Source organism: Sciurus carolinensis, chromosome 14 (assembly GCF_902686445.1).
Source record: "Sciurus carolinensis chromosome 14, mSciCar1.2, whole genome shotgun sequence".
Classification (NCBI taxonomy): Eukaryota; Metazoa; Chordata; class Mammalia; order Rodentia; family Sciuridae; genus Sciurus; species Sciurus carolinensis.
Genome location: NC_062226.1, coordinates 73,094,177 through 73,382,534, shown reverse-complemented (window position 1 = coordinate 73,382,534; position 288,358 = coordinate 73,094,177). Strand labels below are relative to the sequence as shown.

Below are 288,358 nucleotides of genomic sequence, written 5' to 3'. Positions count from 1 at the left end.
CCTCATACTGCCTTTTATTTTTGTTTGTTTTTTTAGCTGGGCCTGGTGGCTCAGGCCTGTAATCTCAGCAACTCAGGAGTATGAGGCAAGAGGAGCTCAATTTCAAATCAACCCCAGCAATTTAGCAAGACCCTGTCCCGAAATAAAAATAAGCTGGAGATATAGCTCAGTGCTAGAGCACCCTTGGGTTCAATCTCCAGTACTGCAAAAAAAAAAAAAAAAAAAGTTTGGAGTTCCGGGTTTTTTTTTTTTATATAAAGCACTTTGAAAAGAAAATACGCATACCTTTTTCAAGCCAAACTTTAAAATAAATAGCTAGTCTTTAAAAAGTAAATGAAGACCATCAAATTTTTTAAAAGATAACTTCCCAATTTGAAAAGCAATTTTTCTCTAATGTGCTTAATCAGTGTGCTTAAAAATACACTTACATTAATAATTAAAATGATCAGTATGGTTTTTGCCCTTACTGTTAAAGTGGTGTAGCTGAGGTGAGTATGTGCTTACCAGGTGGAAGTCTCTGGGAGGTGGATCCCCAACACCATCAAAAAAGTCATGGAATAAGATAATGTGAGTATTTGATACTAAAAGTTCCACTATTACCTACATACATCATCGCAACACCTCTGAAAGGGTGAAGAACATTGTTTCTCAGACTTTTCTCTTTTAAGAGACCATTGAGTTGGGTTTTGTAGAGACATAAAGATTTGGGTTTGAGGATGGTACTGATAGTGGTGGTAGTTTTTGAAAGCTGTTAAGCATTATCTTATCATTATTAACACAAATGCCTTTAAAGGGGACTAATGAGAGGAAGGGGTTATAAAGAGGCAGGAGGAAACTTTCAGATTGGATCGTTTCATATATGTGAGAACAGATAATACTTTAAGTGCAATTTATTGTATGTCAATTATACTTCCATTAGAAATTATTTAATAATAATAATGCTCTGATTTGGCACTGAAACCAAGTTATATGTAGAAAAGCATGGAAATAGAGCAGAGAACATAAATTTTATATTAGTGAAACAAATATTCATTAGAGAAGAAATGACCACAGCCTTATATTTCTTGAAAAGCAACAATATCTGTGGGATACCAAGCAAATGAACCTACATTGTTATATTAGTTTTGTTACTGAGAATGTGTGCTAAAGTATTTTTGCCTTAGCTATAAAATATTTGAAAACAATATTATCCTAAGCAATGCAAGTGAAGGGCAGGGAAAATGGCCAAAGCCCTGATAATAGAGGATAAGACATTTAAGGCCATGAAAAGCTGGTGAGAAAAGCTGCATTGTGTAATTCTACCGTTAAAGCATTGTACCATTTTCCTTTCTTAAATAATCTAAAATAAAGACATGTCTTATCAAAAAAAAAGCAATGAAGTTAGGCCTGCAAGGTGGCACAAGCCTATAATCCCAGTGACTGGGGAGGCCGAGGCAAGAGAATCACAAGTTCAAAGCCAGTCTCAGCAATTTAGTGGGGCTCTAAGCAACTTAGCAAGATCTTGTCACAAAAATAAAATAAAATAAAATACCAAGGGGCTGTGATGTGGCTCACTGGTTAAGCACCCATGGATTCAATCCTCAGTACCAAAAAAATAAATAAAAATAAAAAGCAATGAAGTCAAGAAAGAATCAAACTTAACTCTTCTCATTATCCCAGTTCAAAATACCTGTACCACAAGTGATATTTTTGCTATTAAGACAAAAATTCTGGAATCTCTTTTTTGTATCCTTCTTAAAGTTCTCACAAGTGATGGGAAAAGGGAAATTTTTCAACATTAGTGAATAAGTAAAATAATTTCAATAAATATTTAGGGCAAGGCCAAATAACTCACTCAAAAATTAAAATTCCTCCAGGTCAATTGGGACAACAAGTTTGTTTATTTATTATTCAGTAAGAATAGTGAATGGTCAGCAATCAGAAAGAATGGGCCCCAACTGAGGCCTTGTTCAAATGCAGAAACCATACCTGGTGGCTAACCTGTAGAAATATTGATGGGCATTATGAAGGCCTATTTCAAATGTAAAAGACCATGAGGCTCACCAGTGGGAATACCTCCAGCCAACTCCTTTGTCTCAACTCCTTTGTCTCAGTGAGAAAAAGGGAAGGTGGGGGAGCTCCTTCCTGTACCCAGAATCATATATAAGCTCCTCATAAGCTCCTCAACTAGTACACTAAAAGAGGTTTTTCTGCTGTCAGACCCCCTCCTGTAACAGTGGTCCAATTTATGCTGTGAATGTAGCCCTTGCTGCTCTGCCACTGAAACTTTTTTTTTTTTTTATTGTAAACAAATGGGATACATGTTGTTTCTCTGTACATGGCGTAAAGGCATACCATTTGTGTAATCATAAATTTACATAGGGTAATGCTGTTTGATTCATTCTGTTATTTTTCCCCTTCCCCCCACCCCTCCCACCCCTCTTTTCCCTCTATACAGTGCTTCCTTCCTCCATTCTTGCCCCCCTCCCTAACCCTAACTCTAACCCTAACACTAACCCCTCCCACCCCCCATTATGTGTCATCATCCACTTATTAGCGATATCATTCGTTCTTTGTTTTTTTGAGATTGGCTTACCTCACTTAGCATGATATTCTCCAGTTTCATCCATTTGCCTGCAAATGCCATAATTTTATCATTCTTTATGGCTGAGTAATATTCCATTGTATATATATACCACAGTTTCTTTATCCATTCATCTATTGAAGGGCATCTAGGTTGGTTCCACAATCTGGCTATTGTGAACTGAGCAGCTATGAACATTGATGTGGTTGTATCTCTGTAATATGCTGATTTTAAGTCTTTTGGGTATAGGCCAAGGAGTGGGATAGCTGGGTCAAATGGTGGTTCCATTCCAAGTTTTCTAAGGAGTCTCCACACTGCTTTCCAGAGTGGCTGCACTAATTTGCAGCCCCACCAGCAATGTATGAGTGTACCTTTCTCCCCACATCCTTGCCAACACCTGTTGTTGCTTGTATTCTTGATAATTGCCATTCTAATTGGGGTGAGATGGAATCTTAGGGTGGTTTTGATTTGCATTTCTCTTATTACTAGAGATGTTGAACATTTTTCCATATGTTTGTTGATTGCTTGTAGATCTTCTTCTGTGAAGTGTCTATTCATTTCCTTAGCCCATTTGTCGATTGAATTATTTGCATTCTTGGTGTAGAGTTTTTTGAGTTCTCAACAGGACTCCCATAGCACAAGAAATAAAAGCAAGAATTAATAACTGGGATAGATTCAAACTAAAAAGCTTTCTCTCAGCAAAGGAAACTATCAGCAATGCGAAGAAAGAGCCTACAGAGTGGGAGAAAATCTTTGCCAATCATACTTCAGATAGAGCACTAATATCCAGAATCTATGAAACTTATTTTTAAATGGACATGTTTGTTTCTCTTTCTCTCTCTCAGCTCCTTCCTAATCTCTCCCCATTCCTAATCTCAGGGGAAACAGATTTACCTTCCCCATCCTAGGCAGAGTTACCTGTTCTTGAGTACATACCTACCACAGGAACAAAGTAATCCTGACTTTGTGGGGAGAAGATCTCAGAAATGACTATCTCCCAAATTAACAAGTGAATTACAGCTCCAGCCAGAGAACACGTGGAATGTAGACATGCGATCACCTTTTTAAAAGTCCCCTGTTCCTGCTGATGGGCAGAACCACAGCCTCTGGGACAGGAGTCCTCTGTGTTTCTCCTTTGCTAGCAAAACAGTAAAACTTTTTTCCTTTTTCTCCAAACCATGTCCTCATTACTGGATTGGCACTGGGGATAAGAACCAAGATTTTGGTAACGTAACAATCTAAATATGCCAGGCACGGTGGTGCAACGCCTGCAATCCCAGCGGCTCAGGAGGCCACCTCAAAGCCAGCCTCAGCGAAAGCGAGGTGCTAAGCAACTCAGTGAGACCCTGTCTCCAAATAAAATACAAAATAGGGCTGGGGATGTGGCTCAGTGGTCGAGTGCCCCGATTTCAATCCTCGGTTTAAAAAATAAATAAATAAATGTAGTGATTTTTCTAGATTACAAAATTAATAAACATTTTGCCCCAGTACTGGGGATTGCATCCAGAAGCACTCGACCACAGTGTTACACCCTCAGCCTTTTTTAAATTTTGCTTTGTTTTGAGACAAAGTCTCACTAAATTGCCGAGGCTAGGCTTGAACTTTGTGATCTTCCTGCCTCAGCTTCCAGAGTTGCTAGGATTACAGGCAGGCACTATGATGACCAACTACATACACTATTTTTAAAAGGAAATTATAGAACAGAGAACAGTGCTTTGATAGCTTCTTTTTGCTCTTAGAATTGCTGAACAAAATGTGTATTAATTTGAAGATTTTTCTATTAATGTTCTGTAACTAAAGAGAATTTAGCTTATTACATGACTTCTCTACATCCCTCAATTTTTAGCAGTTATAGCATTATTTTTAGTTTCTCTATTGCTTACATCTATCATTTAAATAATTTTTTAAACCATTAGTTCCTTTTTATTTAAGTCTTCTTTTTGGTTAAAAAATTTTTTTTGAAGGACATAATACGTAGATGCATTCTGAAGCAAACCCCCCACCTTAGTGTCTACCCAAGTCCAATAGAGATGTTTATATTTCTGCCATCTAAGAATGTATCAGTTAGGAGCTCCAGTGGCGCAATCTGTTAGCGAGCGGTACTTATAAGAATGTATCAGTTAACACTACAGTTTTGCCTGTTTGTCAATTTCATATAAATAGAATCATGCATTATGTGTAGAGTGTTTTGTTTTTGCATCAGGCTTTCCTTAGTTTGATGTTATGTTTATGAGATCCATTCATAATGTAGTATTCAGTTACAATTCATTTATATTCACTGCTATATAGAATTTCACTGTAGAATTAGGCCACAATTTGTCTACTCTCCTATCAATGAAATTTTCTATGTTCTTATGTTTAAGCTATTTGAATGAAGCTATTACCAACTTTGTTATATATGTCTCCCAGTACAAATGGACACAGGTCTCTTTTGGATGTATTCCTGAGAGAAAAATTCCTAGGTCATGAGGTATAGTAACCTTAATTTTAGTGGGGAGAGTTAAATTATTTTCCAAATTAGTTGAGCTAGTGGACATTCCCACTAGAGTTATCAGAGTTTTAGGTGCTTTACATACTCAGCAATCCGTTATTTTCAGTCTTTTTAAAATTTTAGTTGTTCTGATGACTATCTACTGGCATCTCTTTGCAGTTTTAATTTGCATTTTTCTGATGACTGAGATTAATCATCTTATGTTTATCAATCAACTTAATATATTCTATTTTGAATTAGCTATCGAGTCTATTTGCCCATCTTTCTATTTGATTTTATTTTCTTATTGGTTGTATGAGTTCAAATATTCTGTATATGAGCCCTTTGTTGTTTATGGTGAATACCTATCAAGGTATATTCCAAATATCTCCAAAACTGTGTCTTGCCTTTTTACTGTTCTTTTTACTATTTTATTTTATATTTATTGATTTTAATTGATTCATTATAGTTGCATATAAGAACTAATTTAGTTTTAATGTTCTTAACTTTTCTGTAATCAAATTCATCAATCCTGACCTTTAAGGATGTTTCTTAATGTTCAAGATGTTTAAAAATTATTTCCTCATAGAGATATCATGAATTTATTTTCCTGTATTATTTTCTGAATGACTTTCTGGCTTACCTTTCATATTTAAACAGTCTATAATTTACCTGGAATGGATATTTTATTTACAGTGTGAGCTGGGAGAAGTTATTTTTGTTGTCTTCTTTTTTCCAGATAGAAATCCTTTTCCACACTGCTCCTCAGGTTCACCTTCGTCAGTGCAATTGAACCTTTTCACTGATTTCAAAGGATTCTTTTGACTCCTCAGTTTGTAAAATGAGGGTATTTATACCTTTACGGTTCCTTCCCCTCCTACCTACTTTTCATCTCTCAAAATCTGACAGCTAGAGCTTTACTTTAACATCAAAGCTGAAAGGGTTTACATTCTGTCCTTAATCATGATTAACTCCTCCATGCTTAGTGCACGGGTTTATTTTAAAACCCCATAACCAATAAACAAATTGTACATTATTATGTCTATTCATCACATTATTCATTGCACACCCCAGAAAGTGCTGATAATTACATTCCCTTGCCTAGGATTCTGTTCTCATAATCCTTGTGCCACTCAAAGGAAAATACAGAGACACCAAGGTTAAACAGATTCTCCACTCTTATATTTTAGTGACTGCTAAAAAAGTAAACATGTTTTGGATTGTTTCATATTGGGAACATGACATTCTAGTGAAGTGTTTTGATTTATCTAATTTATTATTTCTGGGTTTGGGTTTTCGTTTTTTGTTGTTTTGTTTTTGTTTTTGTTTTCTTTTTCATCATATCCTACTATCTTGCAACTTCTCATTACCAGCAGCTGTTATCTGAAATATATTCCATTCTTTTCCTTGAAACTACTCTTCGGTAACTTGGCTGACCTCTGTCCTACATTGGACTAGTTTCCTTATTGGTCTGCTGGTTGCTTGCTGTTTTATTATTCTTCGAATCTAGTTTGTTTGTTTTTGAGGTGTTGGGGATCAAGCTTAGGGCTTCATGCATGTTAGATAAGCATTCTACCACTGAGCTCCAGGCCCAGACCCTATTCCTCTAAACTAGCAATACTCATTGTGTAGCCTGAGAAGAGTCAGCCCATTGCAAAATTAGCCCACGCAAGGTCATCTTCATTTGTGACCTCAATTTCAAGTTGGAGGAGTTCACCAAACTAACTTCAGTTTTGATTTTTTTCTAGAAGGTCTCACAGAACAGTCTGAGCTATTATACTCATGGTTAAGTTTCACCATAGAGAAAGGATATGGATTAAAATGAATCAAGGAAAGAAAAGCAGAGGTGGAATCTGGGTCCCATCAAGTGCAGAGCTTCTATTGTCCTGGTGGAGACAAGATGTATTAGCTTTCTAGCATTGATAAGTGACAAGATGCACAGACAACCAAAGGAAGTTCAGCAGAGTCTTGTTTCCCTGCCCCAGTCTTGTGCTGCCTGAATGGCTGAATTTCCACATCACCCTAAGCTCGCTTGTCTTTGAGAACAGGATGCCTGAAAGTTAGAATTTCCTCTTTAGGAGGATTGGCTGAAACTGGTTGGATCTAAGATGGTTGCCAGAGTAACCTCCAGACAACCTCTAACTTCATGATAATAAGACATGAATATTTCTTCCCCTTATTTCTTTTACCTCTATCTATAACCTCCTTACTCTCAATGGGTAAGAAGTTGTTTTGTGAGTTTACCTTGCCCTTCTCCCACTGTTGGCCATTCTTCACCGCTCAGTTGGTTCCATTTTGAGAGGGGGACAAAGAACCCATCATTTGGGCTCGGAAACTCCGTATCCCTTTTTTTTTTTTGTACTAGGGATTGAACCAGGGGCTCTCAACCACTGAGTCACGTCCACAACCCTTTTTTATATTTGATTTAGAGACAGGGTCTTGCTGAGTTGCTTAGGTCTCCCTAAATTGCTAAGGCTGGCTTTGAACTTGTAATTCTCCTGCCTCAGCCTCCTGAGCTGCTGGGATTACAGGTGTACGCCACCATGCCCAGCAGAAGCACCTTTTTGTTGGGAGTTTCCACTGAGGCCCCCATTACTTAGACATGATTGCCCAGTCAGCTAATTTTAATCTCCAGTTTCTAATTCCTCAGGCGTGCCCCAAAGCCCCCACGCTAATTCATACTGTTACATTCGCTTCCAATAAGGCTGCACCTTAAATCACATGCCTGGCTGGCAAAGGCCCCTGGGGCACACAAACACTCCTATCAGGCGTGACAATCTAGGAATTTAGCCTAGGAGCTCAAAGCAAAGGCCAGATTCCTTTTGGGACAAGTTACATTCTTTACTTCCCAAGCCCACATCTTCCTCTTTCTTGGTCTTTACCCTTAGTTTATTGATGAACATCCTCAGATAAGAGTCGTGGATAAAAATTCCCATTTTGAATTGTGGGTTTTCTGAGATTTTGCAGTGAGGATCTTAGATATGGATCTTTTCTCGTGTATCCTGATCAACTAGTGCACTTACTTGGAATTTGAAGATCTCTCTCCAGTTCTGAAGATGTTACTCCTTTAATAATTTCATTCTATTATGTATGCTTTATCTTTCTTAGAAAAATCTCCACTAATTAGGTACTAAACACCTGGGACTCATGAACAGAGTCCAAAGCTCTTCCAGAGTTCTTCATGGCACTAGAAGAGTGCTTCTTCCTCCTCTTCTTCCTCTACACCCCCTCTATACCCCCACCATACTTATAAACCTATTCTTTTGTGTATATGTGGGGAGGGGGACAGGGGATTGAATCCAGATGCACTTTACCACTGAGCTCCACCCCCAGTCCTTTTTATTCTTTGTTTTGAGACAGCATCTCCCTAAGTTGCTGAGGCTAGCCTTGAACTTGGGATTCTCCTGACTGAGCCTCCTGAGTCACTGGGGTTACAGGACTGCACCACTGCACCCAGCTCCACTTAGAAACTTCTTAAAGAGGGCTGGGGAGGTAGCTTAGTCAGTAGAGAGTGCTTGCCTTGCAAGCACAAGGTCCTGGGTTCAATCTCCAATCTCTCTTATTTGTTCAAAACTATTTACAAACCTCTTGATTTTTACAGATTGTATATATTTTTACTCTTCTTTTATTATTTCAAATTAGTCCTGGGAGTGAGGAATAAATAAATGTGCTCACCTTACCCTCTTAAAGCTGCCTATAAGAATTTAAAAAGTATTTTAAAGACAGGTGTTTATTCTTGTCAGAGTATCTTTCTGTGACTTCATCAGTGGCATTAGAGTAGCAATGAATGCATTCCTTGGCCTCAACAATACAGTTCAAGACAGGAGCATCTTAGGAGAAGTATATCCATGGAAATTTATGTAACACTTCTTCCCTCATGATATCACCTATACTAGGTATCCATGTATGATGTATTGAAAAAAAAATGGCCTACGTGACTTTGTTTTTAAAATATATTTTCAAAGCTGTTCCTGCCTAAAAGGAAACACAAAAAATAAAGTAAAAAATCTTGCCAGGTTTCCAGATGGCTGCTGTGGTGTAGAAGAAAGAACACTGGTTTGGGCATTGAAAGACCTGGTTCTGAGGCTAGTTCTGCCTTTGTTGTCTTAATAACTTTGGTTGAGTCACTAAACATTTCCAAGTTACAAGTTTCTCATTTATAAGCAGAATGAAGATACGTGTGTCTCGCCACTGATTCAAGGCTGAAAAGAAATAACAGACATGAAAGAGCTTTTGTAGGTTGCAAAGTAAATAGAAAATAAAATACATGCTCCAAATGACTGCTTTCTCCGGAGAAGATTTTCTGCAGAAGTCAACAGAATTCTTCAGGGAAGAAGAAAAAAAAGTTTACATCTCTACAACCATCTTTCCTCAGACAAGATAAAAACACAAGTACACAAAAAGCACCTGGATTTTTCATGGGTCCCCCAATTAGATGAACATGGCCATTGAAAATGACTACAAATTTAGAAGATGAAAAACATAAAATGAATTCCTAATTCTGAGTTTATTCATTTCTCCTCTCTTCCAGCAAATATACATTGAATGCCAAGAATATTCAAAGCACTTTGAAGAATTTTAAACTATCGGTCCTTCCACTTCCTTCAAAAAACTTGCTGTTTGTAGAGAGATCACACATGGCCCTCCATTTCCACAGTACAATATTGGAAATACCACAGGACACATGAGGAACAGAACTTGAGGTGAACCTTATACATGAGTAGGGTTTCAACTGTAAGGTAAGTGTAAGGAAAGTCCTAGCAAAGAAACTGCACTCACAAAGGTTATAGATACATAAAAATAAGCCTTTCTTCCAGGAATTGTGAAAAACTTGGTTTGCCTGAAGAACAGGTTCCAAGAAGCAGGTGTGTGGGAGAAGTCATAATATTGAAGACCTCTTACAACAGGCACGTGGACCTTATTCTGTAGACAATATGTGGATTTTGAAGGTTTTCATTATCAAGAGTAGTATAAAGCAAAATAGGGCTTAATAAAAATAATATTTTAGTTTGTATTGATCTTTATTCTTTACTGATATCTTTTAGGTACATGATGTCACTTGATCATCCCACAATTCTGTAGTGGTAGTGTTATTACTCTTTGTCACTAGAAGTTTTATGCCAAATATAGAGTCTGAATCTTCTGATTCCAAATCTAATCCTCTTCAGAACTTCTGCAAGTGATACACAGAAGGTGTGTACAAAATACACTAAAACTTGTAGATCCTGAAGTTAACAGGGCAACTCCTGAAAAACATGAGAACTTCTGAGACAGTGTAGTTTAGAAGTCAGTGTTTACTGAAATAATCCAAAATCCAAACAGGTTCCTCTTCCAGTAAGTTTCATTTTGTTAAGAAGGCAGGAGGACAGGAGGAGCCAGGCACAGTTCCATGGCCCTTTCCAGTGACTTGGGAGGATGAGACAGAAAGATCACAGTTCAAGGTCAGTCTCAGCAACCTAGCAAGATCCTCAGCAAATGAGTGATTCCTGTCTTAAAAAAAATTAAAAAAGGGTTAGGGATGTAACCCAGTAGGAAAGCACTTCTGGGTTCAATCCCCAGTACCAAACATAAATAAATAAATAAAAAGGAAGGCCAGGTGTGGTGGCTCATGCTTATAATCTCAGGGGCTCAGGAGGCTGAGGAAGGAGGATTGAGTTCAAAGCCAGCCTCAACAACTAAGTGAGGACCTAAGCAACTTATGAAGACCCTGTCTCTAAATAAAATATTTTTTAAAGGCCTGGAGATGTGGCTCAGCGGTTAAGCACCTCTGGGTTTAATCCCCAGTACCAATAAACAAACAAACAAGTAAAAGGAAGGAGAATAGCATTGTGTAGACGACCTCGTATTTTCTTAAAATCTGGTGGATGCAGCACTGTGCTGGGCACACAAAATTGATGAATCGGTGCCTGCTGCTTTGATTCCTCTCAACTGGGCACTGATACACACCCAGCATATTCAGAGCATGGTTTAGAATTTGTGGAAACCAAACAGGAAACGGATGCCAAAAGCAGTGTCACCAGTGAGGTATGCCATTTGCATAGACCAAATACATTTGTGTCTTTCCACAACATCAGAATTTACTGAAAAACAATAAATTCACAAACTACACTACTTGGCTCAATTACTATTCACAGAGTACTGGTGGGTCACCTAAAAGGCATAAGCTGAGCAGTCATGGGTTCTTTTATTTCAATATGAATTACTAGTATCTACAACACTCAAGTCGCACACCATACATCACACTATGATATATATGATACAGAAAGACTAAAGAAGCAGTTAAATGGCCGCGGGGTATGACGCCGTCCAGCGGAGTCAATTTGGCGCGGGGGGCAAGATTCTTGAATTCAGAACGGTTTATTGATGAATCAGGAAACCCGGGAACTGGAACCTCCAACCAACCTCCAACCTCCAACCTCCAACCTCCAACCTCCAACCTCCAACCTCCAACCTCCAACCTCCAACCTCCAACCTCCAACCTCCAACCTCCAACCTCCAACCTCCAACCTCCAACCTCCAACCTCCAACCTCCAACCTCCAACCTCCAACCTCCAACCTCCAACCTCCAACCTCCAACCTCCAACCTCCAACCTCCAACCTCCAACCTCCAACCTCCAACCTCCAAAAAAAACCCGCGGTGCTCGAGGAGAGCCGGCTTATATCCCCTCCAGGAGGCAAAGGGTAGGGCTGACGCCAATTATGCAAAGACTAGGTGAGAGCTAGCTGCCCAATCATGGTAAAGGTCAAAACGAGCAGGCAGGAGCAGGAGCACCTGTGCACACGTTGTGTGCATGGACTTAATTGGATAGGCCAATGACAAATCACCTGGGTGTGCTTATGCTAATCAACCTCCTCACCGCGGATGTGATCAAAGCAACCTCTGGCTGGCTGCCAAGCGCCATCCCGGCGCCATCCGCACCTCATAGCCCCCAACAGGGGTAGAGGATGCTGTGCCAAGTGCAAAAGCAGGGAGCAGATACAAACGCAAGAGACACTGCTTGTGGTCATATAAGATTATGAACCAAGGAAGAACGTGTTCAGGGTACAGGACTGTCAGAGCACAGAATTTATCCTAAACCAGGGTCCAGACAGCAGACTGTCTCAAAGTGGACCATATCAAACAGGGAGATCAAGCTGAGTGAAACCCAGTGACGGAGTTAAAGGTTGATCGCTTGTCAATCTTATGATGCATCCACTGGATGGTGTAATGACAGGTCAGTGTGTGTGCTGCAACCAGTCTTGGGATACTCCCCTTTTTATGGGTCACAGGTGAAGGGTTACTTCATTTGGTAGTCTGGTGTGTTTGACAAGTTCAAGGATCTGGTTTTTCTAATATGGGTTTGATATGTCCATGTAGTCATGCGATTCTTATTTAATTTGATAATTCACAGGTGGTCATTTTTACTAGCACAATTTCTTTCTTACTTTATGTCTTATGGTTGTGCCAGGCAGATGGTAGTTGTTTACTTAGACAAAGTGTCAAGTCATTCTACCTCAGCACTTGTACTCAAAATGGAGCAGCTCATGGCAAACTACTGCTTTACAGATTGAGTAACTCAGAGGAAGATGCAGCCTGCTCTCCCTAAGCAGGAAGAAACTCCAGTGCTCCCAATTGCCTGCTTCAAAGCCGGTACCTCAGCACTTCAACAGAATCAAATTAGATGCCTCTTCCAACATAACAAAGATATGTTTGTTTAAATGACAACTGTAGGACTCCCCCAAGGACATGTAGGCCATGTGAAAACTATGAGCACAGAGCTCACAGCTGTTCATTTCAACAGTCAACAGTGGACAACTGGGAAGAATCCAAATCATTTTTTTGTGTGTGTATTGGAGATTGAACCCAGAGGCACTTAACCACTGAGCTACATCCCTGGCCCTTTTAAAATTTTTTTTATTTCGAGACAGGATCTCGTTAAATTGCTTAGGGCCTCTCTAAGTTGCTGAGGCTGGTCTTGGATTTGAACCTGTGATCCTCCTGTCTCAGCCTCTCTGCTGGTGCACCACCACACCTGGCTCAAACAATTTTTTATTGTTGTGGGGGTGGCCAGTGTTGGGGATGGAATCCAGGCTTTTGTGCAAGGTAGGCAAAACCTCTACCATTGAGCTACAACCCTGAGTCTCATTTTTTTAATCATTTAAATCTAGAGTGCTGTTGTTTTTCTAATAGCTTGTTTGTGAATGAGGTCAATGTGATGTATAAAAATAAGGATTTTTACATATGCTAACAAATACTTGGATTTAAGTTCTCTAACATTGAAATATAAAGTGATTAAGATAAAAATTTCCTAACATTGTATTACTATTAAAGGTTAAAACAGTCAGAACATTAAACTTCTTTATTTCAATCCCCCTTCTCCCATTCTATATTGGAGTGCGTTGAACCTTTTATAAGACCCACCTAGTTCAGATACTCCTTCCTGAATATTGAAAAATGATGATAGAAGTGATGAAGCAAAGAATCAACGTCCTTCACATGAATTCTCTTCAATATTGGTTTTCTTTTTCTTGTTTTCTGTTTATTTGTTATTGTTTATCTTAGGGGATCCTATCTTTATGAGAAATTTTTTTCGCGGATATTCAACAGAGAAATCCACTAATAGAGTGTAGCTGAAAGAGACAAGAGGAAAAGAGGTTGGGAAAAATAGAGACCTGATCATTAAACCTCCTGCATGCCATAAGTCGTTCCCTGGGTATAGAATAAAATGACTAACCTTGAAGATTTCTGAGGGCACTAAAAATTTGATTCATGATCTTCAGGATTTAGGAGCATAAAAACACTGAGTTCAAGCTTCTATGAATAATAGAACAATCTATTTGACCACTTCATTCATTCTTTCTTTCTATAATTGTTCACTGAATAATAAAGTTCATGTGCCTACTCTACATCCCCATCCCCTTTTGTTTTTTTTATTTTGAGACAAGGTCTTGCTAAATTGCGGAGGCTGGCCTTAAAGCTGTGATCCTCCTGCCTCAGCCTCCCAAGTTGCTGGGATTATAGGCATGCACCAATATGCCCAGCTAAGGTAATCTTTAAGCAGGAAGTAAACTGAAATTTCTGGGACAAGAGTTGTCCTGGTGGAAGAAATAGAAAGTACATGGGGTCTGATGCAAGAGAGTGCTTAGTGTGTGTTTTGAACAGCTTTTCATAACAGTAACCAAAATATCTGACAAAAACAATGTAGGAGAAGAAAAGTTTATCTGGGCTCATGGTTTCAGAGGTTCAGTCCATGGTCAGCCAACTCCATATCTCTGGGCCCAAGGTGAGGAAGAGCATTAAGGCAGAAGGGTGTGGCGAGGAAAGCTGCTCAGGACATGACAGCCAGAAAATAAGAGAAGGTTCTACTTACCAGAGGCAATATATAAACCCCAAAAGCATGCCTCCAATGCCTTTCCTCCTCCAGCCACACCTTACCTACCTACAGTTACCACCCAGTTAATCCACCAGTGGATTAATCCACTATTAGGTTGCAGTTTTCATAATCTAGTCATTTCACCTCTGAACATTCTTGCACTGCTTCACATATAAGCTTTTGGGAGACACCACATAGCCACACTGTAATAGTGTGAGGAAAAGCAAAACAGCCTGAATGGTAGGAACAAAGAGAGTGAGGATGAAGGCAAGAGAAGGGAATTCAGCCAGACATACACTCCTCTAGGGAAGAGGTCAGATCATCCTCAACATTAGTCTTTGGGGTCCAGTAGCACATTACATAGATTTTCTTAGTCAGTTTTCTATTGTTGGTATCACAGACTGGGTAAGTTATAAAGAAAAGAGCTTTATTTTGGCTCACAAACTGATCCAAGATTAAGGGGTCACATCAGTACAGGCATCATATAGTGAGAGACAGGGACTGTGTGAGAAACTAGCGCAACTGGTTTCTAGAGAGGACTCACTCTCAGTTAATCCACCTATTAACCCATTAATGTATTAATTCATCAATCCAGTAATTTCATGAATGGATTAAACTATAGATGAGGGCAGAGTTCTAATCACCTGTCAAAGGTCACACCTTAAGTAATGGGGATTAAATTTCTACAGGGACTTTGTTTTATTTTGTTTTTTGGTGCTGGGGAGTGAACCTGGGGCCTCACACATGCTGAGCACTTGCTCTTCCACTGAACTGCACCCCTAGGCCAACATCAGGTGTGTTTCAGAGATCAGATATATTCACAGCATAGCAGTGCTCAATAACTATGTATCAAAGGGGATCAGAAAGTTCATTCTTTGGGCAAGCAGCCCACATCAAAGGGTATATCTAATTTCTTCTGTCAAAAAAGTCTGAGGTGGCACATTTTATAACTTATTTATCTAATAATAGTTCAGAACATCACCATCTCCTATGGAAAGTGCTCTCTGCCTCCCTGGTGTCCCTGCCTTGAGAACAAAATGTCCCCAGTGTTTTCAAAGCCCTATCTCCTACCACATCCCCAGAGCCAGTTCCTGATGTTCTTATTGCTCGGGTTACGGAGTATGGCCTATTCCAAGGAAATGAATGACAGGTAAAGGATGAGTGCCGTTAATAGATTAGATCCCCTGGCAGGTGGAAATTGCTTTTGTTTTAAATCAGAAAAGAAATCGTTGCGAAATCAATGCTTCACATTGTAGTCCTGAGTTCCACAGGACTCTTGTCAATGCTGTCACTTTTGGTCCATAAAGTCACTCACTCTGCAACTTAGTGCTGAGTGAAGCATAATTTCAGAGTTAAATTGGTTTGATGGGGTTAAATTTGGTTTACTCTTATATTTGTATTTTGGAGAGGAGGCCATTCTTAGCATGATTTATTAGGTAGAGCAAGATTCAAATAAGATAGTTTTTAAGGCAGGCGTAATCACATTTCATCAAATAATCCTATGTCTTGTGTTTCTTTTGTAAGGATGCCTTGGTCCCATCATTTCCTCCCTTGGTACCTACCATCTGCTAAGAAACATGACTAAATTGTGCTTTTCTGATCCTCTTTAAAATTTGTGATGGAGTTTTAAAAAATATATTATACTATTCACAACTAAATATGTCAAGATTGACTGTTCAAAAATATGAAATTTTAAACTTTTTATCTTAAATATTTTGACTTTGGTGAAATGAGGTTAACTCATATCTCTCTCTCTCTCTCTCTCTCTCTCTCTCTCTCTCTCTCTCTCTGTCATACACACACACACACACACACACACACACACAGAGCCCTAAATCTGTACAACATTGATAAATGAGTAGCTTGAAGTATTGGTTATTGTTGAAACAAAGAAAAGCAAGATATTTTATAGGTCCATTATGGAGAAAGGTAGGATATTGCATTCAAATCATTTACCATTAAAAGTCAAAAAGCATAAAATTTTTACTGCCAGGGAGTTTGTGTGTTAGGTCCTGTGTTAGTCAGCTTTGTGTCACTGTGACAAAACACCTGAGATGAACAACATGAAAAAGCAAGATTTATTTTGGTTCACTGTTTCAGCGTTTTTAGTCCATCATCCATAGACCTTACTATCTTTGCCTTTGGGCCTGTGGCAAAGCAATACATCATGGTGGGGAGCTTATTGTAAAAGAAATTTACAATGATCACCTCATGGAATATCTAGGAAGCAGGGGATGGGGGAGGCAGGCCAGGATCCCAAAATTTCCTTCAAGGGCATACCTCCAATGACCTAACTTCCTCCCACTAGACCCCACCTCCTACAGATTTCACCATCTCCCAGTAGAACTATGGGTTGGCAATCAAACCTTTAGCATATGGACCTTGTAGAGACATTTAAGATTTGAAATACAACAGGTTCCAATTCAGCACACTTAGTTCCTTGATATATTAGAATGCATCTTAGGTGGTAAGTCATTTCTCCTTTTAATCTGTTCCTATCCTACAGAATGATCCTGTGGTGAGAAAATTCAAATCCTTGACCTTACTCTTTGTATGACTGGATTTATTAAAAGGTATTCACTTTGGCAGTTCCTGATGAAGGCCCTGCCTATACTCTCTGATGACTATGTGGCAGGAATACCACCCATCTGCTCCATATACATTCTCACCCATCTTTCTTCAAAACAAACACTAATTTGACTAGGGCCAAACATCTAGCTTCCAAACATTTAGCACTGCTTAAGACTGAGAATTTGATTGGGACATAGGACTTGCGGTGCTAAAACTAGGAAAATTCTGGGGAAAGCAGAAGAACTAAGCACCCTCAGATTGACTTTCAAAGTGTGGAACAGTTCTTGTTTGAGAGCTGTAGACAGTGGGCTTGGATGGAGCTGCTCTAGACCTCTAACCACACAGGGGTAAGGCCTTCCGGTGCAGGCCTCTGAGGTATACCAGGTAGAAGTTCTCACCCTTTATATTATCAAGACAACCTCTTAAAATGTCCACATTAGCAAAGTAGGGGTTAAGACTACTTCCTAATTCTCCTATGGGAATTTAAATAATATTACTATGAGTAAAGTACTGACAACAAAGCCTGACACATAACCAACGTTTAAGAAGTATTACCTACTGTGATTACAATCATTAGTTGTGGATAGGGAAGAAACCAAGCAAGACTTCTTCACTCCATGGAGTCTCACCCAGTGAATCTTGAATATCTTGTATGTATTATTTTCTCAAAAGTTAAAAGAGAGAGAGAAAAGAGAAAGGACAAATAGTAGGAAAGAAAGGGGAAAAAAGAAATAAAGAGATTTAATACAGGGCACTGTGGCACATGCCTGTAATTCCAGTGACTTGGGAAGTCACTTGAGGCAGGAAGATGACAAGTTCAAGGCCAACCTCAGCAATTTAGCAAGGCCCTAAGCGATTTAGCAAGATCCTTCCTCAAAATAAAAAAGTAAAAGGGCTGAGGATATAGCTCAGTTTTAAGTACCCTGGGTTCAATCCCAAGTATCCCCACAAAATAAATAGAGATTTAAAAATATGCTAGGTTAAGACAGTAAGATTTATTTTCTTTCTTTTTATCTCTTCCTATTTTCACATTTCTAAATTTAATATTTTTTCTTATAAAGATTAATTCTACCCACGAGAACTAACATATGAGCAAGTCATAGGTAAATCCCACCTGGAAAATTTTTTATTTTTATCATATTTATTTAAGCACCAGGGATTGTATCTAGGGGCACTTAACTACTGAGTCACATCCCCAGTCTTTTTTTTCTATTTTTTATTTTTAAATTTTAAAACAGGGTCTCACTATTTTGCTGAGGCTGGCTTTGAATTTGCGATCCTCCTGCCTCAGCCTCCTGAGCAACTTAGATTACAGGCATGTACTATCATACCCAGCTAGGACAGGTATATTTAAGGATCTTAGACAATTATAACAGATAAGCAAATCTACCCAGTGCTGTGCAGTCTTTATGCTAAAGCCCCTAGTTTGGTCTTTTTATATTGAGATAGAATCTTGTTAAGTTGCTTAGGGCCTTGCTTAGTTGCAGAAGCTGGCTTTGAACTTGCAATCCTTCTGCCTCAACCTCCCGAATCTCTGAGATCACATGCATGAGCCACTGTGCCAGACAGAAAATGTTTTAAAATGCAAATAATTGGCATCAATGCACACTTTATTTTCAGAAGTACCTACTCTTAACAACATTATTTATAATAGCCAAGAAATACAAATTACCTAAGCATACATCAGTAGGGTAATGATTTAAATGATCATGTTATAGCTGGGCACAGTGGTACATGCCTGTAATTCCAGCAACTGAAGAAGCTGAGACAGGAGGATTCCAAGTTAAAAGCCAGCCTCAGTAACTTAGCAAGACCCTAAGCAACTCAGGAAGACCCTGTCTTAAAATAAAAAATAAAAAGACTGGGGATGTGGCTCAGTGGTTAAGCACCCCTGAGTTCAATTCCTGGTACCAAAGAATAAAATAATCATGTTATACCCATATTCCACAATTTTAGATTTATATGCACTGACATGGAAGAACTCCAATGTATACCATCACAGAACAATATATAGAGCCATCTCTTGTTAATGTAAAACATATGTATACATAAAGTTAGGACGTCTTCTTTTATACATACATATGAATATGTAAATGTATAGAACAAAGCTAAAAAGAATGGACACCTAAGAACCTAAGGATTATCTTCAGGAAAAGGAGACAAATGGGTGGGAGGGACTTTGAGTGGAGAGTTACTTAAATGTCAAAATCATCTGTTGCTTAAAAATTTTACAGAATTTTTATAATAATATTCATGTACTATTATTTCATAATTAAAAATAGAATCATAAAACAGTTATAGGAAAGAATTTCATTCAATATTACCTTTGTTTTGTCCCTCCTCCTTTACCCTCATCCTCAACAACCCTCCAAAAAGGGAAAATATATTTGGTGTAAGTGACAACGCATCCAGATTTCTGTCACTGAGGTGTACAATTTGCTAAGTGATAATGAGAGTTGACCATGGTAAAGTGTCTACAAAATTATACCCAAGTACAAATTCAAAGAAATAGCCTCACCATTGAACATGACAATCAGTGAGTTTTTAAAAAAGGAAAGTTTGGTTAGCTGCTTTTAACCAATTTAAATGAAACAGTAAAGTTCCGTTTTTCTCAGGCAGGTCTTTGCAAACTAAATACAGGCATGTGTTGCTTAATGACAGGGATACGTTCTGAGAAATGTGTCATTAGGTGCCTTGTCACTGTGTGACGATTATAGAGCATACTTACACAAACCTAGATAGTACAGTCTACACGTAGCTATAGTGTGTGTGTGTGTGTGTGTGTGTGTGTGTGTGTGTATTATGTGTGGTATGTGTACTATAGCCTATTGCTCTTAGGGCTACGATGAACAAAACAACACAGATTCAATCAAGCACAGGAGAAAAACAATACAATCAAGAGCTTCAAGAGCTGCTATCAATATAACACCACATACTGTTTTTCAGTAATTTTTTTTTTTTTTTTTTTTTTGGTATTGGGAATTCAGTCCCAGCCTTGCACAACTAAGTATGCACTCTACCACTGAGACATACTCCTGGCCCCAGGAATAAATAGAAGTACACTCTAAAATATTGACAAAAAGATGAGTATAGTGCCAGGTGCTGTAGTACACACCCATAATCATAGCTACTCAGGAGACTTAGGCAGGAAGATCACCAAGTTCAAGACCAGCTTGAGCAACTTAGCAAGACTCTGTCTCAGAATAAAAAATAAAAAGTAGTACCCCCCACACACAAAAAAATAGTAGAGTACATACTTAAACTATTAATACAATCATTTATTGCATTATCAAGTATTATATACTATACATAATTATATATACTATACATCTTTTTTGTGGTTGGCAGGTTTGTTTACACACACATCACCACAAATAAGTGAGTAATACACTGTGCTAAAATGTTATGAAAGGAGGCTGGGGTTGTTGCTCAGTGGTAGAGCGCTTGCCTAGCACGTGTGAGGCACTGAGTTTGATCCTCAGTACCACATATTAATAAATAAAATGTCACAAAGGTTATGATGTCACTAGGCAATAGGAATTATTCAGTATAATTGTAGTCTTATGGGACCACCATCATATATGAAGTCCATCATTAACCAAAACATTGCTACGTGGTACGTGATAATAACGGTAATAATTGAGATTAATTCTTGTATCACAATGCTAGGAAGGTTGAAATGAATTGGCCTTGTAGATACACCCTTTTCACAGTATTAGCACAGAATATGAATGTAGGAGGCAGTGTTTGGAGGGCTCTCCTATAGTGGGTAGAAGACTGAAAAGGACTAAATTTCATTCGTAGTCTAAAATTCTGTAATCCTCGCTGGTTTTAGGAAATGCGCTTGTATCAGAAAGAACCTGAGGTTTGGGCTGGGTGTGGAGGCACACACCTGCAATCACAGTGGCTCCAGAGGCTGAGGAAGGAGGATAGAGAGTTCAAAGACAGCCTTATCAAAAGCAAGGTGCTAAGCAACTCAGTGAGACACTGTCTCTAAATAAAATACAAAATAGGGAGGGCTAGGGATGTGGCTCAGTGGTCAAGTGCCCCTGAGTTCAATCCCTGGTTCCTGCTTAAAACAAACAAACAAACAAACAAACAAAAAACAACTGAGGTTTGAAAACAGAATGACCTAGATTTGATTTCATTCTTATATACCAACTGTATGATTTTAGATGTGCGATTTACCTCTTGTGCTTTATTCTGCCTCTGGGAAAGAGGATAATTATCACTACTTCAAAGTATTATTGTAAGGATTAGAGATGAGTTTACAAAAAAGCACAAAGTAACCACAAAATAAATATTACTATTTACATGTAACTCATATAGTTCCTTTAAATCTGGTGCAGTTGCAATGTTGTACTGATATTTATTTAAAAAAACTAATTTATTATGAATTCCTGGCTCTTTGTCCTCTTTAAAAATTATGCCTTAACAATGAAGCCTAGTGACTACAAAAGAAAAAAAAAAAAAAAAAAAAAAAAAAAACTCTTCTAACATTAAATGAACCAGAAATTTACTCATTTAAATAAGCACTCAAACAAAATTGGGGTGTCTCATAATTGCCAGGGACTTTAGAAGTCATCTGGTTGAATCTAACTTCCCTTGCAGGAATTCTTTCTTTTATCCTTTCCTCCTGATGGCTGCTCAAGAATCAGGTTTCTTAATCCCTTAGCCAGAAAAGTGTGGAAGAAGTTTATTTGTGTGTTTTTGTTGTACGGGGATTGAATCCAGTGTCTCCCATGCTAAGCAAATACTCTACCACTGAGCTACACCACCAATGCTTTCTATTTTCTATTTTGAGATGAGGTATCACTAAATTGCCCAGGCTGACCTTGAACTTGGAATCCTCCTGCCTCAGCCTCCCAAGTCACTGGGATTACAGGTGTGTTTCACTGCATCCAGTGAGAGAAGTATTTTGAAAGGAAAGAACTGGAATGGAAGAGAAGCTACAAGTACACATGGAACATCAGTACTCTCCTCTGTCCCAGGTGGTTTTCAAATCTCACAAGAAGAAAATAATAGTAGGCTGGGGAGATAGCTCAGTTGGTAGAGTGCTTGCCTCGCAAGCACAAGGCCCTGGGTTCAATCCCCAGCACTGCAAAAAAAAAAAAGCAAATAATAAAGCAATCTCCTCCTCTTCTATGGTCTTGTAAAAGCTGGAGGTGAGTGACTTGGAACATTTTTTTCTTTATCTGAAGAAATGTTCAAGAGAACACTGAATTTCAGGAAAGTCATTTCCTCAGAAGATGAATCTCCTCCAAAGACCATGAAAATAATGACTTCTGCTGTTATTCTAAGGTTCCTCTGCGCCCTTGTTGAGCACCTTGTAATAAACACTTGCAGTCTAAGATTATATTCTTACCCTAAGACTATAGTCTTCTCAAATCATTGTTAGTCAGCTTTCTGTCACTGATGCAAAACACCTGAGTTAATGAACTCATTAAAAAGTAAAGATTTATTTTGACTCACAGTTTCAGAATTTCTAGTCAATCCTTGGCTCCATTGTTTTGGGTCTCTTTTGGCACAGCAAAACATCATAGGAGTGAGTGGTGGAAGAGTAACCTCATGGTAGCTGGACAGCAAAAAGATGATCCCAGGTTTTAATAATTTCTGCAAGGGTACACCTGCAATAACCTAAATTTCTTCCACTAGACCTTACCTCTTAAAGCTTCCACTACCTCCTAATAGTACCACAAGCTGGGGACCAAGCCTTTAATACGTGGGCCTTTCAGGGGACAATCCAGATTTAAACTATAGCATTCTATAACCTTCTGTGATGTTCATTGAACTCTACTCCTATTTTTCCTTCCAATAGGCTCCCTTTTCAATTGCTTTGAGGTCTTTGATACTGCTTTCTGCTATGTAATTGGGAAGCTCTCCAGAAACAAAGACTTCAGGCAATCCTAGTAACCTGAGGTTTGCCTTAGATGCAGTTCCTCTCCACCCCCACCCCGTGCTAGGGCTAGAACCCAGGGCTTTATACATACTAGACAAGCACTCTGCCACTGAGCCACATCCCCAGCCCTGCCTAGATAAATTTCAGAGATAGTGATAATAAGACCTAACAATATCTAACTCCTTTCCAATTTTACATCATGCAAAAAGTTAACAACTTTATATATACATATATATATATACTTGGTGAGATGACTTTCAATTAGGACTTGTCTGAATCTGGAAGATCCAGGTTTTTGTTTTATTTTTTAACACACTTTACTTTTTAGGGCAGTTTCAGTTTCAAGTAAAATACAGAGTAGGGTACAGAGATGTCCCATATATGCCTTGCTGCCACAAATGCATGTTTCCCATTGTGAACATGATGACCCATGGGGATGGTGTATTTGTTAAAACTGATGAGCCTACATTGACCCATCATTACTACCTGAAGTCTGTAGTTTTTGATTGACATTAGGGTATTCTTTTTCTTCTTCGGTACTAGGGATTGAACCTAAGGGTGCTTAACCACTGAACCAGGTTAGAGACAGGTTTCTCTAAAGTTGCTTAGGGCCTCGCTAAGTTGCTGAGGCTAGTTTTGAACTTCTGATCCTCCTGATTCAGCTTCCCGAGTTGCTGGAATTACAGGAGTGTGCCACTGTCCCCAACAGGATCACTCTCGATGTTTTATATTCTATGTGTTATAGAAAAATTGATAATAACCTGTATCTACTATTATAATAGCAAAGAGAGCAGTTTCCCTATGGTAAAAATCCTCTGTATTTGGCCTATTCATTCTTAATCCCCTCTTCTCAGAGCCTTGGCAACCACTTGATCATTTTACTGTTTCCATAGTACTGCCTTTTCCAGGATGTCATCAAGATGGAATTAACAGTATGTAGCCTGTTTAGACTGGCTTTTTCACTTAGTGATATGTATTTAAGTTTCCTCCCTATCTTTTCCTGACTTGATAGATCATTTTCTTTTAGCACTGAATTCCATTGTCTGAAAGTACTATACAGTGCTATGGTATAGTTTTAATGTGTCCTGCGAGAGTTCATATATTTCCAGGTGTGGTGCTGCAAACCTGTGATCCCAGCAACTTAGGATGCTGAGGCAGGAGGATCACAAAGTCAAGGTAAGCCTAAGCAATTTAGCAATATCCTCAGCAACTTAGCAAGATCCTGTCTCGAGAATAAAAAAATAAAAAAAGGACTGGGGATATAGCCCAGTGGCAAAGCAAACCTGGGTTCAATCATCAGTATCAAATAAGCGGAATTCTTATATTAAGCTGGGCATGGAGGCATACACCTGGAATTTCAGCTATTTGGGAGGTTGAGCCAAGAGGGTCATAATTTCAAGGCCAACTTAGGTATCTCAGCAAGATGCCATCTCAAAACAAAAAAGGGATGGGGATATAGCTCAGTGGTAGAGTGCCCCAGAGGTGGGAAAAGAAATGTGTTTTTTATGTTTAATACCTCGTGAGGGTTTAAGAGGGTGGAAACTCAATCCAACTATAGTGTTTAAAGGTGAACTCTTTAGGAAATTAATAGGATCAGATAAGGTCATCATGGTGGAACGCACACGACTGAATACAGGTATCTTTATAAGAGAGAAACTAGAGGACAGAACACACACACATACACACACTCACTATCAGTATGTGATAACCTGCATCACCTCAGAACTTGCCAACAAGAAAGCCATTATCAGATACAGTCCCTCAATCTTGAATCTCCAAAACTATGAATGCTGAGGATTGAACCCAGGGCTCACACATACTAGACAAGCACTAAACCATGGAACTATAACATACTAATGCACTTTATTTCTCCAATTACCTACTGAAGGCTATTGTACTTGCTTCTAAGTTTATGCAATTATGAATGAAGTACCTATAAACATCTGTTTTCAGTTTTTTCATGTTCATATTTCATCTCCTTTGGATAAATACCATGGAATGTGACTACCAGATCATACAGTATGTTTAATTAATTAATTAATTTAAATTATTTATTTATTGGTACTGGGTATTGAACCCAGGGACATTAAACCACTGAGCCACATCCCCAGCCTGTTTTTTATTTTTTAGTTTGAAATGGGGTCTTGCTAAGTTGCTGAGGCTGGTTTTGAACTTGAGATCATCCTGCCTCAGCCTCCTGAGTCACTGGGATTATAGGCATGCACCACAGGTCCCGTCCCATTTTGTATTCCTGTCAGCAATGAATAAGAATTCCTGTTTTTCCATATCCTTGCCAGTATTTGGTGGAGTCAGTGTTTTGGAGTTTGACCTTTCTAACAGATATGAAATGGCATTTCATTGTTTTAATTTCCATTTCCCTGATGACATGATGTGTAGCATCTTTTCATATGCTGATTGCTAACTGTAGAACTTCTTTGGTGAGGCTAACATTTTTACTGCTTCATCCTGTTTCAATTTATTACTTTTAATTTTGCAGAAAAAAGTTTTCTTTGTGTATTTGCATGTTTTACATTTAGAACTAGTCATGATGTTGTAAGTTTCAGTACAAAAGGCATTTAAATCAAACATACACTAATAACTCTGGAATTCTGAGGCTCTCTCTGACTTTACCTTGGCCACTCTAGAGTCATTGATTCACAGGGAATAAAGATAAACTCACCTTTACTTCTGGATCTTTCTATTTATTCACTGCTCAACAATAGTATCTCTTCCAATGATAGGATAAATTCAGTTTGCTCAAAAATAAATAAAAATAAATATAAAGTTTTCTGGGTGTTTCAGTCAGTTTTTTCCTCACTGTTACTAAAAGACCTCACTACAACAATTGTAGAGGAGGAAAAGTTTATTTGGGGGCTCATGGTTTAAGAGGTCTCATTCCATAGGCAGCAAGTGACATTCCTCAGCGCTCATGGTGAGGCAGGATATCATGGTGGAAAAGTTGGTGGAGAGAAGCAGTTTACATGATGATCAGGTGGCAGAGAGAGAGAGATCCTCCTTTGTCCCATAACAAATATATACCCTAAAGCCACACCCCCAATGCCCTACCTGCCTTCAGTTACCACTCAAATAATCCCATCAGGTGATTAATTCACTGATTGGGTTAAGTTCTCACAACCCAATCATTTCTTCTCTAAACTTCCTTGCATTGTGTCACACATCCAAACCAGAACTCTGGGTTAAAACATGTTTATAAGTAATACTTACAAACAGATAAATCTTTGTAAATAAAAAATTCATAAATCCAGCATTTGTAAACCAAGGAAAAATACAGACAGTGTCCAACTATACAGAAGTGAGTATAACAGCTCTTAGAGAGTGTGTTCAATAAACAGACTGCTCAAGAGGTAGCCTAAGGAATGCAAAATTTAGAAGCTGGAAGAGAAGTGGAAACCAGCAAAAGTGACTTGGAGTTATCTGTTATGGAGCTTCTATTAAGGATAAGTTGTAGTGCCGGAGGTCACCCCTGAGACAAGGCTGTTAGCATTACAATGAGAAATCTAGTTTTGAAATAAATGGATGAAATGCTCCTGGAGACAGAACACTAAAATGAGGCTCAGAAGCCATAGTATTACTAGCTCTATAAAAATGGAGAGTATACACAAGTTCACCCTGTGCTTCAGTCAGTTAACTCCTCTGCAAAAGAAAAAATGATACTATTTATCTCAATGGGCTCTTGTGAGAATTTATCAACTTAACACATTGTAATTGGGAAAACATTATACAGACTTAGGGCACTTGTCTTTGCTCTCTGCCTAGAATTTGCATTCCTCCAAGATAGGAGCCCACCCTGTCCGCTTCTTTCTTGACAGTCTTCTGCCTGAATTTTTCCCTTTCTAGTGTTAGCAGTCTACTTTCTGTGATCCTTTTCTGTTGCTGATACTAGGGCTGCAGGACCAAATGCCCAATGCCCAAGTTCTGTACCATCCCAGTTGCTGGGCTCTAGCTGGATAATTGACCTGGTTCCTGACTATCTTCCTGGTCTAGCCCATAACCCATAATCCCAGATTACATATATATATTTCAAAGTGCTGTTTCTGAGGCAATCCTGGATTTAACTATTGAGATTCAAAATACATGCATAACATCCCACATCTAGTTTGTTTGGTCACAAAGATTTCTTGAAAGTTCTTGAGTTTCTCGAAGTACCTTGTTTCTTTCTTTTTCTTTTTCTCTTTGTTTCCATACTTGAGGATTGAACTCAAGGGTGCTTCAAAACTGGCTTTACCCAGCTGTATCCCCAGAGCTTTTTATTTTTAGTTTTGAGATAGGACCTCCTTAGGTTACTGAGGCTAACCTCAAACTTGTGATCCTCCTCTCTTAGCCTCCCGAGTGGCTGTGATTACAGGTATGCACCACTGTTCCCAGCTCCAAAGTACCTTGTTTCTTCAGGGATCATTTCTATAGTATGTTACAGCAAATTATACATACATAATCATATTAAATTATCAATTCTCTTTGCCTTAGGTTCTTTATTTACATAAATATTAAGGACTTTTGTTCTTTTTAATAGTCTTAAATTTTACTTATGGCTAGATTATATGTATATGTGGCATAAAATTATTTATGACTAATTTTCCCTATTTTATTTTTTGCAGAGGTTGGTTTCAGGCCAAAGATGACTTTCTCTAATGACTGTAGGATAAAGCCATTTTGCATGTTTATTAGGAACATTCTGATATGTATTTTGTTTTATAATTGTTTGTTATTAGAGTAAAACTGAAAATGTATCTGAATTGTGTCAGAAAATCTCCTCTAATCTCATAAGATCTTTGTGCCACTTATTTGAAGACTCTTTAATCAAGTAATTTTCAGTTAAAGCAAGTGTGGTGTTTAAATTATCAAAAATTCTATATAATAACTGCTACTTCTTTCATTAATTTCCTCGGGGTGAGATAGACAGGTGGTTGCACTTGTCAAGCTAGGTCAAATAAAATCCATTATTGCATATACTGATATTTTAACTATTATTTAATAATTTATTATTAAAGAAGAAAACATTATAATTAAATGTTATGCTTTTAATTTTATTTGCTTCAAAAATAGCACCATAATCCTTCTGGTTAACCATTCTGAAAGTAATTTTAAAAAATTGAGTCTGTTTACCTTGATCTTCGAAATTTGGGAGCGTATTGGAAAGGAAAGGGGAGAAGGGCACTCTGTAAATATCAAATATTTTTGAAACTCCAGAAAAGGCTTGGTTTCCCATCAAGTTCCACATAAGTAGAGAGAAGGAATTCATGACAGAGTATTAGAATAATGCCATAGAAACAATTCTTGTCTCCATGATGGGAAGCTATATGTCAAAATAAAAGAACTCCAGGTTTGTTATACTTTACAGTAGATGAATAATGTATAATGCTATATGCATTATTATGTCAGTGTAATGCTGTATACATTATTATTATATATGTGTTAGTTTCTACTTTCTAAGAAATTTTAATTACATATGCTCTTCTGCAATTAGTCTCCTTTCTGACTCATCCCTAGCTTACAAAGAAAAATGTAAGTGAAACTATAGTGGCTTTACCTGAGTTAAGCAGAATACAAATGGTAGCAGTTTTCTCACATGAGATACTATTTTACAATAGGTAGTTTACTTTAAGGAAATAAGCCAGGCTCCATTGGGGACATGAATGGTATGGACTTAGATTTGAGTGAGATTTTAGGATCCATTATGATTGGTTAAATGCTCCCATAGAATTCAGTACTTTTCTTTCAAAATATTTACCATTCACAGTTACATATTTCTATTATATTACCTTTCTCCCCTCATCTACTAAGATTCATGAAAACAGGGTAATAATGATTTTTTTCCACCGAAGTATTCGTTGTTCAGTGGGTCCTTGGAATGTAGTGAATGTGCAAAATATCTTTATGGAAAAAATGAAAAATAATTATTAGGAGTATTATTCTCAAGGAGCACTTAGGAAATGGATTGGTGCCAGTTACTGCTCTGACAAATGTAATGAAACTTTTTTTTTCTTTTTGGTACTGGGGATTAAATCCAAGGGTGCTTTACCATTGATCTACAACCCTAGTCTATGTTTTAAAATTATTTTTTATGTCATGACAGGATCTTGCCTTAAATTTATAATCCTCGTGCCTCTGCCTCCCTAATTGCTGAGATTACAGGTGTGTGCACCATACTAGAATCAATGTGGCTTCCAATGTGATCAAATTCTATAAAAGTTATTTTTGAACAATTAATCTGTAATATCACATTTCAAACACACTCAACTTTCCCTATTATCTTTTTTACAGAGGTTAATTTCAAGCCAAAATTGACCTTGCTAATGTCTGTAGGATAAAGTTCTTTAGCATGTTTTATTAGGAACATTCTATTATATATTTTGTTTTATAATTCAGTTAGTTATTAGAATCCAAGCGAAAATTCAGAACATCAAAAAACAAAAACAAAGCAAAACAAAAACTTTCCTGGAAGCCCATCCCTTAATCTGTTAAATCAGTAATACAGAAATAAATTGTCTTAATTTTCCCCTTCATATGGTGTGAACCATCTGAAAGAAAGCATGGGGTCACCTGAGGACATGGTAGGAGTAAATCAATAGTTTTCAAACTTGAGCATATATCAGAATCACCTGGAAGACTTGTTAAATAAAAGGCAGATGGTTACACTATACCCAGAGTTTGTGATCCCACTGGTTTGATGTGGTAATCTGACAATTTTTTATTTTTTATTTTTTGAGGGGAGAGGGTGAACACTGAGGATTGAATTCAAGGCCACATGCTAGCAATCTACCACTGGGTTACAACCCCAGCCCAAAAATTTGTATTTCTTTTTTTTTTTTTTTGTACTGGGGCTTGAACTCAGGGGCATTCGACCACTGAGCCACATCCCCAGGTCTTTTTTGTATTTTATTTAGAGACAGGGTCTCACTGAGTTGCTCAGCATCTCTCTTTTGCTGAGGCTGGCTCTGAACTCAAGAGCCTCCTGTCTCAGAGTCCAGAGCTGCTGGGACTACAGGTGTGCTCCTGGCAAGAATTTGTATTTCTAACAAGTTTCCAGGTTATACTGATGGTGCTGGTCTGGAGACTACATTTTGAGAACCACTAGAAAATAGCTGCTAGAAGAGAATCTTACCATGTATAATACTAGCAACATGCTTAGTTGAAACAATCTCATAGAGCTCACAGAGAAAATTACTGTGATGAATTAATGAGACCCTAAATGGAAAATATTTGGCACTGAAAATGGCCTGTAAATGGTAGCTAGTTTTACTAATTTATTAATTAAAGGAATAAATTCCAAAGGTGCTGGGACCAAGTGACCTTAAACTACTTAAATCTCTTAAAACTGATTTTTTTTTTAAAAGTATGTTTGGGGCAACGATTCAGGTGCTTTGCTTACTGCGGTTGAGAGCAGTTTGATTTGGCAATGTGGGCACAGGACACCAGGACAGCTGTCTCCAAATGTACAGTATTGTGAGAATCACCTGAAGCACACCCTAAAACATACAGGGTCCCGAGTTTCACCCCAGAACAACCAAAACCATACACAGGGGAGAAGCCTAGGAATCTTTAAAGAATTCCCAGATGTTTTTGTTTTTTCTGATCAGCAAATGGAAAACACAGAAAGGGTCTGTCACTCCACTCTAATGATGATGAGTCTAAACGTTATTTCTACGTATTTGTTAGATGACTGGTTAGCACTCCCAACTTGGTAGTGTTTGATTTGAAGCAAAGTCAATTCTAACAACTGGATAGATCAGTTGAAAATGTTTTTTGTTAGTGCTTTGAGAAGGTTCTGTGTTTCGAGCTAACTAGGCCTTTCACAGAGGTCGGGGTATAGCCTCTTTTCTGAATTGCCTGCCTAATCCCTCCCTTCTTGAATCTCCTCTGCACGAAACCTCCTGCTCCGCCTCTTGTTGATCTCGGTCTCAGGTCTAGTTTGTTTGTCCCTTCACTACATTTCTTCAGCAGAACATTTGGTGCTTTCCCAGTTCACAACGCTTTGCTGGAATAGTCCATTTCCAGGGATTTTACAGGCTGGCCAAAACAGTTTGTTCAGAACAGCGACGCCGGGCCGAGGACTGGCAGCCAGTGGGCCAGCGTTTCCTGACTCTGCACAACCACCCGTGACCTTGGGCGAGCTCCGAGAGCCAGCGAGCACTACCTGCCCCGAGCCTTGCGGGAGGTGTCTGGGCCAGGCTCAGGTTTGGACCTTGGAACTAAAAAGACGCGGGGGCGGAGGATGGAGTGGGAGGTTTCGTAAACAGAAGACCCAGAAGCCAAGGGGTCATTCCTTTTCTGGAGGCGAAAGCTAATGCCTGGGTGGAGGGCGGGGGGGAAAGGACATCTGCGCAGAGTTGGAAACAATGCGTGAGAACTCATCGAAAAGCGGGCTCGAGTGAGAAAATCGGAAGGAGGGAGGCTGAAGGCGGACAATCGAGTTAAAAATAGAAACGCAACCTCCCCAGGACTTGCTCTTTCCAGCTCCACCCAGGGGCCGGCCGCCGGGTGAGAGTCTAGGCTTGCGAAGAGGCTGCGCAGCCGGGCTCGGTCCCGCCCTCTGAGCCGGTGACCAAAGGCAGGGGCGGGGCCTCGTGCCCGTGACGTCATCGCGTTGCCCGTCGCTCCCGACGGGGTTTTCGCTGACGCACAGGTCCCGCCCCCCACCCCCCTTTCCCTCACAGCCCGAGCGCAGGGCGAAGAGCGAGCGTCAGTCGGCTAGGTCGCGAAGCTGTCTGCATCTCGATTTAGGGCTCACTCGCTGCCGGGAGCCGCGCAGCTTCCCCGGCGGTGGCAGAAGAGACGGGTAGCGCCATCGGTGGACACTCGCAACGCCCCGACCTCGCTGCGTGCGCTCCATTCACCCCCTTCCTCGACCCAGCCTGCCGCCCGTGGAGGCGTGAGGCGACGACGGTCGAACGCCTAGAGCAGCGTTAGCAGCCGCGGCCTCCGGTCCTCCCTCCGCCTCCTCCTCTGCCCCCCCCCCGCTTCCCTCCTCCCACTTCCCGAGCTCCGGCGTGTCCCGGCCACGCTCGGCGCTGCTGCAGGAACAAAGAAGGACCCCGCGGCGGCGGCGGCGCCACCTCCGCCTGCGGCCCCGACCCGCTCCCGGTTCGCGGCGGCGGCTCCAGGCGCCCGGCTCGTCCTTCCCGGAGGCCTCGGCCCCGCTCTATCGCGCCGGCGTAGCGCGCGAGCTCGGTTTCTGCATTCCGGCCCCCGCAGGGTGAGTAGTGCAGCGCTGGGGGCGGGCTTCGGGCCGGGGCGGCCCCGGCCTGCGGCGAAGCCCGAGTGGGCCGCGGATGAAGGTGTCCGGGGGAGGGAGCCCGCCCGCCAGCTCAGGAAGCACAAAGACGGAGGCGTCATTTGTCGCCGGGGCCCGGCTGCCTGCGCCCCTGGCGCGCTCTCAGTCGCACGGTCGGGAACAATGCCCGGCGTGCGGCCTCAGCTGGGCCGGGCCCGGGGCTCGCGTGTCGGTCCCGGCCCCCCGCGGCGGCAGCGCCTGGTGTGAGCAGCCCGACCGGGAAAACAAAGGCCAAGGCGGCAGCCGCGCCCCGACCCCCTGCCCGCCGCTCTGCCTGGCTTTCCCCCTCGAATGAGCCGTTCGGGGTCGCGGCAGCGCGAGCCGGGCGGGGAGAGGGGCCCGCCGGGCCTGCGGAGCTGCGGTTCTGCATGACTCAGTGGTTTTGGGAGAAGGCCCTGCTGGGCTTCCTGAGTAAGGCCTTCGCTTGGAGGGGGATGGGGGAGACCAGTGGGACCCGAACTTGCTCTAAAATCCACTGGAGCGTGGAGTCGAGGGTCCTCCGTTGGTCCTCTGTTGGTATTTTAGTTTTTCCAATGTCGCTGCGTTTCTCCACCCCCACCCCCGCAAGATCCTTTTCAGGGAGGAAATGGAGCACCTTTTCCTTTGTTTCGTCCATTTAAGCTGGTGAATATGAAATTTTTGGCTGGATTTTCACGCACTCCATGTATCTGTGATTTGAGGAATGGGTCCGGTTTTCCTTATTGATTGAATTCGTCCCAAGAACTATTGCCCGAGGAGATATTTAAGATAAAGTAGCATATATAGGTCACAGCCCTGTTTTTACATTTGGGGTTCAAATCATTTACAAACTTATAAAAATCTAAATGAATTTCATTTTACTTCTCATTTCTAAGTTTTGCTTTTTTTAAAGTTGGATTTCCGGACTCCATTTGATGAAAATGTTGCAATTTGATTTTTTCGAGTTTTTTAATTAAAATGTCCAAAAACGAAGGATTGGTTGTAGTTTTTTTTTTTTTTTTTTTTTTTTTTTTGGTCTCATGCCTGACCTTAAGCCTGGGAAGGAGCTTTTAAAAATCAAGCTCCACTTAGCAGAAGTAATTGAGATCTGAAGAGTAAGGACTTGTCCAAGGTCACTGGCTTACTGGTAGATTTAGAGACCAGAACTCGGGTCTCAACTCCAGGTGAAATGAGTGTTTTTGACATCTTAAAAGACCATGTGCATCTGAAACAACTTTATTCCAGAGGTGTAAATGCTCTTCATTCGGATTTTGAATTGAAGAATATAAAGTTACCCACCCAGGTTTTTTAGGCTAATAGTTAGAAAAACTACAAACTACAGAAAATATGCATTCCCCCTGTGCCTGATCGGACTGACCCATGAATAACTCAAGTTTCTAACAACTTTGAAGGTGGCAAATAGTAATGGTATTTTTTGAGAACCGAAAGGAAATGCTAATGGTGAACACTAACGCCCAACTCAAATAGTTGTCTCTAAACATAAGGATTTTTTATGCATCCCTTCTCTCTGAACTCTGATTAGTTGTGTTGTTTTTTTGTTTTGTTTTGTTTTTGTAAGCAAGCCTGACCATTTGGGGCTTTATGAGTGATTAATGATGCTTGGGTCTTTTAGATTGGATTTGAGATTGTTCTCTAATCCTCCCTATTAGAAAAAACCAGCAGTCTTAATCACATTTTGTTTTGTTTTTCTTATTTTGGAATATATGAATGTTGCATCTTTAGTTCTTGGGGTTGTGTAGGAGTTGTCAGGCTCTGAGATATAAATAGAAGCTGATTTCAGAGGCCCCTGTTGACTAGGCTTTATGTGAGAGCCTCCATCCAGCTCAGCCTGTCACATTGCAGCCTTGTGACAGGCTGAAGCGCCCTCCCATGTGATCTAAGCTGCTGAGAAATATTAAGGCAAGCTGTGCACATGTGATGGCATTTAAAAGCTGGCTTTCTAGGGGTAAAAAAAACCTAAAGATGGGAAGACCTGGAGAATATTGATGCCTGTTGTCTCTCTGTGATTGAGTTAAAAATTTATTTACAGTGAATTGAAGGAAAATGTTTTTTGTAGAAAAGCAAAGGTGAAATACTTTGTCGGAATGGGTGAAGTTGTTAGATGGGAAATCCCTGTTGTGTTTATATAAAAAGGATTTTATTCAGATTAAAATTATTTCATGTGACTTGATTGGTTGAGCTTTAATTGAGGACAGTGTTTTTAAAGCCTATGCCAAATGACACTGGGAGCTAGGATAAAAAGTGAATTAGCATAGTTCTTCACCGGGCTTCAGGGAATGGCCCAACTTTTCTTCAAAAGGCGATTTACTTGTGCATGATGGGAATGAAAATACACAGTTTATTAGTTTAATTTTTTTTTTGCTTTTGATATTTTTAACATTGAAAAACGTCAACTAAAAGGGTTTATTAAACTTCATAAGTAATGTTGAAATGTTTACCCTGCTCCAAAATGAGTCAGCTAAATTCCACTTACTATTTAAAGAGACAGTGTCAACTAAATTAATAACCATTGTTCTAAGTAAGTTGTAGATCTTGGTCATTCTCCACATAAGCTTGATTTCCTTGAAATATGATGGAGACCTTTTGCTAACAAGGAAAGGTTGCTGTCATTTAAATGTTTAGGGGAATAATTGTAAGGATTCTGACCAGGTCAAAAACTGTTTATTTTCACTAGAGAGGAAAAAGGAAATGAAAGGAGCAGGATCTCATGAAAATCAAAGAGGGGGTCAGCAGAGTTGGGGAAAGGGAAAATGTTGGGCAATGATACGGACCGAATTATATTGTTGTCATGCGCATGTACAAATATGTAACAGAATCCCACTATTGTGTATGATTATAATGTTCTAACAAAAATAGGGCAAAAAGGGTATTTAAATAAAATTTATTCCCCTTTATTTTTGTAATTTTGACCAAAAGTTAGTATTTCTTAAAACAACATTTTAACTCACTAGAATGTGTTTTGGTTTAGTTGGACAAATGACCACCACAAGTTAGAGCATATTTCCCTTAATCAGATGCTCTCAAATAATGCTTTTTACACAGTTTTCAAAAAAATTTAAAGCAGTATTTCCTCTTAGAGGGAAACCTTTATGCTAATTCTAACAAGACTTGTGGAAAAGCAAAGGTATGCTTGCTGTTTAAAGTTCTCTCTAATAACTGAGCATTAAATACTAACCATTACTAAAGTTTGTGTATTTATATTGCTTTATATATTGTTTGGGCATGGAAGGATTTTTTGTTTTTGTTTTTGTATGAGGATGGTGAGTGTTGTTATTAGAAAAGCTTTTGGCTCAGAAATTTATGGTTGATAATTGGTGCTTAAAAGTGCTGGCTTTAAACAAATTAAATTCCTACCTCACAGCAGAATTGTCGTATTACTGATGGCATCCACATATATTCAGATGTGATTTTAAGAAAGCTTTTAAGGCAAAATTCAATATTCATCCAGTTTAAAGAACCACTAAAAAATAAATAATAAAAATAAAACACCACTAATAAATATAGAAATAGTGATTAGTTATGATTAGGGGGTTTTCCCTACCATATTCGGAAATTCCATTTAATGTTTTTAGCTAACGAAGTTAAAAGACATCATTTGAAATGGTCCACTTGTAGAGTTGGGGAGCAGAAAGTCAAAATACAGTTTCTCCAGTTGATTATAACAATCCTGATATCCAGCAGGCAGACCCACCTTTTTGGAAATTGAAGTCAAGAATAGTAACAGGTAAATAATAAATTGGGGTATGTAATGGTAGAATTTCTTTTTGGTTCTAAAACAATTCCTTTTATATTCTTTGTTTTATAAAGGCAACAAAGCATTCCTAATTCTCTGCTAGCACAATTTGGGTTTTTGTTAGTAATAGACTGGTATTCAGAAATAACAGGTACATTAGTGATTGTATTCTACTAATTTATTTTGGCAACATGCTACTTACTAAAATTTTGTTTTGTTTTGTTTATAGCAGAAAAATATGGCTCAGGAGACTAACCAGACCCCAGGGCCCATGCTGTGTAGTACAGGATGTGGCTTTTATGGGAATCCTAGGACAAATGGAATGTGTTCTGTTTGCTACAAAGAACATCTTCAGAGACAGCAGAATAGTGGCAGAATGAGCCCAATGGGTAAGTTGTTTCCAAGGAAAACACTCGAAGAACTGGTGGACATACAATATAGATCCAGAAATTGGGCCCCGAGACTGAGAATGCTGAAAGCTCAAGGAGAGAAGACCTGACAAGAGCTTAAAATTAAAGCAACAGCCCCAGTACTTTACATGACTGCATCCATCAGGAATGAATGACTACCTACAAGCATCTTTTAGCTTTTTCAGTTTTCATTTTGAGGTTTTGTTTCATGTTTTTGTTCAATGGATATGACTTTAAAAATTTTTTTTTGTTTGGATACTCAAGTGTAGGATTGCAGCAAAGTGAAAGTGCTTAAATCACTTACCTAATTAAATGCAAGTATTACTACTTATTAAGTTGTCACTGAGTTTTTGTAGTGTTATTCGTTTCTTACAAATTCCTTTTCTCAAATAGGAACAGCCAGTGGTTCCAACAGTCCTACCTCAGATTCTGCATCTGTACAGAGAGCAGAGGCTAGCTTAAACAACTGTGAAGGTGCTGCTGGCAGCACATCTGAAAAATCAAGGTAAGGCTGAACATCGAAGAGTTTCTGTGGCATTAGAAGAAATCAATGTTTATTATCCATATAAAAATGAATATGTTAATGTGTCAGATGCCCTTGGCTTTGCGTGCATTGGACAAAGATTTCAGTGTTTTTAAATCTGACTCCTAGGTGGTTGAGTAAAGATGTACATCACAGTGTACTCCAGAAACCCTTCAAGGACACTTGTGTTTCGAATGCTGTATTTTTATTTCCTTGTAACTGGTTTAGGGATAGTAGAGAGTGTTAAAGTGCCACACAGGTGTTTTGGCACAGCTGCTCCTTTTGTTCTTAAGTTAAATTATAGCCACAGCTAAAAATTCCTAGTTGGTTATGATAGCATATGGTGGCCTATACAAATAAGCACCCTTGAGTTGATGAGCCATTTATCAAATTGCTTTCTTTGTTCTCAACCATTTATGCTGGGCATCCAATATCTTCTAAAATTTTTTAGGTTATCTAGCTCCACTTGATCATGTTGGAAATAATATATAATTTAAAGTTGAAATGACAACTTATTATCTAAAAGAAGTACCCTTAATATCTTTAAAAATAATTGTTTGCTTGAACTCAAATAGAAATGTGCCTGTGGCTGCCTTGCCTGTAACTCAGCAAATGACAGAAATGAGCATTTCAAGAGAGGACAAAATAACTACCCCGAAAACAGAGGTGTCAGAGCCAGGTATGCTTTTTGTTTAATATGAGTTCAGTTCTGGATTTGGTAGTACAAGAGAAAGTTGGTGGCGGGATTCTCCTTCCCATTGAAGGATCAAATAGGAGGGAGAGCCATGAAATAGACGCCAAATAAAGAACTATCTTTTAAAGTATCTTGAAGTATAAAACAACCGTGCATTTTACTGTCTTCTCCATTAATTCCTCCCATTGCCCTCAGGCTTACAGATCACCAAAGTTTGTAATCTGAAGGCTGGATGTGTTAAGAACTTAATAAACTTAAATTTTTCAAGGCCATTAAGGAACATTTTATAGTCAAGAGCAATAACTGTTCAGTCTTGATATTGTCAATGTTGTAGAAAACATTCAAACAGAGAACTTAATACTAAACATTAAAGATATACAAGATCCCTGTCTCATCTTTTGTAGGAGTTTAGTATGGAAGGGCATTTTGGTTTTCAACAGGTCATGACTTTGAGGTTGAGTTTATAGCACTGCCAAAAGTGCCCTAATGTTGCAAGATTATCAGAATTAGCTGTATACATATGGTTTATTCAAATCAGTTCATCCTTTTTTGATAGAGTGGTGACTGAATACAATATAACACTTCATTGTGGGAAACAGTGTCAGTGGTTGTAATTTTCTTTGGAGGTTTGCTTTTGCTAACATTGGATTCAGTTTTATCTGCACTATTATCAGTCTTACTAAGTGAAGGTCAGATACTTCGGCCAACAAATGGCAGGTGAATTTTTATATTTGGTGTCTTGAAAGCAGTTTCGTCCTTTTGGGGGGGAAAAATTATATCCTTCATTTTTTTTTAATTGCTGACCTTAAAAGCATAATTTTGAGTTAGATCTGTAACTAGTATCTGCATTTATTATTACTTGGAAGACATTCTGTGGTTCACTACTATTTGCTCTTTCTGTATCATGTTTTTCACCTCTCTCCTCTTCTTCCTTGTGTGTCTTGGGAGCTTACTATTCATTTTTCAGGTGGGGGCAAAGAAATGACTGACACCATACCCACTCACAATCCTGTTTACCCTCATACTATCAGAATTATATTAAGGTTGTAATAATAGAAAGAAATAGTAATAGAATATTTTCTAAGATATTAGGCTATTGATTCCAGTGAATATTGCTCATGCAAATGAAAAATTAGGGCATTTTTAAGTTCACATTAAACCAATCTGTCTTCTATAAAAGCTTGGATAGGCTAATAGCAGCAGTGCTAGAATAATGTATAGGTAGTGATTTTACCATTGCATACATAGAGTTTCTATTCTTAAACTTTATATCAGTATTAAAACTTTAAAAAGTTTCTAGTGTTTTAAGGTATAGTTGGATTAATATAAGAAGTAAATTTTGGTCTTTTAAGGAACTAGTTGGGTTATGTGCTTTAATACAGTCTAATTGTGATAAATTCTATTGATAAATGTGAACTAAAGCTTAGAAATGGAGAAAAGGTGGGACTTTTCAAAGTAACACAATCATACCATATCTAAAACCCTGTTCTTTGAGTGGAATCCTTAATTTCCTAAAGTCAAAACCTCACAAGCACTTTTAGATTGTGACAGACTTGTGAAAATGGCAAAATGATTTTATTAAAATTTTTGGATCTCAATTTAATTAAGGGATGAATGGTTTGGACTTCGTCAAAATTTGTTGAGGTCACCAACAAGATCTTTTTGTTTTTAGTCAACATAGAAACCAACATGATTTTTATAGCCAGGTACCTTGGAAGTTGGCAGTTCTATTTACTGAACAGTAATAAATTTGTGCTGCTCTAATTGAGAAGTTCACATTTAGGAAAATTTCAATACAGAAAAACTAAGCATACATGTAGAATCTCTCCAGGCCTTTAAAACATAGAATTAGTATTTTGTTTTTTGGTATTGGATTTTAAGACTGAGATAAAATCGAATATCTTAAGTGATGACTTTATAAAAGTTTTGAGGAGCCAAGTAATCATCTGGGAGTTGGCAGGTAATTCTCAGACTTAAAAGATGTTCTGTCATTAAAAGAATTTTAAAAAAGGATTCTAAACATTGTATGAATCTTACTCTTTCTCTTAAATACTTTCCTTTTTAACTTAGATAATTGTCAGCCAGAGATCTCTGGACAGATCTCTAATTTTTATGCTTATTTTTCAGTTGTCACCCAGCCCAGTCCATCAGTTTCTCAGCCCAGTACTTCTCAAAGTGAAGAAAAAGCTCCTGAGTTACCCAAACCAAAGAAGAACAGATGTTTCATGTGTAGAAAGAAAGTTGGCCTTACAGGTATTACAAACACCTAAGAATGTATACTTAACTTTACTGCCTGCAATTAAAGAGCTCTTGGTCACTGTAAGTACTTTCAGGGAGAGTGGGCTATGAAGGACACAGCAGTGCTGGATATTAATAAGTTTAAAAATTGGGTTTAATTTCCATCTGTCTTCCTAATCTCATGATTATCATTACCTTCAGGCTTTCTAAATTATTTTCCTCTTTTGGATTGACAGATTTATCCCTTTTGATGCTTTTCTTTGTAACTCTTAGGGAAAACTACTTTGAACTAGGTATGAAATCCTTTTTTACTTGTCTCCTTTAAACCTCAGAATGTTGTGGTCGACTTTATCTGGTTTTCACTTGAAACACTAGCCAGTCACCACGTGGTATAGTATATATGTACATACATACATATTCTAAGTGATGACTATATATGGTTGGTTTTTGGGGGGAGTGGGGGGGGTAGGTTCTTAGAATTGAACTCAGGAACACTTTACCACTCAGCCTCAGCCTGTCCCATCCCTTTTTATTTTTTATTTTGAGATAGAGTTGCTCAGTTGCTGAGGCTGGCCTTGAACTTGTGATTATCCTGCCTGTGATTATAAGTGTGTGCCTTGCCCACCTAGAGCTATATTTTGAATTCAGGTCAGCCTGCCTCTTGAACCTGTATAAATTCTACATGGGAATCGATGGAAGGAAAATCCCTTGTAGAATTAACTGACAAATAACCTATTTTATTTTCTTGATGGAATTTGACTTAAGCACATTTCCTTTACAGTTCCTTTTGCCCTTTGAGGGGAAGACTTAATTGTTGTTTGAATTTCTCATGTCAAAGTAGGTTAAAGCTTTTTAACAATTTAAAGTGATAAGACTATCAAAATTTGACAGACTTCTATGTTGGAAAGCAGTGAAACTGTTTTCTTATTTATAGTAAGGCTCTTTTTTTCCTTTTAATTGCTACAAGTTCCCAAGTTACCCTGCTTCCTCTCGTCTGTACAGGGTTTGACTGCCGATGTGGAAATTTGTTTTGTGGACTTCACCGTTACTCTGACAAGCACAACTGTCCATATGATTACAAAGCAGAAGCTGCAGCAAAAATCAGAAAAGAGAATCCAGTTGTTGTGGCTGAAAAAATCCAGAGAATATAAATTACTACTAGTGAAGAGACTGAAACTTTGTTTTTATTTTAATATATCGTAGGAAAACATTAAAGAGCAGATGCATGGCCATTTTCCTTTGATGTTCTCCAGAGTTTTACTTTACACTTGTCTGTCTTATAATTGATATTTTAGGATGTTTGGGTGTTTGTTACAGGCAGAATTGGATAGATACAGCCCTACAAAATGTATATGCCCTCCCCTGAATAAAATTGGATAAAAATCTGCACAGCAAATTGAAATACTCAAATAATAGGGACAAAATTTAGTTCCCGTGTGCCAAACAAAATAAATGAAATCTCTGCATGTTTGCAGCATTATCTGCCTTTTGGGAATGTAATCAAGGTATAATCTTTGGCTAGTGTTATGTGCCTGTATATTTTTAAAAATGGTACACCAGAAAAGGACTGGCAGTCTACTTCTACCATAGTTTAACTTCACTTTCTTAATTTTCACATGTTCTTTGGAAGCAGGAAGAATGCTATAAGGAGGATCAGACCTTCCCATGAAATCAGTATTTGGTGCCATATGTAAGCCTGGTTGAATTGATCTTATAAAGCTGTCAAATAAGACATTCTGTGAAAGGTAAATATCACAGCTGGTTATAAGTAAAACCATCAAACCAACAACTGGGTCTTGAGGTAATCTTTGAACCTTACTGTGCTGGCCTGCACCAGAAGATACCTGCATTATTCTCATTACTAAAAACGTGTAGCACAGAACTGCGCTAGGATTAATTTGTTTACAAGAAGAAGTTAAAACTGTTTGGTTTTCATATACAGCAGCTCTATTGAATAACATGCATCTGAATTTTAAGTTGCAAAGGTATCCGAACAGTTAATTTTTCATGTGCATCTTTTGTTGAATGTTTTGGTTCAAGAAAGAATGTTTAAAGCTTTTTAAAGACTTCAGTTCTTAATGTAATTGTATCCTTCTGCATGGAAAATCATAACCAACATGGCTGCAGTAGACTTCTTAGTGGTATCCAGCACCACTTGCAGAGGGCTGCTTTATCATATTAATTGTACTTGGGTGTAGGACTCTAGTGTTCTTGGGTGTATTGCATGGGCTGCATTATCTACAGCATTGTACAATAACAACTAGAAAAGGCAGTATACTTCACTGATGCTTGTCTGGTAATATCACTTCTGTGTTATAATGGAAGGTTTTTTGTGATGTATGAAACTTGTGTTTTTATATATAAATGAGTATAGTTAGATTAGTGTTGTGGTAATGCCTGTTTTCATCTGTAAATAGTTAAGTATGTACACGAGGCACTACTTCTGATTTATTGCAGTGTTCAGTCCTAGTTTTTACTTTTATTCTTAAGGCATTCAATTTTGCTTTCAATCTTATGTACCTTAGTTCTGAGTTAGATCTGCAGATGTGTACAGATAGTTCATATTTATGTATTGCACATAATCATGCTCTTCAGCATTGATGCTATATTGTATTATGTAAATAATAAAAGCCATGTACAGAGGGAAACTTCCACTTGTTCATTGGGTTTTTAAGCTTTAGTTAGAATCCTAAAGGAAAAAATAGAAAATGTTTCATATTTAACTATATAGCTGCATTTGCATATACAGATTTTGCATGGCTGTATTGTAAATTGATTTTCCATTGCCATTCTTGAACTCTGTATGTCAAGTGAGAATCATGAATTTTTTGAAAAATTTGCAAGGATGGCACATGATAGGCAGTTTGTTTTTGAAGATCTGAATGGACTTCTTCAGGATCCAAACCAACCTTAAAACTTTGGAAAGGAATGAAATTCAAACAATGAGGAGCTATTTCCCTTATCCATATTGTGCTTTAATCAGTGACTTAAGGCATAATTTTTTTGTTCACAGAAGGAGTAGAGGCAGATGACCATGAACTTGGTCTTTGCAGGTGTGATGCCAGATAATACAGATCAGGATAATGGTTATATGTGACTTTGCACCCCCAGGACAACAGGAGCCAAAAGCACAAAATTACTACAGTTAGGCATGGAAATCCTAACCCTTCAATCTTGTCAGTATGCTGCTACTTCTGTTTTAAGTGGAAGAGAAATGTGTGTAGAAGTCTTATGTGTTGATTTGAGGGCAGTACCTCCCTCACAATGAAACTGTTGAATCACAGTGGAATTGGAAATCATGGTATTAAGAAGGGAAACTTGATTTTTCAATTTCAAATGAGACTCTACTCCCTCACTTCTACAAACGTCAAATAAATATAAAATTTAAATCTTAAAAGTTTTTAAATCAAAGTGTATGTGGGAGATAGATGGGAAGATAATGGGCCCTCAAACTGTATCGGTTTGTGAAAATAGAATATTGTCACTTTTTATAAGAAACATTTGGACTTAGGCTTGATTTTTGTCAGGAACATCACAGGGGAGAAGGGAAATTGGTAGATTCAGTTCTACCAAGACTCTTGGATTCAGACCTAAATATTTCTCTCAGTATGGCCTGAGTATTTGCAATGTGCTCAGATTTTTAAAAAACAACACTATTGTGTTTCCTATTTAAATAGTCAAATGTTTGTACCTCTACCATCTGAAAGCTTTGCTAGGACAAACCATGATGATGAATTAGCTGTATGACTAGGCTGATCCTTTTGTAAATCTAACCATTCAGTGGGCCTTGCATTTGATGATGAAAGGGCAGTGTGGTATAGTGACCTTGGACCTTGGAACCAAAATGTCTTCTAGGGTGAATTTAGGTTTGCATTGCCAGTTTCAATTGTTAAATGATTGTAACTACTTGCTTTAGGCGTGTGAAGAGATCTTAAAATTGCCTAGTATGTAGTATTGGCTATTGTCCCAATTTAATGTATATAAGTAATAATTTTTAGAACTTGGAGAGAAAAATAATTGAGTTTAATGAGATTGGTCACATCAAGTTACATGGTGAAAAGTTTAAGATCTGTAAAACTTTCAAGTGATTGGAATCATTCTTTTCAGTAAGGCTTTCTTTGCAGATATCTGCATTAAGTGAAGAAGTAACTATGAAAATGGGCAAATGTCTACTAGTAATAATGTTAAGCAAACTGCTATTTTGTCTTTTGGGATTGGTAATATATTGACAAGGTTCCAAAATGAATTTATCTGTATGCATTGAGAACCAACTTCTCATTTGTCCTGTACCTTCTCCAAAGGCACACATATATTTGACATATATTTTGGGTAAATTTTATACCTTATGGTCTCCCATTTTGTGTAAATGTTTTGAGTTTGTACAAATATGACATGTCTACTAGAGTGCACACTTAAATGGTTTTTGTCCATAGTATTAGATGATAAATTTGGAGGATGACAGATGTGATTGCTGATTGATAAGCAGTAAAATTATGTACCTTTAATTACCTATAAAAGTTTGTGATGAGGCAGCAGCTTTTAAGGAAAAGAAACTTGAAATTTCACAAATCAGTTTTTTTTACATTTGTAAAATCTGCTTTCAAAACACGTGTACATGTGCAGTAATACTAAAATGTCAATAGTTATACCTATTACCATGGACAAATGCTGTTTTTTGAGTATATAAAGGCAAAGTACACTCCCCACCACCCAGAGTGCCTCTCTGTTAATAGTTCCTAAAAGGAAAAGTCAACATTTGTGGCATAAGTGTAGATCATTTTGTTCACAACTACCAAGTGCTACTTTTATTTTCCATTCTGGTATGGGTACGGGTGTTGCTAAATTGTATTTAACATGTGATACTTTATTCATTAGTAGCGAGATGAAGATTATTTCGTAGTAGTTAATAATCTTTGAATATTTTTTTCCGAAGGTTTTGATTGCTACTGTCACCACAGAACCTCAGGTTGTATATCTGAAATGATTGATGATGTAACAAAAACTGTTTAGGGATTGTGATAACCAGTCTACTCAGAAGTTAATAGGAAATCTTTAACATGAAATGTTAATCCAGAACAGGAACTGTTCACAAAATAAATAGCATTTACTTAAGAATTTACCCTTTGAAACTCAGGCATCAGCCAGGGGGCAAAAACAAACCAACCCAACCAGCCTGCATAAACTCAACTCAAATACTAGTGTCTAGTGAATCTCCAGATACCCTGTGCATATAATCCACAGCAAAATTTTAAGTTAATTGATCCTGGCTGTATAACATGCTTCTACCCTCTTTTCTCTGCTTATCACTAAAATATATATTCAAACATGCAAATTGAACAACCTTGTAAACAAATAATGAAAAGTTTTCATCTATTAGAGAATCCAAAGCGCCTTTTTTTTTTTTGGTATTGGGAATTGAACCCACAGGGTGCTGTATAATGTCCACCCCCACGAGAAAAGTACTTAACTAGTTTGCTGTTTACTGAGAAACCTCTTCTATACCTATTCCATGGTAAAGGTCTTATTAGTAAAACACTCACATATTAAGAATATTTGGTTTCTAATTTAAGTTTTTCAGGGATACTCATGATTGTGTCATTCAGTAAAAACTTGTAATACTTAAATTCATATGGTTAATCTGCCTCCCCATCCATTAACCTTTAGCATATGTATTAAATGTCTTTTTTAAAACCAGGTGTGATGTCACATGCTGTAATTGCAGCAACTTGGAGATAAAGGAAGATCTCAAGGTCTAGTTCAACCTCACCAATTTAGTAAGGCCCTATCCAAAAATATTTAAGGACTGGGGTTGGAGCCCAGTGGTAAAGTGCCTCTTGATTCAAGCCCCAGTACCAACCAAATTGGTTTAAAAAAAAAAAAAAAAAAAAGTCTGCTCAAATTACCTGGGTTTAACAAGCTTCATTTTTAGCTGTATTTAGCAGCAGATTATTTATTTGGTTGGAATGATTATTTTATGGTTCTGGGACAACATAACCAAACTTTATCACTGACATATCAGATGAGAATAATGTCATGTGAGACTTCAAAGGTTTAACAATGATGCCTACTTGAAGTTCAACCTACAGGCATCAAAATATGCTTTACTATTTAGGCATGACTCTTTAGCATTTAAGTGATAGTCATTTTTATTTGAGTCTTTGAAAGAGTGACAAAGTGGATTTAAGGGTAGTAATTGTTACTTGGTAAGTTGGGCCCTATGATAGCAAGCATCCCACTGATGTCTGATTTAGTATAAAACGGTTGTAATCACTATGTATCTCAATACTAAGGATTATACCAATGAAAGATACTAAGTAAATAATAAAACTAAGTATTATACAAGTAAATATTCAGGATGTAAACTCAAAGGAGAGAATATTTACTTTTAGATTTTTTTATGGTACCCTTTACAACATGACTAATTCTAGATCCACATTTTGTTGTAAGTTTTCTTAAAAACAGATTTTCTATTTTTAACAAAAATAGTATGAATTAAAACTTTCCATTTTAATGTCATGATTGTTCCCTCTCTGGTTTTTTGAACCCAGGGAATGTTTTATCATTGAGCTATGACTCCAGCCCTTTTTATTTTTTTTATTTTAAGACAATCTTGCTAAGTTGCTGAGGCTAGCCTCAAACTTATGACCATCCTATCTTAGTCACCCAAGTTGCTGGGATCACAGGCTTGTGTCCTTGCACCTGTCCCCGCTCTGGTTCTTAAACACACTTTACTCAATGTTTTATAACACTAGCCAAGAACAACTTAAAGGTCTGGTTTAGGTTTAACCAAATGAAAATGTATTTAATAACTTGGAAATGGTATGAATTTGTTCCTAGGAAACGAGTGTGTGAAAGGTAAAGCACTCCATTATTGCAACTGGTTTATTTCGTTTGTGCTTTTTAATAACTTAAATTCTTTGAGGAGTTGATAATGCATAGTCATTCCTATTTGATTTTGAGATGACCCAGATGTATATATCTGGGTTGTGTTTAACAATCATGAAATAAACAGTGGCCCTGAGAACATGAGAAGCAGGATAGTAAGCAAGTACTCCCACTCTCTCCAAGCAGGAAATACTTCATTGATATAGTGTCTGACTAAACGCTGACTAAAACATTTTAAACTCTACTTTTTGTCCAAGCTAGAGGAGTTTTTGACAGCTGTTCTCAACTGAGGAGGGTTTTGGTGTTTTTTTTTTCCCCCACAAACTCATTTTCTTTCCATATTGGTGCATTATAATTACACATAATAGTGGGGAATGGAGGGTATTTTAAAAGTAGCCCTCTTAAGGTATAGGAATCAGAAGGGAGTATTTGATAGAATTGATACTTTGTAAAGTAGAAACATTTCAGTTATTTATTTAAATACTACCTATGATGCTTGTACCAACAGCTGGTTCCTTAAATGCTCTACACTATAGAAATTTGGTACTAGCCAATAGAAATTTAATTTAAGACTGACTATAGTTTCTAGTAGCCACATTTTATTTTTTAAATATCTTTTTTGTTTTGGTTCCCAAGTTTTATTCGAAAATTCATACGAAATATTCCAGATTAAGATAGTTTTAATCCTCATCTTCCTTCTCATCCTGGTTAATATGAAAGTAACTGCTGTTAGTGACTGTGACTACACTCTTTTTCCAGTCACAGATTATTCCTCAAATATTTTTTGGTGAGATATTTGAAATACCTTTTGAAAAAAGGCATCTCAGAGATACTGCTCTTGAAGCTTTCAGTGTTTACAACTGCTTCCACCAAGGTCCCTAGGTTTCTGTTCACTTTGATTCTCAAACAGATTGGCAGCACCTGTGATTTCGTCTTCTACAGAGTGGGTGCAGTCAAGGGGAGCACCTACTTTTTTTTGCCCCACTTCACAAATTTTCATGAGTAACATGGAAGCAGGAAGGACTAATAGTCACAGTTTACAAAATAGAAAATTAGTGAAATTAATTTTAGTTTGTTTAATCCAATGTCCAAAATAGTGCAGCTTCACATGTAATCAGTATAAAATGTATTGAGATATTTTACATCCTTTATCTGTACTGTCCTGACTCTCTTAGACCACATCTCAAAACTAGCCACATTTCAAGTGCTCACTAATCATGTGTGTAGCTATTGGCTTTTCTCTGTATAGCAAAGCCCTATTTACTAAAACGTGTTTTTGGAGGGGTGGAGAGTAACCAGGAAGTGAAACCAGGGGCACTTAACCACTGAGCAACATTCCCCAGACCTTTTTTTACTTTTCCATTTATTTTTGAGACAGTTTCTTAGGGCCTCACTAAGTTGCTGACTTTGAACTTGTGATCCTCCTGCCTCAACTTTCCGAGCTACTAGGATTACAAGCATGTGCCAGTATGTCCAGCTAAGACAGGCATCTGGACCTTAGTTGTCACAGCTAAGCAAATTCACCCATGATGTGCAGCCTTTATATAAAAGCCCCCATCTTAGTTTGGACAGAAAGCTTAACAGTATTTTAAATTCTAGACAAGTAAAGTTGTCACCGTGGCACACATTTGTAAAGCCAAGAATCAGTAGTTGCATCTTGAGATAGCCTAGTTGTATATTTAGTAGAAACCAAATGAAACAGGCCTATTGGAGTTGTAATGAGGGGATTCTCATGGTTTCCATGTGTGGGTAGCTTTATCGTCTTCCAGGAAGCCAAAGGGAGATGATCAGTGACAAATTAAGAATTTGTTTGCTGCTCCCATTCTCAGAAGCCAACTGAGGAGCAAATTCTCTGAGCAACTGCTATGACCTTAAAGTGCCATGTATGAGCAGGATAAGTGAAGTGTGTGGTTTGGGCTTTCACAGAGATCAAGAGCTAGCACAATGGGCAAGAATCTTCTTAACTACTAACTTGATCTTGTTGGTTCTAGAAATGAGAAATTTTGAATTTTGTGAGGGTAAGTTGTCAGAATTCATGTTGGGTATTGTTATAAGACACATCATTACTTGAAGCCTCTCCTACCAGTGACAAGATTTATACATTACAAAATTTGTAACTGCTCTGAAGAATACATTTTTCATTCCAAGGAAAGTAGTGAAGTAGGTGGTCGTCAGAAACTGACTTTTAAAGTGTGTGACTCAAACACTGATTCTGAAAGAGTTAGCTAAGGTTGAGTATGAAGGCCTCCATCTATACAGACTTCATGGATTAAAATGATGTATGAAATACATTTATTTAGTAGTGTTAAGCACATTGCAGGGACTTTATGCAGGTTAGGTATTTTCACACAACTAATAACCTCTGCAAGGAGGCCAGATTCTGATCTGTGGAGTGTAAACAGTCCTTTGCAATCAACTGAAATTGATATGTGAGATGGAAATACAATACCAACACTAGGTTTTCTGCAGTGCTTAAAACTTTTATTTTGGAGTCCCTAAGTCTCAGAAATTACATGCAAATTTTGGAGGTTTCAAAGAGATCCAGGACTCCAAGATGATCCAGGATCTAGGTGGTTATCTTTGAAGACACTTATTAAGAGGGAACTGGGTGTTACACAAGACAGGAATACCAAATCTGTCTTGTTTCTCTGAAACAATATTAGAAGAAAAATAGTATCTTTTCTCTTGTTAGAGACAGCAACAGTGGTACCATGGGCTAAAGGAGAAAAGGAATCTGAAGCACAGACAGTCCTCTGGTGTCCTTTTAAAAATAAGCATGCCATTTTAGTTTGCTTTTTTTCTGTACTACTCCTTTCAAACCCACACCAGGGTCTCAAGACCTCATACTTTGGTGTGTGTGTTTGCAAGCCAAGAAATGTGGATTTCAAAAGTGTTACCTAGCAATTGTCTTAATCTTGCCAGTTGTAATATTTTCTTATAACCCTGGCTGAATTGTCAGGATACTGTTTTGTGTGATGAACAGAAACCAAACCACCTCTACATTGTTGTCTCCAATGCTAAAATAGAAAAGTTGAAATGCAGTCTGAGGCTGTTCAAGGCAACAGCACTTTCTCACTGGGTGATCCCTCTTCTGGCATGTACTTTCTCCCTGAGCCTGTGTGCCAACCTGCTATTGCTGGAGGGATGTCTTAGAATCAGTCTTTGAAACTCTTCTAATCCTCATAATCCCTCCTAATCCATTGATCCACACACTGAAAATGGATGAGATTTACTTAAATCATGCCTAAGAGTAGAAAGGTAGTCTAAATCTTTTAGCAAACTCATCCTCAAACCTGTGGATTACCAAAATCAACTGGAGAGCTGTGCACGCGCACACGTGCACACACACACATGGTCTCAATTCATTTCCATTGAATCAGAATATGTGGGACAATCTGTATTTTTGACAGTTCTCCCCTATGTGGTTCTGTTAACCTTCCAGATTTGGGAAACACAGCTTTAGAACGTATGTGTCCTCTCCCACAAACCAGGCCCATGAAATGAAAAGAGGCAAGCTTGAACAATCAGAGACTTGCTTGCTTACTGACATACTTGAACTGTTGTTTCAAAGTGCAGGTGTACATAGGCTTCAGTATACGTGGAACTGCATTAGAGTATTTTACAAAATACTGATGTAGTACCAAGGCCATTTCAATTTTAATCTTATGCTTCCTCAATATATAACTCGGACATTTCACCTGGAAAGTTCTGAAAAGTAACCATTTAATCACTCTCTTCCTTGGAGTTCAGTGAAATGCTAATAAAACTCAAATATACTCCACCCATTTTGCCTACTTGTTTATTGATGTTCTTTTATTTACCATCCTTGAAGGATAATTGCTTAAAGTTTTAGTCATACTTCCCCTACTCTGGAGAGCTATAGGAAAAAATCATTTTTCTATTGCATTATGTGAATTGTCTAGAAAAGTTGAGCAGGAATCTAGGACAACAGGAAATAGACAGTGCCCAGTATACCTAACTGTCAGGTATCTGGCAGAACTTCAGAATGGTGTTCAAAAGCATTCCAGAACAGTGGACACCTGTGGAGCAAAATGTAAGTACATAACCAAAAAATAAATATAAATATTACCACTGAGATCTTGGCTTCTTATCTCTTAAGTGCAATCCAGAGCCACAAGAGCAATACAGAAGAAATGTTGGAATGGATTTTTGGTCTCAAGAGACATAGGACAGAGTCATTTAGAGAAGTTTGCCTCGTGATCTCCCCAGGAGTGACCTTAACAGAAGTGGTTGAACATAATTGAGTAACCATGTCTCAATGAGAAATGTTGTAGGAAATAACTGTTTTCTGACAGTTACAGTTCCTCATGATATGATGTCTAATTGGTGCTAACTATGGTCTGAATGTTAGTGTCTCCCCCCAAATTTGTATATTGAAACCTGATTGCCAATGTGATGGTGTTAAGAGGGGAGGCCTTTAAGAGGTGATTGGAGCACAGAATCCTCTCGAGGGTTAATCCCCTCATGAAAGATCCCAGGGAGCTGCTGCCTTGTCTACCATGAAGGGTTACAGTGTGAGGATAACTGTCACCAGGCACAGAATCTGCTAAGGACTTGATCTTGCACTGCCCCACCTCCAGAACTGTGAGAAATGAACTTATGTTGTTAGTAAGCTACCTAGTTTGTGGCATTTTCTAAGAGCCTGAACAAGTTGACGGTGATACTTCAAGTTGGAAATCCCATCCCAAACACAAAACTGATTTGTTTGGCATCAAAATCCAACCTGTCCCATGAAAAATTTTTTTATTTACCCTGTTTTCTAGATATGAAATGGTTCTCAAGAAATATTGAGAACTGGGGAGATAGCTCAGCTGGTAGAGTGCTTGCGAGACCCTGAGTTCGATCCCCAATACCAAAAAAAAAAAAGAAAGAAAAAAGAAATATTGACTACTCTGCACTTTTTAGCTAAATATTCTAAATATCTTGACAAATGCTAAAACCTCAGTGATCTTTCCCTTAAAACATCAGGATAAATAAAGAGATGTTTCCTGTACTATAGTTTGTATAGCATCAGTAATAAACCTTTTGTTTCTGTTGTTGCATTAAATTTACACATAATAGTGGGATTTGTTGTTACATATTCATCCATGCACAATATAGCAATATAATGTGGCCAATTTCATTCTAATGTCAGTAATATAATTAATGTCTCAAAAGATTGCATTTGAGCTATAGTTTTTTAAAGTAGATATTTTAACTAACGGAGAAAGAATAAGAAGTGATATAAAACATACTCTTTGACATTGTACATGGTTTCATTTTGAGTTGGAGATTCTAGAGGACAAGAATGTTTCCTCATTAGTAGAGTTCAAGTATGTCTATTTATACATCTTCCACCTCCAGGGATTTGTGAGCTTCTTGGACCCTGTTTCTATCACCAGTGCCTTGCACAAAGTAGAAGCATAAAGATGGTGTCTCTCTCATAAAGACCAGATTCATTGTAAGTGAAATGTACAGGTTTCTTGAAGCTACCATAAATTATCATAAACTTGGTTTCTTAAAACAATTGAAATTTATTCTCTTACTGTTCTGGAAGCTGGAAGTCTAGAATCAAGTCAGCAGGGTTCCTTCTGGAGGTTCTGGGGGAGAATCCATTCTATGCCTCTCAAGCTTTTTGTGGTTTTCAATCTTCTCTCTCTCCCTCCTTCCTTTCCTTTCCTTCCTTCCTTAATTTGTTTATTTTGCAGTGCTAGAATTTGAACCTCAGGTCTCGTGCATGCCTGGCAAGCACTCTGATACTTAGCTACATGTCAGTCATTCTTGAAAGTCCCTAGCTTGTAACTGTCACTTTAATCTCTGCCTCTGTCTTCACCACCATCTTTCTGAGTATCTTTGTATCTCTGTATCCTAGTCTCTTCTTTCTCTTACCATGAAAGTCATTGAATGCAAAGCCCATCCTAATCCAGGCTGACCTCATCTTAATTTTATGCTATCTTCAAAGACCCTGTTTTAAAATAGGTCATATTCACTGAGGGTTAGGACTTGAACAAACATTACTTGGAGAAAATGCAACCAACTGCATAATATATAACAAGAATTGGGATGCATGAACAGGGTCTGACTTTATTATAATATGATACAGAAAGAACATGTTGATTTGTGTGTGTGTGTGTGTGTGTGTGTGTGTGTATCTATAGGACATGACTTTTTTTCCCATAGCTTTACTGAGGTAAAACTGAAGTACAATAAAATATACATATTTGAAGTATGCAATTTGATCAGTTTTGACATGGATATAACCAATACAATCAATATGAAAAGCATTTCCATTACTTTTTAAATTTGAAATCATGTGTTTCCTGCATAATTTATTATATTAGAAATCAATCACCTTAAGATATATAGAAGCCCACCCCCCACATGTCAACTATTTCAGAATTATATGGCACACTTATAAACATCTCAGAGGTCAAGGAAGAAAGCACAAGAAAAGTAAATAAAAAGTGCTTTGAAATGATAATAAAAGCTTAAGATTTCAGGATCTCTGGATGAAACAGTACTCAGATGAACATTTATAACTTAAAGTACTTGTATCAGCAGCTAAAATAAATCACTTTCAAATTATGTAATAGGAAAATAATAGTAGAAACAAATTTATGAAATAGAGAAGAAATAATACAGCTAAAAATTGATAAAAATCAAGTCTGATCAGGAAAAAAGCAAGAACACAAAAATTAATATCAATGGAAAGGGAGCTATCAAAATAGCCCAACAGAGGTTAAAAATATATTAAGATAATATTACAATTGTATGCCAACATATGTGATAACTTATATAACATGGTCTATTTTAGAGAAGGATCCATGTGCTACTGAGAAGAAAGTATATTCAGTCATTGATGGATGAAATAGTCTGTATATGTGTGTTAAGCAAGTTATCAATTGCATTTTTTACTTCTGTAACTTCTTTATTTAGTTTTTGTTTGGAGTATCTGTCTAGTGCTGACAGAGGCATGTTAAAGTTACCCAGTATTATTGTGTTGTGGTCTGTCTGATTCTTGAAATTGAGAAGGGTTTGTTTGATGTATGTAGATGCTACATTGTTTAGGGCATAAATATTTACAATCGTTATGTCTTGTTGATGTATTATTCCCTTAAACAGTATGAAATGTCCTTTGTTCCTTCTGATTAACTTTGGATTAAAGTCCACTTTATCTATATGAGGATAGAAACCCCTGCTTATTTACATGTCCATGTGCATGATATGTTTTTTCCTGTTCTTTTGCCTTCAGTATGGATGTCTTTGCCTGTGAGGTGAGTCTGTTGAAACAGTGTATTGTGGGGTCTTGTTTTTTAATCCAATCTGCCAGTCTGTGTCTTTTGATTGATGAGTTTAGGCCATTAATGTTCAAGGTTATTATCAAGATATGATTGTATTTCAGGTCATTTGGGTTTATTGCTAGTTTTTAATTTGAATTAATTTTTCCTTTGATTGACTATTCCTTTAGTGTAGTTCCTCCCTTTGCTGGTTTTCACTTTTTTAAAAAAATTTTATCCTCAGGAATATTTCGTTGAGAATGTTCTATAGTGCAGACTTTCTAGTTGCAAATTCTAACTTTTGTTTATCATGGTAGGTTTTTTTTCTAAATACTTTTTTAGATGTTGATAGACCTTTATTTTATTCATTTATTTGTATGTAGTGCTGTGAATTAAACCTAGTGCCTCAGACATGCTAGGCGAGCGAGCACTCTACCACTAAGCCACAGCCCAGCCCCTATCATGGAAGTTTTTAATTTCATCTTCAAATCTGAAGCTTAATTTTGCTGGATATAGGACTCTTGGTTGACATCAAGTTTCTTTCAGATCTTGGTATATTTTATTCCAAGACCTCCTAGCTTTGAGGGTCTGGGTTGAGAAATCATCTGTGATCCAAATTGGTTTCCCTCTATAAGTAATCTGATATTTTTTTCTCAGAGTCTTTAAAATTCTATCCTTATTCTAGAAAGCATTTTTATTATAATGTGCTTTGGTGTAGGTCTATTGTAATTTTGTACATTTGGGGTCCTGTAAGCCTCTTGTATATGATTTTCCATTTCATTCTTTAGGTTTAGGGAATTTACTGATATTATTTCATTGAAAAGGTTGTGCATTCCTTTAGTTAGTATATCCGTGCCTTCATCTATCCCAATAAATTTTAAATTTGTTCTTTTCATGTTATTCCATAGTTCTTGGAAGTTCTGTTCATGGTTTCTTAACATCTTCTCTCTGTAGTCAGCTTTGTTTTCAAGATTATATATTTTGTCTTCATTGCCTGAAACTGTCTTCCAAGTGGTCTAGTCTTTTGGTGATGCTTTCTATTGAATTTTTAATTTGGTTTATTTCTTTCAAGAATTTCTGCTTCTTTTTTTTTTTTGTTTTCAGAATATCTGCCTCTTTATTGAAGTGATCTTTCACTTCCTGTTTTTTCTGATTTCATTTCTTATACTGTCCTTTACTTCACAGATCAGTTTGACTATGTACATTCTAAATTCCTTCTCTGACATTTCTTCCACTGTGGTGTTGATGGATTCTGTTACTGGAGTATCTTGGTTTGTTTGGGGCTATTTGTTCCCTTGCTTTTTCATGTTGTTTGTGTGTCTACCCATCTAACAGTATGGATCTGAGGCAGTAGAGTTTCTACCCTGTGGATGTATAGTGTCCCTAAGGGTTTCCAGTGCCTCACTGATAGGGGGTAACAAATAATAACAACAACCAGTGCAAACAATTTACAGCATTAAACCAAATATTTCCTAGTATGACACTTACAGTGTTAATTATTACAATAAACAGAAGTGATATGATCAGCTATTGCCTACAATAAAAACAGCAAGTTTGCAGAAGGGTTTATAATTTCAAATGGTAGACAGGGGGAGAACAAAAATGATATAGGATATGATGATTATAAGGGAGTAAGAGAGAAGAAGTAGTAAAAACTTGAAGATTAAAGGAGAGAACAATAGAGATTGACTGTTAGTAGAAAAGAGGAGAGAAGGGAAACAGGTGAATATATATATATATATATATATATACATATATATATACACACACATATATATATACATATATATATATGAGCAAAAATTTTAAAAAATCAAAAATAAAATGAAAAAATACACAACTAAAATATACTAATCAAACATCCTAGTTTACAAAAAAACTAATCCATGAAAAATAACTGACTTCAAAATGTTAGAAATGAGAAAAAAACAAATATGAATATGTATAAATGTCCATATACCATTAAGGTCACAATTAAACAGAGAAAAAGGAAAAAAAAAAAAAAAAGATCTTGATGAAAAGTTAAGGAATTTTTTCCATTGGAGTTCAAAAGATTCTCAGTTTCTCTTCTCAGCAGTTTTAGGTGGGGACGTTGGAGTGTGATGCTCCACCCTCTGAAGTGCTGGAGCGAGAGAGGTCATCCCATAGGCAGAATTCCTGGAGGCAGGGTTTAGGTTCAGATGGGCTCCAGACTCTTTGCTGAATGCCAACTGGTCTGGAGATTTTAAATCAGCGCACCTCCAGTGCCTAGTACTTCCTGGTCCAGGCTGGAAGACTTTACCCCAGGGATCTCCCCTGGGTTCCACTCGTGTGGTGGGGGACCCAATTCTTAGTTCCCTATGTCACCTTTGGACCCCACATTTCCTAGTCTCAGGTTCAGTCTCCAAAGACTCTCTCCCGTCCCACCTTCTGAGTTCCAGGCCACACATATCTCTCCTCATATTGATTATAACAAAGTATTTTTTAAATGAATTTTAGTTTTGCAGAATTTATTTATTAGCCATGGATATAAAGTACTTCAGTGTGTACCATTTCCATGACATGACAGATTCAATAAAGGAACAAATGGCTCTCTTTGGGAAGTATGATGATGATTATGAAAACATTTTATTTCCCATGGTTATACAAAATATTGTCATTCATTTTCAATGTTGACACATACTAGGACAGATCTGGAGAAAAATGATCTTTGACCATTTAGCAGAAACAATGCTAAGCACTCACCATCAATGAAGATTCTCATAACCAAATGCTAGTCAGCACCTCTGAACTCTTTTTTTTTCAGCAAGTCCCCATCCTTGTGCCTGTTCTATAGAACTAGTTATAGCAAGAATTCTGCTAAGACAGACTTTAGCCATAGTCTCACATCTTCACTATCTGATTGCACTCAGTATCTGAGCAACTGCCTCATCACCATGACCACCAGATGATGTCCAATCACCCTGAGTTGTCTGTAGTAGGAATTCTGTCAAAGGGGTTAGCCAGAATCTCTCCTGACTCCTCATGCTTCCTCTTAGTAACTTTTTCCTTTGTTTCCTTTTCCATCCAATGACCAAAGTCCTACTTTTCTTTATTATATTCAAAGTTGAATCCAATCTCTTTCCACTATGAAAAACAGAGTTTCTGTGAAACTCTGTTGCATAGTTCCTATACCTTCACGATAGTCCTGAATGAAGTCTGCTTTGCCACTTGAACAAGTGTTATGGATAATCTTCTCTCTAACACCACCTTAGTTCCTCTTTCCCAGAATGCCATAAGATAATCACTGGGTTTTCTTGCAGTTAGCTGTGTCAGAATCTAACAAACAAACAGAGGGTGGAAAAAAATGAAAGCCATTTATATATTTAGCCCCTAAAAACATTCTGCTTGAGTTTCATTTCTCTTGCTTCTCTGCTAGGGTGATGGAGAGGAAGATGAGGAGGGCTGCCTGACCATATCACCATGTGACATATGTACAGAATGAGATTTCACTTGTGTCCCTGCCTCATGACCCACTCACTAATGCAAGTGATGGATCATGCAAGTATATAACATCATCTAACTACAAGAAATTAATTCGTATTTTTTTCATTATTGAACTTCATAAGCAAAATCACAGCTCAAGATGCTGAGGCAGGAGGATCGCAAGTTCAAAACCAGCCTCAGCAATGGCAAGGCACTAAGCAACTCAGTGAGACCCTGTCTCTAAATAAAAATACAAAATAGGACTGGGGATATGGCCCAGTGACCAAGTGCCCCTGAGTTCAATCCCTGATACCCATCCCCCCAAAAAAGTTTATATGAAGAAACAAATATGTAAAAGCAGTCAGGGCAAATTTGCAAAAGTTATCAATAAAGTCCAATATCTGGTTGGTTCTGGAAGCTGGGAAGTCCAAGAGCATGGCATCTGCACCTGCTCAGCATCTGGAGGCAACCCTCCTGCTGCATCCGTACCAGGTGGAGGGATCACATGGCAGGACAGTTGTATGTACTTAAAGACCCTGGAGGCAAAGGTATGATGTAGTTATCATATTCCCCAGCACTTTTCACAGCACACAATTCATCGTAATATTATTTTTCTTTTGATCGGGAATCTATTGCCTTCAAAACTGGGCATGGTTACAGGTACTTGCCTGTAATTTCAGCAGCTCTGGAGGCTGAGACAATAGGATTGCAAGTTTGAGGTCAGTCTCAGCAACATAGTGAGACCCTGTCTCAAAATAAAAAGTTTTTAGGGCTGGGGATGTAGCTCAGTGGTAAAGCACCCCTGGGTTCAATCCCAAGTTAAAAAAAAAAATCACTACAAACTTTTTTTCTGCCTATCACTACTCGTAATGAAAACTCATTATTTGACATTTTTTTAACTACTTGAAAGAAAAAATAAGAAACAAAAGCAGAAATAAAACCCAGAAAGCATCTCTCATGTGTTAAACTTTCTGTTGTCAAACATGTAAAACTTAATATATTAGAGGAAAAGATAATGACTATGCACTCCAAATTTGGGGAACTATCTAATAAAGTTAGCAAAACACCTTTCATTGTCTACCAGCAAATTATTGTTTATTTTATTCTTGTAAAGCTTATCAATATATTGAAAAAATCATCTAGAAGGAATTCATCAGTTCATACAATATACTTAAAGGGAGAGCCTCCAGTGGCCCCAATGTAGTTAATCTAGAACAGTGGCTATTTAATGACTAGCCATACTCAGAATGAAGTGGGAGAGATCACCACTGGACATTTAGGAAATACCAGGTTCAGGTGTGACAGTTGGGAAACAGGAGGAGATTTGTGGGCTGTGCAGCTAGGAAAATCTTCAGCAAAATGACTAGACAGTAAGAAGAACAATTGTAACTGACAGATCAGAACAGCCTGCTCAGATAAGCTAAAAATGAACCAGACCTTCAGGATCATGACAATTTTGACAAGAATTTTAGAAATGATAACCAGTGGAACACTTTGTGCATCCATAACTGTTAAAAATTTGAGTCCACAAAGCTTTGATATAGATATTTTGATATTTGTTTTCAGTGCTAGAAATCACACCCAGGGCCTCATGCCTACTAAGCTTAATATATATTCTTAATTGACACAGTAATTGTACATATTTATGGGGTGTAGTGTGACATTTCAATACATGTGGACAATGAATAACGATCAGATCAGGGTATATCTGTCACCTCAGTCATATATCATTTTTATCTATGTCAGGAATACTCAAAATCCTATTTATTAGCTATTCTGAAATGTTTAATTGTCAACTCTAGGTATCCTACTGTGCTACAGAATATTAGAATTTATTTCTTCTATCAGACTTCACCCCTGCCTGTTCACCATCCTCTCTCCATCCCCTCTCCTCCACACCCTTCTTTCCAGAATGAAGACATTTCTTTAGAGCTCAGAAACTCTTCCAAAATCTAAGGTAGGAATAGTTTGTGCTTGCTAAGCATGACAAGAGTGTGGCAAAGATTTCAAAGACTACTCCAGCTGCAATCAAACTTGGCCAATTCCTTTAGAAAAATGCAAAGCAATTCTTGTGCTGATCACAACTCATTCAGCACCCCACTTCCAACATCTTAGATTTTTTAATCTATGCTCATTTGTTGTTATTAAGTTAACCTAATTTCTTTCTAAATGTTAGTCTTTCCTTTTTTTATTTAAACAAATGGATGAAGTATTTAAATTTTAGTTTTAATAATATTTTTCCAAGTGTGTACAGATATTTTAAAAATAAGTTTCCGTGCTCCTGGCATTCTGAGATAATGTTACCAGGATTGGGAAATATCAGAGAGTAACTTGGAGTGAGGTTGAGAATGTGAGGGAGGATCAGTACCATTTTGAAGTTTTATGAACCATGGCTAAGACACTCTAATAATAATAGAAGATTTTATTAGAAAGAAATGTTTCAGTCAATAATCAAGATGTATTTTTGGTAGAAATCCAAAATTTCTATTTCATTTTTAGTTAAAAATTTTAGTTCTCTTTCCTTGTTCCTGATAAGTTACTTAGAGATAATCATATGAAAGAGTAAAGAATCTATTTTTATCCTCCTCTTGATGATTAGTATGTAAATAGTCCCTGGTTAAACAACTTGATTTGATCATCTCATAATGTATGCATATATCAAAACACCACATTGTACCCCATGACTGTGTACAATTATTTGTGGAAGAAAAATAAAATTTTTCAAAAAACATTGAAAAAAGTTGTTTGTTGTTTGTTTTTAAAAGAAAGAAGGTGTTCCCAAATTACAGAAAATCATAGGTTGCTTCTGGGTCTGTATGGAGCAACCCTGTGATCACAGACAAACCACTTTGCCTCTAGGATTCCGTTTTCCTCACCCGTAAGATGAAGGCCTTGCTTCAGAGCATTAATGATCTTTCTGGTCTTGACATTTTGGGATTCTGGAAGGGGAGAAAGACTCTTATTCAGAGTTTGGTTTCCTCCTGAATAGGGTGGAGTCAGAGCTCAGCCGTATCACCACTAAACTCTCTGGTGAAACTCTTCATACTCTGTTTAGGCATTTGCTGGTCTCCTGGGTGTCACCATGTTCTTTTGGGCCACCATTGTCTTTCTTTAGACTTTCACACATGGTCTATCTACAAGGGTCTTTTATACATTTTGACCATGTCTATACCTTTGTCTCTGGAATAAATAGGTAAACACTGAGGGAAACAGGGAGGAGGAGGAAGTAGTATATGTACATGAGTGGGATCAGTAGCATCATGTACCTCTATCCATATATGTTGTCTATGAATTGAAAATCCCAAATCTCCAGAGCCCCCATTTCTCCACTGACATTCTGTGGAAGGCCCTTCATTGAGATTCACTGAGTCTAGAAAAACACACCCATCAAACGAACTTCTGGTAAATGATTATATCAGAGCCAGAGGAGTTATGTTTGAATACTCTGCTTCATAAAGACTGTGACTTCCTTACACTAACCTTCTTTCTCCTTAGACAAAGTTGAGCCCCTAAAATGTGGGAAGCACTTCACAATTGTCTTTCTTGTGAACATCACCTTGGCTACTGCAATAATTTGGATCCTTTTATTATTTTTAATTTTTTTTCGTACTGAGGATTGAACCCAGGGGGTAGGTTATCACTGAACTACATCCCCAGTTCATTTTATTTATTAAGACAGGATCATGCTAAATTGCTGAGTCTGTTCTCAAACTTGCAATCTTCCTGCCTCAAGCCTCCCAAGTAGATGGGGTTTCAGACGTGTACTGCTGTGCCTGGCTCGATTTGGATCTTGAATGTCCTCCATAGGCTCATGTGTTGAAGGCTCAGTCTCCAACCTGTGGTGCTAATTGGAAGGGTGTAGAATCTCTAGGAGGTGGGTCTTAGGGGGATGAAGTTGGGTCATTGGGGGTGTGCCCTCAAGAGGTATATTGGGATCCCAGTCTCCTCTTCCTTCTCTTTTTCACTTCCTGGCCACTTGGAGTGAACAGTGTACATCTCCATATTCTACCACCATGATGAGGTGCCCCATGATAGGCCCCAAAGCAGTGGGTCAACTGACCATGGGCTGAAACCTCCAAAAGTGTGAGCTAAACTGAAACTTTCCTCTCTTTAAGTTGCTTATCTCAGGTATTTGGTACAGTAACAGGAGGCTGCCTAACACCGGTACTCCACCTTTCTTTAAAGAGGATGGCTGGCCTTTCCCTGGATGGCCCCGGCCTGGTACCTCCACAAAGCCCTGAAGCCATTATTCTCCAACACTGCAGGGGCATCTTGAGTCTTCGAATTATTTGGCCTCCATTTCAGTGCCAGCATTCTCTTTTCCTCATTGATGAATCCCCACAGCAGAACCTTTTCCTTTCCCAGGTAGTTCCCATCCCGAATCACTAATCTCTCCATCAGTTGTCAGTGAGAGTCTATTAAATGGCCAGTCTTGAATTCTGATGATGATGACAAATAAAAAATAAACTTGTGAAACAGCTTCTGTACATTTAAGTCTCTCATCTTCCTTTGCTTTTTCTCTGCTCCAAGGTTTGGCTATAGATGCAGACTGGGTTTCAGTGACAGATGGCAGAGGATAATCTTTCATTTTGCCATAAAATTAGATCTCAGAGGGGCCTGAAAAAGGACTTTCTCTGCAAAAATTGGTGACTTTATATTTCCTTGCTTTTAACCAGGTGGAGAAGGCTCTTTTCTTATTTTTGAGATAGAAAACATGTTTTTCCTTTTAGAATAACCAATTTTACAAAGAAACTAAGAGGAGGCTGCTCTCTCCACTGTTTTATTTATGCTGCTGTGAGTGCTTCGTGTATTTTAATTAATGATGATTGGACTTGCTTGAGTCCAGCAATAAATAAGAAAATGGGACTATTAAAGATAATCCAATAAACAAACTCAAGAAAAACTGTCTCCCAGTGTTATTCGTTGCTATTTTTAAAGAGGGCAGAAGACTAAATGAAATACAGTACTGAAATTAATTTTTTTGGTTGATCAGCATGGACTAAACATGAAAAAAAATGTCTTTTAAATCTTATACTGGCTAAAAAGTCACAGGTTTATGTCCAGATAAAGTATTTGTCTTTTATTCTTTGAACAAGTTCAGCCAAAAGGAGTTGCACTGCATATCATCACATAGAGAGGACAGTTCTGAGACCAGTGCCTCCCAACCTTGATTAATAGATGGCAAAGACTCCAAAAGAAAAAGTATTAATAGGACAAATCCTGGATGTTTTGTGGTCATTTAAGAGAAAGGACAATTGAGATGGTTCCAAGCACAGAGCAAAGGGAACATTAAGGGAAGAAAATACCTGGGTGTGATGTTTGTGCAAAGTCACCATATCTGAAGGTGAAATCTCTCACGTTTGGGTTTGGGGAGGAGTCATAAAAGAGCACTGCACTACATAAAGGAGAAAGGGCCTTTGCCTGGCTTTGAATAATATTTCTGCCCATTCTCTTGTGTGTGGCTTTGCATAATGGTAATGCTGGAGAACATGTACAGTAAATACCAGGCAACCTGGATTCCATCACAATGCTGAACAGAGGCAAGCCATTGCTGCACATGTCAGCCATCTGTGTTAGCTTTTTGTGGCTGTGACAAATACCTAATAAGAACAACTTAGAGGGGGAAAATTTATTTGGGCTCATGATATCAGAGGTTCTGTCCATAGTGTGCCAACTTGATTGTTCTGGACTCGAGATGAAGCGACATATCATCATAGAAGGATTTGGTGGAGGAACCCTGCTCCGGTGGTGGTGGCCAGGAAACAGAGAGAGAAAGGGAAAGGGACTGCAGGGAAGATGAGCCCTTCAGCCACGTCCCACCTGCCTGCAGTTACATCCAGTCCATTCAAACTAGGATGGACTGATCCAGTTACAGCTCTCAAAATCCAATCATTTCACTCTTGAACATTCCTCCATTAACACAGGAGCTTTTGGAGGACACCTTATATCCAAACCATAACACCAACTCTCCCAAGATGTTGTCCTATGCTGAAAATCTGATTACAGAGACTCGTGTTTGTTTGGTTTGTTGTTTTCTTTTGTTTTTCTTTTACCCCTAGAAAAATACAGTGAAGGCGTACAATGAAGAATAACATCTTGACATGTGAAAACTCTGCGTCCTCACCCACGTTTCCTTCTGAATATGTAAAAATACAACCAAGAGGTATAATGAAGGCTAACATCTCGACATGTATAAAAACTGTATCTTTGTCCACACATCCCTCAGATCTTGTGAGTTTTCAGAGAAACCATCTGGGATCCATAATATAATGGATCAGTTTTGATATGGGTAAAATGGTCTTTTGGGTACTCTTGCAATAACTTGCTTACCATTTCTCACATCACCACCTGCCAAAGTTAAAAAAAAAAAAAAAAAGCAAGGAGGGGTCATGTATGCCTGTAATCCCAGCAGCTCAGGAGGCTGAAACAGGAGGATGATGAGTTCAAAGCCAGCCTCAGCAAAAGCAAGGTGCTAAGCAACTCAATGAGACCCTGTCCCTAAATAAATTACAAAATAGGGCTGGGGATGTGGCTCAGTGGACAAGTGCTCCTGTGATCAATACCTAGTATCCCCCACTACCAAAAAAAAATCCAAATAATTTAAAAATTTGGAATCATCAAAGTAGGACTTATCTGTCCTCAGATTTTTAAAAATTTTAGGTACTTGCAATAAAGGCAAGGTGAATAGCAGTGCAGACTAACCCAAGAGTGAAACATGACACCATGTCTCAATAAATAGATTAGAGGAAGATGATTCTTGAAAGACAGAAACACTGACCCTTGAGTTGCTCATATAAAGTGCTTAGCATTATATCCATCCCATAATAAGTGCTCGATAAATCTTTATTAACCAAAAGAAGTCTTAGGAAGGACAGTTGCAACACAAGGATCAGGACAGTCAAGGATGGCCAAATGTAGGGAGAAAAGAATTTCCAAAAAGGTGACCATGCTGTGTCAACTCCAAGGACACAGAATCAAGTATGAGAAGAACTAAACGGACCTCAAGATCTGACAAAGAACTTCCTGTTGACTTTGGAGATGACAGTAGTCAGTAAATCAGGTGTAATGGCATGTGTCTGCAATCCCAGCTACTTGGGAGGCTGAGGTAAGAGGACCATTGAGCCCAGGAGTTCTAGCCTGGGCAATAGTGAGACTGTCTCAAAAAACCAAAAACCAAAACCAAAACCAAAAACTATAGTTAGTAGAGTGGTTAAAGATTCCAATGAGATAAGGGAAAGAACGAAGGCACACAGGGAAATTTTGCAAGAAGGGGAAAGTGACGGTTCAGATCAGAGTGAAATTCTGTAGGGTGGGGTAGAACTCAGTGTATTTAGTTAGAGGAATAGAGCCAATGGAATGTACATATAATTATGAGAAGGAATTTATCAGACTGGCTTACATGATCAGAGGCTCAACAGTCCCACAAGAGCTATCTGTAGACTGCAGAGCCAGGAGACCAGTAGCTGCTCAGTCCAAGAAGCTGGATGATCAGAACAAAAGGGTTCAATGTTGCAAGTCCAGTCTGAGACTGAAGGCCTGGAAGCTCCCTGCAGAGTCACTGGGGCAAGTCTGCTTTCAAAAGCTAAAGAATCTGGAGTTTGATGTCCATGGGTGATGGCAGGAGCAGAAAATGTTCCTGCTCATGCAGAGCCCAGCTGGGTGCACATGCTAGCTTCACCCATTATTCATTTTTTTTTGTTCCCTCTGGACCCCCAGCCTATTGGATAGTCCTGCTCACATTCAGAGCAGGATTTTCCGCTTCAGTTCTCTGACCCTTATGCCAATCATCTCTGGAAACAGCCTTGCAGATACATCTAGAAGTGTGCCTTAAGAATTTTCCAGAAATCTCTCAGTCCAGTCGACAACCAAAATTCACCATCACGCTAAGAAGTAGGTACTATAATAACTACGTAAAAACCCAGTGGATAAAATGTGGATTGGAAGGGCTAAGGCCTATAGTTCTACTATAAGATCAATAATGCATAGACTTGGGACTACAGAGAAATAAAAATCTAGATTCTGGTTTATGGATCTACAATGAATTCATACTTTAACCTAGGCAATTAACTCTCTCTGGATCTCAATCCATCAATGAATGACATCAACTATAAAGAGTGAATAACACTATTTCATAACCATTACTATAAGAAAATTCTCATATATACATAGTCTATGTCAAGTCAATGTAAAATACTTTGAAAGTAAAAGTGATAGGAAACAGTGGGAAGGAAGTGTTAAGTGTTCTCAGCAAAATCAGTGTTGCAATGATTTCTACTATAGATTACCTTCTACTAATGAAATTGTACATTCTGGTTTTTAAAATTTCAGATGCTGGGACTGTGGGACCCAGTTAATATAAGAGTAAGAGAAAATTAGTATTCTTACCAGTGTGTCATCTTTGAAGCAAAGGAGTGATTTCAAAAATGAAGCGGTCACAGGAGAAGCAGCAGAATAATAATGCCTCAATAATCAGTGAAATTATATTGCGATAATGAATGCTTCTAGGAGACAGCAGGAGTGGGAGATGAGAGAATTAAGTGATGAAAATGTCCCTAACTAGATTTTCCTGTAGTCAGGTTATAAAATAACCTGGATTAGTGGGGTTAGACTATAGAGTGAAAGATCTTAATTTTAATAATGTAGAATTTCTCCCTTCTCTGAAGTCATCTTTTATTTTGTAATTATTTTTAAAGGAGAGTTCGTGTGAGCTTTCAGCATTTTATTTTTATTCTTGCCAACTTATTTTGGGACTAGATATAGCTTCTCAAAAGTTAATGAAGGAACAAAATTATCCCTAGTAAAAGAAGAATTCTTAAAAGGGAAGGAGTGGTGTGGAGGTGAGAGGAAGACCGTGAGCTACATCCTTCACCCAGGCTTTAGCATACATATTGATAGCTAATGTTCTGAGAATATTGAGTGCTTACCTGTGCCAGTGTTTTATAGGAATACAGCTTGAGAATTCCTAATCTGAAAATCTGGATCTAAAATGCTCCAACCTTCAAAGCTACAAGTAGAAAATTCCACACCTGACCTCAGGTGACAGGTTGGAGTTAAAGTACAGGTACACTTAAAAATACATAAAGTTACCTTTAGTCTATGTGTGTAAGGTGTACATGAGACTTAGATGAATTTCATGTTTAAACTTGGAGTTCCTACCCAAGATGTCTTATTATCAATATACAAATATTCCACAATCTGAAATCTGAAACACTTCTGGTCCTAAACATTTGAATAAGAGATACTCAGTTTCATTGTCTCTGAAGTATTTACTCTTATGATCCTTACTTTACAGCAGAGAAAATTAAGACTTGCCAGAATTGCCTAAACTCCACTAATAGAGTTCTAAACATTTTTAGCCTGATTATCCAAACGTTGCCAACTTTTCTTGCAATTGACTTCCAAAGGCTTCTGAACCATAGGGGTAGGTAGAGTCACAGCAATGACCCCACTTTTTTTTTTTTTTTTTTTTTTGCGGTGCTGGGGATTTGAACACAGGGCCTTGTGCTCACGAAGCAAGCACTCTACCAACTGAGCTATATCCCCAACCCATGATCCCACTTCTTGGTATTAGTTTTCTGGTGTTAGTGAACTTACCATTGCTGTGACAAAATATCTGACTGAGATGCTTAAAAAGAGAAAGATTTATTTTGCCTCACAGTTGCAGAGGTCGATGCTTACAAGTTCCCATCAATCTGGGCCTCTGGCAAGGCAGGAAGTATGTGGTGGAGCAAAGCTGATTGCCTCATGGTGCCTGGGAAGCAGAAAGAGACCACTGCACTGGGGACCAAGCCTTCATCAAATGATCTTTTGGGGAACATTTGAAAGGATGCATTCAGACATTGCTTAGCTCTGTGTAATCAGCGCAGGCACTAAAGTCAAATGATTCGGATTCATTCTCCTCCTCTTTCCTTTCATGTCACTGTGGCCCTGACACTGAACTCTGAAAGCCTCGAAATTTATGCTCTTTTCCCAGTTTTTATTTAGCACCTACTGTATGGATGTTTTTGTGCTAACCTCTAAGAGCACGTAAACCAATGAGATACAGTGAATCTATGCCCCAGGATGAAATGAGAGCAACGATTTCAGCTTTGAGGCCAATGAGTTATTTGAAGCAGAGACTCAAATGGTATGTAATACATAGTAACATTCAATTAACACCCTTCTCCTTTCCTCTCGCGTCTTTGAATATGAGCTCCTTGAATGCCAACGGAGGATCTGAGGAAACCCATGATGACTTGAGTGGGAAGTGCTAGTCCTGGCTTGGAGTGTGCTTCACTTGGGCTCTTTTGCATGCTTCCTTATCTCCCCATTGGATTTTGATTGGTTTCTGGGGAATTCTTGACTTTCAGAGGCTGTATTGCCCTTTTCCACTTTCTGGGTTATCTGGGATACATTCTGAGCAATTTCCTCAGAACACCCTTCCAGTTCACTAATTCTCCCTTTAGATATGTCCAGTCTTCTGTGTGGTTCAAGCATTGTAGGTTCCCAGTGCTCTTCAATGGACTCCATATGTGTTCAGGCTAATTCCGGAGGCACCCTAGGTCCTTTCCTTACCCAGGAAGCACAAAGATCTTACAGGAGATTGAAGAAGTGGATCATTGGAGATATACCCTGGAAGGCTGCATCTTACCTTTGGTTCCTTCTGCTCCCTCTTTGCTTCCTTACCCCACATGAGTTGAGCAGCTTTCCTCCACTGGGTCTTTTCCCATTATGCTGTCTCATGTTGGGCCCAGAGTAATGGAGTCAGCTGTCTGTGGACTGAGACCTCTGAAACTGTGAGCCCCCAGTAAACTTTTTCTCCTCTACATTTTTCTTGTTAGGTATTTCAGTTGCAAAACTCAAAAAATGACTAAACATACAGTTTTAAAAATTGCTATAATGATCGACAATGTAGATATGGATGCAGTCTTTATCTTTGCCTCATTTCTGTCTGCATTTGTATAGAACACTGTACTTTGCTTCTAAAAATGTTATGTAACTCAAAATGAGGTCCTAGATGACTAACACTCTAGATTTAAGATAACCATGGATGAACTCATGGGCACCCAACTTCCATTTTCTCCCTCATTTATCAACTGAACCAAAAAATATACTGTGTTTGCCAGCACTGCATATATTTCTAGAGAATAAAAACCAAAATAAAACAAGAAAAAAAAGAAAAGATCTTATAGGAGTCAGACTCAAATCTAATTCAAGATGGTAAAATACCCATCAGAGTAGGTACTTTAGAAAACTTCTCTAGTGACCGTTTAGAAGACGGGCCAGGGATATTTGGGGGAGCAGGGACTCTATTGATACCCTTGGTGGGGGACTGAACTAAATTACTGAATATATTTAATCAGCTTGTTTAAATATCTATGTCTGTTGCAACTGTATCTTAAGTAGATACCTAGGAGGTGATGACACAAAACATGTGAATCTAACCCAGATGCAGTGTTTGTGGAGACTGAGGACTTTGGAACCAGGGTGTGAAAGAAGGACACCAGCGGACTGGCTTAACTTCCCTAAGTCTCATTTTTCTCATCTGCAAAATGAAAACAAGAATACCAAGCTCCCAGTGAGTCTTTGATCTAACCTGTGTTTGGCTTTCCATTTTCTCTTACTTCATCTATCACTGGGGTAATGTACCTGGTCCTTCCTGTACCTCTGTCCCTCTAAGCTAATTTATGCCCATGACCTTTGTCCTTGCTCTTCCCTCTACCTAGGACATGCTTCCTCAGATCCTACCAGGGCTGGATGCTCTTCCTCAGTTAATTCTTGTAGACAGTAAGTTAGACCCTATTTTCTGTTCGTTCTGCCACTTCCTGTCTTTTAATTGGAATGTTTAGTGCATTTTCACTTAAACCCATTCCTGATGAGGGAAAATTGACGTTTGTCATTTTATTTGTTTGTTTTCTATATGTCTTCTAACTATTTTGTCCCTCGTTTTTTTTTTTTGCACTATTATCTTCCTTTCTATTTAGTTGATTTTTGTAGAGAAACATTTTAATTCCCATTCCTTTCATTTGGGTATGTTCTATAGCTATTTCTTTGTGGTACCCCTGGGGAATCCATTTAACATATGGAAGTGACACACCTCTGATGCAAATCTGTAGCACCCTAACTTCAATAACATATGACATGCTGATTCTATTCATCTTCTACCTCAGTCCAACTTATGTAGCAAAGTTACCTGTATATGTACTGTGTGTTTAATACCATAGACTAAAAATTGGTGGGCTTTTTTCCTCCAATAATTTCTTTTTTTTTTTTTTTAATTTTCAAGTGTTCTTTTTTTTATTGTAAACAAATGGGATACATGTTGTTTCTCTGTTCGTACATGGAGTCAAGGCATACCATTTGTGTAATCATAAATTTACATAGGGTAATGTTGTTTGATTCATTCTATTATTTTTTCCCTTCCCCCCCACCTCTCCCACCCCTCTTTTCCCTCTGTACAGTCCTTCCTTTCTCCATTCTTCCTCCAATAATTTCTGACATCATGCATAAAACAAAAGCAACACTAACTTTTATAATTGCCATGAATTTACCTTTACCAGAGCTTGCTCTTTTCTTTATCCAGACTTGGGTTCTTGTCTAATGTCCTTCAGTTCAACCTGAGGGACTCCCCTTCATGCGGGGCAAGTCTAATGTGGACCAATTCCTTCAGCTTGTCTCTATCTGGGACTGTGGTTTGAATATATGTGTCCCTCCAAAATTCCTGTTGAAACCTCAACCCCAATGCAGATGTAGAGCCTTTAGGAGGTAGTTAGGCCATGAAGCTCCATCCTCATGGATATGATATGTACCTTAAGATAAAAGCTCTTGTCTAGTACACACAAGACCGCGATCTAGTCCCCAGCACTACGTGCACACAAAAGTACATCCACAAGCTGGGCTCAGTGGCATACACCTGTAATTCCAGCTACTTGGGATGCTGAGCAAGAATCACATGCTCAAGGCTAGCCTTGAGCTAGTGAGAACCTGCCTCAAAATAAGAATGACTGGGGATATTGCTAAGTGTCACAGCACCTATCTAGCATGCTCAAGGTGCTGGGTTTAATTGCAAGTAGAGAAAGAACAGAAAAAGACTTCATAGTGAATTCAGCACTCCAACTCTTCTACCATGTTAGGACACAGCAACAAGAACGCCTTGACCTTGACTTGGCTGTTTCCAGAACTGTGAGTAGTCAATTTCTGTTGTTAATAAGATAACCCAGCAGCACAGTGTTACAGTAGCACAAAAGGACCAAGGTATCTGGGAATGGCTCCATTTTTCTCTCCTGTAGGACTCTTTTGCAGGCCATAGGATTCTTGGCTGACAGGTTTTATCCTTCATCACTTTGAATATATCAACCCACTGCTTTGGAGTTTCCAAGGTTTCCAAGGTTTCCGATGAGAAATCTGAAGGACCATATGGGGAAATTATGATGAAAGTTCCTGCCTCTGGGCTCTATCAGTGTTAATAATGTGTCATCTAGTGTCTTAGGGAAGGGAGTATTTTGTTACAATCTAACAATGTGAGTGAAGAGCTACCATCCTTTTGACACCAACCATTCCAAGTCGAAAGAAAAAAATTGAATACCTTGAGGTTAGATATGATGAGTCCTTTCAAAGCTAAAAGTCATTATAGATTTTCAAACTCAAAATGAGTTGAAGCATCCTATAGGTTTTAATCTCTAAACAAGTAAATATCAGTCTCCATAATTCACTGAAGCCAAAAGCTTCTGAAGTTCTTTTTTCCTTTCTTTCTTTCTTTTTTCCCCCCATCATGAGCAAGCCTGAATTCACTGAATCTCTTCAAACTTGGTTATTCACACTGTGTACTTCCTGCCTCCTGAAGTTAATCAAGAAGCTGTCATGTGCCCTAATCACTGTGCTTTTCTGAAGTCCTTTCATATTTTTATTATTAAAGTGGAAAAGGAGCCAGGAGCATGCCTGTAATCCCAGGGGCTCAGGAAGCTAAGACAAGAGGACTGCAAGTTCAAGGCTAGTCTCAGCAACTTAGCAAGACCCTGTCTCAAATTTAAAAAAGACCTGGGAATGTAGCTCAGTGATAAAGCATCCCTGGGTTCAATCCCCAGTAGCAATAAAAATAAAAGTAGAAAAAGTCCTGGAGGCCAAAAAGTGAGACACCCACTGAGGGCTATGCTCAGCTGTGACTGAGCCATTTCTTGCTCTGAAGTCCCAAGAAACCAGTGTGAGGGGGTTTCAAATACCACCTACGTTAGGCCCTGGCAGCAAATGTCTATTTTTTTGTACACAGTAGAGATAAGTTTTTGATTGGTGACTTGCAGGACTCACCTGAGTTAACTCGTTTGGTGATGTGGAGATTTTGGTATTTGAATTTTTTTTTTTTTTAATTTTGGGGTTTTTTTTTTTTGGTTTCAGCTTTTTATTTTGTTTTGGGGTTTTTGTTTGCTTTTGTTTTTATTTATCATTCTTTTTAGCTAGCATCCTTAGTTGCTGTTGCCGCTTAGGATGTATAGTGAGAGTAGTCACAGAGCTGAGGTTGTGACAATGTGGCAGGGCCTCTCAGCCAGCTCTTCCCATAAAAGGACACTCACAAACCATTATAGTGTCCTGAGGGACACTGAGAAGGGCAGCTTTGCTAGTTGAAATGGCCTGCCAGATCCTCACCAGGATAAAGGTGGCCATGAAAGTCCTGCCAAAGGCCGAGCAGAACTTCCCCATTATTACATTTGAAGTAGATATAAAGGAGACCGTGGAAGACCCAAATGTGATCCAATTGTTTAATATTACTGAATCCACTGAAAACATCTGCCTCATGATGGAGCATACAGGTGGAGGACAGTTACAGCACCACACCCTGGAGGCTGGCGAGATGCATGAGGAGTAGCCAGGAGACTGTTCAGGTAGATCACATTCACCACACACTATTGCCATGAGAGGGGCAGCGTGCACAGAGCTCTGAAGTTGGCAAACATCTTGGTAGTCACAAAAGAAACATCAAGCTCTAAGACTTCAATCCAGGTGGCAGGTCCATGACTGGGCAGAAGCTGGACACATTCTCCAGCACGCTCCTACACTGCCCTAGAAATCTTCTGGTAGGAAGAATACCATGCCCCATGGTGAATGTCAGGAGCCTGATGTCATTCTGTACTTCATGTCACATGGTGTCTCCATTTGAAGGGAACCACCTCTTCTCAGCTGAAGGAGCAGGTCTTGCATGCAAGGGATGACATTCCCTCTCATATGTCCACTGAAGTGCAAAGTGTCATTAGTCAGTTACTGACTGAAACTCACGCAGAGGCCTGTGGTAGCCCAAATCACGGAGCGCCACAAGTGAACCAGGGTGAGCAGTATTGACTGACTCATTGGAACCAGCCACTCTCCAACCACCTGGACCCCACAACAATGAAGATCATGTGTAGCATGGGTTATGACCCACGTGATACCTGGGTCTCTTTGGTAAACAGAAGACCTAGTGAGGTGATGGATGCATATCTGATGCTCCAGCACCAGAACAACGTGGGAGGCAGGCTGCATTCCCATGCTAAGCCTGTGCATCCAGAGGTTGGGCCTTGTTTCCCCCCATACAGATCCTCCTGCCTTTCCTCTTCCCCAAAGGGGAGTGCCAGTGAGCCCGCCCTTCACACCTCTCCATTCTTCTCCTCAGAGCATCAGTTGCCTGAGGAGGACAAGCAGTCAGGGCAGAAGGGTGGCAGGAGAGCCAGTTTGCCTACCATTCCTCTCTTCTGCCTGAATGCCCCCACTCCCAGCATAGCCCCCAGGAAGTCCCTAACCTACCCTCCATCTCCTGAACAATCATCAGTAGGTGGGATGCAGAGAGCAGCAAGTCCCCCCAGGTTACCTGGTCAGAAGAAAGCTCCCTCTCCATGAGCAAACCCGATGGTGAGGCTGCAGCTTGTACCTAGGACAACACCATCAGCTGGAAGGCAGTGACTAGGAGCATTGCCACATATGCTCTATGAAAATGTTATAGCACACCATTTTGCTGTGTGCTGGCCCAAAATACAGGCCCCAGATTCAGAAACAAAGTGGCTCCAATGAAAGTGAGCAGGTAAAACGTAGAAACAAGTAAACATAGAATGGTCTAGCATTTTATTTCATATATGCTTTTATTAATGTATTTTTCAGTTGACACATTATAACTATATACATTTATGAGGTTCAATATGATGTTTAGATCACTAAGTTAATTTTGCGTGTCTCTCTACATTTTAAGTATATAGCCTGTGGATCCTGATGTCACAGTGTGGGTGTTGGCCAGGCAGGGACTCAAAGAGCTGCAGGAGGCAGACGTACACACTGCCTCAGTCTTCACATGGATTCCAGTCATGAGGGCATCTGGTGCTACCTGAAGATGCATGGGCCCTTCTTTCCCTATCTGGGAGAGACATCAGAGAGTTTTTCCTGGGAAAGTTTCTTCCTTCCCTGCTCTTCTCTGTCCTTTCTCCCATTTTGGTGATAACAGAGATGGTTCTTAATAAATTTCTGTTTCTCACGACTCATAATAAAATTCATGTTCCTGAAAGATGAAGAGAGGGAGAAAACCATGACTTCTGGAAGTTGATTTCCCAGGTCCCACAGTGCCAAAACATTCACACCCAGGGCCAGGCACAACCACACTTTCGGCCACCATGGTACCTTGCTTCCCTACAGTATTGCACACCTGCAGAGCACTTTGTATGGCCACATGTGGTCCACAGAGACTTTTTCCGTGGAAGGGTCTCCATGGCCAGTGACCACTTTGCTCTCCATGACTCATCCAGCAAGCAGCTGGGATGTCCATTGTGTTTTCTTTTACTATTTTCCTTATTGGAAAGTAGAAAATGTGGTTTCTAAATGCTTTCAAATGGAGCTGCTCAGGAAAACAGACTTTCATGAAAGACACAGTCCTTAAAAAAACTAACAAAAACTCGCCTGTCCTTCGACATCAGAGAGGATAGAGGATAGGAGAGTGAAAGAGCAAGAAAGGGTGAGATGCTATTGTTGTGACCTGAACAATAGAACGGATTAACCTGGATCATCAAGAATAGGCTGCTGGGATAGAAGAAATTCAGTATGGAATTCCATCCCCCAAAGAAAGAAGTCATTAACTAAAATTCCACCCTCCCCTTTTAAGGCATGGTATGTTGTTTTAGTCAACCTTTTCACTGCTGAGACTAAAGGACCTGACCGGAACAACTCTAGAGGAGGAAAGTTTATTAAAGGGCTTATGGTTTCTGATGTTTTAGTCCACAGAAGGTCACTCCATTCCTTGGGGCTTGAGGCGAGACTGAACATCATGGCGGAGGGAAGCAGCTCACATTATGATCAGATATCAGAGAAAGACTCTGCTCACCAGATACAAATATATACCCCAAAGTCACACCCTAATTCCCACCTCCTCCAGCCACACCCTACCACTTCAGTTACCAGTGAGTTAATCCCTATCAGAGTATTAAATCACTGATTGGGTTAAGACTCTTCCAACCCAATCATTTCTCCTCGGAACCTTCTTGCATTGTCTCACATGTGAGCTTTTGGGGGAACACCTCATATTCAAACCATAACAAATCTATAAGAAAAACAATTTTGAAGAACCTAACAGGTAGCACAATGATTAAGAGCAGAGGACCAAAAGCAGATTGCTTGAGTTCAATTCTGGTTCCACCACTTGCTAGCTAAGCGAATCTTTGTGCAAGTTGTTCAACTTCTCTTGACATCCATTTCCTCATCTATACCAGGAATAATAACAGATTCATAAGATTGCTACAAATTTAATATAAAAAGTCATGGAAATCAGTACATAATAAATGCTAAATAAGTATTAGGTAATAACCATATTAAAGCAATTTGGGGAAGGGGTGGGTTGGACATTGTATCAGCTGCCTTGGATTGTACCAATTATCACAAACTGAGTATCTTTAAAATGATACATTCTGCCACAGTTCTGGAGACCAGAAGTCTGAAATCAAGGTGTTGGTAGCATCATGCTCTGGAGACTTTCCGGGAGAGCCCTTCCTTGCCTCTACCTGAGCTGGTGACTACCAGCACTCCAAACAGCTGTCATCAGTCTGATCTCTGCCTCCATTTCCCTATGAACTTCTCTGTGTATCTTCTCCTCTCTCTTTCTTCTAAAGACACTTGTCATTGGATTTAGGACCCACCTGATAATCCAGGATGATCTCACCTCAAGATTCTTAATTTAATTACATCTACAAAGACACTTTTTTCCAAAAAAGTTCATATTCACAAAGTCTGGGTATCAGAACAGGGACATATCTTTTTAAAGGCTAGCATTCAACCAACCACAGGTATTAAGCACACCTTTCCACTTCTCTTTTAACTATTTTCATTCCACTTTTGGCTGAGAACTCAATGTCCTTAGGCTGTTCCCTAAATACCGATGGTTCTTCCTTGGTTCAAGAAATACTGATGAATGCCCACTCTGCATTAGGCTCAGTGCCATGGAGGATATAAAAGTAAAACCTCCTGGACCACTAACTAATGCAAGACTGAAATGATGGCGGCCATCAGAGAAGTACAGACGAAGGCCTTCGGGGTCACTTGAAAGGGGAGGTAGTAACTGAACCAGGGGATGGGAACATATGGACATGCAGGAATTGGAAAATAACACTCAAAAAGAAGAATGACAGGAGCAAAAGTAGAGCAGGGGGAGGGCAATGAGGTGAGTATTTAATGTAGGAAATTGTTTTTGTTTAAAAACAGGGTTCAGCACATGGTGACCTGTCCAGTCCATCATCTGTTTTTGTGTGTACCTCAAACTAAAAATAGTTTTATATTTTTTTAATGGTTGGGGGGGGAATCAAAGGTTGAAAAAGAATTTGTGGCTTGTGAAAAATCATATAAGATTCAAGTTTCAAGATTCATAATTAAAGTTTCATCGAAACACAACCACATTCACTGTTTCCATATTGCATGCGGCAGCATTCATACAGCAGTGACAAAGCCAAGGGATTGCAACATCGACACTGGCCTAAAATACTTACAGAAAAGTCTGCCAAGTCCTTCTTTAGAGAAAGCTTAAAGAGCATAAAGAATAATGGTGGAAGAAGATGGACCTTGGTAATAACCCATGTTCTTGACTTTGCCCAGTTTTTCTAGCCATCTAAATTTACCTGTTCTAAAAAGCTTACCCTCACAAGACCTTATTTGGTTATTTGCTAAGTCACTGATAGATAATTTTGCAATGCTGTTTAAGCTGTGATTGGATCATAACCATTGAACGTCCAACTTGTTACTTCTCTTAGGAAATATTTGTCATTCAGGAGAACCCAAACCAAAGAAATGCATGCCTGGCAGAGTGGTCCAGAAGATATTTGCAAAGATGAGCCTTTTTATCACCTTCTATGTCTTACCATGTAGGCAGTTGAGTCTTCTGCGTACCAGAGGCAAACCTAGTAGGTTGTTAGTTTTGTTATTACTCTTCCAGTTGGTTAAGTTAATGGGGAGTCATTTACTGCTAAACTGCCTCCCAGGGGTGGGGGGACTGGCAGTCAATACCTTACAATAATTGCCAACCACTGAGAGTTAAGTCTCTATACCTCCTTTAGCTAATAAGGCAGCTTGGGGTGGCCATCATTAAAATGGAGATTTTTTTCACAAAGGACCCAACAGCTCCCTGATGGATTGGAGCAGAAGTTAGAAATTCTGGGATCAGTGATCTTAAACTTTAGCATAGGGAAGAATTTCTAGGGGAGCATAATAAAATACACATTCTCTGGTCTTGCACCCAGAGAATGTGTGGGTCTTCTGCAGAATTCAGGAGTTAAAAAGGAGGAGGGAAAAGATGGGTCCAAACTGTACCCCATAAAGCAGTCTTGATAGTTTCTGTTCTTTACTTGCTCCAAGGATTCCTGGGTTGTTAAAGTAACAGACAATATAAGTTGGCATGAGTATCATTTAGAAAGATTTTTCTATTTTCTCATTCTGTTTAAATTTATTCCTAGGGTGTAAACATGAACCAGACCCTAGTCTAAATAAGAAATTATTTGAGAGAAGATCTGGTTCTTTCAAAGAAGAGTAGAATGAAGGTTAGAAAGGGAACTCTGGATAGAAGCAACTGATTTAAACAATCCTTCTGTCCCCATCTCTGCGTGAGTTTGGATGACATCTTGATTCTCTCGGTGCCTTAGGTTCTTCATCTAAAATGGAAAAAATGATATTATCTATGTCTTAGAGTAGTCGTGAGCATTAAATGAGCTGCTATTTATAAAGGGTATAGATTAGAGACTACCTAGAATGTGTTTCAGTAAATACGAGCATTTACTGTGAGCTCACTTACCTCAAGAACAGCATGGGAATTAGAACATGTCCCACCTTAAAAAGCTATGACTATGTTACCCCCTCCAAGTTAGCCGGGGACTTGTTCCTTATTTTCTGCATTTATCCATGAACTTGATCCCCATATTTGCAAATCTCAGGTCTAAACTTCCTTTTGCTTTTAATAACCAACATTTATTGAGCTTCACGTGACAAGAACTTTGATGACAACATGTTCCACATGCATTATCTCATTTATTTCTCATAACAAACCCACGGGGTAAGTACAACTAATAACCCCATTTTATAGATAAGGAAACTGATGCCTCACTGTTGGTAGGTAAAGTAGAACTGGACTCAAATTTAGGTCATGTGATCTCATTCTTTTAGAACCCCAGTTCCCAACCTGGAGTAGTTTTGCCTCTGCAGATGGCTGAATAAAGTACCCCCAAATATGTCCACATCCTAACACTCAGAATCTGTGAATGTTAGTAATATGGCCAAAGTCACTTTGCAGATCCAATTAAGTTAAGGATCTTATGATGGGGAGAGTAGCCTGCATTACCCAGGTGAGGCCAATATTATCACAACAGTCCTAATAAGAGGGGAGGAGACAGTGATATGACAACAGAATACATGCTGGGAATGATGCATTTTGAACATGGAAGAAGCTACCAGTCAAGGAATATAGTCAATCACCAGAAACTGGAAAAGGCAAGGAAACAGATTTTCTCTCAGAGACTCAAGAAGAAACCAGTCGGCCAATACCTTGATTTTAGCCCCATAAGACACATTTCAGATCTCTAAATTCCCAAATTATAAGAGAATCTATTTGTGTCATTTTACATTGTTAATTTTGCCATAATATGTTAACATATGTTACAGTAGCAGCAGGAAACTAATACAGATCTCCAGAGGACATATGGCAAGACCCTGAGACATTTTTGTCTGTTGTAGTGTAAAGGGTTGTAATACCAGGTGGTAGCTAGTGAGGAGATGCTAAACCTCCTATAATGCATGGGACAGGCCCCAGTCACAAAGAACTATCCAGCTCAAATGCCACTAGAGCAAGTGGAGAAATCCTGCCGTAGATCCCCAAATGGTAAAAATCTGCACAGAATGCCAAACACTAGATCTTCATTAACCCTTCATCTAGTATAACTCACACTGGTCTTTAGCACTTGATGGACACAGAAGTTACATTTGCCTGGTTTATTGTTAAGCCATGTAAACCAATTACGGTATTTATAGGAAGCCTTTATTCTCCATGGGATGTAGTTGAGGCCCCTCCCTCTGGTTTGAGTTATGTCCAATCTACTTTTCCAAGACTATTTTTTTTTAATTAATTCTCTTCACAAACCAAACATCCTGTAGCACAGTGTCAGGAACTAATGAACTAGTGAAACAGTCCGGTGCTAGTCCAGCTGTGGTGTTCCACTTTAGATCAAATTCCACAAAAAGAGTTCTCTTGTTCTACCTTGGTCACATGTTCTCCTCTAAAATAATCTCATGATCTGTGAGATTCTATTCTCATTTAATCTGTAGAAGAAATACAAGAAACTTAGAAGATAGTGATCATTTTATCCTGGAGTTCTCCAAAGCATGCACTCTAGATAGGAGTGCTTGCTGAATGAAGGAGAGAATGATAGACAGTTCTATGGGATTCAAATTCCTGACCTTTACCTCTCTGTCACTTATCCAGTAATTATAGCATGTGATTATGTTTTTTCCGTGGCACGTTTGACCTAAGCATTTGTGGCAAAAACTTTTAGAAAACCTAAAGTTCCAACTCTGAAACATGCTATTTTTAAATGAATTTTCAAATCTTTTCTGGTTGATAAAAACGGACAGAAAGTATCACCAAGGAATTAGACTATGATTTACACTCAAGCATACATAATTTGTTAAATAAATCAACAAAGAAAAGAGTGTAAGTAAATCCATCTGGGCTCACTACACACATATGCTCAATCTAGCAAATATTTTCAATTTTCTTGGATTATGACTTTAGATTAGGGGTTGGCAAGTTATATCCCATAGACCCAAACTGGTCCACTGATAGTTTATGTAAGTAAAGTTTTATTGAAACACTGTGATACTCCTTTTTTTAAAAAAATGTTTTATTCATGGTTGCTTTGAAGCTACAAAAGCAGAATTGAATAGTCACAACAGAGACCTTATGGTCCCTATGCCTAAAATGTTTACTATCTGGCTTTTTATAGAAATAGGTTGCTAACTAATTCCTGATTTACAAACATCTTTATTTGTTGCTGTCCTCTCAACTTATGAGAAAGCTCGTAAGTTATGAGAACTCCATTCTCTTCTCCCACTCCAAGAGGAGAGGATTGTGATTTGAATCAGTGACAGATGAAGGACCCACAGAGGTTATATTGAAGCTTTTGTTGGGAGGTGGAACACAGTTGATTTTTTTCCTATTCATGATTTATAGTCTCTTTTCTCATGCTCTCTTTGTAGATACATTTCAGAAATGAAGTGGAACCAGTGTGGGAACTAGGGGGAAATCTGCAGTTGCCGGCAGCAGATTTAGTTCTAAGTCTCCAAAGATAAAGGTTAGAATGGGGTGTATACAGCCCAGCTGGTCAGGACAGCCATTGGAGTAGGGCTGGAAACAGAGTAGAACCATCGTGTTCCTCCTCCAGCTCTGTTCCATTAAGGGAAAAGTTAAAATATTATAAAAGTTCCTTCTAGTAGTAAAAAGGAATTCTCTTCATTGGCATTGGTTCATTTTTCTGGAACTTTCTTTTCCATATGTTATGGATTGAATTGTGTTTCCTCCAAATTTGTGTGTTAGACCTAATTCCCAGAACTACAGAATGTCACTGTATTTGTGAACAGAGATCAGGTTGTCAGGCGAATTCTAATCCTACATGACTGTCATCCTTATCGGAAGAGGAAATTAAGACACATGCATACAGAGAGAACACCATGGGAGACACAGGGAGAAGGCAGCTGTGTCAGGAGTGAGGCCCCAAAGAAACCAAGCCTGTGGCACCTTGATCTTGGCCTTCTCACCTCTACAACTGTGGAAAAATAAATTTCTGCTGCCCAAGGCATCCCTTCTGAGGAACCTTGTTATGGCAGCCCTAGCAAACTAATACGCCATCTATCTGCTTTCACGTACGAGTGGAGCTAGCATGTCTTTTCTTTGCCAGATTAAATACCCTCTCTCCCTTTATGTATTTCATTTTGGCTTGCTGATTGTATGAACACTGAGCTTTTGTTTGTGTGTTTATTCGTTCATTTTAAATATCTGTTTTTAAAGGTTTCCATCCATTAGTTCAGCAATTGCACCTCCAGGAATTTTCTATAAAAGGAAATTGTCATCCAGAAGTATAAAACTTAATGCATGAAGCTTTGCAACCCACCAATGCATATTACTTTTCCAATTTAAAAAATGGCATATTACATGATTTTTATCTTACGAAAAAATTGTAAACCCCAAATAACACGTCAGATGAAATTTTCAAGTAATATGAAAATTGGTAAGTAAAAAAGGAGACCTCCTATATGTACCCAGAATCCCACTCCTGAGAGATACTTATGAGTGTATCATGCATATACAGTTATAAAAATAAATACATTTATCCATGTATTTCTGAAAATAGAAAGGGAAAGGCAGTTATTCCCAATACTGAACATTTTCTCACCATATCATGGACATTTTACTATGTTAATTCACTTCCTCATCCTTCCTTTCCTCTACTGCTGCATAACTCCCACATTAACCTGCCGGGCTCGGCATCCCTGATACTACCTCTCTTCCCTCTCCCTGCTGAGTGGTCTTTTGCAAGCAAATGCAGTGGGTTTGCCTCTCAGTGAGTGCAAAGCCCACAGCACAAGAGAGTGAAGTTTATTACTTCCCCAAGTAAGGAGAGCACTGGGGATCATTCTGGAAGCAGTGTCTCCCCAGCAAACAAAGCAAGGGGATTTTATTGGAGAAACACATATATATTCACCTGGGACAGATTCATCATCAAGTGTAGAGGCAAGTACACTGTTAAGCATACCCCGTTCTCCCTCATACCTCGCTAACCATCACCTGTTCAAAAAAAATAAAAGCAGTTGGGAATGCCCCTGGGTGGAGAATATAGTATGTATTATAATGACCAAAGTTCACCTCTAGGTCACCTAGAGGGGTGGGACAGGAAGTCAGTTTAGCTGGTACAGAGTTCACAGCTAGACCGCCTTCTAAGTGTCTCTGATGGGGTTTATCTGTAACAAAAGACAACTTTAGAAGTAGGCTTATGGTTACTTAAAGGTTATTAAGAATGATGGCACTAGAGTCAACTTTCTGGGTTTGAATCCCTGTGTAGTTGCTTCCTGTTGCTGTTGTAACAAATAACCACAAACTCAGTAGCTCAGAATAGCACATATTTTTTGAAGTAGCACTCTGGAGGATGATAGTCCTAAAATCGATCTAGTGAAGTAGCTCAGTGGTAGAGCGCCTGACCTGGTGTATGTGAGGCCCTGGGTTCTACCCCCAGCAATATAGCTCAGTTGGTAGGGTGCTTGCCTCACATGCATAAAGCCCTGGGTTCAATCCCCAGCACCACAAAAAAAAAAAAAAAAAAGTGTTTCTTCTGAAAGCTCCAGGGAGAGTCAGTTTCCTTGCCCTTTCCAGGGTCTAGAGGCTGCCGACATTCCTTGGCCCATGGTCCCTTTCTTAGTGTTCAATGTCTGCAGCATAGCCTCTGTCCCTGTCTCTCTGCACTCATCATCTTATCTCTGTCTCTGACCCCGACATTGGTGATTCCATCCTATTGATAGTGAGATGCAAAGAAGTGTAAGTTCTTTGTCTCAAGGATCTGAAGAACAAGACCCGTGGACTACAGAGGGTTAGAGCAAAGTGACAATTTATTTTTGAAACTGGAAGGTAAGCTCCCACAAGGGAGGAAGTAGATTACCTTCTACTGTCTAGGGGTTTATATGGTGTTACTGGAGGTGACCTTTAAGGATATTGGCTAATGACTTTTAGAGAGGGGAGTTTCTATGTCTAATCAGAGTGAGACACTCAGTAATCATATGCCACCTATCCAATCATAATGGTGATTATGCACCATGCATGTGCACATCACATGTCATCTGGCTCATCAGACACTCTGTACATGGAATTGTTGCAATCAAGGTCCCCACCCTGTCTGCCTATCACATTTCTGATTTCTGCTCTCAATGGCATTGGGCCCATCTGATCATTCAGGATAAACTTTTCATCTTAAAATCCTTAACTTAATTACATCTTAGAAGTCCCTTTTTCCATGTAAGATAATATTCCGTGTTACCATTTTTACAAGTGATTTCCATGTAAGGTAATATTGACAGGTTCTAAGGATGAAGAGCTGGACATCTTGGGGTGCCATTATTACATACCACACCTAGAAATGGCATCTTATTAGCAAGTTATGCCTTGTCTCAACATCTACTTTTAAAAAGGACCGAGTGATGGTCCCTACTCAGAAAGTTGCTGTGAAGATCTGGCAAGTTCACACATGGGAGTGGTACTTGGAACACAGTATATGTGCAATAGTATTAAAACTAGGTAGTTATCTCCTTGCCTGCTTTACCCTACACTAGACTGCTACTTCTTTGAAGAAAAACAAATAGAATTTTATACATCTGTGTATTTCAGGGCTTAGCACCAGGTCTGGGATGTATTAGGTACTCAAAAAATGTTTGTCAAACTGAATTGTTCTACTTCAGAGACTATTATTTTCCCAGCAAAAATGACAGCTAATTTAGAATATTATCATCATATTATGTTGTTCAATAATTTTAAAAAGCAAATAAAATATGCCTAGACAATCACAGCCAACTTAAACATACAGAACTAAAAACTGTATTTAAATATAGACCAGGAAGAAATGTGCCTAAACAACACTTTAATTGTGGTGGCTTAGACTGGTGAAATGATGGCTAGGTTTTTTCCTCACATTTTTTTTTGCTTTCAGATTTTCTCTATTGATTCATTTATAAAATGTAAATTTTTTTGACATTCTATTTTCACATATTTACATTGCTCTTGTTGGAAATACCAAGGTGCTGCAAGAAATCAAACATGTCTTCAGAACGGTGAGAAAAGCAAAACTTTACTTCTAGCGGAAGGGCGTATTACTGGAACCTGGCTACCAAGCACACCTAGGCAGGCAGTCCCCTGGTTTATATACCTAAGGCAGCACTGCCCTTTGCCATGATTGGAAGATTCAGAGGTACAATCTACATGATTGGCTAATTTTAAAATTAGGGCGGGCAAAAGGGAAGGACTATAATTAAAATGGCTACCATCGGATCCAATTAAGACTGAATACTATACTCTGAAAATGGACCACCAGACTTTATTTCTCATACTCCTGTACACTAAACATAAGAGGTGACATTAGGCATTGAGTCAACTTGGGCTCTGAGTTACTATCTGGGTTACAGTTTTGAGTCTACCACTTCTGTGCTGGTAAACTGAGGCCAGCTGCTATTGTGGATGTTTTTTCATCTTCTGGGTTGCAGTGGGTCCCAGTAGGGTAATGCACACAAAGTGCATGTCACACAGCAAACATGGGCACTGAATACATGTTAACCATCTTTCTCATGGTTATTATTGCTAAGAGGTTAATGTTGTCAAACACTCGTGAAGAGTTACAAGGAGATATTTACTCAGAAAAAGGAAACAAAGAAAATTGGCAAGAAGGTCAGTTGGTTGAATCTCAGAATCTACACAAATTATTCACTTTTAACCCTTTTCAAGTACGAATACACCCAATCTGATAATACAAAGGCATTTTCCAAATATTCTGTTTTTAGCTCAATGGAATTTCCTCTCCTCCCAAAAAAATCTCTTGTAAATCCCCCAGATATAAAACAGAGCAAAACAACTGCTCTGGTAAAAATAGGGGTCAGGCCATGTGTTCTGAGCACCACGTCATCCTCACAGATCTGAAGCTTCTCAGACAACAATCTGGAAAATACTGTCTGTACACAAACCTAACTGGGAATTGGAAATTTCCCAACTTCTGGGAACAGGGACACTGTGTCACTAGCACCCTATTGTGGTTTGAGGCAGCAGTCAGCAGAGAAGAGCCCACGAGGAGCAGCTCTATCCAAGCTCCTAAACTACTGGGTACAGTGTTTGTGCACATCTCCAGCCTGCTCCTCAGGAGCTGTGGCTTTATTTGAGCTGGAACTGCACAAAAGGATTGTCCTCCAGTGCTGGGCCTCAGCAGGCTTGACGACCCCTCTGTTTACCCATGCGTCAGCAGGTGGCAGCTGCACAGTCCCCTTTGATTTCTGTGGCTCAGGAGTTAAGACCTGAGCTAAATAAACATATCTTTTGGCACTGGCAGGATTCCCGGTAGCCCAGGCCAGGGGAGGTTTAAGGAGGATTAAGTTTAGATTAGGAAAGAGATGGAGTTATTCACACCCCCACTGCACCCCCTCTGTAGTCTCTTAAGTGTGTTAGGGTTTTGTAAGAGGAGAGTGGACTGAGAACTTCAGCTCCAGTTGCTCCAGAAATAAAAGTGGTGAGCTTGGTGTTCTTTTCTAGAAGGTCTGATGTGTGCCTCTGAGCATGGCTTCTGCTATAAGGGTCGTGGACTCTTGGGAATTGGCTGAAGGCTCTAGATCTTTTCCCCAGAGAATTGCACCCCCCCCCCCCCACACACACACACACTCACATAAACACAGAGAGACAATTTTACTTCTTTCTGGGGATTCCTGAACTCACTCCTGGGAGGCTGCACTGTCCCTCCAAGTGAGCCCAGTGGGTGCCCCACCTGGCCACCCTCCCCAGAGTGGCTCCTCAGTGACTCCTGCCATGTTGAATGGACCTTGCTGACACAATGCCAGGTTTCCTTGGCAGTCTGGCTTTGGAGCAGCTCGCTGGGGGCTCTGGCAGTTGTTCTTGTTTATTACACAAAGTCTTGCTCCACTCCCTGGCGACAGCTTGCAAACCGAAACTATTTCATTTCCCAGCGACCAAACAGGTTAGAGAAGAGAGGGAAGAAAACAAAACACAACAGGGTAGACACCTTCTGAAGCTGCCATTTTTCCTCAGGATCCCTGGAAAATCATCTTGTCACTCCAATGTCCTCCAACTCTGGCTTTGCTTCTGGGGTCATTGCGCTTGTTTCTGCCAGACCTCAAGAGTAAGAAATTGCCAGGTGTATTTTCCCTCCTTGTCCTTACCTCTCTCAGTGGGGTTTTCCCTCCACCATTTTTTTTTTTTTTTTAAAGAAGCATGAGGCTAGCATTCCCCCCCTGCCCCCGACAGTTAAAAAGATATTCTCATCTTGACTGCCTTATCTGTAAAAAACTACAATGTTCATAAAAAAGGTGGCAGGGGCAAGTATTGGAGAAAGTTAGAAGTATTTTTCACTTCTATAAACATGACTGCCTCTCATCTTTTTAAAAACAATATTTTTAGTTGTAGATGGACACAATACCTTTATTTTATTTATTCACTTTTATGTAGTGCTGAGGATCGAACTCAGTGCCTCGCTTGGGCTCTACCACTGACCCTCTCATCTTTACTACACAAAAATCCTGGCTCAAAATGCTCACAGGGCAGTGGTGAGACCCTGGAGTGCCCAATTTACCATCCACTTGTGCAATACTGAGCAAGATATTTAAGTCTTCCTGAGCCTCAGTTTCCCCCCAGGATTAAGATGGTAACTGCTATGTAAGGCAGTGGTGAGAGTTCAATGAGAACATGGACCAACTTGTTAGGAGTTCTCTGACTCTGAGTGAACATCTGGGCACTGTTTATTATTAATACTATAAACATTTCTTATTCCCCAGTGGAACATGATTTTCATTCTAGAGAATGCCACCTGGTGTCACGATGGTCTGTATTTTTGTGCCCCCCTAAATCCACCTGTGGAACCCTAATCATTGGCATGATGGTATTAGGAGGTGGGCCCTTTGGGAGGTGATTAGGACAGGACTGGGATTAGTGCCCTTATTACAGAGTCCCCAAATGGAAGAATTTAGAAACTATCATGCTAAGTGAAATAAGCCAATCCCCCAAAACCAAAGGTCAAATGTTTTCTCTGATCTATGGAAGCTAACCCACAATAAGGTTGTGGGGTGAGGTGGAGAATAGAAGTTTAGTGGAGTAGACAAAAGGGAATGGAGGGAAGGGAAGGGGAATGGGAAAAGCAAAGTCAGTGCAATGAATCTGATGAACTTTCCTATGTACATATATGAATACACCACAGTGAATCTCACCATCCTGTACATCCACAAGAAATTAATTTAAAAAATAATAATTATGGGTAAATTGCAGAAAGATCAATAGAGGGAAGGAGGGGTATGAGGAAAGGGAAGGGGATGATCAGGTATTGGAGTCTGAATTAAAATACAATATAGCCCATAATTGTATAATTATATAAAAATGAATTCTACTGTTATGTATAATTAAAAATAGCCTATAAAAAATAAGCTAATAAAAGTGTCCCCAGAGAGCTACTTTGTTCATCTCCACCATGTGAGGACACAGCAAGAAGATACCATCTATGAATTAGAAACCAAGCTGTCATCAGACACCGAATCTGCTGGCTACTTGCTCCTGGACTTCCCAGTTTCCAGAACTGTGAGAAATAAACTTTTGTTGTTTATAAGCTAGCTAGTCTATGGTGTTTTGTTATAGCAGCCTGAATGGACTAACCCAACCGCCTTATAAACAAACATGCTCTCTCCAGTTTATACAAGAATATACCACTTGCCACTCCTCTGATGAGCAACTAGGTATGCAGCATTAGTTTAGAGCTTGGTTAAGGGTTCTATTTTTCTTTTGTTTTTTCACAATGCTGGGGATTGAACCCAGGGCCACTCACTCTACACTCTACCATTGAGCTAAATCCTCAACCTTTCTTTCTTTTCTTTTTTTTTTTTTTTTTTTTGAGACAGGTTTTTGCTAAGTTGCTGAGACTTTGAACTTGGGATTCTCCTGCCTCAGCCTCCCAAGTTGCTGAGATTAGAGGCCCTGGAAAAGGTTCTAACTCTTAAGAATACTCTTAGCCTGACCATAAAGGGAAATTGGTGTGTTCAACTAGTCTAGTATGTAGTAAATATATTTAAAACCATTTAGACTCTGCTCTTCATTTTAACATTACTGACATGTCAATGGAGAAAACAGTACAGGTTTTTTTTTTTTTATTGTAAACAAATGGGATACATTTTGTTTCTCTGTTTGTACATGGCATAAAGGCCTACCATTTGTGTAATCATAAATTTACATAGGGTAATGTTTGATTCATTCTGTTATTTTTTCCCTTCCCCCCACCCCTCCCACACCTCTTTTCCCTCTATACAGTCCTTCCTTCCTCCATTCTTGCCCCCCTCCCTAACCCTAACTCTAACCCTAACACTAACCCCTCCCACACCCCATTATGTGTCATCATCCACTTATTAGCAATATCATTCGTTCTTTGGTTTTTTGAGATTGGCTTATCTCACTTAGCATGATATTCTCCAATTTCATCCATTTGCCTGCAAATGCCATAATTTTATCATTCTTTATGGTGGAGTAATATTCCATTGTATATATATACCACAGTTTCTTTATCCATTCATCAATTGAAGGACATCTAGGTTGGTTCCACAATCTGGCTATTGTGAACTGAGCAGCTATGAACATTGATGTGACTGTATCTCTGTAATATGCTGATTTTAAGTCCTTTGGGTATAGACCAAGGAGTGGGATAGCTGAGACAGGTTTTTGCTAAGTTGCTGAGACTTTGAACTTGGGATTCTCCTGCCTCGGCCTCCCAAGTTGCTGAGATTAGAGTCCCTGGAGAAGGTTCTAACTCTTAATAATACTCTTAGCCTGACCATAAAGGGAAATTGGTGTGTTCAACTAGTCTAGTATGTAGTAAATATATTTAAAACCATTTAGACTCTGCTCTTCATTTTAACATTACTGTCATGTCAATGGAGAAAACAGTACAAGTTTTTGTAAGAGTCTATTTATTGGAATACTTTCCATGTGCTCATAGATGTCGTAAGCAATTTATCCGGCATAATCCTTTCAATAACCTTCCAAATAACATTATTATCACTGCCATTTAAAAAATGTTAACAGAGGCTCAGCGTGGTTAAGTAAATGGCCCAGAGTCACAGAGCTTATAAGTGTGGGAACTGGTAGTAAATCCAGAGCTTCTTGCATTGTGCTGCTTTGGTCTCTGCAAATGTTCATGAGACTGTGTTGCTTCTCTTTCCATTCCCTAAAATAATAATTTTCCGTTGAAAAGTTCATCCTTCCCAGCTTTCTTAGGCTTGACAGTCTCCCCCTCAAAAGTCTCAGATGGCTTAACACTGACCAGAGCAAGCTCAGCTGCAGGTTTATTTAAAGCTGCCTCACCATTGTTTGTAAAACTGCTGGTTAATTTATTTTTTAACCTCCTTACATAAGAAAACTATGTAAGTGCACCTATCCTTCAGTGCACATCAGCAAAGTGGGGAGAAGAAATAGTATTTGCTTACCTTATCCACAATGTTCGCTATTAAACATAAGAAATAGTCCTTAAAGCCATACGCAGACTCATGTGGCAGAGCTTTCGTAAGAACTTGCACCAGGTCTCCAGTTTATCTTCTCATTTCTGTTGATCCTGAGAAATTGATAGATTTAACTAATTTTTATTATCTTGTGTCTATAATTTTCCCTAATCCTAAAAATGGTACGTGTCCATTATAGGAAATTCAGAAAATGCAGGAGGGTAGAAAGAAGTCCATAAAATTAGGTCAAATTTCCTAGTGTTTTATTTGGGCCCAGATTCAAAACTCATTTGTATTTGAATAATCCATATGCATTTATTGTGAAGAATTACAAAGAAAACACTTTCGATTCTAGGACAATTCTAAGATATTTTACCAAAAGTCATTTTAAAGTAGTTGAATTAGGAGAAAAAAAAAAACAAAAAAACAAAAAAAACCTTTTTCTCTACTAGTTATTATTCTGAGTGAGTCTCTAGAGAATTGTCAAATGGAGGAAAAGTAAGCTATGACACTTCCAAAGGCTTTGTATTATATGGCAAACTGGATTCTTGCCTTTTTGAAACTCAGAATGATCTGGACTCTTGAGTTTTCAAGATGGTTGTTTAAAAACACTTGGCTAGAAATATGATTTCTCACTCTTCATTTCTCCTCAGTTCCCTTCTTATTTATAAAAAATTAAAACATCATACCTAAAAAAAGAAATTTTCAAAAATCGAGTTTTCAATAATTACATTTGGACATTTGACACATATGATATTTGCATCTTAACTGAATATGATTCAGAAAACAAGTTACCCTCACACAGATTTATTTTTTCCTATAATGGCCTTCAAATATTTTAAACCCATTTCAGAGTTGTTTTTTATGTACTGGCTGCCTAAGGAGATGTAATAGAAAAAAATTACAATATTCAATTTCTATGTTTTTAAATCAACATACTGAATTGAGACTGTGTTCAGAATGTCTGCAGTGGTATATAAGAAAATAATAATAATAATTAGGAAAATCAGTACTTATTTTCTTCTCTCTGTTTCATTTGTCTTCAAAACCAGGTCAGAGAGGTGTTGACTTTATTTTAAACAACATCATTTCCCATGCCATTTATGGGCCTAAGTCCTATAAAGCAATTAGGGGTTTCAAATTTACAGCCCACAATTTGAGAGGCATTAATTGCTTAGGTAATTACTTATTTATGTAATATTTATTTACTTGCTTATTACTTTAGCTCATCTAAAAACTTTAGTGTGATTTATAAATATTAACTTATTGCCATTATGTTTCATTGCAAGAAAAAATATGATTCATAGCTATCAGTGGTTTTAAATCATTGTTAGTTTTGCTGTGGACCAAGAAAGCGACATTTTGATTTGCCGTTGTGGCTTATCTCTAACTTACAGTTAAATCGTTCTTCTTTTAAATATATGACAGCAAATCACTGGGCCCAAAAGTTCTGGGTGATATTTCAGCATTGCCAAGTGATGCTGAAAAACCCATGTAGCTTATTCTCACCTAATTTAAGGTTTCCAATATTTTCCCTCTAAGATATTAGAGACATCTTTTATGAAACACATAGGGTTTCATTCTTGGAGTCCTCTAAATAGCTGATATCTCACTTCCTAGAGTGACCTTCAGGAGCCGAACAGACAAAGAAGCAAGGAAGCAAGTGGTCTACCAGCTGTAAATACAGCACTGCTCACACAGACGCAGGGAAACCAACATCTCAACACCCTCTTCTCTGTCCAGGCGGGCACCTTTGCCCTTTGCCTGCTGCATGTAACCCTCCAGACGTTTCTGGCTTTTTCCTTGGAACCCTGAGTTCTCTGACCTGTGGTACTTGCTGCATTGCCCTGGCTGCTGTGGCTGCTCCTGCGTTAATTCTCTTGGGTAAAGGAACACCATGCCATAGGTTGCGGTTGGTCACCCCCAGCTTGTGTTTATGCCATTCTACTTTTTTTCTAACATGATTTATTGCTGATCCTATTTTTAACATTTGGATATAATGTGTTTACATGTCCAATATGACCTTTGATCTTTGTGTGTTAATCTTACTTTGTTAATCTTAGGGGACGGATCCAGGGAGCCAGAGGAGGGAGGTCCTGGAAATAGTTCCAGAAATTTAGGGGTGGCCGCAAGGGAAAGCAGAAAGTCACTCAGAAGAGGAACTTGAGATCTGAGTCACTGCCCCATCTAGAAACGCCAGGCCTACCTGGGAATCTAGAAAGGGGGCATCTTTGACTGGGTATTGAATAAGTGTTTGCTTTTCCAAAGAATGAAGGAAGATAAAAGGTTCTTTCTTCTCTATTTATAATCTTGTATTTTTCCTTAGTACTATGCTAATTTGATAAATCAGTACCTATATATATCTCAACATCAGTAATTTTAGTCTCACTCATGTCAGCATGTTTAAATGTTGATAACTGTATGGTTCTACTCTCTTGGGTTTCAAACTTATAAAGCATACGTACCCCCACAAGGACATATTCAGATGGTTTTCTCAAATCTTCCAGACTATATTTAAATTAATATTTTAAAAAGTAATAGATATAAAAGCCTATAGTTTTCCAAAAGACTTCTGCATCCAGATCTCTATTGTCCTAGAAGGTAGCTATTATTTGTTGTAGGTCTACCTTAGCTCTATAATTTTTATTAAGATTAATTGTATTAGTGCTGGGCGCAGTGGTACATGTTTGTAATCCTAGCGGCTCTGGAGGCTGAGGCAGGAGGATGGCCAGTTAAAGTCAGCCTCAGCAACTTAGCGAGGACCTAAGCAACTCGGTGAAACCCTCTCTCTAACAAATACTTAAAAAAAAAAAAAAAAGGCTGGGGATGTGGCTTAGTGGTTTAGTGCCTTGGGTTCAATTCCCAATACAAAAAGAAAATTAATTCTATTAGTGTCTTGGTGGTTCATCCAATTTTCTAGGCTATCTTCTTTAAAAGTAATGGAAATTCCTATTGGAGAAATATAAGACTGGTATTTTAAAAATCAGTATTATTCTTAAGGATTCATTAGTGGAATCAGAAAATTGGGCATTTTCTTCTTTTATTCCTTTGTTTTTTGCCTCATTTCTTTATTCCTTCCTTCCTAATTTATACTCCAGCTAAAGGAAAATACATAAACCCTGAACACAAGCCTCGTGGCTAGGAAGTAAATATTCTATTACCAGCGTTATAACTTTTGTCTTTATTTGGTTAGAGATTCATCCAGTCTCACAAGATGAGAGCTCATGAGAAAAGCTCAGGCTTTGGATTTAGATGCATCTCTATCTGAACATGACTCTTCCACATCACCTACTATGCTTAGATAAACTAACCTGTTTCAACATGTGTAAAAGGAAGAAAATTTCATAGTTAACTAAGAGAAGGGTGATGAGAATTAATTTAGATAAGAAATGCAAGTCATGTGCCTGACACAGTGGCTCTCACTTGGTAGACATTCTGTACGTAGACCTATGGTAATTAGGTCATCTCTCAAATAGTTTAACAATTCTTATTAAATCTCCTCTCTCATTATTCTCTCTAGTAACTCATGAATAAGCTTTTCTTTAGATAAGAATAATCCCACTCTCCAAAAGAAAGTTGCCATTTTCTCTGTACCATCAACAACGATTCTTTATTCATTTTCGTTTGCACTGCCAAAGAAGGATAGAATGATGGACACATGAAATTGAAAAACTCTGCTTTTGCTTGGGTTGGCAACAGTTGAAAAATAAGATTTCCCCAATAGGAATAATATTATACGTAGAGTAATTAGATGACTGAACTGCAAAAGAAAAGAAAAAGAGCTGGGGATAGCTCAGTTGGTAGAGTGCTTGTCTTGCAAGCACAAGGCCCTGGGTTCGATTCCCAGCACCACACAAAAAAAAAAAAAAAAAAAAAAGAAAGAAAGGAAAGAAAAAGATACAGAAAGGAAAAAGGAAGTTATATCAAGATGACATCTGAAAAATGGAGGATGAGATTCAGGTGAGGTGTTCCAGTGTATTGGCCAAATGGAAGGCGCTGCTGCACCAACTCCTGGGAATCACTTAACCTTCCAGAGGTAACTGTAGAACCCAAACCCATTCCAGAGATCGTCTAAGAAGATAAGTTCAAAAGAGGCACTAACAAAAACATGATTAATACCATCAAAGGCAGTAGGTGGGTGGGACCAGAATGAGAATGATTCTTTGCCATTCACAAAGACCTTTTGTGGGTTTCACTGCTATTTCTCAGAGCTGCCCTGAAAGACAAGAATCTCACATGCGTGGTTATTTTGTAGATGCAGAACTACTGGTCAGGCACAGTGAAATGACTTGCTCAGTCACAAAGCTAGTGAAGGATGAAGCCAGGACTTGGATGTAAACCTTTCAAGTCTAAATCCATTATAACTGGCTGTAAAGGAACATCAAATGTGGTGCTTTTGCTGCGGAATAAAGACTTCAGTGCCATTTTATGATACGAGGCAAATTATCTTTTTGTCTTGAATATGTTCAACCTGAATAATTCAGGGAAATGTTTAAAGTCCTTAATTATAGATTTTAATAATAATCCTTAATTATTGTCTTTGAGGTATACCTGGTCTCTAAATGTTTCCTCTGCCAATGTATTTGTTTTCCAAGGGAATAAATAATCATGCATCAATTAGTGATGGGGATGCTTTCTATGACGTACATCATTACCAGGTGATTTCACTGTCATGTCTTACACAAACTAAGACAATGTCACCAGGACCTCACAGGACCACCATATATGTGGTCCATTATATGTTCCAGAAGAGATTTTATGCAAATATCCCCATCGTAATACCAACTAGGACTTGACCCCAAATCTATATTGGGTTTCTTACCCCAATGACTTCAGCTTGGTATTTCTTCACTTATGGCTAAATGTTTTAATTGTCTTGCAAGAAATTAAAAATAAAATTAACTGAAGTATAACTTATAAAACAACTAATACAGTAAAATACACAAGTCTTAAGAACAACTTGTTGAATTTACACATATATAATGGTAGTAACAACTACCATTAAGATAAAGAATATTTCTGGAACATAGAGGACATTTTATAGAGTATTTATAAAAATGAACTATTATCATTGGTTAGGAGGATGGCCTCTGTCTACTTATTTAGGCAAGAACTATAAGCGATAATTTTTAAATATCATAAAGTCCTAGACATTTAAAGGGAGACCCTAAGTTTGACAGGACTGTGGGTCAAGTTTATTCTGGATATTACTGTTTCTGCCTGTTACTCTACAACATTTCCCCTTCTATGGGACTCATAGCTCATGCCCCTCTGAGAAGCCACTCTTCCATATGATTTTTATCAGGCTAACACCATGTCTGAAATTTCAGGGTTGGATGAGGGGAACTAGGGCTAAGTCAACCAGCCTGCTTCATTCCCCTTTCCTTGATCTAGGAGTATGCTCAAGGAATGTTTGTTTTTAATTGTTTAATTTGGTTTTTTTAGTTATACATGACAATAGAATGTATTTTGACATATACCATACATGGAGAATAAGTTCCCATTTTTGTGGTTATATACATATGTACACTGGTCGTGTATTCATATATGCACATATGAAAGTTATGTCCAATTCATTCTACTATCTTTCCTATTCCCATCCCCCTTTCCCTTCCCTTCATTCACCTTTGTCTAATCTGGTGAACTCCTATTTTTCCCTCCCCTACCACTTATTGTGCACATCGGAAAGAACATTTGGCCATTGGTTTTTTGGGATTGGCTTATTTCACTTAGCATGAGACTCTCCAGTTCCATTCATTTATCAGAAAATACCATAATTTTATTCTTCTTTATGGCTAAGCGATATTTGACTGTATATATATACCACATTTTCTTTACCCATTCATCTGTTGAAGGGCAACTAGGGAGGTTCCATAGCTTAGTTATTGTGAATTGAGCTGCTATAAACATCGATGTGGCCATGTCACTGTAGTTTGCTGATTTTAAGTCCTTTGGGTGTATGCCAAGGAGTGGGAAACTGGGTCAAGTGCCGGTTCCATTCCAAGTTTTCTGAGGAATCTGCCAGGAGACTTTTGTTGAAACTTAAGGAGTAGACACAGGCCTACTTTTTTGGTTGGTATTGAATGCTAGACGATAGGAGAAGTTAGAGCAAATATCTTTCAACAGTGAGCAAAAGGTACCTGAGGAGTTAATACCAGGGAGAAGGGAGCCAACAGATTGAGAGAAGGAAAGCTAATCTGTGACAAGTCTGAGCTCCCATGTCTACCTGGCCCCCAACAAGATCCTCCCTTCAACTTTTAAGCTATAAAGCTCAATAGATTCTCTTGTGTAAATTGGGTTTTCTTTCACTTATAGTTAAAATGAACAATTCATCCACTTATTAAGTATCTGAGAAGGCCAAATTATTCCCTAAGAAAAAATGAGACATCCAGCACGAAAATCAACTCAAAACAGATCAAAGATCTAGGAATTAGGCCAGAAATTGTGCAACTCCTAGAAGAAAACATAAGGTCAACAATCCATCTTTTAGGCACAGATCCCAAGTTTTTCAGTAGGACCCCTAAAGCCCAGGAAACAATGCCAAGAATTAATACATGGGATATCATCAAACTGAAAAGCTTTTGCACAGCAAAGGAAATGATTAGGAACGGAAAGAGAGAACCCACAGAATGGGAGAAATTATTTGCTAGCTACTCTCTCACAGAAGATTAATATCTAGAATACATAAGGAACTTAAAAAACTTGACACTGAAAAATCAAATAGCCCAATTAATAAATGGACAAATGAACTAAACAGACACTTCTCAAAATAAGAAATACAAATGGCCAACAAATACATAAAAAAAAAAAAGTTCAACATCATTGGCAGTTAGGGAAATGCAAATCAAAACTACAGGGAGGTTTTTATCTCACACCAGTCAGATTGGCAGTCATCAAGAATAAATGAGAAAAAGGAACACTTTTACACTGTTGGGAGTATAAATTAGTCCAACTGCTACGGGAATCAGTATGGAGGTTCCTCAAAAGACTAGGCATGGAACCAATATGACCCAGCTATACCACTCCTCAGTATTTACCCTAAAGAATTAAAGGCATCTTACTACAGTGATGCATGCATGTCCATGTATATAGCAGCACAATTCACAATAGCCAAATTATGAAACCAGCCTAGGTTTCAAGAAAACGTGGTGCATATCCACAATGGAGTTTTATTTAGCCATAAAGATAAATGAAATTATGCCATTTGCAGAAAAATGGATGGAACTGAGACCATTATGTTAAGCAAAATAAGTTAAACTCAGAATGTTAAGAGTTAACTGTTTTCTGTCATACGCAGAAGGTAGAGAGAAAAAAGGGAAAGAAAGATGAGGGTGGATCTCATGAAAATTAAAGGGAGATCAGTAGAGAAAAGGGTCCCAGAAGGGAGGAGTGAAAGGCTAAAGAGTGATTGTGGCCAAATTATGTTGTTATATCGTGTATTGTGTGTGTGTATGAATATGTAACAACAAATTCCATCAATATGTACAACTTAATCCACCGATAAAAATGTGGGGGGAAAAAGAATCAGAGGAATTTTTTTCTTCTTTTAGAAGAGAGTGGGCAAACAAGAGAGGGGGAAATGAAGAGAAGGAGGCAGGAGCTGAAATTATCACAGAAAAAGACTGAAAGATTCCTTTTTTAAGGACAAGAATGATGGATATTGTACTCATGTTTTTTGCATTTTATGTAAAATAACTTTTACCTTTCCAAAACTCTGAAAAGTCAGTCATGTGCAAGAATGCCTTGCATGATTGTGTGCGTGTGTGTGCATGTGTGTGTGTGTGTGTGTGTGTGTGTGTGTGTGAGAGAGACAGAGAGAGAGAGAGAGAGAGAAGGAAAGGAGGAAAGAAAGAAGAGGGAGGGAGGCAGAAAGAAAGACTGGTATGTTAGTCAGCTTTCCCTTGCTATGACAAAATATCTGAGAAAACAACTTGGAGGAGGAAAGATTTATTTTGGCTCATGGTTTCAGACCACATTCATCTAACTCTATACATTCTGGCCTGTGGTATGAATCCATTCATTCTGGCCTGTGGTAAGGCAGAATATCATGGCGGAAGAGGGTGGTAAAGGGAAGCTGCTTGCCTCATGGTGACCAGGAAGCAGAGATAGTGTGTGGAAGGGGCCAGGGAAAAGACACACTCTTCCAAAGCATCCCTCCAGTGACCAACTTCCTCTAGCTAGACTCCATCTCCTACAATTTCCAGCACCTCCCCGTAATGCCATCAAATTATGAATCCATCAGTGGACTAATCCACTGATGAGATCAGAGCCCTTATGATGTAATCACTTCCCAAGAGCCCCACCTACACACATTGCTGCAGGGGGACCAAGTCTTCAGCACATGAGCCTCTAAGGGATATTCCAAATCCAAATAATAACAACTGGGTTCTATCTTGTATTAACAAGGAACAAAACTAGGAAATGATGATTCCTAAATTCAACACATTCAGCAAAACAGGAGCTTGGTGCTAGAGGTGACCATGGGAATATACAACCTCAGGCAATGCACAGAATTGTGGAGGAATGCCTGGGACTCTCAGAAGTCATGAAAGCGGGGGTTGAGCCTATCACTTCTAGATGTTAAGGGGTAGAGTTACCCCAACTGACTGTGGCTCACTGTATTCCTAAGTCTATTTATGTGACAATACATTATTTGCTAGTTTTCTCAATCAATTCCAACTTTGGATTGGTTCAGCAGGAATCAAAAAGCCAAATGAATAAAAAAATCTATATACAAAGTAAAAAATCAGATAATCTGAAGACACTTTTCAAAAATGTCTCGAGTTAAAGAACTTCAAAATCAACAAACCACTTTACTGATTTATAAAGAGCCAGTTTCCCAGTCTCCAATACACCTGAAGAAAAACAAAATACATGCACTTTACAGTTTTTAACACAGCTACCTGTGCATCATGCTAGGCTTATGCCAACTTAACTCTCTTGCAATTCTCTGAAGTTGTTTGTTAGCCTCAAATAAATATCACTTAATGTGAAAAACCTACACATTCTCTACTTCCACTACCACATCACACTGTGGAACTTTTTACATTCAATTGCATATATTAAACTTCAGTGCATTGGATATCCTGTGAGACATAGACTACTAAGCAGGTAGCATTTACACCTGCAGAAATTCCATGAGGCAAAAAATGTACCTATAATAAGTACGTTCTCCACTGGATAATCCCAATTACAAGAAAGCAATGGTAAGTAGAAGCTAAAGAAAAGAAGACGCCAGATATTACCTGTTGGGTTCCTAGGGAAGTAGACACAGAGAGGAAGAGCAGCATGCAAATGATATATTAGGGCGTGTTCTCAGGATCAAAATATGTGAAAGGGAAGGAAAGAAAGCAGAGTTACCTGGGAAAGAGGCAGTGAAGTGGTCCAAATCCGGGTCAGAGGTGACTCCATAGGAAGTAGGGAAGCCAGCATGACTTTCTGAGTCATTCTGAGCTGGACCTTTAAACTCTGCATGGGCCAATCCCTGGATGCTGACCGCCCCAGGAAGGAGTGTGACTTGGGGACAGCTTTGAGGACCTTCAGTGAAATTCCTCCCAGAAACAGCTAGAGAAATACATCTTTTGGTCCTGGAAAGAATTCTGAGTGCTGCATACCACCTGAAATTATTGAAGGTTTTGGAATTCAATTAATCTGGTCATGTCGTAGACATATTAATTCTTCATTCCCTATTTTGAGGGGTGGAGTGATTCTCCTTGTCTGGGAATCCTCTGTATACTTCATCACTTTCTTAACCCATCTGATAAAGTTTTCTGAGAGAGAGAAATATTTTTTGACAGAAGGTAACCACCATCACCTTGCTTGGGCTAAAATGAGAATATTGACCTTAAGGTGAAGTAGTTGGGAGTTGGAGTAACACAGAACAGTTGTCTTTTCACTGGTCTAAGTGCTCTGCATATTACCAACACCTAGGAGGAGCACCTTGGTACATAGGGGCACCGAGTGATTGAAAATTGCTGTTTCAGGAAGGCAGCCAGGATGCTGTTCCAGCCCTACTCTTGACAAGGGAACATCTACTGTAGACCAAGAGCACAAAACCAAGTTTGTGGAGATGCACAAAGGAAATCACACAATTATCTTCCAAGAACCTGAGGATCCTGTCCCAACAAAGAATGTGCCATGGGAATTGCAAAGGTGAACTTCTGTTCTGCTGATTATTTTCCCAACACAGGAATAAAAAACAAAACAAAACAAAAGAAAAACAACAAAAAAACCCACAATCTTTCCTCCATTTATTTGGGAGGACTACCAGCATCTGCTCAAGAAACAAGGAATAACTGTTGCATCTTCTGATCTCACGGGAGTGACTGGACGGTGCCATGTTCCAGAACAAAAGAAATGGGCTTTCTGCATTATTGCTCAATTAATTAATTAACTAAATGGTCTCAACCGCATTATAAAAGCCAGCCCCTCACAAATGCTTTCTTTGTGGAACAGAAACAAGTGAAAATAATTCAGGAGAGATCACTGTGACCAGAACTTGTAATGATTCGATTCCCAGTCATCTAAAAAAGATAAGGAGCATCAGATGCTCTTAATTGGAATTTTCTCTTCTTTAGACAAATATGACTTGCCATATTTTTATTGAAGAAACTCTGTGGCATTTGGAGGCATTTGGGACAGCTCTGTGCAAAGTTAATCATAGCCTGCTTTGTTGATTATAGTATGTATTTAGTGTGCTTGTCACGTGAGAAGAGGGAGCTTCCACTGTGTGACATGAAAGGGCTGGACGTGCCAGAGAATTATGTGTTGTGTTATTTGTTAAACTTTAGAGCGGAGACCAATGCTTAATACTGAAAACCTCTAATCAGCATCGGGTTGTTCAGACTCAAAGCTGTGTTTACAATAATAGCAGGGAATAGGATAGATCTATGTTCTATTTGCAAATCAAATAGATGCATCCACTGTAATTGAAAGCCCCTTAACGTTTCTCCAGATGCAGTGAGAAATTAATAACTTGATGAGTTTATTGAAAAGAAAATGAAAAACTATTTATTAAAATTACTGGGTTACTAAAAACCTCTCTACCCCAAGGAATGTTTGGGGGATATCAAGACAAAGGAATTACTCAAAATTTATCATATTCTTTATAGGGATTGATAATAACATCTAAGAGAAAAAAGATAATATGGATGTCACACTAACCCATAATTATAATAAACCAAGGTCAAGTGAAGGTATACTTCCCTTTCTTCTGCAAGACTGTATCAAAATCTAAGTAGATTGCTCAGAAATTTTTGCATGTTATTATAAGTAAAAGGTACTAAATCCAAGTACTGCTTGAACCTTGGGGACTTTACCACTGAGCCACATCCCCAGTCCTTTTTATTTTTAATTTTGAGACAGGATCTCACTAAGTTACTTAATGCTGAAGCAACTTGCTAAATTGCTGAGACTGGCCTCAAACTTACAATCCTCCTGCCTCAGCCTCCCAAGTCAGTGGGATTACAGGCATGCACCACTGTGCCAATTTAAATTACTGTTTTAGAAGCATGCCTGAAGATTTTCAGGGCATCTCCTTTTGTTTTGTTTGTTTCTAACCTTACTAGTCACTTTTCTTGGTGGAGGAAGTGGTAAGAATGGGGGGCTTTTTGCAATACTTTTAGAAGATAATTATTATTAGTTTAATTAAAATAATAGACAAGACTGTTCTTAGACATTATCAACATGAAAAGAAAGATCTGTTTGGTTTACAAGATTTGTATCACTTCTGCTGAAGTTTCCTAGATGTATTCATCTTCTCAGACATCAGCCTTTCTGGTTCCCAGAGAGAAGCCAAGAACATAGGCCTGGGGCTGGGGTTGTAGCTCAGTGGTAGAGCACTTGCCTATCACATGTGAGGCACTAGGTTTGAACCTCAGCACCCACATTAAAAAAATAAGTAAATAAAATAAAGATGGAGGTGATGGAAGCAGAGGTAGTTATGCAGGAGGTGATGGCAGATATAATGGATTTGGAGGTGATGGTGGCAACTATGGGGTGGTACTAGTTATAGTAGTAGAGGAGGCTATGGTGGTGGGCCAGGATATGGAAGCCAAGGTGGTGAATAGGGGGTGGAGGAGGAGGATATGATGTGTACAATGAAGGAGGAAATTCTGGTGGTGATAACTATGGCAGTGATGGAAACTATAATGATTTTGGAAATTATAGTGGATAACAGCAAACAAATATGGACCCACAAAGGGTGGAAGAAGCTCTGGAAGTCCCTATGGTGGTGGTTAAGGATATGGTGATGGAAGTGGTGGATATGGTAGCAGAAGGTTTTCAAAACAGCAGAAAAAGACTACAGTCCTTAGCAGGAGAGAGAGCGAGGAGTTGTCAGGAAAGCTGCAGGTTACTTTGAGAGTCATCCCAAATGCATTAGAGGAACTGTAAAAATCTGCCACAGAAGGAAAGATGATCCATAGTCAGAAAAGTTACTGTAGCTTAAACACAAAACCCTTCTTATTCAGGACTGTCATAGTTCTTGTTCAGTTTGCACGAGGTGCAGATATTGATTAATGCATTGTAGTGTCAGTTAGATGTACTTTCCTGAGGGCTTTTTAAAAACTTTAAAATTTTATTTGTTCTAATTAGTTGCACATGACAGTAGGATGCATTTATACAGTTTAGTAGATCAAACACAGAGTATAATCTCTCAATTTTCTGATTATACATATTGCAGGATCACATTGGTCATGCAGTCATACATGTACATGAGGTAGTAATGGTAGTAATGTCTCTACTATCATTCCTTCCCCCATACCTCCCCTTCACCTAATCTAAAGTAACTATTCTTTCCTATCCCCCCCCCCCCTTATTGTGAATTGGCTTCTGCATATCAGAGAAAACATTTGACTTTAGTTTTTGGGGTTTGGCTTATTTCAGTTAGCATGATATTCTCCAACTCCATCCATTTACAAGCAAATGCCATAATTTCATTCTTTTTTTAAAGCTGAGTAATATTCCATCATGTGTGTGTATATATATATATATATATATATATATATATATATATCACATTTTCTTTATCCATTCATCCTTTGAAGGGCATCTAGTTTGGTTCCATAGTTTCCTGAGGTCTTTTACCTGTTGTAGTTTTGCTTTTTCTTTTCATTACATCAGGTATAGTGCCCTGTAAATTGTGGTAGTGGTACCAGGAATAAAAAATTAAGGAATTTTTAACTTTAAAATAAATAAGTAAATATAGGTACTGTGTCTATCTACAACAACAACAACAAAAACAAAACAAAACAAAAAAAAAACCACACATGCCTGAAACCAATGCATGCAATGCTCACCTGAGGCAGTGCAGTTGAGCTGACTTGCATGGGCCTGGTGACTGGGAAGGGTGACAATAAGACACGTTCTCATTAATACTATTAAATGTGCACACAAGAACCTTTTTTTTTGGTGCAGTCTGTGGCTTAATTCCTCAGTCCAATCTTCACTTCCTTCCAAATTGCATCTCATTTGATTCAATGAAACACAAAGCAAATTAGAAAAAGTATAAAATTCTTTGATGAATTTAGGTCATTAAAGTCCAAAGATTTTTGGTTTTTGTTTTTCCTCATTAGAGGATTGAATTCATTTATTTGTTCATTTGCTCAGTTGGTCAAATAAGTCTACATTGAAAAGTCATATATTCCAAGGCTCGTAAGACCCTTGGGGACATAACGGCAATGAAGACATAGTCTTTGACTTGACAAGGGTAGAGAAGTCCCTGTCTCCTCTGCCTCATGTCCTTCATCTTTGCCGCCTGCCCAGTATGCACACACTCCGGAATCAGCCTACATATATTTCCTTCCTGGGATCCCACTCTAAATAATTTTCCTAAGGTCATTTTAAAGCATGGAGCTACAATTATTTGTAATTATTTTTAAAAATGTTCTGAAGAAATCAATATTTCTTTGCTAGCACACATTTCAGGATTTTTTTGCCACCTCTCAGTCAATCGTGATCAACTCAGAAATGAGGAACCAGTTTTCTTTGTATTCACTGAACAATATGAGATGTGCCTGTCCTGCTAATCACTCAGTGACAAACACACACTCACCAGACAGTGGCATAAAACACAGCGACTGTGGATAGTGTGGGAGATGGCAGGCAGTGCCAGTGGAGCATGGATTTGGGACTCACCAAGACCTGCACTGAGTCCACTCAGGAGCTGGTTGACCTTGGCAAATTACTTCTCTTCTCTGGACTTTGGTTTCTGGCTGTGTAGAGCGAGGGCCGCTACCTGACTCACATACGAACAGCGGGAGTCAGACTGGGTCCAACCCCACTTGCCCTGGGCCTCGCCATTCTGCAGTACCACATGTGTCTTCTTAAGCAGAGTATGCTCTTCAGCTGTGGCCTCCATAACAAACCCCACAGGCTCATACGCTACAAATTTCTTTTCTCACAATTTTGGAAACTAGAAACCAAGTTCAAGGAGCCAGCAGAGCCGGCTACCTCTGATGCCTGTGTCCTTGAATTGCAAATAGCCCCTCCCTTGCTGCCTCTTCACATGGCCTCCCCTCTTTACATGTGTGTCCTAGGGTCTTCTTACAAGGACACCTGTCATATTGGATCAGGTCCCATCCTAACAGCCTCGTTTTAACTTAATCAGTTCTTTAATGTCCTTATCTCCACATTCTGAAGTACTCGGAGTTGGGACTTTGAGAAATGATATGTGGGAGGGGCGCAATTCAGTCAATGACCCAAGGTAACCTGGATTTCACTGTCCTGGATGTCATTCCCAGCATATTAGGACCAACGCTCAATATGAATTCCAAAGAATATCTTTCAAGGGCTCTGGGCTCTCAAATTTTTCCACTTCTGCTCTGCCTAGAAAGCCACTCTGGAGTCCTTCCTTACTACCACTCACGCCTGAATCCTCAGTGAGCACAGCAATGTCTGTGTCCAGGATGCTGGGCCTCCTGTCAGGGACACCCACGTGGAGCAGCCCTCTTTGGAGCCAGCACCATAATACAGCTGGATCCACATAATGGGGGGGACACCCCTGACCCCTGTGTCCCATCCAGTCACTGGGCCTCTGGCCAGTCTATGTAAACCTCTGTGTCCCAAGCCCTTTATGTAAACAGCTGCCTCATTGTCTTTCTGCAACCGTGGACAGTGCAGAACCAAGTGCCATGCTCTGTCCCCTACATTTGTCTCTCAAATCAGGCATCAGGGAATGCCACACCTCTCCATTCCCAGTTTAGCCGAAAGGCTCGTTCACATTGACTTCTGGCAATCCTCCCTCCTAGGTCATTCACATTTTCAGACATATATGAATTTCAATTCCACTTTCCTTTCCACACAAACCTTCATATTTTCCCAACATCTTCAATAGGTACCTTGAAGGGGACAAGGCCATTATTAGTTCCTGATGCTGTTCTTGGCATCCTGTACTAGCTAAGGAGATGTGCTCTGCAGTCAAATTGCATGAGCTTAAATCCTGTTCTGTGAGATTAGACTTAGCACCTATTTTCCTTAAACCTCACTTTGCCTATTATAAAATAGGTATACTAATAGTTCTTTTAAAAAATTTGTTCTAATTATAAGTGACAGTAGAATGCATTTATACATTTTGAAAAATCATACATAAATAGAATATAATTTGTCATTTTTCTGATTGTACATATTGTAGGATCATACATGTACATGAGGTAATCACGTCTGTTTGACTCTACTATCCTTCCTACCCCTCCCTTCATTCCCCTCTACCTAAAGTAACTCTATTCTTCCCTAGGGCCCCCCCACACTTATTGTGAATTTGCATTTGCATATCAGAGAAAATATTCACCTTTGTTTTTTGTGTTTGGCTTATTTCGCTTAGCATGATATTCTCCAGCTCCATCCATTTACCAGTAAATGCCATAATTTCATTCTTCTTTAAAGTCAAGTAATATTCCATCATATATATATATATATACATACCACATTTTCCTTATCCATTCATCTGTTGAAGGACACCTAGGTTGGTTCTATTCTTATCCTGTAGGACTGTAGTGAGTTAAATCAATAATATATATAAAGGGTTTATCACCATGCATGGTATGTTATGTTTATTGTAATTATCATTTAACATTCTATAGAATTCTAACTCCTCTAGGTTTTTTTCAGTATTATCTCATTTCATCCTCAAACAATCCCATGAGGGAGATACCTTCTGATCACTATTTTATAGGTGAGGAAGCAGTTACATCCACAAGTCGAAATCACACAACCATCAGGCCCCACTGGCAGGGTTCAGACCAGTCCAGTCTGCTCCCACACACTGTGCTCAGTGACATTTATCAGTCACGATCAATTAGTCAACAGATTTTATATAGATGCTAAATGCGCTTCAGTAGGTGGAGTGAGAAATACCAAGATGTAAGAAGAAGCAGCATTTTCTGTTGAGGATCTTTTTTAAGAGACAGGGTCTTGCTGTATTACTCAGCTGACCTGGAACTCCTGGGTTCAAGCCATCCTCCTGCCTCAGTCTCCCCAGTACCTGGGACAACAGGTACACCACCACGCCCAGGTTTTTAAGGATCTTATAACCTCATCAAGAAGACTTGATCTATATATGTATGAAAACAGGACTGAAATAACAAGGCAATGAGCATAAATAAATAGTGGGAATGAAAGACATTATGAATTCCAACTATGGAGAGAAAGTTCACAGTGAACCAGACACATCGAGGATGTCCTCACAGCTTCATGGAGAAGGCGGCTTTGATCCTGGGACGGAGGGCTTTGTAAATGTTTGATGAGTGAATGAATTAGGTGAGCATTGCAGGAGAGGTAAAACCCAGAAAAACTGAAAGGAGGAAAGGAAGGCGTTTACAGAAGACTGAGGTGAGTGAGCAAGCTGCTGAATTAGAGGAAATAGCAATATAGCTCATGTTAGTAATTTAGAGTGGCCCTGACCACATGGATCGCCAGACACATCCAAAGAAAGATGACTTTTGCAAAGCTCCTTAACCTCTTTAACTCCAGGGCATATTTAGAGAATGCCAAGGGAAGAATTTGATGGCACCAAGCTCTCACCAACCCAGGCTTCATCCGCTGCCCAAGGCCTGAAAGGAATAAATATTTTGACCCACACACCAAGAAGTTCTGTTCTAAACAGCTTAAAGCATAAACGCTTGTGGAGAATAGAAATGCACTTCTATTTCTCAGTGTGTTTTTACATAATTATAACCTGAAAATGTCTAAAAACAATAAGCCGTGTGTTACCGAAGCAAGCCAAGAAACTGCACAATTAATTTTACATTAATCCAATGACTAAGCAAGTCCAAAGGTTTCAAAATGAGATGAGAGAAAGCAAGCCAGTTATCATGAGTGAAAATGAACTAAGACTGAATGGTTGTTCCAGGAAAAAGCAATGACAATAAAAAGTAGTTTTATTAGTCGATGTCTGACCTCACAGAATGCTGGGAATTGGATTTTATTTAGTAAGTGCTTTATTAGCACAGTCCACCTGAAAGCAGCAGAATAAGTAGCACATGCATGGTAGCACATTTTGGGTAGCTCCTGCCTCTAAGACAATTTAAAGGAGAAAATTCTATGCATTTCACGTGATTAGAAAACTGAGCAGGTACTAGGAAATAGTAGTATCACTTTTAGCCTCAGGAAAGGAGGGTCCCTGTCCTGGGACATAAAACCTAGAGAATTATTTTTGGGCTCTCCCCAAGACACAGCCCTCCTTATGGAGCTAGGAATCCATGGGGCCAAAGGGATGTGTCCACCTGGAATCCAGCGATCTCCTCCCAGTCTTCACCAATTATCTTTTCTGTGCACACTGGGGCTTGAACCCAGTGATGCTCTACATCCTCAACCCTTTTTATCTTTTATTTTGAAACAGGGATTCACCAAGTTGCTATGATTGGCCTCAGACTTGTAATCCTCCTGCCTCAGCCTCCTGAGTCACTGGGATTAGAGACAAGTACCACCACGTCTGGCACCTTAACCAAGGATCTTGATGCCTCTGCAGAGCCCGTCTCAAATCTGTCTTTGGACAGGAGACTGCCCCACTGGTATGAAAACCTCTAGCCATACAGGAACCAAGGACCTGCTGCCTGCATGGAACAGAGTCCACTTGCATCGTGCCCCACATTGGTTTCTTTGTGGCAAAGTGCTCAGAGGTGGGAAGAGAAGGGGTAGCTCCCTCTGTGCCCCCTTGTTCCAAAATAGAACTTTGGGTAGTCCAATAATTTTAAATTCAAATTTGACCCACCAAGTCTTTTTTATAAATGCATATTTGTCAAGGTACACTGTTTATCGGTTATTCACTTGATCTGCAAATTTTAAATACTTAAATGTAAGGCTTGTAGACTTCTTACATTGTCCTGGACCATGTAAGGTTTGTAGTGGGTCCAGGATACACAAAAGAGTTCGACAGAATGTGAGAAGGACATGGGCATAGAAATTTAGTCCCATCTTCTCTTAGCCTAAGGCTGGGAGATCTAGGCACAGTGGGAGTTCATAAGAGCTATGTGTACTAGAGCCCTGTGTCTTCTGTTCTCTTTCTTCTTTCTCTTTTACTTTCTTCTCCTCAGTCTGGTATCTCCTTGCACAGGCTGAAAGACCAACCAATGTCCACCTGGGGCATTACTTCAGTGGTCACCATCAGGCGCCAGAATTTATATCACAGTCATTCAGAATGACAAAAATGTGAATTAGTTACTCAAAGACCCAGGGCCCCCTGCCGTGGTGGGTGAAGGCCCAGCTTTGCCTCACGTCCTGAACAAGCTCTGAGATTTCCTTGCTCTCTTTTCCTAAATCTGGCCATTTTTAGTCTTTCCCCCCCCCCCTTTTTTTTTTATTGTAAACAAATGGGATACATGTTGTTTCTCTGCTTGTACATGGCGTAAAGGCATACCATTTGTGTAATCATAAATTTACATAGGGTAATGCTGTTTGATTCATTTAGTTATTTTTTCCCTTCCCCCCACCCCTCCCACCCCTCTTTTTCCTCTATACATTCCTTCCTTCCTCCATTCTTGCCCCCCTCCCTAACCCTAACTCTAACCCTAACACTAACCCCTCCCACCCCCCATTATGTGTCATCATCCACTTACTAGTGATATCATTTGTCCTTTGGTGTTTGAGATTGGCTTATCTCACTTAGCATGATATTCTCCAATTTCATCCATTTGCCTGCAAATGCCATAATTTTATTCTTTATGCCTGAGTAATATTCCATTGTATATATATATGCCACAGTTTCTTTATCCATTCATCAATTGAAGGACATCTAGGTTGGTTCCACAATCTGGCTATTGTGAACTGAGCAGCTATGAACATTGATGTGGCTGTATCTCTGTAATATGCTGATTTTAAGTCCTTTGGGTATAGGCCAAGGAGTGGGATAGCTGGGTCACATTTTTAGTCTTTTGGAGTAGAGTTTGCTCAATATTTGATTTTAATGGAGGACCAGTGTTCCTCTTGGCTTTCAGATCTGTTATCTGCTACCATGTTTCATATTGATATCTCTTACTCTAAATAGAGATTGAAACAGAAACAGTGTTGAAAGTTCTTATATCTAAACATAGCTTTCCTTTAGAATATCTGAAAGAAATTCCCATGCTCGTGTTTCTCATATGGAAGTGTTATAGTAATGACAAACAGGAAGTAGACTTTGGGTATAATTTATACCAGTGGTGTTAGTGATTAATATTGATAACCTTTTGACTCTAAGGTTCAGGAATTTACACAAATTTAAAAAGGAAACATTTTAAAGTTTGCTCATATCTTTTAATAGCTATAATAAATGTCCTGTGCATGCCTGTAGACAGCTAACGCATCAAAATTGGGTGATGTTTTCATTTTCTGAAGAGAAGGGGAGAAGCAGCCAGGAGGAAAATTTTTTGTTGTTTACATTTGTTTTTATTTTATTTTATTTTTTCAGTACTGGTGATTGAATCAGGGCATTGCATGCTAGCAAGCACTGAGCTATATCCCCAGTCCTTTTTATTTTATTTTGAGACAAGTTCCCATGAAGTTGCTTGGGATTTTCCTGCTTCAGCTTCCCCAATAGCTGTGATTACAGGAATGTGCCACCCCCATCTCCTTCCAACAGGGTGAGTTCTGGAGATCTGGATACAGAAAACACAGCTGTGCCTCTTGTTAATTGTGTGACATGTCTGAACCTTAATGTCCTCAATTGCAAAATGGAAATTATGTGTGAAAAATGTTTGCGAACTAAGAGCACTGTACAAATATTAATTACTATTAAATGCTTATTACAAGGTCATTTGTTCTCAAGCCTATGTAAGAAGGAATAGAGAATAACTTTCAGAACAAAAAAGAGAGAGGGAGAGAAAGAAACTTTGGAGAAAAATGATGAAGATACAGCAGCCACTTTAAGTATTTCATATTTGCCTTTTGAACTCTCTCTCTGCAGTGTGTACTGAATAACTAGTATTGACCATGAACAAAACTGACTTGTTAATTGAACTTTGCCCAAGAGTGAGATAACATTTTTTAAAATGATGTTTTTACTTAAAGGCTCATAAATTTCATCATCGTTTCTAAGTAAATATTAAATGGAAAAACATAAACTTTCCTAAAGTATTCTTATATCCTATTAAATGAGCAAACAAAAAAACCCCAGTAACTGTTATCCCACACATAAATGGAGGTGTCAGCAGGACAGAGATTCTAGCCTGTTTTGTTCACTGTGCCTAAACACGATACCCACACAGAACAAGTGCCCATTATATATTTGTTGAATCAAATTAATTAATATTCATATAGATATTACTGCTGTAATTTGGTAGCTACTTTGTGGAAAGTAGATAATTTACTCTTATAAGATTCATTAATGCTTGCCGTTCCAATGAAGAAAAGACTTTTTTGTTAGTTTAAGATCTGTGCCACGATGATAAACATTTTTAAATACAAGGCATAAAACTGGTCTCTATCCAAGAAATATAAAACCTTGCAATAAATACTGTGGTCTTTGAGTATATGATCTTCCACCTGCAAGAATAGAGTTGCAAGACCAAGTGATTTTGTTTTAAAAATAAGTTATAGAAAAAACATCAGAATGAATCAAACATCATTACCCTATGTAAATGTATGATTACACAAACGCTATGCCTCTATTTCATGTACAGAGAACAAGATGTACCCCATTTGTTTACAATAAAATAAATTAAAAAAAATAAGTTATAGAAGCCAAGTGTGGTGCCCACACCTGTAATCCCAGCAACTCAGGAAGCTCAGGCAGGAGGATGGCAAATCTGAGACCAGCCTCAGCAATTCACTTACACCCTGTCTCCAAATAAAAAATAAAAATGGCTGCAGGTGTAGCTTAGTGGTAAAGCACCCCTGGGTTCAATCCCTAGTACTCATCAACCCACAAACAAAAAAATCTTAAAGTACATAGCTTAATTATTTTAAATAATGATTTTATATTTTTATCTATATACCCTACCGTGTAGTCATAATCAATGCATTCCTTATTAGTTTATCATGGAAAGATGTTTAATCCCAGCAACTTGGGAGGATGTGGCAAGTCCAAGGTCAGCCTGGGCAATTTAGCTAGACTCTCTCAAAATAAAAAAAAGGGGGGCTGGAGTGCTTGGGTTCCATCCACAGTACCAAAAAAAAAAAAAAAAAAAAAAGTTTAAATGCAAACAAAAATTAAGCAATTGTTTGAACTAAGTTAAAGCAATTTTCATGTAAGTGTAAATATTCCAGTGTGTTCAAAGACATTATTTCTGTCTAGGTGTCTAAGCATTTGTCTAATCTTCACTTTACCCTTTATGTTTGAACACAACCTTTGTTGATGCTTTCATACAGCAAAGTGTGTACTACCACACTTGCGAGAAGTGTTCCCTTTGTTGTTTAAGGCTTAGGGATTAGCCTTATTTTATATAAGTCCTACTTCCTGCACCCTAAATACATCATGGTAGCAATGAACACACAAAAATCAGTCCTTGTAAAAGGATGTGAAGGAAATTAATTTTAAAAGTGTGCCCTCTGCTGGAACATTGCTGTAATGACAACAGTGGTAACGAGCTATTTGAATGAAATGTACAGTTCTACTGAAAACCCAATCTGACACTTGCAAGATTTTATTATTTAAAAATACCTAAAATTAAAGGTCTTACTGACTGTTTGATTTAATTTTAATCACATGCTCAGTCCAGGAAATTCGGAGTTCAGCAGCAAGATAAGAACACACTATCGAGTTCTATGCATATACAAAATTCCATCTTAAGACCAAGGGATTTTTCTTTCACAAATTATTTATGAGAACACTTTAGAAGCAAGTAAAAAAATTGCTTCTTGAAAAATTTAAGCTACGCACTTATGAACAGAAAACAGAAACAGAAATATAGAAAAAAATCCTCTTACTATCCTACCTTCTGTAATTTGCAAACCCCTATTCATCTCTCAGAACTCAGGACAAATGCCATCTTTTCTTAATCAGAACCTCTTAAAGAGTATTATTCACTTTCTTTTCTGTGCTTCTATAAATAGATTTGTGTTTATCATACTGTGTTTGAACAAATGTCTATATCTTTTGCCTCCATAATAACCTCAGAGAATTAATAAGAATTTTAAAATACATGCAAAATAGCCTCTTTAAATCTAAATTTTACATGTTATTTTAGAGATTTGTGGATTATTACAGCTATGTGCAAGATTCCACACAAATATACCCTTCACCAAGCTCCCAGGCCACCCATCCATCGTGTGGAGGAAGAAACAGAGTCTGTCAAAATAAGTTCTCTCACCTAGGAATTAGAAAACAAGGCTGTCAGTCCCTTCCTTTGATTCTGTTCAGTTTTATGCATTATTTCTTACTTTGACATAACCACTGTCTTTTCACAGGATCCTTCAGCAATGATACAATCTACCAAATTCTTCAGGGCTATTTAATCTGATGTTCTTAAATTTCCTAAAAGTTAAGTGTAAAATATGTATTTGTGTATTTTAGGGACTATCTATGAGGGAGGTCTTGGCTCTCTAAGCACTCATTCATTCACATATGCATGCATTAATTCAACAAATATTTTTCAATGGTTTTATATGCAAACCTCAACAAAACACTTGTAAACTTAAACGAGCAACATATACAAAGGATTATTCACCATGACTGTGATTTTTTTCCCATGAATGCTAGTTAATTTGGCATCTAAAAATGAATGATCTATTATACTACATTGATATAAAAAAGGATAAAAAGTACATAATCATCCCAATAGATACAGAGAAAGCATTTGACAAAATTCAACACAATTTCATGGTGGAAATTCTCAACAAACTACAAATAGAAGAGAACTTCTTAAACCTAATAAAAGACAACTATGAAAAACTTAAGATTAAGTCATATTTAACCATGAAAGACTAGAAGCTTCCTCCCAAGATTAGGAAAAACAAAAAACAAAAAAGGATGTTCTCTGTCACCACTTCTGTTCAACATTGCACTTGCAATTCTTGCCAAAGCATTTATGTAAGAAAAATAAATAAAAGGCATCCAGATTGGGAAGGAAGAAGAAAAACAAACTTTATTTGCAGATGAAATGATTTTATATATTTAAAATTCTAAAGAACACACACACACCACACAAAACTCATCAACAAGTTCAACAAGTTTCCAGGATACAAGATCAATATGAAAATTCAGTCACATTTGTATACATTAGTTATGGAAAATTCACAGTGAAATATAAAGAACATTTCATCCTTAATAGCACCAAAAAAGAGTAAAATACCTAGGAATAAGTTAAACAGAAGAATTGTACACTGAAAACTAGAAAACTTTGCTGAAAGAAATTAAAGAAGATCTAAGTAAATTGAAATGTATCCCATTTTCATAGATTGGAAGACTTAACAGTGTTAAAAATGACAATAGTTTCTAAATTGATTACAAATTAAACACACTCTCCATCAAAATCCCAGCTGCATTTATTTTTGCAGAAATTGACAAACAGATACTAAAATTCATATAGAAATCCAAGGGACCCAAATTAGCCAACACAGTCTTAAAAAATAACAAAATTGAAGAACTCGAACTTTGTGGCTTCAAAACCTACATAAATCTATGGTAATCAAGATTGTGTGATCTCAGCATAAAGGAAGATGGAAAGATTAATGGACTAGGATTGAGTCGAAAAATAGACTATCTCACATTTAAAAGAAAAAAAAACTGAACTTCATCAAAATTAAAAGATTTCTGGATAACATCAAAAATTAAAAGGACATCAAATATGTGAAAAGACTATCCACAAAGGAATATATTTGCAAATCATCTCTCTAGTAAGGCACTTGTATCTAGAATATATAAATAACACTTAAAATTCTATTTAAAAAATAATCAATTTTAAAATAAGCAAAAAATTTGAATAGAAATTTCACCCAAAAAAGATAGGCAAATGGTCAATAAGCATATGAAAGGTGACAATGCTATTGATTATTAAAGAAATACAATTAAAAACCACAATGAACTAGCACTTCACACACCTAAGGTGGCTATAACTTTTTATTTAAAGCAGACTATAGTAACTATTGGTGAAGATATAGGAAAACTGGGACTCTCATACATTTCTGGTTGGGAATATAAAATGGACTAGTGGATAGCTGTTTTCTGCAGACCAGAGGTGGGCCACATGGGACTCAGAGCTGGCCATGGGTCACCTTGGGTCCTCTCTAACTGAGCTTCCACAAAGTGAAGAGGATCCACAGCATCCGGAAACTGGGTTAAATCTTAGGAACTAAAGGAGTCACAAGTCATGGGCAGTCATCTCTCAGTGTTCATGGGGGATTTGTTCCAGGATGCCCTTAGATATCAAAATGTGCAGATGCTCAAGTTTCTTAGGTAAAAAGGTATATAGTATTTGCTTATAACCTTCACAATTCTTCCAAATACTTCAAATCATCCCTTGATTACTTATAATACTAATTATATATCTAATACTATACAAATGCTGTAAAAATAGTTTTTATACTATATTGTATAGAGAATAATGTTGAGAAAAAAATCAGTACATATAGAGTATAGATGCAAATTCTTTTTCCAAATATTTTTTGGCCCTTGGTTGAATCTGAGGATGTTGAATCTGCGAATAAAGAGGGCCAACTGCACAGAATAGAGTTGGATCTGCCCACATAAGTGACTTTGGGAGAGAAGTCCAGCAGAGGACCTGCAAAAAGCCTACAAAAGCACACACACACACACACACACACACAAAAGAAAGAAAGAAAGAAAAAAGAAAAGTCATCTCTCAATTTTTCCAGGCTCAGAAAGCAGCAACCCATTTAAGTCAGACCTTTCTTTTTCCAGTCTTCCACCCCACCCTGGAGAGAACTCAAACTATCAAGCTGGAGTAGAGAACAGGAAGAAAAGTTAATTGACTGTTGGCCCTCGAGAACATTATATTCTTCTTCTATGTCAAAATCCTGAAAACTACACTTCCTGGGTCTCCTTGCTAAGTGTTTGGTAGCAGTTAGACATGAGAGTGAGTCTGAGTTTAAGAAAATATTTACTATAGAACAAATTAGTTAATCAATAGCTCTGCATTGGTGGTGCCGCAAAGTCTGACAAGAGAACTATTTTAGGACCCTTGCCTGATCTCAGCCCTATAAATTATTATTCTTACAACAGGAGGAAGATAGAAAAATTTAGGGAGTAAGAATCAAAGGGCAAGAATATGTCTGCTCAAAAGTGCCAGATTGGTAAGACATCTTAAACAAGACTCTAAAAAACATAGACCAGAGGTTCGCAGACCTAGGAAAGCAGGATGATTAAGACCAGAGCCCACTAACCATAAATTCTGTAAAACCTGTTCCAATTAGGGCCTGTCAGCATGGGCCAAGATGACCCAGAGTTGCACTTAGGTCGTTAACTGATGGAGTCTGTCGATCCAGACCCCAGAAGTGATTCGTGGGTGGGATCTTCTAACAATCTCCCTCTAACCCCAATTAAAGGTGGGATACAAAGAAGTGAGTGGTTGTTCTCCTGAGAGGTCCTCCTCTCTCATTTGAGGGTCCTTTCCTCCTCCCCACTTTTTCTTTCTGTTCTAATAAATTTTGCAATATTTTTACTAAGTCTCATCTTGCTTGAAATCTTCTCACGTGAGAAAAATCACAAGAGTAGAGAACACAACACAATCTATGATATTATCTCATCTCAGGTATTATCTCCATTATCACTAAAGCCTAGAGTAAGGTTCTGCTCAATTTTTTGAGGAAGTCAATTTTTTCTTCTCTAGGCATCAACTGCAGTAGCTGCAGCAGCAACCGGCAACTACAGATTCTGGTATTAACTATGAACATGGGTGACCTTGGTTTTGGCAATATCTGGGAGCACAGCCTTCTGTATTTCTGCTCAGCAGAAGAGCAGTCACACCTGGCTGAATCAGATTTCTCTATCTCCAGATGAACCATCAGTTTCTTCACCTGGTGCTTCTGTGTCCAGCTACTTGGTCCCTGCTGAGCTTTATGCGATTCCATTCAACATACTCCAGTGTGTTTCCACTGCAAACAATGAGAGAGTCCAGGAAAAATCATGGAAGAGGAGACACTAGACCAAGGGGAGCGAAGACCAACATATGAGGGTACTTTTCTAGCTGTGATGAACGCAATGTGTTTAGAGCTCTGTAACTTCCTGGGAGCTCTAGTCACATTGTGCAAGAGCCCTTAACGAAATCCAATGACAGCAGGCAGCTGGGATGCTGACCCAAACCCTTATAAAGTCTGTTCAACTTGGGCTTTCTTTGTCTGGGATATGCAGACCCAGGTTGCCTCTTCTCCCAGGTCTCCTTGTCAAAGCCATGTCCTCAGAACACCCAGATTAGAATTTCCTAGGATGCTTTTTTTAAAAAAAATGCTTGTTCATGGATCTCATCTTGGTCCTACAAAATCAACATTTTTTGGTAGGGATGCAGGAAGCTTCTTTTTAAACTAATTGTCCAGGTGAATCTGATGAATAAGTAGGTAGGAGTCCATGCTCTAGTCCTGCTCTGATCTCTAGTTGTCATGTTCTTTATTATACCGAATGATTGGGAATAACAGAAGGAAGATTGACCAAAAAATGTCAAGTGCCTCAACTTTTGTAGGAGAAGATATAAAGGGAGGAAAAGAAGACAGAGAAGAACAACAACAAAAGAAGACCACAAAGTCTAATTTCATTCATTCATTGCTAGGCACCAGGTTGATTTCTTATCTTAGCTCTGGGTAACAGTGCTGCAGTAAACATGGGAGTACAGGTACCTCTCTGGAGATATACTGGGTAGTGGGACTGCTGGATCACCTGGAAGATCTATTTTTAGCTTTCTGAGGAACATCCACAATGTTCTGCATAACAGCTATGCTACCATTAGTGTACAAGAATTCTTTCCACATTCTCACCAGCATTTAATATTTTTTGTCTTTTTAATAATAGCCACTTTAACTTGGGTGGAGTGATATCTCATTATAGCTTTGATTTGCATTGAGGAATGGCTAATAATGTTGATCATTTTTTCATATATTCATCAGCAATTTGTATTTCTTCTTTTGAGAAATATTCATTCAGATCATTTGTTTTGCAGTACTGGGTATTAAACCTAGGAGCAATTTACCACTAAGCTACATCTCCAGCCCCTTTTATTTTTTATTTTGAGACAGGGTTTCACTAAGTCAGTGAGACTGGCCTAGAACATGCAGTCTTCCTGCCTCAGCCTCTTGAGCCATTATAAGCTTGAGCCACTATGCCTGGTCATTTGCCTGTTTTTTAATTGGGTTGCTTAGTTATTTTGTTGTTAGGTTTTTTGGTTTTCTTTTTCTTTTCTTTCTTTTTTTCTTTTTAGTTCCTTATGTTTTCTAGATACTAATCCTTTGTCAGATTTGACCAGTGCAAGCCATATGCCTGTGTTGAGATATCACACTGTACCCCATTAATATGTATAATTAATGAGTGATAATTTAAAAAATTTTAAATACCCTTTAACTCCTTTTCTCCTTGGAACCCAAGATCTGCCATAATCCTAGTTTCATACAGGTGCTTAAACTTGACTATATCACCACCTGCCTGTTGGTGTTAGAGTAAAGAGTCTCCTGCTCCCTCTAGTAGTCAATAATAATAAGAGCAGCAAGAACCAGAAGATAATGGAGAGCATGAAATGGTTTGGGAGGTTGAGGGTGGGGACTTGTTAACCAACCTATCTGGTTCTCATGTACTCATGGCCTTCCAAAGCCACAGTTCTCAAAAGGCAGGTGGGGACCCCAGAGTTTTAGTTTATGTAAATTCCATCTAGATACAATTAGAAATGAAAACAGAAAACATTCAATTTTTTATTAATTCATTTAACGATAAACCCATTATAATGCTAAAATAACATTTCAAATGGAAAATATATATTTTCAAAAAATGAAAAAATAGAACAGTGGCATTGTTTCCAATTGTTTTCATATCAATAATTTTTAAAAGATTAAAAAGTTTGAAAACCACTAAATGCAAATTTATCTTTATGTTGGAATCAACCACAGAAGCATGAAACAATGCTGATGCTTGGATTCCATGCCCAGAGACCCTAATGTAACAGACTTGGTGTGAAACTGGATATTGGAAATTTTTTTTTTTTTTTTTTTTTTTTTCTGTGGTACTGGGGATTGAACTCAGGGCCTTGTGCTTGCAAGGCAAGCACTCTAACAGCTGAGCTATCTTCCCAGCCCTGGTGGCTATTTCTTAACAAGAGTGATGCCAGGAGAGAAGGAAGGTATCACGGAACCCTCAGGGGCAGAGATGACTTGAATTGGGTGCAGAACTGTTAATGCAGAAATAATTACATCCCAGCTCTCAAGCTGAGAGACCTCTCCAGCCCTCTTCAAACTGCTACTCTTCAAACTCTTAATTTTTGCATTTGGTTGTTCTACTTGGATACAGAGTAGACTCAGGTTCTTTGGGCAATGTGTCCAGAAATGACTGTAAATTAGTGTATGGATGCTATAAAGATGGTGTAAGAACCCAAAATCCACTCCGGACACAGGAACTCACATAAGAGAGTTTATTAAGCAAACAGAGTATCTCCCTACAGGTTAAGAGAGAAAACGAGAGGAAAAGAGAGAGAGAGAGTGTGTGTGTGTGCATGTACAAGAGAGAGAGTGAAATGGAGGAGAGAGCATGAAAGCGAGGAGGAGAGAGAGTGAAAATGGCCGGGGGAGCTATTCTTAAGCAGTCCAATGGGGGTGGGGCTAACAGGGGACCAATAACAGAGAAGGACACTTGCAAGCTGACTGATGAACCAATGGCCAGCTACAATATTCACAGACTGACAAGCTAGGTTGTATGTTGGGAGGCAGGGAAATGACTGCAGAGTAAAGGGTGGAAGAGCAGCTTTATATTAGTCTGCCCCTGGTAGAAGAAAGAGAAAAGAAGATAGAAACTCATAACAATAGTACTGGCTAACATTTATTGAGCATTTACTAAACCAGATAATTATTAAGAACTTTATATGAATTAGCTCATTAATCTTCAACTAATTAACATCACTGATAGAAAAACCAAGGCTAAAAGAAAGCCAGCCTCCAAGATGGCTACCAACAGGCCTTCATGTAGTTTTTTTTCCTCAATGAATCAAAGCTGGTCTGTGTGATTAACGTCATATGGAAGAAGCGATGGTGTGTGATTTCCAAGGCTACATCATAAAATGTGTCATGCATTCCACTGTGGCCTCTTGGATCCCCAGCTGCCATGTTTGCAGGACTTGGGAGAGGAGCCAGCACCAACTTGCCAGCAGTGTGAGGGAGTCACCTTGGAGAGAGATCTCTGCCCCAGACAAGCCTTTAGACGTCTGCAACCGCAGCCAACATCTAACAGAAACCTTTCAAAAGACCTTGAGCCAGAACTGCCCAGCAGAGCTGTTCCCACATTCTTTCCCCACAGGAACTTTTTGCTTTTCATTATTTTACACAAAAGTGAGTCCACACTGCCCACAGCAGTAACCTTGATGTAGCATCCTTCCTTTATTGACTTTTCTCTCCTCTGTCTTCTCTCGATTTCCTCACTCTTGTTTCCTGGAAACAATTTGTTTCCTTCTCTCAGTTTTCTCACTCTTGTTACTGTCCAGAAAAATGTCCTATACCTAAGTTCTTTTCTCAGGTTCTTCTTAGAGAGAGCCCTAACCGACACAAATAGGAGAAACTTGGCCTTCTTACACATTCGAACGATGTGTTATTAATCAAGGAGTTTACACTTAGTGGAAAAGTCCACCCCTATTGAGTTTTGTTATTATTGTTACTGTTTTTCCTGGCTGCCAAAGAGACATATTTAGTAGTTTCTAAAACTTCACTCAAACTGATGACCCTGACCAAGGACTTTGAGTTTGGTTTTATTGGTGTTAGCAGTTTTCAACCATGAAAATTTCCCATTTGCAGAACTATTATTGTTTGGATCTGGAGTGTCCCCCAAAGGCCTATGTGTTGAAGGCTTGGTCCCCAGCTGGAGGCACTGTTGGAAGGTGGTAGAAATTTTAGGAATACATGGAAAACTAGTTGAAAGACGTGGATCACTAGGAGTATAACTTCGAAGGGTGTATTTTGTCCTTGGGCTTCTCTCCTAATCCCCTCCCCTCCCCTCTCTTCTCTCTCCTTCTCCTTCTCCTTCTCCTTCTCCTTTTCCTTCTTCTTCTCTTTCTTCTTCTTATCCTCTCTCCTTCCTGTAAGGTACAAAGCTGCTCCCCCCACCCTTTCCGTTGCAGCCATTTCCCCACCTCCCAACTACTTGTCAGTCTGTGAACATCCTAGCTCGCTATTGGTTCATCAGTCAGCTTGCAAGTGTCCTTCTCCATTATTGGTCCCCTGTTAGCCCAACAGAATTCAACTGCTTCACAGTAGCTACCCGCCATCTTTTCTCATGCTTCTCTCTCTCCTACTCACTTTCTCTATCCTCCTCGCTTTTCCACTCTCTCTAGTGCGTGCCCTTTCTCATTCCCTTTCTTTTCCTCTCATTTTCTCTCTTACCCTGCAGGGAGACACTCTTGTTTTCTTAATAAGCTCCCTTATGTGATTTCCCATGTCTGGCCTGATTTTCATGGGATTCTTACCCTTCCCATCCACCGTAAGGTGAGTAGCTCTCTTCCACCATGCCCTCTCTGCCATGATGTACTGCTTCATTACAGACCTGAAAGCAAGACCTAAGATGACTATGAACTAAAACCTCTGAAACCATAAGGCAAAATGAATTTTTCCTCCTCTAAGTTGATTTTCTCAGGTATTTTGTCAGAGCATTGGAACACTGACAAACACAAAAGCTGACTCTGCAATCTTGTTGATGATAAAATTTAAAATTTCAAGGGCAGCTTCCCTGACAACTGGGTTCTTGTCCAGTATGGCCTCTCAATCTGCCTGGCATGGACTTTGACCAGAAATCAGAAATAACCGAGTTTTAAAAGAAACATTTCTAAATAAGAACTCTAGCTATTTCATGGCTCTTTTCTTGGACCACTATAAAATCTTCCTTTGACTTTAAGCCAAGCCATAAATTTTCTCTTGATATCCTTGGTATCCTGGGTTTGATCTCTGTAAAATATTTTTGAACATGAAGATTTCAATAAAATCTGTCAGAGAAGCATATTAAAATATCTGTGTCTACCCAATTAAAAAGACAGTGTGTGGAGTGAAGTAAGAGCAGATACTTTCCAACAGATTGTCTTCAAAGGTTGTATTCACCAAGCTGACATGTAATCAGTTGTGTGGAGTGTGGAATGTATTTTCCTATAGAAACATTTGTTCCTAGAGAGATCAACTCATCACGGTTTTTCTGGGGCCTTTTCTAATTTCAGTGCTGGTAGTTCCACATCCTCAAACACCCTCAGTCCTGGGAAATCAACACAGATGGTTGCACTACATATTTATGTTTCCAGATTAGTTCAAAGAAGCCTATTCAGCCCTTGATATAGCTGAAATGTATTCCTGGGTCATGGATGGCTTCTGAATTATGGATAAGGCACCATGGTGACTGGGGGAATTTCAGCACTAATCAAGGTAAAGACGAGATGGCAATATTTTACAACAAGCTTATTGGGCAGAACAGAGACAGGGTACCAGGAGACTTTACAGAGATAGAGGTGGTCATTGGGCCACCACCCAGAAGGGGAAGAGACCAGGGGGCTTCTCAGAGGAGAGGAGGGTTGGAGAGGATACTCACAGGACTTGGCAATGACACCCAGCAGCAAGGTCAGGAATCTATGGGCCAGAGAGCTTGGAAAGGGCAGTAGCTCTATTGGGGTTTTTAATAGTGCAGAATTTATTTTAGGCATGGATAGCAGATGTTGGGCGCCATTTTGAGGGATATGCAAAGCGAGAAGCTCTAAAAGGCTAAAATTATGCTTATTGGGACTACATTTAAAGGAACAGGATGTGTAAGAATTTGAATTTGGTGCTGGCAGGCATCAAACTAAAAACCCTAGCCTGTTATGGAGAAGTAAATAGCACAGGGACCAATATACAGGACCCAAATTTGACCCATTTGTATTACATATACATTCAAATTTCTAACCATGGGTACTAGAATGAGAATAGGATTTCTCGGCAGATGACCATCTGCCTCACCTCTTCCCATTCTTGTTCTTTGTTCTTCCAATACCAGTGATGACGACTGGGAATGTAGCTCAGTGGTATGTATGAGGTCCTGGGTTTGATCCCAGCACTACCAAAACAAACAAAACAAACAAAAACCACCAGTGATCGGCCTCTTGCATGACCTGGGAAGAAAGATCTAACAGGAAGTGGAAGGAGATGGTAGTGGTGGTGGTAGGGAGACAGTTAATGATGGATCAGGCATACTTATGTGGAATGATGGGACAAGGTTGGGAAGAAAGAAAAATGGATACAGGATGCGTGATGTGAAGATCAAATTATTATTCTGGGATAATAAAGAAATTGTAATAGGACCTGTGAGTCAGAATCTTTCTGTACTGTAGAGATGGATATTATAAATAGCTTTTATTTTAATTCAGATTGTCTCCATATCCAACTTTTTTTCAGGAATTTTATACAATGCATAGTGTCAGTGGGATGTGGTATCCTAACTTCCACTAATGAAACTCAAAATGTTCTCCTTTATATCCCTTTTGCAGGTAGGTGCATGTATTAGTCCTTCAGTAATCTGTTATTATAACAAATTGTCTGAGGCTGAGTAACTTTATAAAGAAACTAGGTTTGTTTTACTCATAGTTCTGGATGTTCAACAACCTGCGTCTGGTGATGACCTTCTTACTGGCAGAGTTGTGAGGTCACGCAGGGTTTCATATGGCAGAGGACAAGAAGTGTGTGTGTGTGTTCTATTTTTTGTCCTTCGTCTTATAAAGCCACCAGTATTCAACGAGGGCGGCTGCACCATAATGACCTTATCTAGCCTTAATCTCTTACCGAAGGCCCTACCTCTAAACACCTAGTCAGATTAAGTTCCTGTTCTCTTACTACTTTGCAATGGGGATTAAATGTCAATGGGTGAAACCTGAGGGGGCACACACAAATGTCATGTCAAAACCACAGCATGGCACATGACCCAGTCTAACCCATCAGATGCGCAGGTCCAAAGTTGAGGAGCAGTTAGAACTTCTTCCATGGTGGAGCTGCCCAATGGTGGTGCTGCCCAGTGGTGGCGCTGCCCAATGGTGGAGGCACCTATGGTAGCAGAGGTGTTCAGCACTAGCTGTGTCCTCTGGAAGTGGCATCTGCAGGCCCTACATGGACTGTTCCTATTTACTGCTCTGATTTAATTGTGGTTGCAGCTAGTCAGACTCATACTGGATCTTGTGTAATTTCTAACACTGATTCTCCAGCCTCGTTATTTTTATATAATGTTCCCTAAATTAGCCAAAGTTAGTTTCTGTTGCTTGCAACAAAGTTTCTTGATTATATTATAATCTTTTTTTTTAAACAGATTTCCAGATCTGTCTTCAAAGATCTGGAAGATTTTGTTCCCATAAAGACAAATAATTTCCAAGGATTACAATCCTTGCAATGTAATTATTACAATAACAAATAATGTATTTATCAAACTCTTCTCTTGATGGACAAAAAAACTCCCATAAATTAGAAATGTGAAAACATTTTTATTGACCTAAAGATACAGTAATTTTAGAAAAGTAAAAAGTTGAAATTGCTTTTAATTATCATCACAGTAAGATGCCTATGAAATTCATATAACTGGATCGAGTGACACTGGGAATGACTTCAGATATGTATAAAATCTGATCATAGACTCTAAAGTTTGCAGAGACAAATCAATTTAATGTGCTTTATTCACTTTCTGGAGTTTTGCTTTGGGTTATATCCCAGTTGAATAAAACATTCAGATGTGTTCTTGTAAACATTTTTGCCTAGAAAATGCTTTCCTTCTGCCTCATTGCCATCATTTGCAGCATTGTGCTTGTCAGTCATTTCTTAGGTGTGAGAACGTGAGTTGCATCTATTACCAACCAAATGACTTGACTCAAAGGATGATAATAAATCACACTTGACATAGATAATTGAAAATCAAACTTTCTGGCTTTAACATTAGGCAAAAGACCCTTGATTTGATTGACCCTGACTGTTCTTCCTTGTAGAATACAGTATCAGTGACATTATGAAGTGTTCCTCTCCTTTTTCTCGACTGTTAGATTGCCATGTATGGAGGATTACATATATGTCTGATTTGGTAATAGGATATGAATGATTTCTGTATGATTTCTAATGAATAGCTCATATGTGATCATATTAAAAAAATGTGTACCAGTGATAAAGAGACACCTTGTAATTTCCGATCAGTTTGAATGCACACCATAGGCTACTGCCTAACGCGAACCAGCGGCTCAATCATTAAAGAATTAAAAAATAAAATTCAATCAAACCCTTGTCTGGACAAACAGGTGGAAGACTCAGACACGGTTGAAAAAGTGTGGTTATGATTCACTAGCTACAGAAGGTCACTGGTTTGCCCGGGTCTGAGCAGATCTCTAGTTACCTGGCAAGCGGGAAACAACTTTTCAGGGAACAGGTGCATCAAGGCTGGCAAGCAGAGGGAAATGGAGCGCCAAGATGGTTATGGGGACTGGAGCTTATTGTGTCAGTGGACCACTGCAAGTTGAGGCTGATGTTTGACTACCCAGAGGGAGTGAAGCATGTCACAGATGCAGATGGGACCAGGAGCGGGAGCGCCCCCGCCCCACCTCTGGAGGGACGCGGGCACTTCTGAGTACAGCTTGGGCCAAGGCAGCTTCGACCGTTGCGCAGGATGAAGGTTGGGTGGCGGGCTCACTAGGTAGCCAGCGCTCTAGGTCCCTGGGCTTGAAGATAGGGTTTGGGGAGTAAATATCTGGGTTGCAGCGTCTGGGACTCCTATGTACATTGCTGCCTTCCAGCTCTCCAGAGCTGGAAGAAAAGAAAAAAGGAGAGGGGAGGGGAGAGAAGGGGAGGGGAGAAGAGAAGAGAAGAAAGAAAAAAAAAAAAAAAAAAAAAAAAAAAAAAAAACGCCTGGCACTTAAATGTGGAGACATCTATCCCATAGGCACCTAGAAATGACAAGTAGTGGAGGAAAGACGTTGTTCTCCAGGAGCCCATTGAAAGCCCCAGAGTCCTTCCTCTTGGAATGTGTCTCCGGCGCCCCCTACTGGTAAAATACGACATCACGCCAGCTGCCAAAGGAAATATGTGGAGAGCCAAAGAAGGTTGATTTGAAGTTGAAAGACATTTTACCGATAAAACCGCCGCAACACTATACTTATTCCTCTGCCTATTTCAGTTATCTATTGGATTGGAAAAAAAATCTTAAAAGTAATGGCTTAAAACAACGATCACTTTGTTTTCTCTCATGATTCTATGGGTCAATGGGGCTGGGCAGGGAGGTTCTCCATGTGATGTCATTAGGAGCATTGGGTGTGTGGAGACTTAACTAGGCTATAATTTCCAAGGATGTTTGCTTACATATATGGAATCTTACCGAGACGACTGGTAAGCTGGACTCAGTTGGGGTGCTAGAAATTTTGCTCCTCTCTCTCTCTCTCTCTCTCTCTCTCTCTCTCTCTCTCTCTCTCTCATCCTGCCTACCTTTCCCTATCTCTCTACGTTGGCTTACATAAGGTGGAGCAAGCTACATGGTTTGAATCCTACTTGCATCCCTAGGACATATAATAATTGACCAGACTATAAGTAGTGTTGTTGAAGTTCATATTCAGAGAATATGTAAAGCAACTTGAATAGACATTCTAACTTCTTAGGCCAAATTCTAAATTTGGAAAATTTATTCATGGAAATCCATTATTTTATCTCATTGGAAATCCATTATTTTATCTCATTGCTACAAGTTAGATTCTTTTTTTGATGGGTAAACCTTTGCTTTTCATTTAAGAAATGAGGTGATTCTAACAGACCATTTGGGATTTCATAATTTTGTTTCTTTTTTCCTTGTGAAATTGTCTTCGTTAAGTAAATGGTATTCATTTGCACTGAGAATGTAATTTTTCTACAGTAGATCTATTATAGAATCTGGGCTCAACCTAAGAAATTATTTATTTCCTCACATAGGAAAAAATGTTGAGTTCTGTGATAGAAAAATAATCTTCCAATTTGGGGCGGGTATCAGGAACTCAGGGGTGCTTAACCACTGAGACACACTCCCAGCTTTTTTTTATGTTTTATTTTGAGACAGAGTTGCTTAGAACCTCTAAGTTGCTGAGACTGGCTTTGAACTTGCAATCCTCTTGCCTCAACCTCCAGTAGCATTACAGATCTGAGTCACCATGCCCAGATATCACCCAAATTTTATTGTATAGTTTAAGACTTTAATTTATTCACTCATAATTAAAATTATGAATTTTAGCCGGGTGTGCTGCACACCCCTGTAATGCCAGCGACTGGGGAGGCTGAGGCAGGAGAATTGCCAAGTTTGAGGCCGGAAGCATCTTCAGGAGACCCTCAGCAATTTATTGAGAACCTATCTCAAAATAAAAGGACTGGGAATGTAGCCCAATGGTAAAGTGCCTCTCAGTTCAATACCCAATACAAAACAATAAAAAAAATAAAATCATGTATTTGTATTCTACTCAGTTCTAGAATATATTTAATTCAACGTTTTTTATCCTATGCGCTTGACCCTTTTTGAGGTAGACTAGTTATTCTACTGTAGTCTTTTTAAGCATTGGCCACTAGGTGGTGCACTCGCTAAACATTAGCTCCACCTCCTGGGACAGCGGGCAATCTGACCTTGCCAGGGAGAAATGCCAATTTTATGTCTTATGCCAAAAGGACAGTGTCATTCAGTTGTATTGATTCTAGAATTTGGTTCACATGAAACTTTTTTTCTTTCAATCTGATCAATAATTTTGTAATGATCTGTTTTGTCCTATAATGAAATGAGTTCCTTGTCCCTGGAAGTGAGCAAGCAGAGGCTAGACACCGGTCGGCAGAGACAAGTTGGAAACAGAAAGACTTTTAAACTCTACATACTTTCATGTTTGTTTTCTGGAAACAAGAACATTTTCTTACATAACCAGAGTACAATGATCAGTACTGTTATCTGACATAGAGGTTGACAATCTATGTCCTGAGAACCACATCATGCCCACCACCTGTTTTTGTAGGACCCACTAAGAATGTTTTTAAATAAGTAAGACCTATGTAACACCTAACAATTAAGCAAAATTCAAATTTCAGTGTTCATCATTGAATTTTTCAGAACCCAGCACGCCAATCTGTGTAGACACTGTCCACGTTTACTTTCATGCTGCAAATGAAGAGTTGAATAATTGCAACAGAGCTTTCTGAAGTTTTCTCATTTGGTCCATGGAACCAAAAATGTACTCTCTTGCCCTTTACAAAGAGTTCACAGGTTCTCTGATCTAATCTACAAACTCTTCAAATCCTGCCAATTGTCCTTTCTTTGGTCTAGAATCCAACCTAGCTTCTTAACTTCTGTAGACATCCGTTTCCTCTTTTATGAAATTAAGACACTTATAGTTCTTTCCCATTCAATTTTTGTGAAGATTAAATAAGTTGATTAAATAAATCTTCTGGAACAATGCTTAGCACATAGAATAAAACACATTAAGTATTGACTATTGACAATCTTAGTTTTACTTTTCATTTAAAATATATACATATAAACACACATGCATATAAGCAATATGTATTCTCACTACAAAATTTAAATACTACAAATGCAAAAGATAAGGTTGTGAAATGGAAGTTCCTCCCAACTTGCTCCAGAAGTAACTGCTTTGGAAAACTGTCAACAGTTCCATAGTAGAGAATAGTGTTTAGGCAATGTCTTGTCATGTGCCCTGTTGTTTCCAATTTTTTGTTGTTACAATTGTAAAAACTTTCTTGTGTTTCTGTATGGAATACATCCCTCAAAATAAAGCTCTGGGGTTGAAGGACATGAATGTCTTCGAGAGTTGTTACCAAATTTCTCCTCTGAGAGATTATTTCAAGGTACAGTCTCACTAGCAATACTCACGTATTGTACCTGTTTTGTAATATGATAATAATATGGGATTATTATTTGAGGGGTTGATAAACTACCATTTTAATGTCAATGCCTACTATTACTAGTGGAGATGAACTCCATTTACTATGAAGAGTCAATTGTGGGGTTGGAGACATGGCTTAGTGCTAGAGCACTTTCCTAGCAAGTGCAAGGCCCTGGGTTTGATGCTATACACCACACACACACATACACACACACACGTGCACAAACACAAACACAAAAATTTGGACATTTTTTCTAATGATTTATAGACCTTAGAGATTAAGAAAATCACTCTACCTGTGATATGAGCTGTATTTTTCCCATGTTATCAAGTGTCTTTCAACTTTGACTTTTTAAACACACATGAACTCTAATATAAAGAATGTTAAATATAATATTTATGAGCAGTTCCAAACTAGCATCAAGTTCTCTGTTGATAAATATCTTGGTTCTGTTCCTTTCTTTTGGGGTCTGTGCCTGGATGGTTCTTTAGTGGAACCGGGTAGGTTGTGGAGAGGAATCGAGAACACTTGGGTTTTGGTCTTGATAAGCCTGGGTTGAATCTTGCCTTTACTGGCTCAGTTTTCTTACCTGTAGAATGTGAAATGAAAGGTGACAGAATATGCCATCCTAAAATATGTTGGGACTAATGACACGTTAACTAACTCAGGCGGACTCCTTACTCCCTGGCAAGTGAGCAAGATCAAGGCCTCAAAGGCGGTTTCAATAGTTAATGACAGTAAATCGGACCACTGTCAGGGATTAGTTAACAACAGTTTCGCAAACGTGATCAGCTCGTCCTTGCCATATAGTCCAATGGGACTCTCACCTGCGTGAACCCCCCATGCCTTGCTGACCTCTAAGCTGATTGGTTCCTGCCTAGTCTTCACCCTACATAAAAGCTGTGTGATTTCCTCAATAAACGAGTTCCTGCTGTGACTGGTCTCCCTGATGCATCTGATTGTCCTCCACCGGGAGGGCTGGGTGGGGGCGGTCAGTCGGCCCTACCTATCCCGGTCTGGCCTTGTTGGGGAGTGCTCCCTTCCCTTGTCGCTGGTCGAGAAGAGCAAGGGGGCTAAAGACCCTGACAAAAATATGCCTCTTTGGCCTAAGGATTACTTTGAGCTGAGGTCACTTGAAAAAGAGCAAATGTAAGGCGAGGCTGTCTCTGAACTCCCCAAATCTGCATAAAGATGTAGCTTCTCAAAGGAACTGATTGCCATCAAGCCCTTCTCCAGGAGTTTCACCACCAGGAAGGATGGTTTCATCGCAAGAGAGGAGGCTAGAAGGCTGTACCAACTCAAGTGAACTTTGTCACAAACTAAGGACGGGATGCAGAACATGCTACTCCTAGCCTGTTAAGACAATATATATACTCTCAAATCTCACTGTATTTGAGTCTATTCAATTTTTGCCTCTGATGGACTTTTTCCTTCTCTTAACTCTGCTGCCCTGGAGGATTCATATGCTTTCATAAGGAACCTCTGGTGAAACTATGATCAGGCAGGCACAGGCAATACCACACATTATAAGAGGCTTTGCCTGCAAGGCTATGAAGACCAGGTAGGTTGAAGGAATAGCCCAACCCTCTCAAAGTACAATCTGAAGCCAATACACTGCCCCATAAAAATGATGCAGTTCAATCAAAACATAAAAAACAGAAAGGAAAAAGAGTACTTAAATAAGATGCAAATCAATTCATGGAATACCTAAAAACTAACATAGTTGGTTTCACATGGGGACATAATAGCCATAGGCAGACAGGAAGTAAGGAAAAAGATTGCAGTTGTTTTAAAGAAAGACAGTTGACAGGAAGGAAGACAATCAAAAATATATCAAGGAAAAATGCGGTGGCTTGTTTCTATTGTAGAAAACCAGGACATGGAATTGCAGGGTGCTCAGCTGCCCTTGGAAATCAAGATATGGGCATTGGAACATGTTGTCTGTGTGGATCCACAAGCACAAAATAATCAAGTGCAAGGCTAACATAGACCCGTCCATTGTTGAATTTCCTTTTGTAAAATGTCTTGTTTGTGGAGAAATGGGACAGCTGTCCAGATCTTGTCATGATAATCCCAAAGGACTCTACTATGCTGATGGTGGTGATCATAAACTGTGACTCTGTGGGACATTTTAAGAAAGACTGCCCTGAAAGTCAGGATTCAGATCAAATTGTGCCAGTGGGTCACCTGATAAAAGGAATGAGTGCAGACTATGAAGAACTGTTGGATACACCTACAGCACAGAAACCCACAACAAAGATACCCAAAGTTGTTCATTTTTAATAATGATTAGTACTCTTGTTGGTTGCCACATCACTGTTACTTTCCAAACGGGGCCTACTTCATGAGTTGGCATTGGCTTGTCTTGGCACTAAGCATACATATATCATAGATACCAGTATGATCTGGGTGTTAAAAGCAGTCTGTCCATCCAGGGGTACTTCTATCACTGTTTAAAGAAAATCTCTGAAGAAAAATATAAAAAGATTAAATTGGATTCTCTGAATATTTTTAATTGAGAACTTAGTAGTTATATACCTGATTATAACAATCACCTTTTTAAAAGCAAAATTGTGCATTAATGTGATCCACCCTTAAATAAAGTGTACTACTTTGCATTTGGAAATGAGTATTTGGTTATATTGTTTTTCTCAATCCAAAGTAACAATTTATTATTACAATAGAAATTTATTTAAGTTGTCATAGGATTTGTATTTTTGAACATGGATTAAAAATGCATTTGCTATTTTTAAGAAGTTAATACATTTGTATATCTTTTCTCCTGCTATTCTGCCTGTTGTAATTTATTTCATTGATTCAGCTATCAAACCTAGGAGAGTAGAGGAAAGTCTTTCTTCTCCTACAGGATCAGAACCTACCTCATAGGGTGATTTTTCTCCCCCTGCAGTGCTGGGGATTGAACCTAGGACTCTGTGCTTAACAGGCAAGCACTCTACAAACTGAGCTATATCCCCAGCCCTTCGTCGGGTGATTTTAAGGATGAGAGAAAATGTCGCACAGGGCCAGAGGCAAGGCCAGATGTGTCATTCCAACTTCAAATAGACACAGATCCATGTGACTCTTTTCTCTGTTTCTCCATGTAGATCTGCCCTTGTGCCTATTTCTGCATACGGGTTCAATCTACTCACTTGCCTGGCCCATTGATGGCTCCAAACAGTCACAGTCAATGGGAAACAGCCCTGAAGTCAAATGTCATATGGACCCAGTGCCTCCAGCAAATCCACTCAGTTTATTTGGGTCCCAAATCCAAATTTCAGTAAGAGAAAATTGATAGGTCCAGCTTAGATCAGATACTGCCACTTAATCAATAATCTATGTTGGTGAGAGACCAGAGTCCTACATAGTACAGTGTAATCTCTCTTTCGAATTTGTGCACGAGAAAAAGGTGGGAAAGCCAAGAGCAAATCATGGGCAATGTAGAGAAAGTAACTGTCACCTTTTGTAAGGGACAATTGAGCTATGACTGCCTGATGGCATTGGAGGCCATGCAGGTATTTTCCTCTAAATTAACTTTTTTGACTGTATAAAATTTAGAAATGTTTAAACCACAAAGCATATCCTACACAGAATAATTAATCTAAAAATTACAAAGAAACCAATGGTTGAAAAAAAATCAGCTTCTCTAAAATAGCCAGTGAATTTAGAATTAAACTAATAAAAATATGACTAAGTTTAGCTAGGGGTGTTGGAGTTATTTAAAATTGGATTTTTTTTGCATTATTCTTTAAACGGGTTAAAACTTATTGATGTAAATATTGAGTAACTTTTACAGATTTCTAATAGAGACTCATAATTTAGTCTTCATTATTTCAAAGCTTTTCATCTAGTCATGGCAAACATCACTTCTGATATAAAGTTAGTAGAATTTTTATTTTGATAAAGTGCTGATGAATTTTAATTTTAGGAGAAATAAATGTGAAATGGAAATTATGTATTCATTATATTAAAACTGTCTGTATTTGAAAAATACTGTCTTAGGCAATAAAGACAAATGTAGCAACCATTAAATAACAGCATTTAAACTAAACATAGATAAACCAAAATTATTCTTTCTTTTTTTCCAAAATTGTTCTTAAAGAGAGAAAATAATCAGCTGTCTTGCTGGGATGGGGGGTGTCAGAGGTGCCCCTGCTACAAACCTTAATCAGATCTGGGGAGACCCTTATGTCCTGGGCCCTCACAGTTTGACCTGCCTCCTTCCTGGGGCACCTGAAGGTTCAGGGATCCCTGATACTCTTGGGCTTCTGCCCAGGGCTGCATGTGGAACAACGGGGTCCTCTATGGGAAAGCTGAAATTTAAACTCTGCTTGAGCCAAATTTGTCCACTGTGACCATTGTCTTAGCTCATGTCATGTCTGCAGAGCTGACAGTCAACTTCCTTGTGCCTGACTCCTCACGACTGAGAATCTGTCTTTGATGAAGGAAGTCGTTCTTCTGTCATCTTCTGATGTAAACGGCTAATATTTTTGTACACTTTGAGGAGTGTCCTCTTTATTCCCGAGTAAACACCCTGATGATTAATTTTCTGTAAAGCTGCATGACATTCTTGATGTAGCTCAGATAGCATTTGAAGTTTCAGGTGAAACTTTTTTGAAGTTCATTTCCAAAGTATGAATGTTTACTTGTTCAGGATGAAGATGTTTTATTTGACCCAGTCTTTATTCTTTTGATTTTCTTTATATAATTTAAAATATGCCCTCATTTTACTCCTTTAGGTCAGTGAATTGGAATCTCTAAGGAGTAGGGCCTGGGCTCTTCATTGTGAACCAAAATCCCTGGTGACACTCATGGTAACTAATTAGTCTGCCTCATTCTTATCTTACATTTTTTTAGAGGGGGACTTCTGACTGACTATTGCTCATGCTGAATGTTCTACTTGGAATAGCTTTTTGAGGGTCTTGCATAAAAAATAAAGTCCTATTCTTCCAAGTTCACCGTCAAAATGGTCATAGTGTCCTTTACCCTCTATAATCCTGCCCACCAAGTACACAACACACTCCAGTTTCCCCAGGTAAGCGCCCTCAGCACTCCATACATTGGCCATAAATCCAGTATATTCACTTACCTACCTATGCCCCCTCCTCACCTATCATTCCAAATCATGAGTTCCTCAGAGGAATGGATGTTTTTTTTTGACTCCCCAAAACTGAACTGTGTCTGATAGCTAGTGTGCACTTGATGAAAGTTGCATGAGTGGATAGTATTTAAACTTCACAAATCTTGTGATTAGTGAATTAAATATGATTAAGTAGGACATTATTTTGTACTTTCTGCATGGATAGATTCCTACCTTTAAAAACAAAGTAGCTATTTTTAAATTTGAAATTGCGCCAAGAGATGAAAAGCAACAGAAAACAGCCATGTACATCTTGGGGGAACCTGATGGATTAATTGCAATTTATTTTGGATTCATTTATGTCATGTTAAATAGTCTACAGCACCACAAACAACATTAAATGAAGATTTTATGTGCATATATATTGACTTCTTTATTTAATCAGGGCAATAATGTTAAAGAGACAATGAAGATTTTGTTTGACTTTCTACACAATGAATTTTCCCCCTGTAAGTTACAATAAAAAAAAAATCCATTCACAAGAAATTGCAGAGTTTTCCCGGATTACATTAAAAATCTATTACTAAGCTTAAACAAACAACATAACCCCACAGATTTATTTTATTCCCATGGTTCTGAGCCACCACTGTGTGATTTTACTGGATGACATGACATGGCATGTCATTGCATTAGGTCAGCACATGTTTATGATACTGGAAGGTTTGTGCTATGTTTATACAAATTAGTCCAAAATACATAAGTTGCCAAGCCCAATTCATCTTTCATAGTTCTGCTGAGAAGAAAGTGGTTATGAATTGAAAGAAGAGCCTGTGGTAATTTTTCTAAGCCTCTTAATTTCTGCTCTGAAATAACAAAAGCCACCCAGACTTTCCTCTGTTTCTGTGATTTAGTCAAGGTGTTCAAAGCACTTTAGGAACACAAAGTCAACCTACATTTGTTCCCTAGCTCAGGTGTGGATAGAACCAACTTTTACTGAATGAAAAACAAACCAAGAAAGCACCAAGGATTAAAGTCTCCTAAGTGCTTTAGGACAGGAAATTGAGAAATTAAAAAACAAAACCCCTTCCTTGGATTTTTCGTTTATGGGTGTGGTTTTATTTTATTTAGGTATGCAAAAGTGATCTGGAGATTGTTCAAGATTAAAAAGAGAGAAGTTAATTTCACAATGAATTTCCAAGTTCCAGTTTTTGAGCAAATCTATGAACATCTCTTGTCATCAGACCAAAGGATTCTTATTCCAGGGCCTCATTCCTCTCATGTTTGATTTTGGTGCTAACGACTTTGGATTCTCCTCTTCTACAGAGGAGATGTTTTATTTTATTCTAATCAGGGCTGGGCAAAATCTAGGCAAAAAGAGAGGACCCAGGTGTTCTGCAAAGTTCCATGTGATTGGTCTAAATAGTTTTTGTCATTTTTTGCATTGTTAGGGGAAATATTTATTTATTTTCTGTTTACCTCTGGAAGAATTTCCCAACAAAGCTTTTGCCATACAGAATGTTTTTAGCTCCCTATTTATATTTCCACTTTAAAACACAGATTCAACTGCTATGGAAGTACAAAAATTTTTTAAGTCTGACACATTCAATGTAATTTTTGCAATGATGGCGTACATCAGGGAAAATGTGTATTGCTCTTTAAAATGCTGTCTTCTCCATTTAAAGGACAGAGATTACTTACTTTTATCCTATTTTAAAATGAGATTTAAACACAACGAAACCCCTGCTTCTATTGGTGACAGTAACTTATGTGTTCTGTTTCATTGATGGAGTAATCTCTTCATGGACCTTTTTTTGGAGGGGTGGGTCCCAGGGATTGAACTCAGGGGCACTCCACCACTGAGTCACGTGCCCAGCCTTAGCCTCCCACGCTGCTGAGATTACAGGTGTGCACTACCACATCCAGCTCTTTCATGAACTTTTAAAACACCCTACCACAAGACCTGTTCTGCTATTGCAGGGTTTAGTTTTTATGTCTAAATCTTATTTATTTAAATCCTGAATTTTTTTGACACTCCAACACATTTTTTTTATTTATCTTTTAATCTTTTACAGACTTCATTTTGATTCATTGTACACAAATGGGGTACACCATTTCGTTTCTATGGCTGTACACTATGTAGATTCATACCATTTGTGTAATCATAGGGTAATGATGTCTGTCTCATTCCACCATTTTTCATACCCACCTCCCTCTCATTTTCTTCTACCTAAAGTTCCCCCATTATTCTCTCCCTCCCCACCCCCACCCCCATTTTTTTTTATTTTATATATTTATTTTTATTGTAAACAAAATGGGATACATGTTGATTCTCTGTACATGGAGTAAAGGCATACCATTTGTGTAATCATACATTTACATAGGGTAATGTTGTTTGATTCATTTAAATCCTGAATTTAATACCATGCAATAATTTGTACATGTCTATTAATTACCTGTTATAGAACATTGTGCCCACATTGTGCAAACCGGACACAGAGACACTTTCTGCTTGTGAAATTTCTTCTAGGAATTTTGACCAAATTGATCTTTAGGAGAAAAACAAATGCTAAATAAGATGTGTGAAGCAGGTTCACTATGCCCACTGCATCCTGGACTGTAGTTTTTTGGCTTTTTGTTTGCAGTGCTGGGGATTGAACCCAGGGCCTTATGCTTGTGAGGCAAGCACTCTACCAACTGAGCTATATCCCCAGCCCTGGACTGTAGTTTCTACCACTTGCAAGAGTCTGGTGAGAAATAAACAATCATACAAGTTAAATGAAGTCACTTTAACTACTCACAGATAGGCAGTAAAGAACAACAGATTCCTAGAATTCAAGGTGAAACCTGTCCCCCAAGGCTTGGGAAAGCTACCCAGGGCGAATTGAGTCTTGTCTGCATTGATCCCATATTGCATCGCAGCTGAAGGATCTCAAAATCAGACTCTGCCCTGGGCTTTATGCCTGAGGGAACTGGATTCACTGGGGTAAAGCATTGCAGGAAGTATTAATATACAACAGATGGAACAGGCCACTCTTCCTTATCCCCGAAGGTTGCATTGCTAGCACTTTCTACATTCTCAGTAGTTATTCTGAGAACAACAAGCAAGAAACAGGGAGAAAGGTGGGTCACCAAAGTCACCAGGGGACTTGTTGAAAGTTGCTCAGACAATGAGGAGTAGACTTATAGAACAAGTCTACAATTACATACTTCACGTTACAAATAGAAAAATAATGAACATACAATAGAGTTGAGAAAGCATATACAGAATGTTTTTATTTACAGGGAGATCCTTAACATTGCTTGATTTATAGTAAAAAAAAATAAGCTGATAAAAATATTTCTTGAAGTATTGTTGTTTCTCTTTGGTCTATATTCATTTTTTAAGATCTACCAAATATCGAGCACTCCCTATGACTGGGTCAGGTGTTATTTTAAGTGCTGTGTATGTGTCATTTTATTTAATCCTCATGATCCACAGACAAGTACTCATGTTATCCCTATGTCACAGAGGAAAATATGGAACCATTGAGACTTAAAGCAATACGTCTACCACCCAGTGAGGCCTTATCATTGCTTAGACTCAAACATAGCTCAAAAGACACTGGACGCTGCTTCCAAAAAGCAGCAGGTGGTGATTCATTTGAGGTTCAAGAAACCAGTTTGGACAGTCACCATCAATATGAAAAATAAATAGAACAAAATAAAATGGAATAAAATAAAACAGTACTGAAAATAGACCAGGGTATCACAGATAAAGTATTATTTTATCACACTTTTGTTTTAAATATACAATCACATATATGGGTGTGAACTGATTCTTGACTAAAAAAAAGGGCATCTTACTCTGGGTTTTGACTTTAAAATATGAAAAATAAACTATGCTGATATCAAGAGCAACATCAAACTAATTCTAAAGGGATGAACATTATAGTTTAATTTTTCAAAAGTTGTATACTGGGGTTACCCATAAGATGGAAGACATATGTTGGCCCACAGCTAAATATTCTATTCTTATTTTTAAAATCCAAGCTAAAAAGAGAAAAACATTAGAAGATTAACTTTATTCCCTCAGATGGATAGAACTCACAACAAAAATTGAGCAGAGAGAACCCACAACAAAAAAATAACGTAAACACAAAATCTCATTTATTTTTTTCTGAAGCACAAAGGAGCTCACTCAGCACAATAACAATAAGCAAATCATACAAATACTGTGGGGAAAACTGTCCCCATGACTACATACATATATATATATATTCTTAAGAGCAGTGATCAGGAGTTTAACAACAAGGTAAAGTGGTTTTCACTGAAGAATGCTTTCTGACAGGCTTCTGGGTAGGAAATGAACAGGCAAATCATTTCCACATAACAGGTGAGTTAAGAATGACATCTGTTACCCAAGTGACTAAAACTCCTCGGTCTGGGGAAGCTCTCTTGAAATTTATATTTAATTTCATCCAAGGTCTGCTTGACTCTGGCCTTTCCCTAAATTTGAACTAGTTCCACAAACCAACCCTCAGCCCTCTGTCTCACACTCCAGGCTATTTGGAGGGAGTGGGGATGAGGTTGGGTATGAAAATAGGCAGACCAATGTCAGGGTTTTCTAACAGTGTCCTTTCTTTTCCAGCCTTTAGATACATCTCTAATACTTTTGTGTATTTTGTGTATAATGTGTTCAGGAACATAATAAAGTCTGAGGTCCAAAGTTGTACCTAGAGTAGCTAATACAACTGAAATTGCAAATATCTCCCAAAAGTTTTAAAATAATAATAAAAAATAAACCAACCCAACCAAAAAAAAATCATTAAATTCATAATAATCCTTAGAATTTAAAAATAATCTTAAGTCATTGCCCATAACATGCTTCTTAGTCCACTTTTTAATAACTCAGAACACTCTTTTTTTCTAAATGTGTGCATGTTTCCAGCAGGAACATCAACTTAAAAAAAAAAAATGGGCAATGAAAAGATATCCAATAGGTTCCAGAAGATCCAGTTCTGGATATCTTCCATGTATAGCACAAGGTAGAAATGATACAATGTGCTTTGGAGCTTGCCTTAAACGTTTTCCATATGTCTGGTTCTGGGGTGAAAAGCTTTAAAAATAGGAAAAGTCTGGTAGGGAGTGAAGATTCAAAATCCTGTGCTAGATCTCACAGCCATTATGCTTCCTAAGATCTCAGTTGCCAATAGGGATACTCAAGGGCACACTTCAAAATCAGCTAAGCATAAAGGGGAGTATTTTCTACCATTCCCCTTCCTTTAATTTGCAGATTTTTCACTAGAAAAGAGATTCAGTGGGGTTCAATACTCGCAGCATCAACTTAGAAAGACCTCCTGGCACAATAGGAAGTTGTTCCAGGAAATCCTCTTGGATTCTAAAACCTTTGACAATTCAATAAGAGAAACAGCACAAAGGAGTAGCACCTCTTTGGTCTCAGTTGATGGCTAGGACAATCTCTCACTTCCTCATCTTTCATTTCACATGTTTCCCTTTTGTCTGAAAATCAAATTCACTTCAGCTGATTAGACTACCTTTTGTATGTTCCATGGAACATACCAGGAAAATGGGGCAAATGGGACAGGATTGGGGTGGGAGACTTCAAGTTTTTAATTTTTTCTTTCCTGTCAGAGAGCAAAGCATTCCAACATAAAGTGACAAACAGGACTGGCTTGGAATAGTGCCTCTCCACAATTCAGAAAATCAGCTCGCATTAGGCAAAGGCAACATTCCAAAGTGCAAAACACCTGGCCCCGGGTATGGCTAAGGTCTGAAGTACTGAACAAAAAGCATATGTAACATTCAGGAACGTTGCACTTGGGGAAATAAAACACGTAAGTTATAAAGGATGCAGAGATCAAAGTCCATGTAAACATTTCAACACGTTCTATTTTACTAGAAGTTATTCAGGTCTTAAGACTACTACCAGGGCTAAGTTGAATGTTTGAAAGAATGGTTGCATATGGCCTTTATTCCTGCTTCGGATGTTACTTACTTATATTACTGCTTGTGAATCCTGAATCTATATGAAAACTGAATTTCAACATCAAAATGTACATCCTTAAAGGAAGGTAAAATGTAGGATCTTGCAAAGGCTGGAAGCAGCTGTTGGCTATTAGAAGGACTTACACATCTCATCTGAGTTCCTAAGCCCACATTTGGGGAGACACCTTGTAATCAAGTTTCCTCGGCAGGGACTGAGTGAGTAGGGAGTATTTGCCAGCACTGTAGAGAAATGGGGACAAATTTGGTGCAGCATCTTTGATGTGGCTCAGGAATCAGAAATACTAGAAATACACACCGAGACTTGTAATTGGATTTACTGAGTTACTTAATATCCCACAAAACAAACTTTTTAAAATAAGACCAAAAATTTGTTCCATGTTTTGATGTAGTAAATACAATTAAATCTAAAAGTGTTTCTACCACTGGGGAAAGAAAACTGGGCAAATTACTGCTGAATTAGCATGAATATGTAAAAGTAATATTTACACTACAGAAGAATTATGTTCTTAGTTTTGCAGGTATGAATTAGTTATTTTAGATTAAGTTTTCTAATGCAAGATAGTAGGAAGGAGCCACATTGGAGCCCCAGGAATGACTGTCATATTGAGAAATCTATTCCCTTTCCTGGTTTATTTATATTATTTGGTATAAATTAAGAAAAATATAGGCATTAAATAAGACTCAATAGTTTTAAGGCTTTATCATAAAATCATAATTTGTTTTAATTCTGGGTTTGGGGAAAGGACACTGTACTTGTTAGGAAGAATATAATACTCTTTACTTTGTTTAATATTCCTAGAACAGATCAACTCCTGTTCATATACATTAGGTGGAATATCTACACATTTTCATTATCATAAAATTTTAATGTCCTGAAAATTATAAGTAATCAAATGGATAACTGGATTAAGATTAGAAAATGGAGTGTTTTCGATATATGGGGATTTAAAATATTTTAATAATATTTCTTTAATGGTATTTGCCCTTCATTTTAAAGTTCTAGCAGATGGACATCTGAGTATGAAATTTTCAGCAACTATGGTATAGTGTCGGGTAGAACAGGCCACTGCAAAGGAACCTGCCCCTGAATATCAACTGCTCATAGACACCCAGTACCTGCCTGATTTATTAAAAATTCCGCTCAACACAACAATGGTGAATGGAATTTGTTTCTCTTCTAATAAAATGGAAGCTATGAGGACATCACAGTTATAAATTAAGATGATTTTAAAGTGCACCAAAATACAGCTATTTATGCCATATAGTTATATAATATTCCTAAGAGACTTGAAATCTTTAATACTCAACTTCTGTCAAACACTTTGAAGCACAGAACTATATTTAAAAAGCATACGGCATTCAATTCCTGACATCCATCTCCAAAAGAAGGCGAAGCACAACAATAACACATCTGTGAAATGCATATTCCATTAAGTGCAAGTTTCCAAAACACAAGGTCAATCTAGGAACATGTTTTAAAATTCAGTAAGTTCTCTTTTTTTAAATGAGTATGCTCAGCATATAATTTTCAAACACGATCTGAAGTGATTTTTTCCAACATTTGTTCACAGTCTAATTTTTGCTCCCTCATAAAAACATGGTCTCTGGTTAATTTTCAGTTCCCTAATTTTCACACTTGTTAGCTAAAAATATCTAACCTTATAGTAATATCTTTGCGCTCCACATTTCCACATAGGAAAAAGATTTTACTTCAATCTCATAATAAGCATACCACCCACAATAATATCCCCTTCTGCTTGAGCTTGAAGTTAATCTGAACACCTCAAAAGAGACATTTTCATGAAATTATGAAACCTCCCAAGCAGAGTTGGGAATTAGTGCACTTCCTTCAAGCAGTTTACCAAGTGAATACTGTAACTAGACACAGAAAGAGATGGTCATCCCAAGAACAAGGTACTGTTTATGACTTTCCAACCACGCCTGGGCACAAGGGAGATGCAGAGCCATGTCATCCCAGGAGAACTTCGCAGATGCCCCAGGGACTTACACTGAGCTGGAAAATGGAACCACCTGCTTGCCACCCACATAAACTTCCTCAATATTTCGATCATCTCCTGAAAGAAAAATCAAAAATCAAAGGATCATTTATAAGTGCTTTGTGTCAATAATTATTTTAATTGCCATGGAGAGATTTAAAACAAAATATTTTCAAGAAAGGAAACAAAAAAACTGACTTTTTTTTTTTTTCCCCCCTCTCAGATTGTTTATGGGCTGGTCAGGATAACATGATCACCAGAAGATGCCATAGCTAATCTGAGATTAGAGTCTGGATTCTGCACCCAAGGTAGAAATCACATGAATCAACCTTTATCCCATCCTTTCAGCTCAAGTGCTTGATTTACATTTCTAGGCCCAGTTGAAAAAGGAACAGTTATCTTTATATTGCATGATGAGATGAACAATTTGCAGAAACAGAGTCCCACAAGAAATAACATGTGTCTCTCCCATCTCAAGTTCATTCAGTACTGAGCTCACTCAGTGGAAGGAGAGGCAGAGGAGAATCTTTTGCATTATCATTGTTTCTCTCAGTGAACAGAATTGAACTTGGGTCTGTCAAGGTAGGGCAGATTGTGTGGGTACAGGTAAGAGATTTATAGGGCTTCCAATCTCAGCTTGGGATTTGTGACTGCATGTTCTAAGGTAGTCACATGTATTTCAAACAGTACCTTTAAATATTGTACTACAAATGGACTTGATGCTGACAAGTATTTAAAAAATGAATTAAGGGGGGGGCTGGGGAGATAGCTCAGTCGGTAGAGTGCTTGCTTTGTAAGCACAAGGCCCTGGGTTCGATCCCCAGCACCCCAAAAAAAAATGAATTAAGGCAAATTAACACACAGAATTTAAAACGTGGTATAACAAACACTGAGAGCCATACCCAAGAAAAAAACAAAGGACTTATTTAGCATAGAGATGTATATGTACTTACCTAGATAGAGGAACTTCTGGATAACAGCCTAAAATGGAAAATAAAGGTAATAAGAAATAGTATTTTGTACATTTGGTAAAGGAAATTAACAGGAAATAGTGTTTGGAAATCCCAGAAATTGAAATATATTTCTCAAAAGCTAAATCTGCTTCTATTAAGTAAAAGAAAGGTCTCTTCAGGGAAAAAGAAAAGCATCAAACAATAAAAAACACAACCTGTTGACTATTAGCAAATGTTTGTTAACTTCTGGGAAGTTCTTGGTATACAACCTTAAATTATTTGGAGGAAAAGCATTATATAAACTAAAGAAATTAATTAAATGAAATGATCCAAATATTTTAAGAGGTATATGATATAAGAAAAATGACTAGATGAATGGAATTAAGACCTATTCCCAGAAATTCCTTCTATTGAAAGAGTAAAAGAGTAAATAAAATGAAAATAATAAAGGAATCAGGATACATTACCCCAGAATCAAAGGCAGGAAGATCATGTGACCTTCCTCCCACCATTTTCCCCTGAAGTAGGTCATAAGACCTAGGAGGGATTTTTCTGACCTTCCCCTGTAGCAGATCCTAAGGCCCTCAAGACAAAGGTGCCCTCCCACTACCCAAGAGGAAAGGTGACCTTAACAAAGGGTCACAAGGAAATGCTGTGCAAACAGACCCTGTGAGCTTCCCCCAGTTTGGTACCATGAGAGTTTTCTCCCAACTTTCAAACCTTCATCAAACCTTTCACACAAACACTCAGATTAACCCACTTCTTTAGGTCTTCATTTAATTATGGAGGCTCCTGTGACATAAATAAATTTGTATGCTTTTGTCTGGTTGATCTATCTTTTATTTAGGAAATTCAGCCTTGATTCTAAGACCACAGAGGAAAGATCTTTTCCCTCCCCTATAATAACAAATGATACAAACTTCAAATAATCCAACATTTTTTCTTTTAAAAACTTCATTATAATGTTTATTTTCACATTTACTTTCATAATTAGATCAATTTATAAATGACAATAGTTAATTCTTTTCTAAAAAAGATCTTATAAACAATAATTATTTAAGTAAGATGGATTTGTTTATTTTAGTCGTAGGAAAATATTTTATAAGAAGAACAAAACTTCTTTTCTTATACAATTAAGAAAACTGTCAAACTAAAAAGCTGCTTCACAGCAAAGGAAACAATCAAAAACATGAAGAGAGAGCCTACAGAATGGGAGAAAATCTTTGCCATCCGCACCTCAGATAGAGCATTAATCTCCAGGATATATAATGAACTCAAAAAACTCAACACCAAAAAAACAAATAACCCAATCAATAAATGGGCTAAGAAACTGAACAGATACTTCATAGAAGAAATACGATCAATCAACAATAATATGAAAAAATGTTTGTCATCTCTTGCAATTAGAGAAATGCAAATCAAAACTACACTGAGATTCTATCTCGTTCCATGAGAATGGCAATTATCAAGAATACAAGCAATAAGGAGTATTGGCAAGGATGTAGGGGGAAAGGCACACTCATACATTACTGGTGGCCTGCAAATTGGTGCAACCACTCTGGAAATTTCCTCAGAAAACTTGGAATGGAACCACCATTTGACCCAGCTATACCACTCCTTGGTTTATAACAAAAGGACTTAAAATAAGCATACTATAGTGACACAGTCACATCAATGTTTATAGCTGCTCAATTCACAATAGCTATACTATGGAACCAACCTAGGTGCCCTACTATAGATGAATGGATAAAGAAACTGTGGTATATTTACCCAATGGGATATTATTCAACCTTAAAGAAGAATGAAATTATGGCATTGGTAGGTAAATGTATGGAAGTACAGAATATCATTGCTGAGTGAAACCAGCCAAATCCAAAGAACCAAAGGCAGAATGTTTTCTCTGATAGGTGGATGCTAATTCACAACAGGGGCGGGGGTGTTAAGGAAGAATAGACATACTTCAGATGAGCCAAAGGGGAATGAAGGAAAGGAAGAGGGAATGGGAATAGGAAAGATAGCAGAACAAATTGGACATTACTATCTTATGTGCATATGTGATTAGACAGCCAGTGTAATTCTACATCATGTACAACCAGAAGTCAATCTCCGTATATGTATAATAGGTCAAAATACATTCTACTATCATGTATAAATAATTAGAACAAATAAAAAATTTTTAAAAATTAACAAAAAAGAAAGAAAACTGACAGAGCATAGTGGTCAAGAACCCAGTCTCTGGTGATCAGAAAGTCTAAGTTTGAATCCAAATTCTACCTGTTAATTACTGGCCATGAGTCCTTATGTAAATCACTTAACTTTCCCTCAGCTTCACTGTCCCTATAATTAGCATGGTAATATGAAGAGTACCTATTTCTCTTGGAGTTGTTCTGCTGATTAAAGAAAATTATGTATAAAAGATCTTGTTCCCACGCTTACCTAGCACATACCAAATGTTCAATTAATACTAGTTATGCTGTGACTGCTTATAGACAAATACACCCAAATACACTAACACATTCAAATGCAAATATTTTTCTAATTATAATTATTCTTAACAATTCTATCATGAAATAGGATATTATCAAAGGGACCAGGCTTCTCTTTAAGATTCTCCTGCACTCCATTAAAATGTTTCCGTTTCTATTTACTTTTCTACAAGGAAGCTATTGTGACTTCTTTATGAAATAAACATCTTTTGATTAATTTTCTTTCTTACCTCAGAAATATCACCAACAAAATCCCCATAAAACAGATCAATGGGAGAGTCAGATGCTTTGGGGTTGATCAGAAGGGCATCAAATTCCTTGCCCACTTCAAAGTTTCCAATCTCACTTTCCAGTCCCAGGGCTGCAGAAGGGAACAAGTTTAAATCCAGTGAGTACTGCAAGCCATCAGACCATACTAACATCCCAGTTTGCAGGGACAGAATCTGCCAAAACATCACTAGAAAAAAAATTAGTATTCAATAGTGAGGCGGAAAAGTGCTCTCCTTCAAATAGGTCCCAAGACTTCCACTTAGAGAAAACAGAGTAAGTACAGGAAAGCAAAATGTGAGAATAAAAATAGTTCCCCACCCCCATCACCATGATCATGATTCTGAGGTTATCATTCAATTTCAGCTTTGTTGGCGTACTTCCTAGCCAGCTGGTTTGTGCTTTTTACTTGTGGCTCTAAGAATAGATATAATACCTACAAACACCTAAGAATTGGCATAATACTTATCTTCTTCTTCCCTTCTCTTCCCCACCCCTCAAAAAAACTCCAACTCCTTTTCTTGTCTTTTTTGTTCTTTATGATCCATGAAACAGCTAACGAGATTTATTTTCATGTCAGTGAAATGAACCTCTAATAAATGAAAAATAATTATTCTTTTGTATATTTGCCTATGCCAGCATATCCATAATTTTATGCCTTTGAATAGAAAACAATTCACTTCTCAAAGTGAGTAGATCCTCATAACTCAAGAGACACAATGATTTTTGAAAGCAGACCAATCTCTTTGTAACCTCAAAGGCTTTTCTGGTTGCCCAAGAAGAAAGATTTTCCAAAATAGGGCATAGGTCAATAATGTCTATTGACTCAGCTCATCTCAAGCTATAATTCATGTTCTATGATTATTAAATGCCAAGGAAGAACATCTCTCTAGGATTTAGTTTCAGAACATGGTGGTAGTTGGATTTCCTGATCAATGAAGGTGTTGAAGTTAAATCTCCTTAAAGTCTGTAAAATGAGCAAAGATGTACTCTGAAGTGGTAAATGGCAGTACAAGTAAGGTTAACTGGGGTGCAGCATTATCTACTTCAATTTTTACATGTGTTTTTTTGCATTCTCTCTCTGTCGGCCTTAGTCTGCTGTGGAAATAGTGGATAGATCTTCCCTACTAGGCAAAATCTGACATGTGATACTTCTGTGCACAAAAATCCAGAAGACTTGGCAATTCTCAAAGCACTGACTTAGAAATCTTATTTTTAAAAGATTAAAGAAAAAAAATTGTTTTATTCTTAAAGAATTCTTTAGATTTCACGTCTAAAGATTCTTGTCAAAAAAGAGGGATGTAAAAATAATGAGAAATACTAAAAGCAATTGGTGACTTCTATTAATTGTCAGGGGAAGGCCTGAATATGATAGACAATTAGTGGAATTTTTCCCCCTTCTCTGCTTACACACCCCTTTTTTGCCCTTGACAAAGAAGCATAACAAATATGAGTTTTTAATTGCTGTATGCGACATAAAATCGTGTGTTTAATAGGCCAGATAACCAGTTACATTTGCCAGGGTCCATGCAAGTTTGATAAAGTAACTAGGCTTAGTCATTAGAACACAGTGAGTTCAGGAAGGAATTACCCAAGAAAGACACAATTGCTTTTGATGAATTTGTAAACAGTATATTCAGATTGTTACAGGTGGACCCAGCTGGGCTGGTGAGCAACTCAAATGCATTTCAGGAAATGCAGTTTTGCTGCCTTGGAGCAAATGTTGGCTTTACACACAACTTGAACTTCATGAGAGTGAGTGTCAAGGTTGTATCTGAGTTGGGAATATGCCACAGGGACTCACTCATCTCATTTCACCCAGACTATAGTAGAGACATACGCTAAGGAGAAGAAATTCCATAACACTAAGCCCAGTGACCCAGAAGCTTAGTTTTAAAAGCTACACTATAAGGCAGAAAGGATTTGGTAGGCATCCCATGAGGGCTCGATCAGAATAGGATCCTGATGGGGCAATCACAGAGAGCCTAGAATAAAAAATGCACCATTAAATTTGGCTTATTTGTACCATGAAAGTAAGTGGTAGAACAACTCAAACTCACTTTTGCAAATACACCAATGGAGTGGGTTAGAGGGTGTCAGGTTTAAAAGAATGGATGATTTGAAACTTGAAATTTTAGAAAATGAAACCACAAGGCTTAGAACAGTGCAGAGAAGAGAACCACTACTTGTTTTTCTTAAAATGTTCTTTACAGCACTCATTATAGCACTGAACCTTCTAAGAAGAATTGAGAAATTGCTCTTCCCAGGGTACTCCTGCCCTTGATCTTCCTCCCCTTCAAGGCTCAAGAATCTATGTAAATCTACATCTCTATATCTTTATCTATGTATTTTAATTTCTCACCAGCTACCTATGTTGTATGCTATTTTATTTATTATCCATTCAAATTACACTATATTTCTCAAGTGACAAATTATAATTTCTATTTTTTCCATAAAAATAGTTAAACATGAGAACCAAGAAAAGCTAGTGAATATTTGTAGATCAACCTTTTTTTTTTAACCTGCTTCTTCCTTTAAGGAGACTTTGAGTAATCAGCATACTGAAATATGTAAACCAAACACATGGTCTAGGCAGGAATTTTTACAGGCAGATAGAGTGGAGAGTTGAAGTAAGAATCCGAACTTTGGCATTCAAGACTCTGGATTCAAATCATGGCATGTTGTAGCTTGACAGCTGTGTGAACCTGCAGTTTCCTTGTTTATGGAATTAATAACAGTGGTCGTGAAGGCCCAGTAGCAATATAATAAGGTGTGTTGCATGCTGCCCATCATGAGTAAGGACTCAGAAAGTCTTGGCTATGGCTTAGTATTATGGTAGTATTACCATTCAGGCCAAGAGAAACAAGTATTTGACTCAATGGAACAATGGATTATTTTAAAGAACTCGAATGCATGCAACCAATGCAAATATCCACTCAAGTGAACAATTTATCACAAATGACTGATTTCTCTGCCACATACCTGAACATACACTTCACTGGCTATAAGTTGGGTATCCCCTGTGATACCCAACAGTAGGTGACAGTATGCATATTGGATTCCCCTGATTCCACTATTGTGCCCCTTCATACTACATCCAAGGACACAGATCAGCATGGTTATATTTCATGTGAGAGAGAAATAAAATAGTCATTACCTTGACTTCCTCCAAGAGTAGCTAGTCTGAAGACTTCTCTGAGGGTGAGGCTTTTCTCATTTACCTTATTAATTAAGAGGATATTGGAAACCATCACTGCCCTTCTGATCGCATCAAGCATGGATGAGGAATAACCACCAGCCACGTCTGCAGTAGGCAAAACAAAGCCCAAACAGTAACTCTATGAGGATAAATGGAATAACAGATGTATAAGGCTGTCTTTTGTTTTTAGTGATAGAGTCCCTCTTTAATATTCTTAAAGAAAAGTCTTATCTATAGAGCTACAAGCCAACCTTGAAAAGAATTAGAAACCTGTATTAGGTTCCTAGAGCTGTTGCAAAAAAAGCCACATATTTTGTGGCTTAGCACAGAAGAAATTTCTTCTCTCACAATTTTAGAGTCCAGAACCCTGAAATTACAGTGTTGGCAGAGTGGTTATACCTACAGAAGATCTAGGGAAGAACCATTCCTTGCTTTTTCCAGCTTCTGGTGGCTCCTGGCATTTGGGTTTACAACAGTAAAAATCCAGTCTCTGCCTCCACCTTCAAAAGTCCTCTTTCCTCTCTTCTTTGTGACCCTCCTTTTCTGATAGATCACTGGATTTAGAACTCTATTTCAGAGTGACTTCATCTTGAGACCTTTACCTTAATTACATCTATAAAGACCTTTATAAGATCATATTTACAGGTTCTGGTAGACATTTTGGGGGGCCACAGTTCAGTCCACTTCAATACCCAACTGATTAATAAAGATAACAGAAACATGTCTGAATATTCTCTGAACTCTCACAGAAATTGTTCAAATATGCCTGCATAGTTGTAAAGATGATTTACATGTGATTTAAAATAAGGTCACAGTTTTATATTCAAAAACCTTGTCCTAAATTTATTCTTTATTTAGAACTTTAGGAAATTAAATAAAGTTGCTTCTTTATGATAACTTTGCAGAAAGGGTTTTAAAATGAACATATATTTTGGGAAATTAGTATAATAAACAAGCAATTCTGAAGAAGATAGCTTATATATTGGTTGGCATCATTAAATGAGGAAAGAAATTTTTTAGTGATTTAAATAAAGTCTCTAATCATAATTAAATTGAAACACTATCTTTGAAAGAAACATATAAAAGTTATTAAATTAGTTTGTAAAAAGGGCAAGCAAGTTAGCAAGTTTTATTAGAGTAAAATACATTTATAGCTAATAAAATACATTTCATATCTTCAGGGTTCCTTCTGTCATTTCTAGGTAGACATATATATAATTGTTAATGCCTATATATACTGCAAAGATCAAAAGTAATTGCCTATTTAATAGTAATTATAGATTGCAGCTCAATTTTATGTTCAACTGTCTTACATGTCCTTAGGTAAACTTGTAAGAAATTTTTTTAGAAAATGCTTTTCTTTTACCAGAGCAGTATTGCCAAAGGATCACTCAGTTCCCTGAAAAGTTTTATTACATCCATTTAAGTTATTAGTCCATGTTAATAGACAGTAACCTTTAATTTTGTATATTACATGATAATTTTTTAAAAAATTAATTTTAAATAAAGAAAATCAATGCCAATTACCAAATACTAGTCAACCAGTATTCAGTTGTTAGTCTATGTTAGGAATCTTTTTTAAAAAAAAAATCTTTCTAAGAAGATCACATATGCTTAACTTATTTATCTTCAAAGCAATCATATATGGTGTCTATCATTAACTCCATTTTAGATACAAATACCAAAGCACAGTGACAAGGTGACTTGCCACTCCATCAAGGCAGCTGGCCTCGACAACCATTGACAGAGAATTTGAATCTAGTCTGTTCTTAACATTCACCTAGTACTCCCTCTCCAAAGCAGAGTTTCTCAACCCTGGCTCTTTGTCAACTTCTAGACAGACCTCTTGAAGCTCTTTTACGAAACTGCTGACTCAGGGTCTATAAGAATTAAACTCAGTATTCTGTATATAAATATCTATTTATCTATTTATATCTTATATTTTAATTTATATTTTTTAAATTGATGGGCAAAAATTGTATATATTTATGGTGTATAGTGCGACTTTTTTTGTTTTGATTTGGCAGTGGTTGGGATTGAATTCAGGGCCTCAGGCATGCTAGACCGGTGCTCTACCACTGGAGGGGTTTCTCCAGCACCTTCCAGATGCCCAGGTACAGGCCCTGTGAAAGGGGAACAGTAAGAGAATCAAAGGCTGGGCTTTTGCAAAGTGAACACAAAGAACAAAAAGAGCAATCAGAATTTGTTTTTCCAAGCAATGCTATAGTGATGTACACTGGCATCCAAGAGGGGTCAATTAGGGAGGGAATAATGGGTTTTGAGAAAGCACGGAATCTGGATTGGGTTCCACAAGGAGATCCAAGAACAAGTGCTTTGGGAGTAATGGAACAACCAAGTCAGGATGGGCAATCATCACTGCAAAATGGGATACTGGTTCCATGTGGGTCGTTAATTATAATGAATTTATATGTATTGCTTATGTAAATTTGTGGTATACTTTCAAATTTTTCCTTCAGATTACTGTTTTTGGGTTATTTGCTATGTTTGCTTTGACTTCTGTATATCCTTCATATTTTAGACAGCAGGCATTCTCCTACATAATTCTGTAAGTGGTTATCTTTAATATAGGTTGAGCATTCCTAATCCAAAAATCTAAAATTTCAAACACTCCAAAGCGTGACAACACCACAATGGAAAATGCCACACCTGACCTCATGTGATGAGCTGCTGTCCAAATGCAGGCGCACTAAAAATAGTGTCTAAAATTATGTTCAGTCTATGTATGTCAATTGTGTATGAAACACAAGTAGATTTTGTGTTTAGACTTGGGTCCCTTATCCAAGGTATTTCGTTACGTAGATGCAATATTCCCAAACTTAAAAAAAAATCTGAAACCCAAAACACTTCTGTGCTCAAACATTTTGGATAAGGGATACTCAGTCTGCATTTTTATATTGCAAAGTCAAAAACAAAATATGATATGCAACTCCTTTTTTTCTGAGACAAGAAGTTTTACACACTTTTAATTTTACTCCCACTTGCCAAGTACATCTTACACATAAGCTTCAATTTGGGTTTTGTTAACACAATCAGAAGATGGAAGAATTTTTAGTACTTGGAAATTTCTTTCTTGCAGAGCATATATTATTTAAAAATTTTATAACACAATGAGACATACAAATAATATAAAGAAAATGTAAAACCAAAACTGAAGGATCTGACTCTCAGTTTCAAAAATAAGTATGTATTCAGGACCCAAGAGCCTTTTTCTGATTCATGTTGCCATTCTGATAATTTTTTTAATATTCATTTCTTTTAACATTGTAATTGAGATAAATTTTTGACTTTTGCTTTTATTTTTTAAAATAATTTCCATATTTTAATCTTATTTTTTTTTTAACTGATAACAGCTTTCTTTTACATCTTATTGTTCCATTTCTTTCCTACATAATAGCTCTTCATTCTGGCCCACCAATAAATAAATGATGAAGATTTTCTAGTAATTTTTTTCAAGGGGTTCATAGGGAGAATATTTTCCAAGGCTTTATCCAGCTGGGAATTTTGTTGCTTTCACATATGAAAGGAGAATTTGCCAGATGTAATATTTTTGACTAATGACTACTTCTCCCTCAAACTCTTTTTTGACTTTGGTATTGTGGGTGCCAAAAACATTTGAATGAAAACTGTTTTAATTGTTTTGTTGACAACTGAATTTTTCCCCCTACATCAATGTTTCCATAATATTTTTGTTTTCTTTGTAATTAAAATATTTTGCAACAACATGCTCAAATATAATTTAGCATAAAATGGGGCAAGCACTTACAACACAGTTCCTTCGTAAGCTCAAATAAAGAAAAATTATCCTTCAAGCTCCATTATTTTTTCCATTGGTTCCAGGGCCTCCATCAGGAAGCCCCACATGTTGGCACTGTGCCTTCTGTCCTCCTCTTGGATCATCGTCTGACACCCTCTTCTGATCTTTGTTCAATTTTTTCCTCCACATCACTGATTTCGTTTTCTGCAACAACAATTCTGTTTCTCATATCCTCCTACGTGACTGGTTTGTCCTTGCTTTAATTGAGATGTAATTAAGATATTACAAAATGCATAGAACTTGGATATCCAGTTCAATGAATATTAACAGTTATACATAGCTTTAACTACCTTTCAAAAACCCAAGGGCTGGGAATATAGCTCAACTGGTAGAGTGCTTGCCTCACATGCACAAGGCCCTAGGTTCAATCCCCAGCACCAAAAAAAAAAAAAAAGAAAAAGAAACAAAAAACAACTAGATATCAATCATTTCCACCACTCCAGCAAATTCTCTATGGTCTTTTCCAGTTAATTCTCATAAAATCACCTCCAATCCTTGGGACCACTTCCTGATTTCTATGAACACAGGTTAGTTCTGTTGGTCCCTGGATTTCATACATAGGGAATTGTTCAGCATGTGCTTGTTTTATGTGTTTTTTTTTTCCCACTTAAAATATTTTTGAGACGTATTTATGTTTTTCATGTATCAGTAGTTTGTTTTTTGACTTCTGAATAATATTCCATTATGTGAATATACCACAATTTGCTTATCTAAGCTTGACAGTTGCTTGGATTGTTTCCAGGTGGGAGCTTTTGTGAATACAGCAGGCATCAACATTCTTGTACAACTCTTTTTTGCAAACATATTTGTTCATTTATCCAGGGTAAACATCCAAGAGTGAAATTGCTGGGTTATATGTAGGTGTATATTTAACTTTATCAGAAACTGCAAAACACTTCTTCAGTGTGATTGTGCCATTTGCCATCTCTCCAGTCAGTTTTCTTTTTCCACTTTAAAAACTTGTATTTTCACCACCATTTGCAGTCTTTTCATAGTGCAATGTCTTTTTATATCCTAAGGATGATGGAAATTTTAGAAATTTTCTTCTGGATCAGGTAGTAGATCATTATTAGATGTTTGCTCTCACTCCTAAACTTCTTCTCTTGTTTTGCAATGTTTTTTGATAGGCTGCCTGCAGGCTTTTAATACTTGAGCAAGTCAAGATTTGCCCATATTTGTTAAAGACACAGTGCAAGAACTACTCTTGGGCTTCCTCTCTATTCACGGTATGAGGTTAAATATCTTCTAAAGTCTATAAATAAAGGGCAAACTGAAAACATAAACATCATGTCTAGGAAATAGTGGATCCCTCCCTAGGTGGCTATGGCAATAGACTGTAAAAATGAAACTGCATTCTCCAGCTAATAAGCTAATATAGCGCATTTAAGCAAACATCTGGTCAATATATTTGCTTTTTCCTTCTTTTTAAGCCAAAATCTTGATGGACCAGTGCTTCGTGCCAGACACTGTGCCAACCACTTTGCATGCGTTTGTTTTTCATTTAATTCTCAAAACAAGTTTATAAAATAGGTATTGTTATCATTGTTATTGTTGCTGTTGTAAACCAGGTATTTTGCTGAAGGTCTTAAAACCAATAGGTGACAGCTAGAATGTCCCCTACGCTTTTTTGGCCATAGTGATATAATCCCGTAAAGAACTGGAGAAATTGCATGGTGAATTTAAATCATAGGAATTTTCCTAGAAAATTTGAAAGCAATACCTACCCAATTTTTTATGTCTGCTAAATTTTTCATATTAACTGACTGTAGTATGTAGCAAACTCTTGGCCATTTTTTTCTTAACCTTTAAAACTTTCCTGTGAAAGTAAAATAACTAGTTTGTCTCCTTTAACAGTAGTGATGATATCCCAATGTTATCCCAATCTTAATAATGGAAGGCTAACATCAGTAATAATATCCCCATGTTATCCCAATCTTAATAATTTAAGGCTTAAATTAGAATTTTTAAAATCCTAATTACTTTGGTTCTATGTAAAACTGGGAAAAACCTCTAATCAAATCTCTTTTTAAAATAGTAATAAATATATATTATTGTGTATTTTCCAATTAATTGCTTGATGTAAAATATCTCATTGCGACAAACTAAAACTTAAGTTGTTGCAGAGAATGGTGAAAACTATTAATTTCAATATGCATGCAGTCTCATGTTCTTAATGAGGAATACAGGAATACAAAAGCATCAAGAACAGAAAAGAAAGACAAGCACCACATAAACTCACTCATAATGTGGAATCTAAAAAAAAAAAGGTTGACCCAAGAGAAGCTGAGGGTAGAATGATTGGTACCAGAAGCTGGGAGGGAGAAGTAGAAATCGATTGGTGAATAGGTACAAAGTCACTGTTAGGAGAAATAAGTTTTGGTGGGCTGTTGCACAGTAGGATGAATAGAGATAATGACGATGCACTATGTATTTCCAAAAAGCTGAAAGAAAGGATTTTGAATATCTTCACCACAAAGAAATGATAAATGTTTCAGAAAACAGATCTGCTTATCCTAATTTATATACCATACAATATATCCATGGGTAGATATCACAGCGCACCCTATTAATATGTACAGTTTAATGTGTCAATTTAAAAAGTTTTTTTAAAAAAAATGAAAAATCAGTTCTTATGGCCAATTCTGTTCTCCTTTTAAAAATTTTAAGTTCATTCACACACAGTAATAAAACAAGGCTCATGGAGGATGCCTAAACATTTGGGCTGACTCTCATTTTCTAAGTGAACAGTACTGCACATGCTCAGGAAAAACAATTAAAATGCACTATAAAGAAAGAGTACATTGCTACCCCAGCTACCACCTAGAATGTCCTTCAGCCGGGTGAACATCAGAACACCTGTGGGAAACCAGGAGTCCCATTTTGGCCAAACACTGGTTAAAAGCAAAGCTGGTTCTTATCATGTCTCAGAGTTCTCAAAGTTGGCAGAGAGAGAATTTGACCTTGCTCACTATAGCTAGGTCAAATACATTTTCTTATGAGACAGTCTTTGTGAGGACAAAGTTATTGAAAACAAAAAGCACACAAATCCAAACCTTATTAAAACCTAGCTAGAAGAACAACAACAACAAAAAAAAAAAAGGGTGTGGGGGTGAATCAAGAAGGTTTTTAAAAAAATCTGTAAAACACTTTAGAAACAATGGTCCTTAATAGCTTAATCTCTAAACCACAAACAGGGATAATGGCTTTCAGGGTTTAGTGTCATGAAGTCTCCCTTCACAGACAAGTTCATATTACTTCTTTTTTTTTTTTAATTGTAAACAAATGGGATACATGTTGTTTCTCTGTACATGGAGTCAAGGCATACCATTTGTGTAATCATAAATTTACATAGGGTATCGTATTACTTCTGACCTCACTATTCAGTAAGATACTTAGTAAGACATCACAACCAGGCAATCAAACTCATGTTTCTTAAATGCAGAACTGTTAGTCACAAATTAGTGGCATCAAAAAGTTATTTGCTGAATGACCAATGCCACCAGCTCCACCTACTGACCTGTCCCCAGCCCTATCTTCACTTCATGTTTCAGGACTTCAAGCACATTGAGAAAGCCACTGCTGAGCCTGTGGAGAGAGAAGATGTCAGAGGAGATCCATGCAATTCTAACAATGGGAGGTCACCTAATAATGATGACAGTGATATCGCTGAAAAAAAAAATGTCGTTTCCCACCCTATCAGCTCTCATGCTGACACAAACACTTAGTCAAATCAGGCCATCCAAGTCCTGGAGTACAAAGCATCATAAAGAGCTTAACTCCTGGGCTGAGGTTAATCTCAGGAAGATACAAAGCATCAAGAGCCAAAAGGGAAATTGGAGAATCACTTATATGAAAAGAATAAATGAAGAAGTTAAACCTTGCAATTAGTCAAAAGTCTTATCGGTTTTAAATTTTGGGGGGAACAATGACTGCTGGGGATTGAACCTAGTGGCACTTTACCACCAAGCTACTCCCCCAGTCCTTTTTAGTTTTTATTTTGAGAGAGGGTCTCACTAAATTGCCAAGGGTGGCCTCAAACTTGCCATCTTCCTACCTCAGTCTCCCAGCTACCCAGAATTAAAGGTGTGCACCCCACAACTGGTTCTTAAGTATTTTTTAACCAACACACTCTTCTATATTAGGAAATAGAAATTATAAAGCATTGCCCTTCCTCTACTGCCAGAACAAGTTGTAACCCTGAATAAGTGGTGATTTGTGTTAGGGCTCAGAAAACAATACCCCAAAGGATGTTTCTTAGCACCTTAGAAGCAACCTCAAAACTCATAGACTTCCTCTAACCTATTCCTGTCCTCCTGATCCCTTTCTTCTTCACAAGACAAGCCGTAGAAACTAGAATTTCTCAGGCCTGGGGGTGTAGATCAGCGGTAAAGCATGTGTTTAGCATGCCAGGCCTTCATTGGATCCCCAGCACCAAAACAGAAACTAAAATTCCTATTTCCAAAACTGAATCAGAAACTAGAACACCCTTTCCTCAAAACAAACCATAACACCTAGAAATATTTCTTTCCCTGCTTTTCTCTTTTAGAACTGGCCATGGAGAAATTCTCTGGCCTACCTTGTTTGGTAGAAGGCCATAAGACCCTCACTTCAGAAAGGATCCTTCCCTATACCTGGGAGGAAAAAAATACTACACAGAGAGGCCAAGAAGAATCTGCCCATCAGGGCTCACTGGGTTTCCCACTCAGTCTCTCAGCATTAGCTCAAATCCTTTTAGTTCAATTATGTTTCTACATGCCTGTCCATGCTTCATCAAATCAAGCATAAAAACAGGTTGGCAGTGCTGGGGATCAAACCCAGGGCCTTGTACTTGCAAGGCAAGCACTCCACCAACTGAGCTATCTTCCCAGCCTTTGATTTTTTTATTCTAAAAGCCTCCATACATGTAAAAATTTGGTTAAGGAAATTTGTTAAGCTTGTCTCCCTTTTGTTTTAGAGGGTCAGATATGACCCTTGTGATGGGTGAGAAAAGGTGTCACCCCATTACTCCCCGGCACTCGCAAGATAAATGACAGGCGGTTACAACTAGAAAAGAGATACAGATTGGTGAATCCGGGTCTGAGATTTCAAATGCTGCCTGTGAGGATGCAGCAACTAAGAGAGAGAGTTCCTGGGCTGAATTCTGGACCTCATGACTTTGAGCTTAATATATTGTGCTGTCTGTATAAAAAGACAAACGAAAGCCCATCCTTAGAAGTCTAAGAAGATGGGCTAGGGAGATAGCTCAGTCGGTAGAGTGCTTGCCTTGTATGCACAAGGCCCTGGGTTCGATCTCCAGCATGGCAAAAAAAAATAAGATGCAAAGGTCAAATTAGTCTGCTCAAAAATGCACACACCTGTGATTTCCAAAACCCCATCAAACATATAATGAGCCTCTCAAAGTTGTTGAAGAGCAGCATTTAAGCAAAAATGTGTCCTTAAGAAATTTAACTTCGAATCCCAATTTTCAAATCCGGATCCTGTTTTAATCAGAGGATGTTGTGCAGTGCATTCAAGGGATGGCATTTCTTCTCATATGGGGTCACTAGACCATAATTAAGGTCACAGTGGCAAGATTCCCTATCATGTGACTATATCTGAAGACTTGGAGCTTCGTGAGCCCCTCAAGACACTCTAGAAAAATGTCCTGTGGCTCTAAGTCCCCCTCACATACTGCCACTGACACACACCTGCGCCATTTGCGAAGTCCCTAGGCTTCCAACTGCCAACACCTCCAAGTCCCTTGCCAAGGGACTTCTACGACTAAAGTCCTCTCTGTCCTTGTTTGGGGAAGGTCAGAAATGATAGGGAATTAATGCTCCTTCACCCCCATCAGCAGCCCCCTACCAACCACTATTGTTTGTACACTCACTCCCTGAGATTTCTCCAATAATTAAACTTCAGGAGCCCACAGTGGTAACTCGCTTGATGATATAGATTCCTTACAGACTTCCTTCCTGTCTTACTTTTCTAATGGTACTCTCTAAGATCACCTCTTAAATAAATTACTTGTGCAAGCATGGGTTTTTACCCTAGTATTCATGTACACCCATCATGGAATCTATGAATTTACTGAAAATGGATGCAACATTTTTATGTTTATGGGTTTTATTTTTTTCCTGGAGAGAAAAGCCAGCAGTCATCTGATGCACTAATGAATTCATAACCTTTCAAAAGGTTAAGAACATGTTACAAAAAAAAAAGATTTTATATTCTGGGGAATTACAATAGCAAAAGTTCCCTCCTGGGCTGCCCTGTGAAAACCGGCATCCTGTCAGATCCAGCATACTGTGGAGCATTGTCTTCTACTAGCCCTGCACTTCCTTCTAACTCCAGAGCTCCAAAAAGTGTCAGGTCTGCCTTCCTGGGACACTTGTACATGTGCATTCTTTCACATCTTGAATGCTGTTGGTTTTAAACTATTTCTGTTGTATTTCCCATTGTTCTTTTTTAATGCACATTGTAGGAGATGTGGTGTTTTCAAAGGCATACTCTACAAAAAAAAATTCCTCTTTTAAATATTCTTTTTTCCTTTACCACAGTATGGGTAAATGTCCATTTATCTACTTCCTGTCCCAATAAACATAACTAGAACACAGATCCTGGAGGAATGAATGACTGAGAGAACAATGGCCTCTGGCTGCCTAAATGCAACATGCACATTTATAATCTTGCAAGCAATTATTGCCTACTTACGATAAATTAGAATTGGGGCAGTGTGAGATGGATGCTCCCCGTTCGTTGAAGATGTTAAGCTCTTCTGCAGAAAGGTAGCAGCCATGCGCCATCACTGTCTGGAGAGAAGATGTTCTACATGTAGTTTATCACCCAAAAATGCTTACATCAGTACTCACTCAAAACAAGATAATATAGGGAGAGACAGAAACTATGACTGGCTATTATCATCTTTACAAGAACAATTATGATTCTTTGTACAAAATTCCTGGATATAAATCTTAGACTTCAGGAAAGGCCTGTAAAACATTGTACTACAAAGCTCTCAGCAAATTCATGAATTTCACTTGTGTTTCTTTTGGTTGATCCATAAAATGATAAGGGTTGGTCCAGATGACCTACAGCATCAAGTATCCAACCAGTTTGAAGAATTATGATTTTATTATTTCTACCCTAGAAAATTGTCAAGCTGCTTTCTTTTCTAAGTTTATGTGGTGAGCTACCTGTAGAGCTATGTTCACCAGAACTATGTTCCTATGTTCACCAGAACTTTCTAGAAGGAAGCTTTCCCTCATCAGCACCTGGAAGCTATCAAAGTTACCCAGCAAAAAATTGTTCTTTATTTCTTCTCTCAGTTTTAATACAGGCAACTGTGATCTTGATACCATCAAATAAACTTTAACTCACCAATTTTTACATTTTCATAAAAATTAGGGAATGTACTATCTAATAAGCATTAATCCAGAAGGCAAAATTGGTCCAAGAAAGCAGGAATGGAATACATATGAAATCGCATTAAATTTTCAGTCTTGGTAATATTTGTGGGTTTTCTTGAAAGAGATTTTACTCGAGATTTTTTTTTCTCAGTATAAAACCTATATCTAAATAGCTTTCTCCTTTGGGAGGTATGGTTCAGTGACCACAGAATTATAATCTAAATAAAATTTCTCAACCTCTGTACAAATAAAATTAATATGCAAAGTGAAGGTTAATTTATTAATTATATGGAAATATATGTAAAGACAGATGAAAATTATGATGTAGCATTTACATGATTTATGCAGAGTATTAACCTTTTAAATCAGTTACGTGCACATCTCCATTAACATAGTAACTAAGAAATTATTTGCTGCAGTAAACTCCACATGCAGTTTGTATATTTCATTGAAGGTCAAGGCCAAAGGGTATATTAGTGTAATGAGGTCGCTAGTCACTCATATTAATTAATTATAAAATCATAATTAATTATAAAAGTAATACACACTCATTTTTATTTTCAAATCTCAGAACTTTAAAAAAAAAAAAAGTGAAAAGCTCTGCTTTCTCCCTCAGGAAGAAGCATTTTCAACATTCAGTGTGTGTCTTCCAGCCAGTTTTTTCCAGGTGAGAATGTGCTACTCAATACACACAAAGGCATCAAACTAGATTGCACATTCTTCCTTAGAAGCCTGTACACTTCATTCTTTGTGATTGTTGAAGAAAATTCTAATTATGTATGTTCTATAATGTAACCAATGCCCTACTGATAGCCCCTTTTAAATTTTCATATGTAATTTAATATCCTTATTCATATTCCTTATACAAAGGATCCTTAGGAATGTGTCTGCTGACTTAAAGAAAGGCACATTTACATGCTAATGGCTCTGTTGAAGTGTTCTTGGACCAAATGATAATCCCACCCTCAAATGAAGCCTTTAGATTTATTGACTGAGAGGAGAGTTCTGGTCAATGTAAGTTACACACAGATACACACACACACACACACACACACACACACATGCACACACACACATACACACACTGGGTTTCATTCCAGTTTGGTAAATGCCTGCATTAACCTAGATTACACCATGATATAGAATTTACCTTATTTGTCAGAAGATTGTTTCTATCATAAACATCTGTGTAGTTTTTATAATTGGGATATAAGTTTTTCACAGCTTCAACTTCATCACGATTTTCACTTATATGGCTCTAAAAGAAAAGAAATAATATTTTCATTTATTTCTGAAAAATAATACAAGTTATATTTCCTGCCTCAAAATGTTGTGACTGGTTTCTATCTGCCGTGTAAGGAACCATATCAATGGACAACAAAGGCTGTGCATGGGTTTTACTTAAACCAATTATATGCATCATTACACCAATATGTGTGACAAATGGAATAGTATGAACATGGTGTGTGTGTATGTGTATGTGTGCGTGTGTGTGTGTGTGTGTGCACGCGCGAATGAGCATGCATGTGTCATCTCAAGGCAAATTTTTCCAACCAATCCTTTTCAAATTCCTAACTATAGCAAGAAAAAATAAAAAGCTCTTTAAGAGAGTCAAGAGCCTTGCTGCTTGTGGTAACCTTTCTCTTCCAGTGTTGACTTTTAAGCATGAGTTCAACAGCATAGTTCACTCATAAGAAAATTGAGACCTGAGTTTTATCCCAACTTTTGACCCTGATTGCGTGTCTTAGGGCAAGTCAGTTCTTTTCTTTGCGTCTCCATTTTCTCATCTCTCAAGTAAAAAGTTTTCACTGGATGAATGATTTTTCCAAATTCTTTAAGCTGAAAATGTTTTAGTCATGTTTCATGTTTGACAATGCACAGAAATCCACTATGTGGAAGGCATAAACAGGTTCAGAATGAAGCAGCACTGGGACTCCGGGACCCTATCTCCAATCTGTCTCCTTTGTTGGTTTTCTGAATGAGTTCTGCAGCAGAAAACAGTTTGGAAATAACTGAGCTGGACAATCCTGCAATCATTGAGAAAGAGTCCATAAAAATCCAAAGCAAGCAAAACAAGTGAGTCTGGGACTCCCACACTGATCTTTCTCCTGGGTATCATAAAATCTGAGAGGACATAAGTTTTTTAAGATGCTACACTATAGAGTAACCACCCCAGTCCCAAGTCTAAAACAACAATTATATCACACCAATTGGTGATAAGTATTATTTTGGGAAATAATTCACATGCAAATGTAATGTCATTTCTCTTTCTCTCTAAGATAGAATATATGTAGCCAGATAATAAAAAAAAATGATGTTCTAAAATAGCTCTTCCACTTAGACAGTGAGATCTATTCCTGATCTTGAGGATATACTTTTAAATAAAATACAGTGACACAGGAAGAGAAGAAAGGACAACTAGATGATACAGGTCATTTTGGAAAATGTGAGTTTTTCTCATTTAATTTTTTTCATATATTTTAAAATGTCATTAGTGTTTTATTCTTTGAGAAATAGGTATTCTGTTTCCAAAGTAGAAACATCATCTAAGTTTTTAATTTTATGTCCAGGAGAATACTGTGTGAGATTGAACCCAAAACTCAATTATTATAGATCATAAATAATAATAGTATTAATAATGGGAAAGATAAGAATAGTTAATGGGACTTAAGAAGATAGACCATTTAAAAAAAATCTACAAAATAACAAAGAATTAATGTATTGCCTTTGCCCCGACTTTCCCTTTCCTATAAGATAGCCAATTCTTAAGAGGAGAAATTTTAGTGCAGTGTATAATTAAGCCTGAGTGGGGGAGGGGAAGCTCCCAATTTTAACCCATCTGCAAGGTTTTAAAAGTGTTATTCCTAAATTGCAACAACTTAATGACAAAGTAAGATATACTTTTTTTTTGTTCCTGATTTTAAATTAAGAAACTAAGAACAAAAGGGTTTTTAAATGCACTTTGTGAAGTGAAAATTAGGTTCTTTTTGGTTTTCAAATAATTTGGTTCCTCCATGAATAAAGGTATGGAACATTGAGATAGTATCAAATAAAAGAGAAGTTGGAAATAAATGTATTAAAAGTGTTCTACAGAAAATAAATAAACAGGCTGTCATTGATCTTGTTTATCAAGATGTATCTGCCTCTTGAAGACTGATGGGAGAACATTGAGGATAAAAGGAACTTCAGGTTTCTTACCTGCAAGATTAAAGAACTGGATTAGGTGACATCCTGTAAGGGCACTTCCCGCCCTGTTGTGACTTAACTCTAGGACATCTCAGTAGAAGAAGTGGAAATTATGACTTAGAGTACTGAGGAACCTTACTGGTGAGGACAGAGGCACAAACAGAAGAAAAACACCTACCTGAATGTGCACATCATGGGTCTTAGCGATGTTGCCAAGTTCACCCATCAAAGTCTCAGAGCAGGAAAGGGAAAACCGCGGTGTCACTATGGGCTTTACTCTAGGATACTGAAAATAATCAAGAACAATTGATAAGGAAAATATGGATATCATAAACATGTAGCATATCTGAAAAATGCATATTGGATAGCAAGGTGACTTTACTTCTTCATTTTTGAGGACAGACCCTGATTCTAAAAGTTGGGTGGAAGTGCTGGGTTTCATGGAAACATCTCACCACTGAGACTAGAGTATATTCTTCAGTACCAAGTTCAGCAGAAGAGGATTCTTCTCCCCTCCCGTCCCCTCCCTGTCCCTCTCTTCTCTCCTCATATTAAAGTGCAGATGAAGCCTAGAGTGAACGATCTTTACGAAGAGCAGCGGAGGCAGAAAGAAGTTTTCAAAGGGAGAGTACTGAGAGCTTGCAAATGTGCTGGGGGGCTATTCCCCTTTCTACATCTTGAGTGTGCTGGCTCCAACCTCCCTGAGAACTATTCTGATGCAAAATCAGCTCTGATGCCACTCAAGGAGAGTGGCTGAGCATGAGAGAAGCACTCAGGGTGGCAGGGATAAGGATCTACAACGTTCCACCTAAGCCTCCCAAGGTTAAATTGGAAGAAACTCTAAGGAGTTCTGTTTTCCAATCAGAACATAAAAGATTATAAGGGAAGGGTCAGTCTTGCCAGTCTAAGAAATTATCCCCTGGAGCCATGAACCAACCTGCTGGGGTAGAGGCAGGTAATAACATGATCTGCCTAGATTCACCAAGGCCAGGGCACTGCAAACGGGGTGCCTTGCTGACTGGTGACACATACAGAGAACAAGGCAGCCGTGGCCAGGGCACTGGGACTGGACAACGCTTGCATTTTAGATCAAACCAGGGTGTGAAAGTGATCAGAAGTAATGGTGAGGTAACCACCAAACAGTCCCATAGCTTCCAGGTTCTACCCCTCTGCCCACATCATGAAATCCTCTCTCCCATTTCCAGATACCAGTCCTGTGAAAGTAAAAAGTTCCAGAGGAGGAGGAAAACCACCAAGAATAGGAAAGTTGACTTGCAATGGTGACTCTCAACTGGGCAGTGACTCAGATTTTCACAACTTAGATCCACTAAAAACTTAGTGGATGCAGGATCAAATTCACCCATCTTACTAAATGTAGTTTTCCTGTTGCATGTAGGCAAGGGGTTTTGCAGTCAAGAAAAGTACATGCAATTATAGGAATAAAGCAAACTTTGCAATTTGCATATATTAGAGTAGTAATTAATCAAACACAATAAAATAAGTTAACAGTTTCTGGTCTCAAAATCAGGTTTTAAACAAAACACAGGGTGTTGACCAATGTTGCACATGCCTTCACTAAAAAGCAAAAAATGCCCAACTTTTGTTTCTAAGAGTTCAACTTTTATCGGATCTCAAAAATAAATGAGTTCATGTAATATTTGTCTTTCTGGGTCTGCCATATTCTACATAAACTAATGTTCTACACATTTATCTATGCCGAAACAAATGGCAGAATTCCTTTCCTTTTTAATCACTGAATAATAATATTTTATTGTGGGGGGTAGTTGTATTGCATTTTTTTAATACACTCATTTGTCTAGGGGCATTTAGGTTCTTACCATATTTTGGCTATGGTGAATAACACTGTAATAAACATGGGGGTACAGATATCTCTTTAACATACTGATTTTATTTTCTTTATATATACGCCCAGAAGCAGGAGATATTGTTCAAAGTGTACAAATTTTCAATTATAAGATAAACAGTTTCTTGGACTTAACTGTACCGGTCGGGTGATAATGGATGTGTTAATCAATTTGATTGAGAATATCATTAAACAATTGTATGCACATATCAAACCATCACATTGTACAACTCAAATATGTAAAGTCTTCATTTGTCAACTGAATATTTTAAATTTTTAAAAATATTTAAAAATTGAAAAAATATGTGACCTCAATGAGTTGAACTGACAGATCCACTGTGACAACAATTTAAGGTTGTAGGAAAATCCTTCTTCATGCGTGGAATGAACAAAATGTACACAGACCAAAGTCTATCAAACAATTTAATAAAGATGAACAGTATAGCCATTCAAATGCAAGCTCTGAACACATTTACTTACATTCCTTTGAAGCATTTCTGACACAAATCTGAAATGAAACAACAAATGGGAATTTAGAAAATTTAAGCATTTTCAAATCGATGTTTTAAAAGGGTGAAAACATGATCCTTACATGTCCTAATTTCCATGCAAGCACTTCTAATGCTGCACATGTTTCGCCACCACTAATTAAAGATTAATAAGTAGTAATTACTCTGCTCTCTCATTTGCAGCCAAAGATGGGAGGCAAAATCACAGGGAAATGTGATGTTATCATCTAGCATCAGTTGGGCTGTTCATGAGTATTCCCATAGGACTCAAGCTGTTCTACCAGCTCCAACTCTGTGTGGGGGAATATTGCAATATGTTGTGCTCCATGGATATCACCAGCATGGTGTCCTGTGCACCTGGAAGCATTTAGAATCCATTGTATTCTCCACTGCTAATTCCCCTAAAGTGGAAGCTACTCATTCACATGGTATCACCATTTATTCCCAAGGGCACAGTCTCGTTGGGGGAGAGGGGATGTTGGAATAAGGAATAGACCAGAGGTGGTTGTTAAGCATGCAGTGAATGGGACACATGGTGACAACTGTAAATAAAGCCTGCAGAATGGCTCCTTCTGCTCTGGCTGGAAAAGTTTACTAGCTATAGTTTCCTTCCTTCTGGTATTCTTTTGCTTCCAAATAAAATGTGAATTAAGGTTTACAACAATGAACTGAGTTGAGCACACGCCCAGTGCTAAAGGGAAGGTGGGAACTTTCTCCCCTCTGTGGGCATGCCAGTCCCTCTGTCCTCCTTTTCAGGGGACATGCTAAAAGTGAGAGAGGCCTAGGGAATGGAAACAAAGTTGGACTTCAAAAAAATTTGCATCAGGATACGTTATTTTTTAGGCAAAGATTTATATCTAAGAATTTTCTTCTATATCTCTTGGATGTTGAATATAATTCAATGAAAATCCTTGTCAAATACTCAAGGTACTATGGAAAAGCTACTGCAGATTAGGCAAGAAAAATATGATCAATAGAATTTCCAAATTGTATGAAGATGAAATAATAAAAACTCATGATCTCGAGCAATAAAATGACCTACAACCAAAAGCACTCTAATGAGCAAGTCACACGTACTTAAAACCAAATCCAATCTTCAGGAGAAGCCCTGATCTGTAACACAGGACAGGAAAACAGTAATTTTAACAAGAATTTTTTATTTTACAAAGGGATTTACCTTATGGGTCCTATAGCAAGTTCCTGGAGACTTTAAAACATAATTTTATGCACAAATGTTGATGTAAAAAATTTTTTTAGGAATATACCAGTTTTATCTAGTTAGATAACCAACACAGTGGCCTCAGCAAATGGGAACAGGGACTTAATGCATTAATTTGTCTTTCAACTTTATTCTAAGTCATACGAAGACTCCAGAGTGTGTTGATACATCTTGAGATATATCAACAGTCTGTACTCAGTCTTTTAAAAATTTTTGCTTCAACTGTGTGGGGTTAGGAGATAAAAGTGAGAGGAAGGATGCTAGAAGCATGGATAGAAGCGCTATTGTACCACAGGAGAAAATCATGCATAGCTGGAATCTGAAAATGTGCTCCACTTTAAACCTTCAAAGTCTTTGCAAAAGAAATTATTCCTTGTGAATTTAGAAGCAACCCTTTAAAAAATATATTTACTTTGGAACAAGAACCAATCACTTTCTGCTCAACTCTTATTTAAAGGGATATGAGTCAGAAAGTACACGTCTCACAGACATTTCTATTTTCAAAAGCTCTTTTATTAAAATAAAATTTACATACCATAAAATTTACCTGTTTTAAGTGTACTATCCAATAATTTTAGTACATTTACTGAGTTGTGGAATTATCATCATCATCCAGTTTTTAAACATTCTCATTACCCCAGTTAGATTCCAGTTAGCCCATTGGCAAATAAAGGGCTTACCTACCTCCAGTTCCAGGCAATCTCTAGTCTAACTTTCTCTATGGATTTGCATTTTCTGTACATTTCACATAAATAGAATCACACTCTATGAGGCCTTTTGTGTTCAGTTCTTTCTCTTTTGCATAACATATTTAAAGTTCACCCAAGATTGTAGCACACATCAGTACCTCATTCCTTTTATGTCTAAATAGTATTCCATAGTATGCCACATTTTGTTCATCCACTCACCAATTGATGGACATTTAGATTGTTTCTGCTTCTTGGTGAATGACAAGTTCCCAGATGGCGTTTGGTGACCTGGCTCTTACCCTTTCTTGCCTGTAGTTCTCATAGTGAACTGAAGCATAAGCTGAAAATTCTCCATCCTGAGATAAGCCTAGGCTCTGTTCTTTTTTTCTCCTAGAGAGGATGTCCTATAACCCTTTAGTCCAGTGCATCAAGTTTCGCCCAGGTATAAAACACCAGAAGGAACGGAATATGATCCCTCAGCTGTAGTGCAGTGTGGGGTGTAGGTGGACAAGAAGCCACCCATACTGGGTTACTCCTGAGCCCCAGGCAGCAGCTTACCAAGAATCCTAGGCTTCTATTATCCCTTGCTGAGTATCTGCAGGTAAAAAACTTGCTTCCTTCACTTTATGCATTCTGCAATGTTCTGTGTCTCACTGAACTCACTGGTACATGATAATTGGTGAGGTGTTTGAAATCCTTTGCTAGCCTAAAGGTGATGCATTGTGAAACCTGATTCATGTTTGGCTTCTATGAATATTACTATGAATATTTGCATATGAGTTTTTATGTGGACATAGGCTTTCATTTTCTTTGTACATATCTAATTTTTATGATTCCATCTGCATATGGCATCCTATTCTTTGAGGTGGAGAATTTTCCAAAATTCTCAACCTCTGGTGAACCCTATTCTATGCCCAGAAGAGCAACAGAGCAGAACTTGGTCCCTTCCATGGTCTCTGCTTAGATTACGTGAAACATTTGAAGGTCCTCAGAACCTTTGTAGGTAGTACAGTGAGCCTACATATAGGGAACCAAGGAAGCAAAAGGAATCAGTCTTCCTGCTTATATGTCTACACTTCACGTTCAGAAGATGCCTTCTCAAGTCACAAGTTCATTTTAATGTTTCCACCATAAAACTAGAACTTTTCTCTTTCTATTGTAGGAAAAATGGTAGTGAGGAATACAGTCCCTTGAAAAAACACGAAACAGATATAGAGTTCCAACACGCTGGTAGCTTTAGGTGGTTTAATTATGGACAGTACTTTTCTTCTTTGTACATCTTATTGCTTCTTCATGTTTTATACAAAGGGAGCACATATTCTTTAGGTATTTTTTTAAACTTTTAAATTAAAGTTCTTTTGCCTATAAATGTAACTCATTTTTGTAACTTCTTGTATAATATTTTTTTCCATAAATGATTCCTCACTTACATCATCATTTTTAAATATATAAGTACCATAGCAAGTGCTCTTGCATGCCTTCTGTTTCCTTTATTATTATTATTATTATTATTATTATTATTATTACATTAAATACAAGGTGGGATCCTTGTCATGGAAGAAAGAACTCAAAATTTAGAGTCATAGACCCTGGTTTTAAGTCCTTGCTCTGCCACTTAAAACTATGTAACTACTATGGTTTGGGTAAAGTTCACTCAAAGGTCCACACATTAAAGGCTTGGTCCCCAGGTGGCATTGTTGGGAAGTGGTGGAACCTTCAGGAAGTGGGGCCTAGAGGAAGGTTGTCAGGTCATGCCCCTGAGCAGGAATTGTGGAACTATAGTCAGCCTTCTCTTTCTGGCTCTGCTTCCTGGCTCAGGACGTGAGTAATTTTCTCCATCATGTACTCTTGCCATGACGTGCTGCCTCACCAGAGTCCTAAAGACATGGAGCCACTGGGTCATGTACTGGAACCTCCAGAAACTCAGCCCAAATAAACCTTTGCTCTTTCAAGTTAATCATCTCTGATATTTCATTACACCAATGGGAAGCTGACTAATACATTGAGTATGGGCAAGTCACTCAGTCTATGCCACATTCAGTCGATGTATCATAAAAGAAAGATCCCTCATGGAGGTTTCTGTAAGGAACAAGTATAGCACTTCAGAGGAATGTTCTTTGTAAATTATTAAGAATTAAGGTGACTGAGCAGATTCACTATGGACTAGTTGAAGACACTGCATTGAACAGAACATTCTGATCCCAACTGGGTCCCTAAAGTGTCTGGTTTCTTCTCTCCATCTTGAACTCCATCAGTGCAGCAGAATACTTAAAAAAAAAGACAAATCAAGACACATTGGCGTGTTACCTCTCTGTTTCCTTGATTGATTCCTCGGTGGTCTCCTTGTATTCTGAAACAGTATCATTCAAATCCATGCATACTTTGCCCACAAATGCTCGCTGCCCAAATTTATCTGTGAAACACACATGAAAAGGGTCTGAAGGCATATTTCTTTTTCAAAGAGTGCTTTTTCTGAGTTTTAAAAAAACACCTGTAAATTAAAATCACTTTGACCAATAAGAACGTAAAGGATCATCTGACATCAGGTCACTTAAAAACAACATTCCTCATATTCAGTAAGTAGTAAAGGTTCTTCCATTCATTCCACATCCCTACTCCCAGACTACCCAGGTAATAATTGAGTGTTTTGTACTTCTTATTCAGCTTTTCCTTTTACATATACAGTGTGTCTGTATTTTTACTAATATCATAACTATTTTTGCTCTCATTTTATCTCAAAGGAGAAAACAGCCTCATATCCCAGAGAAAGACTCTAATACTCTTTAACATGCCTACACTGTTTCTTCTTTTTCTTTCTTTTTTTTTCCTTCACTCACAATCTCCCCACTATCTCCTACTCTACCACCACCCCCAGGATTGAGTCTCTGTATCTATATATATAGATACATAGATACATACATACATATATATACACACATATATAGACATATATAGATCCTCTTCTAGATAATACACAATATGGTGCAGTGTTAAGAACTTGGGTGCTGGAGTTCAGCAGACTTGGATTTTCTAACTTTTCTCTATCTGACTACTTCTAAGACAGCAGATAATATTTGTTTAAGGTTTGGTCCCAATGTTCTCTACTATGTGCAGGATTTTTTTTTTTTTTTTTTTGTACTAGGGTTTGAACCCAGAAGTACTTAACCACTGAGCCACATCCCTAGCCCTTTTTATTATTTTACTTGACACAGGGTCTCACTAAAGTTGCACAGGGCTTGCTAAATTGCTGAGGCTGGATTTGAACTTGCGATCCTCCTACCTCAATCTCCCGAGTCACTGGGATTACAGGTGTGCACCACCACACCTAACTGTGAGCAGGATTTTAAGAAATGTACCCAATAATGTACGTACATCAGGTGTCTGGCGTATGGTACTTGGTGGCCATACTGCTACTCTTCTTAATTGTAGCCATGCCAGTATTAATGTCTTTGGGAAATTTTAGCTAATGCTACTAGCAGCTCTCAGTACTAAAGAACCTAGTCCCCATCAGAGGTGATAGAAGAATTGTTCTGACTATAATGTTGAAGCTCCATGGGCAATGTTAATTGTTTTCACAATTTTTCTACCACTGTCATAAAGAGTCTTTCAAAAATCCGTCTCTTTCTTTCCCCTGTAATTTATTTTAATACCTGGCCATTAGATTAATCTCCCTTAAAATACCACTTTCATTATATCACTCACCTGTCTCAAAACCATCTTTGAGTCTTTGATTCACTTGTGAGCTCCTCCACAATCTGAACCGTCCCATCTGCTCAGCTCCTCTACCCTCCCACCATGCAAAGAATCCTCTGCACCATAAACTCTTCTATTTCCTGCTTCCTGTATCCATCCACCATTGACATTCCTGTCCCCATGACCCTGTCTATCTCATGTCCTTCACCAGGTAGACAATTTAGTCTTTCCCCATTTCATCTCCCCTCCAGAGTTCAGTGTAAAAGTCCTATCCCTGAAGGCTTCCAGATGACCCAATCCTGGGCTCTCTTGGTCTCCTTTGAAAGCTGTAATATTTACTTTTAGCATCACTCATTAGGTCTTTGGCATAAACTTCTTGGCCACCAGCAGCGCACAGTATTTACTGAGTATGAGTAAAGTTTCCTAAACTTTTTAAACTTCCTAAACTTGGGTACGAGTTTAGGAATCATCAACCTAAATCCAATCACAGCACTACATACTAGCCATGCAAATTGAACAAATTATTTACCCTCTCTAAGCATCTGTGCATAAAGAATATCAATGCCTATCTCAGAGGGCTGTATACAGATGTATTAATCCATATAGAGTGCTTCGTATAATATCTGGCACCTAGTAACAGTACCACAAATAGAACTATTCTGTCTCTTCAAGAGCAGAGACTCTATTTTCTGTTTCATTTAACACTGTGTCCTGAGTTTAGCCAACAACCAAAACCTGCCTCTTAACTATCATGTAATAAACTGTTGCAATAGCTAAAATTAATAAACTGCCCTAAAAAAGCCCTAAATTAATACACAAAACTGAAATCCATAAACACTAAAATTCACAGACATTATTCTGGATTCATAAACACTATTCTGAACGAGAAAGCATAAATAAATAATCGAATTATCTAAACAATAAAAAATATTCAAGGGCTAAGGTTATACATAGATAATTATTTGCAAAACAATGCAATGCTCAAATTCTAGCAATTAAAAGGCCAGACTGCCACCAAATGTAAGTTGTTGCCAGGCATGGCCTGGCTGTCTTCTCTTGATGTGCCCATAAATTCTGCTTTCATCTACTCACCTGTAATTTCTGCAAGGAGCAGAGATGAGTCAGTGTGAATTGTTCCAAAGTAACAAGCTGTGGTTGTTCCATTCTTTAGCGTTCTCCTCTAAAAATAAACCACAAAAACCCTGAATTGCATGTGCTCAGAAAAGTCACATGGCATACGCAGACGAAAATAGAATCCTAGTTTTTAATTTTAAAATGTTTTTATTTAAAGGTATGCCATCTTGATGTGGAATATACTTAAGTAAGTGGCAAAAATACTTATAGTCCAAAAGTGTTAGCTGGAGAAGTTGATGCTTTTGATTTCCTAGATTCACACAGTTCTGTATTTCAGAATTCATAAAATGTGATACTAATTAATCCTTTATTTTTTAGGATTATTTAATATTATCCAGATTTTTATTACATCTGGGACTGTAATAGAAAAAGAAAATTTTTCTTCTATTATAGAGTAAAATTATTCAGCCAGATTTCTAGTTAAACCTGGCAGATTGATCACACATACCTTTTTTCCTTAGCAAATTTCTACTAACATAATGGTAACAAAGAACCAAATTTATTAACCCACAAGAAGAACACAAGAGGAGACAGAAGCAGAGGAAAGATTTCGACATCTTTTTGAAAGACAAAAGACATGGATAAGACCCTGGAAACAAATTGGGAAGAGAGTAGGAAGCATGTGGGCACCAGCAGGAAATTGCTGGAAGTCTGTGCAGGGTCCTACTCTTCCCCAGGGAAGTCAGTCAGCCACCCTAAGATCTATATTCTTGGTAGAGAGTGGATAGTACATAGAGGGTGCAAGCCCCAAAACACAAGGTGAAGAAGCGGATTAACCTGGCCAACCTCCAGGGCCCTCTGTCTTCTTTCCACCACTCTGAAAAGGGACTGCAAGATTCTTTCCTAAAGAAAACAAATGGCTCTAGAAGAAAGGTACGCTCACAGCAACATTAGGAACCTGTTCATTGCTGCAACTGTTCATCCTATAATAAAGTTCACCAGTCAGAAGGTGCTATCTCCACTAGCTCTTCCAACCAGCATCTCAGAGCATTGCCCTTAGGCATGAACGTATGTACGCCCAAAGTTCAACAGACACTTGAGGAAACCTGCTATAAACAAGAGGAGGAAGGGGAGAAAGAATCTAAAAAAAGAGAAAAGCTTGGAGGAAACAGATAATTTACAAGTTCAGGAGAAATCTCTGTTTAAAAAAACTAACATCTTCAAAAAAAATAAGATCAGATGTTACATGCACAAACAAGAACAGAATGCTATGCAAATCAGAGAAGAAGAGCTCTCCAGAAGCAAAAATAGTTTACCTGATGTTTGGAATCCAGTAGACAGGTTATAGGATAAATTAGAAATAATCTCTTAGAAAAAGAAGGATGGAAGTCAGAAATAAAGAGATAAGAAAGTAAGGCTCATTCTCGGAGGTCCAACATTTAGAATAAAGTTCTAAAATTACTTTTTAAAGAAAATGGATGCTTTGAAATTAACTGGGATATGATATTAGTCTTCAAACTGAAAATTCTTACCAAATTCCCAGCACAATGAATTAAAAACAACCCAAATAAGCCATACGATGTGAGATATTAAGTCCATAAATACAGAAAGAAACTAAAAACTGCCAGAAAAAGAAAATCAACCATAGACAAAAGACAGAAACCACATTGGCACTGGGCTTTTCACCTACAGTGCTGGAGGCAGAAGAACAATGTCTTCAAAATTCTGGAGAAATAATTTTTAATGTAGAATTTATACCCTGGCAAACAATCAGTCAAGTATGGTTGTAGCATAGAGACATGATTAGATATTCGAAGACTTGAAATCTTTACCCCCACATAAAAACTTTCTTAGGAAGCTTCTAGAAGATGTGTTTTAGCAAAATGAGAGCGTAGTACAAAAAAGGAATTCCTGACTCCAGGGAGAGAGGGGGTGTTGGCTCAAGGGCACAAAACTTCATTCAAGAAAGATGATTCACTTCCAGAGATCTAATGTACGGAACAGTGGCTACAGTTATCAGTACTATACTATTGTATATTTCAAAATTGGTTGAGATGGTACCTTTTATATGAAAAGCTTTTACCAAAAAGAAAGAAAGAGGAAGGGAGACAAACTTTGCAGGTGATGACATCTGTGTTTATGATCTTGACTATGAGGGATTCATGGTTGTGTATACTTATCTCCAAATTCATCAAGTTATAGTGTATATTAATTATGTACAGTATTTTTGTATGTCAAATTGTATGTCCATCATACCCCCAATAACATAGTTAAATAAAAAGTGAAGAGAAAATAATGAAAACCACCAAATTCTAGTTAGCAATAGAAACATTATGCAGGCACTGAATAGGAAGCCCCTGTCTAGGGGTCAGGCCTGAGCACAGGGGTACGTGGATTAGGAGGAAGAAAGCATTAGCTGGATGAGAAACTGTAGTTTCAAATCGGACCGGAATGAACTAAAAAGAGTAGAAAGTTCAGGAATCTGTTCAAACTAAGAGTAGAGGACAAGATAGGGATGGCCCAAAAAGGATGGAAGGAAGAAAGGGAGGGAAAGAAGGAAGGAGAAAGGATAGGAGGGAGGGAAGGAAGGAGAGAAACTCAAAGCTACTCCTGTTTGTTCCCACTGAGTTCAGCCCATTTAATCAACAGGCTTTGCAATTATTACTTAAGTAATTTAAAAAAATAAGAAAAGGGTTTGGTTTAAATTTTTACTAGCCAGGTCATCTTCAATGCAGCTACTTTCCTTCTTCATCAATTCTGTGTTTGGTCTTCCCAGGTCCCAATTCCACTCTAGCTAGTTTTACAGAGAACTATTAATGATTATTTTGCAATTTTCCATTTTTAAAGAAATCTGTCTGGAACAACATCAAATTATAGGCTATATTTTCCAGGCTTTCTTCAGTCATTCTTGACAAAAAAGTTTTGAGACCAAGTTTTATGAACTCAAAATCGATTTCAAACTCAAGATGACCATGAGCTTCAAGACCAGTAGCAATGGCCTTTTTAATGGTGATGGTGGTAGGAAGACTCTTCTTTTTTTCACCCTGTATCATAGTGACATATCATGTCTTTGGAACTGGTTGATTTCTTCCCTTGTTCATCTGCCCAATTGTTGAAGTCCCCGTAGAGAACATTTACAGTCAGTTTGTCTCAGTTCATTGACCAAAGATCTTATTCTCCTGTCCCCTAACTGTAATATAAACTGATTCCTGAACTTTCTTGTCTTTTTAGTTCATTTCTACTCTATTTGAAGTTGCAAACTCTCATTCAGTTAGCAGTGCTGACAGACATTTTTTTTTAGGTTTGGTTTACTGGGAGTTTTTTCTTAATTTTAGGAGATGTTTGCTAACATATACTTTATTTGAAGATTGTCACTGCTGGCATAATCTATGGATCAAATTTGTTGAAGTAGATCTATGACTGTTTCTGGGGGAGAAAAGAAAAAGCAATACCATTATTGGTTCTATTTATGGGTACTTGTTTATTCTCCTTTGCATTGCCACAGGAAACCTTAAGTCTAGTGACAAGTTCTAGTGAGCAAATCTCAATGTTCTTAAACAGATGTCAGTCATACCCTCAGCTCATCCAGTTGTTAGTATGTGAGCCTACTCATAATCTGAAATATGTATGCATGCAAATACCCATCAGGAATTAAGCCTATTTTATACTCACCAACATCCAAAACTTAAACAAATCTCTGATATAAGAACTAATATTGTCAGGATATTGCCTGAGGGATATATAGTTATTGATATCTTTCCCTTTAAATAGAATAGTCTGATACGGTTGGGTTTTTTAATTCCATAGCATCTTTACAGTACATATTTTGACAACACAGCAACTATCCACATAAAGGAATATTGGGATTAATTTTCTTAAATTTCATTATAAAGAATGAATATGCTTTATTTTAACAAATGTGATATTTTTTAAGGTGATGTACACAGTGTAAATTTCATAGCTGATCTCTGGATCAGGTACTAGACATTTAAAGCCTAATTTCTGACAAACTCTAAAGAGTTTATCCAACCCCCGACTCCTGTGGTATACATTGACTTCTCGATTTTATTTTATTTTTCCACCTCTTCTTTTTTCTTTGCTGAGATTGGATGACTCACTTTCTTTTGTTGTATACCATGCAATTTTAAGCTATCTCAAAACCTTTTTAGAACAACATGAGGTAAAAATAAATTTTGAGAATAAAGACTTGGTGTGGTTAACACAACTCATTAATATAATGTGTCAGCGACTTCATACACAGCGTTGAGTCTTTCTCAGTTTTCCTGCTGGTGTTACATAGATGCAGGCTAACTATGTGAGCCCCACAATTACACTGGATTTATAATTAAGGGAGTCAAGTGCATAAATGTTACCACTTGCTTCTACTCTTTAAGGTTGGGGTGATGCAAGACCAGGGGAACTGGTAGAGTGGCTAGGCCAGTCACTGTGGAAGGCATACAATACTGTCACTACCACGCAGTCAACACCTTAGGAGGAAAACTATCAATGAGTCCAACAAAAATACAGGGGTGTACAGACCAAGTGTTCTAAACAGCAGAAAGCAGTGGACAGATGAAAGACATCTGAAGCTCTAACTTCTCTGCTGCAGAAGCTGTTTCTGGTTGCTTGGTGTGCTCTGGCTCTGGGCACAGGGTTGGAATAGAAAGAAAGGAGCTGATTTTCTTGAAAGAGTGGAAGGAAGGACGTTTTCAGAGTCTTCCGTATGTAGTTGGCACACAGTAGAGACAGGGCTCTTTGACTGAACTAGCCCCAGAGTTCCCTCTAGTGGTGCTAATGCTCAAGTCACATACTCACGGGTCCTGCAATATGGGAGCATCCTATTTTCCCTCCTTTTAAACCTACCCAAATGCATGACATTCTTCTACAGGTAATTAAATTTTTTAATTTCAAACTTCCTTGGGTATATTTTTGAACAAACACAAAGAGCTCTTACCATGTGCGAGGAACTATTTTAAGAACCTCACAAATATTAACTTGCTGAATTATCATAACAATCCTATGAGGTAGATACTGTCATTATTTTTTACAGATGGGGAAAGTGAGTCACAGAACTTTCCAAAGGTCACACAGCTATTCCATATGGTCCTCAGAACAGCATTATGAATTGGCAGGAATAAGGGAATACACATATGCATTTAAACCTAAATTTGGCCATGTAAAATATGAGAAGTAAAAGAGAATAATGAAAAACTCGCCAGATTGAGGATTTGGGGGCCTAAATTCAAACTCTCTTCTTGCCACTGTCCAGTTGTATAGAAGAGGTGGTCACAAACTCACTGGATTATGGAAGAACTTTTAAAAATTGCCATTGTCCATCAAAGCCTTAACTGCCTACACTTTATAACTTAAATCTGGCTTTAGAAAGGGATATGTCTATAGCTAACCAAGCGTAATACAATACTCACACACAGGATACTTACGACAACTCTGGTGTAGACTTCTTCAGCGAAGTCGATGCTCTGGAATCTCTGCTCTACAGGAAATGTGTAGTTGGTTAGCCACTCCAAAAGTGGCAGGTCTACATTACTTCCAGCAAAGAAATACTGAGGGGCATGGATGTGTGTATCAACTAGCCCAGGCATGAAGAACTCGCTGGAAATTAAGATGAGAGGAAAGGCATTTAATAACATCTCTAATCACTTTGCATTTCTTCAAAATCACATTTCCTCTTGACAATGATTTAATCATTCATCATATATAGGTTTATGGCTAATACAATCTGACAACTGTTCATTGTCAGGAAATAAGAATGAAGCTCTGCTAAGAGATATTGAGCTCCTAAGTTGAAAAGGCAGGTGTAAGGGTAGCCAGTCAGCACAAGGAAGGAGGGAAGCCATAACCTAATCCAAGTACTTAGCTCTCACAACTGGTAGTTTTAAGGCAGAGAGCAAAGAAGGGTGAGGAGCTCTGTGAGACCTCTATAGCTGTGCTGAGGAATATACACAGAAATCACTGAGGGGGACTGAAGATACAGTGGCTGCAATTTTAGGTACAATGTCATCTTGATCTTGGCTGACTGCAAGGAATCCAGTCCTTGGCCATAACCTCAAGGGACTGAGTTTTGAAAGATGCAGCAAGTAAAAACTAGGGGTGGCTAGGGACAGGCAAATTTAGGTGACAGAAATATGAATGGGTCATTGATCCAAATGGCTAAGTGAAGAGGGGGCTGTGAGGCTAAGCTGCGAGTATCATTCCCTAGATGTTTCTGATCGCAACTGCTGTGACCTCATCCACCAATTACTATTCACATTTCTACTCATTCTTATACTAGAGAATCTGGGAGAGATATCAGGACTTTTCAGAAGACCCATCTGCAGAATGATGGCAGCCCAATACCAACAGACACTCAAAGTTCTTCTAAAGAGTTAATCCAGTTCACTGGTATCTATTAAGTGTCTAAAGTTACCAAACAGATATCTGTTAAAAAATGGCATGCAGTACCACTGCTATCACCCGAAGCAAATGTTAAATCACATAAGGAGCTTGACCTCAAAACTCAATATCACAAAGAATCTCATTTCCAAATTGAATGCACAGATACCACCCAGACAGAAGACGAAGGATCCAAGGGTCGCTCTGAAGGCTTTGTTTTGAAAGGAGAACTAGAAAAGGTGAGGAAGCTGGCGGTGACAGCAGTTAGTATTTACTGCACACACATATGCACTGGGAACTGGACACAGCGTCCTGGGTGCATCCTGGCAGTTGTGGGAGGCAGGTCATCAGAAGGGTTAGGTGTAAAAAAAAAGAAGAAGGGTTAGGTGTATCCGTTCTGCTCTCAAGCCTTTCTGGATCTGAAGCCAGGCCCCACTGTCACCCTACAGTGGGATACTTAACTTCCTGTTTAACTTCCCTGCATCTGTTTCCCCTTCCATACAATGAGGATGGGAGTAGCAGGTAGCATTGCTGTAAGGACAGATCATTGTTGGTAAAGTCAGAAGCTGACGATGGACAGCATTAATAAATGTTAGTAATGGTGATGACATAATCTCATCACAAATATTTGAAGTATCAAAATAATGCCCTCATTTATACTAGAGTAAGCTTAAGTTCAGGACATTGAAGGAGATAGACAAAAGTAATCATTAACTATTCAGTTTTGAAACTTTGAACCTCTTATTTGCCCGAAGGTTCGGTGCTCTTGGTCATTATAACCCCAAGTGACAGAATTGTTAGTTCCCTAGCAGTGGAAATAAAGAACAGTGCCAACTTGCAAGCATGGCCATCAAGCAACATTGAGCCTACAGTGTGGGCAGCACTCGGGGAGTGGTGGATTCCTCTTGGGTGTAAGTCACTGGCCTCTCCGGGTCTGTCAGTCCTCAGGGCTGGTGCTTCCTCCACTACCACAAGGTGAAAGAGCAGGGTGACTTCTTCCTACAGTAACGTTATTCAATCAAATGGTATTTTCCAAGTATTTAGTGTGTATAAGAAGCTCTGCTAAGCTTTGAGGGGAGTCCCAAAGAGATACAAGGCATTTTCTTGTCTTCAAAGACTTTATAATCTAGTTGGGGATCTTAGGAGTGAGTGTGTGTGTGTGTGTGTGTGTGTGTGTGTGTGTGTGTGAGAGAGAGAGAGAGAGAGAGAGAGAGAGAGAGAGAGAGAGAGAGACAGGATGGGGAGGGAGAAATAGAGAGAGATCTGCTCAAACATTATGTTGTCCTAGTGAGCTATTTCACTCCTAGATATCTACTTGAGTGAAAAAAAAAAAACATAAGCTTACAAAATAGATTGTACAAGAATGTTTGTAGCAGCTCTATTCATACTAGTCCCAAATTGGAAACAACATAAATAACCACCATAGGAAAACATGGATAAATAAAGTGTGGTACCATGGAATTCTTCAGTATTAAAAATAATAATGATCAATACCCTTAGGTATAATGATACAGATGAATCTCAAAAACATGATTTTGAATGGTAGAATCCAGACACAAAAGAACATACATTGAGTTATTCTATATATGTGATGTTCAAAAACAGGCCAAAGTAACCCATATGATGGAAATCAAACAGTGACTGCCTATGTGGGGTTGGAGAGTGACTGACTTACAAGGGGTTTGAGGGAACTTTCTAGAATAAGAGTGTTGTGTATCTTGATTGGCATATTGGTTACATGGGCACATATATTTGTCAAAACATCAAATTACATACCTGAGATCTATGCATTACATTATATAAATGTTTTCTTTAAAAAAAAAGTTTTTTTTTTCATATAAGGTGTTGATTATTCAATTTACTGATTATCATAATCTGTTAACCAAGATAGAAAGGATCATAAGGATTTGTTTCTTTGTTGGTTTGGGTTTGTTTTTGCTTTCTTTGGCAGACTGGGATAGACAGGGTTTGTAATGATGAAATAGGAGGTGGTGGGTAGGGGTTTGGGAGATTCCTGCAACTTCCCAAGCACGGAGTTTCTGAATAGATTGTGGTGATGTGAACAGAAAGGAAAAGGATAAGTATGAAAGAAATAACATAATCTTTTATTGGCTCTAGCATACAGAATGGGTGCATTGTATGGGGTGGCCTTACTTTATTAAAACCAACTCTCGTGAGAACTCACTCACTCTGCAAGACCAGCATTAATCCATTGAAAGATCATGACCTCCAGAACTTTCCAGGAGACCCCACCTCTTCACAGTTCCACCAACTCTCAAATCACCACACTGGAGACCAGGCTTCCAGCACATGAATATTTGGAGGACACACTCAAAACATAGAAAACAAGAGCATGTGAACTCCAAGAAGTTATTGGAGATATGGGAGCAGAGGTCATGTGAGTTAAAAATGAGATTCAGACTTACGAGTCTTCTTTACAAGTTGGTGGTGCCAGAAATTTCTATGGATGGAAAAAACTAAAATGAAACTTTGAAAGGCAGCCTCCACCTAAGGAGGAAGAAGGATGAAGGGAAGGTCATGATCCATCTTGGCAGAGATGTTGTCTGGATAAAAGGGACCCAGGACACAGAGGTGTCAAGAAGAGGAACGAAGGGAGAGTTTCAAGAAGGGGTAGAACCATGACCTGTGACAAAAATGGCAAGCATCAAAAATATGTGACTTCAAGAAAGACCCTGAAACCCCCATCCAATGATTGAAAGAGACACTAAATTTCAGAGGGATAGAGTCCTTCATTTAAAAAGTACTTACCCAGTGATTCTCTAGCGTGTTTTAGTTACTGTCCTAGGTGCTGAAGAAAGCATTGGTGTTAGAGAATGTATGAAATGGATGGAGAGCCCTTTTACCAACGTTTGGCAGTGAGAGGCAGGATGGGTAAAAATGCAGAAACCTGAGCATTTTCACTTTCATCAGGAGCAGAGACGCAAGAGTGAAGGAAATAATTTGAGGTACAATATCTTCAGAACCAACAGAAGATCAGGAACTTATTGCATCTGAAGTGTGACTTTCACCCAGAAAAGTTACAAGCCCTTTTTAGGAAACGGGAAACACTGCAAACTGCTCATTAATAGAAAGATTGGCATAATCAAGGCTGAAGTATGGGATTTATTACAGATATCGACATGCCTGTGTGAAATGTGAGAGAGGCGGATGTGAGATGAGAAGTCATCAAGACTGCCCACTCATTTGACAGACAGAACAAAAGGAAGCTTGGAAAAGCAAGCTCATTTACAGACTTAAGATCTATCTGTGGCCCAGCCAGGACTAGAACTCAGTTCTGCACTCATGACATCGCTGACAGCTGAATGATAGCATCAAGAGCCAAGCTACAAGCAAAGCAGAGAGGAGGTCAAAGGTTGCTACAGGAGAGGAAATAATTGTCCTTCTTCCCCGCTACTCTTCAAGCTTTTCTCTTTCCACTTTACTTAATCACTGTAATAATCCCCTTAGAAAATTTCACCAAAATAAGACCATCAGTTTCATATTCCAAACCTGTAGTGTTGGTTAAGCTACATCATAATCTGTGGAAAAAGAACGATATACATCCATATGTACACTTATAAGAACATCCACCCATCTTTTAACCAAATAGAAAACCTTAACGGAAGCTCTACAATCAAATCACACAACTTTATCTACAGGCCTGCATTGTCCAATTTCTTTGTATGCCATTAACGCCCTCATTCACTTGACCAGTCAGGGATGCAGAAATGCAATGGTCCCACAGGTTTGGGAACCCTGGACTATCTAAAAGGACTGTTCCCTTGTGCAAAAAAACCTCAAGGTTATAAGCTATGAAAAAAAAATCCTGTCTTTATTTAAAAATTTGTAATTGTGTTCATCATGGATTTTGCATTAATTTTCATTTTTAAAAGATTGCATTAAAGTATTATTTACCTTGATTACTGAAGTGTCTGCCCTCCCCAGGGTCTTTAAATTTTGTGACTAAGGTGAATCCTTCACGCCTCTCGCCCTAATTCCAGCCCTGCAAACCTTTCTGTGTATGGTCATGGTCACAATGTGATCCACTCCTACACAGTGCTGCTTAGGCTTTCCATTTCAATTGTGATTTTCCTTTTTTCAAAATCCACATTGTGCCAAGATATCACTGAGGATACACTATTAGGTCCAATCTATTAAAAAGAAGATCAAAGACATCATCTTCCATGATATTTTAATGACTTGAAGAAATTCTACTGCACATAACTTGTGTGTTTGATAATGAGTTATTTTGCATTTTCAATATGATTTTTCTTCAAATATTTCAGTCTCCCCTTGAAATTTAAATTATGTCTTGCCTTACCACTTCTCTGTGTGTAGTGTTTATAGGCTGCCCAGAATCTGAAGTTTTAATAAATTTAACTCCAAAAGCCATCTCATAACGAGGAACAAACGCCTTTGAAGACCCACAGGTTGGTTCCTCCACCATCCCATTCTCTCACCTCCCCTCAAACTCTACTTTGTCCACTTCCAAGCCTTCTACAAACCCCCGTCACAAAGGCAAACAGCCTTTGCTCCTCAAAATAGATTTTTAAGAAAATCCAGCAGGCAGAAGGATCAGCAACAGCAGAAATTGCCATATTAATATTCCTGCTTATTCCCCACACACTTCCAGGCTACCAAGAAGCAGAGGGAAAGGGAAGGAGGGAGGAGATGTGAACACAACTGCAAGGGCAATGGAACTGTATGATCAGTCGCCCTGTCTCTGGCCTCCCACAGGAGAGGAACTTAATAGCTGAGATAAGCTCTCAGGAAGTAGCTGGTTTCACATCTAACAGCTGCAAAGTTGTAGCATGAGAATTCACACTAGGTTCTTCTTGCTACATTAGCCTGAAGTCAATTTCTTCATAATGGAAGTGTTACCATTTTTATCGATCTTGAAAACATAGTTGGTCTGAAACAAGATAAAATTTTTGAGCTTAAAATAAGTATTCCCATTTCTATAAAACAAACCAACCAGGCTGTGAAGACAGTGAGTCCACCACAGGAAACACATTTTATCCAAACTTTAAAAACTACCCGAATTGCAGCTCAGATGCACTTCTGGGCATTGGTCCTCCCTAACCATGCTGTCATAGTAATTGCATCTCAAACTCTACTCCCCAATAGTTTGTCATTTCCCTCCCCTCCCCATTTACTTCCTTGATAGGAGACATCACAATCTGCCATTGTCATGCGTAAGTATCTGTTTACATGAGGCTGTAAACCCCATGAGGACAAGGACTTTGGAGATCTTTTTCATTTCCAAATGATAGGGTCAACAGATATTCTCAAAACAGATAGATGAAAAATGCCAGTCTTCAGTTCTCAAAGTTCCTGTCCTCCATCCCTCCATCTTCCTATTCTCTGCATAACTCCTTCATATCTCCCCCGTTATATGACTAATTAATTAATTTTAAAAGCTTCTCTCTCTCTCTCTCTCTCTCTCTCTCTCTCTCTCTCTCTCCTCCCTCTCCTCTCTCTCTCTCTCTCTCTCTCTCTCTCTTTCTCTCTCTCTCTCTCTCTCTCTCTCTCAAAGGTAGGTTTCCCATCGTTTGAGCCTCGTCAATGGCACCAAGTGAAAGGAAGAAGTTGGTGGTGACTCACTGGTGGCTCAGCTCTCTTACTTCACACGGCTTGAAGCACCATTCTTTGGCCAGTTTTTCTTGTTGAGACGCTTCTTCTAAAAACACTATCTTTAAAATAAAGAAAGAAAAGAATTACATATTAATAAAGCACAGTCATTTGTTGTCATTAAATATAAAAATCTTTTTAAAGGAGACCACACTGTCACTGAGTTAATTTTAAGACATATTTGATACTAAATTGGACTGAGGTCAGAGGCACAAAAAGAGAGAGCTTTGCCTTTGGTCATCTGTAGATGGAAAATGTTTGTAATTTCTCCTTTTCTGTCACAATATAAGATATAAGTGAGATTTAAAAAATTCTAATTTGAAGATACAACATATTAAAAATGACTAATTGGCATGTTTCTCCCCCACTCCTGAAAATGTTTAAAAGAAACAATTGTTATAGAAAATGTACCTTACTCCAGATGCAGAAGTGACTTTTGTGAGGCTGCAATAGGAAATCCCAGCTCACTGTGCAGAAGTAGTGACATTGTAGGGCAGTTTATTTGCACTAAATTTAACTGCATGTAATAATTACCTGATCACTGAGTCTTTACCTGAGCTATGTTGGTGTTTGAATGCAACACATCTTCTGTAAAGAGTTTTTTTTGTCTTTTCCTAGTTCCATGCGGAGGAAAGATACCTTTCATGAAATAGATAAGAAAGTGACCTCTTATGTTAGACTTGTGAGGTCTGAAGCCCAAGGGCAACAACCAGGCAACTGCGCATGGGTCTTGTACTACTTCTTCATCTGGTTTCCCCATTTGCAAACCAGGAATAAAACTAGAATGTACTTCACAGGATTAAGTATATGATCATCACAACCAGGAGTTAGCACATGACTGAAATATGTTAAATGATATATTATATCCATTGTTATTCCATTTTAAAGTATAATGTAATTATTTTCTTTATAAAAATTGATTATAAAGCAAGAAAGGATAAGAAATGAGATTTCTATGGAGAAAATATTCTGAGTTTTATTTGTTTGTTCTCGTTTTTGCTTTTTTGCAGCACTGGGTTTTCTAACTTGTGGTTTCAGACATGGAAGGCAAGTGCCCTACCACTGAGCTACATCCCCAGCCCCCTCCTGTTTTATCTTTAAATGCAATACTATAAGAAAAAATGTTGCATTGAACATGAAACACTGAGGTAAACTAGTAGACAAAATGTATGTAATTAATTAGAACAAGTCAATATGTTGTTTGTAGAAATGAAAAGAAACTAAAATATCAACTTCCCTGTTTACCGAGATACCCTTTTTAAAAATGAAAATCTGATCAGAAAAGAAAATGAAAGTATAATTCATACAATTATAAAAAAGTAATTTGATGGTTTAAAAATATATTAGAATCAATAAACATTAAAAAAGGAGAAATCAACAAACATCAAAGTAGATATGTAATTAATCAAAAAACCATAAAAGCAGAATTTATCAATACATCTCAAAAGTAATTTGCTACAAAATCCATAAATAGATAAATAGAGATAAAATTTGCACGGCACTATATTGACACATTTGAAAGTATTTGAAATAAGTGGTTTTTGAGAAAAACATACAAAATCAAATTTTATTCTGAAGAGAGGAAAATTGAATGAACCACTAACTCTAGAAGAAACTGAGGGAGAGCTATTAACACTTTAGGATTGCACACAGTTCAGAACAATGCTATCTGGTAGAAATATAGTGTCCATTAAAATTGTAAACCACATATGTAATTTAAAATTTTCTAATAATAAGACAGTATTAAAAAGGCACAGGTAAAATTAATTTCAATAATAGATTAGGACAATGTATATAAAAGATTATCATTTCAATAAGAGAGCAATTAGTTAAAAATAAAAATTAATTTTCTCTTTCCTTTAAAAGTATTTAATTTTTATTAAATTTTTATTTAATAAATAATTTTATTATTTATTATAATATTCCTTTAAAATTATATTTTTCATTTAAAATACATTTCAATCTGTTCCTAAAGTTTTATCTAAAATACTTTTGAATATTTAGATGCATATAATATACCAACAGTAAACTCACACACCCAGGTTGTTCCAAACACACTTAAAAGTTTTTCAAAACTAAAATGAATATTGATTTTTAAATGTAAATTTAAATTTATTTAATGAAAAATTAGATTAAAGATAAAATTTAAAAATTCAGTTCCTAAGTCTCACTATTCACTTTTTAGGTGCCTAAAATACAGACATGGCTAGTGGCTACTGTAATAGATAATGCAAGTTCAAAGCTAGTTTCATAGCAAAAGAATGAAATTCTGTTCTAAGCAAAGGGCTCCAAAATATGGAGGAAAACAAAAACCTCTCTATTTCTGCAAAGCTAAAACAAACCTCCTACCAAAACTTACCAAAGCATGTACACATGCATAAACACAGATATGTAAAAAGAGAAAAAGACAAGCCAATTCCCTTTGTTGTTTAATAATACAGATGCAAAAAACAGTCCCAAAGTCACAGTGGCAGTAAAAAGCAAAAATACATTAAAATAATAATTCAGCATGTCAGCTTCTGCTATTCTGATAAACTGAGAAACATTTATCAACTTGAGCAAACAGCCAACTCTTCAGAGAGTGCTGGATTAAAGCCACCTAGCCCCCTTTCTGTTTTCCTTAGTCAACACCCAAACTGGAATGCATTGGCTCCTCCCATTCACTCCAGGGATCTTGATTTGTGCCATTTGTGTCTGCATATAGCTCTTACACCCTCTGATCTGAGCAAAGCTCTATCACTCTCAACTCAGTAAAATCTCCACTGTGATCTCTTGTTACTCCCCCACCCAAGCAACAAACTCTCTTAGGTCTTCAACATCTACTCTGTTTCTCTGTGTTAACAAAGGGGACTCTTTCCTGATGATGTGGCTTCTCAAAGGGCAGGTGCTCATATCTCAGGGTCAAGCAGTGAGTTTGGAACCCTCTGTTCCCCATGACCAATTCCAAACCACTTTCCTCCAGCTTTCTGATGACAAATGAATCTGATTCTGTAAGACTATCCTCCTTTTGTTTCAAGGACATCTTTCCTCTCTCTGAGGTCCTCCTTTACCTGCCTTTCCCCTTCTTCAAATTCACTAATATCTGCCTCAGGTTTCCCCTCCACTCCACACCCTCTTCCATTCTTTATAGCTCTAACCCTTCGGAGGACCATGGTCATCTGTTTCCATGAGCTCATCTTCAGCAATGTGTTCTGTTTCAGCTTCAGCCACAAAACTCATGACCACCTCTTGGACATGTTCATGACCTACAAAGCCACCAAATCTTGTAGGTGACCACATTTTCATTTTTCCCTTGTGCCACTTCAACAATCACAACCAATACTCTACCTTAAAGAGCTTTCCCTTTACTTTCTCTTCTACTTTTTCCCAGCCGACTAGCCATCTTCTGTCACCATTTTCCTTGTCCAAGTTAGATCCCACCATTTATTATTTCATATTTCCATTATCTTTTAGTTAATCCACATCTTGGTTGGTAAGATTCCAACCCTGATGGAACCAAACTTTTCATTTCTCTAGGCTGCACCCAAGGAGTAAAACAGTGCTGGAGCAAGACATAGATGGACTGTCCCTCTGTCATCGACTCAAAGTGTTCCCACCAATGCCTGTTGCTGGTACCCTGTGGCATTTCTCTAGTACTGTGGTTTTTACTGTCAATCAAACTGACAGGTGACCTAACTGCTTATCAAATGACAAATAATTAAAGAGTTTTTAGGTGATAAGTTAATATATAATTTTTATCAAATAATTAGGAAGGAGCTCAAAGAATTCATCAAGTTTTGCTACAACAAAATTTACAGCACTCCCGTCTACTTGGTATATGTAAAAATGTTTCTTGGCATTCACTTCTATAAAACTGGGAAATAAAAAAATAATGCTGTCCCTATTTCACTCTACTAAGAAGTAATAATCATATTATCTAGTTAGAAGAAAAAAACAGCCCTCTTATACTACATGTAACAAGTTACCTTTCAAAATTTGTAATATACAATTTTTAATTTCTCTGTGTCCCCAGGAAATTTCAGATGTTCAAATTTATGCACACTAATTTTATTTCAGTGGTTGATCAATAAGAGACTTTCAAGAGTAAAAATATATTGCCTTAGCTAAAAACTAGAATAGAATTAGTAATTCAAAAGGAAAAAGGGAATATATAAAATTTCAGATCATTAAAAAATGAGCTAGTTTATGGTTTTTAAAAATCTATTAAGATGAATAGCAAATCATTATATCTTGATTATTTCAAAAATATTTTTATGTAATATTTAAAATTTGCTAGAAATTATAAACTTTGCATATTTTTAAATTTAATAAAAATAATACGCATTTACTTTTAAAAGTGCAAAAGATTATAAGGTTTTCCAAAATTCTTTTAAGGATTACATTAGTAAAAAGGTGTAAAGAATACTTCGGTCAATTCATGTTTCAACTGTCCACCGCAATGCTAATTTTAAATCTACCCTTTCTCCAAATCCCTTACCCCATCTACCTGCAAAGTGCAATAGTGAAAAATTGCAAATAATCTCAGTCAGTAAGGGATTGACTGAATACAACTAAGCAATGCAGTGATTAAAGTAAGACTGATGGACTAGGGATGTGGTTGAATTGGTAGAGTGCTTGCCTAGCATGAGCAAGGCCCTGCGTTTGATTCCTCAGCACTGCAGAGGGGAAGGAAAATAACTGTGAACACTTATGTTTACTGAATGGAAAATAATCCTTGATACAAGGTCAAGTCTCTTTTAAGAGTTTCCTTTTTTTTTTTTTTATCGTGGTGCTGGGGATTGAACCCAGGGCCTTGTGCTTGTAAGGCAAGCACTCTACCAACTGAGCTATATCCCCAGCCCTGTCAAGGCTCTTTTAAAAAATGTGTGTTATTGGGCTGGGGATGTAGCTCAATTGATAGAGTGCTTGCCTTGCAAGCACAAGGCCCTGGGTTCAATCCCCAGCACTGCAAAAAAAAAAAAAAAAAAGAAAAGAAAAGAAAGAAAAATGCATGCTATTAAATAACATGTATTTGTGATCACATTTTTTCTAAAAATGTTTTTAGTTGTAGATGGACACAATATTTTATTTTATGTTTATGTTGTGCTGAGGATCTAATCTAGTGCCTCACACACGCAAGGCAAGCACTCTTCCTTTGAGCTACAACTCAAGATTATGATCAAATTTTTGGTAAGAATATGGTATGTGTGTGTGCGTGTGTGTGTGTGGGTGTGTGCACGTGCACATGGATGTGCATGCATTTTAAGGCAATATGTCTAAATATTTCAAATGATTATCTCTTTATAGAAGTTGGGAATGATTCTACTTTCATCTTGCACTTCTTAGGTTCAAAATTACTACAATAAATGACTTATTTTAGCTAAAACAATAAGGCTAATTCCATTTAAAATGCATATTAAAATGCAAAGTCTAAAAAATAGAAATACGTAAGTTGAGTCTGCATGGAACTTAGGGTGGGGGGTTATGACACACATAGATAGACAATGAATAAGACAGAAGGGGCCAAGGAAAGAGTGCACTGGGCCCCCCAGGCTCAGATGGAAAGAGAGTGGATGTGGTCAGAGAAAGTTTCAAAGAAAAGGCAGAACTTGCTCAACCATAGGGAGGAATTGGTACTTGATAAGTATCAAATGGTTCAGGGGAGGGATAGAGCATCAATTATGGTAGAAACAGAGACACAAGTAAAATGCCACAAGATGTGTTATAGACAGGAGTGTGCTATAATTAACATTGAAGTACTGGCCTGGGGAGAACTTCAACTCACAAATCAAGTATTTAATAGATTTTTTTTTCTTTTTCGTGTTTCACCCATCAAATAGTTCCAGAATGTCCCTGTGTGAGTAGCATTATTTCAGGAACTTGGAACAGTAAATTGAAAGATGAATAGTTACATTGAAGGTAGCAGTGAGTGCTGTGCTTATAAAGAAAAGGGGGTAAATGCTTGGCCTCTAAGTGGGCTGTGAAGGCTCTCTGACAGATGAAGGTCGAACACAGGTTTGCATGAGATTTGGCTATTGTTACAGTTTAGATATGGGGTGTCCCCCAAAAGCTCATGTGTGAGACAATGCAAGAAAGTTTAGAGGTGAAATGATTGAGTTATGAGAGCCTTAACCTAGTCAGTGTGTTAACTGGGTGGTAACTATAGGCAGGTAGGGTGTGACTGGAGAGATGGGGCCTTGGGGGGGTGTGCTTTTGGGGTATATGTTTTGTCCTTATTGAGCAGAGCTCTCTGTTTCCTGAAGTCACGTCCCGAGCTGCTTTCCTCCACCACACACTTCTGCCACGATGTTCTGCCTCACCTTGAGCCCTGAGGAATGAGGCTGGCAATCTATGGACTTGAGACCTCTGAAACTGTGAGCCCCCAAATAAACTTTTCCTTCTCTAATTGTTCTTGTCAGGGTGTTTTTTTTTTTTTTTTTTTTTTTTTTTTTTTTTTTTGTCACAGCAGTGAAAAAGCTAACTAAGACAGCTATGTATCATGGAAAGAACATTCCAGGCAGAGGACACAACTAGTGCAAGGACCCCAAGAGCAGGGTCTGCCTCGCATATTTTGAAACCCCAGAGATGCCAGTGGAGATTCAATACAAGAACCAGAAAAGACAAAGGTAGGAAACAAAATCAAGGAGGTAGCTGGGAGTTGTAGGTCAGGGTTCGGCTTTCTTTAAAAGAAATCTAAAATAATAGTTTAGAAAATGAATGTGGCAAAATTACAAAATATGATGGATGCTTTCTTCATGGGGCTATGGCTTTTACATCTCAAGATTGACTGGGCTCATGTGGCCATTAACTAACTCACTTAATCACCACTGATCATGTGCCTGGTATGGCCCATAGGTCTTCACAGGCCAGAGGCTTAGTCTAGGTGGGCTGTCAATTTTCAGAAAATCATAAATTCACAGATGGTTCCAGTTGGCAGGGACCTGCTCATCTAAACCCCTTATTTTCCAGATGAGGAAATTGAGTCCCTTCTGTTAAGTAAACAACTCCAAGTGCTTTCTTATTTGAAACTAGGACTTTTAGGATGAGCAATAACAAGTATGTCAGGAATACTAAAGCCAAAGGCAGATGAGTAATGACTATCAGCTAATGAAACAAATCTATGCAAGATAGATGCTTCAAACACCAGATGGTAAATTTGGGCAAGAGACTTGTTACCATGGAACAGAGTAAACTGCATTGTGAAACTGCTCAGCCATCCAACAAAATAAAGTAACATATACCTCTACCCATCACACAAAATCTACTCTGAGCTGCTCTGATAAGAGATAAAATCTGATTAAAAACATGAGGTTTCTAATTTTTCAGAAGCTCTTGAATAGAGATGAAAATTCCCATATTAGCTCAATTCATGTCAAACAGATAAATGGAAAAAGAAAGATGATGTGAAATTACCTTAGGAAGGAAGGAAGGAAGGGAAGGAGGGCTCATTTGCTTATAAAGATAGAGTGGGGTGAATAATGTTACCAGTGCACCAAAGAATATCATGAGGGACTTAGACTTTTAGGCCCAATAGTCTCATCTTATAAATAAGGAAATAGACCAGGTTAGGTGCATTAGTATAGGGCAAACCAGGAGGATCTGCTGGGATAGGCTCATCTTCCCAGAGATTCTTCCAGACTTTTATTTCTGTTCCTTTGATAGTATAAGCCATGCATCCACAAAGTTTCCCTAAGGACCGCATAGCAAGTATTTCAGACTTGTAAGACCATATTATCTCTATTGTACAAATTTGTCATTGAAGTCAAAAGTATACATAGACAACACATTAACAAATATGTGTACCTGTACTGCAATATAATTTTATTTATAGAAACCAAAATTTACTTTATGTAATTTTCACTTGATAAAAATATCCTTCTTGGGCTGGGAGTGTAACTCTGTGGTAGAGTACTTGCCTAGCATGCACAGGGCCTGGGTTCAATCTCCAGCACCAAAATAAAATAAAATTATTCTTCTTTTTGTTTTTTTGTTTGTTTGTTTGTTTGTTTGTTTACCTTTTTCCCAACAATTTAAAAACTATACTTAGCTCATGGACCATATAAAATTAGGAGTGAGCTGGATTTGACCTGTGGGCCACAGTTACTAATCTTTGATGCAGACCACTAGACAGCTATATGTAAATCGAAATTATATAACTGAAAAACCATCCCAGTGACTTATAAAGCAGCATGTATTGGATGTTTTATCTTGACTTATGATTTTCAATTAGTAATCATTTTCAACAATTTTTCTTTTAACTTTAAAGTCTGATCAAATGTCCTTGAGAGAGTAAAGATTGTGGTTGTTTACAAAGCCCATTTTGCCATAGAAACATTTTTTGGTAGATTAAAAAGTCACTCTAGAAAACAACCAAGATGTCCTTCAGTAGGTGGATAAATTATAATATTAGTACATGGAAGAAATGAAAAATGAGCACTTGGCAACTATCATTATAATAAGTGATTCATGCAGATATCATCAATGAATATTAAAACTAGTGGGTGACATTTTTTTGAGAAATAGGACAACTGTATAATTTTCAGAGTACCTTCCTATAAAATTTATTTTACGAAGACAGTAACTTCAGTGAAAAAGCATGGCAAACACCACCTTAACCAAGTGACTAAAGTTAATGTCACCAATAATGTGACAAACAACATCATGTGACCCCTGATGTGATGCCCTGAGAACACAGTGCCACGTCTGAACCTGAGTCTAATGAGGAAACATCTGATGAACCCAAACGGAGGATCATTCTATAAACAGAGTAAAACTATTCTGTATTCTTGAAAATTACACAGCACATGAAAGACAAAGAAAATTGAGGACTTGTTCTGGGCAGACAGCAACTAAAAACTATAACAAGTAGCTGCGACTTGTGATTCTGAAACGGATTCTGAACCAGAAGGAAGAGAAGGCTCTCTAAGGCATAAATGGGCCAAGTGGCAAAGTCTGAAAGGGGTTATGGATTGTGTAGTAGAAATCTATGTTACTTTCCTGATCTACAACATTTTATGTGATTGTGTGAGACAGTGACCTTCATTTTTAGGATGAACACACTGAACTCTATAACTTACTCTCAGTTCAGAAAAATATAATTGTGCGTGTGTGTATTTACACATATCTAGACAGAGTGGGGAAGAATAATGAAACAAATTTTGTAAAATATTAACTCTAGGAAATCTGGGTTAAGGACATATGAAAGGCATTTGCTATTGTTGTTTGTAATATTTTTATCATTTTTCGTTAGTTTACAATGATTTAAAAATAAAAATTTGGGGCGATCCAAGATGGCGGCCTAGAGGGAGACTGCACCCCCAGTCGCTCCAGAACCCTGGAGTTAAGAAGGGGAGGCATTGAGAGACTCGGACTGAAATAGAGCCACGGGTGACTCTGCCCACTGGGTAAAGTTCGGCCCGGGTGGCAGGCCCAGATAGAGGTGGCTTATCGGAGCCGGGCAGGGTAGCTAGAGTCATTCACAGGCAGCCCTGCGCACTCCGGCGGTGGGCCCCGCCCACACAGCCAGCTTCTCCAGGTTCTCGGAACGGAACTGGCCCGCTAGTGAGAGCCTTTCTGACCAGAACAAGCTCCGAGTCCCGGAGCCCCTGCAGCACAGCGTACTCCGGCAACGAACCAGCGGAGAGCCGCGATCAGCAAGCAGCCTCTGGGATTAGGGCAGGGCAGCCAGAGACCTCTTCAGGCGGCTCTGCCCACTCCGGCTGCAGGCTCTCTTCACGGGGCGATCCAAGATGGCGGCCTAGAGGGAGACTGCACCCCCAGTCGCTCCAGAACCCAGGAGTTAAGAAGGGGAGGCATTGAGAGACTCGGACTGAAATAGAGCCACAGGTGAGTCTGCCCACTGGGTAAAGCTCGGCCCGGGTGGCAGGCCCAGATAGAGGTGGCTTATTGGAGCCGGGCAGGGCAGCTAGAGTCTTCCCAAGGTAGCCTTCCACACTCCGGCAGTGAGCTCCTCCCACACGGCCAGCTGCACGGCGCAGGCCCACGGTGAGAGCATTTCCGCACAGAGCCAGTTCCAAACCGTGGAACCAGTAGGGGGCTTGGAGCAGTTTTCTTCGGATGAGCTGCTTTATCAGATTCCTCCAAGACATCAGGCTACTGAAGGCTGGGAGGTGATACACTGGAAATCTACCGGGACACTATAAGCCAGTAGCGGAAAACTGCAATATCTCAGGGTCCACTGACAACTGACCAATATGAGAAAACAAAGGAAGAAAATGTCCCAAACAAACCTAGATACTACATCAATAAAACCCAATGACAGCACAGCAGAAGAAATGTCAGAAAGGGAGTTCAGAATGTACGTAATTAAAACGATCAGGGAAGCTAATGAGGAGATGAAAGAGCAAATGCAGGCATTGAAGGAGGAGATGAAAGAGCAAATGCAGGCATTAAATGATCGCACCAATCAACAGTTAAAAGACCAAATATGGGAAGCAAGAGATCATTTCAATAAAGAGTTAGAGATACTGAAAAAAAAACAAACTGAAATACTTGAAATGAAGGAAGCAATAAACCAAGTTAAAAACTCCATAGAAAGCATAACCAATAGGATAGAACACCTGGAAGACAGAACCTCAGACATTGAAGACAAATTATTTAATCTTGAAAGCAAAGTTGGCCAAACAGAAAAGATGGTAAGAAATCATGAACAGAATCTACAAGAATTATGGGATATCATGAAAAGGCCAAATTTAAGAATTATTGGGATTGAGGAAGGCTTAGAGAAACAAACCAAAGGAATGAACAATCTATTCAATGAAATAATATCAGAAAATTTCCCAAATCTGAAGAATGAAATGGAAAACCAAGTACAAGAGGCTTATAGAACTCCAAACATACAAAATTACAACAGACCCACAGCAAGGCACATTATTATGAAAATACCTAACATACAAAATAAAGACAGAATTTTAAAGGCCACAAGAGAAAAGAATCAAATTACATTCAGAGGGAAACCAATAAGAATATCAGCAGATTTTTCAATCCAGACCCTAAAAGCTAGAAGGGCCTGGAACGACATATACCAAGCCCTGAAAGAAAATGGATGCCAACCAAGAATCTTATACCCAGCAAAACTTAGCTTCAAATTTGACGATGAAATAAGATCCTTCCATGATAAACAAAAGCTAAAGGAATTTACAAAAAGAAAGCCAGCATTACAGAACATTCTCAGCAAAATATTCCATGAGGAAGAGATGAAAAACAACGATGCAAATCAGCAACAGGAGGCGCTAGCCTAAAGGAATAGCCAAATAAAGGAGAAACCAAATCATGTCAAAAACAAATATGAGTCAATTGACTGGGAATACAAATCATATCTCAATAATAACCCTGAATGTTAATGGCCTGAATTCATCAATCAAAATACACAGACTGGCAGATTGGATTAAAAAGAAAAATCCAACAATATGCTGCCTGCAAGAGACTCACCTCATAGAAAGAGACACCCATAGACTAAAGGTGAAAGGATGGGGAAAAACATACCATGCACACGGACACAGCAAAAAAGCTGGAGTATCCATCCTCATCTCAGATAATGTGGACTTCAAACCAAAACTAATCAGAAGGGATAAAGAAGGACATTACATGCTGCTTAAGGGAAGCATAAATCAGCAAGACATAACAATCATAAATATCTATGCCCCGAACATTGGCTCATCCACGTACGTCAAACAAATCCTTCTCAATTACAGAATTCAAATAGACCACAACACAATAATACTAGGCGATTTTAACACACCTCTCTCACCACTGGATAGATCGTCCAAACAAAAATTGAATAAAGAAACTATAGATCTCAACAACACAATCAGCAATTTAGACTTAACGGACATATATAGAATATACCATCCAACAAAGAACGAATACACTTTCTTCTCAGCAGCACATGGATCCTTCTCTAAAATAGACCATATTTTATGCCACAAAGCTACTGTTAGCAAATACAAGAAGATAGAGATACTACCTTGTACTCTATCAGATCACAATGGATTGAAATTAGAAATAAATGACAGAATAAAAAACAGAAACTTCTCCAATACCTGGAGACTAAATAATACACTATTATATGATGAATGGATAACAGAAGACATCAGGAGGGAAATAAAAAAATTCTTAGAAGTAAACGAGAACAAAGACACATCATATCAAAATCTCTGGGACACTATGAAAGCAGTACTTAGAGGAAGATTTATTTCATGGGGTGCATTCAAAAAAAGAAGTAGAAATCAACAAATAAACGAGTTAACACTACAGCTCAAAGCACTAGAAAAAGAAGAGCAGACCAATACCAAAAGTAGTAGAAGACAGGAAATAGTTAAAATCAGAGCCGAAATCAACGAAATCGAAACAAAAGAAACAATTGGAAAAATTAACAAAATAAATAGTTGGTTCTTTGAAAAAATAAATAAAATTGATAAACCCTTAGCCACACTAACAAAGAGAAAGAGGGAGAAAACTCAAATTACTAAAATTCGGAATGAACAAGGAAACATCACAAAAGACACGAGTGAAATACAAAACATAATTAGAAGCTATTTCGAAAATCTATACTCCAACAAAACAGAAAACCTCGAAGACATCAACAAATTTCTAGAGACATATGAACTACCTAAACTGAACGAGGAGGACATACACAACTTAAATAAACCAATTTCAAGCAATGAAATAGAAGAGGTCATCAAAAGCCTACCAACAAAGAAAAGTCCAGGACCAGATGGGTTCTCAGCCGAGTTCTACAAAACCTTTAAAGAAGAGCTCATTCCAATACTTCTCAAACTATTCCATGAAATAGAAGAGGAGGGAACCCTACCAAACTCGTTCTATGAAGCCAATATCACCCTGATACCTAAACCAGACAGAGACACATCGAGGAAAGAAAATTTCAGACCAATATCCTTAATGAATATCGATGCAAAAATTCTCAACAAAATTTTAGCAAATCGCATACAAATATATATTAAAAAGATAGTGCACCATGATCACGTGGGTTTTATCCCAGGGATGCAAGGTTGGTTCAACATTCGGAAATCAATAAATGTCATTCACCATATCAACAGACTTAAAGTTAAGAATCACATGATTATTTCAATAGATGCAGAAAAAGCATTTGATAAAATACAGCATCCCTTCATGCTCAAAACACTAGAAAAAATTGGGGTAGTGGGAACATTCCTAAACATTATAAAGGCAATCTACGCTAAGCCCATGGCTAATATCATTCTAAATGGTGAAAAACTGAAAGCATTCCCCCTAAAAACTGGAACAAGGCAGGGATGCCCTCTTTCACCGCTTCTATTCAACATCGTCCTTGAGACTCTAGCCAGAGCAATCAGACAAACCAAAGAAATTAAAGGGATACGAATAGGAAAAGAAGAACTCAAACTATCCCTGTTCGCTGATGACATGATTATATATTTAGAGGAACCTGGAGATTCCACCAGAAAACTTTTAGAACTCATAAGTGAATTCAGTAAAGTAGCAGGTTACAAGATCAATGCTCATAAATCCAATGCATTTTTATACATAAGTGATGAATCTTCAGAAAGAGAAATTAGGAAAACTACCCCATTCACAATAGCATCGAAAAAAATAAAATACTTGGGAATCAATCTCACAAAAGAGGTGAAAGACCTCTACAATGAGAACTACAGAACACTAAAGAAAGAAATTCAAGAAAACCTTAGAAGATGGAAAGATCTCCCATGTTCCTGGATAGGCAGAATTAATATCGTCAAAATGGCTATACTACCTAAAGTGCTATACAGATTCAATGCAATTCCAATTAAAATCCCAATGATGTACCTTACAGAAATAGAGCAAGCAATTATGAAATTCATCTGGAAGAATAAAAAACCTAGAATAGCTAAAGCAATCCTCAGTGGCAAGAGCGAAGCAGGGGGTATTGCAATACCAGATCTTCAACTCTACTACAAAGCAATAGTAACAAAAACGGCATGGTATTGGTACCAAAATAGACAGGTAGATCAATGGTACAGAATAGAGGACACAGACACAAACCCAAATAAATACAATTTTCTCATACTAGACAAAGGTTCCAACAATATGCAATGGAGAAAAGATAGCCTCTTCAATAAATGGTGCTGGGAAAACTGGAAAACCATATACAATAGAATGAAATTAAACCCCTATCTCTCACCCTACACAAAACTCAACTCAAAATGGATCAAGGACCTCGGAATCAGACCAGAGACCCTGCATCTTATAGAAGAAAAAGTAGGTCCAAATCTTCAACTTGTTGGCTCAGGATCAGATTTCCTTAACAGGACTCCCATAGCACAAGAAATAAAAGCAAGAATCAACAACTGGGATAGATTCAAACTAAAAAGCTTTCTCTCAGCAAAGGAAACTATCAGAAATGTGAAGAGAAAGACTACAGAGTGGGAGAATATCTTTGCCAACCATACCTCAGATAGAGCGCTAATTTCCATAATCTATAAAGAACTCAAAAAACTCTACACGAAGAATACAAATAATCCAATCAACAAATGGGCTAAGGAAATGAACAGACACTTCACAGAAGAAGATGTACAAGTAATCACCAGATATATGAAAAAATGTTCAACATCCCTAGTAATAAGGGAAATGCAAATCAAAACTACCCTAAGATTTCATCTCACCCCAATTAGAATGGCGATTATCAAGAATACAAGCAACAATAGGTGTTGGCGAGGATGTGGTGAAAAAGGAACACTCATACATTGCTGGTGGGGTTGCAAATTAGTGCAGCCACTCTGGAAAGCAGTGTGGAGATTCTTCAGAAAGCTTGGAATGGAACCACCATTTGACCCAGCTATCCCACTCCTTGGCCTATACCCAAAGGATTTAAAATCAGCATACTACAGAGATACAGCCACATCAATGTTCATTGCTGCTCAATTCACCATAGCCAGATTGTGGAAGCAACCTAGATGCCCTTCAGTTGATGAATGGATAAAGAAACTGTGGCATATTTATACAATGGAATATTACTCCGCAATGAAGAATGATAAAATTATGGCATTTGTAGGCAAATGGTCGAAATTGGAGAATATCATGCTAAGTGAGATAAGTCAATCTCAAAAAACTAAAGGACGAATGATCTCGCTGATAAGCGGATGAGGACATATAATGGGGGGTGGGAGGGGCTAGCATTAGGTTTAGGGTTAGGTTTAGAGTTAGGCTAAGGAGAGTGGCAAGAATGAAGGAAAGAAAGACTGTGTAGAGGGAAAAGAGGGGTGGGAGGGGTGGGGGGAGGGGAAAATAAAATAAACATCATTACCCTATGTAAATGTAAAAAAATAAAAAATAAAAAAATAAAAAAATTAAAAAAAAATTAAAAATTTTAGGACTAGGGATGCAGGTAGAGCACTTACCTAGAAGACCCTGAGTTCAGTCTCCAGTACCTCAATAAATAAATGAATAATAAAAATTTTAGTTGCAAAACTAAAAAGTATATTACTTAGAAACATAAATATATAAAGCAAAAATACATAGAAAAGCGAGAGTGTGAAAAACAAAAATTTAGAATAATGGTGGGAAGGGAAGGAAATTGGATAGGGAGCTCATACATGGAGCTTCAGAGATAACATGGCTTCTTGTATTTCTTGTCATTACACTTTACACAGCCATGGAGACTGTTATTTCCCCTTAATTAAAAAGAAGAATCACCTCTAAAAAATAAGTAAAATGCACCAAAATCACAATAAAAATAATGAACAAAAGCACATTCCTAACTCACAATAAATGTTCTTTTAAAAAAATAAAAATTTGTAACATATAAAATGCACACATTGGTGACCTATGAAATACCCACCCAAATGACAGAGAAGAAAAGCCACGGAGTGGTGGAGCAATGAGGACACAGAATGACAATTAACATTTATAAGCATCCCAGCAGCAGAGATCTAAAATTAAGTCATAATTCGTCCCTTGGTTTTATGAGCAGTTCCTAAGACGCTAAATAACCCTGAAATGTGCTTCACAGTTTGTGAATCATTTTAAGATAGAAATTGTTACTCCCTAATTTTTGTTTCCTAAATTCAGAATCCCTTGATGCCTTAACCAACTTGTGGAAGAAGGAAACTACTCAAATGGATGTAAAATTAGCACCAAGTGCTGAGTAAAATTCACCATAAATCTCAGACCCAGAGTTAAATGGTACATTTGAATCCTGAAATCATTAAACAAGTGAATAATTTCAGCAGCTGCCTCACAAAAGATATCTTCAGAGATTATATTCAGCATGTGGACAGCTGAGATGTCTGTAGGAAAAGCACTCACTCTTGTCTTTTGAAAACTGAAAGTTGATGTTAACTAACCACAGTTTATCTCAACAGACTACATCAGCACAATGATACTGATAGGAAAATTCAGGCATACAAAAAAAAAAAATGTATTCCCTACACAAGCCTATTCCTTGGGTCATGAAAACATGAGAAAACGTGAAATTTGTCTTGAAGGTTGAATTTGAATGTTGAAGTCCTAATCCTCAGTAATTCAGAATGGGACCTTGTTTAAACATAATGTCTTTACAGAGGTAATCAAGTCAAATGAAGTTACTAGTGTGGGCCCAATCCAGTATGATGGATGTCCTTTTGGACACAGAGACACACATAGAGGGAACATGATGTTCAGAGACATAGACAACAACCATCCACAAGTGAAGAGAGGGGCCTAGGACAGATCCTTCCCTTAAGATCCTCAGAAACAGGCAAACCGCTGACCTTCAGTCCCCAAAACTGTGAAACAATAAATTCCCGTTGTTTGAGTCACCCAGTTTATGGTATCGTGTTTCAGTAGTCCTAGCAAAGGCCCTACAGGAAGGGAAGTTAAAAGCTTAGTCTATTCTAATAAATTCACAAAGGAAAAACACTACAAGAAACCCCCTTTTTCAGGAACACTCATACATTGCTGGTGGGGTTGCAAATTAGTGCAGCCACTCTGGAAAACAGTGTGGAGATTCCTCAGAAAGCTTGGAATGGAAACACCATTTGACCCAGTTATGCCACTCCTTGGCCTATACCCAAAGGACTTAAAATCAGCATACTACAGAGATACAGCCACATCAATGTTCATTGCTGCTCAATTCACCATAGCCAGATTGTGGAACCAACCTAGATGCCCTTCAGTTGATGAATGGATAAAGAAACTGTGGCATATTTATACAATGGAATATTACTCCGCAATGAAGAATGATAAAATTATGGCATTTGCAGGCAAATGGATGAAATTGGAGAATATCATGCTAAGTGAGATAAGCCAATCTCAAAAAACTAAAGGACGAATGATCTCACTGATAAGCGGATGAGGACATATAATGGGGGGTGGGAGGGGTTAGCATTAGATTTAGGGTTAGGTTTAGGGTTAGGGATAAGGAGAGTGGTAAGAATAAAGGAAAGAAGGACTGTATAGAGGGAAAAGAGGTGTGGGAGGGGTGGGGGGGAAGGGAAAAAAAATAATCAAACATCATTGCCCTATGTAAACATATGATTACACAAATGGTATGCCTTGACTCTATGTACAAATAGAGAAACAACATGTATCCCATTTGTATATAATAATAAAAAAAATAAAAAATAAAAAAATAAAAAAAAAGAAACCCCCTTTTTCTTGCCTTATTGACACCCCTGAGATGGTGCGGGAAGGTGAAAACACTGGATTTACTAAAGAATCAAGATTCTGCTATTTGTTAGCTCTGTATTCAAAGGCAAATCCTATAACCTCTCTGACTTATTAGTTTTTTTAAATCTAGTAATAATATCTATCATCTCTCCTTTGACTGTAAATATAATTACTTAAAAATTAAATATATCAAAGGCTCCATGGACTGAAAAAGTCTCTGTAAATATAAACTAATATCGGTAGTGTTAATTTTTTTTTTTTTTTTTTTTTTTTGGTACCAGGGATTGAACTTAGGGGCTCTTAACCACTGAGCCACATCTCCAGTCTTTTTTTCGTATTTTATTTAGAGACAGGGTCTCGCTGAGTTGCTTGGGGCTTCACTAAACTGATGAACTCGCAATCCTCCTGCCTCAGCTTCCCGAGTCGAGTCGCTGGGATTACAGGCGTGTGCCACCACACCCAGCTGAATAGGTTAATTTTTGATAATGTAAGAAGAGTGGGATTTGAGGACACCACTATTGACACGGCTTTGATTTCAGAAAGACACCTGATGGCACCAAACACAGCTTTGCTGGACAAGCTATGCAAAGGCAGAATGAATGAATGAGATCAGCATTGAAGAAATTCATCTCTGCCTATATATTCCTCCTGAAAGGGTTGAAGAACTGCATGAGGGAAGGATGGCTGGAGAGTTCCCGAAGACTGGACACATGTCAGTGAGCTCGGCCCAGTCATGTTCTTGTTAATGGCTTAGATGTGACAAGGATAAGAATTTGGAAAGGACAGCTGGTTTTGTTTTATTGTTATGTGGTACAGGGAGCTGGACCCAGGGGCAGTTTACTGCTGAGCTACCTCCCCAACCCTTTTTATTTTGAGACAGGTATTCAGTAAGTGGTCCAGGCTGGTTTGGAACTCATGATCCCCCTGCCTCAATCCCCCAAATAGCTGGGATTACAGGCATGTACCACCACACCCAGACTTAATCTAGGTATTAAAAGACAATCACAAGCTAAATCTGACATGCTGGAGTTTAAAAGAAATGTAAAAAATAATTCTACATTTACATTTTATAAAATGGAGATGCAGAAGGTAAAGATGTATGAGACTTGATAAGAGCAAGGATCATGAGCTTAAACTAAGCAGTGTGAAAAGCTGTCCACTAAGGTGGGTTCCAAATAAGGTTAAATTTGTAGTAATGCCAGCAGATTTTGCTGTGTTTGGTTCTGACAAACATAAATTTTTGGTACTGTGACTTATTTAAATAATACCAGTCCTGCAACAAGAAGTGTCAGTTACAATAGCATATTAACTATGAGTGAGTACATGAAGTACAAACTTGGCTTCTAGCTCTATGGTCCACAAATCACCATATCCATAACAGATGTGCAGCATAATCAATGACCAGTCACATCCCTTCTTCCAAAGCCTAGGGTGATTGGTCACTGTATATCTGCAATTCAGTTCACACACAGACATCAAAGACTGTAGTTGTGTTGCTTCTTTGTCTCACAGCAATAAACACATGTGGTATTTAACAAAAATGAAAAATTGAATTGGTCAACAAAGATCAAAGTCCATAAAGAAGTAAAAAGTGATGAACTAGGAAGTAAAATTGAAATCCAACATAAACAGAGTTATAGAAGAAATCTCTAAGAATAGCTCAAATTATGTTTGCTGACAACATGATCCTGTATTTAGAAAACCTAAAAAACTCCATCAGAAGACTTCTAGAACTCATAAATGAATTCAGCAAAATGTCCAGATATAGGATCAACACTTATAAATCAATTGTGTTCCTATACTCCAACAATGAATCCGCTGAAAAAGAAATTAGAAAAACCATCTCATTCACAATAACCTCCAAAAAAAAAAAAAAAAAAAAAAAAAAAAAAAACTCAGGAATCAATCTAACCAAAGAGGTGAAAGATGTCTACAATAAAATCTATAGAACACTAAAAAAAAGAAATTGAAGAAGACCTTAGAAGATGGAAAGACCTCCCATATTCTTGGAGAGGCAGAATTAATATTGTCAAAATAGCCATAAGGGGGCTGGGGATATAGCTCAATTGGTAAAGTGCCTGCTTCACGTGAGCAAGACCCTGGGTTCAATCCCCAGCACCACAAAAAAGGGAAAAAAAGTCCAAACTAACAAAAGAGCAATACAGATTCAGTGCAATCCCCATCAAAATACCAATGACATTCTTCACAGAATTAGAAAAAGTAGACCTGAAATTCATTTGGAAAAATAAGAGACCCAGAATAGCCAAAGCAATCCTTAGCAAGAAGAATGAATACTGAACCTCAAATTATACTACAGAGCTATAGTAACAAAACCAGCATGGTATTGGCACCAAAACAGGCATGAATATCAATGAATAGAATAGAAGACACACAGAAAAACCCACATAAATGGAGTTATCTGATACTAGACAAAAGTGCCAAAAATGCACATTGGAGATAGCTTTTGGAGATAGCCTTTTAAAGAAATGGTGCTCAGAAAATTGGAAATCCATAAGTAGAATGAAATTTGACCCCTACTTCTCACCTTGCACAAAACTCAACTCAAAGTGGATCAAGGACATACAAATTTGGTGGGAAACTGCAATTGCTAGAAAAAATGTAGGACCAATACTTCTGCACATCAGCACAGGAACTGACTTCCTTAATAAGATCCCTAAAGTGTAAGAAATAAAATAAAAAATCAATAAGTGGGATAGCATTATAATGGTTAATTTGTATTGTCAAATTGATTGGATTAAGAGATGCTGATGATTAAGAGGCTTCTGGGTGTGTCAATGAGGATGTGTCTAGGAATGACTGCAATGTGGGGTAGTGAACTGAAGTGAAGACCCTCCCTAAGCATGAGCAGCACTGCCCACAGGATGGACTAAAAGTTGGAAGAACAAGGAAGCAGCAGCAAATGCAAGCTCATCTCTTCTTGAATGGGTTCTTGATCACTGCTTCAATCATCTGAAGATATTGGACTCTTGCATCTTCACTCTTCCAAAGTGGACTCTGCCAGTGATTCTCCAGGTAGTTTCCAGAAGCCTTGGTCTCCGACTAGGATGGCACTGTTGATCCTTCTTGTTCTGGGGTTTCTGCCTCTTGGACTGCACAGCTACTGGTTCTTCCAGTTCTTCAGTCTGCCAAGGGCCATTGTGGACTATCCAGCTTCTGGTTATGTAAGCCAATCTAATAAATCCCCTTTTTATAATCATACTTCCTGTTGATTCTGTTCCTTTTGAGAACCCTGACTAATACAAGCATCAAATTGAAAAATTCTGTATAGCAAAGGAAACAAGAGCATGAAGAGAGACCCTACAGAATGGGAGAAGATTTTTGCCAACTGCTCCTAAGACAGGGCATTAATATCCAGAATATAAAAAGAACTCAAAAAACTGAACATCAAAAATATAATAATAATAACCCAACCAATAAATGGGCAAAAGAGCTAAACAGTTCTCAAAAGAAGAAATACAAATGATCAACAAGAATAAATACAAATGATCAACAAGTATATGGAAAAATGTTCAATATCTTTAGCAATTAGGGAAATACAGATCAAAACAACATAGAGATTTTATCTCACTCCAGTCAGAATGGCAATTATCAAGAATATAAATAATGGGGGGGAGGGGCGGGGGAATGAAAGATGGTGGAATGGGACAGACATCATTACCCTATGCACATGTATGATTACCAAATAGTGTGAATCTACATTATGTACAACTATAGAAATGAAAAAGTTGTACCCCATTTGTGTACAGTGAATCAAAATGCAGTCTGTAAAACTGAAAAAAAAGAGAGAGAAAAGAAAAGAATTAAATAATAATAAATGGTGGCAAGAATGTGGGGAAAAGTTACACTCATACGTTTTTGGTGGGACTGCAAATTAGTGCACCCACTCTAGAAAGCAGTATAGAGATTCCTCAAAAAACTAGAAATGAAATCACCATATGACCCAGCTATACTGCTTGGTATATATTCAAAAGATCTAAAATCATCATACTATAATGACACAGCCACATAAATGTTTATAGCAGCATAATTTACAATAGCTATGCTATGGAGCCAACCTAGGTGCCCTTCAACAGATAAGTGGATTTTTTCAATGTGGTATATATACACAATGGAAAATTACTCAGACATAAAGAAGAATGACTTTATGGAATTTGCTGGTAAATGGATAGAACTGGAGTCTATCATGCTAAGTAAAATAAGCCAGTCCCAAAAAGCCCAAGGTGGAATGTTTTCTCTGATATGCGGAAGTTAATTCAAAATAAAGGGGTAGGGGAGAAAGAGTGAGAAACAAAGGGAAAGGGAATTTCATCAAAATATAGGAAAGTTCAATAAAGTCAACAAAGGGGATTGAAGGGGATGAAGGAGGGACAGGAAAAGGGAAGAACAATGGAATGAGTCTGATCAAACTTTGATATGTACCTATATGAATATACCACAGTGAATCCCAACATCGGGTATATCCACAAGACACTAATTAAAAAAAAAACTATAAATAAATTGCAGAAATATCAGTAAAGTAGAGGGAGAGGAGCCGGGGTGGGGGGGTAAGAGTGGGGGAAGGGAGTGCTGGGGCTGAATTGGAGCAAATTATATTCCATGCTTTTGTGATTATGTCAAAATGTATCCTAATGTTAGATTATGTCAAAATGTATCCTAATGTTAGATATAACAAAGAAGTATCAAGAAGAGAAAAAAAAGAGAGAGAGAAACAGTTGATTGTGCCAAGGTTGCCACTGCACCATAAGCAGAGAACTCAGCAAACGAGAGCTATGGACATGAATGTGGATAGTGATTGAAGATGTCCCAGAAGTGGCACCAGCAAAAAAATAAATAAAACAACATTAAACCAATTCCCAGAGAAACAGCTTAGAGATGTTGTATGACACAGATGGTCAAAGGATATAATGTTGGAGGTGGATCCAAATTTCTAAAGGGAGATGACAATTTGGACAAAGAAAAACTGTTCACTGTATTATAAATGAGAAGAAGAAGGCAGCACGCATTGTTCAAACTGCTCTCAGATCATTTTGGTTTTGTTTAATGCTTTAAGTCTGTTTCTTATGTACTAAATAAACGGTGGCTTCAACTAATTTTTACACTTAAATATGAAATCGTGTTCAATGTTTTAACAGAACTTTTTAAGGTCACAGACCAATTGTAACTTTCTTCATGGATGACTAAGACCATTTTGCACGATTACAGCTTTCACAGGCCTTTCATTCCATCCTCTACTACTGTGCAAAATAAGGAGTGCCTGTCATGTCCCTTTATACTTAACTTGGGTGCAGGACTAGTAACCTGTTTTTCAGTTTTGTGGGAACAAATAGAATTAGAATGTTTTTACAGGAAGATGATCAGAATGTGGGGAAACCCTGAAAATAAAACATGAGACAGTGCTCTGTCTGAATGGCCCTGACAATACTTTGTCTGAAGAAAGGAGATGTCAAGAAGATACCATAGTCGCACAAACTAGAAACATACTGGAAACCCATCACATAAAAGTGTCATTCTAGAGCAACTGAACCAGCTTCCGTAGTAGAATATCCAGCAACAGCACTTTCGAGTTCATGAATAGAAGTGTCTAACAATGGAAAATGGATAAAAATGGAATTCACTGACTCACAACACAGTGAACTCCACATAGTTAGAAGTGCCAAGCAGAGGCTGGGTGACCATCTGTCAGGAATATTGAAGCAGAAACCAATTCCTAGGTGAGGTCACAGGGGAGGCCCATCCACTGATCAGACTCAGAACATCTGTGTGTTGCTTCCAAAATATGCTCACAAATTCTCTGATATTCCTTCTTTCTAAAGGTGGAGTCTAGCTAGATCCCTCCCCCAACCTTGAAGTGGGTTGAGTTTGTTACTTGCTTGGAATGCAACACTCACTACACTGTGGCTTTTAAGACTGATTCATAAAAAAAATAGTGTCCACTTGGCTCTCTTGTTCTTGGACTGCTGCTATTTAGTCAGGTGGTGAGGACATTAAAGCAGCCCTAAGGAAAGTTCAGATGGGAAAAAAAAACAAAGACTCTTGCCAAAAGCCAGCAGCAGATTGCAGTCATGTGAATGAACTTGAACCTGGTAAATTGATTCTTCAGCCCCAAACCGTCAGATGACAATAGCCCTACCTGACACCCTGACTAAGATCTCATGAGAAATCTTGTGCCCAAGTCACTCATCTAAACTTCTACAGAATCCCTTATCCATAGAAACTGTGTTTATTGTGTTTCAAGCCCATAAGTTTGGGGGTAATCTGATATGCAGCAATAGCCAATAAGCACAATCCATTTTGACCTGAACATTGAGTCTTAAACTACTCATGTGAATTTTTAATTTTTTCTCCAATTTCCTTTTGGTAGATTCCAACCACAATTTTCAAAAACTAGTTCTCATCATTGAGGGACAAATGATTATCCAGTGATATTCTGTTGTGAAAACTGAAAAGCAGAGAAGCAGTATAAAATTCATTCCTCCTACTCTGCCTGATTTTCACCCCCACATTCAAATCTGCTACAAAAGATTAATGCAGACCTCACAACTAGGACTTAAAGTTATCTTTAGCAGGAGAGAAGTCTTCAACAGGTTTATCTTCCAACTGTAAAAAGTCAATGAAACAAGGGCTGAACCCTTCTATCTTGCCTGTTAACGTAAAAGAAATGAACCATCTGCTCACCCAAACATAAGGTCCAGCCCTCCCTTCTCCTGTGATCTCCAAATCCAGATGTCGAACATTTTCCTGGACAGTTCATTTGTATTCCACACAGGATCTCAACATCAATGTGTTTAAAACAGAGTCCATAATCTTATTCCTGATGCCAGTCCCTTTCCAGGGTTTCCTATTCTGGAGAGCAAGACCACATCAATTGAGGGCACAATGCAGAAACCTTTGACATATCTCTCTTTAACCTCCTGTGTAAAACCTCAATACCGTCCCACCACATACATCCATTTATTTTTATATATATATAGTGCTGGGGATCAAACTCAGGACCTTACACATGCTAGGCAAGTACTTTACCACTGAGCTAAACTTCCAGTTCTGCGTTGCATTAGATAAAGAAAAAAACTTATGCAATATGACCTACAGGGAAAGTAGGGGGTTTGGTACCTAGCTTCCCCCCACACACACACCCTAATCACATGCCTTGCTCCTCATTCCTTTGGCTTTTTCTGCTCCCCCACTTGATCCCATTTGAAACCTCATAAACACTCTGACCCCCTTAGGGCCTTGAAAACTACCTTCCCTCTGGATGGTTTCCTCTTGCCAGTTCACCTCAACTCACCTTTCCTACTTCAGTTTAGCTGTCCCTTTCTTAGGAACCACTCCCGGAGTGACAGTGTCAGCACCTCTATTCATCCTGTTTCTCCCCATTAACGATTCCCACTGCACAACACTTCACTTTGTGATTCCACACACAAAATCTGGAACCAAGCTGCTGCCCAGTTTACATCGCTTCCAGCTGCATGAAATCAGACAAGTCAAACTCCATTCCAGTTTTCTTTTTTTTTTTTTTTTTTTTTTTGCAGTGCTGGGGATCGAACCCAGGGCCTTGTGCATGCAAGGCAAGCACTCTACCAACTAAGCTATCTCCCCAGCCCCTCCATCCCAGTTTTCTTATCTATAAATGGGAATAATAAATCACGAACATGTTATGAGGATTAAATAAGACAACATAGGGAAAATGATCAGAACAGGGATGGACATGTGGCAGGCATTACACAAATCTGAGCTGTCGCTTTATTATAGTTGAACATTCATGAATATTCACAATTATTTTGTTCATATTGTCTTCCCCATTAGATGGAAATTTTCAACAGAGTATAAATTCCTGTCTTCACTCTCTGTCAAACTAGTGTCTGACACACCTCAACCCATGAGAAAGCTGGATGAGCATTTGGTGAGTGAGTAAATGAATGTGAAGTAGGAAGATCCTGAAGTGTCACACTAAGTAGTTTAGAATGTATTCTCTAGAAATTTTAAAATGAGAGTCATATATTTTTCAAAAGTATTGAAGCAGTGGTTTTAAGGTAAGTGGGGTGGAAAGCTTAGAGACAGAGAGAAACCTTCTCCATATGAGTGGTTCATCTGAGTAGAGACAACAGTCAGAGCAAGAGGAATGGAGAGAGAAAGAAAGAGGTGTCACACAGGCAGAAAGTTGAGGAAGGACCTGCACAACTCTGTAGGACAAGTCTGGAAGGAACTGTTGAATAGAGAGACAGACAGACAGACAGATGTATATACACTAAATCTCTGAATGAGAGAAGGAGAAAAGGGAAGAACTGCAAAAGCCAAGGGAAAGGCTGATTTGGAGCTATGGGAGACATGGTGTGGGGAGCAGAGCTTGCAGACACAGCTGTCCAACAGCACATGTGGACTACAGTTCTCACGAGTAGCCAGGACTGGACACAGAAATAGGAGTCTTCTGTTCAGAGATGAATGTGAACTTCCTGCAAGAGGCTCATGTATCTGGAGAAAAGAAGATGGAGAAGAAGGGCTGAGATGGGAAGTCTAGGGTAGAGGGCTAATTTAAAGAGTCCGGAAGGGTAAGAGGAGCCAGGAAAGGTAACACTCAGAAGGACACTCAGAACAGGACCAGAGAGTAACAACATGTAGGCTCATTCTCACCTCCTGTGCAGGAATTTAGCTGAAGGGTCAGTCACTTCCCCTGGAGACATTTTTTACCTTTTCCCTCAAGCTAAATGAGATGTCCTTTGGGCACTGTTCATGCGCATTTGCCAATGTGACTGTAGTAGGTGGAATAATGTCCCCTAAAGATAGCCAGGTCCTAATCCTGAGAACCTGTGAGTGTTAGCTAACAAGGTAAGATACTTACCTAAAGTCTCTTTGCAGATGTGGCTAAATTAAGGATCTCGGTATGAGATTGGGTGGGCCCTAAATTCAATCAGGGTTTCCTTACAAAAGGGAGTCAGAGGGAGAAGGCAAAGTGACCACTGAAGCAAGAGGCTGCACTAATGGAGGGAGGCTCTCAGAACCCGAGATGCAAGGAATGTCAGAAACTGAAAAGCACAAGGCAGTGGCCCTTCCCCTAGAGCTTCCAGAGGGAGGAGCCCTGCTAACACCTTGATTTTGGCCCAGTAACCTGATTTTAGGCTTCTGACCTACAGAAACACAAGAATCAGTATATAGTGTTTTAAGCAACCAAATTGGTGGTGATTTGTTACAGCAGTCACAGGGAACTAATATAATCGATTCACTCTGTGGCGGTCGAGACCCGGGGCCCAGGGTTACGCCACATGCATCCAAGATGGCGACTGGCAGAGAGCCAAAGGGCCTACTGGATGCACCTTGAGAAAAACAGGAAGCGTTTACCATTGGCTGTATGATAATTAGTTCAGCCGCCTAGCGCGTGGACAGATATATCTTACATGTATGCTTGAGCTCCGATCACTTGACCTTTAATAGGATTGGATGGACATATCTGATTATAATTGCTTATGCATGAGACTGCTTATATATTGAGGGTGTTATCCGAATAAAGGGGAAGCTGCTTCATGAACTTCTGAAGAGTACCTGTCGTTTGTCCTGCTGGTCGGCGGCAAGCGGCACACTCTCTGAATTATAATTTGGAGTTAGGGTTATTTTTCTGACCACTAAATTCTTTCTTCCTCAAAAGATAGCAATGCTTTTGTGCCCTGGTATTTGTAGGACCAAAAAAAGGTACTAGACACACAAAGGCCCTGAAATAAATGTTTTCAGGAAGATTGGAAGGAACTAAGAAAATAAAAAAGAGGGGAAGGAGTTTCAAAATAGATGAAGAGGCCGACAAAGGACTATCCTTAAACTTAAGAAACCAACACCTGGATGCAGAGAGCTGGTCTTTGAACCACATTCCATGACCCAGAGGCCAGCAATTCTAAAGCAAACTTGCACAGGCCACACCCAGATGGGAGATCCTAAAGCAAACCCTAAATCCAGCCTCTACCCAACCCTTACCCTAACCCAGGGCAGAAGGGCTTGAGTTGTCTGCTATAAGGCAGCTCCCTCTGAAAGCCAAAGCATGCATGCTCAGGAACCTTGAAGATCTGACTGCTCCCTAGCTCTGCTTCTTGCTATCTGCAAATCTTTGGGCAAGTTACTAAACTTTTCTAAGTCTCAGTGTCTCTCCTGAAAAATAAAAATAATAGTTCCCAAAAGAACGAAGGAAGTAACAGACAAGAAGTACCAGGCATGGAGTGAGTATTCAAGAAATCTTTTCATATTTATTATTTCTATTTCTAGAAAAAAAGACATATAATGGATAACAAATACTATATACTATTTTATACAGTATCTAATGTGTAAAGCAAATGTATAATGTATTATGCATGTTATATATAAATATTATATGCTGCTATATTTATATATAACATATGGGATACAGTATATAAATGTTATATTTATGTATGACATGTAATATAATGTTATGCTTATATGTAACATATAATATGTAATTATATAACCATTTTGTATATTTTGTATGCTGTATTTAAAAAATAAATAAGAAACTTTTGCCTCCTGTTCAGGGAACAGAAACAGGAATAATAAGGAGAATTACTACCTGTCCTTTTGTACATTTTAAATTTTCTTACATGAACATGAATTTTTTTAGGTAATTCTTTAAATTCTAGCTTTTCAACTGTGTAACATCATCAATGGTTATTCAATCACTGTGCTTCAATTCTTTGTCTGAAAAATGAGGGAAACAAATTACGTTTCTCATAAAGTTGTGTGAAGTGAGATAGGGCAAGTAAAATGCTCCAGAGTGCCTGACACAGAATAAGTGTTCAATAATATCAGCACTTCTAAAAATACTGTGGGCAAGATATCCTAAAGGAACTTCCAGCTTCAAAATAACTACGTTGTGTATGACTTTTTTAGGGATTACTTGCAGGACATAAGGGGAAGTATCAAGATTAAAGGGGGAAAAAAAGAAGCTCTAAATTGAAAGAGGAGCAGTAAGCAGTCAGTTTAGATTAAAAAAACAAAAAATACAAACAAACAAAAAAAAAACATGGTGAGTCCAAGGGTCCCTGGCTACCAACAAGAAGAAAGTAAAATCCTTTCTGGAGGACCACACCTTGAATTTAAACCCCAGTTTCTTTCAGATTAAAATTAACCAAATTATAATCCCAGCAGTTCAGGAGGCTGAGGCAGGAGGATATCGAGTTCAAAGCCAGCCTCATCAAAAAGCAAGGCACTAAGCAACTCGGTGTGACCCTGTCTCTAAATAAAAAATACAAAATAGGGCTGGGGATGTGGCTCAGGTCAAGTGCCCCTGCATTCAATTCCCAGTATCACCCCCCCCCCCAAAAAAAAAGATTACCAAATTGAACCCATAATCAAAAGTCCTCAAACTCAAACCAAAACAAACTACCATGGGTAAAGACTAGTAGAAACCTCGAAGTCTGGATTTAGAATCTCAAAGATTTCAGATATTGAAAATATCTGATACAAAATATATACGAGGTATACATGGTTTGCTTAAAGAAATAAGGAATGGAATCACAAAACAGAGCAAACAAGAGATAATAAGAAAGATCAGGTAGATTTGAAAAAATCACTTTTAGAAAAGGAAATTTCAGTCTGGCTATAACAAGGTTAACGGATAGAATATACAATAGGTAAGACCCCACTCTAAGGTATTGCCATGGGAGTAGAGAGTAAAGGAAGTTCATTCTGTTCAGGTTGTTCCTACAGAAATTCCCACATCATGGTGGCACGGAAAGACCCGTGAAAGCAAAGAATACTGGCAGGGTGCAGAAGCCATGCATGGCCTGTGCATGGGAGGGTAAGTGGCCAGATAGGAGGCAACAGAATAAAATCCATGAACGAGAGAAAGGGAAGACGAAACATAGCTCACCAATGTCCCAAAGAAAAGAGGAGACAAAAGAAGAGAGGCGATATTAGAAGAGGTAATGGCTGACAGTCTTCCAGAACTGATCCAAATGCCAATCCACAGATAAAGAAAGCATGATACATATTCAATAAGATGAAAACAAAATGTACCTAAACAAATCATTCCTGTAAAGAACAGATATTTAGACTGGTATCAGACAGCTCCTAAGTAACCAGGGAAATCAGAATACAGTTTCCAAATAGTTTTGATTACTAAGAGAAAAGAAGTTGTCAACCTAGAATTCTGTATCCAGCAAAAGTTTTTTCAAGAACAAGGACAACATAAAGACACTTCTGGACTTTGAAAGTTAAGAGAATTTTTAACCCTAGAAAATCTAAACTAAAGGAACTCTCAAGGACAGGTTTCAAAGTATCCACAAAAGGTTAGAAATGTCAGAAAGTACAGTGAGAAAATACATCAATAAATAGGTAGGTGTACTGAACAAAACAAAAATGGTCAGGCAGATTTGCATGAGAAACAAGTAGAAACTTAAGAAATGAAAATTATAATTGTTGCTCTAATGTGAATGAATTGAATAAATAACAGCTTAGACATAGCTCAGAAAAGTATCAGTAAACATCCTGTATAAAATTAGAGTAAGACTTAGGTCACATTTGCAGGATTTCACAAGCCCCAAACTTCTCTTTCGACTTCCTATCTGGCCACTTACCCTCCCAAGCACAGGTCATGCATGGCTTCTGCACTCTGCAGGTATTCTTCCCCACGTGTTCAGATTGCTTTCATGGGTCTTCCCGAGCCACCATGATGTGGGAAGTTCTGCCAGAACAGCCTGATCAGAATGGACTTTCTCTACTCTCTACTCCCATGGCAATTCCTTAGTGTAGAGTGGAGTCAACTCTGTTCAATTTACATGCAATAAGTAGTAAACTGGATGTCATTGATACTTTCAGGGACCCACAAAAATGTTTTAATTTCTCTTTGAAACAAAAGAAAAAAAATAAACATAATCCATACAGATTTATCTTTATACCAACACAGTAATGTGTTGACCATCAAGGTCAAAATTCAGCCCTAGTGCATAGCACTCTCACTTAACCTTTATTTTAAAAGTTTTAAGGTTAGTCAAACATTTTCAAATACATTGCCTTACTTCACTATGGAACCACTTAGGACAGCTGCCTGGGTCAGGGGTAGTGCAATTCATTGGCCTCCTAGATCTCATGGGTGGAATAGGTGTGTTTTTATGTTTGTAGCTCTAATACCTATTGTGGCCTGGCAACAGAGAAATATTGACTGACTTGAAGCTCTTGCTGAGTTGCTCATGGTGGAAGAGAATTTCTACAATGTAAACAAAGGTTTCAGCAGAGATCCATTTGAAGTGGCTGAAGAGGTAATAGGAAGTTATCCCATGTCCACTTTACTGATGAGGAAGAGAGACACAAAGGATACTGGCCCCTTCCATGACCACACAATTTTCTGAGTAAAGAAGTCCTTCCATAGCTCAGTGATCCCAACTTGTGGCTGCATATATTTTTTCACATCATTTAACTTATAAATCTCCTTTATATTCAACTCCACAAAAATCTAATTATTACATACTAAGAAAGATCTGTATTAGCAGGAACTCAGGCAAGAGCTTTATTTTTCTTTTGGTCTTTATGTACATTCCCTATTTCTCACTTTACCTTTTATATAGTACCAGGAGACTCATTTTTGCTATTTTTAAAATTAATATGTATAAATGCCCCCAGGTACTACTGAAGGTGGCTCATCCCAAGAGCTCAGGGATAATTATGAATACAGCATATTAGGACACATACAAGCATATTCATGAGCACATCATTCATTAGTCAAACCTGGGGGTCTAATCCATCTTTCCCTTATATTTTTATGCAACCAAAAAATTATCTTGGATGTCATATCCCCTGATTGTAATGTGAATAAAAAAACTCTAGGTTCCATTCTGTTTATTTAATTTACAGTTGGTCTCTCTTCATCCTTTTTGGTCACTAGGACATAGCTGTACAGAATAACAGGGAACACTTCCTACTGGAAGTTTAGATGCAGGACACCCTTTCCTCAGAACTGGAGGACATATTTTTATTTTATTTTATTTTATTTTTTTTTTTGGGTGCTGGGGATCGAACCCAGGGCCTTGTGCTTACAAGGCAAGCACTTTACCGACTGAGCTATCTCCCCAGCCCCCATATTTTTAAATCACTGTTTGTTTTCTTACATATAGTTATGTTAGCTTTTTCATTGCTATAACAAAATACCTGAAATAATCTGCTTATAAGGAGAAAAGGTTTGTTTTAGCTAATTGATTCAGAGGTTTCAGTCCATGGTTGCTAGACCTAGTTGCCTGTGATAAAGCAGAACACCATGGTGGGGAACAAGAGGCAAAGGAAACCCATTCACCTCTGTTGGCTGAGAAGCAAAGACAGAGAGAGAGAATAAGAGCCAAGCTGCCAATTTCACCTTGAAGGCATGCCCCCATGACTAACTTCCCTCCACTAGGCCCACCTTCTTAAGTTTCCCTCACCTGCAATGGTGTCACAGGCTGGGAACCAAGCCTTCGATACATGGGTCTTTGAGGAATACTGTAGATCCATCCAAACCATGGCAATCATATAATTGAAAATATCTTTGTTCCAATTTTTCCTCTGTCACATTAATTACAAAGCCATTCTCAGATCTCCTGGAAAAACCAAATGTTTTACAATGTCTAATTCTGACATGAGCTCATCAGATTGACTGCATATTGGGAGCTGAATGATAGCAGAGAAGCAAAATGTTGGTCCGGTTTGATTTTTCTAAAGAGAACTCCCAAGGCTTCATACCTATGATTTGGGGAAGCTCTTTAAATAAACCACACAAGGAAACTTATTCTACAGTTTGATTGCATTGCCTACTTAAAAAATCAGTAAGAACATGCACAGAAATGGTGGTGGCTATCTACAGAGCAAGCCTTCAGAACAGCCAAATTAAATCAGACCATGGCTTCATTTCAAAAGAATAGATTTAACAAATAAAATCTGAGTCCAACAAGAAGTATTCCATGTAACTAGATGCTCTCTCACCCCTTGTTTGTTTATGTTCTCTTTATAGTGGCTCTAAAATAGACTTGGCATTAGGTTTCACACATATGAAACATATTGTGAGTTTTTATTGAATTGCCTGCTTAGCTCAATAAACAACTCCTGGAGCTAATAAAGGAAACTCAGAACAAACCCAGTTCCTGGCTGTGCAAATTCTTCTCCTGTATAAAGACTACTAATCATACACAAATACTGGTTACTTTTCCCCATTTTCAAAAGCCCAGGACCTACCTCGCCTGCTTGTAAAACCTTAACATGGGACCAGGAATGTAGCTCAGAGGTACAGCACTTGCCTAGCATGTGCAAGGCCCTGCATTTCATTCCCAGCATGGCAAATGAACAAATATAATAAAATAAAGCACTACATGGAACAACATGAACGGTGTTACTGAGAACTGATTAAGAATTAGCAATTTAGTGATCTTGGGTCACATCATTGCTTTAGAAAGTTTACTGACAAATTGTCAGAGTTCCTTAGAAGTTTGCTTTGGCAAAACAAAAAGCCAAAAGAAAACAAAAAACACACAAAGGCTGATGACCAAATAAAGATGTAAGACTTTCCTGTATCCCCAAACGTTAGAAACCAATATAGCATTTAATATCTCCCACAGCAGAACTGTTTAAAGTATAAACTTTGGAACCATACTGTGTGGATTTAAATCCTAACTCCACCAATTACTAGTTATATGACTTTAAACAAGGAACTCAAACTGTCAGTGACTTGGTTTGCTCATGTACAAAATAGAAATAAATAGTACTTCATTTACAGGATCCTTTAAGAACTAAATGAATCAAAGGACTTGCTAATGAGTTAAATGAAATAATAACGTGGAGAGACCCCCACATTTGGTGCCTGAACAGTAACTGTTCCAGAGGCTTTTAGAAGAAAAAATAAAGAACTTGGTGAAGGCTTATATTGAAATGTAAATGGAAGAAGCCAGCAGGCTCACTAGGAGACCACTTTCAGAACCAAGATAAAGAAATCTTTAAGGGGGTTTTCAAGATGGCGGCCTAGAGGGTGGCTGCAGTTCACGTTGCTCCAGGATGCAGGATTCAAAAGAGGAGATAGTGAGAGACTTGGGACCAACTCAAAGCCGCCGGGTGAGTCTCTCCCATTGGGGAGGTGTCCCGGATGGGGCGGTAGCCCCGGAACGCAGGGAACTTTGTGAAGTAGAGTTGCTCAGCGAGAGGCCCCTCCCCGCCTGCTGGAGCGGTAAACAAGGACAACCGGGATCATCGTAGAGGAGGCAGCTCAGTGCAGCGCTTGGACTCGGAGCAACCACTGGGGCTCTGGGCGGCTGCCTGAGGAAGAGCTGCGTGGCGAGCTCAGAACGACCGCTTCTGAACACCGGGGGGTTGCCCAGAGAAAGAGAAGCGCAGCAGGTCACTTGGTCTAGAAGTGACTGCATCAGAGCCACAGGTGGTTGCCAGAGGAGGAGCTGCGTGGTGAGCTGTTTGAACTCAGAGCAACCGCTTCTGAACACCGGGGGGCTGCCCCAGGAAGAGGAGAAGCGCGGCGGGTCGCATGGTCTAGGAGTGACTGCATCAGAGCCTTAGGTGGTTGCCAGAGGAGGAGGCGAGTGGTGAGTTGATTGGACTCAAAGCGACCGCTCCTGAACACCGGTGGCCTGCCTGGAGGAGGAGCACAGTGGGTCACTTGGTCTCGGAGCCACCGCTCCTGTACATCCAGGGGGCTACCGCGAGGAGGAGGAGGAGGAGGAACAGGGTGGGTCTCTTGGACTCGGAGTGACTACCTAGGGCTACGGGCGGTTGGCGGGAGGAGGAGACACGAAGTGAGTTGCTTGGACTCCTAGTGACTGCGTCCGAACACCAGGCGGCTGTCCAGAGGAAGAGGTATGTGGTGAGTCTCTGGGTCTCGGAGCTATTGTATGGGGCTCCAGGTGGCGGCTCAGAGGAGGGGCCACATAGCCAGGTGATTAGGTGCAGAGCAGGGTCCCAGGAGCTAGGTGGCTTCTTGCTGCAAGAGCCGCACAGAGACTCGCCTAGGGGCGGAGCAAAGTTTCCAGGACTGCGGGCAGCTTCTCTGAGGAGAGGCAGCCTAAGGAGACTCGCCTGCGAAGGGTGAGGCTCCCAGGCCCAGGAGGTAGGTCCGGGCCCCTGGGAACGTTGCAGAGGAAGACAGCCCAGCCCAGGCGGTAGTTGTAGATTGAGGGGAATCTCTAGGAGGGGAACGGACCAGCGAGACATCCCCACTGGGTGAGTCTTCCCTGCAGGGTGAGGTTTTCCCACAGGGACAGTAAAACCAGAGACACAGGCACAAACAGAACTTGCTTCAGCCGGCAGCCCAGTTCCCCGTTGGATGACCATTGGTCAACAAGTGGAGGCACATCTGCCCACAAGCAGGGAATATACGCCACCTGAGGGTCACCACCCCTAGAGAGGCAACTTCTTCGTGGAGCTCCGAATTATCAACTTCCTCCAAGACTTCAGGCTACTGAAGGATAAGAGGGGATATACTAGCAATCTTCAGGGACATTATAAGTCGATAGAGGAAATCTGCAATATCTTAATGACCCACTGATTCCTGAACAATATGAGAAAACAAGGGAAGAAAATGCCCCAAACAAATCTAGATGTTACATCAATAAAATCCAACGACAGCATGGCAGAAGAAATGACAGAAAGGGAGTTCAGAATGTACATAATTAAAATGATCAGGGAAGCAAACGATGAGATGAAAGAGCAAATGCAGGCATTGAATGATAGCACCAATCGACAGTTAACAGAGCAAATACAGGAAGCAAAAGATCATTTCAATAAAGAGTTAGAGATATTGAAAAAAAAACAAAAGAAATCCTTGAAATGAAGGAAACAATAAACCAAATTAAGAACTCCATAGAAAGCATAACCAATAGGATAGAACACTTGGAAGACAGAACTTCAGATACTGAAGACAAAATATTTAACCTCGAAAACAAAGTTGAACAAACAGAGAAGATGGTGAGAAATCATGAACAGAATCTCCAAGAACTATGGGATATCATGAAGAGGCCAAATTTGAGAATTATTGGGATTGAGGAAGGCTTAGAGAAACAAACCAAAGGAATGAACAATCTATTCAATGAAATAATATCAGAAAATTTCCCAAATCTGAAGAATGAAATGGAAAATCAAGCTCAAGAGGCTTATAGGACTCCAAATATACAAAATTACAACAGACCCACACCAAGGCACATTATAATGAAAATACCGAACATACAAAATAAAGACAGAATTTTAAAGGCTGTGAGAGAAAAGAACCAAATTACATTCAGGGGGAAACCAATACCGATATCAGCAGATTTTTCAATCCAGACCCTAAAAGCTAGAAGGGCCTGGAACAACATTTTTCAAACTCTGAAAGAAAATGGATGCCAACCAAGAATCTTATACCCAGCAAAACTTACCTTCAAATTTGATGATGAAATAAAATCATTCCATGATAAACAAAAGCTAAAAGAATTTATAAAAAGAAAGCCAGCATTACAGAACATTTCAGCAAAATATTCCATGAGGAAGAGATAAAAAACAAAGAAGCAAATCAGCAAAGGGAGGAATTATCCTAAAGGAACTGTCAAATAAAGGAGGAACCAAGTTGTGTCAAAATATAAATAAATAAATAAATAAATAAATAAAATTTTAAATATGAACCAAATGACTGGGAATACAAATCATATCTCAATAATAACCCTGAATGTTAATGGCCTGAATTCATCAATCAAAAGACAAGAAACTGTGGCATATTTATACAATGGAATATTACTCCGCAATGAAGAATGATAAAATTATGGCATTTGTAGGCAAATGGTCGAAATTGGAGAATATCATGCTAAGTGAGATAAGCCAATCTCAAAAAACTAAAGGACGATTGATCTCGCTGATAAGCAGATGAGGACATATAATGGGGGGTGGGAGGGGCTAGCATTAGGTTTAGGGTTAGGTTTAGAGTTAGGCTAAGGAGAGCGGAAAGAATGAAGGAAAGAAGGACTGTGTAGAGGGAAAAGAAGGGTGGGAGGGGTGGGGGGAGGGGAAAAATAAAATAAACATCATTACCCTATGTAAACGTAAAAAAAATAAAAAAAATAAAAGAAAAAAAGAAAAAAAAAAAAGACATAGAATGGCAGATTGGATTAAAAAGAAAGATCCAACAATATGTTGCCTGCAAGAGACTCACTTCATAGAAAGAGATACCCATAGCCTAAAGGTAAAAGGATGGGGAAAAACATACCATGCACATGGACTCAGCAAAAAAGCTGGAGTATCCATCCTCATTTCAGATAATGTGGACTTCAAGCCAAAGTTAGTCAGAAGGGATAAAGAAGGACATTTCATACTGCTTAAGGGAAGCATAAATCAGCAAGATATAACAATCATAAACATCTATGCCCCAAACAGTGGCTCATCCATGTATGTCAAACAAATCCTTCTCAATTTTAGAAACCAAATAGACCATAACACAATAATACTAGGTGATTTTAACATGCTTCTCTCACCCCTGGACAGATCTTCCAAACCAAAATTGAACAAAGAAACCATAGATCTCAATAACACAATCAATAATTTAGACTTAACAGACATTTATAGAATATACCATCCAACCAAGAGCGAATACACTTTCTTCTCAGCAGCACATGGATCCTTCTCTAAAATAGACCATATTTTATGCCACAAAGCTAATGTTAGCAAATACAAGAAGATAGAGACACTACCTTGTATTCTATCAGATCATAATGGATTGAAGTTAGAAATAAATGAAAGAGTAAAAAACAGAAACTACTCCAACACCTGGAGATTAAACAATATGCTATTATATCATGAATGGATAACAGAAGATATTAGGAAGGAAATTAAAAAATTCTTAGAGGTAAATGAGAACAAAGAAACATCATATCAAAATCTCTGGGACACTATGAAAGCAGTACTTAGAGGAAAATTTATTTCATGGAGTGCATTTAATAAAAGAAGTAAAACTCAACAAATCAACGACCTAACACTACAGCTCAAAGCACTAGAAAAAGAAGAAGAGACCAACACCCAAAGTAGTAGAAGACAGGAAATAGTTAAACTCAGAGCTGAAATCAACGAAATTGAAACAAAAGAAACAATACAAAAAATTGACAAAATAAATAGTTGGTTCTTCGAAAAAATAAACAAAATTGATAAACCTTTAGCCACACTAACAAAGAGAAGATGAGAGAAAACCCAAATCACTAAAATTCGGAATGAACAAGGAAATACCACAACAGACACGACTGAAATACAAAACATAATTAGAAGCTATTTTGAAAATCTATACTCCAACAAAATAGAAAATTTTGAAGACATCAACAGGTTTCTAGAGACATATGAATTGCCTAAACTGAACGAGGAGGACATATGCGATTTAAATAGACCAATTTCAAGTAATGAAATAGAAGAAGTCATCAAAAGCCTACCAACAAAGAAAAGTCCAGGACCAGATGGGTTCTCAGCCGAGTTCTACAAATCTTTAAAGAAGAGCTCATTCCAATACTTCTCAAAGTATTCAAAAAAATAGAAGAGGAGGGAACCCTCCCAAACTCATTCTATGAAGCCAATATTACCTTGATACCTAAACCAGACAGAGACACATTGAGGAAAGAAAATTTCAGAGCAATATCCTTAATGAACATTGACGCAAAAATTCTAAACAAAATTTTAGCAAATCGCATACAAAAACATATTAAAAAGATAGTGCACCATGATCAAGTGGGTTTCATCCCAGGGATGCAAGGTTGGTTCAACATCAGGAAATCAATAAATGTCATTCACCATATCAATAGACTTAAAGTCAAGAATCACATGATTATTTCGATAGATGCAGAAAAAGCATTTGATAAAATACAGCACCCCTTCATGCTCAAAACACTAGAAAAAATTGGGGTAGTGGGAACGTTCCTTAACATTGTAAAGGCCATCTATGCTAAGCCCATGGCTAATATCATTCTAAATGGTGAAAAACTGAAAGCATTTCCCCTAAAAACTGGAACAAGGCAGGGATGCCCTCTTTCACCACTTCTTTTCAATATTGTCCTTGAGACTCTAGCCAGAGCAATTAGACAGACCAAGGAAATTAAAGGGATACGAATAGGAAAAGAAGAACTCAAACTATCCCTATTTGCTGATGATATGATTGTATACTTAGAGGAACCAGGAAATTCCACCAGAAAACTTTTAGATCTCATTAGTGAATTCAGTAAAGTAGCGGGATATAAGATCAATGCACATAAATCTAAGGCATTTTTATACATAAGCGATGAATCTTCAGAAAGAGAAATTAGGAAAACTACCCCATTCACAATAGCTTCAAAAAAAATAAAATACTTGGGAATCAATCTCACAAAAGAGGTGAAAGACCTCTACAATGAGAACTACAGAACACTAAAGAAAGAAATGAAAGAAAACCTTAGAAGATGGAAAGATCTCCCATGTTCTTGGATAGGAAGAATTAATATTGTCAAAATGGCCATACTACCAAAAGTTCTATACAGATTCAATGCAATTCCAATTAAAATCCCAATGATGTACCTTACAGAAAGAGAGCAAGCAATTTTGAAATTCATCTGGAAGAATAAAAAACCCAGAATAGCTAAAGCAATCCTTGGCAGAAAGAGTGAAGCAGGGGTTATTGCAATACCAGATCTTCAACTCTATTACAAAGCAATAGTAACAAAAACGGCATGGTATTGGTACCAAAATAGAAAGGTGGATCAATGGTACAGAATAGAGGACACAGACACAAACCCAAATAAATACAATTTTCTCATACTAGACAAAGGTGCCAAAAACATGCAATTAAATAGACCAATTTCAAGTAATGAAATAGAAGAAGTCATCAAAAGCCTACCAACAAAGAAAAGTCCAGGACCAGATGGGTTCTCAGCCGAGTTCTACAAATCTTTAAAGAAGAGCTCATTCCAATACTTCTCAAAGTATTCAAAAAAATAGAAGAGGAGGGAACCCTCCCCAAAATGGAGAAAAGATAGCCTCTTCAACAAATGGTGCTGGGAGAATTGGAAATCCATATGCAACAGAATGAAACTAAACCCATATCTCTCACCATGCACGAAACTAAACTCAAAATGGATTAAGGATCTCAGAATCAGACCAGAGAACTTGCATCTTATAGAAGAAAAAGTAGGTCCAGAGCTTCAACATGTCGGCTTAGGACCAGACTTCCTCAATAGGACTCCCATAGCACAGAAATAAAAGCAAGAATCAATAACTGGGATAGATTCAAACTAAAAAGCTTTCTCTCAGCAAAGGAAACTATCAGCAATGCGAAGAAAGAGCCTACAGAGTGGGAGAAAATCTTTGCCAATCATACTTCAGATAGAGCACTAATCTCCAGAATCTATAAAGAACTCAAAAAACTCAACACCAAGAATGCAAATAATCCAATCGACAAATGGGCTAAGGAAATGAATAGACACTTCACAGAAGAAGATGTACAAGCAATCAACAAACATATGGAAAAATGTTCAACATCTCTAGTAATAAGAGAAATGTAAATCAAAACCACCCTGAGATTCCATCTCACCCCAATTAGAATGGCAATTATCAAGAATACAAGCAACAACAGGTGTTGGCGAGGATGTGGGGAGAAAGGTACACTCATACATTGCTGGTGGGGCTGCAAATTAGTGCAGCCACTCTGGAAAGCAGTGTGGAGACTCCTTAGAAAACTTGGAATGGAACCACCATTTGACCCAGCTATCCCACTCCTTGGCCTATACCCAAAGGACTTAAAATCAGCATATTACAGAGATACAGCCACATCAATGTTCATAGCTGCTCAGTTCACAGTAGCCAGATTGTGGAACCAACCTAGATGTCCTTCAATTGATGAATGGATAAAGAAAATGTGGTATATATATACAATGGAATATTACTCAGCCATAAAGAATGATAAAATTATGGCATTTGCAGGCAAATGGATGAAACTGGAGAATATCATGCTAAGTGAGATAAGCCAATCTCAAAAAACCAAAGGAAGAATGATATCACTATTAAGTGGATGATGACACATAATGGGGTGTGGGAGGGGTTAGTGTTAGGGTTAGAGTTAGGGTTAGGGAGGGGGGCAAGAATGGAGGAAGGAAGGACTGTATAGAGGGAAAAGAGGGGTGGGAGGGGTGGGGGGAAGGGAAAAAATAACAGAATGAATCAAGCAACATTACCCTATGTAAATTTATGATTACACAAATGGTATGCCTTTACGCCATGTACACAGAGAAATAACATGTATCCCATTTGTTTACAATAAAGAAAAAAAGAAAAAAAAAGAAATCTTTAAAATATAAGATTTAAAAAAAAAAAAGAAATAATAACGTAAAAGGACTTGGAGCAGTTCCTGGAACATGATAAGTATTTGTCTTAGTCAACTTTCCATCACAGTAACAAAATACCTGAAATAATCCATTTATAAAGAGAAAAGGTTTATTTGGGCTCACAGTTTTAGAAGTTGCAGTCTATGGTCTCTTGGCCCTGTTGCCTTAGACATATGGTGGTACACTACACCATGGCAGGAGCATGTCATGTGGTGGAAGTTGCTTGCTCACCTCACGGCAGTCATGAAACAGAGAAAAAAGAGGGCCGGGTCCTGACATGCCCTTCAAGGCATGTTAGGTTGGGCCTAGCTTTCTTCCCTAGGCCCAACCTCCGAAATGTTCCACTACTTCCCACTAGTGCCATAGGCTGAAGACCACATGAGCCTTTCAGGGACAAATCTAAACTACAGTAGCATTCTACCATGTTTTACCTTTATTAACTATAACCCCTTTCTTACACATGCATTCCACAAATGTTTGCTAAGTACATTTTATCATCCAGGTGATGTGACCCAGCAATGGGAGTACAATATGAGCAAGCCATACTCTCTCCCTCCATAAAGGTTATAGTCTAGGCAGAAGCAACACTAATTAAAAGAAACTACATCACGACTGTAATCCCAGTGGCTTCGGAGGCTGAGACAGGAGGATCAAAAGTTTAAAGCCAACTGCAGCAAAAGTGAGGTGTTAAGCAACTCAGTGAGACCCTGTCTCTAAAATATAGAAAATAGGGCTGGAGATGTGGCACAGTGGTCAAGTGCCCCTGAGTTCAAAACCTGGTACTCCCCCAAAATAATAAAAACATACAAATAAAAATAAAAATAAATAAAAGAAACTACCTTGATAAGAGTATATCTTCTCTTATTTGGCAATTTCCTCAAGGACACCAGAACATTTTCTAAAAACACCAAACAGTGATTATATTTCAACCCCTAGAGAGATACTGCATGTATGACAGAAGAAGAAATTATAGAGGTATTTTTGTTGATGGGCAGCTGTGCACACTGGCTGCTAGAGGGACAATGACCAACGTACCAACATGCAGCCCTCAGAAGTCCAACACGCAACTTCCCGAAATTGCAAATTTTCTTCTAGGTTCATCTGTGAAAGTTACACCTCTGCATGTTGGTGGGGAAAAGGGCATCTGCCAATCAAATCACCACATTCAGAGGCTACCAGCAGAAATACCAAGACTGCTTAGAATGTGCTTCTTGGATGACCACTCAGAAAGGCAGTATTTATACAAGCAACCATAGGTGTTGGTGAGGATGTGGGGAAAAAGGTACACTCATACATTGCTGGTGGGGTTGCAAATTAGTGCAGCCACTCTGGAAAGCAGTGTGGAGATTCCTTAGAAAACTTGGAATGGAACCACCATTTGACCCAGCTATCCCACTCCTTGGCCTATACCCAAAGGACTTAAAATCAGCATACTACAGAGATACAGCCACATCAATGTTCATTGCTGCTCAGTTCACAATAGCCAGATTGTGGAACCAACCTAGATGTCCTTCAATTGATAAATGGATTAAGAAACTGTGGTATATACACAATGGAATATTACTCAGCTATAAAGAAGAATAAAATTATGGCATTTGCAGGCAAATGGATGAAGTTGGAAAATATCATGCTAAGTGAGATAAGCCAATACCAAAAAAACAAAGGACAAATGATCTCTCTGATAAGCGAATGATGATACATAATGGGGAGTGGGAGGGAGGCAAGAATGGAGGAAAGATGGATTGTATAGAGGAACAAGAGGGGTGGGAGGGAAAGGGACGGAGTGGGAAGGAAAAATAACAGATTGAGACAGACATCATTACCCTATGTGAATGTACGATTACATAAATGGTATGACTCTACTTCATGTACAACCAGAGAAACAAGTTGTACCCCATTAGTTTACAATGAATCAAAATAAATAAATTTTTAAAAAAGAAAGAAAGAAAAAAGAAAGGTAGCATTTATATTGACAAAACTTGGGGGAACCTCATATTGTCTTGCATATCATATGTGCATCGAACTGCTAAGGGCTCAGGAAAATATATAAGAAATCATCCTTGCCTTTCAAGAGTTTATTTTCTGGCAGAGGAAATAAAACTTACATGCAGTTAAGAAACCAAAAATAATACATGATGGTATGTTTCCAAGGGCCAAATTCACACCATGGGTTGAGCTGGGAGACAAAAACAAAGGAAAATAACCCAGTGGGGCATTGTTTTGGCTTTGCTTTTGGTTTTCTGGAGGAGGTGATGAGCAAAGTGTATATAGGGGAGAAATAAGAATAAGGGCATTAAGGGTGTGGACAAAAAGATAAGGAAGTGTAAAGACATGAAGAAATTTTAATTGCGGCCTAAGTGTGTCACTTAAACCCTTCTTCTCACATCTTGTCCTCTTCCTGTCTGCTCAGCCCCACTATCTGACCAATGATTTGGCATTTCCAGAGCATCCAATCCTGCTTAGATCACAGGGATAGATTTCCTTATTCTAATTTCAATTGCCATAAATGAAGCCTAAATCTTCTTGTTTTTCTTCTTCTTGCCACTTGATTATCGGACAGAGGAAGGGGAAAAAAAAAAAGAATGATTGCACAAACATCCATTCATACATTTAAAGGCTGTAGTTTTCCTTCTTAATATGAGTCATCGATATGGTTTTTTCTTTCAGTTGGATTAAATCCTCCTTGTACAGTCACTCAGGAGGGAGGGAGGTGGAAAGGGAGAGGGAGGATTTTCTCAGTGCCTTTAGGGAAAGACTTCACTGGGACTAAAATGCATTTTTTAATGAAAGAAACACCTGCTTCTATTGTGTTACCTGGCTTTATCTGTTTGACCACTTTAATTTCAAAGCAATCTCCTATTTGTAGAAAAATCATGCCTTACCTGTTTGATCTTAATAAAATAAATTTTCAGTATTGGCATTTTGTACTTTAAAACAAAAATACTGACTGTAGACTGAGATGTCCAGTAACACTGAGATGCTAAATTCTATTTCTGAGATAAAGTGGTAAAATGATTATTAAGAAAGCTGAGACTATTTCTAGGATCCAGCATATATGTGATTGCCAATGCTTTGGCATCCGTTCAAATTAAATATTTGCAAGTGGGCAAAGGCAACATGCTTACATAACTTTTGCAATGTACTTGGAAAGAGCTCATCACTATACAATAAGGCAGACTGAGAAACATTGCATGCACAAAGGAATAGGAATCCAAGTGAATTCCGAACCAGCAGTTTGTGTTCACTAAAGTCACTTGAAATGTAAAGATTCACAAACACCTTACCAGAATGATTGAAGACCGGAAAATGCTGAGAGCATTATGCCCCAGATTGCTACAAATGCCAACATTTGTACAAAACTAAGAAACAAATAAAATAAAGGCATTCTGTCCATCTACAACTACAAAAAAAAATTTTTTAAATCCTCTGAGAGCTTAGGCATTGATGGTATAAAACAAATGTAACTTATTTGAATTTTATTCCTGTTGGAGATACTTTGTTATTTTTCTCATATGATAAATGAAAATATCACATATTTATTATCTCAATTGTCTATCATTATTATCTACAATAGTCCACTAAAATAAGCTTCCTAGGGTGAACATTGACATGGAGTTGCTAAATTCATTGGACCTATTTGCAGAGTTCTTCCTACTGCTGCTTCTTAGTAACTTGTGACATCTGCCCTACTTCCTCCATTTTAAAGTGTCTTGCCTGAAGATCTTTTCTCTGAATTTCGGGTTGCCTTTCTCATTCTATCTGTTCCCTTTAACTCACTCCAAGCACAGGAGTTAATCTGGTTCCTGTTCTCTTCTCAGCCCTGACTCTACACTTTATAATGCCCACTCAGATAACCTCCTTTAAGCCCCAGACCCGCAAGCCAATGCACACTTGACATCTCCACGCAGTTGTCACAGAGGACCTCAACTCAGTATGATCAGATCTCATCTCTGGAGCTGCCCTCCCCAGCTGGACCTCTTCTGTTCCCTAGCTCAGCAATGCCACCACATCTGTGCAGTTGAACAAGCTCAAAACTCAGGGGAAGTGACTCTCCCACCATATCCATTTGTCATAATCCCATTGACCTTGCCTCCTCATTGGGTCACAGATCTGTCCACTTCTGTCTGTTCCTAACACCATCTGCCTGTCTCTTTCATGGTCCACTGAAATCACCTACTCACTCATCTCCTTCAGCAGCCACTCATGCCTGCTCCAGTCTGTATAGTATTAATGGGCATCTAACACCCTCATCGGCTTTGCACTGCCCTTGGAGTAAAGGGAAAGACCTACAAGGACACTCAGTATGGCTACTGCTTACATCTCTGGCCTCATCTATCTGCACCCCCTTCTGCCTCTTCATCCTTCATCACACAGTTCCTGGTTCTTCCTCACTCTGGAGGCCCTTCCTATTCGTCCTCTGCCTCATTCATTTCTATTGAGCCTTCAAAGTTCAGTTGTCACTTCCTTGGGGATGCTTTTGTGAAGCATCTCCTCAAAATAAGCTGATTTGCATCTCCAAAGCACTCTATACCTTTTCTCCTTTTAGAAATCATATGCTTATCCATACTCATTTGATTATTGAGTCTGAGTGTAAATAAGGTAGGGACTGCATCTCTTCTGCTCAGCATTTTATCCTAACACCCTGAAGTCCTCATTCTTCACCAGCTATCATCACCCTCAAGAGCTCCAAGCGTAAGAGTTCCATGTGGCCATTGAGTCCAGGTTCTTCTGGAACAGGAGGTGGTACAAATACCCACCATGCACTAAGGACACTGAATGACTTGTGTGTTAGACTTCAGAAAGGGGCTGAGGGTTGAAGGAGGATTTCCTCCTTCAAACTCGGGAGGAAAACAACTTTTGTGTGAAACAGCATAGGACAAAAAATATATATATGCCCTGTTATGTGGGAAACATGAGCAGTGTGTTACTTCTTGGTTTCCAAGCACATTGACTCTAACCAGCTGAGAATATTGATGAACCATTGCTTCTCTACCCTGTACAGAGCACAACAGTCTACTCTATTCATTCTTTCATTTAAAAAAAAACATTGACTGAATGCTAGTTTTGTGTAAAAGCACTATGTAAAGTACTTCGAGGAACAGGAGATGGATAATAAGAGCTCTATTTATGGAGGGTCTACCATGTTCCAGGACTGTAAATTGTAAGTAGCAATTTACATGCAACATTCCAAGTAAATTACCATTTGATGAAGAAGCAAACCCTTAACCACAATACAAAACTAAAGGTAATAAGCAGGCCTCTATAATCTCCATTATTCCAGATCCCTACATAGGCTGAGTTAAAGGCATTGTGGACCTTTATGAGGTCTCAGAGTTTTAATGAAAATCTACTTTTCCAGGATTCTTAATTATTCACCAGGACATGAAACTAGTTACAGCTTACTTTGACCAAATGCATAGTGGTGAAATATGTTGTTATCAAACTTCTAGGCTTAAAAAATTCAGAGTTCTTATTCAAACAATTAGTTATTTGGAAGATATTTTTAGCCATTGCCCATGTAGCAGGCTCATGAAGTGAACTTTTCCAAACTGATTAACTTGTGGTGAAAATAATCCAAATGTCATTTATCCAATACATTCATCTGAGTGCCTACCAAGGGTGGTATTTTGGACACAAAGGTGACAAAGTGAAGGACCTATCTTCAAGGTTAGGTTATTGGGGAGATTCTTGAGATTGAGTAAGAGCCATAAAGAGATGCTGAGTGGAAAGCGGGGTACAAAGAAGTTAGGGGTCAGTTATGCCTGTGACTTGAAGAGGAGGAACAGGGTCAGCAATAACCTCATTAAGAAAGTGACTTAAATTGATCCTTGAAAGGTGTATTCATTCATGCAGCAGGTGGAAGATGAAGAAGAAACAGGGACAAAGACACAAAGTCATAAAGCAATATGGAAGTTTGGGCAAATGGCAAGACCAGGCCTATGTTAGCATATGGTTAGGCAACAGGGGGCCATAAAACAATCTTTTAAAATAAATTGGATTTCAAAACGTGTGCATGGAATGTTCATAACAGCACTATAGAAAGTAATAAAAGTGTAGAAACAACCCAAATGCCCATCAATGATGAATGGATAAATAAAATGTGGTATATCCAAACAATGGAATAGTATTCAACTATAAAAGGGACAAATTCTGACACATGCCACAACATGGATGAAGCACAAAAACATTATGCTAAGTGAAAAAAGTCAAACAAAAAAGGTTATGTGTTGTGCGTGTACATTTACTTTAAAAATCCAGAATAGGTAATTCTATTTATAGGGAAAGCAGATTAGTGGTTACTGATGGGGTGAGGGGAAAGGATAGGGAATAACTGTTTTAGAGTAAAGAGTTTTTTTTTTCGGGGGGTGATGAACATGTTCTAGAACAAGATAGTGGTGATGGTAGTAACAATTAGACAACATTATGAGTACAATAAATGACACTGAAGCTTACATTTTAATTTTTCTGTTTTAGCTGTACTAGGGATTGAACCCAGGGGACTCTATCACTGAGCTACATCCTCAGCCCTTTATTTTATTTTGAGACAGGGTCTCACTAGGTTGCAGAGGCTGACCTTGAATTTTGCAATCCTCCTGCCTCAGCCTCCCAAGTAGCTGAGATTATAGGCAAGGGCCACCACACTTTGAGAATCTTACACTTTAAAATGGTGAATTTTATGTTATGTATATTTTGCTACAATTAAGAGAAAATACAAATTTTAAAATAAAAATTAATTTTAAATTGTAAAAACTAAATAACAAGGAAAAAAATAACAATACAAAAAAGTTTAAATTATTTTCCAAACTAACTTTCTACTCCTACTCTACAAAAAGAAGAATTATTTAGGTTTTATTTTTCTATCTCCTACTATAAATGTAGTTTGTATATAAATATATACGAATGTGGGTGGGTGAGAGATGTATGGTCATTTGATAGACTTTTTCTTTCCATTTAAGTTGTGGGGGAAACTTGGGATTTTAAATTTCTTGTGTCACTAAATATAACCTTAGAATTCACTTTAAATTATAATACCTTGTAATTGCTTTAGCCTTCACAGATTTTTTTTTTTTTAATCCATGAAAGAATAGCTTGTCAATAAACTGAGCTTGAAACACGTGGGTTTTAAGGTGGAGTTTGCTGAGGAAGGTGCACTTCTGACAAAATAATTTTTTAAACCCAATGATAAGGCTGAGAAGAGAAAGAGCACTGTGACCATAGCAACAGGTCCTATGGTCATGCCAACCTGAGCAAACCACTGACAGGCGGAGAAGACATGAGCTGTATTTGTGGTGAAATGGTCTCAGGTAATGATGTGCCTGTAGCTACTTCGTGGGAAGAAAACAGCATTTCACAGAGACACCAACTTCAACAGTCAGAAAGGCTTTAGAAAACAGATCTCAATTTGAAATTAATTTATCCTTTTGAGTTAATAAGTTAGTGTAATAAAGTCATCTAAACAACAATACTTTCACTAAGGAAAAGGGCACGTTTTTGTGTTATTATTTTCTTTTCTTTTCTCCCTTTTTTTTTGAAGGGAGGACCTAAAATCAAAACTGTGCATGAAGCAAGGTCTTTTGAGAGATGCTGAATTTTAGAATCTGCATCAGAAGAAATGAGTCCATCTTTATTTTTTAGTCAATTATTTTTACTGGTGCATTACAATCATATGTAATAGTGGGATTCACTGACATATTCATATATACACATAAAATAATTTGGTCAATTTCATTTGAGTCTAGCTTTAATCTTGGGTATTAAATTCCTATTAACAATTTAAATAAGGAAAGCTGTTTGGGTTTGGATGTGAGGTGTCTCCCCAAAGCTCCGATTAATGCAGGAATATTCAGAGGTGCAATGATTAGATTCTGACAGCTGTAACTGGGTGGTAACTGTAGGCAGGTGGAGGAGATGGTCACTGAGGGTCTGTGACCATTTCACCCCTCTCTTTTCCTGGCTGCTATGAATTGACAACTTTCCCCTGCTGGGCCCTCTTGCCAGGAAGTTCTGCTTCACCTTGGGCCCAGAGCAATGGAGTTGGTTGTTTATGGACTGAGACCTCTGAAACCACGGGTCCTAAATAGACTTCTTCTTCACTCTGTTGTTCTTATTGGGTATTTTGGTGAGAGTGATGCAAAAACTGACCAAAACAACAGCTCTTTGTAAATCTGTTGTTTGACTACTAAAATAAACAGTTACACAATGACTTGGAGAGAAAAGTCATCCAACTTATTATCATTTAATTCCCAAGATATCTGTTGCACAGCCAGGTACACTGGTGCATGCCTATGATCCCAGTAACTCAGGAAGCTGGATCTTTGAATGTGAGGCTAGCAAGTTCAAGAACAGCCTCAGCAATTTAGCAAGCTCCTCAGCAACTTAGGGAGAACCTGTCTCAAAATAAAAAATAATAAGGTCTGGGGATGTAGCTCAGTGATAGAATACCCCTGGGTTCAATACTCAGTACCAGGAAAAAAGGATATTTGTTGCAAAATTAAGCTCAGCACTCTGAGTGTCTGTTTCCTTGTCTATAAAACAAGGAAAGCTATTTCACCTCAGTAAGTAGTCATGAGAGGTACTGAGATAATGACTGCACAGTGTTCAGGACAGGGCTCAGCACATAACAAGCATTCGGTAAAAGTTGAGTATCATATTGTTCTCAATATGATCAATATAATCACCAATATGCCTTGCATGTGTGAATTTATAACCAAGTATCATAAACAAGAAGCCAAGACCAATGCACAAGGATGAACTGCACACAAAATTTATTCCTTTTCAAAGAAATATTGGGGCAGAACTCATGGAAATCACAGAGAGGTCAGTAGAGGAAAGGGACCAAGGGGCAGGAGGTGGTGAGGGAGGGGAGAAGTGCTGGGGAGTGATATTAGTCACATGTTGTTATATTGTGTGCATGTACAAGTATGTAACAATAAATTCCATCATTATGTACAGTTAAAAAAACACCAACAAAAAATGTGGAAAAATTTTATTCCTTTTTAATCATGTTGCAATATTTTAATGCATGATTGCAAAATGTAAGAAATGTGCTACTCATATTTTAATTGATCAAACTTTTTAAGTCATATTTTAAATGTACTGTGAATCTCTAAAAATTTACCATTGTAGTTAAGAGACCAATTGGGAATTCATCTTGGTCTTTTTTTTTTTTTTTTTTTTTTAGCATCTTAGACACACCAGGAAAGAACAGAACATTGATCTTCTCCCTCAAAGGAGTCAAACATTAAGACCACTGTGACTGCAGAGGTCCATATAAGTTGTTCTAGAACAAGCTGAGCACAGGGTGTGGGATAACCACTAGGCCACCCTGGAGAAGGCCCTTTCCTGTCTGGATGGGACAGGATTGTATTGGCCCACAGATGGTTGGGGTCAGCATCCAAGTGCAGCATCAGATAGCCACAAAGAACAAGAGCAGCTGTGAGTATCATGGAATTGGAGGTAAGGGGTTGCCTTTATTTAAGAACCAGACATCTGGAAGAGCCCTGTTCAAAACTGAAGAAAAGGTTCCTGACAATGCACATCATCTTACTTACAGCTGTAGCCCCAGAACAACAGCAGCTGGGAGCTCGTAGAGACTTGATCAGTATCTGTGAATGAATGAATGCTTAGATTACAAATTCTTCAGGAATCCTTACAGGGTGGAAGGGAAAAAAGGAGAGGTCACAAAATGTGTATCACTGGACCTTCCAATAATTGTAATGGGTAGGGCTCAGATTTATTCTGATTGGGAGGGAACAACATTATGAGCACCTGAGTGGGTAGGTCAATACATGTCTAGTGTATTAATCACTGAAAGTCAAACAGGGATGTTGTATAGGTGAGATAGTTCTACCTGAGACTCAAAATTAAATCATCTAGAAAGTTTTGATTTATTTAAGTCTTTTACCCTTTCAAGATTTAAAGAAAGCTATTTACCTGCTCCATGAAAAAATCCATATGCAGACATTGGAACTCTAACACAGGCTTAGAGACGGGAGTAGGAAGGGAGTGGAGAGCAACAGATAAATGGCTTAAAGAAAAAAAACAGAATAAGAAGAATCTGAGGCCCCCTTTGAATCTCTCATTTCATCTATTTAAACACTTCAGACCGATTCTTCTGTAAAGCACATGTATCCTTCCTCAACTAGTTTTGTAAACTCAGATTTACGCACATTGATTAGATTATATCATGGTCACCATTTTTGCATTGTTTGGGGGACATCCGGGTTGCTAGAAGGCTGTGGACTTGGAAAGACATCCAGACTTCGCTTAAGTGTGATGAGTTCTGGGAACCAAGACATAAAAACAGCTTCATTGACAAGAGCAGGAAACAGCACTGAAGGAAAAGACCAAGAGAGAGGGAGGACAATTTCAAATGGGAAGAAACCAGGAGGGGAATAATGGAACAGAGAAATAGATCTTGGACATGGTCACAGAATGAAGAATGGATTTTCTGTCTGGAACTTAGAGGCACAAAAACAAAGGAGGCAGGACTGAGAAATAAAGGTAAATGTTTTATGTGGATGAAATCGTACTCAGGTCTTTAAATCAGATCCAGAGAGATAATAATGGACAAAGAGGCAACAGATCTGGATGCAAATCCCAACTCCATTCCTTCTTAGCTGCATCTCTTTGGGAAAGCCATTTTATTTCTCTGAATCTTGTCACTGTAGTCACTGAGAGAGGTAATTTTGAAGTACAACCCTTTACCCTGAGCAGTTGGTTTTAAATGGTGAATCCATATTTCAGTGCAGTTGGAACACGCTGCTTGTAAGTAAGGCCCTGACCAGACATCCCAGTTCTTTAGTATATTAAACATGTAGCATGAGCAGGTAGTCAGTATTAGAATAAATGGTTAAAAGCATAAAATATTTATTAGTAGTAGAATGCCAGAAAGTAATCTCCAATTTCTGTGTTTTGTCATAAAACAAAACCTCTAAAAGTAACATCATTTTCAAACCAGAATGAATTTAATCAAAAGAACAATTTGTGAACATCTGTATTTTGTGCAATAAAAATCATTCTTGAGATGAGATTAAATTGCATGCAATAGTGTATTTTCTAAGGTACACATAAATACATTTTGGGACTATTATTAGCAAAGATTAAGACAAATTGTGCAACAGTTTTTCAGAGTGTTCATTCATTTAATAAATACTTACTGAGCACCTATGCTATTTGCAAGATCTTGTGTCTTAGGAAGTATTAGATATTTTCTATGTTTTTTTTATGTCATGTGAATAGGAGCTTTTATAATTAATTTGAATAAAAATAGGCACAAAAAAGGCAAGGTACATAAGTACTCTATAAAAAAGACAGTGAAAGAGATTTCAAAAAAGATCACTGTAGAATAGAGAAGTAATAAAAAGATTTTGGAGATGGTACTTGAGTTGATCCCTAATGGCTTGAGCACAAGCAAAATTAAGACAAGTAGCTCAGAGGAAGCACACCTATCTTGATCCATTCTCTGTTGTTAATAATGCAATACCACAGACTGAGTAAATTATAAAGAGGCTCTGGTCCAAGGTCAAGGGCCACTCTGATGATGGCCTTCTTATTGGCACAGTCCTGAGGCAGCACATGACCCTGCGTGGTAAGACAGGGAACACACACACTCGTGTGTGTGTGTGTGTGTGTGTGTGTGTGTGTGTGTGTGTTCTGCTTTCTCTCTCTCCCTCTTCTTCCAAAGCCACCAGGATTTAATCATGGGGCTCCACCTTGATGACCATATCTAATCCTGATCCCCTTCCAAAGGCCTCATCTCTAAATATGATAATCAGATTAACTGTCTACCCTCTTAAATCCTCACAGTAGGTATTCAGCTTCAACACACCAACCCTTGGGTGTAGAGACTCAGATACATTAATAAATTTGTCCAGGTAAGTGGTAGAGTTAAAATTTGAAATTCATAGAATCTGGCACCAGAAACCATGTTCTTAAACACTAGAAAAATATTAATTTGAAATGCCTGCAAAATTTTATAGGAGTCAGGCACAGTGGCACATGCCCATAATCCAAGCAGCTTGGGAGGCTGAGGCAAGAGGATCACAAGTTCAAGGTCAGCCTCAGCAACTTAGCAAGACCCTGTCTCAAAATAAAAAATAAAAATGGGCTAGGGATTGGCTCAATGGTTATGGGTTCCTGGGTTCAATCTTTGTACTAAAAAGAGAAAAAAAGGTTTATAGGAGAACAGAAGAACAGGAAATTTATTCCAATCAGGGAATGATGGCCAGAGAAGATATGGAGGGAAGGGACATTGGAGCTGAGGCTTAAAGGAAGAGCAAGATTTCATTTTGATAAAAGAATAGAAGATGGGATATAAACAGGAGGGCCATTCCAAGATGAGAGATCGATACCAATAACATGGGGACATAAAAGAGCATGATGTGTTGGGGAACAGTGAAAATTTTGCAGAGACCATCTCTTGGTTCATGGATACATTGAGGGGCAAGCCAGTCACAGTAAACTTATTCCCATTTGCCAGACAGGGAGAGGAAGTAGGAGGAAGGATTGAAAAAACAGATTGGGTCCAAATAATGTCATGTCTAGAAACTTCCAAGGACATTTGGGACCTTGGGGCAACAGTGAGCCACTGATGGCTGCAGAAGAGGAGATAGATGATATTACCCATGCTTCAAGAAAATAGCTGTCAGTAGGGAGTTACTGTAATATTTTATCTAGGAGACAACAAAGAGCTGAGCAGGGGCCATGGGAATGACTATGCACAAATGTCCCAAAGGAAAATTGACTGGGCTTGACTGATATGGGTGCCTGAAAAGATACTGATATTTTGGGCCAACAAGGAGAAGATAAAAAGAGGGAAAGCAGAAGGCAACTAGCAGTTTTTTGAAAACTATGATTCTTTGAAAAACAATATAATAATAAGTGTAACAATATAATAATAAGCTGGGTACTCTGCAATGAACAGAGTACCCAGCTAACAGTAGTTTAGACAATAAAAACACTTCATTATCTCAGCAGTTCCAGAGGTAATTAAACTGCTCGAAGACATCAGGTTGGTGTCTCTGAGATCCTCTTGACCTTTTCCTATGGTCCCAAATGGTGGCAACAGCAACTCCAGGTATCCTTTCTTTAAGTGAGAGCATCCAAAGAAAGGAAGGGGCTCTCTTCTCACATCCCAGAAGCTTCTTATCGGATTTTCTGTGTGCCAGGATGTCAATCACCAACCACTCTTAGCTACCAAGGAAGGCTGCTGCACCATCTTGCTTTGCCAGAAGTTCTGTCAGTTTGAATCACAAACCCTGGTGGTTCTGTGTCATCCTTTCCTCCTGTTTGGAAGGGGAAAGATGCACCTTCCTGCCAAGCTCAGGAACTCAGAATATCCTCCTGGTCCTGGGGAGGGAGGTGGGCTAAGCTGTCTCTTCTGAGACTGCTGAAATGGGAACTTGGGAAAACAAGTATGTGATAAGTGGGAGTAGATTACCATGGCTGGCTCACACTCTGATGTAGCCTTGTGCCAAGTAGATCACAGGCCGATCAAATTCAGACTATGGTAAGAAAGAAAAGGTCATAGCTATTGAGTGGGTAACCAGCTGTGTCTGCCATAAACATTCTGGACAAAGAAATCAGCTTTCTAGAAAATGAGAATTCTCAAAATGATCCTGTGATAGTTGGGCATGAAAAACATCTTTTTAAGAAAACAAAGTTCCCAGCAGCATTACAAATTGAAAACCATTAGCCCATTGCCTTTGCCAGAGCCTCTAAACTCTGTCCTACGTGTTCAAATCCTGACTTTTCTTCTCACTTAAAGTTTCAGTTCAATGGCTGCTTCCTTCAAGAAGCCTTTCCCATCACTGGTCAATTTGTGCCCCACCATACTATTTACACACAGGAACAGACACCAGGTTTGTATTATTTACATACATTTACATATATTACTCTCGATGCTCTTGCCTTCTAGCACTAGTACACGGGTTGTCAAATCCAGTTGACTTGATCGAAAGAGCCACCAATTTTTTCCATGTCTTTCCATTTCCATTGCAGACAATAGCTGCTGATGTCAGGCATCGGTCTATATATTTTACACTTATAAGTACATTCCATCCTTTTGAAAACCCCATGAGGTATACTAAATCAACTGTGTATGTGTGTGTGTGTGTGTGTGTGTGTGTGTGTGTGTAAACTTGGAAGTAGAAATCCTAAGCAACAAATTTACAGAGGTAGTAAGTGATAGAGGAATTCTTAGGGCTTTGTGAATTGGCAGGCCACACTGACTCTCTCATCTAAACTACATTCCATCTCACCTGAACTACTTACTGCAACATGCTCCAGTCAGACCTCCTTTCCTGCACTCCACTCCCTTCCAATGCATTCTTTATCCTGAAGTTAAAATGAACTGGACTAACTGCAAACTGTGATCACAGTTCAATCCCTTCTGCACTCTACATGCACTCCATGACATCGCCCTGTCTGCCCTGCCTTACCTTGTGTTATCCTTGTCTTGAATTTTTAGACTCTACACACCTTGACTTTTCATTCTTGCCTACCCAGGACCTTTGCATAAACTATTGCCTCTGCCTAGAAGGTTCTTCTCTACTTTGAACCCTATCTGCCTTACCTAGTTAATTTCTACTTCTTCAGAACACAATTTAAATGTCATTCGATACCAGAGAAAGCCTTCCCTCCACCCCCAGACTAGGCGGAGTTTAGATAGATCATAGCAGATTTTGTTAATGTACCACTAGATTACCAAAACCACTAAGGCAGGGTTCTCCTGCTTTGTTCATCAATTAATCTCCAGTGAGGAGCCCCCTGTTTGGCCCAGGAATCAACCCACTTCTGTTATAGCAACAAATCTTAGCTCTTTTTCTAAAAGGCAAGTTCTTTAAAGTCACAGGTTGTGCCTTAAGGAAGCAGCCTGCTATCATAAAAAGAACATGGCCCTCGGGCTATATTTCAAAAGCTGACTATACCACCCCCATCTCTACATGCATGATTTTTCAAATCTCAACTTCTTAATCTCTAATGGGAAATAATTGTACTGTAAAGACTAAGAAGTATGGAAAATAATGGACTAGCAAACCTAGCAGCAAATGTTTCTGTTATGGTTTGAATATGAGGTGTCCCCCAAAAGCTCCTGTGGTAATGTAGAAAGAGTCAAAAGTGAATGATTTAATTATGAGAGTTGTAACCTAATCAGTTCATCCAATTTTAAATGGACTGAGTTGTAACTGTAGGCAAGTGGGACATGGCCAGGTGGGTCACTGGGGGCATGCCCTGAAAGGGTTCATCTTCCCTGTGACCCCTTCCCCCACCCCTGCTTCCTGGTTGCCATAAGTGGAGCCCTTCCACCATAATGTCCTGCCTCACTTTAGAACCAGAGCAATGAACTCAGCCCACTATGGTCTAAGCCTCTGAACCATGAGCCAAAACAAACTTTTCTTCCTCTCAGTGACTCTTGACGGGTAATTTGGTTGTATCAGTGAAAAGCTGACTAACAGTTCCTCAGATGCATCTTTGTATCCAGTAGCTCAATGACATGAGCGTGAGGGCGCACAGCTGAGGTCCAGCAGCTGCCTCCCTCTTCTCATGCAGTCCCTCCCAAGTCCTGGATTCCTTCTCTGCTGCTTGGCCTACGCAGGTGCCACCATGTGGAAAAATGAAAAAATTGCTGCACTGAGCAAGAGGCTAAGTTTTTGCTAGAGGCAAAGGAAAGAAAAAGGATGGAATGAACCTGGTATGTGTCAAGTATCCACTAAGTGCCAGGCATTTTCATTCATCATTCATTTAATATTTAGCAAATCAGATTCTTTTAGAAATCAGATTCTACAAATGATAAAATTGAAGCTCAGAAAGGTTAGGTGCCTCACCCATCGTCTCAGAGCAGGAAAACTAGTGTAGACTCTAACCAAAACTCAGCTCTCTGTTTCTCATTAGGATCTACTACAGCTACACCAAGGGATTGCCTCCAAAATGATTTTCTTCCTCACTCTTGCTTCTTCCTAAGTGTGCATTAAAAGTCCCAGGGCATCTTGATGTATCTTAAAAGTCAACCTGACCCTGGTGAATGTGAAGGAATTAGGTAACAGTAATATTTGAGCACACTGTGTCTCAAGATTAATTAAACATTTTCAAATGAATTACACGTCTTAGAGTCTTTATTTTAAAAAGCTACATGGTGCTCAAGTAGAAAAATTAACTCTGAATTCACAATGCCCAATACCAAAATGTTGGCTAAAGAATAGTTAAAATTAAGTTAATTTATTATGAGCTTTCATTATTGAATTAAACTTAGTTATTAGCATTCTCTGAGCCTAAATGAGATTACATGGAGTGAGGGATGAGTCCTATAAGAGAGAAAGAGGACATAGGAGGTTATGTCCCTTCTCTTTGAGATGTTACCCCAGACCTGACTTTGAAACAGAACTGAGCTCCCCACATCTCACTAAAGTGGTCCCATCACACAACCAAAATACTATAGTTACTCAAAATGTAATCCACCCACACCCTGTGTCCAAATCCTTCAGGCTTCTCATTAAAATTCCACTTCCTGTGTCCCACTCCAGGCCTGTGGAATTCAATTCTTGAGGCTGGTGCTCAGGAATCAACATTTTCATAAGCAACACTGATGTTCCTGACTCATCCAAAGATTCATCCCAAGAATGGCATTAGGAAACACAATAAAACTTAAAAATCATGATTCTTTCACATATGTGTTGTTAAAAGAACACACTATCTTCTGTAAAATGTTTTAAATAAGAAATGGACAATTATCCCAACAATCCCAAAGGGGAGTGAGGCATTTCCTATTTCAACATGAGGGAAATCGAGATTTGAAATATATATAACATGCCCTGTATTAAACAGGAATAAACTGACTTGCACCTAAGAAGAAAGGATAGTTACAAATTCACTGATTAAGGAGTTTCATTGGAAAATCTAAACCACTCACCTTTGTAATCAATTCCTAGTTAATTTTATCTTGTGAGAGGACATGACTTGTTTTCTAAATTTACAATCTCAATATGCTTCTTAGTTAGGAATAGACTCCCTGACTCAAACTCTAATTGCATGTTCAGTACACTCTTTTATTCTTTTTCTGTATAATCCCTGGGAAAGGTAATTTACTTCCTTTTCTTACTCCTCTCCATTGTTAAAGCCAGTCCCCAAGCCCACTCTCTAGTCTGCTATCCTACCATTTAGAATTCTGGATATGGGAAATTAATTTTAAAAAGGAACCTCAGAGTTGAGCAGCTCCTTGTGATTAGACTAACACCTCCACTCATTCATAGTTCAGTAGTCTCTGTATCTGGGCTTCTCAGGACTTGTCCCAACATGAGTTTCCTGTAACTTGAGGGTCATGTCTCCATGCAAGGAAGCACAATCTCAGGGTTCACTGCAATCTCTGCATTTGAGTGAACTCTGAGTTGTTTTGTCACCTCGGAAACCCAACAGCAGACTCCCTGAGTTATGCACAAATAATTTTTAAAGCACTACAAGAAAATAGGGTTTAACCCCTCTAAATGTGAGAGTCACTGATTCAGTAACATCTTTCGTTAAGAGTAGTATCTTGAATCTGACAAATCACAAATGTGTATACTTTGCTAACCAAACTGGTAGTTGGAAAATAGCTCAAAAATATCCCCTCCCCAGATTTATTTTCTTTTTCTCCCTCACATGGAATGACTTCACTTCAACTGACCAGGTCACTACTAATGCAGTCATCTTCTGTGTGTATAAAATGGTAAATATTAAATATTAGGTTACCTATGTCATTTGTAGAAATTCTGATTTTTGGAAAAAGAAGCATAGAAGGTACACTCATAGAAGACATTTTGAACCTTAAAATGGAACTGCTTGCTTTGATGCAAATGGCCGTGTGTGTGTGTGTGTGTGTGTGTGTGTGTGTGTGTGAGAGAGAGAGAGAGAGAGAGAGAGAGAGAGAGGGAGAGGTGGGACAGGTAGATGGATAATTTCTCTTGAACTATCCTTTCTAGTATTACAAGTTGTCTAGTCTGTATCATTAGTACATTATCTATGTTGAACAGATCCGGCGAATGAAATCAGTTCTTTGCTTATTCTGTGTACTAAGCGAGCAAATCAACACTGATCAAATCACCCCTCCTCTGTTAATTCTTTCACAATAAATTCAAACCAAATTCATGATGTGCCTACCCTGTGCCAGGCACTGTGCCTGGCTCCAGAGATACAAAAATGAATGAAACCATGTTAGGGTTTATTGCTGATCTCTTAAGATTTGGGGGTGGAGGTGGCTCTCCCCCTTTCCAGTCAAGCCTGGACGGCCGTCGAACCAGAAGTGGTGTGAATACCCCATTGCTCCTGGCTTCCAGAAACTCGAGACTCCCTAGCCAGCGGGTGAACCGGGTGTTGGGTTCGCTGTGCATTCCCGAGAGTCAAACGCTCAAGTTCAACTCCCGAGCCGGAGCGCTCGCTCCGCACAGAGCGAACCCGGGACTCTGTCCGCAGCGCATCGCGCCAGGTTCCCTCCACCTGTCAGCCGGCGCGTCCAGGTGGCCAGACCCCCGCGCCCACTCACTTTGCCGCTGTCGCTCACACCGAGGAGGTGATCCCGAAGCACTTCCATGGGGCAGGTCCAGGTGGAGTGGACGAAAGTCCCTCGGAAGATGTGCGCCAGGGGAGGCATCCGGGCGGCACACATGTCGGCGGCGGGACACGGCGCGGGGACCGCGGGCCAAGGAGGGCACACTGGGCAGAGGCACAGCTGGGGCTCCCTGCGGCTGCCGGCAGCTGCGGAGCGGGCACCTGCTTCGGCCTCGTCCTGCCCCCGCTTCCCCGGGCGATCGCCTGCCCCCTGCAGGCCGCGCCCAGGGGCTGGCTCCCTGCCTCCTCAATGCCAATAGGAATTTTCTCCCCGCGAGTTGGCTCCGCACTCCCGTGGGGTGTGGTTTTCTCCCCACCCCTGCGTTAGTTTTGGATGTGTTAACTCTTTGAGTTATCAGAATCAACCTCCTCTACCTTTCTTTAATTGGCACACCTACAGCTCTGCCAGTCTTCTCTGCCCCTTACACTCTTAGGGCCATTTATTTCTCTTTAACTTTATAGCATCAGGTTCTGAACTTGCTCAAGTTCAGGACAGGTGAAAGGTCGGTTAGGGATGTCTACCTTAAGACCAGTTTCATTTTCAATTTCTACCGGACTTGGAAAATGTATTCATCATCTCCTGAGTTTATGTAAGCACATCTTAGAGAATCTCACAGGGGGCCCCACCACGGGAGTCAATGTGGATCTCAAAGTTCCTCTCTTTGCCTTGAGGTCAATGTTTTGCTCCTTGTGATCGCCCACGAACAATTCCAACATCAGTTTTTCTCACGTCTGAAATAAATGACTTTCTTTGATTTATTTCCAATTGTACGAGGGAAGAAAATTAAGTTCTGATGTCACATAGTTAGGGAATGGTACAGCAATCAATTTGTGGTAACGAAGCAAATGGGCCCCTGCGTCCTTATCTTCTTTGTAAAAATGGCTCTTGGACCAGGTTACTGGAAAGCCTCTAGGTCAAGCCTCCTTCAGTTAAATTCTTCCAGGAAGGACTAACTGGTTTCCCTCAAGACCTTAAAACCGCCTGTCCCCTCCTTCTGCTCCTAATGCTTCCAATGAATTTTGACGTAGCTACTCCTCTCACTGGTTTGCCTCAGGTGTCTTTGGAGTAACCTTCCTTGACCAACCAGCTAGCCCACCCCACCTCCTACAGTTGCTATTTCACGAATCCATCTTTTTTCTGCCACAGCATCAATCATATCTATCCTTGTTTATTTCACATTTTTTTCATTTATTCTTGCTCACCCTCCCCACCCCACCCCACTCCACACACACACTAGACATAGAAGGACTGAAAGAATAGCAGACCTGTCTTGTGCCTGGAACATGCCTGCTGCTCCATACATGTTCACTGAATAAATGAATGAATGGGGGTTCTGAGAGCAGCGCAGTAACCTGGATAGACAACTATTTCCGCTCCTACATTAAGGGTGAGGGCTTCATTGCAGTACCTGAATTGGCTTTCTCTGAATTGCTGCTTTTATGACACAGGGTTGGTTCTACAAATGATTCATTCCCTTCTGGGTCCCTTCTCTTCCTCTGTGCCTGAGTTTAGAGTGATCACATCATTCTGGTTTGTAGGGGACATTCCTGGTTTCAGTCCTAAAGCCTCAAGATCCAGAATACTCAGTCCCAGACACCCAACAAAGGTTGGTCACCCTATCAAGGACTCAGAATTAGGAATTCCTGAAGTTGAGGTCATTGGACTTGTCTCTTGGAGACTTCAGTCCCTTCTCCCTGTTAGTTTCTCTTGATTCTACAGACCACACTCCCTCCTTGCAGTCCCAATAGCCAGGACACTGAAACATTCCCTTGACATCGGCTTGTATACACATAAATCTCAGGAAGAAGCAGTAAGGAAGTATCTGCCTTAAGCTCGAAAGAAGTTTCAATTAAATGTTCCCAACAGATGTATTAGTTCCTTAAAACAGATACAACTAATAATTTTATTAATGAAAGCAGCCAAAATGAGACTAGTTTTATGAATTAAGATATTTTTTATTAGGGCATTGTAGTTATACATAGTAGTTGGGTTTATCCTGACAAAATTAAATATGCATGGAATTCTATTTCAGTTCATATTTTCCCTCTCTTTTTCTTCCCCTCCTCTTCCCCCCATTCTCTTTCCTCTACTCTATTGATCTTCCTTTCACTCATCTACTTATTTATTTTTATTGTTTCTTCCTACTTAAACATAAATGTGAAAATCATTGTGGAATGTTTACATATGCACATAGCATGACTTTTAAAAATTCAATCCATAATTTCTCCCCTTTCCTATTTCTTCTCCCTCTCTCCCAATCTCCTTCTTCTACTCTACTGATCTTCCCCATGTCTTTATGATATCCAGTCCTCCTCTTTCTTTCATTTTACTCTAGTTTCCACATATGAAAGAAAACATTTGATCCTTGATTTTTCTGAGACTGACTTATGTCATTTAACATAATGTTCTCCATTTCTAACCATTTACCAGAAAATGTCATAATTTTATTCTTTATGACTGAGTAGAACTCCATCATGTATATATACCCCAATTTCTTAATACATTTATCTATTGATAGGCATCTGGGTTGATTCCATAATTTGGCTATTATGAATTATGCTGCTAATAAACATTGAGGTGGTTATATTGCTATAGTATGCTGCTTTTAGTGCTTTTTGTATAAACAGCAAGAAGTGAGATAGCTGGGTCATCTGGTGTTTTCATTCCTAGTTTTTTTGAGGAAGCCCCATACTGCTTTCCAGAATGGTTGTACTTGTCAGCAGTCTCACCAACAACGTACGAGTGAGGTTACAGTATACATTTGGCCAGGCACAGTGGGTGCATGCCAACAGTCTCAGCTACTTGGGAGGCTGGGGCAGGAGAATACCTTGAGTTCAGAAGTTCAAGGTTCAAGTCTGGCTGAAGGAATTCAAGACAGGCAAGACCCTGTCTCAAAAAAAAAAAAAAAAAAAAAAAAAAAAAAAAGGAAGAAAGAAAAAAAAAAAAAAAAACTACACAATGTATTATACATTTGTTAAAAACCATAGGGCAAATATGTAGCCATATGGGAAATATATGTAATATAATGTTAAGCTTTTGAAATGGTATTTGTGCTATAATTAAAATCATGAAAAACTTTAAGCATATTAAATGGAAAAGGTCCATCAAACAATTGAAATTGTTTGATCGAGGTAAGAGAATTACTAGGGAATTTTGTTTCAATGTTAACTACTGTTGTTACAAGGTGGCTTATGGAATGAATAATCATTTTGTAACTTAAGTAAAGTTAATCTGCTTAAACAGAAAGAGTAACCATAGGCCTCCGTGTGACAAGGAAATAACACTCCTAGGAAAAAGAGGTAAGCATTAGCGCTTTTGGAGAAATACAGAGTTCGACTTCCATTACTAATCAAGTTGTAGGTACCTGGGCTCAGGATCTAGAAACACAGGTGACATGCTGCCAATTAGCCCTGCTCAGTCACAGGTCAGAAGTCTGGATTTCCCCACACTATTCTCCCTGGTTCTCCACCCTCAGACTTGGTGACTCCTTTAAATTGCTGATCCTCCTGCAATGTGACTCCCATCCTGATATCCTCAGGGAAATGTTCTCCAGGCTGCTGAGGTTTGGAGGAAGAATGGAGTGTAGAGCTTTCACATTCATTTTCAAAACACAGCCCAAAGCTGGGCATGGTGGCACACACCTATAATCCCAGTGACTCGTGACTCCTTGGAAGGCTGAAGTGGTAGGATCCTAAGCTCAAGGCCAGCCTGGTGGACTTAGCAATACCCACAGCAACTTAGAGAGACCCCATCTGAAAGTAAAAAATAAAAAGGGCTGGGAATGTAGATCAATGGTAAAGCGCTCCTGGATTCAACCCCAGTACCAGAACAAACAAACAAACAAACAAAACTCCTCCACAGGGGACATTCTAAGGTAGCATCCTGAGCTTCCAAAGACCCACCCAGCTCCCCCACTCTCCCAGTGACATGGATCTTCTTTGCTCATGCTCTTCCCTCTTCCCTTGACCACCCAAGACTGCCTCATTTTCTGACACCCCCCCCCACATACCCCTAAATGCCTCAGGAGTTGCCTACCTGCCCCGCCCTCATCCAGGAAACCTTGGTATGTCTGCTTTCCCTCTCTCTCTCTCTCTGTCTGTCCCATGTTGTCTTCCTCCTTTGAGGTCCTAGGGGTGTTGCAATTGCTCCTTTACTCTCTATCTCTCCCAGATTGTACTCTCATGAGAACTATATCTCCTTCTTCCCCTTCTTCCTTCTGTTCATCCCCTTTACACAGAGTCTGGTCTACACAAAGAACTCAATAGACTTAGAATGCCGAATTTCAAAAGATGGCTCTCTTACCTATTTATTTAAGTGATAAAAACTAACAGGCTACCTAGTGGGTACATGCTAATGCTGAGCAACTCTTTGGAATGAACTGAAGAAAGAGTTCTATTTCATTTATGTGTTTTTCTAACACTTTATAATGAAAGTTTTCAAACACAGGAAAGTAGGAATGCTTCATTTCTTAAGATCACAACTCTCCCTACTCCACATGGAACCAAGCGGTTGCCAAACTCCCCAACAACTGGGCAGGATCAGTATGTGCTAAACCTCTAAATGCCTGAGGCAGAGGACTACACCACAGTAAGATCAGCTTTGATATTTGGGTCATCTTGTCAATGTCATTATTATACCTGCAGCTAGTCAATCTCTCCCGCTAGGTAGAACTTTGACTGTTTAAAAGGATGTGTCTTCTACTATCCTACTTTGAGTCTCAGAACAACCCTATAAAGTAAGAACAGGGTGTATTGTAGCCATTTCACAGATGAAGAAACTGAGGTTCAGGGAGGTTAACTTGCTTATCCACTTAAGATAGGATGGATCTAGGTCTTGACTCTCATTGTCCTTACACAGCGTCTCATCAGGGTAGACTGTGAGGAATTGTACATTTGCTTCTGCCAGGAATCACTTGGCCACTGCACTGTGAGTTGTAGTCATCTACAACTTTCACACTGTACATGGTTTCCCAGCAGTTGCTGGTGACGCACAGATCTAGTCCAAAGTGAAACCAAAGTGGTAATAATGGACCTTGAGGAGAACAGGAATCCAATCAGCATAGGTCAGTAGAGTGAGCCAGTGAGAGTAATTCATGTTTTCATGTGGCACGGAGAGTGAGGGGGGCAAGCAGGTTAAATGAGAAGCCACTTTTCCTCCCCTGTCTAGGAGAGAGGTTGTCATTGCACAGTGAAATAAATGCCTGCCTATTTTATTTATTCTTTTAGTGTAGCTAAATCTATCAGTTTCCATGGTGCCCTGTGTTCACCATGGAAACTCTGACAAGCTCGTTATGCTTTAGGGGGGAAGAAAAAAAGATACACTAAAATTTTGAGATGGGATAAATGCATTCCTTTAAAAACTGTGTTCTTCTGAGTGGGAAGCTTTGATGGGTAGCAAATCATAATGGTCTTGATTTTCAGTTCTTAAGTGAGAAAACAGGTTTGCCTATCCATCGAAAAACACCTTGCCTGCCCTTCACCCCCATTACTTTATCTGTATAGCAGTAGATGTGTCTGTATCTCACTTGGGTCTTTACTGGCAGTAGAGAGATGGCCCCAATCCTCATCTTGTCAATTTTTATGAGAATATAGTGCAGTCCCTATATTTTCTCCATATGTTTGTTTATTCAACTAAATATTTTGGAGGCCTCACTAGTATATTAGGTACTGTGCTAAGCACTGTGACTCTAACTATCTATGAAGCAAACACTGTCTTGCATGGTGTGGAACTTATCCTACTCTTTATCTCTGACACTGCTAGGAGTAGGAATCAATAGCTTTTATATTATTATTGCGACAGTTCCCTAGCACATTTGGTAAATGATACTTTATCATAAATATTACACATCAAAATTTCAATCATATGAATATAACATGCACTTAAAACTAACACTGAAGAGACACATATTGATACCAATGTAGAAGTATACTATGTGTTTAGCATTTCTTGTTTCAAACAAGTCTCTTAACATAGCTACTCTATTACTTTTGCAAAATTGACATGTTTATTTCTTAAGATTTGAGCAATTAAAAAAAAATGCCTTGTACCTCACTACCCAGATATATCATCACCCTTAGTACCTCATTTTTTTTTTTTTTTTTTTTTTTTTTTTAGAAAAGTTCAATGTCGGAAAACACAAAAGATAACAGACAGCCTAGAAGTTTGTGGAAGGGAAAAATCAAGCTAGATAAAAGCCACCTCTGCTTTGAAGCAATTAAATGTGTAGAGATGCATACATTTTACCCGAATTTGAATGAAGAAAGGAAAACTTCAAAACAAGAAGATTGAGTCACGACTTTCATGAGGTTTTATGCCACCCAGGTGCAAAGAGACTTTTTTCCTGGCTGGAAGGCTTTAAGTACCGTGTGAGCAGCTGTCTCCTTCGCCCACTCACACTGCTGATTCCCATGATCACGTGGCTCCTCAGCAGACTATCTGATGCCACTTTTCCACCATAGTAAGCTCAAACAAATCCAATTGACCTGGAGTTACTTGGTCTACTTTGCTGCTCTAATATGGATCATAACATCATCCTACATTACTCTAAATGAACAAGCAATAAAGAGAATCAGTACTTCTGGACCCTTGTTCCAGTTTGACCACTGGTCACTGATACCTTGGGAAGCCTTCTACCCTTTCAGGGCTAGTTTTGGGTTTCCGCCTCACAAGGTAAGAGATCACACACTGTCACTGGTTCCATTATTTCTTTACTCCCAGTGATTCATTTTCTTATTTCTCCTGCTTAGACTTTTAGTTTTAAAAACATTATCAAGGCAACTAATACAAGATAGAAACTAATATAAGAAAAAATTTAAATGAAAGTTTTCTCCATTCCTTTTTCATTAATTAAAGACTAAAACAGCTACCAATCAGTGCTTCTGGTCAACATGAACTCTCCGCTGTCATCACGTTGACTTCGTACAATTCAAACCAAAAGCAGATCTAACATTTTACGTAGCCCACGCAATCTATCTCAAGTTGGATAAATCTGCTAAGACTTTGAGAAATGTTAGAAATAGCTTAGGGAACATAATTTGAATTTGTTGACTAATCCTTCTTAGCATCTTGGGACTTAGCTTGATCAATACTGAAGTAGGGTAGGGAAACAACTAATATAATTTCATACATTAGTGGGAACTAGTTGTCCAATTTTCTGCCTTAAGCTAGAAGAATTTCTGCATTTCCAACTTGCCACGTTTGACAACTGAGACTTAGAAGATGGTAAAAATCCTATCAGGTGCCACATTTTGAGACTATAGGCAAAGATTGATTTTTACGGAAGGATATCAATGTGCAGCTCACTGGTTTGAACTAAAGGTGGTTCCAAAGTGGGAAGACACTTGCACCAACAACATTACCTTGCTAACAACAAGAATCCACATTCCTAGAATCCACATTCTTAGAAACTGTGCCAAAATTGGAAGCCAAATATTGTCACCACACATGTAGTGCCCCTTTTATTAGGCATGAATTTCATATGAAAAGTAAAAATCAACTGAAACTAAACTTAAATGACAAAGTGACATTGTTAAAAAGAAAAAAAAAAGTTCCAAGAATTTTCACGGTATTACTTGAAGATGTAAAATCAAACTTAGTCGGAAAACTACAAATGAATTTCCTTCCTGTCTTTATATTTCTGTAGGGATAATTTGTAATAACATGTATAAATGAAGGAATTTATAGAAGATTCTTAAATGCAAAAGCAACTAACAATATTTTTAACAAAAATCTAATCCTAATGGGAGGAGCAAAGCATTTCTAAGAAGCAATTTTAGTTGTTACCACAAAGTAAAGTGGTAAGAAAGAGGGGAAGAGGGTCACATGTGTTTCAAATATTTAGATATTCTTAGATATGTTAGGATGAAGGACTGTGATTATAAAAACAATATCATGAAACTCACAGAAAGATTTTAAGATATTAATGTTTCATAAGATGCAATAAAAACTTAATAATGTAAATTTTCCTCATACCCCATCAAACATGTTGATTTTGTTTGGTGGTGGTGGTGCTTGATGGCAGTTTAGATCACTTCCCAACTTTATCCAATTGCTTTACCTTCTCATTTATTTAGTCAGCAAACATTAGTAGAGCATCTTCCATATTCCAGACATTCTACTAGGCCCTGGAAATCAAAAGACTAAAAAGACATGGTTCTCACCCTTAAAAAGCTCCCAAGATAATGGTGCAAAGGAGCAGGCACACAGGCAACTATGAGAAACCACAGGCAGGTGTGTCTCTTCCCCCTCAATCCTGGCACACCCCATTCTCCCATCACAAGGCTCTGGGGGGACTGGGCCTGTCCTCTAGTCCTTTGGCCACAGTGCTTACTTAATGCAGTACCTGGCATGTTACAGACATCAATAGATGCTTGCTAGATGTATTAAGTACAGCAGCAAAGATGTGTGTGAGCTATAAATCTTTAAGAAACTTATTGATTCCCATCTCAGAAGAGTAGCTGCATCAGGAGTTAAGAGTGGTTCTGCTCCCCTGAGGACATTTGGCAATGTCTGGAGATATTTTTGGTTGTCATAGCTGGGAGTTGTGACTAGCATATAACTTGTAGAGGAGAAGGAGGTTGCTGAACGTCCTGTGATGCAGGGGACAGCCTCCCACCACAGAGACTTACCCGGTCCCCAATGTCAGTAGTACTAACTTTGAGAAACATTAGTCTGTGACGATCCTCAGCTACAGGATTGTTATGGTTTAAGTACTACGTGTCCCCCAAAAGCTCGTATGTGAGACAATGCAAAAAGTTTAGAAGTGAAATGATTGTGTTATGAGAATTTTAACCTCATCAATGCAGGTAGGCAGGTAGGATGTGACTGGGGAAGGTCGTGCTTTTGGGGTATATATTTTGTAAGCTGAACTTAGTGTCTTCTCTCTCTCTCTCTCTCTCTCTCTCTCTCTCTCTCTCCTTCCTGGTGCGATGTCTTGAGCCACTTTCCTCCACCACACTCTTCTGCCTGACCTCAACCATATATGGACTGAGACCTCTGAACCTGTAAGCCCCCAAATAAACTTCCTCTTCTAAAATTGTTCTTGTCAGGTCTTTTGATCACAGTGGCAAAAAAGAAGCTGACTAAAACAAGGATCTTCAGTATTCAGTGATCTCTGAGCTACTAGAAGCATCACATCATCAAGAAAATTTGGAAGAATGGCACAGAGCACATTAGAAAACATTGGATATGAATGACTTGCAGAATGTGAAATGACTCTGGATGGTTTAGACGATGATTTTAGCTATCTCACAGATACTACATTAAACAGCATTGAATTATACATAATCACATAGTGATAACATTATTTCCATTTGAATGTTTTAATATCCCCTACATCAAGTACATCAGGAGATAAGCTTGGTTTGGTATTAAAAAGTCTTTAACATTTCAGTAACCTTGTTAATTTTCCTTTTTTAACAGAGAGAGGAGATGTGAGTTAGAAACTTCTGCAAAGAACAGTATCTAGCTGGAATTCAATAGCATCATGTAATTTATAAGGTATTTATGGTTTCCTTCTCATGACAAGGGCTGATGGCTTTCCTTTTACAGGTTTGGAATAGCTGGTTTCTCACTCATAGTTTTGTATGCTGTTTTCTAGTCAAATAATTGACTTTATGTTTCAAAAAGCAAGATTTAAATAAAAATTAAATGAATTGTAATACAGATTTATATTTAAGACAAAGGCAACATATACGTGCCATATATAATATCTGAAGTTGGGGAAATAATAGCAAACTGTGGTTGCAGAATCAAACAAAGAAGTAGGTTGATCCTGAGTTCACATGTTATTTATTATTTGATCCAAAGGTGAATTATTTAGCTCTTTGAACCAGAGTTTCAAAATGGGGGTTATGATGTACCTATTTTATTGAACTATGAGTCTTAAATGCAATTATTCATGTAAAATATCTAGCAAATAGCAGGTGCCTAATAAATGTTAGGTCACTTTATACTCTTACCTGTCCCTATTCATCCCCACCCCAGGTCACTCCCTTTAGTGTGTAGTGCGGTTTTGGAGAGTGACATAGTGGTAGAAGGGAGCCTTCAAGTTAATAAAGCAATCAGAGATCGAATTGCAGCCTCACCTCAAACGGCTTTTTAACTCGTGGCTCAGTGGTTGAAGCCTTCCTCAGAAGTGCTTTTCAGGGATGTTGTAAGATTTGAATGACGTAGATGTGAAATCACCAAACAAATAGCCTGGTACATAGGTTAAGTCCTAAGTAAACATTCCTTCTGTCATCTCTCACTTCTTGGTCAATATGTGATTTAAAATAAGATACCAGAAGCTGTTACAATGTTGTTTTAAAAAGCACAACCAGTGCTGACTATATTGAAACTTATCTTCACTGATTGGAACAGGACGCCATGTATAATGGCAGCTTATGGTTTATACCTGCTCCACTGGCAGCCCTATCATGCTAGTTGAAAATACTGTTTTTTCATACTACCTCTTATTTTCTTTTTACACCAACTGTTATTGATATCCATCTTATGCAAATGTAAGCAAGATTAATTGTTGCCTTATTCTTTTTTTTTTTTTTTTTTTTTGTGGTACTGGAGATCGAACTCAGGGCCTTGTGCTTGCAAGGCAAGCACTCTACCAGCTGAGCTATCTCCCCAGCCCGTTGCCTTATTCTTAATGAGGATCACCTTGCTAGTTTTAATCCTATGTGTCAGTTATTTCTCAAAATCTCATGCCAGTCACAAATTTATTGTATGCCAAAACCAATCAATGACCTAAGTCTTTGTTAAAAGATATCAACAGTTCAGGGGCAAAGAGAAATATTGACCAAGAACAATACATTTTGGCATGGGAGTTTAATCAACTCCAAATTCTTCAAATTATATCATCATGTATTCAGTATTTCTACAACTCTCCTTCAAAGATTTTTATGAAAGATTCTTTGATACTTTGCTGAAGTCAAGACACGCCACGTGGTCTGTTATCATTTTTATTCCTTAAATGGTATTTTCCCCTCTGTTTTAGTTAGCTTTTTGTTCCTGTGACAAAAAGGCAATTAGAGAAAGCAAAGTTTATTTTTGGGCTCTCGGTTTCAGAGGTCTCAGTCCAAAGGCAGCTGGTTCCATTCCTTGGGGTGAGGCAAAACATCATGGTTGGAAAGTGGCTCAGGACATGCTCAGGAAGCAGAGAGAGAGAGAGAGCGCTCCACTCAACAAGGACAAAATACATACTCCAAAGGCATGTCTCCAGGGACCCACCTCTTCCAGCACACCCCACCTGCCTTGTTACCACTCAGTTAATCCCTATCAGGGGATTAATTCACTGATTGGGTTAAGGCTCTCATCACACAATTATTTTACCTCTTAATTCTCATGCATTGTCTCACACATAATTTTGGGGGGACACATAATAACCAAATCGAATTATAAAATTTATTATTTCTATGAAAAATTATAGTAATCCTTAATTTCATTCATTGTATGTCTCTCAAGAAGAGTTTTTTAGTGCTCATCCGAATGTTAAATGGAGCTGGATGCAGATAAGGGTATTTTATTCGTCCTTCTATCCACAGTGCACAGCAAACCTTCCTCAGAGTATATACTGTAAGGCAAAGATAGACAAGCAAAGAACCTGGGATTCCGAATCAGATGAAGCTGGATTCAAATCCTGGATCTGCTACTTATGACTAGGCAATCTTGTCATGTGGCTTTATTTTCAGTCTCACTTTTTCAAAATGAGAATATAAAGCTGACTCATTTACACTATTGGAATAAAATGAAGTAATATATATACATAACTTTTAGTACAGTAGAAGATGCTCAAAAATATTACTGCTATTTTTTTTCTCAGTGCTGGGATTTGAATCCAGGACATCAGTGATGCTAGGCACATGCTGTGCCACTGAGCCACATCCCAATGGTTAGTGCCATTTTTATTATTGGCCCTTTTTTTTACTTTTATTAACTGAAACTCTGTGTGTGCATGTACACACACACAAACACACATACACACACACACATAGTTCATGAAGTTCAAGAGCAAACTTTAATTCATTCTTGGTTTTAAAAAATGTATGTATGTATGTATGTATGTATGTATGTATTCAAAAGAGGATATAAAAATGAACCACTATGCCAATAAATAGATAAATAGCAAACCTTGGATGTTGATGTAGGAAAAATCAAAAAGTAAGCAGGCTATATCTGGCTGATGTTGTGTGTCCTAAAGCATAAGATCTTGCAGTCACAGAGAAGTGTTACTCAACAGGGAACTAACCAACAAGAAACTCCAGAGTTACTGCACAGCATAGGCCAGTATGATCTGGTCCAACCATTCCCTTTTTCCAGTAACATGATTCCACCAAATAAATGTGGTTGACTGGATATCCTCAGCACCCTGACAGCAATACTAGGATTACTACAAGACAAAATTATCAAATGGACATTCCTCTGCTTCTTGATATGACTGACAAATATTCATTCATTTCTATGGTCTCTTGTGTCCAACTTCTTTCCCAATAGATTTAGAGGCAGGATTTGTGAGTGCTTACAATATCAGAATGACAACCCAGTGTTTTTCCAGAGCACAGTGGGCTTTATGGAACTCTTCAGAAATAAAAGTTTACAGCCAGGGAGGTAGGCAGGGCAGTTCTGGGGACTTGCATTTTATAGATAAAATAATTGAGATAAGCAAATATTTTGGTGTCATGTTCAAGATGACAACACTAGTTCTCTAAGCTCCTTGGACCTTTGGCAAGTAGTTCAAAACTATTTTCAACACCCTTTCTGGTCTTTTATATGATCAAACTACTTTAGCCAAAAACTGGTGTTTACCCCCTGAAACTTTCCCCCTTCTGTTCCCTCCACTTATCTCTTCCTGCTCCTTGGTATACCCGTGGTTTTCTCTCTTTGACAAGGCGTAAACATAGAGACCAATAGGTTCTTACATACTAAATGAGAAACACTCGGAGACTTTAATGTGAAACCCAAAGCCCAGATTGCTAAGCACTGAAATCAGATTACAGGACACTCTTGTGATGGCTCAAATTCCAATACAATGGGATTGCAGATTGACTTCAGTCCTCATGGCAGGTCTGCTGGTGCTCACCTTGGACCGTGCATCAAAGCCACACTGCCTTATAGACATAGTGACTATTTTAGACACTTTTCATGGAGTTACAGCAGTGGGATTTCCAACACTATTTGGGAGAATATTTATAGGAAGAAATGAGGGAGCTTTCCTAATACTCCCCAAATTGGAACCAGAGTGAACATCCACTCTGCCCATGGGAAATCAGAATGATTGAAGGCCTTGGAGTTTAGAAACAAATGATCAGAGAATAATTGCTATGAGGGCTAAGGTCACTGAGCTAATCTAAAAGCAAGCGCTCTCAGCTTGACATTCCCAAAGAACAATGTTCACACAGATAAGGGAAAGCCAAGTCATATCAAAACCATACATATTGCTGATTTTTAAAATGGAAAAGAATTTGTGTAATAAAATAGCTGATATGCTGGAAACTGCAAATCAATAGATAATATGGATTGAGCCAGAAAAAGAAAGCTCAGAGATTGCTTCCTAAGCAAAAATTACTTCTTGTTATCAGAGAAGAATAGTTCTGTTGAAATTGATTATCACACACACACACACAGGGCACTCAGCTGCCTCCTTTTCTTCCCCTGGACACCTTGTCCTTGGAGATGATGGAAGCCATCTCTCAGTCAGGTGCACATATGCAGGCTGTCCTATGTACTAGGGTCTCAAAAGTCAGAGCCAATATCTAGACAGCTGAGTTAGGTGTTCTGAGTTATGGTTCTGATTGGGGTTGGGGTGGTGGGAGGTGAGGGAAATCTAAAAAATCTAACCGACTGAGGGTCCAGTGAACCTGGAGTCTCTCAGTATTCCTGGACTTCTGTAATAGTGCTTTATGGGGCATCCTAGGGGTACTAGTTTTTACACTAATCTGCAGCCTCGTGGTTGATTTGGAGATGTTCAGAATGATACGGCACCAATCAAAACTGTTGAGATTGCTGCTCTTATCATTTACTGTTCAAGAGGGTAAGGGAGAAGAGATGCCGAGCACTCTTCTCCCCTCTCTACTGTGCAACAATCTGCCATGGCATTTCTGTTGTTTCCACCTCTCTCAGTAGGGGACATTGATTTCTCCGTGCTTCTGGAGACATCCTGCACATGTTTGCACCCTCTCTCAGATCCTTGTCAGATCCTCGTTACATCCCGTGTCAGGGGAGAATGTTCTCATATCAGCAAATTTTCTTGTATCCAAATTTATCTTCCACCTACCTCGGTCAGCCACCCTCAAAATCCAGCCCCAGGCATGTTCTTTCGGTTGACGAGTTTTGAAATTGTACTAAAGGAGGTATGTATGATTTCTTCTCTTATCAGCCCCATTATATTCATGACAGAATTGTTTCATGGCTTAACTCTGATATATGGACCCCGTGGTTGGGAGGAGAGATGGGGGAGAATCCAAAGGGAGTGCATGATGTAGGGAAGAGATCTCTGCATTTACATCAGTGTGAGCAAGAGTGTGTGCGTGCACACACACGTGTACGTGTACCTAGCCCTTAACTAAGAGGAGCATGGTCCATTTACACAGTCTCAGACAGTTCAGGCTCACCTGCAGGCAAGATTCTTGCAGGGGAGGCATTGACACAGATGTGTTCATCTCTTGTGTGAAAGGTCCATTCGTCCCAAGGTTGGCATAGCAGACCTACCTCAGCTACTCACAATTATACCCTGAACCTGATTTTCATATTTAAACACCTTCTTCTTCCAATTGAAGAGATGAGAGCTTGTATTAGCTTCTCATTGCTATGACAAAATACCTGAGAAAAACAACTTAAAGGAGAAAAGATTTATTTTGCCTCATGGTTTCAGAGGTTTCAATCCATAATATTATGGTTTCATTGCTACAGGCTTTGGTGAGGCAGAACATCATGGTGGAAGAGTATAGTGGAACAAAGCTGCTGACTTTATGACAGCCAGGAAACAGAGAGGAAGGATCTGGGACAACACATATGCCTCAAGGGCATGCCTCCAAGAATCCACACCCTTCGACTAGGTCCCACTTCCTACAGTTTCCATCACTTGCCAGTAGTCCATTCAGCTTTGAGTCCATAAATGGGTTAATCCATTGATGAGGTTAAAGCTTTCATGACCCAATTACAGCCCAAAAGCACTACCTTGGAATATTTCTGCTTTGTCAACCAAGTCTTCAAGACAAGAAACTTTAGGGGACATTCTAGAACCAAACTCTAACAGAGTCCCTTCTTATATTTCCAGGGAGGCCCTCTTCTCTTTACACTTAACTTTTGATTGCTGCTTAATCAATCTCAGCCTTTTGTTATCTTTTTCCAGGGTATCTGTGGAAACTAACAACAGCCAGCCAATTCCACTGTCCTTGTGATTACTATTTCCTTTCTATTTCTCAAATACCTAGCTCACTGCAGCAGAGAGTGCATTTCCTTGCATAGAAATACATCCCAGGTCACCACTGATGAAAGTATTAATGACTGCACAGCTGCATAGGCTGAGTTCTACCCATCAGTGACACATCTTCTCTGTATACTGGAGCTAGTGATCAGCTCCAAGATCCCATCCTAGTGTCTGTACTCATGAGCCAAGCCTGGCACCTGCTGTCATTAAACGTAGAACCTGACAAGGAGCTTAGTGTTCAAGACATTCATTAGGGAGTGGCTTTGGTATTCACTTCTGTGGAATGGGTGGGGAAAAAATCAAGAGTGGGCATAGGGAAAGACTGAGTTGCCATGACCCATGGGGAGCTTGAGTGCTGAGGTGGCTTCTCAGAGTGGACCCAGTCACCAGTTAAGGAGCCAGGTCTTTATCCAGCCCAGGGTAATACGTCATTACATGGGGACTACGCCAGGAAAGAGTAATGAGCTCAGGTGAAATTTTTTCCCAGCACAACAGAAGATTAACAGCTAAGCATGGAGGAAATAAATCCTCATTCTGAAGAAGAATCAGAGTGGCACATCATAGTGTCCACCAAAGTACCTCATTAATCATTGTAAAACCATGTTACAGTTTATATAATGATTGCCATGTTACTGGTAGGAAATTGGAGCACAGAGGGGTTCAATGGCTATCATCTCAATGACACACAGCTTGAGGGTCATGTCATTACTGAAACAACTACTCAATTCAGGTGCAAATGCAAACGCAGACAATACTTAAATGAATGAGCATGGCTACATTCCAGTAAAGTTTTATTTATAAAAATAGAGTGGACCATATTTGGCTCACCACCCTCAACAACCCAACCTCAGTTGTACCCTTGGTTTAAAGATTAGCAAAGCTACAGCACAGGGTTCCTGAAGCCAGGGGTGTGGCAGCATGGGGTACAGGTTAAAGTCATGGTAATGAACAGGGATGAGAGGTGAGGAAGATGGCAAATGAAAACACTGGAAACTTCTAAGTGTTTCCCCAGGCATTTGGGATCTGCCTGGAACATATCCCCTATATCCTTTGCCTAATTAAGTTTTCTACTTACCCTTCACAACTCCAATCAATTTCATTCTAAAGCCTTCCTGGACCCTACCCTCAGCCTCAGACTGAATTAGGTGGCTGCCTTGTTAATCTGCTAACCCTTTGGCCACCTTTGTCACATAACATCGTACCTAAGCATGCACTCACATCTGTCTGTGTTATATACCACTGGTTTTATCTGCAGCTGTACAGATCTCCAGGTGATCCTAAACAGCATCTAGGATTGAGAATCACTGCACTACAGCATGCGATCCTCCACAGCAAACATGTCCTCTTCCTTGTCTTGTTATATCTCACAACTGACACATAGAAGTTGTTCAATAAATGATAATAAATTTATGAATGAATAAATGGAGACTGAAGAACACCATTATAGGCCGGGCATGTTGGGGCACACCTATAATCCCAGGGGCTCAGGAGGCTGAGGCAAGGGAATTGCAAGTTCAAAATCAGCCTCAACAACTTAGCATGGCCCTACGCAAATTAGTGAGACCCTGTCTCAAAATAAAATACAAAAAGGGCTGGGAATGTGGCTCAATGGTTAAATGTCCCTAGGTGTGATGGGTTGACATATTTGACTCCATGGAAATGTTATAGGCCAGGCTATATGGGCAATGGCTAAACAGACTCCATTTTACCTTAAGACTCCATGTTATGTAGGAAATGCTTCTCCCATGGGAACGCCCAGCCTCTGTACCCATCAACGGTTGCTTAGCATGACTTGTTTGGCAATACAAAATGACAAAATGGCAATTCTTGTATAATGAAAAGTTGTTCTCTTTTTGATTCCTAGTTTATTAAACAATGTACCATGTTAACAGTGATGTCAACAGTGATTGTTTAGAGGTTAGTAATCATTCTTTAGTTTGTACCAAAGTAAGGTCATTCTGACCCACTCCCCCCTCTGCTAATGATTTCAGATCCCATGATGTTAGTTAGTAATTTTGAATCATAGCAACAGACACTTATGGTTGATTTACTGATTTATGGTATAAAAACCCCTGCAACCCTGTGGTTAGGGCTATTCTCCCCATAGCCATTTTTAGCGCATTGTGTGAGACAGTCAGTCGGTCAGCTTAATAAAGACTCTCAAATTTGAACTTCTCCAAATTTGGTGATCGGTTTGTTCTTAAGTTGTGCCCCATAACACTAGGTCCAGTCCCCGGTACCAAAATATAAAATTAAATAAAATGAAGAACACCATGAAAAGTTTGGGCTCATTGTGTGGAGAAAATTTAGGAAAAATACTTAACCAGTTAAGCCTGTTAGCAGCAACAGCCTGCTATTCTTATATGGTGGTAAGTTTGAATAACTCAGCAATCTCGCTTTTTTTTTTTAAATCACAATGTCTTATTTGCCCTTCAAAATACAGTTCATATATAACCTTCTCAAAAAATCTTTTCTTGATCACTCCCAATAGAATTTCATTCTCCTCTCTATATTATCACTGTTCTTTAAACACAGATCACTGGATATAATATGGAGCACTAAAATTTCTTAACTGGACTCTATTGTACTGTGAAGTGGTTTTTGTCCGTTTTGTTCTTGTAGTGCTGGGGTTTGAACCCAGTGCCTTGCAGGGTTAAGCCAGCCCTTTACCACCAAGCTTCATTCCCAGCCAGACTGAGTTCTTGAGGACAGAGATATATGTTCTATATTCATTTGTATCCTCTGGGTTAGACTCAATGCATATCTCAGCACAGGTGTTCAACAAATGTAGAATGAAACAAAATGAGAATCTCCGGAAGGCTCAATTAACCAGATTCTCCAGGTCTTATTTTCTACCATTTTTCCATGTCTCTGTCTTTCCCTCATATTCTTGATCATGATAAAACTACAAGTGTTTTATGTTTTGTAAAGTCAACATGGTTTAAGTAGTAGACCAAAAATGTACAAAAAAAGCCTGGCATGAGAGTTACCACCCAGTTCTAGGAAAATTAGAGAAATAGAGATGTCCATAATGGCCCAGGTTAGGTTCTGTACCCACTGCATTTCCATCAGGGGTCCCCTTCGGTCCACTTGTCCTTACTAATGTCTCATTCTCAAAAAGGGGCCATCTCCAACTCCATCTCTCTCAAGCTAAAATTGCCTTTCCTTATTTGGTGCATATCCATGAGATGATAGAAAAAACATCATCTGTCTGTACTTAACTATGAAGAAAGCTTTGGACTGAGAGCTACAAAGAACAAGTGTAGATTTTGCCTCTGCCTCTACCAGTTGTATAGGCTTCAGCAAGATGTTGAGATACTAGGTCTTAGCTGTTTCATATGCGAAGTTCTAAATTGTAATTTCCTATAAACCAAACATTAGATTTCATTAAAATGATTCACTTAAGTATACCACGTTGTATTAGGTGGGCTTAAACCTCCTGCTAGTATTCATTTTGTAAAACAGTTCTTATCTACATAAATAAGCCATTAAATGACATTGAAAAGCATCTGTTTATGATAAACCTCCTTCCCTTATGAACTTCCCCCCCCCCTTATCTTAACCTATTACTTCTATTTCCTCACAATGAATAAAAAAAAATGACTTGGCATCTTATTTCAGAAAGACAATTACTTCCTAATGTGAATGTAGAATTTGATTAAGGGCATTTCATGTCTGCAGGCCATGAGTATCTGTTGTCTAACCATCTTTCTTTTAGGGACGGCTCAGGGCAGTGTGCTGAAGGTGGGGGAGGCCAGCGGAAACATTTCCAGTGCTCATCCAACATTGTCTGATGAGCACAAGTCATCTCCAGGGCAGGACATTTCCAGGAACAGAAATACTCTGTCTCAGGAATTTCCCTGATCCCATGTTGGTGGCAAGATGACAGCCCTAGCCTTGGTCTGACCTAACCTGGGCCTTTAAATATTCAACTCTTTCTTCTAATCCCCCTGCCCTGCTTTCGTGCTCATGAGGAAATCCTCTGATCATTTACTTTCTCATGTAGATTTCACTAGTCCAGAGTCTTTGTGAGCTAAATATCTAGTGGATTTAGTTGTCTATGGAATCTATTGTGAGTTTCATGAATATTAATAATTTATTTGGTAAATCCTAGGACCCTAGCAATATCACATCTGAGGAACTATAAGCCCGAAGGCCAGAATATGGAATGAGAAAAATATACTGCAATCAATAGCATAAGCCCCTGTGTGAGTGTCAATCGGTAATGTGTCTTCAGTGACTCCTTGGCCTCATCCTATGTATGATTCAACACTCAACGATTCCTAAACTTGATCTGGAACCAGAGGGATGGCAGTCCTCCCTGGGGACTGGGGCTCACAGTCAGCATGCCCAAGGGTCTGGAGGTAGCATGTGGAAAGCAGACTCAGTATGCCGGGAGCAGAGAAGCACAGTCAGCACAGGACCCAGCTGCGCCTGATTATCCCCTGGTTTCCTCATGGAGTGACACTGCTGGCTTGATATGTTGAAAGCCAGAATCATTTTCTTAAGCAAAAATTGGACTCATTTTGTTCCATCTCTCATTGGCAGGCAAAGACATACTTTAGATATCCTAAAAGAAAGTTCAGTGAGACCCCACTCCATCTGAGAACTGTATTTCAATAGCTGTGATTGTATTGCTTTTCACTATCTTCTTTTTACTACCCTGTATTATATTCTAAAAATAAGCAAGATGCTAGGCAAAAAAAAAAATTGAATCAGGCTCAAGTCCTGCCAGTCCCTCTCACAGTATTCCTATGGTGTGCAGAGCTGTCTTGAAAACCGGTAAAGAACTCTCCAGGAGTTGCCAAAATATTAATGCAAATAATTAATACACACTACTTTATCTTTTATACACAGTAATTATATTAACATTATATGTTCATTATCTTTCATTATTGTTGTGAAGACAATGGATATAAAATGCCCAGCATGTGGGAGGTGCTAAAAAAATGATTGTCATTGTTTTTAAATTACATTATTATTATTGCAACTCGCAAACAGATTGTCAACATAAAGCAAAATTTTTCAAAGAATGATAAGAAAGCTACGCAACACCACCTACCACCTTCACCAATTCTACCTCTCCAGGGTTCCACTTATTTGGAAGGTTTGGGGAGTGCACAAAGGAACAGAGAAGGGTGAATTAACAAATTTGCTACTTTCCATTCATTAACGTATGGAGATAGCTTTATAAATAGGTCAAGGGTAACATGGCATCAGGTCCAGAAGCAGCCACACAACTCTCATTTAATGTTTCTTTCTTTACCACTAGCACTCATACCATTCTGAGAGAAAATAATTTCCCACTTATCATAAGCCCTTTCTCTCTGGGATGTGGTAACTGATAACAAAATCTAGGTAACAGGAAATCTCAAAAGTCTTTGACTGAAATGAAACCACAAAGTAGTTGACAGGATCAAGATAGGATCCAAAGTCCTCGCTAATACATGGTTTATAGTCTTGCACAGATAAGGAAAAGAATAAACAGGCCAGCAGCAAAAGATCAACAATTGCATAAAAAACTGAAAGGGAAAACCGTCCAACTTTTTTTTTTTTTTTTTTTTTCAGCAAATAGCTTCCCAGGTCATCAGTTAACAGTGACAGCACCTTATTTTTGATAGAGCAGTAGTCCTTACAACTCCATCTCATAATTAATTTCATTTGATCTTCACAGCAGCAATGTACAGGTAACATGAGAGAATTTCCAAGAATAAACTTGAAGGGAAAGAACACATATTGTTATTCTCCCAGGAAGGATTTTCTTTCAGATCTTTTTTGGGTTCTGTTTTTGTTCATTTCTTTCTTCATATCAAAAGAGATTTATTTTCCTATTCAACTAATTTAAATGAAAAAATCTGGTTTGATTCAACCTGATTCAAATACTAATTTTTTTTTTTAAAAAGGGCATAGTATGTACTTCACTCCAAGATAAGGTAGCCATTACACATAGTGAGTGTTATGCATGGTAAATAAGATCAGAGGCAACAGATTTCCTAAGGATTTTGAACCGTACCAATGGCTGGTTTAAATCATTAGGATCTCAGAGAAATTTTTATTCTGGGAATTTCACTAGGAATAACTGATGACTGTATGTTCTTTCCTGGCTGATCTATCACAGGCTAGTAATTTGCTAACAGAGGGACTCATGCTAGTCTCTACCCAGGTACTTTCAGGTGCAATCACATGCTTTCCAGGGTGGGGGTGGAATGCAGGCACTGCCCCTTTAAATGACCGTGTATGTTCCTTCAAAGTCATTTTATTCTTTCTGTCTCAGATAAGGCTCTCAAAAATACTTATAGGGAATGTGAAAAAATCATGGAGTCACTCTTTGTAGGTGACCTACAGTGAACTTTACTCCTTGGAATACTAAATTCTCCACCCAGGAGGCAAGCCTGTCTACCATTTTTGAACTATGAAACATGACCTTGAACTGAGCATGCTCAGAGATGTGCTCCCCTCTACTGGTGGTGAGAGCTTTACCTATATGAATATGTATCAGTTTTCCCAATAAAAGTCCCTTGCTTTTTTTGTCTGGAGAGGCACTGCTTTGGGAATTACCTTACTTGCAAAATAATCAACATCTCTTCACTGAGTTCTCTCCTGGTTGTGCTTACTGGCCTTGCACTCACCAAGTCACGAACTCTCTGCACTCAGTTACAGATACTCTCAGAAAAGATCCAACAGTTAGAAGACAAATTTGAAACAGAAAAGCAAAATATTCACCACTTCTTCAATATGCCTTTACATCATTATTAATTCTAATTCCTGCCTTGTTCTAACTGGGCAAGCAAATGGGGTCAGACTTAAGGTCCAGATGACACCTGCCTATCACTACAGGTCATAACTACTATTCGACAGCTGGCAAGTTTGTGAATTGTTAACATTTAATAGATAACCAGTGTAAGAAACCCACGAAAGCCACGCTGGAAACGGGAAATCATATAAGGGAGTTTATTAAGCAAACAAAGTGTCTCCCTGCAGGGTAAGAGAGAAAATGAGAGGAAAAGAGAAAGGGTACACGCTAGAGAGAGTGGAAAAGCGAGGAGAGAGAAAGCAAGAGAAAAGATGGAGGGAAGCTATCCTTAAGCAGTTGAATTCCACAGGGCTAACAGGGGACCAATAACGGAGAAGGATACTTGCAAGCTGACTGATGAACCAATAGCTAGCTAGGATGTTCACAGATTGACAAGTGGTTGGGAGGCGGGGAAAATGGCTGCAGTGGAAAGGGCAGGGAGAGCAGTTTTCAGACTGACAAGCTAGGTTGTGATGCAACTAAAGGAAGGGGGAGCAGCTTTGTATTACATAAGCACAGTGTCTGACATTTAATAGACATTCAAACAATGTTTGCTGGGTAGATGGAAGGATGGATGGATGGATGGATGGATGGATGATGGAGATGGAAGGAAGGAAAAACTAGGTAGTGGAAAGCCCAAGGAAGGAAATATCACTCCTTTCAACCAGGTCAGAATATTCCAAAGGGACTTTCTTTTAAATTATTCTTGAATTTGTTCTTTACATTAGCAACTCATTGAAAAGCAACATTCACTTTTTGTGGGAGTCCAGCCCCAACAACGCCACCAAAATAAGTGTTGAGGATTAGGACTTTGAGGATGAAGTTAGAATTTTGCCAGAATATTTTTTAGGAAAGAGGAATGAAGACCATTCAATCACAGAAGCAAGAGGAACTGAAGGGCCCTGAATTCAAACCATCACTCTAACCAGCAACATTACTTCCATCTCCAGGCTAAGCTGCCCTAGTGTTCCTAATTCTGCCATTGACCTGCTGCTAAATCTTGCTGTTGAATGCATTGTGTAAACATCTATATCACTATAACAATAATTTATTCCTTTACTATTTTGACAAAAATATGCCAAATAACTGACCTCCTAATTCTAAGTATTTTACTTTATGCAAATAACAATGTTATTTTAAGAAAAAAAAAAAACTTTCTTTGGCTTCTCTGGGCTACCAAAGGGGCCCATGGAACAAAAGTCACCAGAAACTACTGCTTAAAAAGCAAGATTCCAATTTGCATACAGCATTTCCACCCTCAGCTAATTGGTTAAAACTTAGTCACATGGCCAGACCTTGCTGCAAAAAGAGACTGGTAAATGTCATCTTTATCTAGATCAATGCTGTTAACAATGTTTGAGTCCTCTCTCCCAAATCATCTGGGATTGAAACATAAAATATCAGGCAGCACTAAAAATAGTATTAATTGATTCTAAAGAAGGTAATGACTATTTTACTACATTAGAAGTTAAAACCCTACTCATCAGTGGTTTCCAAATAAGATTGGTTATCAGACTTAGCAGATAGCTTTATAAAATGCATGTTCTTGGCTACCATCCCCAGAGATTCTGATTCAGTATGTCTGGTGAGAAATCCATAAACAGATTTCTTTTAATTTCTACAGTGATTATGATGATCTCCAGATTTGAGAAACACCACTTTTAATTATTGTTTACCAAGTACTAATCTGACTTAATGCAACAAGTCACTCTTAATGGATACTTTATACTAATTACCTTGAACAATACCATTAATAGCAACTTGTATGAAATTCAGATTTTCTTTTCTTTTTTAAAATCCAGCCATTTCCCCTACTCTCTCTCTCTCCACATCTCTCTTTAGTTTTTGATCCATAATAAATAAGGTTCTAGGAATATTAAAATAAAGTGCATAACATCTTTTTCTTACTTGATAAAGTGACAGATGGGTGCCCTGCATACTAGTGATGAAAAGTAATCTGCAAAGGTATAGTAGTGTTAAAGAGTGTTTCTTAAAAAAAAAGAAAAACCATGTGCACACACACATACACACACACACACACACACACACAGAGCAGGGACAGGTCTGTACATGTCTACTCACACATCAGCACAATTGCCACTCATAGCAACACTTCAATGTCAGTATGACAGTTATCACTACTCTATTTTACAGAAAAAGACAATTTGTAGCATTGGTGTCAGAAGGAATGAAAGATATGACTAGGTATTGATTACCTGGTAAGTGCCAGGCAATTTCTACCTGTTTATCTTCTTGAAAGCTCCCAGCAAGACAGAATTAGGCATCATTGTTCCCATTTTGTAGAGGAGAAAACTCTGAGGAGTGAATTTAGTGGAGGTCATGCACCTTGCAATGGGCATTAACTAGGAACGGAGCCTGGCTGTTCAGTGAATAATAATATCCAGGTGCTTCCATCACAAAGTCTCAACCCTTTTTAAAAGGAATGTCCTTTCTCCCCTAGAGGATGAACAATCTCTCTACAACCAGGGAAAAAAAGCAGATACTAAATTCTATGAGTTCTGTGCACATACCTACACCACTGAAACTTGAGGGTAGATTATGGTTCATGGAATGTTCTAGCTTAATTAGCAACATTTTTTTCTTTCTCAATGGCACAAAAATAATGGTGCATTTACAATTCTTAACCCTTTATATGTAATAAAATGTGGGACCACAAGAAATACTGTACTATTCACATTTTTTTCTCCTTTCTACTACTGTTAATAGCTCTTGTAGCTATAAAGAAGAGGTCATGACTGATAAAAAGAGAAGTAAAAAAGGCAGGTAGGTGCTACCCCTAGGACCTGGAGAAAGCTCTTTTCTTTTCCGTTTTTTATTCCAGTTGCCACATGTTGGCTTTGGGTCTTGTCCTAGTAGATCTTGTGCTTTTCTTTGGTGCACACTGGGGTATACTAGCTCACAAGCGTCCCACTCACCTAATGTTAGCATGACTTTAGCTGTTTAAGTTTATTCCCACTGGATTCTCACTGTCTTGGTCCTACTCAAATGGTGTCATTTGCAAACAAGACAGCTGCCTGATACAATTTTAATGAAATGAGCATTTAGTTTCATTGCACTTATTGAGAGACAGTACAATGCCTACCTCACAATAGCAGATAGAAAGCAAACTGAAGAAAACAACTCTCACAGTGGGAAGTATTTTTTCACGGAGAGATAAGCAAGAATAACCGACTGGAGGGAAGACAATCAGGGAAGAGAAGAAAACTTCTAAAAAATTCTTGTGTTTTGGTGAGATCTGAGAAGACGCCTTCTTAAAACAAGAACGTACTATCAAGGAAAAGAACAATTAAAAGAAACAAGCTCCAATCCCAGAGATTGAGTAAGTAGGAGGAAAACTAGTGAAGTGGGTGTTCTATGAAAATCTACAGAAGAGAAGGCTGCCAGGAAAGTATTGTGGACGGTGGAGGGGTGCTTGCCAAGTGAGGGAGGCTGCTCAGAGACCCTGTAGGTTTAGAAGCAAGAAGGTGATTGACAGTGTTGCCCAGAGCAGTCTCAGCAATGTCCTGGGACACACACCAGCTCTCGTGGTTGTGTGGATGAAGAGAAGGGAGATAGTGAATGTGCATAAGCCTTCAGGGAGTTTATCTACAGTGAGATAGAGAGATACCAACTGGGTTCAAGAGAGAGTTTTTCTTTTTTTAATTTTATTTTTGTTTTGATTCATTGTACACAAATGGGGTGCACCTTTTCATTTCTCTGATTGTTATGGGGCACAACTTAAGAACAGACCGATCACCACTGAGATGTCCAAATTTGAGAGTCTTTATTAAGCCAGCCGGCTGACTATCACACACAATGCCCCAAAAAATGGCTATTGGGAGAACAGCCCTGACCACAGGGTTGTAGGGGTTCTTATACCAAAGATCACATCAATCATAAGTGTCTGTTGTTATGATTCTAAATTACAAACTAACATCATGAGATCAGCGACAGAGGAGGAAGTGGGTCAAATGACCCTTACCTAGGTACAAACTAAAGAATGGTTACTAACATCCACACAATCACTGTTCACATGGTACATGGTTTAGGAGCAATAGGAATCAAAAGAGAGCAATTCTTTACTACATAGGAGTTGCCATTGTATATTATTAAACATGTCACACCAAGTAACTGATGATGGGCACAGAGGCAGGGTGTTCCCATGGGAGAAGCTTATTTCCTACATAACATGGAGCCTCAGAGCAAAATGGAGTCTGTTTAGTCATTTCCCCTAGAGTCTGGCCTATAACATTCTCATGGAGCCAGATCTGTCAGCCCATCACATGATTATACGTGACGTAAAGTCACATCATTTGTGTAATCATACACGTACAGAGAGTAATGATGTTTGTCTCATTCCATTATCTTTCTTTCCCCTGCCCACTCCCCACCCCTCATTTCTCTCTATACAATCCAATGTTCCTCCATTCATCCCATACTCCCTCCCCCGGCCTTATTATGTATCATCATCTACTTATCAGAGAAAACATTCAGCCTTTGTTTTTTTGGGATCAGATTATTTCACTTAGCATGATATTCTCCAACTCCATCCATTTACCAGAAAATGCCATGATTTTATTCTTCTTTATGACTGAGTGATATTCCATTGTATATATATACCACAGTGTCTTTATCCAGTCATCTATTGAAGAGTATCTAGGTTGGTCCCACAATCTAGCTATTGTGAATTGAACTGCTTTAAACATTAATGTGGCTGTGTCACTGTAGTATGCTGATTTTAAGTCCTTTGGGTATAGACCAAGGAGTGGGATAGCTGGGTCAAATGGTGGTTCCATTCCAAGTTTTCTGAGGAAACTCCATACTGCTTTCCAGAGTGATTGCCCCAATTTGGAGCCCCACCAGCAATGTATGAGTGTGCCTTTTTCCCCACATTCACACCAACACCTCTTGTTGCTTGTATTCTTGATTCTAATTGGGGTGAGATGAAACCTTAGGGTAGTTTTGATTTGCATTTCTCTTATTACTAGAGATGTTGAACATTTTATTCCAATATCTGTCAATCACTTGTATATCTTCTTCCGTGAAGTGTCTGTTCAGTTTAATTCATTTATTGATTGGGTTATTTGTATTTTTGGTGTAAAGTTTTTTGAGTTCCTTATAAATTCTGGGGATGAGTGCTCTATCTGAAGTGCTTGTGGTAAAGATTTTTCCCCACTCTGTAGGCTCAAGAGAGAGTTTTTCAAAGACAGACAAGAGCAGAATAACATAGTGGTGAAGACTTATTCTTGTATTCATATCGGCATGGGTAGGCATCCCTGCTTTACCACATACAGTTGCATAATCTCAGACTTGCCTAACTTTTCTCAGCTCTATGTAATCTCTTGTGTGCATACTATGGAAAACAGCACTAACCTTAAGAAGAGATTGACAAACATAAGTTAATATATTTAAAAGATATTAGCATCATGCCTGGAATAGACTAAATGCTTAGGAACTGGGGGTTGCCATTTATTTACATGTTACTCAAAAGGATATGGCAATGCCCATGGTTGACACAGAAAGCTGAAGATAAAGGAGAGAGGGCCAATTGGTGGAGGACAGTCCCTGAGAAGGCAGGACAAGATGAGCTCCAGACCACAGGTAGACACATTAGCCATAGAGAGGAGAGAAGACTGGTGGGTGTTGGTCTGTAGGTTCAGTGAGCAAAGTAGACTCACATTCTGCCTGTTGCATTCCATTTTCTGAATGCTGCAAGTGTTGGCGTTGTGTGTTAAAGAGTAGGGGTGGAAGCACGGACTTGGTAAGATTAAAAAAAAAAAAAAATAGATGTAGACATCTCCGATGGAGAAGACAGACAGCTACCTCTTTCTGTTCTTATAAAACACGTTAGAGAATTTGGAATGGGTACAACACATGAGTATGTTAAAAATGCTACATTTTATGCTTACCTGGATCACATGATTTATTTCTCACCTACAGTGAAATGAATTGACCAAAGAAAACAACAAAAGACCCTCCTGCTTCTGAACAGCTCCTAATACTATTCAGTCACACAACAAATGCCATTTGGCCTAGAAGTAAAAAAGAATAAAAGGCTGCATATTTTTGAGAAAGGTATTGCTATTGCTTGTAATTATTGATAATGACTCATGCATCCTATTGATAAGTGTGCTTTTGCGGATCTTTAAATAGCACTGACAGAGAAAAACAGGAAAGCAACTTTTAGAACATCAAATTGCTGTTCTTGCTTATGAGATATGCAAGGTTGAAGCTTAACTTCAGATACAATAGATTGAATTTTAAAGGTCAGATCTAAAAGATGTGGTTCCACAATTTATATGGAAATTTGTGACTCTTTCTGGTACTCTTTATAATATCATTTCAAAACCCGTATCTTTTCTGCAGAAATCACTATAGATAAGCATCCCACAATCTGTCACAAAAATATGACTAATTGGTTCTTTATTTTTATTTTGGCTAACTAAGTATATATCCTTATAAAGTCATCATTATTTACCAAAATAAAATAATGACATTAAATTAGGAGTGTTCAAAGTAAGAGTTTTTTTCCCCTCAAATCACTCACTTGAACAAAAGACCCTTTATTTTCTTTTTTATTATAAAAACAATTCATGTTAATCTCAGAAAAACATTAAAAGTCAACTAGTTCTCTTTCCAGTATTGTGAAATTATTTATGCATTTTTCTCGGCATTTCACATATCCATGTTTTTAACACAAGAGAAGATGCTATTCCAAAACCTTTTTTGATTTGATAATCTATATTGAGAACATATTCTAATGTTCTAAAAGAATTTTCTTCGATACCCTTTTTAATAGCTGTTATCACCTGTGTGCTAATATTTGAAAAGTTAATTCCTTTTTGCTAAATGTTGTTGTGTTCTCCATGAGCTTTTTCTTCTTGTTGATACTATAAATTTTACAAGATTAAAATTTTTGTAGACAATTCTAGCTATGTAACTCGTGTCTTTCATGTAAACCCCTAAAAATCTAAAGCTGGGTAAAATAAAGGCTATGCTTCCTTTTCAAAGCTTTTGTTCATTAATTCAGCAAACATTTAGTGATCATCAAATAAATATGTAAAAGTGAACTATAAATTTTTTGAATTATTAGTGGTTCAGGCACCAGGCAAACCCAGATAGAGCAAATACAATCCCCGCACTAAATGATCCTGAAGTATGGGGAAGGACACAGAAAGCAAACAATCCTTTATTACACAATTTTAAAATGACAACCACAAAAGATATAGGAAGTGCATTCCCACCACCAGCATACAAGAGTGCCTATTTCTTTCTAGTCTCACCATCCTTTAATACTAAGCTAAAGAAAAAATGCCAGTTTAATGAACGAAAATGTTTCCTGTGGTAATTTGCATTTCTTTGATTACCAGTGAAGCTGAACATTTCTTTTTCTCCTATTTATACTGTTCTGACATATATTGGGGGGAAATGCTGCTTAAAACTCTGCACAATTGTTTGGCTTTTCTATGCATCTCCTAGAGTTTCATTTTCCTTTTTTATGAAATTTCTGCAGCTCTTCAGAACTACAGTTGGAATAATCAATGTTGTGATAAAAATGTATATTTATAGTGTGATTTTATAGAGCTCATTTATCTTTATTGCACCATAAGGAAGAATGGGGGAGGAATCTTTATACAGTACATACAAATAAGGATTTTCATAAATTAGCAAGGTACTTAGTGGCTCAAAAGAAAGGAATAAGGAATCAATTTCCCTTCTCTCAATGCCTGAATTTATATTCTTAATGTCTTTCTCCTACATGTACCTTTTTATTTTTCTTCATCCAACCAGTATTTTGTGCAGGGGAAGGGTCCCTATAATTAGCCTGGAGTAGCTGATCTCAATGATTATTTTGTTGACAACTATCATTCTCCCATTTTTCCACATTTGCAGAAACAGCTATCTATCTACCCTTCAGGGAAAGTAACCCTCAACTCAACTCAGTGATACCTTAACCAGTCATGAAAGCCTATTGATTTTGCCACAGTAAGCAAGTTGATGTATTTTTAGTTAATGAGTTGAGGGAGAAGTTCACAGGATGGACAAAAAACAAATACAGAAAGAGGTCATCTCTTCCTGTGTTGTCAAACACAGGCATGTCTGATTATGTTATCTGGAACCCTGAGTGCCACCTTGAAACCAAGGTCACCCTGTTGAACTTGACTGGCCAGTACCCTTGGGTTTGAACTTCACTTTAGAAACATTACTTCTGAGTTCAGTTTCATCTTGAGGAAGGGATAGTTGGAGAGATAGTTCTGTATTTCTCAAATCTTTATATAAAGATCATCTTGGTGTTAAAAAAAATTGAAAAGACATACTCTCAGGAGAAAACTTTGAAGACTGAAATCATTGAGCCATTTTTTAAACCTCAATATTCTGTCCTTATATTATTTCTTTTTTTAGGAATAAAAATTCCACAGGGCATGGTGGTGCACGCCCGTAATTCCAACATCTCAGGAGGCCGAGGCAGGAGGATCGTAAGTTCAAAGCCAACCTAAGCAACCCAGTTGAGACCCTGTCTCTAAACAAAAAACAAAAAAGGGGCTACAGATGTGGCTCAGTGGTTTAGCACCCCTGAGTCCAATCTGTGGTACCAAAAAAAAAAAAAAGGAATAAAAATATCTTCAAACTCTGGTTAGCAATTCTTGTGATGAAACAAATCACTTACTCATACACTAAATAATAATAGAGATATTTTTCTGGCTCTATACTTTTGAAAAAAATAAGAAATCATTGAGGACAGGAAGCCTGGGGAATCTTCAGAGAGGTATAGATGTATAGAACATAAACCACGTGGTCAGTAGGATTTCTATCTATTTCTGAAAAGAAAGGGGTCAAACATTCTAGGCAGTTAAACTGCATGAACAAAATTTCAAGACCAAGCATAATAAAGAATAAACAGACTTAGGGGAGAATTCCAGCTTGATTAAGTTGGAGATTTCATTTAGGGTAATGTTTCCTAAAACTGGAGCTCATAGACTTGAAAAATACATTTTTCTCAGAAAGCCTTGTTTTCAAAGACAATTTTACATTTAACATTTTCTTTCATGGATAATATAAAACATGAGTTTAATTGTAAGTAGATAGTCAGGATGACCACCTTACTTAATCCTTCTCACTGTGACATAATTATGGGACCCATTTGATATTTATTTTTATGATCTGGTTCATGTTAGAACTTCTGGTTCCCTAAAAAAAAAAAAAATTGATTTTTTTTAACAATGAGAAATAGTCTGCTCTGAATTTATTGTTTTCATTTCCTTTTTAGCATACACCCAGATTATATTTACTGGTTCCCCCCTTGCATTTGGATGTTTTCAGGTGACTGAGCTTTGGACAGTAAAATGTGGGCAGAAGTTACATGTGTTGTCTTAGTCCTTTTTGTGCTGCTGTAACAGAACACCTGAAACTGGGCAATTTATAAAGAATAGAAATTTATTTCTTATAATTCTGGAGGCTGGGAAGCTCAAAGTCTATGGTCCTACATCTAGTGAGGATCTTTATACTGTGTCATCCCATGGCAGAAAGCAGAAGAGTAAGAGAGTATGAGAGAGAGAGAGAGAGAAACTCATTTACAAACCTACTCCCAAGATATCAACATTAATGCCCTCATAATCTAAACACTTCTTGAAGATCCTACTTCTCAACGCTCTTGCATTGAGAATTAAGGCTGGAAATAGAGCTTTCTGGTAGAGTACTTGCCTAGCATGTATGACCTTCTAGGTTTGATCCCTAGGACTACCAAAAAAAAAAAAAAAAAAAAAAAAGAACTCTGGGGCTTGGATGTGGCTCAGTGGTTGAATGCTTGTCTAGCATACACAAGGACCTGGGTTCAATCCCCAATACTGCAAACAAGCAAACATTGTGAATTAGATTTCCAACACATAAATTTTGGGAGATATATCCAAACCACAGTATGTGTCATTTCTAGAGCTGGATCATAAAACCCCTACCATGTCCTCCTACCCTTACCCTACCACCACATACAATCCTCAATATGTTTCCCCTTGTGCCAGCTGAACAGAAAGACTTCTAAGGATTAAAGGCAAGAGAAGCCACAAAATGGAAATAGAAAGGTCCTTAAAGGACAACATGAAAGTTTCTGACCAGATTATCATGAGTGAGATGTGAGCTCTAGTGGGTTTGGTCATCCAAAATTCAGGACTTAACTGTTACAGCAGCCAGCACTATCCTTACTACTGCACAAAATTTTGTAAGAGAGAAAAGTAGACAGAAAATTGAACCATCATAGATCTTAGCAGTACTGTTAGACTTGGTGAATCCAAGAGAATCTGCTTTTTGAAGTACTATCAGTACCAGTTTGTAATAGGTCAAGAATAATTTTGAATGGTAATTAATGTAAAATGAGAAATGTTCAGTTTCACCTTCTGTTGATAATTCAATTAGATACTCTTTAATGTTGGATTCAATAAAAAGGCAAAATGCTTACTTTATTTTCAAGTAAATACAATGATTTACAGAGTCATAAAAGATACCTCATTTCTCACTGCCTTGAAGTTATTAATAACTTCTGAATATCATCTATATGAACACTCAATTGCTGTGGACTCTGAATATCCACAGTAATGACTTTAATACCTTTTGCTATTTTTTAAGTGTGAGCAATTTAGTTTCAGCAAAATAGCATCTTCTGTCAAGTTAATGCTATTACTTAAATTTCATTTATTTTATAATTTGTGTGCTTTTCAGTTGCAATTTCTTTTCACCTATGCTGATTCTAGAAGTTCAAGATAAAATAAGGAAAATATTTTGCACTTACTTCAGCCTTTTATAATAGAACAATATATGTCAACACTGAGAATCCACATGAATTGTTCTTAAAAGGGTTTGGGCTTGAGGAATACTGGACTAGATAATTCTAAAGTCCCTCTAAGCACTAACATGGAAGCAGTATAAATGAAGAATTAGGAGGAGGAGTTCTGCAATCAAGCCTATCTCAGCTCAAGTCTCAATTCTGTTACCTACCAGTTACATGGCTTTGGACAGTTGCTTGACCTCCTCCAACTATTACTTAACTAAAAAGTTACAACAGTGATTTTTTTAATAAATGTTTTTATTCGTTCTAATTAGTTATACATGACAGTAGAATGCATTTGATGCAACGTACATAAATGGAGTATAATTTCTCATTCTTCTGGTTGTATGTGATGTAGAGTTACACGGGTCAAGTAATTATATGTGCACATAGGGTAATAATGTCTTATTCATTCTACTATCCTTTCTCCCCCAAAACCCCCTCCCCTCCTTTCACTCTCCTCTGCCTAAACCAAAGTACCTCTATTCTTCCCTATTGTGAATTAGCATCCACATATCAGAGAAAACATTCAGCCTTTGGTTCTTTGAGATTGGCTTATTTTGCTTAGCAAGATGTTCTCCAGTTCTATCCATTTACTGGCAAATGCCATAATTTCATTCTTCTTTAAGGTTGACTAATATTCCAGTGCGTATATATACCACAGTTTCTTTATCCATTCTTCTGTTGAAAGACTCCTAGGTTGGTTCCACAGTCCAGCTATTGTGAATTGAGCTGCTATAAACATTGATGTGACTGTGTCACTGTAGAATGCTGATTTTAAGTCCTTTGGGTATACAACTAGCAGTGTGATGCCTGGGTCAAATGGCGATTTCATTCCAAGTTTTCTTGGGAATCTCCATACTGCTTTCTATAGTGGTTGCACCAATTTGTAGTCCCACCAGCAATGTACAAGTGAACCTTTTCCCCCACATCCTCGCCAACTTTTATTGTTGCTTGTATTCTTGATAATTGCCATTCTGACTGGAGTGAGATGAAATCTCAGTGCAGTTTAGTTTTGATTTGCATTTGTCTAATTGTTAGAGATGTCAAACATTTTTTCATATATTTGTTGATCAATAGAACAGTGATTTCTGCCTTTTACTGTCATGTTGTTGGTATAGCCTGGCACGTGATGAATGGTAGCTACTCCTCTCACCTGCTGAGTGCTCATTGGCATTCTCCCTCATTCCCTAGCAGCTCAGCCTGATTGAATTTTGATTAACATTTGCACAAGTTTCTGAGTTTGTTAAATTAATATCCCATTCAAGATCAGTAATTTCCTCAAGAGGATTGCTTATATTTAAAAAAAAAAAAAACTTTGGGGGGGGTGGTGAGACAAACACATTTATTTAAAAGTTTTTGTTTCAGATTAAGTTATTCTATACATACAAAATCCTAAAGAGTCAACCAAAATTCTCAAAGAACTAATAAATAAATTCAGCAAAGTAGCAGGATACAAACTCGGTACACAAAAATCAGTAGCACTCCTACACACCCACAGTGAACTCACTGAGAAAGAAATCAGGAAAACATTCCCATTCACAATGGCCTCAAAATAAAAATACCCAGGAATAAACTTAGCCAAGGAGGTGATAGAACTCCACAAATAAAATTATAAAACACAGAAAAAAGAAATTGAAGAAGACACAAGAAGACAGAATGACATCCCATGTTTGTGGATTGGGAGAATTAATATTGTTAACGTGACCATTCTATAAATTACAGTAGTTTTAAAAGCATAATTCGGTCATCCTAACAACCAATAATACATAGTTTCTACATATAAAGCAGATTTAGATGAATCTCATCTTGGGAATACATTAGCCTAACTCAGTTATATTTTGGTGATGTGAATATAAAAAAAATAAATCTTTCTTATACATTACATTGTAATTCGGAATTTTTATTAACTCTGGCTGACCTCCCACATAACTAGCCCAAGTTTATAAGTCATGTAAATTAAGAAGTCAATGTTCAGAAAGTCCTTTTTGCTGTGGGATGCTTGAGTAGCTTGCATTGAATTGATATTCTATTAATACTCTGGTAATGGGTTAACTCATACCCTTTTAATCCGGGTTCACAATGTAACCTGTGCATAGAAAAGAAATCTTTTTATCATTAAATTGAGACTAATCAGAGACTTTTAGACACAGTGGGTTGTCTCAGCTTGGCCAGGCAATATTTTAAAGAAGGGGTTTCTATAGTCACAAGGAGGTATCAAAAAGAAAGAAGGTGGAAAATAAAGAAAGAAACTGTCCCCCAGAGTGGTATGGAACCCCAGGAACTCCCATCTATGTAGAACATTCAGCTTTACAGGCTAGGGACAGCAGGTACTCCTTCTCTACTTGTGGACTATTCATGCATAATTTCTGTGGACAGCCTGAACATTCAGAAGCCCAGTCCTCTTAAGAGCTCACAGTGAATAGCCATGGGTGTGAATAGAAGCCAGACAAATGCTGTCAGGGAGTGAAGAGGGAGCACTTGCCTCTGGAAAAGTGTGTTCCTGACCGTTGGAATGCACAGAACTGATTAACTGAGGGCATGTTGACTTTTCATTGAAGAGACTAAGCGGTGGTCATGCTGTGCCACAGTGGCATTTGGCCACAGTGGAAACCAGCCCCCAGAACTGGCTTCCAGCTTCTTACATTCCATTCCGCCGCAATCCGAAGCAAACGGCAGGAGGATTTTTATATTGTGTTATATTCTTCAACTTCAGGCGGCTTCATTAGAGTCTCAGTTGTGCCAGGGTTAACAGAGAATGCTTAGACAGTCAGAAAGCAGTAGACTTGTAGTAATTAGCAGGACTTTGGAGTCAGAGGTGCATCTGTTTAAATCCTGGCTCTGATGCTAGAAGCTCGTCATCTTGGATGAATTACTTACCCTTTCACTGGTTTTTTCTCATTTATTAAATGTGGATGAAAATGTCTATGTGGGTTTTTTTGTTTTTGTTTTGTTTTTGTTTTTTGTTTTTTTTTTTGAGAATAAATGCAGTAACCAGAAAGAGGTAACATGGTGGGTGTTCAACCATTACTCATTTTCCCCTTCCTGTCCTCCCTGCTCCATCGCCCTTTTCCCCATTCTCTTTCTCTCACTCCTGTTCCCTCCCTCTTTTTTTCTTGGTATAAAGCTGGCATGTTTAAGTCAATTCATTCATCAATTTTTGAATACCAGGCACCCCACTAAGTGTGTGATCCACACAGTTAAAAAGGTAAAGTCTAGGCTAGATGCGGTGGTGCATACCTATAATCCTAGCAACTCCGGAGGCTGAGGCAGGAGGATTGTGAGTTCAAAGCCAACCTCAGCAATTTAGTAAGGCCCTAAGCAACTCAATGAAACCCTGTCTCTAAATAAAATGCAAAAAAGGGCTGGGAATGTGGCCCAATGTTTAAGCACCTCTGGGTTCAATCCCTTGTACTAAAAAAAAAAAAAAAAATGGTGAAGGGTAGAAAAGGAGTTTTTTTGTGTAAACAAATGAAGTGTAATGATTTATTGATCTCCTCATGTTAGGTTACAACTTCATAGAAAAATTTTAATTTGCAGTATTTGCTTCACTAAAGGCTCATGTTTGCAGGGCTAAGCTTCTTTCTTAAGAATACTTTGCTTTCCAATATCCACTTTTAGTAATGCAAAACCTAGATTATCTGAGAAGGTAAGTGCTCTGAAATTTGAGGGAGAGGGGAGCAGCCCAATTCTGGGATCATAGTCACCCCCAAGTCTATGAGGGTGGTGTTCACATCAGTAGTGAGCACCTGCTTCCCTTGCTCATGCAGTACCCCAAATGTGGAGGCCTAGAGACTCCCTACTGAATATCATCCTGGGAAGCCACAACCCTGTCCCAGGAGCAGAGAGGAACAGAGAGGGAGTGTGCTGGTGCAGAGAAACTGCCCACCTCTAATGGATCAGGAGCATCTTAGGAACCACCACTATGGGCTTGTTCCACCCTGCAGATGGAGCAAACAGGGAGTTTGTATGATCCACAGGGAGGAAAGTGGGGGTGAAGGTTTTGAAAAACAAGTGATACTGTATGTTACACCAATGCTGGTTGGGACAGACTGTAGGAAAGACAAGACAAAATTAATTAGATTGAGAAAAATTCAGAAATGGACATCCTGAATCCAACAGTTATGAAAGAACTCACACCATTCCCAAAGAACCATCATCCAATGTATTATGCACTGCACTGGCAGCATGCTCAAAGAAAGATTGAAACCTATGAAATTTCCATCCAACAATTTCCTGTGGTTTAATCTAATACTGAGGTTGCTTAGAGGAGGGCATGATCAAGGCAGATGGAAACTTTGTGGCCCAATGGATCAAGTCTGGTTTTGTTTATAACCTACAATATTTTTGAAAAATTGAAACTCTTAATGTGTTAAATTTTGAGATTTCAAAAACAATGTTTTGAGATTTCACATGAAACACTAACTCCTGGCTTCTCTGGAAGAGACAGAGTATTTAGAAATGAAGGGCCATGTTCTGACATGGCAAAGTTTTGCTGAAGCTGAGTAGTGAACACCCCACTTTGGCGCATGTTCTCCAGTTGGCCACAGTCTCCACAACTCCCTATTGTCTCTGAGACTGAGGTCAAGGATCCGTAGCACTTTTTTTTTTCTTTCACATGACCCACCTCACTCATTCACTTGCCTCTGGTAGGTACTTGCATCTGTGACTCCTGAAGCTATCAAGCAGAGCTCCTGAAGTGGACACTACAAGCAGACAAAGCAAAAAGATGCTCCAAAAGGAAGGGCTGTCGTTCTAAAAGGCAGGATGCATGATGATGTCTTTCATGGCAAAGAGAACCTGGAGTGGGTAAGAAAAGAGAGCTGAGGATGGCCCCAGGGAGGAAGGAGGAGATAAGATTTGAAGAGCAGTGTGTGTGGCGCTGGGGAGTTTAGCTGTTGGGAGAGGTGATTGGAGCCCTCAGAAGATTTTAAGCAGAAAAATGAAACTACCATGTCTGTAATTTAGACACATGACTCAGTGGGTAGCCAGGCAGAAGAGAATGGAGGCAGGGAAGCCGACTTGGAGGCTCTTGTTATACTCCTGTTCCAAAGATGATGAAGATCTGGACTACTGAGCCATTTTTTTTTCCATTTAAGTAACAAGCAAGCCATATATTCTGCCCACTTCTGCAGCTTCTCTTCCTTATTTTTTAAGACTCTTAAATATTAAGGACCTAGTTAACAAATGTGTCCAAATGACCAAAGTGTGCTGCAAGTGAGGATATGGAAGAGATACAAAAATGGGCTGGGAATGTTGGAAAGGGTGCATCAGGCAATTGTCAGGTAACAACAGTTCTCCCCTTTTTTGCTGATTTGTTCGGGCTACAAAGTGCTCAGTCTTATCAGATGAATGAAGACAGGCTTAAATTGATCATGGCAATCTTATATCTCTGTATTGATTGAACAAGGTGTGGGTTTGTAAGCTATTTGCAACCACGGAGGAGAGGTCCACTGAGATCTTCTTGGAAGGATCTTCCTCCCTGCTAAGAAAGGTTCATGTGGATAATGGCTATTATCCTCCAGCACCCTTTTTTCCCCAAAACACTTAAGAAGTTTTATTGAAATGATAAAATACAGAAACACCAGATTCTCTTTTTAAAGTAAAACTTACAGCATCTTCCAGAACTTTCCTAGTACTACACCAAAACCAAAACCAAAACCAAGTTCCAAATCCAAAAGAACAAATGAATCCACTGGCAAATTTTTGTCATGGTTCTAAGCTCTACCTTAGTTATTTTTCTAAATTTTACGTTGTACCTGGTTCAAGAATGAGTAGCATTTTGGAAAACTGATTAATATTTGTGAGTACAGGACTTTCTTCAACACACACACACACACACACACGCACACACACCCTACTCAAACCCAGAGAAAATATACATTTGCTCATTAAACCTCACTTGCTTTAGATAATTTTTTCTCTTCACACATTAACATCATAAGCCAATGTTTGATCCATGTTGCAAAAAATTGTACAAAATAAAAAGATCTGTTAATTTCCTAGTGAAACCTTAGGGCAAAAGCAAAAGCCTTTTGCAATAAAATAAAAATAAGATGCCTTGGTCCAGCACCCTTATTGTTGCCTTGGTCATTGACACATGAGATAGGACAGCTGCGGGTATTGTATGCTTATGAGGTCAAAGTCAGGAGAATTACAAGGACATTTATTTGTTCATTCAACAAATATTTAACAGGAATTTACTATTGCCAGGTTTTCTAGGCTTTGGGGATGCACTAGTAAATAAATCAGACAGCCTTCCATTGCACATTCACCCGGAACCCTAATAATATTAAGCAGAAGGGATATCAGTGTTATTATTAAGACATTATTATAAATTAAATATTCTGTTACTTGTAATCCAAAGCTTTCTAATTGTCATAAAAGGCTTTTTATATTATTACTACTATTAAGAGGTGAATGAAGCATCTAAACTAAGCATAAACTGGTGTTGACAGCTTCCTCCGAATCCCCAACCTCAGAGGTTAATTTGCGTCTATCACTCTACGCACAGGACTTAGCACCTCCATTCATCCATCATGCTCACAAAACAAACAGGGTGCTTTTGCATAGTAATATGGACCAGAGAAAAGAAAGAGGTGGAAAAGAAGGATAGAAAAGTGTCTTTTATTCACTCGACCCTTGGAAACTCCCTATAGAGAAGTAGCTATTATAAACGAAAGCTGAAGTGTTATGATAAGAAGCTTAGAAGACACAATAACACATACACAATAGCCCTATGGAGTTTAGGTGCTAAATTGGTACCTAGAGTGGAAAGGAGCAGTCCCCAATCTCTGCATGGCACAGGATGGCATCTGGCAGGAATCCCAGAGTGGAAGAGGAGGAGCACTAAGAGACATCATTCCAACTGAGGATCCTGGCCACAGCAACTGTGCTGAGGAACCACACTATACAATGGCTGGTAGGAATGAACTTTAATAATGATACAAAATTAGAACACGTGTGGACTTGTTCCTGAGCTCAGATTCATGGTATGGCTGAAATTAAGCACTACAGGTGAACTGAGGTCCTGATACATGTCAGGAAGGACTGTGAGAAAACTAAATTCAAGACTTGTTGTTCCAGTGACTTCATTTGTAGCCACTGGCTGGTAAGGGATGAGGACTTTCAGGTTACCTTGCAAAATTAAGATTAAGGGAAATGACTGCAGATTCTCTTCCCTTCCTTATTTTCTAATTTACAGATCCATCTTCTCTGTTTCTTATTTAACAACTCTCTCCCCCACACAAAGGTCCACATATTAATTTGTCCAATTTTAGAGTGTGAATAGCCCAACAGAATTTCACTTTCCACAGGGAAAGGAAATACAAAAAAAAAAAAAAAAAAAAAAAAAAAAAAAAAAAAAAAAAACACATTTATTAGAAAGCATGGGGCAAAGGAAATTTAGATAATAAGGGTGCTATGGAGAACACAGGAAATTCCTTTATGGTCAGAAGTTCATGAAGTTGGTTGGGTCAGAGAACCCTTTCAGAATATGAGGACACTGTGGGCTTCTCTGCAGATAAAGTTCATTTTCCTTTTTAAAAACTTTTTTATTTTTTCTTTTCAGCTAAACATGACAATAGAATGTATTTTGATGTATTATGCATACATGGAGTATAACTCCCCATTCTTGTGGTTGTACATGATGTGAAGTTACACTGGTTGTATATTAGATAAAGTTCATTTTCAAGTTCATCTGAAGCCCATCCTCTGGCCTCAAGCTTGGATGCAGAGGGATCCTAGGTTAAAAGTTTTTGCATGACCTCTCTGGATTCTAGTGCCCCTAGGGGTGTTGGAGCATAATGACAATGAAAGAAGTCCATGACTTTGACCTATTTGCTGGTCAGTTCATGTTGTGCATTCTTGATCCTCAGAACTTGCAAACGTAGATGAATTCAGAATAAGTCACTTAACAAGCAAATGTCCTGACAACACAGTGGACAGTTTTATTCTCCACCAAGTATTTCTGAGAGCATCCTCTTCCAACACAGTTGACCACCATCATACTGAAGGGTTTTAAAGATTGATTAACACCTTTTATTCATAGAAGAGTCCTCATTTAGCTATGGAGACAAAGGTCATCTTCCAACACTTCAGAAATGTTACACCAGTTCATTTTCACAGGAGCTGTACAAAGTTATGAAGTATGACTCTCACTTTTCAAGAGAGAAAACTAAGGTAAGATACATGCCCAAGGTCACAGAGGTAAGAAGTGGGGATAAGATACCTCAGCCTTATGCACTGAATGTTTGTGCTCTAACCCTGAAGCACTTACATGGAAAACCTATGCCCTAGTGTGACGTCATTGGTAGGTATGTAGGCCTTTGAGTGTGTCGCCGGCTCAGTGGGTTCTGTACTCTCTACCAGAAGAATCAGGGAGATGAACCAGTGTAACAAGAACAAGATTCTTTCTTTTTTTTCTTTTTTCTTTCTTGTGTGTGTGTGTGTGTGTGTGTGTGTGTGTGTGTATCCCAGTGATACAGAATGGCAGACTTCATTGTGGCAATCTCACACATACATAAAAACACAAATTTATCAATTTTACTCTCCAATACCCCTTCCAACCTCCCCTCCTTTCTCACCCCGATATGCTCCCTCTACCCAAATGTTTTAACATTTCTTCCCCACCCCCCACATTTTTCCTCCTCTAGCTTCCATACACGAGGGAAAACACGATCCTCTTCTGAATATGACTTATTTCACTCAAAATTATGGTCTCCAATTCCACTCATTTTCCTGCAAATAACATAATTTCATTCTTCTTTGTGACTGAATAAAATTGCATTGTGTGTAGGTACCACATTTTCTTTATCCATTCATCTGTGGATGAATACCTAGCCTGGTTCCATAATATGGCTATTACAAATTATGCTACAATAAACATAGATATGCATGCTTCTCTTAATTCTTCTGGATAAATACCAAAGAATGATAGAACTGGATCATAGGGTTCTATTTTTAGCTTTTTGAGGAAATTCCATTTTGATTTCCATAGTGGATGTACTAACTTAGATTCCCACCAGTGGTATATAAGAGATCCTACCCCCCACACATCTTGATCAGCATTTATTGTTATTTGTAATGATTGCCATTCCAACTGGAATGAGATAGAATCTCAGTTTGGTTTCAAATTATATTTCTCTGATGGTTAAAGACATTGAACTTTTTTCATACAGTTGTTAGCCATTTGTACTTCTTCTTTTAAGAAGTGTCTGTTCAGTTTATTTGCCCATTTGTTGATTGGGCTATTTGCTTTTTTAATGTTGAATTTTTTTTTTTTAGTTCATTTTCCATTCCAGATATTAATCCTCTGTCAGTAAAGTAGGCAGTGAAGACTCTCCCATTCTGTCACTTTTCTCTTCACTCTGTTAATTGTTTCCTTTGATGTGCAGAAGTTTATCATTTGTACCGTCCCATTCATTGATTTTTTTCTCTTATTTCTGAGCTTTAGGGGTCCTATTCAGGAAGTCTTCACCTGTGTCCATGTGTTGAAGTGTTTCCTCTTTTTTTTCTAACAGTCGCCAAGTTTCTGATCTCATAATTAGTCTTTGATTCATTTGACAGGGTGAGAAATACGGATCTATTTTCATTTTTCTATGCGTGGATATTCAGTTTACCCAGGACCACTTATTAAAGAGGCGATCTTTTCTCCAATATCTGTTTTTGTCATGTTTGTCAATATAATTCGAAATTGGTTACGGTAATGCCTCCAACATTGCTCTTTTTGCTCATAAATACTTTGGCTATTCTGGATCTTATGGTCTTCTATATGAATTTTAGGACTTTTTTTCTAGTTTTATGAGGAATATCATTGGTATTTTGATGGGGATTTCATTTAATCTGTAGGTCAGTTTTGGAAATATGTCCATTCTAGCAATAATAATTCTGTCTATCTATGAACACAAGAATTCTTTCTATCTTATAGTGTCTTTTTCAATGTCTTTCTGCAGTGTTCTATAATTTTCATTATAAAGATCTTTTACCTCCATGGTTGGGTTTATTCCTAGGTTTTTGGTTTGGGTTTTTGAATGTTGATTTTATGTCACTTGCTAATTTTGTTTTCATTAGCTCTAGAAAATTTCTGATGGAATCGTAGGGTCTTCAATGTATAGAATCATATCGAGTGTCAGACTGACTTGAATACTATTCAAGGACAAAGGTGCACAGCTTTCATGGCCTCTGTAGGGTAGCGGTGGGGTTCAGTTCCACCTGTGCTCTTTCTCATCAGGTGTCTTTGTGAGTCACATCTCACTACCATCTTAATTCTCACCTAGGCCAGTACATCTTACCGCACTAGTAAGGTAAAAGTAGTCGTCATTGCTCCAGCGACTGTCCTACTCGTGTCATATGTGTTTGTCCCTCGCCATCTGGGCTTTGCCTCTTGACATCAGGGAGAGTCCCTCGTATTATTTTCAGAGCAGAGCAGATTATTGTCCTGTCTGAGTGACCTTGTCTTCATGATTTTGCTTCGTCTGACTCTGGCCTCTTTTTAGTATTTCTGCTGACCACACGGTCTCGAAAGCTGAACTGATTCTTAGTCTCCCATTCACAGGTGTGTTATCCTAATTTAAAACTGTGGAGAGTGGTCCGCTTCATTTAACCCCTAAGTGTCTGTATGTCTGTTAACCCTAAAGTTGAGAGCTAGTTGGATGATCCATTCCCTGGAGCAATTTTATTTCCTTCTTAAGGGATCCTGTTCCTCAAGCAGGGAGGTCCCTGACTGCCTCAGGAAGCCACTAGGTTTAGATGAGCCCATGAGAGTGGAGTCCCCATGATGGGATTGCTACCTTATTGAGAAGAGGAAGAAATACCAGAGCTTCCTTTCTTTTTTTTTTTTTTTTTTTTTTTGTGTGTGTGTGTGTGTGTGATCTGGGGATTAGGGGGAGGGACAGAATCGAGCTTGAGGTAGAAATAGAAATGGTTATGATGCAGACTCTGACTATGGTTACATTTGATCCTCTTAAAGAATTTTCAAATCAGGAAAGACTTTCCTCCCCATTCCAACCCAATTTCTACTACTAAATTCTTTGCAAATGCCGACAAACCAACAAGACTGTAGTTCTTCTAGGGGAGCCAGAAGGTTGCCTGGCATAACTGCAACTTTGCAGTTAGCCTGCCTGGGAGACTTGCTTTGGCCAATAAATTGTGAATGGAGGTAAGAACCTACCACTTCTGGGCTCAGCATGAAGAACCGGGGTGTACTTTGGAATGGAGCCTACTTTATCCCGGTTCCCAACAGCCTGGGTCAGCTGAGTCCTCCCACCTGCACTGACATGTGGTAGGACAGAGAAATACACTTATTAAGCTTCTCACACTTCACGGGTGTTTGTTAGGAGAGCCTTACCAGCGGATTACCCTTGGGAAGGTAGGTAGCTGGCTGGATGATGGATGGGTCATGCATTAATAGATACACAGACAGACAGATGTCAAATCAGACCAAAGTAGGTGCTATTTATGGGTAGGACTATAGTTCTAGATATCAAGACTCCAGACTTCTTACTCTAGTGTTGATTAACTTGTTTACTGGTCACTATCTTTGGGTCTCCCTTCCCTGAACTATATTGTGATCCAGTCACTCATATTTTTATAAGATATTTTTAAGTTAAAAAAGAGGCAAATTATAATGCAGGATATACAGTATCATGCAATTTATGCTGGTAAAAGTGATATATAATTAGAGAAATGACTGGAAGGTTATATACCAAACTATGAACTATGTAGGAATCTAGGTGACTTAATTTTCTTCCTGTATACATAGGTTTATTTTCTATTTTTTAATAACAATTGCAAGCACGCATCATAAACTTCTGTTATCTTTGTTCTGATCAGTGTCCCTTCCTTTGGGTAACTGAGCTATCTTCCGTCCATGTGGCTCTAGGTGTCCAGTGAACTAGGAGAATTGCTCCCTTCTCTTCTCTTGTGTCCCCTCCCCATTTAGCATAAAGGTAGATGTACACCCACGTGAACATCGTGAATCAGACACTCTTCTGTGGTTGGAATTTTGACACAGGCACACAGGGGTGGGTGGCCCCTGGAGACAGTCTTCAATTGGCAGTGTCGAAAGGGACCCTTGGAATTTTTCTGGTTTCTGTCTTTCTTGAGGCTTTTAGGAATTGCTTTTCAGGTTACTCCATTTCTTTTTTTTTTTAATTGATTTTTATTGTAAACAAATGGGATACATGTTGTTTCTGTTTGTACATGGAATAACAGCATACCATTTGTGTAATCATACATTTACATAGGGTAATGATGTTTGATTCATTCTGTTATTTTTTTCCTTCCCCCCACCCCTCCCACCCCTCTTTTCCCTCTATACAGTCCCTCCTTCCTCCATTCTTGCCCCCCTCCCATCCCCCATTATCTGTCATCATCCGCTTATCAGCGAGATCATTCGTCCTTTGGTTTTTTGAGATTGGCTTATCTCATTTAGCATGATATTCTCCAATTTCATCCATTTGCCTGCAAATGCCATAATTTTCTTATTCTTTATGACTAAGTAATATTCCATTGTATACATATACCACAGTTTCTTTATCCATTCATCAATAGAAGGGCATCTAGGTTGGTTCCACAATCTGGCTATTGTGAATTGAGCAGCTATGAACATTGATGTGGCTGCATCTCTTAGTATGCTGATTTTAAGTCCTTTGGGTATAAGCCAAGAAGTGGGATAGCTGGGTCAAATGGTGGTTCCATTCCAAGTTTTCTGAGGAATCTCCACACTGCTTTCCAGAGTGGCTGCACTAATTTGCAACCCCACCAGCAATGTACGAGTGTGACTTTTTCCCCACATCCTCGCCAACACCTATTGTTGCTTGTGTTCTTGATAATCGCCATTCTAATTGGGGTG

General features: G+C 38.5%; 2 protein-coding genes and 1 pseudogene across 5 annotated transcripts; 2 read left to right on the top strand and 1 right to left on the bottom strand.

Annotated features, from left to right (window-relative positions):
• Positions 1 to 31,185: 31,185 nt before the first annotated feature.
• Zfand5 (zinc finger AN1-type containing 5) lies at positions 31,186 to 40,962 on the top strand. 2 transcript variants are annotated; one of them, XM_047523740.1, is made up of 6 exons: positions 31,186 to 32,070; positions 36,093 to 36,249; positions 36,664 to 36,775; positions 37,369 to 37,472; positions 39,615 to 39,740; positions 40,728 to 40,962. In XM_047523740.1, exons 2-6 carry the CDS (start codon positions 36,099 to 36,101, stop codon positions 40,874 to 40,876), a joined length of 642 nt encoding a protein of 213 aa, XP_047379696.1. In that variant the 5' UTR covers positions 31,186 to 32,070; positions 36,093 to 36,098; the 3' UTR covers positions 40,877 to 40,962. The 2 variants fall into 2 exon arrangements, with proteins under 2 accessions (XP_047379696.1, XP_047379695.1); XM_047523739.1 differs by having other exon boundaries at positions 31,191 to 32,070; positions 36,090 to 36,249.
• A 32,531-nt stretch (positions 40,963 to 73,493) lies between these two features.
• Positions 73,494 to 242,637, bottom strand: Gda (guanine deaminase). 3 transcript variants are annotated; one of them, XR_007104842.1, is made up of 16 exons: positions 242,413 to 242,637; positions 182,923 to 183,011; positions 176,367 to 176,538; positions 170,944 to 171,031; positions 168,466 to 168,571; positions 164,222 to 164,249; positions 162,056 to 162,163; positions 159,842 to 159,949; positions 157,997 to 158,094; positions 154,821 to 154,888; positions 147,427 to 147,573; positions 144,233 to 144,363; positions 141,517 to 141,544; positions 140,575 to 140,641; positions 89,051 to 89,175; positions 73,738 to 73,823 (listed from the first exon to the last, which is right to left on the bottom strand). XR_007104842.1 is itself a non-coding variant. In XM_047523653.1 (15 exons), exons 1-15 carry the CDS (start codon positions 242,533 to 242,535, stop codon positions 73,679 to 73,681), a joined length of 1,506 nt encoding a protein of 501 aa, XP_047379609.1. In that variant the 5' UTR covers positions 242,536 to 242,637; the 3' UTR covers positions 73,494 to 73,678. The 3 variants fall into 3 exon arrangements, 2 of the variants coding, with proteins under 2 accessions (XP_047379609.1, XP_047379610.1); XM_047523653.1 differs by lacking the exon at positions 89,051 to 89,175 and having other exon boundaries at positions 73,494 to 73,823; XM_047523654.1 differs by lacking the exon at positions 89,051 to 89,175 and having other exon boundaries at positions 73,494 to 73,823; positions 182,923 to 183,007; positions 242,413 to 242,493.
• LOC124964762 (zinc finger CCHC domain-containing protein 9-like) lies at positions 121,024 to 129,766 on the top strand (annotated as a pseudogene).
• Positions 242,638 to 288,358: the final 45,721 nt, after the last annotated feature.

Excerpts from the sequence above, each read along its gene's own strand:
- Zfand5 (XM_047523740.1), top strand. The coding sequence starts at position 36,099 with ATGGCTCAGGAGACTAACCAGACCCCAGGGCCCATGCTGTGTAGTACA. Across the intron at positions 36,776-37,368 it reads AGCACATCTGAAAAATCAAG|AAATGTGCCTGTGGCTGCCT; the intron begins GTAAGGCTGAAC and ends GAACTCAAATAG. Across the intron at positions 39,741-40,727 it reads AAAGAAAGTTGGCCTTACAG|GGTTTGACTGCCGATGTGGA; the intron begins GTATTACAAACA and ends TCGTCTGTACAG.
- Gda (XM_047523653.1), bottom strand. The coding sequence starts at position 242,535 with ATGTGTGCCGCCCGGATGCCTCCCCTGGCGCACATCTTCCGAGGGACT. Across the intron at positions 168,572-170,943 it reads GCTCCTTGCAGAAATTACAG|ATAAATTTGGGCAGCGAGCA; the intron begins GTGAGTAGATGA and ends TGTGTTTCACAG. Across the intron at positions 141,545-144,232 it reads TTGTTGGTGATATTTCTGAG|GCTGTTATCCAGAAGTTCCT; the intron begins GTAAGAAAGAAA and ends TTTCCATTTTAG.